The sequence below is a fragment of the Equus asinus genome, chromosome 1 (genome assembly GCF_041296235.1).
Source record: "Equus asinus isolate D_3611 breed Donkey chromosome 1, EquAss-T2T_v2, whole genome shotgun sequence".
NCBI lineage: Eukaryota > Metazoa > Chordata > Mammalia > Perissodactyla > Equidae > Equus > Equus asinus.
The window spans coordinates 62480676-62769033 of record NC_091790.1 but is presented as its reverse complement, the minus strand read 5'-3'; positions in this window follow the sequence as shown (position 1 = coordinate 62769033).

Sequence of the window (288358 nt, the reverse complement as noted above, 5' to 3'; positions counted from 1 at the left end):
CCTTGGCTGTTTGGAATCTTGTTGTGCCATATAAATTTTAGGATTGTTTGTTCTATTTCTGTGACAAGTGTCATTGGAACTATGATGAAGATGGCATTGAATCTGTAGATTGCTTTAGGGAGTATGGACATTCTAGCTGTGTTAATTCTCCCAATCCAAGAGCACCAAATACCATTCCATTTCTTTGTGTCTTCTTCTATTTCTCTGAACAACGTTTTATCATTTTCAGTATAAAAGTCTTTTACCTCTTTGGTTCAGTTTCTTCCCAAGTTTTTTATTCTTTCTGCTGCAATTGTAAATGGGATTTATTTCTTAATTTCTCTTTCTGCTACTTCCTTGTTAGTGTTTAAAAACGCAACTGATTTCTGCACGTTAACTTTGTATCCTACAACTTTACCATATTCGTTTCTTATTTATTTATTTGTTTTATTCATTCATTCATTCATTATTGTGGTAACATTGGTTTACACCGTTATGTAAATTTGAGGTGTAAATCAGTATATTTCGATTTCTGTGTAGAGTATATCATGCTCACCACCCAAAGGGCAATTACAACCCATCACCATACACATGTTCCTCATCACTCCCTTCACCATCCTTCCTCCCTCCTTACCCTCTGGTGAGCACAAATCTAATCTCTGTCTCTATGTGTTTGTTTATTGTTTTTTATTTATGAATGAGATCATGCAATATTTGACTTCCACACTATGACTTATTTCACTTAGCACAGTGGACCCTCAAGTTCCATTCATGTTGTCACAAAATGGCCAGATTTCATCCTTCTTTATGGTGAACAGTATTCCATTGTGTATATATACCACATCTCCTTTTTTCTATTTTAAAGATTTTATTTTTCCTTTTTCTCTCCAAAACCCCTAGGTACATAGTCGTGCAGTTTTAGTTGTGTGTCTGTCTAGTTGTATACCACATCTTCTTTACTTATTGGCCCTTGACAGGAACCTTGTTTGCTTCAAAGTCTTGGCTAGTGTGAATGATGCTTCCATGAACATAGGGGTGCATACATATTGACATGTTCATGTTTTCATCTTCTTTGGGTAAATATCCTTTGTTGGAATAGCTGCATCGTATGGTTGTTCTACTCATAATTATTTTGAGAAATCTCCAAAGTTTTTCCATAGTGGCTGCACCAGTTTGAACTCCCACTGGCTGTGTATGAGAATTCTGTTTTCTCCACATCTTCTCCAACACTTATTTCCTGTCTTGCTAATTATAGGCATTTTGACGGGCATGAGGTGATATCTCATCGTAGTTTTCATTTGCATTTCCCTGATAATTAGTTACGTTGAACATCTTTTCATGTGCCTGTTGGCCATGTGTATATCTTCTTTGGAGAAATGTCTTTTGCCCATTTTTTTATTGGGCTTTTCAATTTTTTCTAGTTTATATGCATGAGTTCTTTATAGATTTTGGATATTAACCTCTTATCAGATATATGGCTTGCCAATATATTCTACAGATTGTTAGGTGGTCTTTTTGTTTTGTTGGTGGTTTCCTTTGCTGTGCAGAAGCTTTTTAGTTTGATGTAGTCCCATCTGTTTATTTTATTTTTTTACTGTTTCTCTTACCCGGTCAGACATAGTACTTGAAAATATAATGCTAAGTCTGATGTCAAATACAGTACTGCTTTTATTTTCTTCTAGAATTTTCATGATTTCAGGTCTTACATTCAAATCTATAGTCCATTTTGAGTTAATTTTTGTATACGGTGTGAGACAATGGTCTACTTTCATTCTTTTGCAAGTGACTCTCCAGTTTTCCCAACACCATTTATTGAAGAGGCTTTCCTTTGTCAATTGTATGTTCTTTGCTCCCTTGTGAAAAACTAGCTGTCCATAGATATGTGGGTTTATTTCTGCCCTCGTGATTCTACTCCGTTGATCTGTGTGTCTGCTTTTGTGCCAGTACAGTGCTGTTTTGATTACTATAGCTCTGTAGTATATTTTGTAATCAGGGAGTGTGATATCTCCAACTTTGTTCTTTTTTCTCAGGATTCCTTTGGGTCTTTTTGGTCCCTTGTTGTGCCATATAAATTTTAGGATTCTTTGTTCTATTTCTGTGACAAATGTGATTGGAACTTTGGTAGGGACTGCATTGAACCTGTAGATTGCTTTAAGACGTATGGACATTTTAACTATGTTAATTCTTCCAATCCAAGAGCATGGAATATCATTCCATTTCTTTGCGTCTTCCATTTCTTTCAACAATGTTTTACGATTTTGAATGCAAAGTTCTTTAATCTCGTTAGAGAAGTTTCTTCCGAGGTGGCTTATTCTTTTTGCTGCAATTGTAAATGGGATTGCATTTGCAATTTCTCTTTCAGCAAATTCCTTGTTATTGTATAGAAACCTAACATATGTCTTCATGTTGATTTGCATCCTGCAACTTTACCATATTCATTCCTTTTTTATTTATTTGTTGCAGTAACATTGGTTTATAACATTATATAAACTTCAAGTGTACATGATTATCCTTCGATTTTGGTGTAATTTACATCATATTCACCACCCAAAGGCTAATTACAATGAATCACCATACCCAAGTGTGTAATTACCCCATTTACCCTCCTGCCTCCCTCCTAACCTCTGGTAAGGACCAATCCAATCTCTGTCTCTATGTCTTTGTTCTCATTTTTATCTTCTATATAGGAATGAGATCATACGGTATTTGACTTTCTCACTGTGACTTATTTCACTTAGCATAATACCCTCAAGTTCCATCCATGTTGTCACAAATGGCCAGATATCATTCTCTTTCATGGCTGAGTAGTATTCCATTGTGTATATATACCACCTCTTCTTTATCCATTTGTCTCTCTTTTTTTTTTTTATTTTGAGGAAGATTAGCCCTGAGCTAACATCTGCCACCAATCCTCCTCTTTTTTCTGAGGAAGACTGGCCCTGAGCTAACATCCATCCCCATCTTCCTCTACTTTGTATGTGGGATGCCTACCACAGCATGGTTTGCCAAGCAGTGCCATGTCCACACCTGGGATCCTATCTGGTGAACCCCAGGCCACCAAAGCGGAACGTGTGAACTTCACTGCTGTGCCACTGGGCTGGCCCCCATTCATCTCTTAACAGGCACCTAAATGCTTCCAAGTTTTGGCTACTCTGAATGACGCTGCCGTGAACATAAGGGTGAATATGTCTTTACCTACTCATGTTCTTTGCAAAAATACCGAGCAGTGGACTAGCTGGATCATACTGAACTACTATACTTAATTTTTTGAGGAATCTCTATAATGTTTTCCATAGTGGCTGCACTCCCACCAGCTGGATATGAGTTCACTTTTCTCCAGATCCTCCACAATACTTCTTATTTCCTTTTTTGTTAATTATAGCCATTCTGATGAGCATAAGTTGATATCTCATGATAGTTTTCATTTGCATTTCCCTGATAATTAGTGATGGTGAACATGTTTTCTTGTGCTTGCTGGCCATCTGTATATCTTCATTGGAGAAATGTCTTTTGCCCATTTTTGAGTTGGGTTTTTAGTTTATTTGCTGTTGAGATGTATGAGTTCTTTATATATTTTGGATATTAACTACTCATACCATATATGTGATAAGCATGAGTTTGAAAATATCTTCTCCCAATTTTCAGGTTGAGTTTTCATTTTGTTGATGGTTTCCTTTCCTGTACAGAAGCTTTTTCGTTTGATATACTCTCATTTGTTTATTTTTTCTTTTGTTTCCCTTGCCTGTTCAGACATGGCATTTGAAAATACACTGCTAAGATCGATGTTGAAGAGGATAGTGCCTATGTTTTCCTCTCAAAGTGTTATGGTTTCAGGTCTTACGTTCAAGTCCTTTAATCCATTTTGAGTTAATTTTTGTGTATGATGTAAGATAATGGTCTTTCATCCTTTTGAAGGTGGCTGTCCAGTTTTCCCCATACCATTGATTGAAGAGACTTTCCTTTGTCCATTGTATGCTCTTTGCTCCCTAGTTAAGAATTAGCTGTCCATAGATGTGTGGGTTTATTTACCTTGCTCTCAATTCTGTTCCATTGATCTGTGTGTCTCTTTTTGTGCCACTACAGTGCTGTTTTGATTACTATAGCTTTGTAGTATATTTTGAAATCAGGGAGTGTGGTACCTCCATCTTTGTTATTTTATTCTCAGGATTCCCTTTTTTACCAAACCAATATGGGTTTGCTCCTGGTGAGTTAAATCAGGCTCTCCATCAGAAGTATTTATCTCACAAATTAAGGTACATTTGCAGCAAATAGGTGACTATGAAGAATCATCTCCCAAGTCATGGCCTCCCTGAACAAAGGGAAGAAGGGACATTTATTTCAGATAAGAAGTGAATAGTTAAAAGGGAGAGATGGGTATTTCCTTGCACAGGCTCAGTTTGAAAACATGCTTCCACATACACTGTAGGCTATGGTAATAAGGCCTAAGCTCCTCCTGGAGAGATCTTAGCGTTAAAAATAAGGCAAAGGTCATAGGCATTTCTTTTGTGATGAGGCTTGGTCTGATTCAGGGAGCTTGGTGATTGCATCTCCTTAACATAAGGAACAGTAACAACTTGGAAAAACAGTTAAAATATCCATACCCACCCTTGAGTTTCACAGGGTAACTAGTCGGTGACACAAATCCCTCCTCTAGTTTAATCCTGCACCTTGTTCTTGAGGGGCACAGGTCGAAGGTCCATGTTCTGTGACTGCTGAGCTTGGGCATTGTCATAGGGACCAGAAGAGGAGCTGAATTTCCAGCTACTCTCAAATAGGTTTATGGCTCACCACAGGCATAGCCCCAAGTTGTTCATAACAACCACCTGTAATTTTATGCCCTCAATGTGTTTAGTATATGTTTAGGATCTGGCATACTTGCCCCCGATTCCACCAGTTCTTTATAATCTGGTTAATGAGTTGTCTATCCTTCTCTGATGGACCTAGTCTTGCTGCCTAGGAACATGCCACCTCCTTAGAAGCATACCATCCCTAATTGGTGTGGGGTTGGCTAGGATCCAGGGAAGAGCCTGAGGTGAGTAGGGAGTCATTACTAATCTGTATAGTGTCACCAAAACGAGAGGTTCAAAACAGAGAGGGGTTTCCAGGAAAACTCCGAGTCATCAAGTGTCTGTGATGACCTCTCTTAATGTTCAGGCGTGGGCGCACTTTTAACTCCTGTGTGGTGGATCCAAGGGGCGACTCCTTAGTTTAGGGAAGAGTGTGTGGTTAGTAACACCAACCAAGACTCTACCCAAATAGGATTTAGCTCAACTTGGGACAACTCACTGTTTTAAGGAAGACCCAATCTCCTGGCTCATATGGGTGGAGTTTGACCTCCATGGACAAGGGAAGTCAGAAGTTTCCATATTTATTGAGTACTTCTACCACCTGCTTCAGTTTGGTTATGTGTTTGATTGCCATGGAAACCTCTTTGTCTGGGTTTGTAGTGAATCTGAGTCTTTAGAGAACAGCCCCCCATAGGTGATTTCCAAGGAGCTAAGCTTCAGTTTGCCTTTTGAAACTGCCCTTATCTGAGTGAGGGCTATTGGCAGTAATTTAGCCTATTTTCCTGCATCTCTTGGCCCAGTTTTGCTAACGTTTTCTTTAAAGTTTGATTGGCCCACTCAGTTTTTTCAGAAGTTGTGGTCTCTTTGCAGCATGTAGCCCTCCGTTTAATTTTTAAAACTCTGGCTACTTTGGAGGTTATTTTTCATATAAAAGTTGGCCTGTTGTCACTCTGAATTGATCTAGGCTACCCCAAATGGGCAATTATTTCTTTTAACACTTTTATTACCACATTCACAATTTTTGACCTACAAGGAAGGGCTTCAATGCATCCAGTGAATTTATCCACAAACACCAAGAAGAATTTGTACCCTCCAGTGGCCATGGACATAACAGTAAAATCAACTTGCCAGTCTTCCCCCACTAAAGTTCCCCCAATTTACATTTCTTTGGCCAGGGGAGGTACAGGAGGTCTGGTTTATGCATTATTCTTCTGGCAATAAATGCACTGTCCAGTTATTGTTTTCAATAAGTTCTTTTATACCTGGGGTGCTTATGACCTTTGTCAGCCATAGGTATATAAGGTTTCTTTTCCATAATGGGTAGAATCATGAGCACTCTTAAGGAGCCCCCAAGCTGTTTGGGCACCCAAATCTTCCCTCATGGGTTCATCATCCAGCTCTTGACTATTGGGGACCACAGGTAACCCTGTGTAGTGGCTTCCCTTACTTAGTCAGGGGAATTTACACTGGTGTAAATTCATAGAAGGGTAGAATGGGAATTAATGATAATTGGAGAAGCTCTCCTGATATAGCAGCCCTTTTTGCAGCTGCATCTGCCAAATCATTCCCTTTTATATGCTCTGATTCCCCACTTTGATGGCCTTTACAATGGCCACAGATACTTCTTTGGGGCCGTGCACCAGAGGATCTCTGGCTCACGTCTGATATCTTTTACTGCTGCCATTACAAAGTCCTCTTTCTTTGCAATGAGCATGAATTACAGAGAAAGCATATTTAGGGCCTGTGTATATTGTTATTGTTTTTTCTAGTCCCAATTCCAAAGCTCTGATTCATGCAATTATTTCTGCCTTTTGGGCCCAGGTGACCAGTGTCAGCCCCTTGGCTTCTATGGTTGCATGCAGAGACACTACTGCATAACCTGCTCTTCCTTATCTGTTACTCATGAAGGTGCTCCCATCTACAAATCATACTTCCTCTGCATTAGGCGATGGTTCAACCTGGAGATCTCTGTGGCTAGAGTAAACCTGATCAATCACTTCTGGGCAAGCATGGGTAATAGGCCCCTTGGAATCAGGGAGCAGGGTAGCTTGGTTTAAGGTATGACAAGGTTTTAAGAAATCCAAGGGGACCCTAACAGCATAGCTTGATATTGTAGTATTCTATTCTTGGATAGCCAGAGATGTCCTTTAGTCTCTAGTGACAAATAAAAATGGCAAGCAATAGGATATATTGGAGTATATGAGGAAGCCATTTGGTATAAACCTAATTCGGCCTGACTTTGTTTTTCCAAAAGGGCCTGACTGTGGCCATTGAGCATGCATTGTATATCTGCTTAGACATTTTGAGATAAAGGTGCATCTTCCAACCCCCTCCCAATGTTGGCATCTCCTTAAAGATTAAGCATCTTTCTTTAGGCTGGGAACTGATTGCAGCGCTAATCTGTGACCGCCCAGCTCGAGGCAATGGACCTGTCACCCTGCGGGGTTCACTGAGACAGCAGGCCTATCTGCTGCTTCCATCAGTCACTGTGCTGACAGAGCAGCCTTGTGACTATTGTAAGGGACATTTCAATCATACGTGAAACATACTCTTTGAGGGTATATAACCATCCTGTATACCCCCACTTCTTTGGAGTGCTCTGTTCCTTTGTGGAAAGACTCTCCTGGGTTATAATCCTCAGATTTAAGCTCAGAATAAACTCACCCAAATTTTCATTTATAGATTGGTTATGGATTATTTTTGTCGACATCAGTAGGCTAGAGACTTGATGGGGGTTCCACATCAGTCAAAGTTTGCCCCATCATCACTTTTTCTGCATTGTTGATTAATAGGCAGATGGCAGCTACAGTTCTCAAGCATGGGAGTCATCATTTTGCCACAGTAATAGGCTACCACGCCTTTAGGAGTTCTCAGCATTTGGGTTAGCAGTCCTGTAGCTACTCCCTGTCTGTCACAGACACATAGGTCAAATGTTTTGTTCAGGTCTGGTAAGGCCAGTGTAGATGCTTCCATTAGCAAGTTTTAAGCTTATTGAAAGTTTGGTGACATAGCTTATCCCATTCAAAGTGGTCTATTTCTGGCCCTGGTAGTGTATCCTAGAGAGGCTTAGCAATTAAATCAAAGTTAGGGATCTAAATGCAGCAAAAGCCAGCCATCCCCAAGAATCCTCAGAGCTGCCTATAAGTTTTTGGTGAAGCAAGTTGACGTATTACCATTTTCCTCTCTAGGGGAAGGCTGTGTTGTCCCCTTGAAATGATGAACCCCGAGTACTTTACAGTCTCTTGAGATATTTGTGCCTTCCCTTTAGACACTTTATATCCCTTACTGGCTAAGAAGTTTAACATTTTAACTCAGTTTTGACACTACCTGGGGATAGAATCAGATCCCACAGGTTAAGAGTTCAGTCCCACAGGATTACCTTTTCCCTCCCAATTTAGATGCCAATTGCAAGTTCAGGTTGTCACCTGTGCTTCTGACAAACCAGCCACAGAGCAGATGTTCCCACAGCCCCTTGTTGGGTTTGATTACTTTGATAGAGCAGCTCACAGAGCTCAGGAAAACATTTTATTTAGCAGGCAGATAGAAGAGGTGCATAGCGTAAAATACATGGGGCAGGGCTGTGGAGATCCCAGACCCTCTCTGGGCATGCCACTCTCCCCAAATCTCCCTGAGTGTTTACCAACCCAGAAGCTCTCTGAAGCCCATCCCTTTAGGTTTTAATGGAACCCCCCCACATAGGCACAGTTGATTATGTCATTGGCCTTTGGCAATGGAACTCAATCTTCAGCCTCTCTCCTCATCCTGGACTTGTGGAGAGGGGGATGGGGCTGAAAATTCCAACCCCGAATCACACAATAGGTTTCCCTATTTTCCCACACACCAGCCCCCACCCTTAGGGGTTTTCCAAATGTCACCTTATTAGCATAAATGCAGGTGTGGTTGAAAGGGCCTTGTTAGGAATAACAAAAAGCACCTCTTTCCCCTTTATTGCTCTGGAGTTATTTCAGGAACCGAGGACTAAAGTAATTATTATAACAAAATATGCTTCTATGGCTCCTATATGGGAAATTACAAAAGTTTTTGGAGCACTGTCCCGGAAACAAAATGAAGATATTTATTATTATAAATACAGTACTGTACAGCATTGACAGCACTACAGTCTTGAACAAATCTACATTCCCCAATTCTAAAAACGTATTGATCATAAGAAATATTCATCTTTATGGCTTCTGGTTTCGAGGGGTATTGTTTTACCCGGGGCCAGCAATCTACCTGCTTCAGTTTTGCCTTAACTGAGATGGCACTGGCTGCTCACTCCACCTGTCCTTGTGCCTATAATTCTGAGTTAGCTCAACTTAAAACATTTAGGGGAATCTCTTCCATCTCAGGTGCTGGTGTATCCTGTAATAGGGCCATAAGCTCAACTCCCCAACTTTTTGGGTCTTGGATCTCTACTTTATCTTTTTCCCAGCTTATTGAGGCCCCTAACTTATATAGCCTGTCCCTCCCTAGAGGGGAAAAGAACATTTTGGTACATACAGAAAGAAACACAAGTATTTTTTCATCCTGTTTCATAGGTCAAGGGGCTCCAGAAAACATTTGTTCTCTCTGATGCGGGGTTGGTGAGCTGAGGAGTTGAAAGAAAGATTTCATGGACTCTCAAGATCTGGCAGTAGTGCTCTTTTATTTAGAGAATAGTGTGGAAGAGCATGGGGACAGGGCCCATGGGCAGTCAGAGCTCCTGCTGCTGCCCTGAGTTGAGGGTTAGGGCTAATTTTATAAGCATGGGTACGTGACTTATTTTTACTGGTAGAAGAAAAGACGATGTAAAAAGTCATTAAATGATTTCAGTGCAGATGGGGTCCGGTTATTGTGTGGTCATACAACTTTAGATACGAATCTGGCCCTTTAGATAGATTGGCATGCAGGTGAGGATGCCCTGTGCCTGTCTCCCTGGAGCAGTCCTAATTCATACCATCAAAAAAGTCCACTGGGTCACATAGTTTGGCATGTCGGCCAGGTCACCTTGGGCTCCTCTAGCTGGGGCAGCCTTAATCCACATCAGTATCATAGAGGCTTTGATTTACATATGAAGAAGGAACACTCAGGCAGAACTCGGTGTGCCAGTGGCCGTTAAGGAACATCATCTGTTCAGACTTTTAAAACTTTCCCCTCCAGCCGGGACAGAATATCCATGATATCTGCTCAAGGAAAGAAGAGTGTGGAGAACATGTGATGTTGGTAGATTTTTAGGATCATCCTGAAAAGTGACTGCAATTTTTGCAGGTCACGGCAAACTGACAGTCTCGGACTCACAGGGAAAGAAAGAAGGCCTTGCTGGACACAGCTGGCCAACAGCAGGTAAGGAACATCTTCCTTTTGAGTTTTAAAACCTTTTCCCTATAGCCAGGACAGACCATCTATACCATCCATTCAATGAGAAAACACTGCAGGCAAAAACTCTTGCTTGCAGCTCTTTAGGACCATTTTGAAAAATGAGTTTCCAAACTTTGCAGTTCGCTTCGTCCAGACAGGGGCTCTTTCACATAGGAAGGTGGCCTCACTGAATGCAGCGTCGCATTAGGCGGAAAGGAACATCTTCCATGCAGCGACATTGGACTTTACAGCAGTGACAAGATATCCGTGACATCCGGTCCTTGAAAGAAGAGGGTGGACTAAAACTCTCCCTTTGAGCAGCTTAAGATCATCTAGAAAAGTGACTTTTCTAACTTTGCAGTTCAAGGCACACTGAAAGGGTCTCTCCCACATAGAAAGAGAGAAGGCATTACTGAACACAGTTTGCCATGCCTCTAATGGAAAGATTTCCTTTCAGATTTTTAAATCTTTCCTCTCTAGCTAGGACAGGGTGTCTGTACCATCCGTGACAGGAGAGACCTCTGTGTAGAATAACTCCTGCTTGCAGATGGGAAAGATCATCTTGAAACTGCCTTTTCAAAATCGCAGTTCACAGCTTACCGATAGAGACTCTGTCTCCTAGAAAGAGAGGTCTTGTGGAACCCGGCTTAACCTTTGGAGCTAAGGAAGATCTTCTTTGAGGCATTTTTATTTTTATTTTTATTTATTTATTTAATTATTTTTTTTAGAGATTTTTATTATTTACTTTTTCTCCCCAAAGCCCCCCGGTACATAGTTGTATATTCTTCGTTGTGGGTTCTTCTTGTTGTGGCATGTGGGACGCTGCCTCAGCGTGGTCTGATGAGCAGTGCCATGTCCGCGCCCAGGATTCGAACCAATGAAACACTGGGCTGCCTGCAGCAGAGCACGCGAACTTAACCACTCGGCCACAGGGCCAGTCTTTGAGGCCTTTTTAGACTTAGAAACAGGGTCAAAATATCTATGACATCCAATGCATGAGAGGAGAGTTTGACCTAAAACGCTTGCTTACAGCTCCCAAGGATCTCTTGAATTGGACTTTTCTAGCTTGGCAGTTCAGGGCATACTGACAGAGTCTCTCTGTCATGGAAAGAAATAGGTCCCTGCTGAATGCAATTTGACAGTAGGTGGTAATTCCTTTGTCACTTGCTCCCATGTTTTGTTGAATTCTTGTATAACACTCCCCCTGGGCTTTAACATCAGGCATAACACCTCCCTTGGTGTCTTTGCCTTCATTTGTGATACTACCCCTGGCATCTCTGACTTCATGTTTAACACTCCACCAGTCGTCTCTGACTTCATTTGCCACTCTACCTCTGGTTTCTTTGCCTTCCTTTGTAACAGTCCCCTAGGTGTGTGTCTTCATGTGTCACATTCCCCCTGGCATCTCAGAGTCTGTGTGTAGTATTCACCATTGTATCTCTGACTTCCAGGACAACACTCCCCCTGGGTCTTTCACTTCGTGGATAACTCTCCTCTGTGGCTTCTCTGGCTTAGTGTTTAACAGTCCCCCTGTTGTCTCTGGCTTTTTGTGACACTCTTCTCACGGTGTCTCAGGCTTCATGCATCACACTCACCCTGGCTTCTCTAACTTCATTCATAACTCTCCCACTGGTGACTCTGGGTTCGTGTGTAACACTCCATGTTCCCTCTCTGGAATCATGTGTGACACTGCCCTGTTATCTATGAATTTGTGTGAAACAATCTGAGTGACTTCACTGACGTTGTGTGTCACACTCCCCTGTTGTCTTTGTTTCACGTGTTTCTCTCCCATTGGTATCTTTGACTTTGTGTGTCACACTCCCCCATCGTCTCTGATGTCATGTGTAGCACTCCACTTGGCGTTTCTTCCTTCATGTGTAACACTCCCTGTGGTGTTTTTGACTTCATGTATAACACTCCTCATGGCATCTGAAACTTCATGTGTCACTCTCCACCTTGCATCATGAGCTTCGTGTGTAACACTCCCAGTGGTGTCTCTGACTCTGTGTGTCACACTCCTCCTGGTGTCACTGACTTCGTGGATCTCACTACCCCTGCTCTGTTTAACTTGTGTGTAATACACCCTGTGGCCACTCTGACTTCATGTGTCACTCTCCCACGTGTGTCTCTGAGTATGTGCATCACACTCCCTCTGCTGTCTATAAATTTGTGTATAACAGTCCCTCTGGCACCTCTGACTTCATTTGCAACATTCCCCCGGCACCTCTGACTTCAACTGTCACATACAAGGTTTTGCCTCTGACTTCATGTGTCATATTCCCCATGGCGTCTCTGCCTTCATGTGTAACACTCACTCTGTTGTCTCTGACTTCAGCTGTAACACTCCCCCTGGTCTCTCTGACTTCGCATGTAACACTCCTCCTGCCATGTTTGACTTCCCCTGGCGTCTCTAACTTCTTGTGTCCTGCGCAATTTGTCATGTCTGACAAATGTCCCAAATCTCCTGTCGTCTCTGATTTTATGTGTCACTCTTCTCATGGTTTCCTTGAATTCACTTGTAACACTGCTCCTGGCATCTCTGACATCATGTGTAGCTCTCCCCCTTGGTGTCTCTGAATTTGTGTCTCACAATCCCCCTTGTCTCAGACTTTGCTCATAACACTCCCCCTGGTATCATTGTTTTCATGCAGAACACCCCCCCGTGGCTTCTCTGACTTCGTGTGTCACACTCCCCCAGCTGTCTTTGGATTCAGGTGTCACTAACTCCCTGTCGTCTCTGACTTCATGCATCACAATCACCCTGTGTTCAGTGTGTTTGTATATCACAAGATACCTGGTGTTTCTTTCTGTCTATGTAACACTTCCCCTGGCATCCTTGACATCATGTGTGACACTCCAAGTGGCATCTGTTACATTCTGTGTAACACTGATCATGGTGTCTGTCACTTCATGTGTTACACTCAGCATGGCATTTCTGCCTTCTAGTTTAACACTCCCCCAAGTCATCTCAGACTTTGTGTGTCAAGTCTAAGTGGCGTCTCTGACATTGTGTGTCACACTCCACATGGCATTTTGGACTTTTTGTTTCACACTCCCCATGTTGTCTCTGATTTCATGTGTCACATTCTACCTGGCATCTCTGACATCATGTGTAACACTCCCCCTGGCGTATCTGACTTTGTGGTACACTAGTTGTGGTGTCTGTGATTTCATCAGTGATAATCCACCTGTCTTTTTTGACTTTGCATGTGACACTCCTCTGGTGTCACTGACTTCATGCATAACACTCTCCCTGTTGTCTGTAAATTTGTGCACAATACTCATCCGTGGCATCTGTTATTTCCTGTGTGGCAGTCCAACTGGTGACTCTGCCTTCATGTGTAACACTCCATGTGGCACCTCTGACTTCGTGTGTAACACTTGCACTCATGTCTCGAATTTTGTGTGTATAACACTCCAACACATGTCTTTGACTTCATGCACAACACTGCACCGTGGCATCTCTGAATTAGTGTGTAACACTCCCCATGGCATCTGTGAGTTCATGTGTAATACTCCATCTGTTATCTCTTACTTTGTGTGTCACACAACTGGTGACATCAATGACTTCGTGTGTAACACTCACCTGGTCTCTCTGACTTCGTGTATAACACTCCAATTGTTATATCTGACTTCATATGTCAAACTCCACCTGCCATCTCTGACTTCATCTGTAACACACACTGTGGCATCTCTGACTTCATGTGTAACTCTCCTATGTGACGTCACTAAATTCATGTATGACAGTCCCCATGGCATCTCTGAAATCGTGTGTAACACTCCCCTTGGCTTCTGTGACTTAGTGTTTCACACTCCCTCGTCATCTCTGAATTCGTGCATAACACTCATCCTGTCGTCTCTGACATTGTGAGTCACACTCCAACTGGTTTCTCTGACTTCGTGTGTAACAGTCTCCCTGGTGCCTCTGACTTCGTGTGTCACATTCCCAGTGGCCTCTCGGACTTTGTGTGTAAACCTCCAAGTGCTGTCTTTGACTTCGTGTGTGACATTCCCCATGGTGTCTCTGACTTCGTGTGTAACACTCCCTTGGCCTCTCTGCCATCCAGTGTAACACTCACCATGGCATCTCTGCCTTCATGTGCAATAATCCTTCATGGTGTCTCTGACTTCAGGCACAAAACTCTCCCAGCTGTCACTAACTTAGTGTGTAACACTCCACCTGACGTCTCTGACTTCTTGTGTCACAGTCTCACTGGCAACTCTGAATTCACGTGTCGCATTCCCCCTGTTGTCTCTGACTTCCAGTGTAACGCTTCCCCTGTCATCAGTGACTTTGCGTGTCACACTCCAATTGGCGTCACTAACTTAGTGTGTCACACACTCCCTGGTGTCTCTGACATCCTGTGCAACACTACCCCTTGTGTGTCTGACTTCGTGTGTCACCCTCGCCCTGGTGTCTCAGACTGTGTGTAACACTCCCCCTGGTGTTTTCTACTTCGTTTGTAATACTCCCACTGGAGTTTCAGAAATCGTGTCTGACACTCACTGGGGTGTCTCTGACTTCTTTTGCCACACTCCCCCTGGTATCCCTGAATTTGTGTATCACACCCTCAACATATTTGACTTCATGTCTAACACATCTGGTAGTTTCTCTGACTTCGTGTGTCACAGTCCCACTGTAATCTCTGAATTCTTGTGTCACACTGCCCTTGGAGTCTCAGACATCACGTAGAACACTCCCTATATCATCTCAGAGTTTGGGTGTAACACTCCCCCTGATGTCTGTGACATCGTTTGTAAGATTCCACGTGGCATCTCTGACTTCGTGTGTCACGGTCCCCTGGAGTCTCTGACTACATGTGTAACACTCCATGTGGCATTTCTGCCTTCCAGTTTAACACTCCTCCATGGCGTCTCAGACTTCTTGTGTAACACTAACACTGGCAGCTCTGATTTCGAGTGTCCAACAACTCCTGCTGTCTCTACTTTGACTGTAACACTCAAACTGTTGCATCTCTGACTCCTTGTGTAACACTACCCCTGGTGACTCTGACTTCTTTTGTGACAATCTCCATGGTGTCTATGACTTCGTGTTTCATACTCACATGTAATCTTGACTTCATGTCTAACACTCCCCATGGTGATTCAGACTTCTTTTGTCACAATACCCATGGTGTCTCTTGCTTCGTTTGTCATATTTCACCTGGCGTTGTTGATTTGGTGTGTAACATTCCCACTGGCGTCTCTGACTCCATGTGTCACACTACCCCTCACATCTCAGAATTAATGTGGTGCACATCCCACGCTGTCTGACTTCATGTGTAATACTCCAGGTGGCCTTTCTGTCTTCATGTGTAACACTCCCCCATGATGTCTTGGACTGCTTGTATAGCACTCCCACTGGCATCTCTGATTTCTTGTGTCACACTTCCCCTGCCGTCTATCACTTTGTGTGTCACACTCTCCCTGGCATCTCTGACTCCGTGGGTAACAATTTCCTTGGTACCTATGAGCTCGTGTGTTACAGTTCCCCTTGCAAATCTGACTTTGTCTGTAACACTCCACCTGGCGTCTCTGACTTTGTGTGTCACAATCCCTCTGGCGTCTCTGACTTCTTGTATCACACTCCCCATGTCCTCTCGAATTTCTTGTGTAACACTCTGCATGATGACTCTTCTTGTGTCACACTCCTCCTTGTTTCTGTGTCTTCATGTTTCACACACCTCATGTCGTCTCTGACTTTGTATGTATCACTCCCACTGTCGTCCCTGACTACATGTGTAACACTCCACATGGTGCTTCTATCTTCAGATGAAACATTCTCCTGTGTTGTCTCGGACTTTGTGTGTAACTTTCCATGTGTCATCTCTGATTTTGTGTGTAACACTCTCCCTAGAGTCTGTGACATTGTGTTTAACACTCCACATGGCATCTTGATTTCTTGTGTAGCACTGCCTCTGTCGTCTCTGACTTCATTTGTCCCTCTACCCCTAGTTTCTTTAACTTTGTAACACTCCCCATGGCATCTCTGACTATGTTTGTCACACTCTGCCTGGCATCTCGGATGTCGTCTGGAACACTCTACATGGTGTATCTGTCTTCATGTGTAACATTGCCCTTGTGTCTCTGACTTCGTGTGTCACACTACCCCTGGTGGCTCTGACTTCCTGTGTCTCACACTCTAGTGTCTGTGATGTTGTGTGCAACACTCCCCCTGTTGTCTCTGACTTCATGTGTCATGCTCAAGCTTTCATCTCTGACTTCATATATCACACTCCACATGGTGTCTCTGAGTTCGTGTGTAACACTCCCCTGGCATCACTGACTTCATGTGTCACGATTCCCCTGGTATCATGATTTTGTATATAACAATCCCTGTGCCATCTTTGACTTCATGTCACACTTCCCCTTGAATCTTTGAGGCTGTGTGTAATATGCCCCATGACATCTCTTACTTCCTGTGTCACACTCCAACTGTGGTCTCTGACTTCTTGCACAAACTGCTGCTGATGTCTTCGACTTGGTGGGTAACATTTCCTTGTGGCTACTCAGGCTTTGTGTGTAACAGTCCCCCACCGTCTCTGACTTCATGCGACACTCTCCCTCTTGACTCTTGACTTCTTGCATCACACTCCCTCTGGCTTCTCTAACTTCGTTTGTAATGTTCCCATTGGCATCTCTGAGTTCAGGTGTAACACCCAACCTGGCCTCTTTGACTTCGTGTGTTACAATTCCAGTGGTGTCTATAACTTCACGTGTAACACTCCTCCTGGAGCCTCTGACTTTGTGTGTAACATTCAATGAGGCATTTCTTCCTTCTTGTGGCATTCCACCATTGTGTCTCTGTATTCCTGTGTTACACTCAGCACGGCATAATGGGTTTCGTGTGTGACATTCCCCATAGCACCTCTGACTTCGTGTATCACTCTTCCCCTGGTGTCTCTGACTTCGTGTGTCACACTCGCCCTTGTGTCTCTGACTTCGTTTCTAACACTCCCTGTGGCTGCTCTGAATTCGTGTGTCACACTGTGCCTGGCATCCCTAACGTCACGTATCACACTCCCCATGGTATTTCTGAGTTTGTAACACACCCAGTGGCGTCTGTGACGTCCGTGTCACACTTCCTGTTTGGTCTCTGAGTTCATGCATCACACTACCCCCATCGTCTCTGACATCGTGTGTCACACTTCATCTGGTGTTGCTGACTTCATGTGTAGCACTCCCCCTGTATTCTCAGACTTTGTGTGTCACACAAGCCCTGGAATCTCGGACTTTGTGTCTAACACTGCCCATGCCCTCTCTGACTCTGTGTGTAAAATGCCCCCTGTTTTCTTTGACTGTTTCTAACACTCCTAGTGGTGTCACTGACTTCGTGTGTCACAATCCTTCTAGTGTCTCTGCCTGCCTGTGTCACAACCTCTCTGGTATCTTTTAGTTCCTGTGTCAGACTACCCTGTTGTTTCTGAATTCGTTTCACACTCCCACTTCTTTCTCTGAGTGCATGTATCACAGTCCCTCTGTCGTCTATTTCTTCATGTGTTACACTACCAATGGCGTCTCTGACTTTGTTTGTCACACTCCACATGGTGTCTCTGACTTTGTGTGTAACACTCCACATGGGTTTTCTTACTTTGTAACACACCACATGTCTGTTTTCGTTTGTTACACTCCTCCTAGTGTCTATGATTTCATGTGTAACACCCCAATATTCCTTTCTGATTTCGTGTGTGATACTGCACCTGTTGTCTCTGGTTTCGTGTTTCACAGTTCCCAAAATGTCTATGACTTCTTCCATCACTCACACCCTGGTGTCTCTGACTTCCTGTGTAACTCTACCCCTGGCATTTCTGACTTTGTGTGTCACACTCACCCTGGCACATCAGACTTCATGTATAACAATTCCCGTGGTGTTTCTGGGTTAGTGTGTAACACTCCTCCTGGCACCTCTGAATTCATCTGTAACAGTCAATTTGGCATCTCTGACTTCGTGTGTTACAATGCCTCTGGCATCTGTGACTTTGTGTGTCACACTCCCTGTGGCATCTCTGATATCCTCCTTAACTCTACCCATGCTCTTTCTGAATTCATGCGTAACACTCCTCCTGGCATCTCCAACTTTGTGTGTAACACACAACTGTGGCATCTCAGACTTTGTGCATAAAACTCCCCCAGGCGTCACTGACTTTGTATGTTACACTCCCCTGGCATCTCTGAATTCCTGTGTCATAGTACCCCTGACTTCTCTGATTTCATGTGTAACACTCCCCATAGTGTTTGTGACATCATTTGTCACACTCTCCCTGGCATCACACAGACTTCATTTGTAACAATCTACATGGTGTCTCTGAGTTCTCATGTAACACTCCCCTGACATCTATGACTTCATATGTAATACTTCACCTGGCTTCACTGACTTCATGTGTCACAATCTTTCTGGCTTCTCTGACTTGATGTGTCACAACTCCTCTGGCGTCTCTGATTTTGGGTGTGACACTCCCCATATTATCTATGACTTCACGGGTAATACTGTATGTGGTGTCTCACATTGTGTGTAACACACACCCGTGGCATCTCTGAATTTGTGAGTAATACTCCCAATGGTGTGTGAATTCATGTGTAACACCTCCCCTGGCATCAGTGAATTTGTAACACTCCCTGCTGCATCACTGTCTTAGAGCATTACAATCCCTAGTGTCTTTGACATTTCACATAACATTCTCCTGTGGTGTGTCTGAATGCATGGATCACACACCCCATGTCTTATCCACCTTTGTGTGTCATAATCCCAGTGACATCTTTGACTTCGTCTGTCAAACACACACTTGTGTCTCTGACTTCATTTGTAACAGTCCATGTGGTGTCTCTGACATCCTGTGTAACTCTCCCCCTGGTGTCTCTGACTTTGTGTGTAACACTCCAAGTGACATCTCTGACTTAGATTACAACGCTCCCCCTGGTGTCTCTGATGTCGTGTGTAACACTCCATGTGGCATTTCTGACCTCCTGGTGTAACACACATCCTGATCCTGCTTTCCTTTACTTCATGCATAGTACTCCTACTGATGTCTCTAAATTCATGTATCACACTCTCACTTGTGTCTCAGAATTCTTGTGTAACACTACCCTTGGCATCTCACAGTTTGTGTGTCATATTCCACCTTGCATCTCAGACTTCATTTGTAACACTCCATGTGCTGTCTCTGACTTCATGAGTAACACTCCCCCTGGAATCTCTGACTTCATGTGTAAAACTCCCCCTGCTGTCTCTAAGTGTCTAACACTACAAGTTGCATCTCTGACTTCGTGTATCATGCTCCCCCTGGTGTCCCTGATTTGTGTGACACTTCATGAGGCGTATCTGACTTCCTGTGTAACACTCACACTGTTGTCTTTGATTTTGAGTTTAACACTTCACGTGGCATCTCTGAATTCATGTGTAACACACTCCCCCTTCTATCTCTGACTTGGTGCATCATGGTGCCCATGTGGTCTAAAACTTCATTGTGTAACAGTCCCGCTGGCATCTCTGACTTTGTGTCTATTTCTCTACCTGGCATCATTGAATTTGTGCGTAACACTCCCCATGGCTTCTCTGAATTTGAGGGCCACACTTGACCCGTTGTCACTTACTTCGTGTGTCATACTCCCCATGGTGTTTCTGATTTCGTGTGCAACACTCTCGGTGGCATCTCTGACTTCGTGTACCACACTCCCAATTGCGTCTCTGATTTCATGTGTCACACTCCCCCTGGTGTCTTTGACTTAATGTGTAACACCCACCATTGCATCTCTTATTTCACGTGCCACAATGCACCTGGGATCTCTAACTTTGTCTGTCACATTCCTACTGGCATCTCTGTGTTTGTGTGTACCTCTCCCCGTGTTGCCGCTGACTTCTTGTGTCATGATTCCCCTAGTGTCTCTGACTTTGTGTGTCACACTTTCCCTGGCGTGTCTGACTTGATGTGTCACACTCCCCTTGGTATCTCTGACTTCCTGCATAACACTCCAACTGGTGTCTCCGAGTTTGTGCATAACACTCCCACTGGCTTCTCTTACTACAGGTGTAACACTCTCTCATGCTGTCTCTGATTTCATGTGTAACACTGCCCCCGGCATCTCTGATTCATGTGTCACATTCCCCTTTGCATCTTGGACTTCGTGTGCAACACTCTATGTTGTCTCTCTGCCTTTGTGTGTCAGATGCTACATGCATCTCAGACTGTGTGTGTAACACTCACCATGGCATCTCTGATTTTGTTCATAACACTCCCCCTGGTGCCTATGACTTCCTGCGAAACACCACACGTGACCTGACTACCTGCATAACACTCCCCATGGCATATCTGACATCATGTGTTACAACCACATGACGTCTCTGCCTTCGTGTGTAACACTCCCCTTTGCATTCCTGACTTCATGTGAAATGCTCCCTGTGGCATCTCTGACTTCGTGTGTCAAACCCCATATGTCGTCTCTGACTTCTGGTGTCACCCGTGTTCGCTGTGTCATCTTGCGATACAATACCCCCGTTGTCTCTGACACCATGTGTAACACACACCCTGTTATCTCCAACATAACGTGTGATGCTCCAACTGTCATCCCTGATTTCATTTATAACACTACCCCTGGCATATCTGATTTCATGTGTTACACTCCCCCTGGAGTCTCAGACTCCGTGTGTAACATTCCATGTGCTGTCTCTCACTTTGTGTGTAACCCTCCTTCAAGTGTCTCTGACATCGTGTGTAACCCTCCCCATCACTTCTCTGACATTGTGTGTCTCACTCCGCTTCTTCTCTCTGACTTAGTGTATCACAACCAACCAGTTGCTTCTGACTTCTTGTGTAACACAGCCCTGTGGTGTCTCTGACTTCATGTGTAACACTCCCCTTTCATCACTAACTTCATGTGTCACACACCCCTTGGCATCATGACTGTGTATAGCAATCCCCATGCAGTGTCTGACATCGTGTGTCACACTCCTCTGGGCTTCACTGACTTCATGTATCACACTCCCTCGGGTGTCTGTGACTTCATGTGTTACACACTGTGGCATCTCTGCCTTCATTTATCACACTCCCCCAGGCGTCACTGACTTCATGTCTCACACTGCCCCTCACGTCTCTGACATCATGCATCTCATTCTCCCTGGTGTCTTTAACTTCGTTTGTAACTCTCAGACTCTCACCTCTGATTCCATGTGTAACATTCCAGGTGGCCTCTCTGGCATCGTGTGTAACACTCCGTCTGGCATCTCTGATGTTGTGTGAAACATTCCCTGTGGTGTCTGACTTCAAGGGTCACACTTGACATGTCATTATTGACTCTGTGTGTCACACACCGCTGTTGTCTCCAACTTAGCATGTAACATTCACTGTTGCATCTCTGATTTTGTGTGTCACAGCCCCCTGGGGTTTCTGACTTCATGCGTTACACTTCACCTGTTGTCTCTGACTTCCTGTGTCACACTCCACATGGCATTTCTTCCTTTGTGTATTACACTGCCCTGTGTTATTTGGACTTTGTGTGTAATGCTCCACCTGATATCGCTGACTTCGTGTGTTACACTTCATGGGGCACCTCAGACTTTGGTACACACCCCCGGGTGTCTCTGATTCATGTGTAACACTCCACAAGACCTTTCCACCTTTGAGTGTAACACTCATCCTTGGAGTTTTGGACAACTTATGTAACACTTACACTGTCATCTCTGATATCGTGTGTCAAACTTCCGCAGATGTTTCTCACGTTGAGTGTAAGACTCCATGATGTGTCTGACTTTGTGTGTCACAATCTACCTGGCATCTCTAGCTTCCTGTTTCACCCTACCCCTAACGTCTCTGACTTTGCATGTAGCACTCACTGTGGCACATCTAATTTTGTGTGTCACAATCTGCCTGGCATCTTTAACTTCAGGTGTCACACTTCCTTTGTCACCTCTGACTTTGGTACACTTCCTGTGGCAGCTCTACTTCGTTTGTCACATTTCCTCTGGTGTCTCTGAGTTTGTGTGCCACACTCCTGGAGGCATCTCTGATGCTGTATGTAACACACTACCCCTTGTGTCTCTGAATTCATGCATCACACTGACCCAGCCGTCTATACCTTTGTGTACAACACTCCCAGTGGAGTCTCTGACTTTGTGTATAACACTCTACCTGGGGTGTCTGGATTTGTGTGTAACATTCCCCATGGTGTCTCTAACTTCAAGGTTCACACTTGACCTATCATCTCTGACTTCGTGTGTCACACTACACTTGGTGTCTCTGAATTCATGCACAACACACTTGGTGTATCTGTCTTCATGTGGCACATTCCCAATGGCGTCTCTAACTTCCTGTGTTACACTCCACATTGCGTTTCTGCCGTCATATGTAAAACTCCCCCAGGCCCCATGTAACAGTCCCCCATGTTGTCCCGGACTCTGTATGTAACACTCCATGTGGCATCTCTGACTTTGTCACACACCCCATTTGGTCTCTGACTTCGTGTGTCACCCTCTCCCTGGTGTCTTTGAGTTTGTGTGTAACTCTTGCCCTGGTTTCTCTGACTTCGTGCGTTACACTCCACCTGGTGAATTTGACTTCATGCGTAACACTCCCCATGGCATCCCTGAAATCATAAAACTCCCCCTGTATCTCTGACTTCGTGTGTAACACTCCCACTGGCATGTCTGACTTCTTGTGTCACATTCCCCCTGGCCTCTTGGACTTCGTGTGTAACACTCTACAATGTGTCTTTGCCTTCATGTGTCATACACTTCCTGGCATTTTGAACTGCATGTGTAATATCATGGCATCTCTGATTTTCTTTATAACACTCCCCCTGGTGTCTGACTTCCTGTAACACCACACACGGCGTCTCTGACTTGGTGGGTAACACTTGCCCTGGCATCTCTGACTTCGTGTTTAACACTCCACCTGTAGTCTCTGAATTCCAGTGTAATTCTCCCTATGGTGTGTCAGACTGCATGTGTCACAGTTCCCCTCCTATCTATAACATCTTGTGTTACACTCCTACATGTGTTCTCACTTCAGGTGTAACATTCCAGGTGGCATCTGTGACTTCCCATGTCATACTCGATCTTTCAACTGTCACTTCCAGTGTCACACTCACTGTGGGGTCTCTGAATGCCTGATTAACAGTCCCCCTGTGTGTTTGACTTTGTGCCTAACACTGCCCTGTGGCATCTCTGACTTTGTCTGTAATAGTGCCCCTGGCATCACAGAATTTTTGTGTAGCACACTACATGGCTTTTCTGACTTCATGTATAAGATTCCCTCAGGTGTCTCTGACTTTGTGTGTAAAACTACACGTGCTATTTCTTCCTTTGTGTGTAAAACTTTTCCCGTGGCATCTGTGACTTCATGTGTAAAACTCCCCAGGCATCTCTGACTAGTTGTGTAATACTCCCACTGACGTCTCTGGATTCATGTCTCACAGTCCCACTGCCATCTCTGACTTCATGTGTAACATTCCCTGTGGCATCTCTGACTTTGCGTGTAACGATTGCCCTGGTGACTCTGTTTTCACGTGTAACACTTCCCATGCCATCTTGATTTCATGTCTAACATGTCCCCTGGCCTCTCTGACTTTGTGTGAAATACTCCCCCTGGTGTCTTTGACTTCATTTGTAAAAACACCCTTGGTGTCTCTGACTTTGTGTCACACTCCTCCAGTGTTCTCTGCTCTTGTGTGTCACAATACACCTGATGTCTCTGATTTCATGTGTAACACTCCCCATGCTGTGTCTGCTTTCGTGTGTAACACTCCCTGTGGCATTTCTGACTTTGTCTGTAACAGTCACCCTGGTGTCTCTGACTTCATGTGTAACACTTCCTGTGATGTCTCTGACTTCTTGTCTAACTCTTCCCTTTGCCTCTCTGACTTCTTGTATAACATTCCAGGCGGCATCTCTGACTTCTTGTGTCACACACCCCTGGCATCTCTGACTTTGTGTCCCAATACCCACCATGTCGAGGACTTCATATGTGACATTCCATGTAGCATCTCTGACTTGTGTAACACTACCCCTGGTTTCTGCGACATTGTGTGTAACAGCCCATGTGGCGTCTTTAAATTTGTGAGTAATATTCAGAGGAGTGTCTGTGTATTCACGCATAACGTTTCCTCTGGCATCAGTGACTTCGTATGTAACACTCCCCATGGCGTCTCCTACTTCGTGTTTCACAATTCCCCTGGCATCTCTGAAATCAAGTGTAACACTCATCATATCCTCTTGTACTTCGTGTGTAACTCTACCCATGGCGTCTCTGAGTTCATGTGTAATACAACATATTGTTTCTCTGACTTCCTGTGTAACACTCCACGTTCCATCTGTGACTTCTTCTGTGACACTCCCCATGGTGTCTGTGCCTTCGTGTTTCCCAGTCACCCTGGTGTCTCTGACTTCATGTGTGACAATCACCTTGGTCTTTCTGACTTTGTGTGTAACCTCTTTCTGGTGTGTTTCACCTAGTGCATAATACTCCAATGTGGTGTCTTTCCTCCTGTGACTAACACTCCACCTGGTGTCAGTGAGTTAGTGTATCACACTCCCCCTGTGGACTTTGTTTTTTACTCTACCCCTCATTTCTTTGACTTCATTTGTAATGCTCCCCCTGGCATCTCTTAATTCGTGTGTCACACTGCCCCTGGTGTCTCTGAGTCTGTGGGTAATATTCCCCATGACGTCTCTGACTTCATGTGTCACACACCAACTGTCACCTCTGACTTTGTGTGCAACACTTCCCTTGGTGTCTCTGACTTCCTGTGCCCCACACACCCTGGCTTCTCTTTCTTCTAGTCTAACACTCCATTTGGTCTTTCTGACTTCCTGCATAACACTACCCCTTGCATCTCGGACTCTGTGTGTATCACTCCACCTGGTATCTCTGAATTCATGCATAACACACCCCCACTCAGTTCTGACTTTGTGTGTAACACTCCCCCTGGCGTCTTTGACTTCATGAGTAACACTTCCTGTGTCACCTCTGATTTTGTGTGTCACAGTCCCAGTGGCATCTCTGACTTGTTGTGTAACCCTTCCCTTAGTGTCTCTGACTTTGTGTGTAATACTCCATGTTACATTTGTGACTTCCTGTGGGATACTCCCACTGGTGTCTCTCACTTAATGTGTAACACTCCACATGGCGTTTCTGCTTTCATCTGTAACACTCTGCCATGGAATCCTAGACATCACGTGTCACACATCACCTTGTACCTCTGACTTGGTGAGTCACTTTCCAGCTGGTGTCCCTGACTTTGTGTGTCACACTACCACTGGCTTCTCTAGCTTCGTGTATAAAGCAACGTGTGGCATCTTTGACATCATGCGTCTCTCCACCAGGCATCTCAAACTTCATGTCTAACATTCCACATGGCATCTCTGACCTCATGTGTCACAATCCACCTGGCATCTCTAATTTCATGATTCACAGTACCCCTCACATCTCTGACTTTGTGTGTAACACTCACCATTGCATCTCTGACTACATGTGTCACTCTCCCCATGGTGTTCCTGACTTCATGTATCACACTTCGCATGGCATCTCTTACTTCGTGTGAAAAACACTCCCTTGTATCTCTGACTTCCAGTGTAACAGTACCCCTGTCATCTCTGTATTTGTGTGTCACACCTCACCTAGCATCTCTGAGTTTGTATATCACACTCTCCCTGGTGTTTATGACTTACTGTGCAACACACCTGGTGGCTTCTCTGACTTCATGTGTCACACTTCCCCTTGTGTTTCTGAGTTTGTGTGATACGCTACCCCTGTCATCTATAACTTCGTGTGTAGCACTCCCCCTGACATCTCTGAATTTGTGTGTAACATTCCCTACGGTGTCTGTGACTTTGAGGGTCACATTCAACCTGTTGTCTCTGACTTCCTGTGTCACACTATCCCTGATGTTTCTGACTTTGTGTGCAACACTCCCAATTGTACCTCTGACTTCCTCTGCCACACTACCAATGGCGTCTCTGACTTAGTGTGTAATAATATCTGTGGGATCTCTGATTTCATGTGTCACAATACACCTGGCTTTTCTAACTTTGTGTGTCCCACTCCCCATGGCATCTCTGACCTCTTGTGTAACACTGCCCCTGGTGTCTGTGACATCGTATGTAACTCTCCATGTGGCATCTCTTACTTTGTGTATGACACAACCCATGGCCTCTCTGACTTCACGTTAAAAACTCCACGTGGTGTTTCTACCTTTGTGTGTAAACATTCCCTGTGGCTTCTCAGACATCCTGTGTCACACCCCATGTGGCATCTCTCACTTCATTTCTCACACTCCCCATGACGTCTTGGACTTCATGTGCAACAACCCTTGTGGCATCTCTGACTTCGTGTGTAACACTCTCCTGGCATCTCAGAATTCATTTGTCACACTCCCTCTGTTGTTACTGACTTGGTGTTTAACAGTCCCTGGCTTCTCTGACTTCATGTGTCACACCCCCTGTGGCATCTCTGGCTTCCTGCATAACATTCACACTTGTGTCTCTGACTTATTGCATTACACTCCCCCTGGCTTCTCAGAATTCATGCATAACAACCCAGTGACATCTCTGAATTCGTGTGTCACACTCCCCGAGACCTCTCTGATTTCATGAGTAGCACTCATACTGGCATCTCTGATGTCTTGTGTCACAATACCTCTGGACTCTCTTACTTTGTGTGTAGCACTCTATGCTGTGTCTCTGCCTTCATGTGTCACATGCTGCCTGGCATCTCAAACTGTGTGTGTAACACACACTATCACATCTCTGATTTCATTTGTAACACTCCACTTTGTGTCTATGACTTCCTGTGTAGTGCCACACATGGCATCTATGACTGGGTGTGTAACACTTCCCCTGGCATCTCTGACTTCCTTTTTAAAAGTCCACCTGTAGTCTCTGACTTCGTGTGTCACACTCCCAATTTCTTCTATGAGTTCGAGAGTAAAACGTCACGTGGAGTCTCTGACATCGTGTGTAACACACCCAAGTGGCCTGTCTGGATTCCTGAGTAATATACACAAAGGTGTCTCTGAATACGTGTGTAGGTCTATCCCCTTGCATCAGTGACTTTGTGTGTAACACTCCCCGTGGCATGTCTAATGTCTTGTTTCACAGTCCCCCTGGCCTCTCTGACTTCATGTTTAATGCTCACCATGGCGTCTCTGACCTGTGTAATATTCCACATGGTGTCTTACTTTGATAGGTCACACTCGACCAGTCATTTCTTACTTCTTTTGTCACACACAGCCTGGTATCTCCAACGTAGAGAGCAACATTCACCACCGTGTCTCTGACTTCGTATAGAAAAATCCCCCTGGCATCTCTGACTTCATCTGTCACAATCCACCTGGCATTTCTGACTTTGTGTGTAACACACTTTTTGGCAATTCTGACACCATGAGTCACACTTTTCTCATGTCTCTGACTTCATGTGTCACATATCCCTTGGCACTTCTGAGTTCATGTGTAATAACACTCACTCGTATCTCTGACTGCCTGTGTAACACTAGCCCTGGGTATTCGGTTTTGTGTCACACTCCTCCTGGCATCTCAGGCTTCCTGTTTAATACTCCCTGTGGTGTCACCAACTTCGTGTGTAACCCTAGCCCTGTTTCCTCTGACTTCGTGTGTAACACACCCAGTGATGTCTCTGATTTATATGTCACACTCCCCCTTGTTTCTCTGAGTTCATGCATCACACTCCCCCTTTCATCTCTGACTTCATGTGTAACACTGCAACTTGAGTCTCTGATTTTGTGTTTCAAATTCGGCGGGTATCTCTGATTTCATGTGTCACACTCCCCCTTGAGTCACGGACTTTGTAACAGACCACATTGCGTGTCTGACTCCATTTGTAAAACTAACCCTGGTGTCTCTGACTTAGTGTGTAAAACGCCAAGTGGCATCTCTGACTTCGTGTGTATCACTGTCCCTAGTGTCTCTGACTTCACGTTTCACACTCCACTTGGTGTCTCTGATTTCATGTGTGACACTCTCCTGAGACATTTCAGACTTGATGTATAACACTCCAGGGCCATTTCTGACTTCATGTGTAACACTCCCCCTGGTGTCTCTGACTTTTTGCGTCACACTCCCCTGGCTTCACAAACATTGTGTGTAATACTCCCACTGGCATTTGTGACTTTGTGTGTCACAGTCCCCCTGAAGACTGACATCGTGTGTAACCCTCCCTTTGCTCCTCTGACTTTGTTTGCCAGTCTCCACCTGGCACCACGAACTTTGTGTGTAACCCTCCATGTGGTGTCTTTGACTTCCTGTGTAACACTCACCATGGCATCTCAGACATCATGTCAGAATCTGCTTCCTGTCTCTAACTTCTTGTTTCTCACTACCCCTTTCATCTCTGACATTGTATGTAACACGCGGTGATGCCTCTGATTTCGGGTGTCCTACTTCCCATGACATTGTTGACTTCCTGTGTCACACTCCCTGTAGCGTCTATGACCTTGTGTGTAACACTCCCCCTGTCATCTCTGACATCATCTGTACAATCACTTTGGCGTCTCTGACTTCATATTTAACAACCAGTATGGTGTCTCTGACTTTGTTTGTAACTCTCCTACATGGCATTTCTGAATTCGTGTATCACATTCCCCATGTTGTCTTTGAGTTTGTGTGTAATACTCTCCCTGTCATCTCTGACATCATCTGTATAGTCCCTTTGGCATCTCTGACTTCGTGTGTAATGATCCCAGTGGGATCTCTGCGTTCGAGTGTCATGCTCGACCAATCATTTCTGACTTCGTGTATCACACTGACCCTGGCATCGTTGATTTCATGTGTAACACACCATGTGGCATTTCTGACTCCATGTGTAACACTCCCCTGCTGTCTCTTACTTTGTGTGTAACACTGCATGTAGCATTTCTTCCACCATGTGTAACACTCCCTTGTGGTGTCTTGGACTTCTTTTGGAACACTCCATGTGGCATTTTTGACTTAATGTGCAACACTCCCCCAGCGTGTCTTACTTCGTAACACTCAACATCACCTTTCTGCTTTTGTAAAATTCCCCCATTTAGTCTCGGACTTCTTGTGTAAACTCACACTGGTGTCTCTGATTTCTTATGTCACAATACCTCTGGCGACCCTGACTTTGAGTGTAAAACTCACTGTTGCATCTCTGATATCGTGTGTCATAGTCCACCTGGCGTTTCTAACTTCATGTGTCACACTCCCTCTGGCATCTCCTACTTTGTGTGTAACACTCCCCATTGTGCCTCTGATTTCATGTGTCACACTCCCTGTGACATCTCATGTTGTGTGTAATACTCCACCTATTGTCTGAGACTTCTGGTGTAACTCTCCCTCTGGCATCTCTGACTTTGCGTGTCAGACTCCTCATGTCATCTATGTCTTCCTGGGTAACACTGCATTAGGCATCTCCGACTTCGTGTGTAACACATCCCCATGGCTTCACTGATTTTGTAATACTCCCACTGGTGTCTGTGTATTTGTGCATATCAGTTCCCTTGGCATCAGTGACTTCGTGTGTAACACTCCCAAAGCAGTTCTTACTTTGTGTTTCACAATGCCCCTGACATTTTTGACTTCCTGTGTCACACTCCTCATGGCCTCTCTGACTTCGTGTGTAACGCTCTCCATGGCATCTCTGGCACCATGTGTAACACACCCCCTGGTGTCACTGATGTCATGTGTAACAATCAACATGCCATCTCTGACTTTGTGTGTCACATTTCCTATGGCATCTCTACCTTCGTGTTTCACAGTCACCCTGGCATCTCTACTTCATGTATTACATTCACCCTGGGCCCTCTGACTTGGTGTGTAACACTCCCCATGTTATGTCTCACTTCGTGTATAATACTCCACGGTGGCATCTCTCACTTCATGAGTAACACTCCTCCTGGCATAGCTGCCCTCATGAGTCAAACCCCACTTGTCCTCTCTGACTTGGTGTGTCATATTAAGCCTGGAGTCACTGACTTCATGTATCACTTTCCCCCTGGTGTTTCTGACTTCGTGTGTAATACACCCAGTGGTATCTCTGACTTCTTGTGTAATACTCTCCTTTGTGACTCTGAGTTCATGCATCACACTCCCTCTGTCGTGTATAACTCCTTGTGTAACACTCCCACTGTTGTCTCTGACTCCATGTATAACACTACCCCTCGTGTCTCTGATGTTGTGTGTAAGATTCCCCATGATGTCTGACTCAATGGTCATACTCAACCTGTCATCTCAGGCTTGTTGTGTAACACTGCACATGGAGTCTCTGACTTCATGTGTAACACACCCCTGATGTCTCTGACTTTGAGTGTAACAATCCACATGGCCTCTCAGTCTTGGTGTGGCACATATCTCCTGGTGTCTGTGACTTCATTTGTAACAGTCATCGTGGCCTTTCTGCCTTCGAGTGTAACAGTCCCCGTGGAGTGTCGGACTTCTTGCCTAACACTCACACTGACATCTCAGATTTCCTGTGTAACATTCCCCCTGACATCTCAGATATCCTGTGTAAGACTCCCCGGGTGATCTCTGACTTTGGGTGTAACATACCAGGTGGTTTTTCTGAGTTTGTGTGTCACACAACACTTTGTGTCTCTGAGATCGTGTGTCACATTTCCCATGTGATTTTTGACTTTGTGGCACACTGCACCTTGGGTCTATCACTTCGTGTGTCAGACTTCATCTGGCATCTCTGACTTTGTGTGTGACACTACCCCTGGTGTCACGGACTTTTTATGTAACATACCACATGGCATTTCTGACTCTGTGTGTAGCACTCCCCCTGGTGTCTCTGATCTTTATGTGTAACACTCCATGTGACGTCTCTACTTTGGGGGTAACACATGCCCTGGTGTCTCTGTCTTCGAGTATAACTTTCCAAGTGACATTTCTTCCTTCATGTGTATTAATCCCTTGTGGTGCCTCAGACTTCATGTGAAACACTCCACGTGCCATCTATGACTTCATGTGTAACACTCTCCTTGGTGTCTCTGACTTAGTGTGTAACAATCTACATAGCATCTTGGACTTCATGTGGTACGCACTCTCTCATGTCTCAGACTTCATGTGTAACATGCAACATGGTCTTTCTGCCTTCCAATGTAACACTCCCTCATGGAGTCTGGGACTTCTTGTGTAACACTCACACTGGCGTCTCTAATTTCCTGTTTCACTATCTACCTGGCATCTCTGGCTTTGTGTGTCACACTCCACTTGGCATTTCTTACTTTGTGTGTAGCACTCCACATGGTCTCTCTCACTTCGTGTGTAAATTTCCCCTGTTCATTCTCACTTTGTGCATAAGAATCCCTCTGTTGTATCTGACTTCATGTGTAGTGCTCCCTGTGGCGTCTCTGACTTTGAGTGTCTCACTCTACCAGTCATCTCTGACTTCGTGTGTCACACGCTCCTTGGAGTCTCTGACATCCTGCATAACACTGTCCCTGGCATCTCTGACTTTGTGCATAACAATCCCCTGTGGTGTCTCTGACTTTGGGTGCAAGACTCCCCCAGGGATCACTGACATCATATTTAACACTCCCCCAGGCGTCTCTGACATAGTGTCTCACAGTCCCACTGGTGTCTCTGACTTCGTGTGTTGCACTCCCCTTGTCGCCTATGACTTTGTGTGTACCACTCTCCCTGGTGTCTGATGTCTCAGGTAATGCTCCACCTTGTGTCCCTGACTCCTTGTGTAATACTCCAGGCTGCATCTTTGACTTCATTTGTAACACTCCCTGTGCTGACTCTAACTTCTCCTGTCACACGCCACATGGTGATTCTGACTTCATGTCTAACACTACACCTTGTCTCTTAACTTCGTGCCTAACACTCCCACTAGTGTCTTTCTGTTCATTTCTCACACTTCCTATGGTGTCTCTGACTCTGTGTGTAACACTCACCCTCCTTCTCTCTGTTTGTGTGTAACACTCCCCCTGGTGTTTATGTCTTCGTGTGTGTAACAAATCCTCATGGCGTCTCTAACTTCGTGTAGAGAGTCCTTTTGTTGTCTCTGACTTTATGGGTAACACTTTCTGTGGCACCTCTAACTTCATGTGTCACACTTCCCCTGACGTCTTTGACTCTGTATGTTACAATCCCCTTGGCATCTCTGACTTCATTTGACACACTCTTCCTTGTTTATCTGAGTATGTGTGTCACATTGCCCCTTCCATCTCTAACTTCGAGTGTCACACTACCATCATCTCGGACTTTGTGTATAACACTGTCAATCGTGCCTCTGATTTTGTGTGTCACACTTCACTTTGTGTATCTGACTTCTTGTGTCACACTGCAGGTGGCATCTCTGACTTCATCAGTGACATACACACTGGTGTCTCTGCCCATGGCATTTCTGACTTCTTGTGTCACATGGTTCTGAACATCTTAGACTTCGTGTGTAACACTCCCCCTTCCATCTCTGACTTCATGTGTAACCCCCAAAGTGGCGTCTCTGAATTAGTGTGTAATTCTGCTATGGGGCATCTCTGAATTCATGTTTCATGACATGGTGTGTTACACTCCACATGGCATCTCTGATTTTGTGTGTAACCCTCTCCCAGCATCTGATTTTGTCTGTCACACTCCATGTCATCCATAATTTCATGATTAAAATTGCATGTGGTGTCTCTGACTTGGTGTGTAGCACACCCATGTGGTATCTCCGAATTCGTGAGTAATATTCCTCCTGGTGTCTGTGAATTTGTGCATAACACTTCACCTGGCATCATTAACTTCCTGTGCAACACACCCATGGCACTTTACTTCATGTTTCAGAGTCCCCCTGTAATCTCTGCCTTCATGTGTAACACAGCCCCTAGAGACTCTGACTTCATGTGTAGCAATCCCACATGGTATCTCTGACTTCAGGCACAAGACTCCCCAGCCATCACTGACTTAATGTGTAACACTCCCCCTGGTGTCTCTGACTTCTTGTGTCACAGTCCCACCCGTGACTCTGAATTCATGTGCCACACTAGCCCTGTCGTCTCTGACTTCCAATGTAACACTTCCCTGTCATCAGTGACTTTGTGTGTCACACTCTCCTTGGCATCTCTGACTTCGTGTGTCACACACTCCCTGGTATCTCTGACATCTTGTGCAACATTACCCCTTGTGTTTCTGACTTCGCTTGTCACCCTTGCTCTGGTGTCTAAGACATCGTGTGTAACACTCCCGCTGGTGTCTTTTACTTCGTTTGTAACACTCCATCTGGAGAATTTGTGTCTGACACCCACTGTGGTATCTTTGTCTTCTTTTGTCACACTCCACCTGGCATCTCTAAATTCGTGTATCACACCCCCTGATATATTTGACTTCATGTCTAACACACCTGGTGGAGTCTCTGACTTCCTGTATTACACACCCCATAGTGTACCTGAGTTTGTGCATCACACTCCCTTTGCCGTCTATAGCTTCAGGTGTCAAACTGCCCCTGGCTTCTGGCTTCTCTGACTTCATCTGTCACACTACACGTGGTGTCTCTGACTTCCTGTGTAACACTCCCCTGGAATCTCTGACTTCTCGTGTAGCACTCTGCCTGCCATCTGTGATGTCCTGTATCACCCTCCCTGTGGCATCTTTGAATTCATGTGTAACACTCACCCTGTCATCTCTGACCTTGTGAGTAACACTTACAATTGTGTCTCTGACTTAATGTGTAAAACACCCTGTGGCATCTCTGACTTCATTTGTAACACTCCCCCTGGCATCTCTGACTTCGTTTTGCACACTCCCCCCTGACTTCTCTGGCTTAGTGTGTATCAGTCTCCCTGTTGTTCTGACTTTGTGTGATACTCTCCCCCTAGTGTCTCTGACTTTGTGCATCAAACTCTCCCTAGTGTCCCTAAATTCATTTTTAACACTCACACTGGCATCTCTGAGTTCCTGTGAAACTCTCCACATGGCCTCTCTGACTTCGTGTGTCACACGTCCCTTGTCATCATTGACTCATGTCTCACTCTCCCCCTGATATCTTTGATTTCATGTGTCACACTTCCCCTGGTGTCTATGACTTCATTTCTAACACTCTCCCTGGTGACTCAGAAATCATGTCTAACAGTTACTGTGGTGTATCTGACTTCATGTGTCACATTCAGCCTGGCATCACTAACTGCATGTATCACCTTCCCTCTGGTGTTTATGACCTCGGGTGTAACAAACCTGATGGTGTCTCTGACTTCTTTTGTAACACTCCCCCTTTTGACTCTGAGTTCATGCATCTCACTCCCTCTGCCACTATACCTTCATGTGTAACACTCCCACTGGCTTCTCTGATTTCGTGCATAACACTCCCCCTGGCATCTATGACCTTGTGTGTAACATTCCCTGTGGTGTCTGAATTCAAGGTTCACACTCAATGTGTCATCTTGCACTTTGTGAGTAACACTCCCCCTGGTGTCTCTGACTTCATGTGTAACACTCCACATGGCCCTTCAGACTTCGTGTGGTACACACCCTCATTCTCCCTGACTTCATTTGTAACAGTCTTCTAGGTCTTTTTGCCTTTGAGTGTAACAGTACCCCGTGGAGTCTCGGACATCTTGTGCAACACACTGACGTCTCAGATTTCGTGAGTAACACTTGCTGGGCCTGCTCTGACATCATGGATAACACACTCAGTGGCATCACTTGCTTCATGTGTCATGGAACCCCTTGTGTCTCTGTGATCTTGCATCACACTCCCCGTGTAGTCTCTGGAATCATTTGGCACACTGCACCTTGCATCTCTGACTACGTGTGTCAAATCTCCCCTGGCATCGTGGACGTTGTGTGTAACACATCATGCGGCATTTTTGACTCCTTGTGTAACACTCCCTCTGGTGTCTCTGACTTCTTGTGTAAAACTCAACATGGCATTTATTCCTTGGTAATTATCACTCCCCCATGGCATCTTGCACTTCGTGTGAAACACTCCATGTGCCTTCTATTACTTCTTGTGTAACATTCTCTTTGGTGTCTCTGACTCTGTGTGTACCAATCCATGTGGTGTGTCAGAATTCATGTGGTACACACCCCTTGGTGTCTCGGATTTCACGTGTAATACAGAACGTGGCCTTTCTACCTTCAAATGTAACACTGCTATGTGGAGTGTGGGTCTTCTTTTGTAACACTCACACTGGCATCTCTGATTTCATGTTTCACTATCTTCCTGTCATCTCTAACTTTGTGTGTCCACACTGCCTCTGACGTCTCAGACTTTGTGTGTAACACTCCCTGTGGTACTTGTGACTTCATCTGTCATACTTACCCTGTCATCTCTGACTTTGTATGTCACACTCCTTGTGGTGTCTCTGATTTCATCTGGCACAAAAGCACTATCTGAGACTTACTGTTTAACACTACCCCTGGCGAATCTGACTTCGTGTGTCAAACTCCTCGGGGTGTCTCTGATTCTGTCTGGCACAAAAACCCTTGTGTCTCACACTTACTGTTTAATACTCCCCCCAGCGAATCTGACTTTGTGTGTCACACTCTTCCTGGCATTTCAAACTTCATGTGTAACAATCCACTTTGTGTCTCTGAGCTTGTGTGTAACACTTCCCCTGGCATCTCTGACTCTGTCTGTAATACTTTGAGTCGCATCCCTGATTTCATGTGGAGCACTCCACATAGTGTCTCTGACTTCGTGTATCACATTCTTCCTGCTCTCCATGACTTCAATTTATCACAGTCCCCATTACCTCTCGGAATTCTTGTGTAACTCCCCCTGTCCCCTCTGACTTCTTGCATAACAATCTCCCTGTTGTATCTGACTTCATGTGTAACTCTCCCTATGGCGTATCTGACTTTGTGTGTCACACTCAACCAGTCGTCTCTGACTTTGTATGTAACAACCTCATTGGCATCTCTGACATCATGCATAACACACTCCCTGGCATCTCTGACTTCGTGCCTAACAATCCACCATAGTGTCTCTGAATTTGGGCACAAGACTCCCCCAGGCTTTACTGACTTCGTGTGTGACATTCCCTCTGGCGACTCTGACGTTGTGTGTCACAGTGCCACTGGCGTCTCTGAGGTCATGTGTCACACTTCAGACCCCTGTGGTCTATGTCTTCACGTTAATGCTTTCACTGGCGTCAGTGACTAAGGATGTAACACGCCCCCTTGTGCCTCTTCATGTTTCACATTCTCTGTGTTGTGTCTTGAGATGGTGTGTAATATTCCCCATGGCGTCTCTCACTTCCTGTGTCACACTCCTCGTTTCATCTCTGACTTTGTGTGTCACCTCCTGTGGCATCACTGACTTTACCCATAAAACTCTGCCTAGTGCCTTTGACTTCTTGCAAAACGCTCCTCTATGGCTTCTCTGACTTCGTGTTCACACACCCCATATCATCTCTGACTTTGGGTGTAATTCTCTCCCTGGTGTCTTTGACTTCGTGTGTAACACTCCACCTGCTGTCTTTAACTTCATGCATAACACTCCCCCTGGTGTCTTTAACTTCGTTCATAACACTCTGCCTGGTATGTTTGACTTTGTTTGTAACACTCCCCCTTGTGTCTCTAACTTCATGTTTTAACACTCCACCTGTAGTCTCTGATGTCATCTGTGACCCTCCCCCTGATGTCTCTGAATTCATGTGTAACAATCCACATGGTGTCTCTGACTTCCCTTGCATCTCTGACTTGGTCTATAACACTACCCCTGGTGTCTCTGATTTCGAGTGTAGCACTCTGCATGGTGTCTGTGTCGTCCTGTATCACACTCCCCTTGGTGTTGAGTTCGTGTGTAACACTCCCCTGGCAACTCTGACTTCTTCTGTAACACTCCACATGGCATCTCTGACTTCATGTGTCACAATCCCTCTGGCATATCTGACTTCATTTGTCACAGTAACCCTGGTGTCTGTGACTTCATGTGTCACACTCTCCCTGTCATCATGACTTCATGTGTAATAATCCTCATGCTGTCTTCTCATGTCACACTCTGTCTCTCATCCCTGACTTCATATATCACACTCCTTCTGGCATCTCTGACTTTGTAACACTGAACATGGCATCTTTGACTTTGTGTGTCACATTTCCTCTAGTGTCTCTGAGTTTATGGGTCACAATTCCACTGTTGTCTATAACTTCATATGTAGCACTCCCACTGGCATCTGTGTCAGTGTATAACTTTCACCTTGGCCTCTCTGACTTCATGTATAATATTCTTGGTGGCATCTATGACTTCGTGTGTCACACTCCCTGTGGCATCTCAGATGTCATGCAAATCACTCCCCTTGGCATCCCTGACTACATGTGTAACACATCCTCGTGATGTCTCTGACTTCATTGTAACACTACCCCAGGCATCACTGACTTCGTGTGTAACACTCACACTGGCATCTCTGGCTTCGTGTTTCATAGTCTCATGGCATCTCTCACATCATGTGGTAAACTACATGTGCCCTCTCTAACTTCATTTGTAGCACACGTCCTGGAGTCTCTGGTTCCACGTGTTACCCTTCCACAGGTGTCTCTGACTTTGTGTGTAACATTCCACTGCCATCTCTGAGTTCATGTGTAACACCCAATTTGGTGTCTCTGAATTCGTGTGTAACTCTCTTAGGTGGCATCTGTAAATTCCTCTATCACAATCCTCCTTTTGTCTCTGACTTCATGTGTAACTCTCCAACTGGCATCTCTGTGTTCATGTATCACACTCCCAATGGCATCTCTGATTTTGCTTTTCACAGTCTCCCTAGTGTCTCTAACATTACGTGTACCACTCCATGTGGCTTCCCTGACTTCATGTGTAACACTTCCCCTGTTGTCTCTGTCTTCATTCGTAACACACTACTTGGCATCTCTGATTTTGTGTGTAAGCAACCGCTGCTGTCTTTGACTTCATGTGTAACACACAACACGATGTCTCTGACCTCGTGTGTAACTCTCCTATATGGTGTTTCTGAATTGTATCACGCTTCCTATGTCATCTCTCAATTTGTGTAACACTCCCCTTGTCTTCTCTGAGTTTGTGCATCACACACCCACTGGTGTCTGACTTCATGTGTCAAAATCCCTATGGCATCAAGGACATCTGGTGTAACAGTTCCACTTGTGTCTCTGACTTTGAGTGTAACACTCCACCTGGCATTTCTGCTTTCATGTGTCACACTCCCCCATGTCATCTTAGATTTCATGTGTATCACACCCTCGTGGTGTCTCTGACTTCATTTGTCACATACCCCATGTTATCTCTAAATTCCTGTGTCCCTCTTTCCCTGGTGTCTTTGAATTCTTGTGTAAAACTCCCCCTGCTGTCTCTTCATCTTGTTTCACACTAACCTTTGCCTCTTTCTTCATGTGTCACACTCCCCATGGCATTTATGACTTTTTCACACACACTATGGTGCCTCTGACTTCCTGTGCAACACTACCCCGTGTTTCTGACTTCCTGTGTCACACTTCCACTGGTGTCTCAGACATTGTGCATGTGCATAGCACACCCCTTTGCATCTCTGACAAACTGTGACACACTCCACATTGCATCTCTGACTTTGTGTGTCACACCCAACCTGGTGTATCTGCCTTCGTGTGCAACATTCTACATGGTGTCTTGGTATTTGTGTGTCACATTCCCCCTAGCATCCCTGACTTCCTGTATCACACTCCTCCTGGCATGTATGACTTCAAGTGTAACTCACCCCATGGAGTCTAAGACTTCGTGCGTCAACCTCCCATTTATATCTCTGAGTATGTGCGTCACACTCTCCCTGCCATCTATAACTTCGTGTGTAACAGTCACAATGCCATCTCTGGCTTCCTGTATAACACTCCTACTGGCATCTGTGACCTCGTGTTTCACACTTTCCCTGTCATCTCTGTCTTGGTGACTAGTACTCCCCCTGGTATCATTGTTTTCATGCATAAAACACCCCCGTGGCCTCTGTAGCTTTGTGTATCACAATCCCCATATCTTCTCTAAATTTGTGTGTCACTAAAACCCTCAGGTGTTTGACTTCATGTGCAACACTCCCCCTCTCGTCTCTTACTTCATAATTCACAATGCCCCTGCCGCCTCTGATTTTGTGTGTCATACTATACCTGGTGTCTCTGACTCTCCGTGTAACACACCGCCTGACATCTCTGATGTCTTTCATAATACTTCTCCTAAGGTCCATGACATCATGTGTAACATTCCATGTGGCGTCTCAGTCTTTGTGTGATACACTCACTGTGTTGTCTTTGACTTCATGTGTTACACTCCACGTGGAATTTTTGCCTTCGAGTCTAACACTCTTGTGTGTCCTCTCGGACTTTTTGTGTGACAATCACCTTGACAGTTCTGATTTCATCTGTCAAATTCCCCCTGGCATCTCTGACTTTGAGTGTAACACTCCACATTTCATCTCTTGCTTTGCGTTTCATGCTCCCACTTACATCATGAATTTCTTATATCACACTAGCCCTGTGTTCTGAATTCCTGTGAAACAGTCTACATGGTGTATCTGACTTCGTGATTAACACTTCCCCTGTTATCTCTGACTTCTTGTGTCACATGTCACCCTCATCTCTGACTTCGTGTCACAAAATTCTGTCATCTCTGACTTCATGTGTCACTCTACCCCTAGTTTCTTTGATTTCATTTGTGACACTTCACCTGGCAACTCTGACTTCGTGTGTAACTCTCACCTTTGACCTCTCTAAATTGATGTGTCACACTCCCCCTGCCATCTCTGACTCCATGTGTAACAAACCCCCTGGTGTAACTCACATCATGTGTAACAGTTCATGTGCCATTTCTGACCTTTTGTGTCACACTTCCCATGGCGTCTGTCTTCGTGTTTCGCGGACACCCTGGAGTCTCTGGCTTTGTGCATAACACTCCCCCTTGTCTCTCTGACTTCATGTGTAACAGTCCCCCTGGCGTGTTTCACTTTGTGTGTAATACTCCACCATTGCATCTCTCAATTTGTGAATAACAATCCCCCTTGTGTTGGTGACTTCGTGAGTCACTCTACCTGTGGCCTCTGACTTCATAAGTCACGCACCACCTCTTGTCTCTGACTTCATTTGCCACTTTACCTGTGATTTCTTTGACTTTGTAACACTGCCCCTGGCATCTCTGACTTCATTTGTCACACTGCCCCATGGCTTCTCTGGCTTAGTGTGTAAAAGTCTCCCGTTTTCTCTGATTTCTTGTGACACCCTCCCCATGGTATCTCTGACATCATGCACCAAACACCTCCTTGTGTCTCTGAATTCGTTTGTAATGTTCCTTCTGGCATAACTCAGTTCGTGTGAAAACCTCCACGTAGCCTCTCTGACTTCATGTGTATAACTCCCCATGGCATCTCTGGCTTCCTCCGTAACACTCCCTTGGTTTCTCTGACTTCTTGAGTAATAATCCCACTGACTTCTGTGACTTCCTGTGTTTCACTCCCCTGTGGTATCTCTGATGTCACGTGTAACCCTCCCCCAGGTATTACTGGCTTCATGTGTAACACATGCCCTGGCATCTCTGACATCATGTGCCACAGTTCCCCTGGAGTCCTGACATCATGTTTAACACTCCATGTGGCCTCTCTGACTTCATATATCACACTCTCCCTGCCATCTTTACTTTCATGTGTAACATACACCCTATCGTATATGATTACGTGTGTAACACTCCTCCTGGCATCTCTGACATTTTGTGTAACACTCCAAGTGGCATTTCTCCCTTAGTGTGTAATACCCCCGTCTGGTGTCTCTGTCTTCATGTGTAATACTCCCCTTGGCGTCTCTGGCTTCATGAGTAACACTGCTGCTGCCATCTCCGTGTTCATGTGTAACACTCAACGTGTCGTCTCTGATTTAGTGTGTGACTCACACCCATGGCATCTTTGACTTTGTGAATCACAATCCCTGTGGCATCTCTGACATTGTGCATCACACTCCCCCTTTGTATCTGAATTCATGTATAACTCTCTCGCTTGTGTCTCTAACTTTGTGTGTAATACTCTCCCTATCATCTCTAACTACTTGTGTAACACTCCCTCAGTCGTCTCAGACTTTGTGCATGACACTCCCCCCAGTGTCTGTAAATTGATTTGTAAATAACCGCATGGAGTCACTGAGTTCATATGTAAAACTCCTCCTGGCGTCTTTGACTTCGTGCATAACACTCCACTCTGTTGTCTCTCACTGTGTGTGTAACACACCCCGTGGCACATCTCACTTCGTGTAAAACACTCCCTCTGGTGTCTGTGACTTCATGTGTAACACTTCCCCTGTCATCTCTGACTCTGTGTCACAGTCTCCCTGGTGTCTCTGACTTCGTGTGCAATACTCCATGTCGCCTTTCTGACTTCATATAACATTCCCACTGGGTCTCTGAGTGCTTGTGTAACACTCCCTCTCATGTCTTTTACTTCATATGTCATACTGTCATGGTGTCACAGATTTCGTGTGCCTCACTCTCCCTTTTGTTCTCAATTAGTGTGTAACATTCTACATGGCATCTCTGACTTTGTGAGTAACACTTCCCCTCATGTCTCTGACTTCTTTTGTCCCAATCAACTTGTCATCTCTGACTTCGTGTGTCGCACTCTACCTGGTGTTTCTGACTCTGTGTGTAACAGTACTGATGGCACCTTTGACTTTGAGTGTGACACTCACCCTCATCTCTCTGATTCCCTGGGTAACACTTCCCCATGGTGTCTCTGAAATAGTGTGTCAAACTCTGCTTGAGGTCTCTGACTTCATGTATCACACACCCTCTGGCATATCTGATGTCTTCTTATAACACACCTGGTAGCATATCTGAATTCGTGTGCAGCACTCCCCCTTGTGTTTCTGAGGTCATTTGTCAAACCCTCTGCCGTCTATAACTTCATGTGTAGCTCTCCCACTGGCATTTCTGACTTCATGTATAACACATCTCTGACATTGTGTTAACATTCCCCATGGCATATGACTTCGTGCGTCACACTTGACCTGGCATTGCTGACTTTGTGTATCATACACCCCCTGGCATCTCCGACTTTGTGTTTCACAATCCTCCTTTTGCGTCTGACTTTGTGTGTTAACATTCCCCCTTTGCACCTCGGTCTTCTTCTGTAGCACCCCACATGGCATCTCTGGCTTCGTGTGTAACACCCCTGGTGTCTCTGACTTCATGTGTAACACTTCATGTGATCTCTCTAATTTCATCTGTGCCATACACCCTGGTGTCTCTGGCTTCATGTGTAATACTCCATGTGGCATTCCTATCATTGTGTGGAAAACTACAAAGTGGAGTCTGAGATTTCCTGTGTAACAATCTCACTGGTGTCTCTGCCTTCATGTGTAACATTCCACATGGCATCCCTGACTTCACGTGTAACACTCTCCCTGTTGTCTCTGACTTTGTGTGTAACACTCCATGTAGCTTCAGTGATGTCGAGTGTAACCCTCCCCCTGCCTTCTCTGCCTTCATGTGTAACACACCTCTATGTCATTTTGGACATCTTGCATCACACTCCACGTGGCTTCTCTAACTCAGTCGGGTACACTCCCCCTGGCATCTCTGACTTCATGTGTAACAGAGCATGGTGGTTGTGCCTTTGATTCTAACACTCCCTTGTGGCACATCAGACTTCTTGTGTAACACTCACCACGATGGTTCTGATTTCATGTGTCAAACTCCCTCTGGCATCTCTGACTTCAAGTGTAACACTCACCATTCTGTTTCTGACTTCGTGTGTCACAATATGGCTGGCCTGTATAACTTCATGTGTGACAGTCCCTCTGGCATCTCTGATTTTGGGTATAACACTCCACGTGGCACATCTGACTTTGTGTCTCAGACTTCTCCCGGCATCTCTGACTTTGTCACACTCCCTGTGGCATCTGAGTTCTTAGGTCATAAACACACTGGTGTCTCTGACTTCCTGTATACCAGTACCCCTGGCATATCTGACTTCATTTGTCACACACCCTGGTGTCTCAGACATCGTCTGTCACAATCCACCTGAAGTCTCAGTTCACGTGTAACACTCCACTTGGAATCTGACTTTTTCTCTAACACTTCCCCTGGCATCTCTGACTTCATGTGTCACACTCCACCTGGCGTCCCTCACTTCATGTATCACACTCCCCATTGCATCTCTGACTTCTTGGGTAACACTCTCCCTGTTGTCTCTGACTTCATGTGGAACACTCCCACTTGCATAACAGACCTCATGTCTAACACATCCCCAGATGTCTCTGAGTTCCTGCATAATATAACCCCTGTGGTCTCAGACTTTGTGCTTAACACTCCCACTGGTCTCTCTGACGTCCTGTGGGACACTCCCCCTGGTTTTGTTTACTTCATACCTGACACTAACACGTGGCATATCTGACTTCATGTGTAAAAGTCCCCATGTCGTCTATGACTTTGTGTGTAACACACCGCATGGTGTCTCTTACTTTGTGCGTAAGTGCCCATTATCTCTCTGACTTCATGCATAACAATCCCTCTGGCACCTCTGATGTCATTTGTAACTCTCCCTGTCGCATCTCTGACTTTGTGTGCCACATTTGACACATCATCTCTGAATGCATGTGTCACTCACTCTTTGGTGTCTCTGACATCCTGTGTGACACTCACCCTGGCATCTCTGACTTTGCATGTAATAACCTCCATGGTGTCTCTGACTTTGGGTGAAAGATCCTCCAGGGTCTCACTGACTTCTTGTGTAACACTGCCCCTGGCCTCTCTGACTCTTTGTGTCACAGTGCCACTGGCATCTCTGAATTAGTGTGCTCTGACTCATCTTTGTGCTCTGACTTGGTCTGTAACATTCCCTCTGGCATCAGTGACTCCATGTGTCACACTCCCTCTCATGTCTCTGACTTCATGCATAACACACCACTTGTCATCTATGACTTCGTGTGTAACACTTCCCCATGGCATCTGTGAATTCCTGTGTCACACTCCCTGTGGTGTCTCTGATGTTGTGTGTTACATTCCCTCTCTCATCTCTGACTTTTTGTGTAACTCTCCCACTCACGTCTCTGACATCTTGTGTCACACATCCTATTTCATCTATGACTTCGTGGGTAACACTGCACGTGGTGTCTCTGAATTTGTGAGTAATACTCCTCTTGGTATCTGTGAATTCGTGCATAACATTTCCCTTGGTGTCAGTGACACCAAGTACATAACACTGCCTCTGACATCTATTATTTCATATTTCACACAATGCCTGATGTGGCAAGACTGTGTGTAATATTGCCTGTGGCATCTCTGACATTGTGTGTCACAGTCCAGTTGCATCTCAGACTTAACGTGTCACACTCCCTGTGGTGTCACTGTCTTTGTGTGTAACACTTCCCCAGTATTTTGACTTCTTATGTAACACTCACCCATGGCATCTCTGACTTTCTGTGTTATAACACCCCATACCGTCTCTGAATTTGTGTGTCACTCTTTCCCCGTTGTCATTGTCTACATGTGTAAAACTTCCCCTGGCATCCCTGACTTCATGTCACAGTCCCCTTCTTGTCTCTGACTTGGTGTGTGTCACTCAAAATGGTGTCTGTGACTTCGTGTTTCACACTTCCCCTGTATTCTCTGACTTTTTGTGTCACACCCTGCCATGTCATCTCTGAATTCGTGTATCAATCTCACCCCAGTGTCTTTTAATTCTTATGTAACACCCCCACCTGATGTCTTTAACTTCATGTGTAACACTTCCCCTCGTGTCTTTGACTTTGTCAGATTCCCCCTGGCATCTCTGACTTTGTGTTTAACACTCCACCTGTAGGTTCTGACTTCGTGTGTCACACTCCTTACCCTGTCTCTGACTTCATGCATCACACTCACCCTATCCTCTATAACTTCGTGTGCAACAATCCCCCAAACATCTCTGACATTGCCTAACATTCCCCAGTGAATTTCTGACTTCCTGTGTCACACCTGACCTTTAGTCTTTGACTTCGTATGTAACATTCCACAATGCATCTCTGGCTTCCTGTGTAACAATCCCTCTAGTGTTTATGACTTCATTTGTAACACTTCTCCAGGCATCTCTTACTTCATGTGTACCACTGAAATTTGTTTCTCTTTGTGTATAACAGTACACATGGAATCTCTGATGTCAAGTGTCATACTCACCCTAGTGTCTCTGACATCAGCGATATCAATCCCCTGGATGTCTCTGACATTGTGTGTAACAGTCTTCCTGGCATCTCTGACTTTGTGTCTAACACTCCATGTGGCATGACTGACTTCATGTATCACACTCTCCCTGGTGTCTATGGCATTATACATAACACTACCCCTGGCATCTCTGACTTTGTGGGTAACACTCACTGTGGATCCTCAGACATCATGTGTCACACTCCCTCTGCAATCTATAACTTTTTGTGCAATAAACATGAAGTCAGTGATGCCACAGGATGTTTGACACACGGATTTAGAGGCACATGGGGAGTGTTACACACAAAGTCAGAGACACCAAGGGGAGTGTGACATACAAATTTAGAGATGCTAGACAGATTGTGATATACAAAGTCAGAGATGCCACAGTGAATGTTACAAAGTGGGAGACATCAGGTTGAGTGTTACATATGATGTCAGAGAGGCCATGGGGAGTGAGAGACTCCATGTCAGAGAAACACAGGGAAGTGTTATTCATGAAGTCAGACACTCCAGGGGGAATGTGACACTTGAAGTCAGAGATGCCATGTGGAGTGTTATACACGAAGCCCAAGACACCAATATGAGCATTACATATGAAGTTATAGACCGGAGGGTGAGTGTGTTTTTTGACATCAGAAACACAAGTGGTAGTGTGACACACGATGTCAGAACCTACAGGTGGGGTGTTAAACATGAAGTCAGAGACAACTGTAGGAGTGTTTCACACGAAGTCAGAGATGACATGTGGACTGTGATACATGAATTCAGAGACATCATCCAGGAAAGTTATGCACGAAGTCAGAGACACCATGTTGGGTGTAATACATGAAATCAGAGATGGCAGAGGAGTGTTGCACATGAAGTCAGAGAAACCAAGGGATGTGTGACAAACAAATTCAGAGATGAAATGGTGAGTGTTACGTACAAAGTCAGAGAAGACATTGGGAGTGTCATACACGAAGTCCAAAACGCCAGGGGGAGTGTGACACATGAAAGCGGAGATGCCATGGGAACTGCTATATACGAAGTCTGAGATGCCAGGGGGAGTGTCACATACAAAATCAGAGACAACGGGGGATTGTTCCACAAAACTTCAGAGACACCAGTGGGAGAATGACATGAAAAGTCACAGACAACAAGGGGCATGTGACACACTAATTTACAGATGCCAAGGAGGAGTGTTATCCACGAAGTCAAAGACACCAGGAGTAGTGTTACACAGTATGTCAATGATGACAGGGGTATTTTATCACACGATGAGACAGACAATATTGGGAGTTAGATGCACAAAGTTAGAGACATTTGGGGCATGACAGATGAAGTCTGAGGTGCCATGGGGAGTCTTACACATGAAGCCAGAAACACAAGGGGGAGTGTTACACACAATGTCAGATACTAAATGTGGAGTGTTATTCATGAAGTCACAGACTACATGGGGTATGTTACCCATGGATCAGAGACACCAGGGTGAGTGCTACACACAGTCAGAGACTCTGTGAGGAATGTTACACTCTAAGTAAGGATGTCACAGGGGAGTGTTACACTCATATTCAGAAACATCACATTGCTTCTTAGACAGGAAGTCAGAGATGCCATGGTGAGTGTTACACCCACAGTCCCAGATGCGAGGCAGCGTGTGGCAGACAAAGGCAGACACAACATAGAATGTGAAACATGAAGTCAGAAATGCCAGGGGGATTGTGATACACGAAGTCAGGGAGCCCTTGTGGATGGTGAAACAGGAAGTCAGAGACATAATGGGGAGTGTCACACATGAAGTCAGAGATGCCAGAGGGAGTGTGACACACAAAGTCAGAGATGCTCTGGGGATTGTGACACATGATGTCAAAGGGGCTAGGGGAAGGTGACATATGAAGTCAGAGATGCCACGTGTAGTGTTACACATGAAGTCAAAGATGACAGGGAGAGTGTTACTAAGTCACAGACAGAAGTGGGAGAGTGACACACGATGTCAGTGATGACAGGTATTGTATTGCACAATGACACAAAATACATTGGGAGTGTGACACACGAGGTCAGAGACAACATCTTGGACATGACACATGAAGTGAGAGATGCCACGGGGAGTCTCACACTCAAAATCAGAGATTCCATGAGGGAGTGTTACACATGAAGGCAGAAAGGTGACTTGGTTTGTTACACATGAAGTCAGAGATGTGACGTGGTGTTTTACAAATGTCACACATGACAGGTGGAGTGTTACAGATGAAGTCACAGACGACAGAGGGAGTGTTACAAATGAATCAGAGACACCTGGGCAAGTTTTACACTCAGTGTCAAAGAAGACACTGAGGGGTGTTACACACAAATGCAGAAAGGTTACTTGGTTTGTTACACACAAAGTCAGAGGCGCCAGGGGGGTTGTTACACACCGAGTCACAGACACCAGATGTGGTACTACACAGGAAGTCATAGACACTGGAATCAGAAATGCCTCAGTGATTACTACACACACAGTTGGAGATGCCAGGCAACATATAACACATGAAGGCAGAGATGCAAGTGGAGTGTTACACATGAAGTCCAAGACACCAGGCACAGTGAGACACATGAAGTCAGAGACACCAGGGTGAGTCTGATGCAGGAAGTCAGAGACACCAGGGTGGTGTTACACAGGGTGTCAGCGACACCACAGGGAGTGTTGCACAGGAAATCAGAGATGACAGGTGCAGTGTTACACGCAATGTTAGAGACACCACAGGGAGCGTGACACATGAAGTTAGGGACACCATGTGGAAGTGTTACACACACAATCAGAGACACCAGGTACATTGTGGCACACAAAATCAGAGATGACAGGGGGTTTCTGATGCACCAAGTCATAGATGTGAGTGAGTGTGTTACACATGAAATCGAAGAGACCAGTGGGGTTAGTGATACATGAATTCAGAGATGACAGGGGGAGTGTGACACACAAAGTTATAGAGGCACCAGGTGTGTGTCACGCATGAAAACAACAATATCATGGGGAGTGTTACAGACCAAGTCAGAGACAACATGGAGAATGTGAAACACAAAAGTCACAGATACCAGGGGGTGTCTAATACACAAAATCACAGATGCCAGTGGGAGTGTTATGTATGGAGGCAGAGATGCCATTGGGAGTGTTACACGTGAAGTTCTAGACAGCAGGGAAGTGTGATGCACATACTCAGAGACACAAACGGGGGTATGACCCACATAATCGTAGACGCCACTGGTTGAGTTAACACACAAAGTTATTGATGCCAGCGGTATCATGATACAGGAGGTCAGGGATGACAGACAGAGTGTGGCATTATTTCAGAGATGCCAAGGGGAGGGTTGCACACGATGTCAGATACACCAGGTTGAGTGACACAAGATGTCACTGATTCCATCTGGAGTGTGACACATGAAGTCAGAGATGCCAGGGGTAGTGTGACATACTAAGTCAGAGCCAACAGGTGGACTTTTACACATGACATCAGAGATGCCAGGGGGAGGGTTACAAACAAACTCAGAGACACAAGGTAGATTGTTACAAACAAAGCCTGAGGTGCCAGGGGGTGTGTGACACAGGAAGTCTGAAACAACTCAGGTAGTGTTACAAGGAACTCAGAAACACTGGGGATAGTTACACACAGGAAGTCAGAGACAAAAAGGTATGTGTGACAGATTAAGTCAGAGATGTCATGGTCAGTGTCACACACGAAGTCGGAGACACCAGTGCCAGGGTCCAGCCTCGGCAGAGTCCAGAGTCCCGTGGGAGAGACGGCGTCAGCGAAAGTGTAAGTGCTAGCGTGAGACTCGAAGCAGTTGTAAGCAAGTCCAATTTATTTCGGGGACAGGGTACACTTATATAGAAAAAAATCACACGAGGTGGTCTAACTATTGTCGTCATGGGAACAATAGGTGAGGGGCAGTGCGTGACTAAAGGTAATAATCAAAGGTGGTTATCTACATACCAGATGTGCAGCATACATATCGATTGTTTAGGAAGAGGTTACATAGTTTCAGGGTCTTCAAAGAAGTTAGGAGGGCAGCGAGCATATAATTAACGGACTATAGACCCCCACCTCCTTGGGGGCTGCTGTTTGTTCTTTGAGATATGTTTATTGCTAGTTCTGCCTGTTTTTACAAGGCTTCCAGGACAGAGGGAAGACGTTAATCAGTAATAGGCTTTAGAAAGGAGGACAAAGGACTCTGCTTAAAGAATTATGTTCCCTGGAGAAGTGCCTTGCACGATTCTCCTTCCATTGCCAGACCTTGTCACAAGGCAATGGCAGCTAGATTGGGGGAATGCTTCCCACACACCAGAAGTGTGACACAGGAAGTCAGAGGTGCCCTGGTGAGTGATACTCGAAAAGTCAGAGATTCAAGGGGAAGTGTGACACATGATGTCAGAGACCCCACAGTGAGTGTTACATTCAAAGTCAGAGATGCCATGTAGAAGAATTACACATGAAGCCAGAGATGGCAGGGGAAGTGTTATGCACAAAGTCAAAGATGATAGGGAGAGCATGGCACAAAAGTCAGAGACCCAGTGTGTAGTGTGCTACACGAAGTCAGAGACAACAGGAGGAGTGTGATGTGTAAACTAAGAGTCAAACTGGGGAGTGTGACACACGAAGTAAGAGTTGGCATTGGGTGTGTTGCACACTATGTCAGAAACAACAGGATTCATGTGATACAGGAAGCCAGAGATGCCAGATGGAGTGTTATGCAGGAAGTCAGAGACGCTACATGGAATGTTACAGATGATGTCAGAGACACACGAGGGAGTGTTACACGTGAAGTCAGGGATGCCTGTGGGAGAGTTACATATGAAGTTATATATGGCAAGGTGAATGTGATGCACGAAATCAAAGACATGAAGGGGAGTTTAACACAGGAAGTCAGAGACTAGAGGTAGAGAGTTAAACACAAGCTCAGAGTCACCAAGGGGAGAGTTACAAATGAAGTCAAAGACACCAGGGGAAGTGTGACACACAAATTCACAAACACCAGGGAAAGAATGACACATGAATTCAGAGATGACATGGAGTGTGTGACACATGAATCAGAAACGACAAGGGGAGTGTTACAAAGTCAAAGAAACCAGGAGTAGAGTAAGAAATGAAGTCAGAGACAACAGCTGGTGGATGATATACCAAGTCAGAGACCCCTAGGGAGGTCTGACACATGCAGTCGGAGATGCCATGGGGAGAGTTACACACAGTCAAAGAGGCCACGGGGAGTGTTACAGATGATGTAACTGACATGACACAAAATGTTAAGCATGAATTCAGAGACACAGTGGGGAGTATTGTACATGAATTCAGAGACACCACTGGGGATGTTACACATGGAGTCAGAGACACCACATGCAGTGTTACCCACGAAGTCATACACGACATGGGGAGTGTGACACAGGAAGTCAGAAGCCAGGGGGAGAGTTACACAAGAAGTCAGAGACAATAAGTGGAGTGTTAAACACAAGGTGAGAGACATCAGAGGGAGTGTGACACTTGAAGTCAGAGACACCACAGAGAAGTGTTATACACAGAGTCAGAGAGAGGAGGGGGACTGTTACACATCAAGTGAGAGATGCCATTGGGAGTGTTACATACACAGTCAGAGAAACGAGTTAGATTGTCACACACAAAATTAGAGAAGACAGGGGAAGGTTACACATGACATCAAAGACACCAAGGGATTAGTGACACACAAAGTCAGAGAAACCACGTGGAGTGTGACACAGGAAGTCAGAGACAACAGGGGAAGTGTTACATATGGAGCTAGTGAACACCATGGGGATTGTTATACAGGAAGGCAGAGAGGGCACGTGGAGTGTTACACATGATATCATAGACTCCAGGGGGACTGTGACAAATGAAGTCATTGATGCCTGGGGGAGTATTATGCATGAATTCAGGGATGCCAAGGGGGAGTGTTACACATGATGTCAGAGACGTCAGAAGGAGTGGTATGCATGAAGTCACAGACACCAGGGGGCGTGTTACACAGGAAGTCAGAAACTCTAAGGGGATTGTGACACGAAGTCAAAAAGGACATGGGGAGTGTGATGCATGAATTCAGAGATGCCATGTAGGAGACTTACGAAGTCAAAGGCTCCACTTTGAGAGATACACATGAAGTCAGACACCGCAGGCCAAGTGTTACACAAAGTCCGAGATGCAAAGTGTAGTGTTACACATGAAGTCAGAGATGCCAGGCTGATTGTGACTCAGACAGTCAGAGACACCACGGTGAGTGTTAGAATTGAAGCCAAAGATGTCAGGGATAGTGTGATACATAAAACCAGAGAGGCCAGTGAGAGTCTTACAAAAGAAGTCTGAGAGTCCATGGGAGAGTGTTACACTCAAAGGCAGAAATTCCAGGTTGGGTGTTACACAAGAAGTCAGAGACACCAGGAGGTGTGTACCACATGAAGTCTGAGATGCCATGCGGAGTGTTACACATGAAGTCAGAGACACCAGGGGGAGTGTTAGACACGGAGTCAGAAACACCACATGCTGTGGTACACATGAAGTACAAATTGCTGGGGAAGTGTGACAAATGAAGCCAGAGACCCAAGGTGCAGTGTGACACACTATGACTATGTCGGAGACAACAGGGTGAGTGTGAAACACGAATTTACAGATGCCATGGGGAGTGGGACACACAAAATCAAAGACCACAAGTAAAATGTGAAAGACTAAGTCAGAGATGCCTATGGGTGTATTACACAAGATGTCAGAGAGGGCACATGGAGTGTTACACATGATCTCAGAGCCTCCAGGGGGACTGTGACACATGAAGTCTGAGACACCACGGGGAGTATTAAACACCAAGTCAGTGACGTCTGGGCTAGTGTTACACACCAAGTCAGTGAAGCCATGGAGATTGTTTGCACGATGTCAGACACCAGGATAAGTGTGACACATGAAGTCAGAGACATGACAGTGAGTGTGTCACACGACGTCTGAGACTACATGTGGTGTGTTAAACACAAAGTCAGAGACACCAAGGGGAGTCCTACAAACAAAATCAAAGACACCAGGGGTGTATTACACACAAAGGTAAAGACACCAGGGGGAGGGTTACACAAGAATTCAAAGAAACCATGGAGAGAGTGACACACTAATTCAGCGACGATATTGGGTGAGTGACATATGAAGTCAGAGAAGCAACATGAGAGTTACACTCAAAGTCAGGGACGCAAGGGGAAGTGTGACACATGATGTCAGAGATGTCATATTGAGTATTATAATCAGATTCAGAGACACCGGCAAGAGTCTGACATAGGAAATGAGAGAATTCAGTGAGTGTTATACAAGAATTATGAGACATCACAGGGGGAGTGTTACCCTCAAAAGCAGAAAGACCATGTGGAGCATTACAGATGAAGTCAGAGACACCAGGGGTTGTGTACCACAAGAAGTCTGAGATGCCAGGGACAGTGTGACACTCGAGGTCAGAGGTTCCACTTAGAGTGTTACACACCAAATCTGAGACACCAGATGGAATTTGACACACAAAGACAGATGACATGAAGACTGTTACGCATGATGTCAGAGACTACAAGCAGACTGTGAAACAAAAAGTCACAGATGCCATGGGAATGTGACACACCCAATCAAGACCAGAGGTGAAGTGTGAAACGTAAATTCAGAGACACTATGGGGATTGTGACACAAATAGTCAGAGTTGCCAGGGGCAGTGTCACACACGAATACAGGTACACAAATATGACTGTTACACCTGAAGTCAGAAATGCAAGGAGGTGTTTGAGACACAAAATCAGAGCTTCCAGGCTGAGTGTTACACAAGAAGTCTGAGAGGCAATGAGGCAGTATTACACTCAAAGGCCAAAATGCCACATAGATTGTTACAGATGAAATGAGAGACTCCAGAGGGACAATGACACATGAAGTCATGGATGCCACATGGAGTGTTACACACGATGTCACAGACACCAAGGAAAGTGTTACACCCAAACTCTGAGATGGCATAGGCAGTGTTACACACAATGTCTGTGACATCATGGGGAGTGTGACACATGAAGTCAGAAACACGAGAGGCAATGTTACACAGGAAGTCAGAGACATCAGGGAGTGTATCGCACATGATGTCAGAGATGCCAGAGGGAGTATGACACATGAAATCAGAGACACCAGAGGAAGTGTGACATACGAAGTCAGAGGTTGGGATGGTGTTATACACGAAGTCTTAGATGCCCTTGTGAGTGTGACACACGAAGTTATAGATGGCAGGGGAAGTGTGATGAGCATACTCAGAGAAACAAAGGAGAGTGTGACACACGAAGTCAGAGATGTCATGGGGTGTGTTACACATGAAGTCAGACACACAAGAGGTATTGTGATACAGGAAGTCAAGGATACCAGGTGAAGTGTTGCACACGAACTCAGATGCCAGGAAGAGTGTTTCACACGATGTCAGAGATGCAAGTGGGAGTGTGAAACACGAGGTCACAAATTCCAGGAGCAGTGAGTCACTTGAAGTCACAAATGCCAGGGGGAGTGTGACACATGAAGTGACAGACTCCAGGGCGGTGGTGACATGAAATCCGAGACACCAGTTGGAGATGTACAGACAACATCAGAGATGCAAGTGGGAGTGTTTAACACAAACTCAGAAACACAAGTTGGATAGTTACAAATGATGGCTGAGATGCCAGGGGGTGATTGACACACGAAGACAGAAACATCAGGGGTAGTGTTACACAGGAAGTCAGAGACAACATGGAGTGTGTGACACATGAAGTCAGAGATGCCAATGGGGAGTGTTATGCACACAGTCAAGGACACCAGGGTGAACATTACACAGAAAGACCAAGATGCAAGGGGGATTTTCACACACAAAGTCAGAGACTCCAGATGGAGTGCTACACACAAATTCAGAGAAGCCAGGGGAATGTGACACACAATGTCACAGATGACAAGGGGAAAGTTATGCATGAAGTCAGAGACGACTTTGGGAGTGTGATACACGAGTTCATAGAAGTGATGTTGGGAATTACACGGGAAGAAAGAGATGGCAGGAGAGTGTTAGATGAAGTCAGAGACGCATAGTGGATTGTTAATTACCAAGTCAGAGATGTCAGGGTAAGTGTTACATATGGAGCTAGAGACAAAATGGGAAGTGTTACACAGGAAGTCAGAAAAGACAGGTCACGTGTGACACACGATGTCAGAGAATTCACAGGTAGTGTGACACATGAAGCCAGAGACACCAGTGTATGTGTTACAGAAGAAGTCCGAGATGGGACGTGGTATGTTACACATGATGTCAAAGACTACAGGGGGACTGTGACACATGAAGCCTGAGACACCAGGGGAAGTGTTGCACACCAAGTCAGTGATGCTAAAGGGCAGAGTTAGACATTTTAGAGATGCCAGGTAGGTAACACATGAAGTCAGAGACACTAGGGTGAGTGAGATGCAGGAACTTAGAGACATGATGGGGAATGTAAAACACGAAGTCAGAGACTACAGGTGGAGTGTTAAACACAAAGGCACAGACGCCAAGGGGAGTCTTACAAATGCAAAGACACCGGGGGGTATTCCGCACAAACTTAATGACACCACGGGGGAGTGATGCACATGAAGTCAAAGACACCCAGGGGAGGATGACACAGGGCTTGTGACACAGGATTCAGAGATGCCATGTGGTATTGTAGTGCAAGAAGTCTGTCACACCATGGGGTTTGTGACAATAGAAGTCAGAGACGACATGGGGAGTGTGACACACAAGCTCAGAGACACAATGGGGAGTGAAACATATAAGGTCAGAGATGCCACCAGGTGTGTTACACATGAGGTCAGAGACGACAAGGATACTGTGATATACGAAGTAAGGGATGCCAGGTGGAGTGTGACACAAGAAGTCAGAGGGCATGGGGATTGTTATACAAGAAGTCATGGTGCCAGGGGGAGTGTTACACGTGGAGGCAGAGACACCAGTTATAGTGTTACACAGGAAGTCAGACAATGCACATGGAGTGTTATACACCATGTCAGAGTCTCCAGGGCGACTGTGACACACGAAGTCAGAATTGCCACTGCGAGTGTTACACCAAAAATTGGAGACATGAGGGGGAAAGTGACACAAGTCAGAAATCCCAGGGCTAGTGTTACACAGGAAGTCAGGGAAGCCAGGGAGTGTATTAAACACAAAATCAGAGATGCCATGGGGAGTGTGACACACAAAGTCAGAGATGCCAGGGGAAGGCTGACTCAAGAAGTCAGATGTGCCATGGGGATTGTGACACACGAAGTCAGAAATACCACGGTGAGTGTTTCATTCAAAATCAGAGACTTCAGGAGGTAGTATGACACAAGAAATCAGAGACTCCAGTGTGTTTGTTACATAAGAAGTCCGAGAATGGACTGGAGAGTGTTACACTGGATGGCAGAAATACCACATTGAGTGTTACATGTGAAGTCAGAGACACAAGGGGGACAGTGACAAACCAAGTCTGAGATGTCACATGGAGTGTTTTACATGAATTCCGAGATGCCAGGCAGAATGAGACACACAAAGTCAGATGAGCCACATGGAGTATTACACAGGCAGTACGAGATGGCATGGGAAAGTGTCACACATGTATGCAGAAATGCCATGTGGAGTGTTCTACATATAGTCAGAGGTGCCAGGGGAATCAGTACACAGGAAGTCACAGACAAGATGTGGAGTGTAACACATGAATCAAAGACACCAGAGGGAGTGTTAAACACGAAGTCAGAGATGCAATAGTGAGTGTTATGCTCTAAGTCAGAGACTCTAGGGGTTGTGTGACACATGAAATCAGAGACCCCAGTTTGAGTGCTTCACAAGATGTCTGAGACTTCATGGTTAAGTGTTACACTCAAAAGGAGAAAGGCCATGTTGAGTGATACAAATGAAGTCAAAGGCACCAGGAGATGTGTACAAAACAAACTCAGAGGGGCCACGTGGAGTGTTACACATGAAGTCAGAGACAGCAAGGTTAGTGTTACACACTAAGTCAGAAACTCCACATGGTGTGTTACACACAAAGTCCGGAGGCCAGTAGGATTGTGACATGTAAAGTCAGAGACACCAGGCATAGTTTGACACAGAATCCAGACAGCCAAGGTGTAGTGTGCCACAAGAAGTCAGAGGCAACATGGGGAGTATGACTCATGAACTCAGGGACACAATGGGGAGTGTGAAACATGAAATCAGAAATGCCACTGAGAGCGTTACATGTGAAGTCAGAGACGACAAGGGTAGTATGATACACAAAGTCAGGGACGCCAGGCAGAGTGTGACTCATGAAGACGGATGCCAGAGGGAGTGTTACACACAAAATTTGAGATGCCAGTGGGTTCAAGGCACAAGTCATAAGCACAAGTGGTAGTGTTACATAGGATTTCAGAGACACCAGGTAGCATGTTACACATGAAGTCAAAGACACCAAGAGGAGTGTGACACACAAAGTCACAGATGCCAGTAGTACTGTGAAACACGAAGTCAGAAACACCAGGGGGAGTGTAACACATGAAGACAGTGAGGGAGTGTTATGCATGAGTCAAACACACCACAGGTGTATGTTACACACAATGTCAGAGACGCCAGGTGCAGTGTTATGCATAACATCAGAAAGTCGGAGACACGATGGGGACTGTTAAAGACGATGTCATAGACAATAGGTCATGTGTGACACTTGAAGTTAGAGATGCCATGGGGAATGCAACACATGAAGTCAGAGATGCCATTGGGATTGTCACACATTAAGTTGTAGATGACGTGGGAGTGTGACACTCGTGTTCAGAGAAACAATGGAAAGTGTGACACACGAAGTCATAGATGACGGGGATTTTTACACACAGATTCAGAGATACCAGTGGGAGAGTGACAGATGAAATCAGAGACAACAGGGGGAGTTTGACACATGAAGTCAGAGAATCCAGGGGGAGAGTTACACATGAATTCATATACAAAATGGTGAGTGTTACCCTCAATGTCAGAGACACCACAGGAATTGTGACACATAATGTCAGAGATTCCATGGTGATGCGTTACATATGAAGTCAGAGATGCCACGTTGGTTGTTCCAAATGAAGTCAGAGAAGTCAGGGGGAGTGTTACACACGAAGACAGAGATGCCACATGGAGTGTTACACATGAAGTCCTAGACAACGGGTGAAGGGTTACACACAGAACCAAAGGTGCCAGTGGGAGTGTTACACACGAAGTCAGAGAGGCCAAAGGGAGTGTTACACACAACATTATAGACATCAGGGGGATTGTGACAAAAGATCTCGGAGACATCAGGGGGATTGTAACAGAAAAAGTCACTGATGTCTGGGGGAATGTTGCACACGAAATCAAAGACTCCAAGGAGGTATGGTACAAATGAAATCAAAGAAGCCAGGGGGATTGTTATTCAAGATGTCAGAAAGACCTGGGGTAGTGTTATGCAGGAAGTCAGAGATGCCATGGGAACTGTGACACACAATGTCTTAGACACCAAAGGGGGTGTTACACATGGAGCCAGTGAATCCAGGGGAGTGTTAAGCATGAAATCAGTGTAGGAATGTGGAGTGTTACACACGACAACAGAGACTCTAGGGGGACTGAAAGGATGTCAGAGCCACCAGTGGGAGAGTTACACACGAGGTCATTGATACCTGTGAGAGTGTTACACACCAATTCAGAGCTGCCATGACGGTGTGTTACACATGAAGTCAGAGACACCAGAGGGAGTGTTACTCAGGAACTCAGAGACTCCAGGTGAGTGTGGCACACAAAGTCAGAAAGGACATTGGAAGTATGATACACGAATTCAGAGGCACCATGTAGGAGAGCTACACATCAAGTCAGAGACGCCACGTTGGGTGTTACACAAGAATTCAGACATGGGAGTGGAGGTGTTACATGACATCAGAGATGCCAAGTGGAATGTGACAGAAGAAGTCAGAGACCCAGGGGGAGTGTTACAGAGCCATGGATGCCAGGCAAAGTGTGACACATGAAGTCAGAGAGGGCACGTGGAGTGTCACACACAACATCAGAGTCTCTAGGAAAACCGTGAAAAACAAAGTCAGAGATGTCAGGGGGGGTGTTACAGACGAATTCAGAGTTGCCATGTGGGAGTGTTACCCATGAAGTCAGGGACACCAGGGTGTGTGAGAGACAAAATCAGAGCTGCCACAAGCAGTGTGAGTGACACATGATTTCAGAGGCACCATGGTGAGGGTGACACTCTATTTCAGAGGCAAGAATTGGATTTTTACGCAGAAGTCAGATACGATGGGGGAGTGTGAAACAGGAAGTCACAGATGCCATGTAGAGTGTGACACACAAAGTCAAGACCAGAGGTGATGTGTAAAACATGATGTCAGAGACACAATGGGGATTGTCACAAGAAGTCAGTCACCAGGGGGAGTGCTGCACGTAAAGCCAGAGATGCAAGGGTGAGTGATACACTTGAAGTCAGAGACGCTGGGAGGAGTTTGACACACGAAATCAGAGATGCCATTGGGAGTGTTATACAAGAAGTCCAAAACACCATAGGGGAGTGTTACATTCAAAGTCAGAGAATCCACGGGACCTGTGAGATGAAGTCAGAGAAACCACATGGAGTGCTGAACAAGATGAAACAGACACCAGGGGGACTTTTACACCCGAACTCTGAGACTTCACAGAGAGTGTTACACATGAAGTCTGACATGTCCTTGGGTGTGTGACCCACGAAGTCAGAAATACCAGGGTAGTGTTACACACGAATTCAAAGGCATCATGGAGTATGTTACACATGAAGTCAGAGACGCCAATGGGAGTGTGACACATGAAGTCAGAGATGCTAGGGGAAGTGAGACACTGAAGTCAGAGATTCCAGGGGAAGTGTGACACACAAAGTCAGAACACTAGGGGAAATGTGACTCATGAACTCAGGGATACCACAGGGAGTGTTGCATGCAATGTTAAAGACGCTAGTTGGAATGTGACACAAGAAGAGAAAGACACCAGACATTCTAACACACGAGGTCAGAGGTACCATGGTTAGTGTTACACAGTAACTTGGAGTTGCCAGGGGGAGTGTGACACACCAAGTCATAGACGCCATTGGCTGTGTGTGACACGAATTCACAGATACCAAGTGGAGTGTTGCACAGGAAGTCAGAGACACCAGGGGTAGTGTGACACATGAAATCTGAGACCAGGGGGAGTGTAATGCATGGAATCAAAGACAAAAGAATGAGTGTTATGCACGAAGTCAGAGAAGCCACCAGGCGGGTGACACATGAAGTCAAAGATGACAGCTGGTGTCTGACACAGTGTCAGAGATGACATGGGGATTGCTATACATGAATTGAGAGACAAGAGGTCGTGGGTGACACACAAAGTCATCATAGACGCCATTGGGAGAGTTACACATGAATTCAGAGACACCAAAGTGAGTTGATACATGAAATCAGGGACATCAGGCAGAGTGTGATACATGAAGTCAGGGACACAAGGTGGAGTGTGACACACTAGGTCAGAGACACCACATGGAGTGTTACATACAATGTTAGATCTGCCAGGAGTGTGTTACAGACAAATTCATTGATGACAAAGGAGTGTCACACACGAACTCAGAGACAGCAGGTGGATTGTTAGAAATAATTCAGAGATAACAGGGAGAGTGTGACAAATGAAGTCAAAGATGACAGGTGGAGTGTAACACCTAAAGTCAGAGATGCAAGGGGGAGTGTTGCACACAATGTCAGTGATGCATGGGGTAGTGTCACACACGAGGTCAGAGACATGAGAGCGAGTGTGACACATGGAGTCAGAGATGACACGGGATGTGTTACACACAAAATCAGAGTCACCAAAGGTGAGTGTTAGGCAGGAATCAAAACACACATGGGGTGCCTGCCTGGTGGCACAGTGGTTGAGTGTGTACATTCCACCTTGGTGGCCCGGGGTTCACCAGTTTGGATCCTGGGTGCAGACTTGGCACCTCTTGGCAAGCCATGCTGTGTCAGGCATCCCACATATAAAGTAGAGGAAGATGGGCACGGATGTTAGCTCAAGGCCAGTCTTCCTTAACAAAAAGGGGAGGATTGGGAGCAGATGTAATCTCAGGGCTAATTATCCTCCAAAAAAAGTTTAATAAAATAAAACACACATGGGAGACTGCTACTCAGGCAGTCAAAGACACCAGGGAGAGTGTGACACATGAAGTCAGAAACAACATAGGGTGTGTGACACACGAACTAGGAGACATCTTGGGGGAGTGTTACATAAGAAGTCATAGACACCAGGGGAAGTGTTACACAAGAAGACAGCGATACCACCAGGAGTTTGACATACAACATCAGAGACACCATGGAGAGTGTAAACACAAAGACACTGATGCCAGGGTTCGTTTTAGGCTCAAATTCACAGACACCAGGGAGAGTGTTACTCAGGAATTCAGAGACACTATGTGCAGTGTTAGCAAAAAGGTCATAGAAGAAAGGGTGATTGTGACACCTGAAGTCAGTGACACCTTGGGGAGTTTTAAACGTGAAGTCAGACACTTGAGGGGGAGTGTGAACACAAAGTGAGGGATGCTTTGTGGAGTGTGAAACAGGAATTCAGCGACACCATGGGGAGTGTTACACATGAAGTCAGAGTTGAGAGGGGTAGTGTGACACACGAAGTCAGGATGCCATGGGGACTGTCACACACAAAGTCAAATAGGCCAGAGGGATGTGAACATGATGTCAGAGATGCAATGTGGAGTGTTACACACGAGCTCAGAGATGACAGTTGGATTGTTACACATGGAGTCAGAAACTCCATGTGGTGAGTTACACACAAAGTTGATGATGCAATGGGGAGTATGACACACAAAGTCAGACACTCAAGCTGCAGTCGTGTGTGATACTTGAAGTCAGTGATGCTACAGGGATTGATACTCATGAAGGCAGAGATGCCAGCGGGAATGTTTTAAACACGAAGTTATTGTCGGTGGAAGGAGAGTGAAGCATGAACTCAGAGACACCAGAGGGAATGTGACAAACAGAAAAGAGGCCAAGGGGTGTGCTACACACAAAATCAAAGACAACATGGTGAGTTGATACATGAAGTCAGGGAGGCCAGGTGGAGAGTGACATATAAATACAGTGGTGGCAAGGGGATTGTTATATGAAATCATGATGTCATAGGGTGAGTGACACACAAAGTCAGAGTCACAAGGTGTAATGTGATACATAAGGTCTGAGACAGCTCAGTGATTGTTATACACGAAGTTATGATTTCAGGAGAGTGTGACACATGATGTCCCAGATGCCAAAGGGAGTGTGACATGTGAAGTCAGAGATGCCAGGGGAATTGTGACACAGGAAGTTAGAGGCGCAAGAAGATGTGTTACACACAGAGTCAGAGATGCCCAAGGGTGTGTGACTCGTGAAGTTAGAGACACCTGTCAGATTGTCACACATTAAGTCAGAGACACAATGGTGAGCATTATAGTCAAAGTCAGAGACACCAGGGGTAGTGTGACACAGGAAATCAGAGACACCAGTGTGAGTGTTACCCAAGAAGTCTGAGACTTCACAGGGGAGTGTTAGACTCAAAGGGAAAGACAACAGAGGGAGCATTACACAGAAAGATACGCCAAGTGGTGTTTTGCACAAGAAGTCAGAGACTCCAGGGTTTATGGTACACATAGAGTCAGAAACGCCACATGGTGTGTTCCACAGAAATCCACGATGCCAGAGGCAGTGTGGCACATGATGTCAGAGACCCAAGTTGCAGTGTGACACACCAAGTCAGCAACAAGTGGAGTGTGAAACATGAACACAGAGACATAAGGGGAGGAGTGACACATGAAGTCAGGGATGCCACCAGTTATTTTACACAAGGAAGCAGAGATGAAGTGGGGAGTGGGATACACGAAGTCTGGGACGGCAGTTGGAGTGTGACACATGAAGACAGAGACACCAGGTGGATTGTGAAACAAGTGCAAGATGTAATGATGAGTGTTATACTCAAAATCAGAGATGCCAGGGGTAGTGTGACACAGGAAATCAGAGATGTCAGTATGAGTGTTACAAAAGAATTGTGAGACTCCACAGTGGATGTCAGAGATGCCAGGTGGAGTTTGACAGGTGAGATCCTTGATGCCAAAAGGATTGTGACACACCAAGTCAGAGATGCCATGAGGCTGTTCCACATGAATTCTGAGATGACATGTGGAGTGTGATATGCCTTCTCAAAGAAGATAGGCAGCATGTGACACGAAGACAGAGATGCCATGGGGTGTGTTACACACCAAATCTGAGACTGCAGGTGGAGTGTGAAACAAAGTCAGAAACAAAAGGTGTAATGTTACATAGGAAGTCAAAAACACCAGGGCATGTGTTACACATGAAGTTGGAGATGCCTGGGGATTGTTATACACCAAGTCAGAGATGCCAGAGGGAGTGGGAAATATGAAGTCAGAGACACCAGGGGAATTGTGACACACGAAGTCAGGGATGTCACAGTGAGTGTTACACAATAAGTCGGAGATGACAGGGGGAGTGTGACACACAAAGTCAGAGACACCAAGGGGAGCACAGCACACCAAGTCAGAGACAACTGGGGCAATGTGACACACGAAGTCAGACACTACTGGCCAAGTGTGATCTTCAAAGTCAGTGATGCTTGGGGAATGTTCCACACAAATTCAGAGATGCCAGAGGTAGTGTTATAAACGGAGTTAGAAATGTCAGTGGAAGTGTGACACAGGAAGTTATAGATGGCAGGGACACAGTGACACACAAAGTCGGAGAGGCCAAAGGGATTATGAAACAAAATCAGAAACGACAGATGGAGTGTTCAAGAAGTCAGAGATGCCAGGGTGAGTGTTACACATGAACTCAGCTACACTAGGGGGTTGTTACACACGAATTCTGAGATACCAAGTGGAGGGTGACACACGAGGCTAGAAACACCAGGGTTAGTGTTACACAGGAAGCCAGAGACAGCAGGGTGTGTGTGAAATATGAAGTCAGAGATGGCATGGGCTCTGTGACACACGAAATCAGAGCCACCATGGTGAGTCTTTCTGTTGAAGTCAGATACAACAGGGGAAGTGTTACTCATGAAATCAGAGATGCCACATGAACTGTTACGAATTCAGAACACAATGGAGAGTATGTCACACAAAATCCATGATGCCAGTGGGAGTGTGACACACGAAGTAAGAGATAATACGGTGAGTGATACACTCAAAGTCTCAGATGCCAGGGGGATTTTGACACACAAAATCAGAGCCTCCGGGGTGAGCATTACATCAGAAGTCTGAGACGCCACAAGGCAGTGTTAGACATGAAGGCAGAAATGCCACAAGGAGTGTCACACAGGAAGTCAGAGACACTAGGGGGAGTATACCACACAAAGTCAGAGATGTCACATGGAGTGTTACGCATGCTGTCACAGACGCCATGGGGAGTGTTACACAAGAAGTCAGAGAAGCCAGGGGAAGTGTTGTACACAGAGTCAGAGAACCAGATAGTGGGTGACTCATGAAATCAGAAAAGACGGGGATTGTGATGCACAAAGCCAGAGAGTTGAGGGGGAAATGTTACAAATGAAGTCAAGGACACCATGGGTTTAGTGACACGAATGCAGAGATGACATGGGCATTATGGCACGGATTTAGAGGGGGCCTGGGGGTGTTTTATGCATGGAAATAATGAGACCTTGGGGAGTGTTACTCACTAAGTTAGAGATGACAGGGGGAGTGTGAAACATGAAGTCAGAGCCTACAGGTGGAGTATTAAACCTGAAGTTAGAGACACCAGGGGAAGAGTTATATATAAAGATAGAGATAGCATTGGAAATCTTACACAGGAAGTTATAGATGACGGGGAAGTGTGATGCACATACTCAGAGACACAAAAGGGGCTTGTGACACACGAAGTCATAGACATCGTGGGGTGATTTACAAACGAAGTCATACAGGCCAGGCAAATGTGACACTCGAAGTCAGGGATGCCAGGAGGAGTCTTCCACATAAATTCCGAGACACCAGGTTGAGATTGATGCATGAAGTCACAGGCGCCATGGGGATTGTGACACACGAAGTCAGAGATGCCAGGTGGAGTTTCACACATGACATCAGAGATGCCAGGGTGATTGTTACACGTGAACACAAAGACACAATTTGCACTGTTACACACGCAGTCTGAGAGGCCAGGGGTGGTGACGCATGAAGGCAGAAACACCAGTGGTAGTGTTACACAGGAAGTCACATACATCAGGGAGTGCGTGACACACAAAATCAGAGATGCCAATGGGGAGTGTTATGCATAAAGTGAGAGACAACGGGGGAGTGTTATAGAAAATGTCTAAGATGGCAGTTGGAGTGTTACACATGAAGTTATAGATGGCAGGGAGAATGTGAGCACAAACTCAGAGACACGAGAGGAAGTGTGACACACAAACTCAGAGATGCTTGGTGGTTACACACACAGTCTGAGACACCAGTGGAAGTCTGACACAGCAAGTCAGAATCAGGAGGGGTAGTGTTACACAGGAAGTCAGAGACATCAGGGTATGTGTGACAGAAGAAGTCATATATCCCACATGAAGTGTGACACATGAAGTGTGACACATGAAGTCAGAGATGACAGGTGGATTGTCAGACACGAAGTCAGAGGCGAAATGTAGTGTGTTACACAAGAAATTACATATGCCAGGAGGAGTGTTGCACACGAAAACAGACTCTACGTGGAGTGTTACACATGAACTAAGAGAAACCACATGGAGTGTGACATGAAATCAGAGACACCATTGGTATTGTTACACAAGAAGTGATAGATGGCAGGAGAGTGTGATGCACCTACTCAGAGGAAAAAGGGGGAGTGTGAGACATGATGTCACAGATGCCAGGAGCAGTGTGACTCATGATGTCAAGACAACAAAGGGAGTAGGACAGAGGAAGTCATAGATGTCACTTGGAATTTTACTCATGACGTCAGAGATACAAAGGGGAGTGTTACACACGAACCCAGAGACACAAAGGGGATTGTTACACATGAGTCTGAGACACCAGGGAGTGTGTGGCACATGAAGTCAGAAACACCAGGAATAGTGTTACACGGGAAGTGAGAGAGAACAGGGAGTGTGTGACACATGCGTCAGAGATGTCACATGTAACTTTTATGAACAAAGTCAAAGACACCAGGGTGAGTGCTATAGAGGAAATCAGAGATGACAAGAGGAGTGTCATACTAGAAGTCAGAGACACCAGGAGGAGTGCTACACATGATGTCAGTGATGCCAGGTGGAGTGTTACAAAGTTAGAGACGACAGGGTGTTGTGACACAGAAAGTCAGAGACACCTCTGTCAATGTCACACACTTAGATATGCCACGGGGTGTGTGACATACAAATTCACAAATGACTATGTCACACTCCCCCTGACATCTCGGACTTTGTGTGTAACACTCCACCTTGTGTCTCTGCCTTTGGGTTTCACATACTCCTTCACATTTCAGTTTGTGTAACACTCCCCGTGACACGTCTGTTTTCATTTGTAAGACTCCACCTGGTGTCTATGACTTCCTGTGTAATACCACAGGTGTCATCTCTGACTGGTGTGTAACACTACCCTTGGGGTCCCTGACTCTATTTGTAACAAACCACATGACGTTTGTGCCTTCATGTCTAATGTTGCTGCTCGCATCTCAGACTTCGTGTGTAACACTCTCTGTGTAGTCTCAGAGACTGGTTGTAACATTCCCCAAGGTGTCTGTGACGTCATGTGTAGCACTCCATGTGGACTCTCTGACTTCATGTGTCCCTGCCCCTGGAGTCTTTGACTACATCTGTAACACACCATGTGATGTTTCTGCCTTCGAGTGTAATGCTTCCCTGTGGCATCTCAGTCTTCTTGTGTAAGAGTAACCCTGGTGGCTCTAATTCCATGTGTCACCTCCTGGCATCTCTGACTTTGTGTGTAACAAACACCATTGCATCTCTGGCTTCATGTGTAACACTACCCCTGGCAACTGACTTCTTGTATCATAATCTTCATGATGTCTTTGATTTTGTGTTTCACACTCCCTGTAGTCTTGACTTCATGTGTCACACTCCCTGTTTTGCTTCTGAGTTCATGTGTCACACTCTGCCTTGCATCTGTGACTTCATGTATCACACAATCTCTGTAGTTTCTAACTTTGTGTGTAACATAACCAGTGGGGTCTCTGACTTCATGTGTCACACTGCTGCTTGTGTCTCTGAGGTCATCCATCACACTCCCCCTTTTGTCTCTGACTTCATGTAGCACTCTGCAACTTGTGTCTCTGAATTCCTGTGTCAAACTCACCCTGGAGTCTTTTTTTTTTTGGAGTAAGATTAGCCCCGAGCCAACATCTGCTGGCAATCCTTCTCTTTTTGCTGAGGAAGACTGGCCCTGAGCTAACATCCATGCCCATCTTTCTCCACTTTACATGTGGGACGCCTACCACAGCATGGCTTGCCAAGTGGTGTCATGTCCGCACCTGGGATCAGAACGGGTGAACTCCAGGCTGCCAAAGTGGAACATGCAAAATTAACTGCTGCACCACCAAGCCAACCCCTCCATGGTATCTTTGACTTCGTGTGTCACACTCCCCCTGTTGTTGCAGACTTCTTGTGTAACACACCACATGGCATCTTTGACTCCATGTAACACTCCTTCTGGTGTCTCTGACTTCATGTATAACATTCCATGTGGTGTTTCTGACTACGTGTGTAACACTCCACGTGGCATTTCTCCCTTTGTGTGTTACACACACATGTCATCTTGGACTTAGTGTGTAACTCTCTGCATGGTGTCTCTGACTTTGTGCATAACACTCCCCTTGGTATCCTTGTTTTCATGCATAATACACCCCCATTGCGTCTCTGAATTCATGTGTTATACTCCCTCTGTCATCTCTGTATTCATGTGTCACAAAACCCCTGGTGTCTTTGAGGTCATATATAACACTCCTCCTCATGTCTCTGAGTTTGTGCATTGCACTCCCCCTGTGTTCTCCGATTTCTTATGTTACTCTCTACCTGTTGTCTATGACTCTGTGTAACACTTCCCATGGCATCTATCGCTTCATGCATAACACTCCCGCTGTAATCTCTGGCTTCAAGTGTAACACTTCCTAGTGGTGTCTCTGACTTTGTGTGTCAATCTCTCTGTGGTGTCTCTCACATTTTGTGTAACACTCCACCTGTGGTCCCTGACTTCTTATCTCTCACCCTTACATCTCTGTTTTTGTGTTTCACTCCCACTGTGTCATCTATGACTTCATGGGTAACACTGCACCTGGCATCTCTGCCTTCGTGTATAACACACCTCCATGTCATCTCTGAATTCATGAGTAATACTCTCCAGGGTGCTGAGTTTGTGTGTAACACTTCCTCTGGCATCAGTCACTTTGTGTGTAACACTCCACATGACATCTCTTACTTCCTGTTTCACAGTCCCCCATCATCTCTGACTTTGTGTGTAACACCCCAAATTGCCTCTTTGACTTCGTGTGTAACACTCCCCCAGGCATCTCTGAGTCTGTGTGTAACTCAACCCCTGGTTTCTCTTATGTGTGTAATAATCCACATGCTGTCTCTGACTTCATGTTTCACAGTCACCGTGGCATCTCTGATGTGATGTGTAACACTTTGTCTATTCTCTCTGAATTCGTGTCTAACACTCTCCCTGGTGTGTTTCACCTCATACATAATACTGTTGCATGGCGTCTCTCATTTTGTGAGTAACACACTCCTTGGTGTCATTTATTTCATGTGTCACACTCTACCTGTGGTCTCTGATTTCTTGTGTCCCAAAACATCTGTCATCTCCGATGTCGTTTGTCATTCTACCCCAGGTTTCTTTGACTGCATTTGTAACAATCCCCCTGGTGTCTCTGACTTCATGTGTCAGACTCCCACTGGTGTCTGTGACTTAGTGTGTCACAACCCCTGCATCATTGACTTCACGTATAACAACCCCATGTCATCTCTGAATTCTTGTCTCACACTCCACATGGCATCCCTGACTTTGTGTTTCACACTCCACCTGGCATCTCTGAATTCGTGTGTAAACACCCCATGGTGTCTCTGACTTCATGTATAACTCTCACAAAGACATCACTGACTTTGTGTGTAACACTCCCCTGGCATTCTCTGACTTCATCTGTCATAGTTCCCCTGGAGTCTCTCATTCTTTGTGACCTATCATGTGCCCTCTCTGGCTTCTTCTGTAACACTTCCCCTGGCATCTCTGGCTGCGTGTGTACCACTCCCCATAGTGTCTCTGACTTTCTGCTTCACAATCCCCCTAGTGTTATGAAGGAAGTCAGAGATGCCCTGGGGTTTGTGACAAAGTAGTCAGAGTCACCAGGAGCATGATACAAACAAAGTCATGGAGGTGTGTAATGTGAATTGTTACACACGAGGTCAGAGAGACAAGGAGGACTATAATACATGAAGTCAAAGATACGATTTGGAGTGTTAAACATAAAGTCAGTGATGCAAGGGGACTGTTACACATGAACTCAGGACACAAGTGGGATTTTTACACAGGAATTCTGAGATGCCAGGGGGAATGTGACACAGGAAGTCAGAAGCACCAGGTGTAGTGGTACACAGGGAGTCAGAGTCACAAGTATGTGTGACATTCAAAGTCAGAGATGCCACAGCAAGTGTGACACGAAGTTAGATACACTATGGGAAGCATGACACATGAAGTCAGAGCCATGAAAGACAGTGTGACACATGAACTCAAAGATACCAGGTGGAGTTTTAAATATGATGACAGAGATGACAAGTGGTGTGCTACACACGAACTCAGAGACAAAAGGGGTATTGTTACACACAAAGTCTGAGATGCCAGGGGGTGAGTTACATACGAAGTCAGAGATGCCAGGATGATTGTGATGGGTGAAGTCAGATACGCCATGGGGAGTGTCACACACGAAGTCAGAGATGCCAGCAGGTGTGTTACGAATAAAGTCAGAGACAAAATTTGGATTATTAGCCACTGTCAGAAATGAAGGCATAGTGTAACACACGAATTCAGACACACCAAGAGGGTGTGTTACACAAAGAGAGACACTAGATAGATTGTTACACACGAATTCATAAATGACAGGGGGATTGTGAATCAAGAAGTCAGAGACTTCAGAGGTAGCATTAAACATGAAGTCACAGATGCCACGAGGAGTGTTACACACATAATCATCAACACCGAATAGATTCTGAACACACAAAATCAGAAACAACAGGGGAATTGTGAATCATGAAGTCAGAGACAAATGGTGGAGGGTTACACTTGAAAGCAGAGATGTCGGAGGAGAGCTACAGAAGAAATCAGAGACTAGAGGGCGAGTGTTACACACAACGTCAGGGGCACTAAAAGAAGTGTGACATAGGAAGACAGTGATGCAACTGGGAAATGATGAACAAGAAATCAGAAACGACAGGGGGAGTGTTATCCACAAAGTCAGAGATCCCACGTGAAGTTTTACACAGAGTCAGATACTCCAGGTAGAATGTGACACAGAAAGTCAGAGTACAGGGTCATTGTGATGCATAAAGTCAGAGACGTCAAGTGGAGTGTTTATACATGAAGTCAAAGACATCAGGGGGTTACTGACACACGAAGTCAGAGACAACAGGTGTAGTGTGACATACCAGGTCAGAGACACAGCAGGGACTGTGACACACAAAGTCAGAGACGACAGGTGGATTGTGACAAACAAATTCAGAGGTGACAGGGTGAGTGTTACACACTAAGTAAGAGATGCCACAGAGCATGTTACAAATGAAGTCAGAGACACCAGGGGGAGTATTACACATGAATTCAAAGACACCATGTGCAGTGTTATGCATGAAGTCAAAGACACCAGGGGAGTGTAACAAGCAAGTCAGAGACAACAGTGCAAGTGTGACACATGAAGTCAGACATGTCACAGGTGACTGTTAAATACAAAGTCAACAGACAACAGGGAGAGTTTTACTCATGAAGAGAGAGATGCCATGGAGGAGTGCTACCCATGAACTGAAAGATAACAAAGGGAGTGTTACACATGAAGTCACACAAGACAGTGAGAGTGTGACACACGTCAGAGATACCATAGGGGAGTATTACACACGAAGTCAGTCACATCATGGTATGTATGGCACATGAAGTCATAGACAACAGGTAGAGTTTGACACACGAAATCAGATATGTCAATCAGAGTGTTACACACAAAGTAGAGACAACAGGGGGAGAGCTGCACAAGAAGTCAGAGAGGCCACTGGGGAGTGTTAGGCATGAAGTCAAAGACACCAAGGGAAATGTTATGCAGGATGTCACAGACGCCATGGGGACTGTGAAAAACCATCTCAGAGATGAAAGGTTGAATGCAACACATGAAGTCAGAGACACCACTGGTAGTGTTACACATGATGTCAGAGGTGTCAGGGGGTGTGTGACACATGAACTCAGAGATACCACGTGTAGTGTTACACACAAAGTGAGAGATACTGTGGGAGTGTTACACATGAAGCAGGGCAAACCAGGGGTTGTTTTACACACGAAGTCAGAGAGGCTATGTGGAGTGTTACAGGTGATGTCATAGATGACAGGAGGACTGTGACACAGAAATTGAGAGATGCCAGTGAGAGTGTTACCCACAAAGTCCATGAAGTCATGGGTAGTGTGACACATGAACTAAGAGACACCAAGTGGGGTGTTACACATGAAGTCCAAAATGCCATGAGGGAGGGTTAACATGAAGGCAGAAATGGCATGTGGAGTTTACACATGAAGTCAGGGACGACAGGGGCAGTTTTACACACAAAGTCAGAGATGCCGGGGGACTGTTACACACAAAGACAGTGTGGAGAGAGTGAAGTCACGGACACCAATGGTAGTGTTACACACCAAGTCCAAGATGACAGGTGGAGTCTTGTGCATGATGTCAGAGGAGCCAGGTTGAGTGTTACACGTGAAGTAAGAGACCCACAGGGAAGTGCTATCCACAATGACATAGACGACAGGGGGAGTGTTACACGAATTCAGAGAGACCATGCTTACAGTTACACAAGAAGTCAGATATGACAGGTGGAGTGTTACACACAACTTCAGAGACATCACAGGGAGTGTGACACACGAAGTCAGAGATGACATAGGGAGTGTTATGCATGAAGTCACAGACACCATGGGGAGTGTTACACACAGAGTCAAAGATGCCAGGTGGAGTGTGACACTCAAAATCAGAGATGAGAGGGTGATTGTCAGACATGATTCAGAGATGCCATGAGGTGTGTGACACACAAAGTCAGATAGACCACTGAGAGAGTGATGCAAGAATTCAGAGATGCTAAGGGAGTGTGACACATTAAATCAGAGATGCCAGGGCAAGTGTGACTCACAATCTCAGAGACAACGGGGGAGTGTCACACATAAAGTCAGAGATGCCGGGGGAGTGCTACACATGAAGTTAGAGAAAGCAGGGGGAGTGTTACACACATTTAGTGTTACACGGGAAGTACAAGACAAAAGCAGATTGAGACATAGGAAATCAGAGACTCCAAGGGGTGTGTTACACATGACATCAGAGTCACCATGTGAAGTGTGAGATGAGATGACAGAGACACAAGGGGAATGTGACATACAAAGTCAGAGACCACAGGTGAAATCTGAATTGTGAAGTCAGAATCACCAGGAATAGTGTTAAACAGGAATTCTGAGACACCAGGGAGCGTGTGATTCATGAAGTTAGAGATGCCACATGTAGTGTTACTCATGATGTCACAGATGCCAAGGGAGTGTTACACACAAAGTCAGAGACACCATTGGGAGTGTTACGTGTGTCGACGAAAATAATCCATAACCAATCTATAAATGAAAATTTGGGTGAGTTTATTCTGAGCTTAAATCTTAGGATTATAACCCGGGGCCTTTCTTCCTGAAGGAAGAAAGGGCACCAAAGAAGTGGGGTGCACAGACTGGTTATATACCCCCAGGGAGGATGTTTCACATAGGATTGAAATGTCCCTTTTACAATAGTCGTGAGACTGCTCTGTCAGCACAGCAATTGCTGGAAACAGCAGGTAGGTCTTCTGCCTCAGTGAACGCCACAGGGTGGCAGTCTGTTGTCTCCAGCTGAGTGGTGACAGGTGAGCTGGGTGGTCAAAGGTGAGTGCAGCAATCAGTTCCTAGCCTAAGGAAAAATGCTTATCCTTAAGGAAATGCTAATGTGCGGGGAAGTTACATCTTTATCTCAAGGGCCTTTGTTCTGGCCATAAGAAATGTCTAAGTGGATATACAATGCGTGCTCAACAGCCACGGTCAGGTCCTTTTGGAAAAAACAAAGTCAGGCCGAATTAGGTTTATACCAAATGACTTCCTCATATACTCCAATATATCCTATTGCTTGCCATTTTTATTTGTCATTTTCCCCTTTTGATCTCTAATCTTTCGATAGAAAGCATTGATGATCAAAACATTGTCCCTCAGCGCCAGGGTGGCTGCTGCCTGCCCTGGGTCCATCATGTCCCTCGGTGCTAGACTTTTATTTCATTTATTTGCCTAGTCGTCCACATTGGGGGAAATAGTGGACAAGCATAGAGTTATATGTATATTAACAGAGGAAGCATTTCATATGTCATGTAATTTCCAATTAATTTTAGATTGTTGCGCAAACATTGTATATGTGCTTTTTACGACACTTCACATTTACATTGTATATGATTATAGGAAAAGCACAGTAACGATAATAACTCAGAATTTTTAAAAGGATTAGTCTGAAGTGAATTCTTAGTCATAGTCCCTTTCAGAAAAGGAAATTTGTCCAGGGTTATAAGACAGATTGACCATCTCAAGCCATAGAGCAATCACTACTCTAGTTTGTATGCTACTCTTACAACACTGAGTAAAGAAAACAATTAGTTTTAATATTATGACCAGTACAAGGATTCCAAATAATGGAAATAAGAATTCCAATCCGGATTGAAAAAGGGAACTGATACTGAAAAGGGAGCCAACGAAACAAACCAAACTAGGTGCAGGATCGCATAAGGCATCCACCTGCTTCTTCATGTGCTTTAGCAGAAAGGACACATTGGAAGATTCATGACCTATCAAAGCACAGCATCCAGTCTGAATGATTGTATATGTACCTCCTTGGGATGCAGTAATAATGTCTAAAGCCATTCTGTTTTGAAGGACAGCCCTTCTCATTAAACACATTTCAGTATTTGAATAAGGTTATTCCTGCTTGACTATCATTAAGGGCTTCTTGAGTAAATTTAGTCAGAGCTTCCAAATGTAATAATGGCATCTTTTAGCCCCAAAGAAGAAGCAAATATAGTTGAAAATATAGCCATACCAGTGGAACACTGAACAAGCCCATTTGGCCTTAAAGAGAGGAAGACTGACACCAGGTTTTAACTCAGCCTGACTCCTTCCCTGCTTTTAAAGGAAACTCAGGGTGAAGTGTTTTAGCCATCCAGGCAGTAGCCAAGGCCAAAGATTTGTTCCACATAACCACTGAGTTCCATTAGGAGTCACTTGATAAATTCCTGGCCTTCAAGACAAGTCTATTCCAAATTAATCACTTTAAGTATGATAGCATTTCAAACAAATTATAAAATAGGTATACAGTTTAAGCATAACAAATGTTTAAATGAGGAGATATAAGGTTGGGAATACAGGCCTGGTCTGGAGTCTTGGGACAGCTGTCTACAAAAGATGTCGTCTTCTTCTCCTCCTGGTTTGGTCCTTTTCAACAGGGCTGCAAAGAGTCTTATTTGATGTCTCTTTCAATAAATAAATTCTTCAGGTTACAGTCCATGATCCTTAAGTTCTGGGACTTCTCTGTGAAAGAATCAGCTACAAATCTTTCATTTCTTTTAAGCACCACAATAAGACCATGAAAACAATGTAATACATCCCTTAAGCAAAGCTGGTTCATATATTTCTTCATTTAATTGCGTAGGCTGTTATATTATTTAAAAAGGAGACAGCCGATGTTTACAAAAAGTATAGATCTAAGATCAAAGAGCACTAGCATAAGAGCTTTTGGCAACGAGTAAATGCTTCTGAAAGCTTGTCAATTAAGTTCTAGTTGTGCCATTAGTTTTACCAGTCCTGAGGATTGAGGATGGTAAGCGCAGTGGAAATGCTGCAATATTGGCCAAACATTACAAACAGATTTGAGTTCCCCAGTCACTATGTAACTCAGTAGGAATTCCCCAAAGAGGAATTATCCTCTCTAATAGTAATTTACCTACTGTTAAAGCCATTGCTCTTCTGCAAGGAAAGGCCTCAAAACAATGTGAGAACATGCAGATCATTACAAGACATATTTATCCTTGAGATGGTGGCATTTGGACAATGTCCAATTGTCATACCTCAAAGGGTACCTTAGGAAGGGAAAGTGGCCTTGTGACCCAAGGAGTGGGTTTCTTATTGGGCCCGAGCCACATCTGCGAGGGGGTGTCAAAAATTCCCCCTTTTGACTCTCATATCTGCTTATCTTGTTCTGTGGCAATTTCTGGAGCCGGTAGAAGGAAATCTTTTACTGAGTTAGCAGAGTTAACAGAAAGTAGCAGGCATTCTTGAGGCTGGACAGCACATCCAGTTTGATAACATCCTCACTTATCATTTAAGTAAGACTCATTTGTAAACCAAATTAAACAATAGATTGTGGTCCTGGTCTTCTCTCTCTTGTGATGTTGGAAGCAAGGTAACAAGGTTAATGGTTAGAGCAAATTATAAATTAGTTCCTGCGTCCAGGGGGCAGGTAATCAAGAAGACTTCTAGATGTCAGAGTCAAAGCATCTTTTGCAGCTTGAAAGGTCTCTGATGATGTCATCGGGCATTCAGGTATCTTTTTGAGTGGCTTACAGCTTACACAGCAACAGATAGGAATCTCTCTTAAGTTTCTATTAAGTCATTCAGCTTCAGTTTGCAAGGTTTCAGGAAAAAGAGCAGGTTCAATTCTCAATGATTCCAAACGAAAATGAAGGAGAAAATTGAAAACATTCATTTGGAGATTTGTAACCAAATATTTCAGCAGAATTGAGGGTCCGGTTCAGTTCACAGGTAGAAAAAAAAAGCCTCAAAGACAATTAACAGAACTAGGATCCAACATCCACAAATATGTATTTTAGTTTCTCACTGAAGCATAATTCTTCTCTCTAAAATCATCCTCATTTTTACCAAAGATAGCCAAATTAAGACTAATTGGTTTGCAAAATAAGTTTAGTTTCAAGAAACTTGGCCTGGTTATTTACATAAGTGCAGCAAGAATAGCAGTTGATCATATAGGCTCTTAAATCTGCTTTGCTGGAATTTTTTTATGAGGAATCTCAGATTGAACTTTAAAGACCTCTCGAGGCCAGAAAAGCCAAGCCAAGGACTTGCCGTCAGATTTTGCCTTCAGTACCTACAGATTTGGGTGGATTCTTCTCTTCTTGAGGTCCCCCAAAATATTCCGAGGTTCCTCACACCTGCCAGATAAACAAGCTTCCTTACTTACCGGGTAAGATTGCTGGAATCTCTCTGTAAAGCAAGGTACCAGGCCCATATTTCCAAGTGGCTTTATTTCCAGAAAGTCAACCTTATTCCTCAAACACAGTATTGCTATATCCGAGTCTGTATGTTTCTCTCAAATATGACATTCCAGTCAAAGTTTTGGCAAGATAACCAATGTGTCCTGTTATAAGGAGAACACATTCTTATCGAACTTATGCAAATAACTGTATTGCCATGAAATAACCATACTCACAAAGAGTTTCCAAATTCTGGAGGGATCAGGTAGGGAGAAAAAGATAAATGTTTCAGTTTTGCTCACAAAGGTATAATTTCACCAAATTGCTATAAGTCATAGCACAAGAGAAAAGAGAAAACGATTTCCTTAAATATGAGAAAACAAAACAACACATCAAAACTCAACAATATTTCAAACAGAAGTCATAAAAAGTCATAGTCATCCTCATCAGTTCACACAGTCCTGTATAATTGATTACTGAGCTTAATCTCCTGTTAGCAGATTTATGAGGTTATCAGTTTCTCCATTAGATTTCTGTAGTTTCTTACCCAGTTCAGTTCTGTGATCTGAAAGTTTATCAGAAACCTGTAATCCAGAGTAAGTGTCAGAGTCTTTTCCATGAATGTCTCTGAAGATGAGACATATTTGCAAATGTAAAAAGCATCAGAGTAAAACAACTGACTGTAAACAACAAAAGACTTAAAAATGACAATTGACAGAGAAACTTATTATTTCTGATATACACCACCTTAAAATAATATTTAGAATTACGGCTTATAGCCAGGACAGATCAGAATTTTAGGAATGTTATATAGTTTTCAAAACACTTATATCAGTAACATTTACTCATATAATACCACTTAAGAAAGATTATCATCGCTCATCTGACAATGCTTCCAATGACATTTGACAGACAAATTAAGCCTAATTAGTTTAGAATCTTCCACCTTATAGGATGAGAGAGCAAATTTTTTCTGTGAAGTCTCAGGGGCCCTCTGACAATCCTCAGAGAAACTCTCTTCCTTCATTCAGGTCGAAGGAAAACCTTTATTTAGGACTTTAATATTTTTTTTGAGAGAAAAGCTTGTCAAAAATATCAAAAGGTTTTTAAAACACTTATTTAAACAATGCTCACTGTGAAACAATGCTTAGGTATCAACAGCAGAAAGAACACCTTAATAGAGAAACCTCTGTCTTTTTGCATGTAGGAAACATAAACATAGATACAACAAAACATAGATCTTTTGTAAACTTACTCAGAAGGAAAAACCTTTTATAATCTCATTATCAAGAGCAGACTAAGAGTTTAAGAAAATTATCCCTTCAAGAGAGAGAGCCAAATTCTAATTTTTGTACCAGTTTACTTTTTTCATATTAAAACGCATTTACTTAATTAGATTCATTTCAATCTTAACCAACTTGACCAGGTACAAAACTCTTTTCAGAATTTCTTTCACAAACCTATAACTTTCTTTTTGCCTTCAGAATTTGTCCCATGCTTTCTTTCTTCCCTTCTAGTACAGTAGGACAAATTTATCTTTCTTAACCAATGTGGGGACCTGGAAATGGCCACCACAAGATATGTCTCTTTGGCATCAGGATTATTTGAGGCTGATTGCTTTTGATAAAGTGGGACAAGGAAGGAGGCTCTGAGGAATGGAACTTGCCCTTTGTTAGCACACATTTACATTTGTAAGGCAAATCTCTATCTGTAAAAGTTGCCTGCCTCTCTGTACCAGGAAGAAGAAAGGAGATGACCTTCTCTGTAAAAACTCTTAATCAATACCAAAGGCAAGGACTTAAAATCTGCATTTTATTGTGCTTCTCTGGTAACTGATTTCCTCCTGTAACTGACTTCCCTCCCCCTCCCAACGTTGGCATTTCTTTAAGGATTAAGCATCTTTCCTTAGGCTAGGAACTGATTGGTGAGCTCACCTGTGACCACCCAGCTCCGGACAATAGACTTGACTCCTGCTACGCCCACCGAGATAGCAGACCATTACCTGCTGTGTCCATCAAGCACTGTTGCGACAGGGCAATCTTGTGACTATTGTGGGAGGGACATTTCAATCACATGTGAAACACCCTGTTTGGGGGTATATAACCACTATGTGCACCCCACTTCTTTGGTGCCCTTTCTTCCTTTGGGAAGAAAGGCCCCAGGCCATGGTTCTTCATAAAGCTTTAATTTTCTCTTGCTATTCTGTCTCATGTGAATTTAATTCGTTCTCCGGCCAGACGAACCCACATTTGGGAAGAGGAAATCTCTTCCTCCCCTACAGTTTTGGTGTAGTCGGCAGGATGAAATTTCACTGGCTGGACACTGCTTGCTCCTGGACTGCTGCGGCTGAGAGATCCTGGACTCCTGACGAGAGCCGGCAAGAGGTAAGAGTTATTACCATGTCAGTCTCCTGGATCTCTGCCTGCAGGCTCCAATGGAAGCAAGAGTGGTGAGTTTTTTTTCTCTTCTAAATTTAGATTAGCAGGAGAAAATGTTGGTGAGGCTAGCTTCTCGGATTCAACGACTCTAGGATTTGAGTACTCACTGGTTGTAGATCCTTTTCCTCCCAGAGATAGACTTTTCCTTGTCTCTGTCTTTTTGTTTGTCATAAGACACAGGTGTCTCTATAAGCCTATTGTCTGGGCTTTTTGTCTTGTTCTATGTCTTCAGAGCTTGGCTTTGTGACCTTTCTGATCTCCGCCATTGGAGGATGCATGTACTGGCACGCATCTTGGCGACCAGTCAAGTAGACTGGGGTTCTGTGAAAATTTAGATGTCTTGAAGCTCGGCTCTCTTTGTCCGCCTGTGTTAGCTCTCTGGGGAGTTTGTCATAAGAGGTCCCAATTGCATAAGGGGCCTTTGTCATCTCAACCTTTGTTGCTTGCCTTTACTTTCTTAGGCTATTTTTTGGAGTGAATTTTCTGGATCTCTTTTGGGGACGCCTCTTTGTCCTTGGTTAAGCTTTGTTTGAGTTCCTGTTAAGATCCTACTTGTCAATTTGGCCAGACGATGGATCATTTAAATTCGGAAAACTTCTAAATTGGGGAAAAAATTGTGAGAGCTCTCATGATAATTTTTATTGGTATCTATGAAAAAAAGCTAAATTAAAAAGGAAACACAAGAAAATGGCAACTAGGTTTAAACCCTGATTCGGGTTATAATTGAATTGGTGAAATATAAAGGTCTAAGTGTTGATAAGATTATAAAGGTTGGAATTCTTGAGCTGATTTTCTTTTTATGAAGAGGTTATATCAACTTTGCCTGAGTATGTTTTAAAACCTCTTTCTGGGAATGCTTCCTTATGCAATATTATTAGACTAAGACCTGTTAAGTCCTGGCCATGGGTCCTGTTGCCATGCTGCAGCTCTTCACTGCCCATAGGCCCTGTCCCCATGCTATTTGAATAGAGGAGTGCTACTTCCAGACCTTGAGTCCAGGAAGTCTTTCTTTTGACTCCTTGGCTTGCTGAGCCCGGTTGCTTCACCGGCTTTTGAGCTCAAATTCTAGTTTTCCTTGTGCCTTTCTCTTTTTCAAGGATGGATCTAAATTAACTGCTCCATTGGGAACCTTCTCAAACAGCTGTATGAATCCACGTTTGCTGCCCATGGCTACTCTATGGGGCAAATTGTGGCATTCAGCCTGAAGAGAATCAGTACCTTAAGCCTGAGGGTGATGGAAAATGAATTAATCCATTCCTTCCTGACTCTACCTCTAATAGACAAATTTTACATGGGCATGGGTCGGCAACTTAAGTCATTTGGACAGCCGCCAATCTCCAAGACTCTTATGGAACGTTTCTTTTCCTAAGGCTGGATTGGGGTCCCTTCCTCTGGCACCTGACCACTCTCTGAACTGCGTGAAAGTCCCAATCGGGACTCCAGTTCAAGGCAAGTACCAAACTCTAACCTTTGGTTGAGCATGGGTACCCCTTCTTGGGAGAACGGCTCCAGGATGCAATTGGGTAGAACGTCCCCCAGACCAGCGGAAAAATTCTTCACTGTTCTTTCTCTGTTCTTTTATCTTTGGGACAATTCACCTGCCACTTATGACTGCCAGGCATAATAGGGAAGGTGTGCAAGGGATGTAATGCAGAGGGACGCCCCTATCGCCCCCTGCTATAGGAACCCCACAGGCAGAATGGATAGGATACTGCCCTAGGTTTAGGAGATTTTGAAGGTAATGGACCCTTTTCTTTCCTCTCTCTTAAAGTGACAGTGACCATTTTGGGGCTCCTTTTAAGCTTTGCAATTGAGAAACCAAGAAATCTTTAAAGTGTCAAAGGCTCCACTCCTGGGAGTCCCAACTCTGGTTTCCGGGCCTGACCACCCCGGCAACCACGTGCCTTCTCTTGGCGATTGACTCCTTAAGCATTTTAGGTGGTCTACTGAATCAGTTATGACAACAGGAGACCTGTGATTTATTCTGTGAACTGTCCTGATGGTGTTGTGTGCCCCGGTACGGGAACTGCTGTGTGACCTCTATCTCGATAACCCTTGGGGAAAAGGCCATGAGGGTGAGGCCTGATCTCTTTTCCTTTGTTTGTCACCTCCTCTCTTGTCACCAAGTGGAGGTTAAGTTCAGGGTGGACCTAACCAGAACCTGGACCTTCTGTACTTAACTCTCAGCCCCAGACACAGGGAGTCCCAGCCCCTAGCCAGCTCCAGGCCTTTGTCTCCTGCTTCCCTGCCTGGCTCACCTGTACTGGCTCAGGGACTAAGTGCCCTGGGCTAAGTGGGACTTGACTAGATCTTATAACTATGTTGATGCCTGCAGTCAGGTGCCTTTGCATCCTTTCTCTGGCTGCTGTCAGTCAGACACCAGCTTTACTACCATGGGGCCTGCCTCAAGCAGCCCCAGAGACTCACCCCTTGGGTGCATTTTAACTAGTTGGAAACGCTTTCAATTGGATGGGTTATGCCCCAGAAACTCCAGCTTGGAGAAAACATGAGGAGTTTCTCTGTGCCTTTGTGATGTAGTTGGACAGGTAGGTCAATCTAGAATGTCATTAAGTTAAACCCAGTAACTTCCAACTGTCCTTGGAAAGTCCTTGCAAGACTGGACATACAGCTCTAGAGGCAGTTCAGATTCCACCCAGTTCCTTTATCTCAAAAAGGATTATCATCTCCCCCCGCCCCAGGAACTACTATCTAGCCCATCACTAATTACTAAGACTGAAAAAAAAAAGAGGGGAAAGGTCATAAGCTTGCCCTTGCCGAGAAAAAAAAAACTAGCATCTTGAGTGTATTCTCCACAAATATTAGTAAAAAGGCTCAGAACAAAATTCAGATTCACAACTGGGGAGCTTTATATTATTGTACCAGATTCATGGAGTGATTTTTAAAACAATAGCTGTGGAACCACTGTGTCTGTGTGTGTCTATATGTGTGTGATATTTTTAGCCCTGGGTGATATGGCCAAAACTAAGAGCTCTGTTTAATTGGCTTAAAGTAAGCGCTTACATAAATTCTAAATGTAGTAGAAATTAATCCAATGTCTTTCAAGTTAATGTGATATGGATTAATCTTTGGTTAATGAAAGTTTAAGTTTGTTGGTTTGATTAAAATGTTGGGATATGTCCTCCAGAGTTAGCACTGTATATGATGCAAATATGCAGCCTGGGTTTACTAGATTAAAATAAATAAATAAATAAAAGCTTATGTTATCCCTGTTACAAATTTGTCAGCATGATAGCTTTGAATGACAGCAAGTTTTTTCTAATGTCTCAAAGATTTTGTGGGTAATCTAAAGATCATTATTGGGAACAAATGATTTAGATATAAATGAAATAAGAGTTTATAGATAAATTTTTAGCAATAATTATAGTTTATGGTATGTATATTTAAAATGATTTCCAAAATATTTTTGCTAACTGGAAACTTTGAAATTTTGCTAGGTTAATTTAAATGACAAAATTCGTTGAGTAACTACATCATTTCCAAATAAGATATTAGACATTAATTATTAAATGTAAGTTTGTCTACTTTTGGCTTCTTATTGCAAGGAGGCTAAAAGCGTTTGGGTCTATTGGAAAGTATGCCTCGTGTTTTATTGTAAAGTGGCATGTTTCTGGAAATTATGAAAAGTGTTTAGAATGTTCATATAAAAGACAGTTCATAATTGCTTAGTTTTTAGTTTTCACTAGGGTCTGTAAGGGTTAAAAGTTCTGATTAGCATGTAATTTAAGCTACTGGAAATTAATAAGGAAAATGTTTCTGTATTCAAGGAAAGTAAAATGTATGTTTTCAGTAAAGAGGGTATAAAGAATGGAAATATTTTGTTTGATGGGTTAAGAAAGATAAATTTGTCCTAAAGTACTAGAAAGGAAGAAAGAAAGCATGGGACAAATTCTGAATGTAAAAAGAAAGTTATAGAAGGTTTGTGAAAGAAATTCTGAAAAGAATTTTGTACCTGGTCAAGTTGGTTGCGATTGCAATGAATCTAATTAGGTAAATTGATTTTAATATGAAAAAGTAAACTGGTACAAAAATTAGAATTTGGCTTTCTCTCTCAAAAGGATAATTTTCTTGAACTATTGGCCTGCTCTAAGTCTTCTGAAAAGACAGAATCTGGTTTGTTAAAATAATTTCTTAGGTTCAGAAAAAGACAGAGGTCTCTCTATTAAGGTTTTTTGCTGTTGTCACTTTGGTTAACTATAGTGAAGCATTGTTTCAGTGACCCTTGTTTTACAATGACAAAATCAGCAACCTCTTGATCTTGTTTACTTTAAGTAAGTGTTTTAAAACCTTTTGATATTTTTGACAAGTTTCTCCCTCAAAAATATTCAGGTCCTGAATAAAGGCTCTCTTTTGACCTGGATGAAGGAAGAGGATTTCTCTGGGGATTTTCAGAGGGCCACTGGGACTTCACAGAGAAATTTGATCTCTTCCTATAAGGTGGAAGATTCTAAACTAATTAGGCTTATTTAGTCTGTTAACCTACATTGGAAGCATTGTCAGATAAAGTGATGATAATCTTTCTTAGGTGGTATTATGTGGGTAAATGTTATTGATATAAGTGTTTTGAAAATTATATAACATTCCTAAATTCTGATCTGTCCTCGCTATCAGCCATAATTCTAATTATTATTTTAAGGTGTTGTATATCACAGAAATAATAAGTTTCTCTGTCAATTGTCATTTTTGAGTCTTTTGTTGTTTACAGTCAGTTGTTTTACTCTGATGCTTTTTGCTTTTGCAAATATGTCTCATCTTCAGAGAGATTCATAAAAAGGACTCTGACGCTTACTCTGGAATACAGTTTTCTGATAAACTTTCAGATGGTAGAACTGAACTCTGGTTAAGAAATTACAGAAATCTAATGGAGAAACTGATGACCTCATAAAACTGCTAACAGAAGATTAAGATCAAGAACTGATTATACAGGACTGAATGAACTGAGGATGATTGTAATTTTTATGACTTTTATTTGAAATATTGCTGATTTTTGATGTTTTGTTTGCTCAGATTGAAGGAAATCTTTTTCTCTTGTTCTTGTGCTAACTATCACTTAGCAATTTGGTGAAATTATACCTTTGTGTGCAAACTGAAACATTTATCTTTTTCTCCCTACCTTATCCCTCCAGAATTTGGAAACTCTTTGTGAGTATGGTTATTTCATGGAAATATAGTGACAAATAAAAATGGCAAGCAGTAGGATATATTGGAGAATATGAGGAAGCCATTTGGTATAAACCTAATTCAGCCTGACCTTGTCTTTCCAAAAGGGCCTGACTGTGGCCGTTGAGCATGCATTGTATATCTACTTTAGATTTTCCCTATGGCAAGAACAAAGGCCCTTGAGGTAAAGGTGCAACTTCCCTGCCCCTCCCAACGTTGGTGTCTCCTTAAGGATTAAGCATCTTTCCTTAGGCTAGGAACTGATTCCTGCACTCACCTGTGACTGCCCAGCTCGAGACAATAGACTTGCCTCCTGCTACGCCCATCAAGATAGCAGACCCACTACCTGCTGTGTTCATCAAGTGCTGTGCCGACAGGGCAATCTTGTGACTATTGGGGGAGGGACTTTTCAATCACATGTGAAACACCCTGTTTGGGGGTATATAACCACTATGTGCACCCCACTTCTTCGGTGCCCTTTATTCCTTTGGGAAGAAAGGCCCCGGACCATGGTCCTCAGATTTCAGCTCAGAATAAACTCACCCAAATTTTCATTTACAGATTGGTTGTGGATTAGTTTCGTTGACAATAGTTATTTGCATAAGTTCAATAAGAATCTGTTCTCATTATAACATGACACATTGGTTGTATTACCAAGGCTTTGACTGGAATGTCATGTTTGAGAGAAACATACAGACTTGGATATGACAATACTGCCTTTGAGGAATAAGGTTGACTTTCTGGAAATAAGCCACTTGGAAATACGGGCCTGGTACCTTGTGTACAGAGATTCTGCCAATCTTACTTGGTAAGTAAGGAAGCTTGCTCATCTGGTAGGTGCAAGGAACCTTGGACTATTTTGGGGGACCTCGAGAAGAGAGGAATCCACCCAAATCTGTAGGTACTGCAGGCAAAATCCGACGGCAAGTCCTTGGCTTGGCTTTCCTGGTCTCGAGAGGTCTTTAAAGTTCAATCTGAGATTCCTCATAAAAAAATTCCAGCAAAGCAGATTTAAGCGCCTATATGATCAACTGCTATTCTTGCTGCATTTATGTAAATAATCGGGCCAAGTTTCTTGAAACTAAACTTATTTTGCAAACCAATTAGCCTTAATTTGGCTATCTTTGGTAAAAATGAGGGTGATTTTAGAGAGAAGAACTATATTTCAGTGAAAAACTATAAGACACATTTGTGGATGTTAGATCCTAGTTCTGTTAATTGTCTTTGATTTTTTTCCTACCTGTGAACTGGACTGGATCCTGAATTCTTCTGCTGAAATACCTGGTTACAAATCTCCAAACTAATGTTTTCAATTTTTTTTACCTCATTTTCATTTGGAATCATTGAGAATTGAACCTGTTCTTTTTCCTGAAGCCTTGCTAACTAAAGCTGGACAACTTGATAGAAACTTAACAGAGATTTCTGTCTGTTGCTGCGTATCCTGTAAGCCACTCAGAAAGATACCTGACTGCCCAATGACATCATCAGAGATGTTTCAAGCTGCTAAAGAGGCTTCACTCTGACATCTAGAAGTCTTCTTGACTGGCTGCCTCCTGGACTCAGGAACTAGTTTATAATTTGCTCCAACCATTAGCCTTGTTCTTCTTTTATTTCCATAGAAATACTTATCAAATACCTGATTTCTTGCTTCCAAAATATAGGCCTAACTTTGGGAGCCCACCTGCATCGCCGCCTTTTAAAATGTCTTTAGCTGGACTGATCTATTAACAGGACTAAGAAATGTGTTCAGTGAGATGAAACAATCTACCACTCAGATTCTGGATTGTGAAACTTTTAGTTTCAAAGGCGGGACTGTGGGTACCTGGAATTGGCCACCCCAAGATATGTCTCTTTGGAATCAGGATTATTTGAGGCTGATTGCTTTTGATAAAGTGGGACAGGGAAGGAGGCTCTGAGGAATGGAACTTGCCCTTTGTTAGCACACATTTACATTTGTAAGGTAAATCTCTATCTGTAAAAGGTGGCTCCCTCTCTGTACCAGGAAGAAGAAAAACGATGACCTTCTCTCTAAAGACTCTTAATCAATACCAAAGGCAAGGACTTAAATCTGCATTTTATTGTGCTTGTCTGGTAACTGACTTCCTCCTGTAACTGACTTCCCTCCCCCTCCCAACGTTGGCATTTCTTTAAGGATTAAGCATCTTTCCTTAGGCTAGGAACTGATTGCTGGGCTCACCTGTGACCGCCCAGCTCCAGACAATAGACTTGCCTCCTGCTACGCCCACCGAGATAGCAGACCATTACCTGCTGTGTCCATCAAGCACTGTTGCGACAGGGCAATCTTGTGACTATTGTGGGAGGGACATTTCAATCACATGTGAAACACCTGTTTGGGGGTATATAACCACTATGTGCACCCCACTTCTTCGGTGCCCTTTCTTCCTTCAGGAAGAAAGGCCCCAGGCCATGGTTCTTCATAAAGCTTGTTTAATTTTCTCTTGCTATTCTGTCTCATGTGAATTTGATTCATTCTCCGGCCAGACGAACCCACAACCCACATTTGGGAAGCGGAAATGTCTTCTTCCCCTACACCTCTCTGACCTCATTTGTCATACTTGCCTTGCATCCCTGACTATGGGTGTTACTCTCCCATGTGTCTCAGATACGTGCATCACTCTCCCACTGCCATCTGTAACTTTGTGTGTAATGCTTCACTTGTCATCTCTGACATCATGTGGTACACTCACCCTCGTGTCTGTGACTTCATGTGTAACAGTCCATGTGACATTCCTGAGTTTGAGTGTGAGAATCTCCCATGATGCCTTGGACTTTTTGTGTAACACTCACCATGGAGTCTCTGTCATCTTGTTTCACAATCTGCCTGGTGTCTCTAACTTTGTGTGTCCCACTCCCTCTGGTTCTCTGACATTGTGTGTAGCACACCTTGTAGTGCTTCTGACTTCTTGTGTAACACTTCCCCTTGTTTCTATGGCTTCATGTGTCACTCTCCCCATGGCATATCTGACATTGTCACACACAGCCTGGTGTCTTTGACTTCCTGTGTAACACTACTCTTGGCATTTCTGACTTTGTGTGTCAGACTCCCTCTGTCATCTCGCACTTCGTGTGTAGCAATCCCCATGTCATCTCTGACTCCATGGGTCACATTATACCTAGAGTCTCTCATTTGGTGTGTAACACTCCCTCTAGGCTCTCTGACTTCGTATGTCACAGTTCCCCTGGCAGCTCAGACTTGCTGTGGTACACGCCATCTTTTATCTCTGACTTCACGTGTGATACTTCATGCAGCCTATCTGCCTTTGAGTGTAACACTCCTCTGTGGTGTCTCAGACTTCTTTTATGACACTCACATTGGCATCTCTGAATTCTTGTGTCAGACTCCCACTGGCTTCTCTGACTCTGAGTGTAACACTCACCATGGCACTTCTGACTTCATATGTCACACTGCCCATGGCATCTCTGGATTCACCTGTCAGACACACCCTTGTATCTCTGGCTACCTGTGTAATACTACCCCTGGTATTTGTGAATTAGTGTGTCACACTCCCCCTTGTGTCTCAGACTGTGTTTATAATAATCCCCCTTATGTGTCTGAGCTCGTGTGTAACACTAGCCCTGGCATATCTGACTTCGTCTGTATCACTACATGTGGTCTCTCTTATTTCATGTTTAACACTCCATGTGGCATCTGCACCTTCATGTGTAACTCCTCTTGGTGCTTATGAATTCGTGTGTAACCCTCCACTTGTCATCTCTGACTTCATGTGTCACACTCCACCTGGTGCACCTGACATCACGTATCAGAATCCCCATGGTGTCTCTGACTTCTTGTGTCACACTTCATCTGGTGTCTCTGAGCTCTTGCATCACATTCCCTCTGCCATCTATAAATTCGTGTGTTACCCTCCAACTGATGTCTCAGACTTCATGTATAGGATTCCCCCTCTTGTCTCTAACTTTGTTCATAACACTCCTCATGGGTGTCTCAGACTTCGTGTGTCAACCACTTCCTGGTGTCTCTGAATCCCCGTGTAACACAACCCCTGGTGTTTCTGACATCGTGTGTCACACACCGTCTGGCATCTCAGACTTTGTGTGTAACCATCCACATTGTTCTCTGAGTATGTGTGTAACACTCACCTTAGCATCTCTGAAGTCGTGTCTAAAACTCCACCTGCTGGCTCTGACTATATATGTCATACTCCCACTGGCATCTCTGACTTTGGGTGTCACACTCCACATGGCATCTGTGACATCGTGTGTTACACTCAAACTGGTGTATCTGACTTCATGTGTAATACTCTCGGTAATGTCACAGAACCCTGTGTCACATTCTGCCTGGCATCCCTGGCTTCGTCTATCACACTCTATTTGTCATGTATGACATCGTGTGTAACTCACTCTGTGGCATCTGTGACTTCGTGTTTCACACTCCCATTTGTGTCTCTGAGTATGTGTGTCACACTCTCCATGCCGTCTATAACTTCATGTGTAACATTCCCAACGCCATCTCTGACTTCCTGTATATAACTCCCACTGGCATCTCGGACTTCATGTTTCACGCTGCTCTTGTAATCTCTGACTTGCTGCATGACACTCCCCCTGGTATCTTTGTTAGTGCACATAAACAGCCCCATGGCCTCTCTAAATTATTGTGTTCCACTCCCTGTGTCATCTCTGAACTCATGTGTCACTAATCCCCTGGTGTCTTCACTTCTCGTGTACATTCATCCTCACGTCTCTGACTGTTGTCACAATTCCCTCGTCTTCTCTGATTTTGTGCACCATTCTCTACCTGGAGTCTCTGACTCTGTGTGTAACACTCTCCCTGGCATCTCTGACTTCTTGCATAACACTCCCACTGGTGTCTGTGATATCTTGTGTAAAGCTCCACGTGGCATCTCTGACTTCATGTGCAGCACTCCGTGTGGTGTTTCTGCCTTCAAGTATAGCACTTCCCTGTGGCGTCTCGGTCTTCTTGTGTAACACTCACCTTGGATGCTCTGATTTCCTGTATCAAACTCCCCATGGCGTCTCTGACCTAGAGTATATCAGTCACCTTTGCATCTATTACTTTGGGTGTCACACCCCTGCTTGCCTCACAGATTTTGTGTCGTACCCCCCCTTGTGTTCTGAATTCATGTGTAACACTCTATCTGGCATCTCTGACTTCATGAGTAACAGTTTCCTTGGGGTCTCTGACTTCTTCTGACCCACCCCTCCTGTCATCCCTGACTTCGTGTGTCACAAACCCCTGTCATTTTTTACTTCCTGTCACTATCCCCCTGGTTTCTTTGATGTTTTTTGTAACACTCCCCCTGGAAACTCTTTCTTCATGTGTATCTCTCCACCTTGGTGTCTCTGAGTCACACTCCCTCTGTCATCTGTGGCTTCATGTACCACATGGCAACTTGGGTCTCTCTTCATGTGTCAAACTCCCCTTGACATCTCTGACTTTGTGTGTCACACTCCACTGGAGTCTCAGACTTCATGTCTCACTCTCCCACTTGTGTCTTGGAAATTGTGTGTAACATTCCCCTTCTCATCTATGACTTCATGTGTAACACTGCACATCACATCTCTGACTTCATGTGTCACATCCCCCTAGCCTCTTTCACTTTGTGTGTCACAATCCCTGGGACATCTGAGGCTTCATGTGTCACACTCCCCCTTCATCTCTGAATTGGCGTATAGCACTTCCCCTTTTGTCTTTGACTTCATATGTAACATGCCCCATTCACAACCCTGACTTTGGGAGTAACATGCCCCCTGGCATCTCTGACTTCGTGTGTCATACACCCCCTGGCATTTCTCACTTCATGTGTAAGACTCGACTTGGTGTCTCTGACTTCATTTGTAAAGCTACCTGTGGCGTCTCTGACTTCGTCCTTAAAATTCCATGTAGCATCTTTTACTTCTTAACACCCTCTGTGGCATTTCTGACTTCATTTGTCACGATACGCTCGGTTTCTCTGAAGTCATCTGAAACACTGCCTGTGGTGTCTCTGATTTCATGTTTCACACTCATCATGAGGTCTGTGAATTCATGTGTAACCCTCCCGAAGGCATCTCTGACTTCATGCATAGCACTGCCACTGGTGTCTCTGACTTCGTGTGTAACACTATACATGGCATCTCTGACATCATGCATCAAATAACCCACGGCGTCTCTGACATCATGTGTCACACTACCTATGGCATCTTTGACTTCTTGCGTCACACACCAGGGTGGGTCACTGACTTGATGTGTAACAATCACTGAGTCATCTCTGACTTCATGAATAACACTCCCTGTGATGTTCAGACTTCATGTGTAACACTCCATATGCCGTCTCTGACTTAGTGTGTAGCACTCCTGCAGTTGTCCATGACTGTGTTCACACTTCATGTGACTTCTCTCACTTCATGTGTAATACTCCCACTGGTGTTTCTGACTTGTGTAACACTCTATGTTGTGTCTCTCACTTCCTGTGTAACACTCAACCTGGTATCTTTGACTTTGTGTGTAATACTTCATGGGTTCACTGATTTTCTGTGTCACACACTACCTGTTGTCCCTGACTTCCTTTGTAACACCACCCCTGGTGTTTGTTTCTAACTTCCTGTCTCAGACCCCCTAACTTCTCAGATTTATTGTAACAATTCCTCGTTGCCTCTGAGTTCTTATGTAACACTCCCCTTTGCGTGTCTGATGTCATGGGTAAAATTCCACCTGGCATCTCTGGCTTTGTGTGCCACACTCCCTATGGTGTCTCTGACTTGGTCTGTCACACTCCTCCTGGTATCTGTGACTTCATGTGTCACACTTCCCCTTGTTTCTCTGACTACATGTGTCACAATGTCCCTGCCCTCTTTACCATCATATGTAACACTCCCAATTGCGTCTTTGACTTGTGTCACACTTTGTGTGGCATCTCTGACTTCGTGCGTAACACTCCACCTGGTGTCTCTTACATCATGTGTAATTCTCCACATGGCATCTTTGACTTCATGCTTAACACACCTCCTGACATGTATGTCATCCTGTGTAACACTTCTCTTTTCTTCTCTGACATCCTGTGCGACACTCCATCTATCTTCTCTGACTTCGTGTGTACAATTCTGTGGCATCTCTGACTTCCTCTTTCACATACTCCGTAATGTCTCTAACTTCCTGTGCCACACTGCCCCTGGCATTTCTGAATTCGTGTGTCACACTCCCCTGTTTTCTCAGACTTCATGTATAATAGTCCCCCTGTTGTTTGTGAGTGTGTGTTACACTCCCGCTGGCATCTCTGACTTTGTTTATAACAGTCCACCTGGCATCTCTGTCTACGTGGATCGCAATCCCTCTGGCATCTATGAATTTGTGTGTTACATTCCCCCTTGAGTCTGTGACATCTTGTATCACAATTCCCCAGGTATTTTTGACTTTGTGTATAACAATCCACATGCCATCTCTGAGGTCATGAGTCACACTCTGCCTGGCATCCCTGACTTTGTGTATCACACTCTCCCTGGTGCCTCTGACTTTGTATGTAACACAACGTGTGGTGCCTCTGACTCCATGTGTCACACTCCCTCTGGTGTCTCTGAGTATCTGTGTCACATTCCCCCTGTCATCTATAACATCGTGTGTAAGAATGCCACTGACTTCTCAGAGTTTCTGTATAATGCTCCACTTGGCACCTCCAACTTTGTGTTTAACACTCTCCCTGTTTCCTTTGGCTTTTTGCATAACACCACCCATTGGCATCTTTGACTTTGTGCATCACATGCTCCCTGTTGTCTCATACTTCATGTGTCACACTCCCCTATGTCATCTCTGACTGCCTGTGTATCTTTTCCTGATGCATCTCTGAGTCTGAGTCCCACTCTACATGTCATCTTTGATTTCATGTGTCACATTCCCTGTGGAATCTCTGACATCCTGTGTAACACTTGCGCTGGTGTCTCTGATTCGTGTGTAACACTCCCCTTGTAGTCAGTGACTTTTCTGAAATACTCCAGCTGTTGTCTCTGACTCTGTGCCTCACGCTCACCATGGCATCACTGACTCCATGTATCACACCCCAAATTTCAAATCTGACTTTGGGTCTCACACACCCGATGCTGTCTGTCATTGTGTGATACACTACCCCTGTCATCTCTGACATCATGTGTAAAACTCCCCCTGGACTCTTTGATTTCATATGTCACATTCCCCATGTTGTATCTGACTTCATGTGTCACTCTCCTGCCTGTTTCTCTGACTTCATGTGTAACATTCCCAACCTGTCTCATGCTTTAAGTTTCACACTCTACCTATTGTCTCTGACTTCGTGTGTCACATTCTGTGGAGTCTCTCTGAGTTCCTGCATAACACTCCCCATGGCGTCTCTGACTTTGTGTGTAACATTCCTGATGTCATCTCTGATATTGTGTGTTAAACACTCCCTGGCGTCTTTTACTTGGGGCACCAAACTCCTCTTGGCACCTCTGACTTCATGTGTCACACTCCCCCTGGCGTCTCTCACTTCGTGTGTTATACTCTCACTGGCATCTCAGAATTCATGTGTAACACTCCATGTTGTGTCTCTGCCTTCATATGTCAATGCTGCCTAGCATCTCGGACTGCGTGTGTAACACTCACCATGGCATCTCTGAGTTCCTTTGTAAGACTCCCTCTGGTGTCTATGACTTCTTGTGTAACACACCTGGAATCTTTGACTGGGTGTTTAACACTCCCCCAGGCATCTCTGAATTCCTGTATAACAAACCTCGTGACGTTTCTCCCTTCATGTGTAGTACACCTCCCTCGGGCCTCTGACTTTGAGTGAAACATGCTCCATGGTGTCTCTGACTTCGTGTGTAACACCTACCCTGATGTCACTTAATCATGTGCAACACTCCCCATGTAGTCTGGGATTTCATCCATAACACTGCCCTTGTCAGCTCTGACATTATTCGTAACACTCTCCCTGGTGTTTCTGACTTTATGTTTCACAATCCCTCTGGTGTCTCTGACTTCGTGTGTTATAACCCTTCTGACATCTGACGTCATATCTCACACTCAGACTGGCATCTGTGACTTCGTGTGTCAGACTCCCCCTGGCATGATGAATTTGTGTATAAAAATCTCCATGCCCTCTCTGACTTCGTGTATCACACTCCTCCAGGTGTCACTGACTCTGTGTGTCACAGTCCCCCTTTTGTCTCTGCCTTCATGTGTTACACTCCCTCATGGTGTCTCTGACATTGTGTCTCACACTCCATGTGGCTTCTCTCACTTCATGTGTCACACTCTGCCAAGCATCTTGAACTTTGTGTCTAACACTCCATGTGGTGTCTCTGACTTGTTGTGTAAAACTACCACTGGTGTCTGTAACATCGTGTGTAACACTCCATGTGGCATCTCCGACTTCAAGTTACACTCCACACGGCATAACTGCCTTTGAGTCTAACACTCCCCCATGATATCTCGGACTTTTTGAGAAACACTCACCCTGGCAGCTCTGATTTCAAGTGTCACATTCCTCCTGCCATCTCTGCCTTCTTGTTTCACTCATCTTGTCATATCAGACTTCATGTGTATCACTCCTCCTGGTGTCTCTGAATTTTTGTGTAACTCTCCATGTGCATTTGTTCCTTCATGTATAACATTCCCCTATAGTGTCTCTGACTTCATTTTTAACCATTTTTGTGGCTTGTCTGACTTCATGTATCATTCTTGGCCCGGTGTCACAGACTTCATGTGTAAAACTCCTTGTAGTGTCTTTGACTTCATGTGCAACTGTGGCATCTCTGACTTTGTGCAGCACACACCCCCTGTTGTCTATAACTTCCTGTGTTACACTACCACTCATGTCTCTGACTTCATTTGTAACACTATCCCAGGCGTCTCAACTTTGTGTGTAACATTCCTGCTGGCATGTCTGATTTGGTGTGTCACTCTTGACCTTTGGTCTCTGACTTAGTGTATCATATTCTCTGTGGCTTCTCTGACTGTCTGACTGTCTGAGTTACACTCCCTCTTGTCTTTGAGTTCGTGTCTAACACTCCCTTGTGGCATCTCTGACTTCGTGTGTTACAATTCCCTTGTTGTCTCTGACATCTTGTGGAACATTCCCAGTGGTGACTCTGACATCGTGTGTCACACTCCCTGCAGCATCTGTGATTCATGCATCACACTCTGCCTGTTGTCCCGGACTTCGTTTACCACACTCGACATGGCATCTCTGACTTCGTGTGTAACACAGCCTGTGGCATCTCTGACTTTGTGTGTCATACTCTGTCTTGTGTTTCTGTGTTCATGCACCACATTCAGCCTGCCATCTATAACTTCATTTGTAACACTTACATTGGCATCTCTTCCATCATGTATAACACTCCCTTTGGCTTCCCTGACTTCATGGGTATCATTCCCAGTGGTGTCTCTAACTTCAAGTGTCACACACGACCTGTTTCTGACTTCATGTTTCACACTACTCTTGGCATCTCTGATTTCCTATGTAACAATCCCCCTGGTTTCTTTGACTTTGTGTGTAACACTCCCTCATGGCATCTCTGACTTCGTGTGTCAAAAATACCCCATTTCTGCTCTGAATTTGTGTATAACACTCAACCGGTCATCACTGACTTTGTGTGTAACACTCCCCCGGCCTCTTTGACATCCTGTGTCACAGTGCCCCTGGAGTCTCAGACTTTGCGTGTAACACTCCATCTGGTGTCTCTGACTTCATGTGTTACACTCCACTGTGGCATCTCTGACTTCATGCATAACACTCCAGGTGGCATCTTTGAATTCATGTGTCACAGTCCCCCTGGCGTCTCTGGCTTCGTGTGCCACAATCAGTCTGGTGTCCATGACTTCATGTATCACACTCCACCTGTTGTCTCAGATTTTGTGTGTCACACATCCAGTGGTGTCTCTATCATAGTGTGTAACATTCCCTGTTGTGTCTATGACTTCAAATATCACACAGGATCTGTGGTGTCTGACTTAGTGTGTCACTCTCTCTGTGGAGTCTGACTTCATCTGTCACACACACCCTGTATTCTCTGATGTCGTGTGTAACAACTCACATGCCCCATCTGACATCGTGTGTAACACTCATACTGGCATCTCTGACTCCATGTGCAACACTCCTACTGGTGTCTCTGAAATCGTGTGTAGCACTCCACTTGGTTTTTATGTCTTCATTTACTGCTTCCTCTTCCATCTCTGATTTCATGTGTAACTCTCAGCCTGGCACCTCTGATTTTGTGTGTAACTCTCCTACATTGCGTCTCTGAATTCATGTATCACATTTCCAATGTCCTCTCTGACTTCGAGCATAAAAGTCTCCCTGTCATCTCTGACATCGTCTGTGACACTCCACCTTGCCTCTCTTCGTTCATAGCACACCCCTGGCGTCTCTTACTTCGTGTGTCACACTCCCCCTGGCATCTCTGAGTATGTGCATCACATCTGCTTTCTATATTTCGTGTATAATACTCCCACAAGCGTCTCTCACTTGGTGTGTCACAGCCCTGTGGCACCTCTGACTTTATGCATAACGCTCCTACAGGCATCACTGACTTTGTGTGTTACACTCCCCCTGGAATGTCTGAATTTGTGTGTCACAGTCTCCCTGGTTTCTCAGATGGCATGCATAACACTCCCCATGTCCTCTCCTGCATTGTATGTAATACTACCCCTGCTGTCTCTGACTTCAGTTGGAACACTTAATGTGACATCTTTGGCTTCATGAGTAACCCTCTACTGTGGTATCTCTGAATTTGTGTGCCACACTCCCCTTGTCATCTCTGACTTAGTGCATAATGCTCCCTCTGTAGTCTCTGAATTCTTGTTTCACACAATTTCTGGCTTCTCTTAGGTTGTGTTTCACAATCCATATGGTGTCAAGGACTTTGAGTTTAACACTCCTGGTAGCATCTCTGACATCCTGTGTAACACCCACCCTGGTATCTCTGACTCTGTGTGTAAGACACTACGTGGCTTCAGTGGTTTTGTGTGTAACACTCCCCCTGCCATCTCTGAATTCATGTGTAACACTCTCCCTTGGTGTCTCAGACATATTGTGTCACACTCCACATGGTTTCTCTGGCTTCGTGTGTCACACTCTGCCTGGCATCTCGTACTTTGTGTTTAACACTCCACTTCACATCTCTGACTTCATGTGTAACACTCCTCCTGGTGTCTGTGACATTGTGTAACACTCCATGTGGTGTCTCTTACTCTGTGTGGTACACTCTCTCTGGTATCTCAGCCTTCATTTGTAACACTCTGTTTGGTGTTTCTGCCTTTGAGTCCAACACTCCCCCGTGGCATCTTGAATTTCATGTTTAACACTCACAGTGGTGGCTCTGATATCATGTGTTACACTCCCCCTGGCATATCTGACATTGAGTGTACCACTCACCATTGCATCTCTTAATTTGTGTGTCCCACTCTCACTGGTGTCATGGATTTCGTGTGTCACTCTCCCCTTGTGTTCTGAATTCACGTGTAACAGTCTACATGTCATCTCTGGTGTCCTGAGTAACATTTCCCATCATGTCTCTGACTTCTTGGGTCCCAAGCCACCTGTCCTCTCTGACTTCGTGTATCAGAAACACCCTGTCATGTCTGACTTTTTGTGTCACTCTACCACTGGTTTCTCTGACTTTGTAACAATCCTACTGGCATCTCTGACTTTGTGTGTACCTCTCCCGCTTGACATCTTTGAATTCGTGTGTACATTCACCTTGTCATCTCTGACTTCATGTGAAACACTCCAACTGTCATCTCTGACTTATTGTCACCCTTCTCATGGTATCTCTCAGTTCGTGTTTCACACTTCCCCTGTTGTCTCTGACCTCATGCATCACAACCCCCGTGGGGTCTGTGACTTTGTGTTTAATACTCCTACTGTCATCTGTGACTTTGTGTGTAACACTCCCCCTAGTGTAATTGTTTTCTTGCATAGCATACCCCTGTGGCATCTCTAACTTTGTGTGTCACAGTCCTCCAGTTGTATCTGAATTCCTGTGTCACTAAGCCACTCTTGGCTTTGGCTTCATGTGTAAGACACCCCCTCACATCTCAGACTTTGTGTGTCACAATCATCCTATCTTCTCTGATTTCATGTCATAATCTATCTGGTGTCTCTGACTGTGTGTAACACTCTCCCTAGCGTCTCTGACTTCGTGTGTAACACTCCGTCCATCGTCTCTGACTCCATGTAAAACACTTTCCCGTGGTGTCCCTGAGTTCATTTTTCAACCTCCCTATGTCACCTCTCACATTGTGTGTAACACCCCACCTGTCGTCTCTGCCTTTTTGTGTGATTCTTCCCCTGACATCTCTGACTATGTGTGTCACATTCCCAATGTCATTTATGACTTTGTGGGTAACATTGCATGAGGTGTTCTGACTTTGTTGTAACACACCACTGTGGTGTCCATGAATTCATGAGTAATTCTACCCTGGGTGTCTCCAAATTAGTGCATAACACTTCCCCTGGTGTCATAGAAATCGTATGTAACACTCCCCATGGCATCACTTATTTTGTGTTTCACAGTCCCTGTGGCATTTCTGAATTTGTATGTAACGTTCCACATGACCTCTCTGACTTCCTGGGTAACACTCAACCTGGTGTCTCTGACTGTGTGTAGCAACCCCTAGTGTCTCTGACTTCATGTGTAACACTTCACATCCTGTCTCTAACCTCGTGGGTCACACTGCCCATGGCATCTCTGCCTTAGTGTTTCACAGTCACCCTGGTGTCTCTGACTTCATGCATGACACTCCCCCGGTCTTTCTGACTTCATGTGTAACACTCTCCCTGACGTGTTTCCCTTCATACATAATAATCCCCTGTGGCGTCTCACACTCCCCAAGGTGGCAATGAAATAGTGTGTCACACTCCACTGTGGTATCACACACCACCTCTCCTGTCTGACTTAGTTTGTCACTCTAACCCTGGTTTCTTTGACTTCATTGAAACTCCCTATGGTGTCTCTGACTTCGTTTGTCACACTCCATGGGGTGTCTTGGACTTTATTTTGTACACACCCCCTCGTGTCTCTGACTTCATGTGTAACACTCAACATGGTCTTTCTGCCTTTGAGTGTAACACTCCCATGTGGACTTCTTGTGTAACAGCCCCACTTGCCTCTCTGTCTTCATGTGTCACACTCCCTCTGGCATTTCAGACTTTGTGTGTAACACTGCATGTTGTGTCTCTGCCTGTGTCACACACTGCCTGGCATCTCAGACTGCATGTGTAACATTCACTCTGACTTCACGTGCAACACTACCATTGGCCTCTGTGACTTTGTGTGTCACACTCACACTGGTGTCTCTGACTGGATGTAACACTCACTGTGGCATCTCTGATTTTGTGTGTCACAATCTGCCTGGTGTGTCTAACTTTGTTGTCAGAATCCCATTGTCATTTCTGACTTTGTGTGTAATACTCCATGTGTCGCCCAGACTTCAAGAGTTGAACTTCCCCTGGCCTCTGGTTCCTTTGACTTTGTAACAGTCCTCCTGGCAACTCTGACTTCACATATAACTCTCTCCCTTGGCATCACTGAGTTTGTCATAATTCCCCTGTTGCCTCCTACTTCATCTGTTACACAACTTGGGTCTCTGAGTTCATGTGTCAAACTCCCCCTGGCGTCTCTGACTTCATGTGTCACAATCCGCCTGGTGCTCAGTTTTGTGTGTCACAGTCCCTCTGTCATGTCTGACATTGTCTGTAACACTCTGTGTCTGTGGCACCTCTAAGTTCGTATGTCATACTTCCCCTGCTCTCACTCATTTCATGAGTCACACTCACCTTGGTGTCTCTGACTCCGTGTGTAACACACTTCCTGGTGTCTCTTGACTTCCTGGGTCACACTCCCCTTGTTTTTCTGACTTTGTGTCACAATCTCCCTTACATCACAGATTTCGGTTGTATCATCACCATGGTTTCTCAGTCTTCATGTCACACTCCATCTAGTGTCCCTGACTTCAAGTCTCAAACTCCCCCTAGCATGTTTGCTTTGTGTGTAACATGCTCTGTGGCATTTCTGACTCCGTTTGTCACACTCACCCTTGTTTCTTTGAGTAGGTGCATCATACTTCCCCTTCCATCTATAACTTCCTGTTGCACACTCACAATGGCATCTTGGACTTTGTGTATAACATTCCCCCTGGCATCTATGACTTTGTGTTTCACAATTCCCCTGGTGTCTCTGACTTCGTGTGCCACAGTCCCCATGGCATCTCTGACTTCATCTCTCACACACACTGGTGTCTCTGACTTCTTGTGTAAGGCTACCTCTGGTGTCTCTGACTTCATGTGTCACACTCCCCCAGGAATATCAAACTTCTTGTGTAACAAACCAGCTGTCTTCTCTGAGTTTGGGTAACACTCCCTTGGCATCTATGACTTCATCCAGTAACACTTTATCTGGCATTTCTGACTTCGTGTGTCACAATCCGTCTTGGATCACTGACTTTGTGTGTCAATCCCTCTGGTGTCTCTGTCTTTGTGTGTCACACTTCCTCTGGCATGTGTAACTTCATGTGTCACACTCCATCTTTCATCATGACTTCATGAATAATAATCGCCATGCCATCTCTTACTTGGTGTGTCACAGTACTCCAGGGGTCCCTCATTTTGTGTATCACACTCCTTGTGTCTCTGACTTAGTGTGTTACATACCTTGTGGCCTTTCTGACTTCATGTCACACTCCCTATTGTGTCTCTGAGTTCTTGTGCCACACTCCCTGTGCCATGAATAACTTCATGTGTAACACTCCCCTTGGCATCTCTGGCTCTGTGTGTAACACTCCACATGGCATCTCTGACTTCATGTGTAACAACCCTCCTGGTGTCTCTGGCTCCATTTGTAACACTTCCCATAGTGTCTCTGCCTTCCTTATGTAACACTTCACTTGGGGTGTCTGATTTCATTTAACACACACTCTGCTGTCTCTGACTTCATGTGTAATTCCCAAATTTGCATCTCTGACTTCATGTGTAACTCTCCTACGTGGTGTCTCTGAATTCGTGTATCACATTCCCCCTGTCATCTGTCACTTCATGTGTCAAAGAACACCTGGCATCTCTGAAATCGTCTATAACACTCCCACTGGCATCTCTGACTTTGTGTGTCACAATCCCCCTGGCATCTCAGACTTCCTCTGTAACAGTCACAACAAAGATGTCTTTGACTTTGGGTGTAACAATTCCCATTGGTGTCTCTGAATTTGTGTGTAACACTATCCTGGTGTCTGTGACTTCATGTTAGCATTCTTCATTGTATCTCTGACTTCATGTGTCATGCTCCCCTGGCATCTCCAATTACGTGTATCACACTTCCCTGGCATCTGAGAATTCCTGTGTAACACTTCACTTGCCGTCTTTGACTTCACATGTCACACTACCCCTGGCATCTCGAAATTCGTGTGGTACACGCCCCATGCTGTGTCTGACTTCATGTTTAATACTCCATATGGCCCTTATGCCTTCGTGTGTAACACCCCCCCATCGTGTCATGGACTGCTTGTATAACACTATCACTGGCGTCTCTGATTTCTTGAGTCACACTCCCCCTGCTGTTTATCACTTCGTGTGTCACTCTCCTTCTGGCACCTATGACTTCATTGGTATCTATGAGGTCGTGTGTTACAATCCCCCTTGAAAATCTAACTGCATCTGTAACACTCCACCTGGAATCTCTGACTTTGTGTGTCAGAATCCGTCTGGCATCTCTGACTTATTGTATCACACTCCCCATGTTGTCTCTGATTTCACATGTAAGGCTCTGCCTGGTGAGTCTGTCTTCTTGTGTCATACTCCTCCTGGTTTCTGTGGTTTCATGTTTCACACATCCCATGTCATCTCTGACCATGCATATCACTCCCACTGTCATCTCTGACTACATGTGTAACACTCCACATGGCATTTCTCCCTTCAAATGAAACATTCTCCAGTGTTGGCTCAGACTTCGTGTGTAGCTTTCCATGTATCATTTCTGTTCTTGTGTCACACTCCCCCTGGTGTCTCAGACATTGTACTCTCCCTAGAATCTCTGACTTCATGTGTAACAATCTCCCTGGCATCTCTGACTTTGTGTATCACACTCCTGCTAGCGTCTGTGACTTTATCTTTCACACTCCCTCTGTTATCTCTGACTTAGTGTGAAACGCTACCCCTGCTTTTGTTATTTTTGTGAATAAAACACCCCCGTGGCATATCTAAATTTGTGTCACACTCCCCATGTCATCTCTGAATTTGTGTGTCACTAAGCCCCTGGTGTCTGTGACTTCATGTATAACACTCCACTTCATGTCTCTGACTTCATGCGTTACAATACCTTTGTCTTCTCTGACTTCGTTTATCACACTCTATCTGGTGTCATTAACTCTGTGTGTAACACTCCACCTGCTGTCTCAAACGTCATGTCTAGCACTCTATGTGGCATCTCTGACGTTGTGTGTAACATTCCCATTGTCTGTGACAATGTGTGTAACACTCCATGTGGTGTCTCTTACTTTGTGTTGTATAATCCCCCTTTGTATCTCTGAATTCATGTATAACACTCCATGTTGTGTTTCTACCTTTGAGGCTAACACTACCTCATGGTGTCTTGGACTTCTTGTGTAATACTCACCATGGCAGCACTGATTTTGTATGTCAGCCTCCCACTGGCATCTCTGATTTTGCGTGTAACACACAATGTCATCTTTTATTTTGTGTGTTACACTCCCACTGTCACCACACATTTCGTGTGGCACAGTCCCCCTTGTGTTCTGAATTCGTATGTAACAGTATATGTGGTGTCTCTCACTGTGTGAGTAACACTTCCCCTGGTGTCTCTGACTTCGTGTGTCTCACGCCACCTGTCAACTCTCACTTCATGTGTCACAAACCTCTGGTCCTCTCAGATTAGATGTGTGACTCTCCCTCTTGGCATCTGTGAATTTGTGTGTCACTCTCTCCCTGAGTCTCTGACTCTGTGTATACCACTCTCTCTGGTGTCTCTGATTTCATGGTCACACTCCTCATGGTGTCTCTGAATTCTTGTAACGCTCCACCTGGCAGTTCTTTGTGCATGTCTAACAGTTCCCCATGGCATCTCTGGCTTCATGTGTCACCCTCCACTTGGCATCATGAACTTTGTGTGTAACACTCCACGTGCCATCTTTAACTTCATGTGTGCAACTCACCTTGATGTCTCTGACTTTGTGTCACAATTCGTTTGGCCTCTCTAACTTCTTGTTTACCACAACCCCAGCATCTCTTTGTGTGTAACACTACCCATTGCACCCGTGACTTCTTGTGTCACTCTTCCCCTGGCATCTCTGACTTTGTGTCACACTCCCTGTGGCATCTGTCACCTGGTGTGTCTCACACTCCCTCATGTCTCTGACTTCTTGTGTAACTCTATGCCTGATGTTTCTGACTTCTTTTCTCACACTCCCACTGGCTTCTTAGATTTCTTATGTGACAGTCCTGTTGGTATCTCTGTCTTCATGTGTCACACTGCCTTCATGTATCACACTCTCCCTGTCATGACTGACTTTATGGGTCACACAGCCAGTGGTGTCTCTGACTTTGTGTGTCACACAACACCTGGCATCTTTGAAATTGTGTATCACAATCCCTGTGTTGATGAGGACTTTGTGTGTAACACTCACCATGGTGTCGCTGACTTAGTGTGTAACACTCCACGTGGCATCTCTGACATCATGTGTCACATACCCCATATCGTTTCTGACTTCATGTGTCCATCTAACCCTAGTGCATTTGAATTCCCGTATAACACTCAACCTGCTGTCTTTAACTTCACGCATATCATTCCTCCTGTTGTTTTTAACTTTGTTTGTAACAAACCCCCGACATTTCTGACTTCGTGTTTAACCCTCCAACTGTAGTCTGTGACATCGTGTGTCACGATCCCCCTGGTATCTCTCACTTCATGAATCACGCTCCCTCTGCTGTCTATAATATCATTTGCTACACTTCTACTAGAATCTCTGACTTCTTGTATAACACTACCCCAGGGATCTCTGACATCTTCTGTAGCTGTCCTGGTGGCTCTCTGACTTTCTGTGTCACCCTTGGCCTTTCATCTGTGACTTCGTGTATCACACTCACCATGGCCACTCTGACTGCCTGAGTAATACTCCCCCTTGTCTCTTTGACATCATGTCTAACACTCCCTGTGTCATCTCTGACATCGTGTAACAGTTTCCCTGTTGTCTCTGACTTCATGTGAAACATTTACAGTGGCGTCTCTCATTTGTTTGTCACAAACCCCATGGTGTGAAAGACTTCACTCTCAAAAATCCCCTGTGGCATCTATGACTTTGTGTGTCATAGTTCTGTGTCATTTCAGGATTCATGTGCCACTCTCCCTCGGGTGCCTTTGACTTGGTGCATGTCACTCTCCCTTGACATCTCTGACTTCGTGTGTCACACACTGCTGGTCTCTGAATTCGTCTTTGAGTTCTTGTGTAACACTCCCCCTGGTGTCTTTAACTTCATGCATAACACTCACCCTGTTGTTGTTACTGAACCTGAAGTGAGTTCGCTCACCCGTTGCACAGCAAGCCAATTTCTGACACAGGGGATGGTGGAAGAAAGTAGGAATTTTATTTTTGCACAGTGTTGAGAAAGGAGAGAGGGCAGATAATGCTGAAATCCCAAGCTCCCCGAAGAGCTAAAAGGAAGGATTTTTATTTGGGGTTTTAGGTACTGGAGGGGGAGCATATGACCTTGCTGGTCTGAGCTTTCCCACCAGCCTGTATCTCTTTGCAGGAGGAGATAGTCCAGGTGCTTGTCCTTGATGGTGTTTGTCTCCATGGAGGGTTCTGGAGCCAGGAAGCCAAAGAATAAGCAGGGAATGAGTATTTTAGTTTTAACCCCATATATGCTGGGTTTAATGTGGGGAAACTGATATCAGGGTCAGTATCATCGTGTCTGACATCATGTGTAAGACTCCCACTGGCATTTATGACTTCATGTGTTACATTCCCTCTGGTGTGTCAGACTTTGTGTGTAACAATACACGTGCTGTCTCTGACTTTGTGTGTAGCACTCCTCATGGCATCTCTGAGTCCTTGTGTCACACTCAGCATGACCTCTCGGACTTTGCGGTTCACACTCCCCCTCTCATCTCTGAGTTTGTCTGTAACACTCCCCCAGGTCTCATTGTTTTCATGCATAGCACACGCCCATTGCATCTCTAACTTTGTGTGTCACATTCCTTCTGTCATCTATGAATTCATCTGTCAAAAAGCCCCTGGTGTCTTGGACATCATGTGTAACACTCCCCTTCACTTATCTGACTTTGTGTGTCACAATACCCCTGATTTCGTGAGTCACACTCTACCTGGTGTGTCTTTGTGTAACACTCCCTTTGGCATCTCCGACTTTGTACGTAGCACTCCCTTGTCATCTAGGTCTCCTTGTGTAACACTTCACGATGGTGTCTCTGAGTTTGCTTGCCAACCTCACGATGACATCGCTAATGTTGTGTGTAATACTCCACGTGTCATCTCTGACTTCTTGTGTATCCCTCCCCCTAGCATCTCTGACTTCGTGTGTCACACTTCCCATGATATTTATGACTTTGTGGGTAAAACTGCATGTGGTGTCTCTGACTTCCTGTGTAGCACACCAACACGGTGTCTCTGAATTCCTTAGTAATACTCTCTGGGTGTCTGTGAATTTGTGCATGAAACTTGCCCTGGCATCAGTGACTTTTTGTGTAACACTCCCCATGGCGTTTCTGACTTCATGTGTCACACTTCACATGGCCTCTCTGACTTCGTGTGTAACACTCTCACTGGCGTCTCTGACTACATTTGTAACACAGCCCATGGTGTCTCTGACTTCTTGTCTAACACTCCATGTGCCATCTCTGACTTCGTGTGTCACAATCCCCATTGCATCTCTGCCTCCATGTTTCACAGTCACACTGTCACCTTTGACTTCATGTATAACACTAGCCTTGATCTCTCTGACTTCATGTGTAACACACCAGTGGTGTGTTTCACTTCATGCATAATACTCTCCTGTGGTGTCTCTCACTTTGTGAGTCACATTCTTCCTCAGGTCACTGACTTTGTGTGTCATACTCCACCTGTGGTCTCTGATATTGTGTGTCACACACCACCTGTCATCTATGACTCCATTTGTTACTCTATCTTTGATTTCTTTGACTTCATTTGTAACACTCTTTCTGAATGGGTGACTTCATTTGTCACACATGCCCTGGCATCTCTGAGTCCGTGTGTAATATTTCCTGTGGCATCTCTGACTTCGTGTGTCCCACTCCACCTGTTGTCTTTGATTTTGTGTGTCACAGTCCCTGTTGCATCACTGACATCCTGCGTAACACACCCCTTGGTGTTTTTTGCTTCATGTGTAAAATTTCCATATGCTTCCTCAGGCTGAGGGTGTAACAGTGTCACTCTTGACTCTGAGTTCGTGTGACACTCTCTCACTGGTATGTGTGACTTTGTGCATCACACTCCCCCTGGGTTCTCTAAATCGTTTGTAACACTCCCACTGTCATCTTTGAGTTTGTGTGTAATGCTCCATGTGGCCTCTCTGGCTTCGTGTGTAACCCTTGCACTTGCCTCTGTGACTTCATGTGTAACAATCCATGTGGCCTCTATGACTTGGTGTGTCACGCTCCCCACATTGTCTTTTCTCATGTGTTACTTTCCCCATGGTTTCTTGGACTTAATGTATCACACTTTCCCTGATGTCTTTGACTTCATTTGTAACACTCCCCCTGGCATCTCAGAATTCATGTCTAACAGTCTGGTTAGCCTCTCTGAATTTGTGGTTCACACTCCAGATGGTGTCACTGACTTTGTGTGTCACAGTGCTCCTTGTGCCTCTGACTTCTTGTGTCACACTTCCCCTGTTCTCTCAGAAATCATGTGTAACACTCTACATTATATCTCTGCCTTTGTATGTCACGATCTGCCTGTTGTCTCAGAGTGCGTGTGTCACACTCACCATGGCATCTCTGATTTTCTTTATAAAACTCCCCCTATTGTCTGTGACTTCATGTGTCACACTGCACCTTGGGTCTCTGACTTGATGTGTAGCACACCATGCGACATCTCTTACTTTGTGTGTAACATACTCCCTGGTGTCTCTGACATCCTGTGTAACACTACCCCTTGTGTTACTGACTTTGTGTGTCACACTTCCCCTTGGCATCTCAGACTTCTCGTGTCAATTTCCTGATTGTGTCTCTGGCTTCCTGTGTAACACTACTCCTGTCATCTCTGACTTCATGTGTAACAATCTACATCACTTCTCAGACTTCATGTTCCACTTTCCACTGGCCTCTTTGACTTCCTGTGTCACAATCCCCTTGGTGTCTGTGACTTTGTTTCTCACACTACCCCTTCCTCTCTGACTTGGTGTGTAACAGTTCCCTGTTGTCGTTGACTTCCTGTGTAACACTCTCCCTTGAGGACTCTGAGTTTGTAACACTCACCCTGCGATCTCCATATTCACATGTTACACTCTCCATGGCATCTCTGATTTCACAAGTCACACTCCACTTGTTGTCTCCAAATTTGTGTGTCATACACCCCCTAGCATTTCTGACTTCGTGGATAAGACTCCACATTGTGTCTCTGACTTCGTGTGTCACATGCCAACTGTCACCTCTGACTTCATGTGTCAGAGTCCTCATGTGTCTCTTACTTCATAACACTCTCCCTGGTATCTCCCATTTCATTTGTGACACTACCTGGCACGTCTATGAAGTCATGTAAAACACTCCTCTTGGTGTTTCTTACTTTGTGTGTAACACACTCCCTGGTGTCTCTGACTTCCTATGTAATAGTACCCCTGGTGTTTCTTACTTTGTGTCACACTCTGCCTGGCTTCCCTTACTTCGTGTATCACAGTACCCTTGTCTTCTCTGACTTGCTGCATAAAACTCCCCCTCGTATCATTGTTTTTGTGCATAACACACCCCCATGGCAGCTCTAACATCGTGTGTCACACTCTGTCCTCTCTGAAATTGTGCATCACTAACCCCCTACTGTCATTGACTTCATGTGTAAAACTCTCCCTCACGTCTCTGAATTCATGCATCACAATCTCCCTTTCTCTTCCGACTTTGTGTGTCACATTCAATTTGATGCCTCTGTGCGTAAGACTCCCCATGGTATCTCTGGCTTTGTGAGTAACAGATCCCATCATCTCTGACTCCGTGTGTAACACTTTTCCATTGTGTCTCTGACATTATGCATCACACTCCCTGTGGATTCTCTCACATTGTGTGTAACACTCCACCTGTCTTCTTTGACTTCCTGTATTGCTCTGCCACTGGCATCTCTGACTTCATGTGTCACCCTTCCCAAGTCATCTATGACTTCGTGTGTCACACTCCCCAAGTCATCTATGACATCATGGGTAACACTATATGTGGTGTCTCTGACTTTGTGTGTTACACACACCTGTGGCATCTCTGAATTCATGTAACACTCACAGGGGTGTCAGTGAGTTCCCAACAATTCCTTTGGCATCAGTGACTTAATGTGTAATACTTCCAATGACATCTCATTCTTCATGTTTTAGTCCCTGTGGTGACTGTGACTTCGTGTATAACACTCCCCCTGGCATCTCTGAATTCATGGATAATGACCCTCATGACATTTCTGCCTTTGTGTGTAACACATGCCATGATTTCTCTGAATTCAATTGTAACATACCCTGTGTGTCTCTGACTTCATGTGTAACACTCGCCCTGGTGTCTCTTCTTCATTTGTAACACTTCCCCTGTAGTCTCTGGGTTCGTTTGTAACACTGCACCTCTTGGCATTGACATCATTCCTAACACTCTCCCTGGCATTTCTCACTTCATGTCACAACCCCTCTGGCATCTCTGACTTCATGTGTCCCAATAGTTCTGGCATCTCTGACTTTGTGGGTCACACATGGCCTCTGATCTCTAACTTTGTGTGTCTCACTTTCCATGGTGTCTTTGATTTCCTCTGTAACACCCCCCTGGTGTCTCTGACTTCCTGTGTAACACTCACACTGGTGTCCTTGACTTTGTGTGTCACAGTCCTCATGGATTCTCTAACATTGTGTGTAACACTCCACATGCCCTCCCTGTCTTCTTGTGTAACACTCCCTCTGGCATCTCTGGCTTTGTGTTTAATAATCCTCATGGTGCTTCTGACTTCATGTGACACTCTCCAAATGTCACCTCTGACATCGTATGCCACACCAGAGAGAGTTTTCACCCAAATCAGAGGCACCACATAGAGTATTACACACAAATTCTGGCCTGACACAGTGGAATCTTACAAACGAAGGAAGAAATGCCACATGGAATGTTACACATGATGTCAGAGACAGGAGGGGTATTTAACACAGAGTCTAAAACACCATGTGGTTTGTTGCACACAAATTCTGCAATGCCAGGGGATGTGTGATACAAGATGTCAGAGACATTAGGGGGATTTTGACACACTAAATCAGAGACCCAAGGTGCAGTGTGACACACAAAGCCAGAAACAGCAGGGTGAGTGTGATTCATGGAGTCTGAGAAACAAAGGGGAATGTGACACATGAAGTCACTGACATCATCAAGTGTGTTACACACAAAGTCAGAGATGAGGGGGTTACTGTGATAAACAAAGTCAGGGATGCTAGTCTGAGTGTGTCAAATGAGGTTAGAGATGACATGGAGTGTTACTCACAAAATATGAGAAGCCAGGAGCCATGTGACACTAGTCAGAAAGACCAGGGTTAGTATTACAAAGCCAGTCAGAGACACCAGTGAATGTGTTACACATGAAGTCAGAGATGATACCTGGAGTGTGATGCACAAAGTCAGAGACACCAGAAGAATTCAGAGGTACCACAGTGACTGGTATCCTCAAAGTCTGAAACACCTCAGTGATTGTTACACAATTGGACAGAGATATCAAGCAGAGTGTGACACACGAAGTCAGAGAGGCCACTCAAACTCAGAAACACCAGTGGGAGAATTACAAATGAAGCTAGAGAAGCCAGGTGGAGTGTGACACCTGAAGTGAGAGGTGAGAGAGTGAGTGTTACACACAAAATCAGAGATGAAGGGTGATTGTTTCAAACAAAGTCAAAGAAACCGGGGTAGAGTGAAACATGAAGTCAGAGACAAGGGGGAGTATTACATATGAAATCAGAGATGCCACGGTGAATGTTACACACGAAGTCAGAGGCATCACGAGATGTGTTACACATGAAGTCAGAGACTCCACAGGGAGTTTTACACATCAAGTCAGAGACACCGTGTGTAGTGTTACTCACGAAGTCAGAGAAGCCAGGGGGTGAGTGTTATGCATGAATTTAAAGATGCTTTTGGGGAATGCTACTCAGTAAGAGATGCCATGTTGGAGTGTTATGCACAAGATCAGAGAAAGCAGGGGGAATGTTACACAAGAAATCAGACTTGCCAGGAGGAGACTTAAGCACTAAATCAGAGATGACAGAGTGGGGTGTTACTTAAGAAGTCAGAGACACAAGGGGGAGTGTTACACACACAGTCAGAGATGCCAGAGGGAGTGTTAGATGGATGAAGTCAGAGACAACAGGCGAATATTATGCACAAAATCAAAGAAGCCATGGGACCTGTTACGGTGAAGACAGAGATGCCAGTTGTGTTAAGCATGAAGTCAGAGACCACATGGGGAGTGTTCCAAATGAAGTCACAGATGAAAAGAGGAGTGTTACCCACAAAATCACGGACAACAGGTGGAGTGTGACAAAATAAGTCAGATGTCAATGGGAGCGTTACACACAGTCAGAGAAACCACTGGGGAATGTTAAACATGAAGTCAGAGACACCAAGGGGAGTGTTACACACAACGTCAGAAAAGTCAAAGAGACTGTTACAAATGAACTTAGAGATGTCAGGGGTCTATGACCTACAAAGTCAAAGATGCCATGGGCAGTATGACACATGATGTCAGACAGGTCACGTGGAGTGTTACACAAGATGTCAGAGAAGCCAGAAGGATTGTAGCACACAAAGTCAGAGACACAAGGGGGAGTGTTACTCATGAAGTCAGAGTCACCAGGTGAAGAGTGACACACGAACCTAAATGGACCACTGGGAGAGTGACAAATCAAGTCAGGGATGACTGGGGGAGTTTGACACACGAAGTCACAGAGACCAGTGGGAGCATTACACACAAAGTCAGAGACACCATGGGGGAGTGTTACAGGCAAAGTCAAGAACAGCAGAGAGAGTGTTATGCAAAAAGACAGAGACAAGAGGAGTGGTGTGAAACATGAAGTCAGAAATGCCATGTGCATCTGTTAGACATGAAGTAAATGACATCAGGGTGAATGTTACAATGAAGTCAGAGGCAAAAGGAGGAGTGTGACAAACGAAGTGAGACATTATATGTGCAGTGTTGCACATGAAGTCAGAGATGACAGGGGGATTGTGACACAAGATTTCAGAGAACCCAGTGTCACTGGGAAACACAGTTAGAGAAGCCAGGGGGACTGTTACGCAAGAAGTCAAAGAGGCAATGTGGAGTGTTAAACACAATGTTAGAGACACGATGGGAACTGTGACACAGAGGCAAAGACTCCAGGGGGAGTGTGATACATGAAGTCAGGGATGCGAGGTGGAGTGTGACACACAAATTCAGACACAGCACATGAATTATTATACACAAAGTAAAAGATCCAGGGGGAGTGTGACACACGAAGTCAGAGGCACCACGAGGTGTTTTACACGCAAAGTCAGAGAAGTCATGATGAATGCTACACACATCATCAGACATGACAGTGGTGTTTTATACAGGAAGTCAGAAATGCCAGGGGAGGTGATACACACTAAGTATAGATGACAGCGGGAGTGTGAAATATGAACTCAGAAACACAAGGGGGAGTGTGTCACCTGAAGTCAGAGATGCTACCTGGTGTGTTACACATGAAATCAGATATGACGTGGGGAGTGTGATACAACAACTCAGACACCAGGTGGAGAGAGACACACGAAGTCAAAGATGCCACTGTGATTGCTAGTCAAAGATTCTGAGATGCAAGCTGTAGTGTGACAAATGAAGTCAAAGATACCAGTGGGAGAGTGACACCTGAATCAAAGATGACGGGGGTATTGTGCCACACAGAGATGACTGAGGGAGTGTTACAAAGTTTTGATGCCTGGGGCACTGTTACATAGGAATTCAGACACACCACTTGGGAGTGTTGCACACAAAGGCAGAAACATCACGTGGAATGTTACATATGAAGTCAGAGACACCAGGGGTTGCACACCCAGTCAGTTGCACCATGTGTGGTGTTACACAGGAAGCCATAGACACCAGGGGGAGTCTTACAAATGAAATCAGGGATGCCATGGTGACAGTCACACATGCAGTCCAAGATGTCAGGCAGGTGTGGCACATGAAGACAGAGACACAATGTGGAGTTTAACACAAGAAGTCCAAGAAACCAAGGAGAGTGAGACACATGATGTCAGAGACGCCAGTGGGAAGTGTTATGCAAGATGTCAGATATGATAGCAAGAATGTTACACGAGACTTCTGTGATGCCTGGAGGAGTGTTATGCATGAAGCCTGAGACACCATGGTAGTGTGTTACACACGAAGTCAGAGCTCACAGCTAGTTTCAGAAGAAGTCACAGACTACAGGGGGAGTGTTACCCATGAATCAGAGACATCAGGGTGAGTGTTACATAGAAAGTCAGAATCCATGGCGCGTGTGACACAAGAAAATGGAGATGACATGTAGAGTGTGACACTCAAAGTCAGAGACACATCAGGGAATGTTACACATGATTTCAGAGATGCCAGTGGGTGAGTTATATGCAAGGTTGGAGAGGCCAGTTGGAGTATTACACATGAAACAAGAGACACCAAGGGGAGCATGACACACAAAGCCACAGACAGGAGGGGGATGATTATGCCTGAAGTAGGATATGACAGGGGGAGTGTGAAACACCAAGTCACAACCACCATGGGGAGTATGATACACAGAGACCACAGCTGAAGTTTGAAACATGATCTCAGAGACTCCTGGGGGTGTGTGATGAAGGAATTCCAAGACACCAGGGGGAGTGTGACACAGGAAGTCAGAAATTCCATGGGGGAGTGTGACACACGAAGTCAGAGACTGCAGGGAGTGTGTGACTCAAATTCAGACATAACAATGGGGAGTGTTACGCCCAAAGTCAGAGATATCAGAGTGAGTTTTAAACATGAAGTTAGAGATGCCATACGGAGTGTTATACACAAAGTTTGAGATGTCCTTGGGAGTGTTGCACACAAAGTTATAGATTCCAGTATGAGTGTGACACATGGAATCAGAGGCACCACAGTGTGTGTGTCACACAGAGTCAAAGGTAGTATGGGTTTTGTTACACATGAAGTCACAGTCGCCATGGGGAGTGTGATACACAAAGTCAGAGATGCAAGGCTGAATGTAACACATGAAGTCAGAGACACCAGGGGTATTGTGACATATGAAGTCAGAGACAACATCTGGAGTGTTACACAAGAATTCTGAGAAGCCACTGGGTAGTGTTACACACGAAGGAAGAAACGCCACATGAAGTGTTACACATGCAGTCAGGGATGCCATGGGGATTGTGACAAAAGAAGTCAGAGTCACCAGGGGAAGCATTACACAGGAAAAGATGCAACCATGAGAGTTACACACAAAGTCAGAGACACCAGGGGGTGTTTGACACATGAAATCAGAGCTGCCAGGGTGAGTATTACACAAGAAGTCTGAGAGGCCATGGGAGAGTGTTAGACTCAGAGTCAGAAATGTCACATGGAGAGTTACACACGTAGTCAGAGACTCCAGGGGGACTGAGACACACGAAGTCAGAGAGGCCACATGGAGTGATACACATGATGTCGCACACACCAGGAGGAGTGTTACAGCCGAAATCTGAGATGACACTGGGAGTGTTACACACAGTCTGAGACATCAAGGGGAGTGTGACAAAGTCAAAAACCCAAGGTGTAGTGTTACACAGGAAGTCATAGGCAACAGGGAGTGTGTTACACATGAAGTGAGAGAAGCCATGGGGAGTGTGAAACAGGAAATCAGAGATGCCAGGGGAAGCATTGCACACAAAGTCAGAGGCAAGATGGGAAGTGTTACACGCAAAGTCAGTGATGCCAGTGGGAGCATGACTCACAAATTTAGACATAGAGGTATATTGTGACACATGAAATCCCAGATGTCATGGTGAGTGTTATACACTACGTCAAAGATGCCAGGGAGTGTGTGACACACAAAGTCAGAGATGACACAGGGAGTGTTGCAAAGTCAGAGACAACAGTGGGAGTGTGACAGATGCAGTCAGACATGACAGCGCAGCTGTTACACTTGAAGTCATAGATGGCATGAGAATTTTACACACAAATTCAGAGATGCCAGTGAGAGTGTTACACACAAATTTATAGACAGCAGGAGGAAGGTGACACCCGATTTCACAGACAGAAGGGGAAGTGTGACACACGAATTCTGAAATGGCAATAGATGTGTTAAACATGAAGTCAGAAACATCAGGGGGACTGTGACACAGGAAGTCAGGGACACCAGGTGGACTGTGACACATGATGTCTGAAATGCCAGGGCAAGTGTGACACACAAAGTCAGAAACACAAGTGGTATTGTTACAAAGGAATTCAGATACACTACTGTGTGTATGATACAAGAAGTCAGAGATCTAATGGCAAGTGTGACACATGAAATCAAAGAAATCAGGGGAAGAGTGACACACAAAGTCAGAGGTGAGACAGGTAGGGTTACAAACAAAATCAGAGACTCTAGTGGTAGTGTGAAACAGGAAGTTAGAGATGCCATGTGGATTGTGAAATGAAGTCAGAGATGCCACTGTGAGTATTACACACGATGTCAAAGATGCCACGTGTAGTGTTGCACAGGAAGCCAGACACATTGTGGAGAGTTGCACATGAAATCAGGGATGCAAAGGAGAGTGTGACACATGTAGTCGCAAATGACAGGTGGAGTGAGACACAATTATTCAGATACGACAAGAGGAGTGTTACAAACTAAGTCAGAGATGTCAGGGTGAGTCTTACTTATGATGTCAGTGATGACAGGGGGAAGTGTAATGCAGGAAGTCAAAGACACCAGGGGGAGTGTTACACATGAAGTCAGAAACAATAGTGGGAGTGTGACACTGGAAATTAGAGACACCAAAGGAAGAGTTACAGATGAAATCATAGATGCCACTGAGTAGTGTTACATTCAGTCCAAACCAGGTATAGTGTTAAACACGAAGTCAGAGACATGTTTAATGTTAGGAATGAAGTCAGATATGCCACTGGATGTATGAAAGACGAAGTGAGAGATGACATGTGAATTGTGACACACGAAGTCAGAGACAACTGGGAGACTGTAACACAAAAATTCAGAGACTCCATGGGAAGTGTTACACTCGAAGTCAGAGACACCATTGGGAAGTATTATGCAGGAAGTCAAAGACATGAAGCAGAGAGTTACAAACGAAGTCAGAGAGACAAGGGGGCATGTTACACATGAAGTAAGAAACACCACAGTGAGAGGTACATATGAGGTAAGCGACAACACTAGGAGTGTAACACATGGTCCAAGAGACGCCAGGGAGAGTGTGAGACATGAAGTCAGAGAAGCAAGGGTGAGTGTTACAAATTCAGAGATGATATGGGGAATATTAGGCACAAGGTCAGAGATGCCATGGCGAGTTTAACACATGAATTCAGAGACACCATGGGGAGAGCTACACACAAAGTCAAAGATGTCATGGGCGGGTGTTATGCACGAAGTCAAAGACAACTGAGGGAGTGATACACATAAAGTCAGAGACCACAGGTGGAGTTTGATACACGAAATCAGATACAACAGAGTGTTACACACGAAGTCAGAGACATTACAGGGAGTATTACACACAGTCAAAGATGCCAGGTAGAGTGTGAAACACGAAATCAAAGATGACAGGGGAATTGTGAGATACGAAGTCAGATACATGATGGGGAGTGTAACACAGAGTCGAAGACTCCAGGTAGAGTGTGACACAAGAAATCAGAGACAGGGGATTGTGAGACACGATATCAGAGATGGAATGGGGAGTGTTACACATGAAGCCCAAGAAGCAGAGTTGAGTGCGACACATGAACTCAGAGATGCCACAGTGGGTCTTACAAATGAAGTCAGTGACAGCAGGTGGTGTATTACACAGGAAGTCACAGACACCATGAAGAGTGTTACACATGAAGTCAGAGACACCACAAGGAGTGTGACACAAGTCAGTGATGCCAGGGGAAGTGTGACATGAAATCAGAGGCACCATGGGGAGTGTTACATGGTAAGTCAGAGATGCCACAGGAAGTATGACACACAAAGATAGAGACTACAGGCAGATTGTGACACACGAAGTCAGAGACACCATGGTGAGCTTTATACTAAGGGTCAGAGATGTCAGGGTGTGTGTACCATAAGGGGCTTGAGGCCACATGGAGTGTGACACAGGAAGTCAGAGATCCCACGTGGATTGTTACACACGACATCTGAGATACCAGGCAGAGTGTGACACACAAAACCAGAGACATCATGAAAAATGTTACATATGATTTCTGAGGTGCGGCAGGGAAGTGTTACACATGAGAGAAGTGCCATGTGGGATGTAAAACACAGAGTAAAAGACAACACAGGGAGTGTTACACACAAAGTCAGAGATGCCACATTTAGTGTTACACAGGAAGTATGAGACGCCAGGGCACTGTGACACATGAAGTCAAAGACACCAAGGGGTGTGTTACACATGAAGTCACAGATGCCACGTGGAGTGTTACACAGGAAGAGAGAGATACCACAGCAATTTTTACACACGAAGTTGTAGATGCCACAGGGAATGTCAGAGATGCCAATGGGATTCTAACAGGAAGTATGAGACTCCAGGGGACTGTGACACATGAAGTAAAAGACATCATGTGAAGTGTTGCAGATGAAATCTGAAGCCCAGGTGGAGTGTTACACACGAAGTAGACCTGCCAGGGATATTGTGATGCATGATATTAGAGACGACTGGAGTTTTTGACACACAGATTCAGAGAAGCAACGGGGGTATGTTACACACAAATTCAGAGATGCCACATGGAGTGTTAACCACAAGTCACATATGACAGGGGGAGTGTGACACATGAAGCCAGAAATGCCAGGGGGAGTGTTGCACAAGGCCTAAGAGATGACAGGTGTAGTGTTACACACAACATCAGGGATGCCACAGAGAGTTTCACATATGAAGTCAGAGACACAATGCGGAAGTATTACGCATGATGTCATAGACATGAGAGTGTTACACTTGAAGTCAGAGACTCCATGGGGAGTGGTACACACACAGTCAAAGACACCAGGTGGACAGTGACTCATGAAATCAGAGATGACAGGGGGATTGTGAAACGTGAAGTCAGAGAAGAGAAGAGGAGTGCTAAACACAAAGTCAAAGACACCAGGGGGAGAGTGAAAAACGAATCAGAGATGACAAGCACAGTGTGATGCATGATGAAAGTGATGCCATGGGGTGTGTGAAATATGAAGTCAGAGACAACAGGTGGGGTATGAAACACATTCAGAGATGTCACGGGTTGTGTTACACAAGAAGTCAAAGATCCCAGAGAGATAGTGACACATGAATCAAAGACAACATGGGACATGTGACACATGAAATCAGAGAGGCCACATCAAGGGTTACACACAAACTCAGAGACACAGGTGGGAGTGTTAGAAAGGAAGATAGAGATGCAATTGGGAGTGTTACCCACAAAGTGAAAGACACCAGGTGGAGTGTTACAAAGTCAGAAAGACCAGAGCGAGTATTACACCCAAAGTAAGAAATGCCAGGGTGACTGGGAAACACAAAGGCACAGACACCATGGGGAGTGTGACAGAAGAAGTCACAGATGGCATGTGGAGTGTTAGACAAGAAGCCACAGACAAAAATGTGTTTTATTATACATGGAGTCAAAGATGCCATGGGTAGAGTTAAACACGAAGTCAGAGAGGGTATGACGATGGTTATACATGAAGTCAGAGACACCAGGGTGGGCTGTGAAACATGAAGTAAGAGATGCCTTGGGGAGTGTGACACACAAAGATGCCAGAAAGAGTGTGACACCCAATGTCAGGGCCACAGGGGAATTTTTACACAAAAAGTCAAATACAACAGGGGAAGTGTGAAAGACGTAGTCACCGATGACATGGGCAGTATTCCACATGAAGTCAGCAATGACAGTGGTACTGTGACACATGAACTCAATGACGCTAGGGGGAGTGTTACATATGAAATCAGTGACAGTTGGGGGAGATTTGCACCTGAAGTCAGAGACACCACTGGGGATTTTTACACACAAAGTCAGAGACACCAGGATGAGTGTTACACAGGATGTCAGAGAGGCCGAAGATAGTGTGACACACGAAGTCAGAGATGACAGAGGGATTGTTACACATGAAGTCAGAGATGACAGGAGAAGTTCTGCACAAAGTCAGAGATGCCATGGGGAGTGTTACGTACGATGTCAAAGGTGGCAGGGGGACTGTTACAAACGATGTCAAAGATGACACTGGATAGTATTTGGCACAAAGTCAAACACACCAGGGAGAGTCTTTCAAATGATGTCAAAGACACCAGGGTAGTGTTACCCAGAAAGGCCAGTGAGACAGTTATGCACAAAGTCAGAGACAGCAGGGTGAGGGTTTCACATGAACTCAGAGATGCCAGTGAGAGTGTTACAAATGAATTTAAAGATGCTGTGGGGAGTTTGATTCAAGAAGTCAGAGACACAAGGAGGAGAGTGTCACACGAAATCAGAGACAACAGGTGGACTGTTACACACTAAACCTGAGAACCACTGGGGAGTATGACATATGAAGTCAGAGATGTTACAAATGAAGTTAAAGAAACCACAGGTAGAGTGACAAATGAAGTCAGAGACAGCAAGTGAATTGTTATGATGTCAGTGACACCAAGGTGTGTGTTACACATGTAGTCAGAGATGCCATGGGGAATGTTAAACATGACGTCAGAGAGGAGATGAGGACTGTTACATACTAAATCAGAGCTGCCAGGTGGACTGTGAAACATGAAGTAAGAGATGCCTGAATGAGTGTTACTCACGAAGTAAATTAGGCCAGGGGAAGCATCATGCATGAATTCACAGACACAAGGGAGAGTATTACTCATGAAATCAGACACACCTTGGGGGTAGGTTAAATATGAAGTCAGTGACACCACGTGCAGTGTTACTTAGAGTCATAAATGACACGAGGAGGTGACACACAAAGTGAGTAACGTGACTGAGAGTTTTACACAGGAAATCAGAGACACCACAGGGGAGTGTTACACATGACTGAGGACCTGCCACCTGGAGGGTTACACACAAAGACTGAGAACCAGGGAAGTGTGACATACAAAGTCAGAAATGCCAGGGGTAGGAAGACACAGGAAGACAGAACACCAGGGCATGTGTGACAGATGAAGTCATAAATCCCACAGAGATTGTGACACACGACTTTAGAGATGCAAGGGGCATGTGAAGCACAAAGTGAGAGACACCACGTGGAGTGTTACACAAGATCTCGAAGACACCAGGGAGAGAGTGACACACGAATTTAGAGATGACATGGAATGTGTGACAAACAAAGTCAGGAACACCACAGGGAGTGTTATACAGGAAATCAGAGACACCATGGGGGAGTGTTACACATGACTGAAGAGAAGCCACATGGACTGCTACACATGAAGTCTGAGAACCAGAGGGAGTGTGACATACGAAGTCAGAAATGCCAGGGGTAGTGTTACACAGGAAGACAGAAACACAAGGGCATGTGTGACAGAGGAATTCATAGATGCCACAGGGAGTGTCACACATGAATTAAGAGACATGAGTGGTGTGCAAAGCATGAAGTCAGAGACAGCATGGGGGATGTGATACACAAATTCAGGGACACCAGGTGTAATGTGACACACGAAGTCAGATGCAGAATGTGGATTGTTATACATGAAGTCAAAGATGCCAGGCAGATTGTGACACACAATGTCACACATGCTGGGGGAGTGCGACATGAAGTCAGAGATGCAAGAGGCATTGTGACTGATGAAGTTAGAGACGCCAGGTGGAGTGTTACAGATGAAGTCAGATATGACAGAAGTGTTACACACGATCTCAGACACAACAGGGGGATTGTTATACATGAAGTTAGAAACACCAGGGGTAGTATGACACAGAAACTCTGTGACACCATGGTGTGTGTGACAGATGTCAGAGAAGCCACAGACAGTGAGACATGTGAAGTCAAAGACACCATGTTAAGTGTGACACATGAAGTGGGAGGTGCACGGTGAGGGTTACACTCAAAGTCAGAGATGCCAGGGAAAGTGTGAGACACGAATTCAGAGATGTCATGGTCACTGTTATACTCGCAGTCAGAGACACCAGGGGAAGTCTGACACAGGATCAGAATGCCAGGAGCACCTTGGCCAAGTCACATATTCCTGCCAGTCACCAGGTACCACCAGACCTCCCCCTGCCAGCATCCAGCCCTCACAGGAACAGTAAATACAGTGATGTCCCGCTGATCTGAAACATGCCATCCAGCAACTCATCCCTGACACTCGGACTGTGAGTGGCTGAAGATGGGGACAAAGCCTGTCCCTAGAGACCCTCTGAGCACCAGCTCTGGCAGGCTCAACCGTCCCTTGCTCACAGTTCCGACGAGCTCGGTGGCTTGGCTTCCCAGCCCCCAGCAGGTTGAAAACAGAAAAATAAGAAGGGGGAAAGAGACTACTAGAGCCAGGCATACTGACATTAGGAGAAGTGACAGGTGAGCAGCAAGGATGGAGACAGGAAAACAATATACTCAAACATAGGAAGTCCAAACCCCAGCAGCACAGGCACTTGGCAGAAGGGCGAGCCGCCTGTTACAGACCTCCACAGGCTGCGCCGCTGTACAGCACGAGGTTCAATAATGCCGGTTCACAGAAGTGGACCTGGGTGCTGTCGCTGCAGGAGGGCGAACTTCTGTCACTCCAACACGACTATGTGCATCTCTTATCTGAGAAACCTGTGTGACAAACCAGTGTTTTTAAAGTGGGTTGGGCTCGATGTAATCATAAGTAGCAGATGGAGAAAAGCCCAATTGCCCATCTCGGTCCAGGACAGGTCCCTGTGGAGCCCCGGGACAGTGCACGACAATGGAAAAGACCACCAGGAGATTAGATCGCTGATGGAGACCCACCACGCCTCCACTCCTGGTCATGCTACACGTGCAACTCAAGCTTGCTGGAGAATATTGACAATGTATTTTTGCCTCATGACGTTTCAGAATCATGGGGTCCCATGGCTGGAATGAAACTTGGAGGTGACCCAGTCCCCCCAACACAGGGCTGACAGTATTCTCATCACATCTGCCCACTCCAGATTGCTAATGAAGAACACACTTTCCAAATCCAATAGCTGAGTCTTCCTTCCCAAGAGTTGGAGTCTACATAAACCAGATGATTGCTAAAGGGAAAATGAACATGCAGAATGCATCACACTCCCCCAAGGCAACCTTCCAGACTGGGAAACATTAAATCTTTGTAAAAGTGGGCAGTGTGACACGGTAGTCAGCGATGAGGGCCACAGGCTGGCAGTCTAGATCCAGACCCCAGCACCACATTTGCTGGCTGTGTGAACTTGAGCCAGTTGCTTAACCTCTCTGTCTCAGTTTTCTCATCCATAAGTGAAGGCAACCCCATTTGCCCCATAGGGCTGTTGTGTGGATTAAATTAAGAAATCCATGTAGAGTCCCTAGCACAGGGCTGGCACAGAGAGAACACTCAGGAATGCCACTGTGCTCCACAGCGCCCCTGAGAGCACAGCCAGGTCAGTCTGAAGGCACGGCCTTGCTCACACCAAGCCGCTGTGAGAAACCTGAGTGGCTCCCACTGCCGGCACAGCAAAGGCCACTGTCAGCTGGGAGCACAGCATGGAGCCCACCCATGGGGGCCCAAAGTCCAGTGCAGCCTCTTATGTGCTGAGCGACCTGGGAAGGGGTCCCAGCCTCGCTTTCCTCATGTGTGGAAGGAGGGGAAGTCTCCCCACTAGTCCTGCTCCAGTGGGGTGACCACAAGGACCGTAGGGATGAGCCTGGCTTCCAGCCCCCTTGCTTCCCACATGCATGCACACGTGCATGTGCTGCACTCTCCCACTTCCTGTCCTCCGTGCATGCTGCTGCCCCCACATCCACCCTGATGCTGGGAGGGTGACCCGACGGCGGAGGCAGGGAGTGGTCAGGATGGGTGACGGAGGCTGGCTCTATAGCTCCGCCACTCACCAGGCCTCGTCTCCATGTCTTATGCACGCTCCCTCATCTAACAGCTGAACAATCCTGTGAGGCCGAAATTGTTAGTTACTGTTATCGTTGTCGTTGGGTGGCTGAGTACAGGCTCTGGGAACTGCTGCAGGATTCCAATCCCAGCTCTGCTACTTACTGGTTATTTTGTAACTTCAGTTTCCTCCTCTATAAAATGGGGCTAATAACACCACCTCCTGAGACTATTTGAAAGGACTGAAGTGTTAGTGCCCATGAAGCACTTGGAAAGGTGCCTGGCCCATGGGAGTGCTCCCCACTGTTAGCTGTGCCTGGCAGTACCACCTGTATTCAGAGGAGGCCACTGAGGCTGAGAGAGGTGAGGTAACTTGCTCAGGGTTGCACAGGCAGAAGATGGTTCAGGCTGGGGACAGTGGGGGCATGACTAGAAACCCAGGCAGCCTGTGCCCTTAACCACCAAAGTCCACTGAGCAGGGCCCTTCATGGGGCGTGGACCTAGGCAGTGTCTGAAATGACATCAGGCATGATGGGAGGGACCTACTGGACCTTTCATGCTAAGGGGTAAGGTCCTTTAGCAAGGGCTGGAGGACCAGGTCTGAAGGCCCACCAAGGCACACCCAGCCCAGGACTGGGAGCCAGAAAGCCACTCACCTCCTTACTGTGTCTTCAGGCAGGTCCCCTGCCTTCTCTGAACATTCTCCTCTGTGAACCTGAGTCCCAATCCCAAGCCACCCACCTGGGGGAGATCAAACAGCACCAGAGACGGGAGGAACGCACCTCATGGGGCTCTCTGCCTAGGTCTGGCTGACAGCCCTTTTACTTTAAGACATGGTCAACAGCTAAGTATGTCAGCCAGAAAAGCCTTGGATAGGCTTCTGAGCTCCTGCAAAGGGCCTGGGGACCATCAGAATTCCTAAACCAGGCCTGTCCACTTCTGGTCCAGAGGGCAGCAGGATGGTAGGTGTCACAGAGAGCCAGGCCTAGAACCAAGAAGGCCCAGCAATGTGAGCCCCCGCTCCACCAGTTGTTTCCCCACCCCAGCAGCCAGGCAGGGTGGTCACTGCTGAGAGGCCCACATGAGAGACAGGCTAGGTAGGTGGGCTGCTCGCCAAGGAAAACCAAGCCCCTGCAGAGGCACCCTCTGGGAGAACAGAGACTGGATGTGCTGCAGAGAATGCCCAGTCAGTTGAGCTGTGGCCAGCCCTGCAGGCTGCTGAAGAGCCAGCCCTCCCAGCCGAGAGGCTGCAGCAGTCCCATGCTGCCGAGAGACCAGTGGACTTGGGGCTCCTGCTTGCAAGCCATCACCAGTTCTGGGATCACCCCTGTCCTGCCTCCCTCATGGGCCATTGGGGGCCCCAAATGGGACCACAGAAGTGACAGTGCTTCATGCTCTACTGAGCCAGGGGCATCATGTGGGAACAGGTGCACAAGTCAGGCCTGGATTCACTTTGCTGGTTATTCACCATCTTATTGCCCACAGACAGGTGAACTGAGGCTCAGAGAGGCGACATGTCCTTCCCAAGGTCCCACATTAGCAAAGAACAGGCGGTACAGTTGGGTCCTGTCACACCAGTCGATGAGCCTCGAGGGGCAGTGTGCTTGGGACAGGGTCACAGCTTCCTCAGGCACAGGCCGAGGTCAGGAGATGGGTGGCTGGCTGGGGCATAAGATGTGAGGGCCAGGGTCCCAGAGGTGGGACCTGAGAGACAGGCTTAGAAGAGAACACCATGTTCTGTGAGCAGCCAGTGTCAGTGTGGCTTGAAAGTCATTTTGGAATTGGGGAGCACCAGAGCCAGAAGGGCAGTGAAGGTCAGCCAGTGCGCAGGGCGCCAGGGGGGCTCCACCTGGTCCCTCTGGGCCTCCTGGGGGACTTTTGGGGTCTCTGGGACTCCCGCTCCCTCAGCCACTGAACGTCCTTCTGACTGGCTTACATAAAGGGGTTTGCAGAGAGGTTTTATCTGAGCAAAAGTTTTCTTGACAAAAAAAATTAAAAACTGAATAATTGTTGCCTATATAAGTGAAGCTAGTGAAGAAGGCCCTGCAAGGGCGAGGGCTGCCGGGAAGGCCGTGCACAGCCAGGCCTGAGCCCTAGGACCCCATGGCCCCCTGCCACATTTTCTTTCCTGGTTTTCTCTATTCCTTTCCTGCCTCTTCCCTCTCTCTTCACAGAACACCCCTCAAGCTCAAGAAATTGGTTCTTGTTTTTTTCTTCCGGTAGTCCAGGACATGAACGGTCCTGAGGAAGGAACAGAATACTCTCCTCCATGAGTAGCTGGAAGTGTGTGAGCACCCTCACCCCCAGGCTGCCCGAAGTCATCAGGGCTCTGAGTGGAGCTGGAGGAGGCCCTCCTCGGGAGGGGGCTGGGGCTGAGGGGCGGGCACTGATGGAACAGACCGGCTTCCCTCCAGACACCTGGTATTTCTGTTTCAAAACCTGCCATGTACACATTGTGGAAGGGGGTGTTGTCACATCCTTGTGTTTATTGACCCTGCTTGTCCCAGCCAGGTAGGGACCACACACAGGAATCACACTTCACAGAATTTGTCACTGGTTTCCTCCCTATGTGCTTGCAACAAATGACTGAACTTCACTGAGCCTTGCTTTCCAAATCTGCAAAATGGGGATATGCCCCTTGTCCCCCACAGTTCCTGGGCTTTGACAATGGACAAAGAACAGAGGGAGAGAATGAAGAAGAGAAGGAGGAATAAGGCAGAGCCTTCTGGTGAAAAAATGGAAATATTCACTGTGCAGCCTTATGTGGTATCAGCTTGAGTTTTAAAGTCCAATGGGCCAGCACTTGCCACCTCAGCCAACTATGCATGATTTATGTGGCCTCAGCAGGTTGTGTAATTTCTGCCCCTCAGTGTCCTTGTTTACAAAATGGGGACAATGACATCCTCTTCACAGGGTTCTTTGAGGTCTGAACCTGGTCACCTGGGAGAAGAAGCTGCATAGAGGACTCATGGCCACCAAGTGGTGAAGGCCTCTCCTTTCCCTTCTGGCCAGGCACCAGGTCCCCAGCATTCCCCTCCCATCACAGCTCCTCCTGCTCCAGCTATCCCCCACAAAATGAACTTCACCTGGGAAGAGGACTCAGAGAATTAAAACATGCAATCAAACAGCTTCTTGACGGGAAATGCTTTGGAAATCTTTGGCTCCAGTTACTTCTCAATCTAATTTTGTTCTCGGGTGCAGATTATGCATGAGATGTGATATCGTGCTTTGCCTGGTGCTCCACACACCAGCAGGAGGCACCTGGCATCACCTGCTGCTCATGCCTCCCCCTGCCCGTGAGTAGCATAATGAGGGCAGCCAGCAGACTCTAGAGGTCCCCTGGGCAAGAAGGCCCAGCCTGGACACCCTGGCACCCACAGGCCCCTCTTCATCCACAGTGTGGACTCCCGTGGCCATCCCACCAACCATCTCCCCACTGGCCTGGCCTCCTCCAGCATGCCCCCCGCTGAGGGACCCTGCAGTCCTCAGCTCCCACCTGGACCAGCTTCCCACCACTGCTGGATCAAGTGCAAACCCCTTGCTGCCCTCCATTCCTGCTGGAGCAGTGTAGGCTCCAGCCCCCACCCCAGCTTGGTCCTAAACGTCTTGCTTTCCCCCAACTCACCTCCAAGCTAAGGAAATGTTGCTGCCCTGCAAGACGAGCAGCACCAAGCTAACTCGCCTATGGCATCTCCTGTGGAATATCCTCCCCAATGGCTTGGCCCACCCTGCCGACCACAGGCATGCTCCATCCTCAGTGCTCTCAGAGCCCCTGTGCCCAGCTCCACATCCCAGTCTTGTTGAATGGCTGGGATGGCTGTCCATAGAGGACACTAGGCCGAGCCCTTCCAGGGAAGGCCTGGGTCCCAGTCCTGTTTCCTGTGGTGCCACACAGTTCTTAGCACAGAACTGAGGCCAAACACGGGCTGACCAGGCCTCTCTTTCTTTCCTCAGAAAACCTCTTTCCTTCCCCAGCTGCTCCTCTTGCCCAGCTCCGTGTCAGCATGGGTATTCTGTGCCCGTGGGCAGAGGAGGCTTTCTCTTTGATCCCAACAGGCCATATTTTGCATCCTGCCTATTGGAGAAAAGCCACCAGTCACAGCTCAGAAGCTCCTCAAGCTCTGGGAAAGGGAAATGCCTCCTGAGAACCCTGGGCCCCCAGGGTGGGACTGTGTCACTGGGTCCTGGCTTTTCATCCTCCCTTCTCTTTTCCCCAGGCCAGTCACTCACCCAAGTCCCTCCGATCCTGAGAAAGCCCAAGCCCACAGGCTCCAAGCCTGGCAGCCTCCCCTCATGGGGGCTTTCCTGGAATGCAGAACAATCATTCCCCTCTCCTTTCGTGGCTTCTGGCCTATTTGCAGATGTCCTCAGGTTTGAACATAATGCTGCCTCAAATCCTGTGGGGAGGCATTGGCCACGGTCAATAAAGGACCCCAAGAACAAAGCCTTCCTAACTACAAAAGCAAATGGGCTCTTCTCAGCCCTCACCATCTTGGATCTCTCTGCTCATTCCCTAACTCTTCAAACATTTTTGACCACCTGACACCATTGAACACCCTTCTTTTGTGCTGGGAATTTTCCACCTTAAGAGTTTAGGCTTGGGGGCGAGTCTGGTGTTGTAGTGGTTAAGTTCACACGTGTTGCTTCAGTGTCCTGGAGCTCACAGCTTTGGATCCTGGGCACAGACCTAACAGTGCTCATCAAGCCATGCTGTGGAAGCATCCCACACAAAGTAGAGGAAGATAGGCACAGATGTTAGCTCAGCAGCAATCTTCCTCAAGAAAAAAGAGGAAGATTGGCAATAGACGTTAGCTGAGGGCCAGTCTTCCTTACAGAAAAAAAGGCTCCTCTGGGCAGAGGTCAGAAGCTGGATCTCCCAGCCTCCCTTGCAGGCACAGGCACCTTATTGGCACCACCAAGCAGACACAGGTGTGAATTGTTAACTCAAAAATCAGTGGCACAAGCATCAAATCAGAAGCAGGAATCTGTGGAGTCCATCTGCTGAGGTAGACGGTCAAGTGGTGACATCTGGTGTTCAGTGACAGCAGCATGAGTTGAGCCAGTGTGCATGGGCCACGCTGTGGTATCTGAATGGGAACAAGGCCTCTGATGTGGTTCAGGTATGGCTCACATGTGGTTTAGGTGTGGTTGAAGCATGGTTCAGGTGTGGTTCAAGTGTGGCACATATGTGGTTCAGGCATGGCTCAGGTGTGGCTCAGGTGTGGCTGATGCATGGTTCAGGCATACTCACAAGGTCCAGCTGTGGCTGACACAAGGTTCAGAAGTGGCTGACACGTGGTTCAGGCATGGCTGGCATGTGATTAAGGTGTGGCTGGCATGTGGTTCAGGAGTAGCTGACACATGGTTCAGGCGTGGCCTGCACACAATTCAGGTGTGGCTTGTATGTGTTTCAGGCATGGTTTGCACATGAATCAGAGGTGGCTGACATGTGGTTAAGGCATGGTTCACAGTGACAGGCATGGGTGACATGTGTTTCAGGTGTGGGTGACATGTTTCAGCAGTGACTGACACGTGGTTAAGGCATGGCTGACACGTGACTCAGGCGTGGCTCAGATGTGACTAAGGGGTGGTATACACATGACTCAGGCGTGACTGGCACATGGTTCAAGCATGGCTGACACATGATTCAGGCATGCCTCACACTGGGGTCAGGTGTAGCTGACACATGACTCAGCTGAGGCACCCATGTGGCACAGGAGTGCCTGAGACATGATGCAGGTGTGGTTCACACATGGTTCATGCATGGCCTTCACATGGTTCAGGCATGGCTGGCACGTGGCTCAAGGCACATCTGACACATTACTCAGGCATTTCTGACATGTGATTCAGGCATGGCACGCATTTTGTTCAGGTGTGGCTGATGCGTGTTTCAGGGTTGGCAAGTGTGTGGTTCAGTCATGGCTGGTGCATGGTCCTGGCATGGGTGTCAGGTCTTCAGGCATGGCTGACATGTGACTCAGGCATGTGCGACACATGACTCAGGTGTTGGTGACATGTGACTCAGGTGTGGTTGACATGTGGCTCAGGAATGACTGAAATGTGACTCATACTTGGCTCAAACGTGATTCAGATGTGTCTGGAATGTGCTTCAGTTGTGGCTGACACACGACTCAGGTGTGGCTGGCACATGACTCAGCTGTGGCTGACACTTGACTGAGGCATGTCTCGCACCTGGTGCAGGAGTGGCTGACATGTAGCTCATGTGTGAGTTTAGTGTGGCTGTCATATGGTTCAGGTGTGTCTGCCATGTGGTTAAGAAGTGGATGACATGTGGTTCAAGCATGACTGGACCAAGGTCAGGAGATGCTGGCTCATTATTCAGGGTTGGTTGGCACACGGTGGGCACATGGCTCACACATGGTTCATGAAAGAGTGGCATGTGATTCTGGTGGGTGTGGCATGTGGTTGAGGCGTGGGAGGAATGCACTGGCAAGTGATGCAGGCATGGTTTGCATGTGGTTCTGGTGTGGCTGACGTGATTCAGGTGTGTCTGACACATGTTTCAGGGGTGTGTGATGCTTCGCTCAGGCCTCAGTGACACATAATTTCCGTGTGGCTGACACTTGGTGTGTCGTGGTTGACACATGGCTCAGGTGTGGATGACAGGTGGTTCAGACTTTGGTGATAGTTGATTCAGGTGTGGCTGGCACGTGACCCAGGCATTCATTGCACATAATTCATGCATGGCAGACGTGTGGTCACGTGTGTGTGACATGATGTACAGGTGTGGCTCACACGTGACTCACATGTTGACACTTGGCTGCCATGTACAGAGTCCTGGCTGGCACCTGGCTCACACATGGCTTAGCCATGGTTTATGTGTGGCTCACATGTGGTTCGTGTCTTGTTCAAGCATCGAAGGTGTGTGCTTCACATGTGGTTCAGATGTGTTTCAAGGGTCTCTCACCTGCAGTTCAGGTGTGGTTCAGGTGTGGCTCACACATGGCTCAGGTGTAATTCAGGTGTGGCTCAGACATGACTCATGTGTGGGTTACATATGGTTCAGGAGGGTTTCACATGTGATTCTGGTGTGGCTCACACGTGCTTGAGGTGTAGCTGAGCCATGGCTCACATGTAATCCAGGCGTGTCTCAGAAATGGGTCAGGGGTGGCTGCATATTATTCAGGTGTTTATCACCAATGGCTCATGCATGGCTCAGGTATGGCTCACGCATGGATGGGGTGTTGCCAAGGCATGGCTTGCACATTGTTCTGGTGTGGCTGGCATGAGATTCAGGGAAGGCACGCAAGTGGTTCCAGCGTGACTGACACATGGTTCACATGAGGCTATGTGGTTCAAGTGTGACTGGCACTTGGTTCAGGCCTGGCTGGCATGTGACATAGGCATGGCTGAGACATGATTCAGGTGTGGCTCACACGGGATTCAGGTGTGGCTGACACATGACTCAGCTGAGGCAGGCAATGACACAGGAGTGCCTGACACGTGACATAGGTGTGGTTCACACATGGTTCATGCATGGCCTTCTGGTGGTTCAGGCGTGACTGGCACGTGGCTCATGCATGCCTGACACATTACTCAGGCGTGCCTGACATGGGATTCAGGCACGACATGCATGTTGTTCAGGTGTGACTGATGCGTGTTTCAGGCTTGGTAGGCCTATGGTTCAAGTGTGGCTAGTGTGTGGTTGAGGCATGGGTGATTAGTGGTTCAAGTGTTGGTGACATATGGCTCAGACATAGCTGACATGTGGCTTATGTGTGAGTCCAGTGTGGCTGACACGTGGTTCAGGTGTGGCTGGCTTGTGGTTCAGATGTGGATGGCATGTGGTTCAAGGAAGGCTGTACCAAGGTCGAGAGATGCTGGCTCATTGTTCAGAGTCTGCTGGCACAAGGTAGGCATGTGGCTCATGCGTGACTGGCACGTGACTCCTCTGGGTCTACCATGTGGTTCAGGTGTGGCAGGAACTTGCTTCAGGCGTGGCTTTCATTTGATACAGGTGTGACTGCCACGTGGTTCTGGTTTGGCTGACATGTGTTTCAGGTGTGTCTGACACATGTTTCAGGGGTGGGGGATTCGTGGTTTGGGCATCGGTGACACGTGATTCGGGTGTGGCTGAGACATGGTTGTGGTGCAGTTGCCACATAGCTAAGGCGTGGCTGACATGTGCTTCACTTGTGGCTGACACATGGTTCAGACATGGCTGACAAGTGGATCAGGTGTGGTCACAATGGGACTTTTGCATGGCTGAAATGTGACTCTGGATTGTCTGGCATGTGCTTCAGCCATGGCTCACATGTGACTCAGGCGTGGTTGACACGTGGCTCTGGAATGACTGAAACGTGACTCATGCTTGGCTCAGATGTCATTCAGATGTGCCTGGAATGTGCTTCAGTTGTGGCTGACTCGACTCAGGCGTGTCTCACACCTGGTGCAGGAGTGGCTGACATGCATCTCATGTGTGAGTCTAGTGTGGGTGACATGTGATTCAGGTGTGTGTGACACGTGTTCCAGTGGTGTGTGATGCTTCGTTCAGACCTCAGTGACACGTGATTCCTGGGTGGCTGACACTTGGTGTGTTGAAGTTGACACATGGCACAGGCATGGCTGACACGTGGTTCATACGTGGCTGGCACGTGAATCATGCATGGCTGACACACGACTCAGGCATGGCTCACACGTGACTCAGGCATTCATCACACATTATCCATGTGTGGCAGACATGTGCTCACGTGTGTGTGACATGCCATACATGTGTGGCTCCCACGTGACTCACACGTTGCTGAAATGTGGCTCCCACATACTCATTCATGGCTGGCACGTGGCTCATGCATGGCTCAGCTGTTTCATGTGTGGCTCCCCTGTGGTTCCTGTGTGGTTCAAGCATCGGACATGTGTGTTTCACATGTGGCTCATATGTGGTTCAAGGGTGTCTCACATGTGGTTCATGCATGGTTCAAGTGTGGCTCACACATGGTTCAGGTGTAATTCAGGCGTGGCTAACACATGACTCATGTGGGTCACACATGGTAGAGGACACTTTCACACGTGATTTAGGCATAGCTCAGACATGGCTCACACGTGATGCAAGCATGCCACAGAACTGGCTCACATGTGGCTGGCACATGATTCAGGCTTTTGTCATGCATGGCTCACACATGGCTCAGGTGTGGCTCATGCATGGCTGTGGTGTTGCTCAGGCATGGCTCACATGTGTTTGTGGCATGCTTGGCACGTGGTTCAGGGATGGCAGGCAAGTTGTGCCAGCATGGCTGACACGTGCTTCAAGTGAGGCTGACCTGTGGTTCAAGTGTGACTGGCACTTGGTTCAGGCCTGGCTGGCAGGTGACTTTGGCATGGCTGAGACGTGACTCAGGCATGGCACACACGTTATTCAGGAGTGGCCGGCACATGACTCAGGTGAGGTGGCCACATGACACAGGTGTGCCTGACACGTCACATAGATGTGGTTCCCACATGGTTCATGCATGGCCTTTGTGTGGTTCAGGGGTGACTAGTGCATGGTTCACGCATGGGTGGCAGGTGATTCAGGTGTGGCTGACATGTGACTCAGGCATATGTGAAATATGACTCCAGTGTGGCTGACACATGTCTCAGGCATGGCTGACACGTGACTCAGGCATTCATCGCACAGTATCCATACGTGGCAGATGTTTGCTTCACATATGGGTGACATGGCGTTCATATGTGGCTCCCACGTGACTCACACGTTGCTGACACGTGGCTCCCACATACTCAAGCGTGTCTGGCATGTGGCTCACGCATGGCTCAGCCATGTTTCATGTGTGGTTCCCATGTGCCTCATGTGTGGTTCAAGCATTGAACATGCGTGCTTCACACGTGTTTCACATGTGGCTCGAGTGTGTCACATGTGGTTCAGGCATGGTTCAGGGAGGCTCACACATGGTTCAGGTGTAACTCAGGTGTGGCTCACACATGGCCCATGCGGAGGTCTCATATATTTCAGGAGGGTTTCACCTGTGATTCAGGCGTGGCTTACAGGTGGTTCACCCATGGCTCAGCCATGGCTCACACATAGTTCAGGCGTTCCTCATACTGGGGTCAGGTGTGGCTGACACATGATTCAGGAGTTTGTCACACCTGGCTAACACACGTCTCAGGTGAGGCTCACAAATGGCTGGGGCGTTGCTCCAGCCTTGCTCACACGTGGCTCTGGCATTGTTGGCATGTGGCTCAGGCATGGCTGACACGAGACTCAGGTGTTTCTGACATGTGTCTCAGTCATGGCATGCATTTTGTTCAGGTGTGGCTGATGCGTGGTTCAGGCATGGGTGACTGGTGGTTCAGGCATGGCTGACATGTGACTCAGGCATGTGTGAAACATGCTGGGTGTTGGTGACATGTGACTCAGGCGTGGCTGACATGTGGCCCACGTGTGGCTATGACGTGACTCATGTGTCATTCAAATGTGATTCAGGCTGCTTGTGTGGCATGTTCTTCAGCCCTGGCTCACATGTGACTCAGGCATGGCTGACGTCTGGTGCAGGAGTGGCTGGAATGTGACTCATGTGTGGCTCAATGGTCATTCAGGCATGTCTGGCATGTGATTCAGTTGTCGCTGACACTTGACCTAGGCATGGTTGACACGTGACTCAGCTGTGGCTGACACGTGACTCAGGCATGTCTTGCACGTGGTGTAGGTGTGGCTGACTCATCACTCAGGCATGGTTCACACGTGACTTAGTTGTGCCTGACTTGTGATTCAGGCTTGGCTCACACATTGTTCAGGTGTGCCTGATACGTGGTTCAGGCATGGCTGGCATGGGGCTCAGGTGTGGCTGGTGTGAGGTTCTGGTGTGGCTGGCGCATGGGGCAGCAATGGGGGACAGGCGGTTCAAGTGTTGGTGACACATGGCTCAGACGTGGCTGACATGTGGCTTATGTGTGAGTCCAGTGTGGCTGACATGTGGTTCAGGTGTGGCTGGCTTGTGGTTCAGATGCGGATGGCATGTGGTTCAAGCAAGGCTGTACCAAGGTCGAGAGATGTTGGCTCATTATTCAGGGTCCACTGGCACAAGGTAGGCACATGGCTCACACGTGGTTCCATTGTGTGCTGTTAGTGCTTTCAGAGTGTCGAGGTGTTGGTTCCGGCATGTCTGGCAGTTGGTTCCCTCATGTCCAGAGGGTGTTTCCGGCATGTCCGGCATGTTGATCCAGCCTTTTCCGGAAATTGATTCTGGAGTATCCTGGACCTAGTTCTGGTGTATCCAGCAGGTGATTTTGGCATGTCCGACATGTTGTTCTGGCGTATTAGTCTGGTGGTTTCAGCTTGTGTGGCAGGTGTTTGTGGCCTGTCCGGCACCTCCTTCTGGCATATTCAGCAGGTGGTTTCAGTGTTTCTGGCACCTGGTTCTGCATATCCAACAGGTGGTTCCGAAGTTTCTGGCAGGTGGTTCCTCTGTGTCTGGCATGTGGTTCTGGTACATTCGGAAGATGGTTCCGGCCTGTTGCTTGAGTGCTTGTGGCATGGCCGGGAGTCAGTTCTGTGTGTCAGAGTGATGGTTGCAGTGTGTCTGGTGGGTGGTTCCAGGTTGTTCTGGCATGTCCGGTGGGTGCTTCCTGTGTGTCTGGTGGGTCGTTCTGCATGTCTGTTTGGTGGTCCCAGAGTGTCCGGCGGGTGGTTCTGGCATGGATGTCAGGTTTTTCCGGGCGTCCAAGTGGCGTATCCAGAAGGTGATTCTGGCATATCTGGCAGGTGGTTCTGGCGAGTCAAGCAGGTGGTTCAGGTTTGTCCAGGAGGTGGTTCTGGCATGTCCAGCACATGGTTCTGGCATATCTGAGAGGTGGTTCCGGCATGCCCGGCATGTGATTCTGGAGTGTCTGTCAAGTGGTTCTGGCGTATCCGGCAGGTGATTTTGCCATGTGAGTCAGGTGGTTCTGGCATGTCCTGAAGGTGCTTCCAGTGCATTCTGGACCTGATTCTCGCATCAGTAGTGGATGGTTCCAGAGTGTCCAGATGATGGTTCCAACATTTCCAGCAGTTGGTTCCAGCATGTCAGGCAGGTGGGTCACACATGTGCGGCAGTTGGTTCTGGCTTTTGCCACAGATGGTTCTGGCGCATCCAGAAGGTGGTTTTGACATGTCTGGCAGATGGTTCAGTCTTGTCCGGCAAGTGGATCCGTCGTGTGGGGCACCTGGTTCCGGCATATGCTGCGCCTGTTTCTGGCATATCCGGCAGGTGGCTCTGGCATGTCCGGAAGGTGGTTCCGTTCTGTGTGGCACATGGTTACGGGGTATCATGCAGGTGATTTCACCGTGTCTGGTGGGTTGTCCAGGCATGTCCGACACCTGGTTCTGGCTTGTCTGGCAGGTAGTTTCAGTGAATCAGGCACCTGGTTGCGGCGTATCCAACAGGTGGTCCTGGCATGTCTGGAAGGTGATTTGGTTGTATGCAGCACATGGTTCCAGTGTATCTGGCAAGCAATTTTGCCGTGTCTGGCAGGTGGTTCCAGCATGTCCAGCACCTGGTTCTGGCATCTCTGGCAGGTGGTTCAGTCATGTCTGGCCCCTGGTCTTGGCATGTGCTACACCTGTTTCCAGTGTATCCTGGAGGTGGTTCTCACAAGACTGGCACGTGGTCCAGGCATGTCCAGCAGGTGGTCCCGGCATGTCTGGCACCTGGTTCTGGCCTGTGCTGGACCTGTTTCTGACGTATCCATCGCATGGTTCCGGCGTGTCCAGCACATGATTTTGGCATATTCGGCAGGTGGCTTCAGCGTACGGGGTGCCTGGTTCCGATGTATCTGACGGTTGGTTTCATGCTCTCTGGCAGGTGGTTCCTGTGTGTTTGGCATGTGGTTCCAGTATGTCCTGATGGTGGTTCTGGCGTGTCCGGCAGGTGGCTACCGTGTCTCCGGAACCTGATTCTGTTGTGTGCCATTGGTGCTTTCAGAGTGTCCAGGTGTTGGTTCCAGCATGTCTGGTGGGTGATTCTGGCATATCCAGCATGTTAATCTAGGCTTTTGTGGAAATTGGTTGCGGAGTCTCAAATTGGTTCCGGTGTATCCAGCAGGTTATTTTGGCATGTCCGACAGGTTGTTCTGGAATGTTAGGCTGGTGGTTTCGGCTTGTCTGGCATGTGTTTGTGGCATGTCCGGCACCTGGTTCTGGCGTATTCAGCAGGTGGTTTGTCTGTATCAGGCACCTGCTTCCAGCATATCCAACAGGTGGTTCCGAAGTTTCTGGCAGGTGGTTCCTGTGTGTCTGGCATGATTTTCTGGTACATTTGGAAGATGGTTCCGGCCTGTCTGTTGAGTGCTTGCGGCATTGCCGGGAGTCAGTTCTGGCGTGTCAGAGTGATGGTTCCAGTGTGTCCAGCGGGTGCTTCTAGGTGGTTCTGTTGTGTCCGGTGGGTGCATCTGGTGTGTCTGGTGGGTCGTTCTGCATGTCTGTGTGGTGGTTCCAGAGTGTCTGGCGGGTGGTTCTGGCATGAATGTTGGGTTCTTCTGGCAGGTATTCCAGACACACATGTGTGGCAGGTGGTTCTGGTGTTTTCCACAGATGGTTCTGGCACATCCAGAAGGGGTTTTGGCATGTCCGGCAGATGGTTCAGTCTTGTCTGGCAGGTGGATCAGTTGTGTGGGGCACCTGGTTCTGGAGTGTGCTGTGCCTGTGTCTGGCGTATCCAGCAGGTGGCTCTGGCGTGTCTGGCAGGCAGTTCCGTTCTGTGTGGCACATGGTTATGGGGTATAATGCAGGTGATTTTGCCATGTCCTGAGGGTTGAACAGGCATGTCCGACACCTGGTTCTGGCTTGTCTGGCAGGTAGTTTCAGTGAATTAGGCACCTGGTTCCAGCATATCCAACAGGTGGTGCCAGCATGTCCAGTAGGTGATTCTGGCGTGTGCAACACATGGTTCCGGCATATCTGGCAGGTGATTTCACCGTGTGTGGCAGGTGGTTCCAGCATGTCTGGTACCTGGTTCTGGCATGTCTGGCAGGTGTGTCAGTCCTGTCTGGCACCTGGTCTTGGCGTGTGCTACACCTGTGTCCAGTGCATCCGGGAGGTGGTTCTCAAAGACTGACAGATGGTCCAGGCATGTCCAGCAGGTGGTCCTGGCATGTCGGAACCTGGTTTTGGCCTCTGTGGGACCTGTTTCTGATGTATCCGTCACATGATTCTGGTGTGTCCAGCACATGGTTCTGGCAATTTGGCAGGTGGCTTCAGCGTACTGGGTGCCTTGTTCCGGCGTATCTGACAGTTGGTTCCATGGTGTCTGGCAGGTGGTTCCTGTGTGTTTGGCATGTGGTTCTGCTATGTCCTGAAGGTGGTTCCGGCATGTCCGGCAGGTGGCTACCGTGTATCCGAGATGTGATTCCGTCATGTACAGTTGGTGCTTTCAGAGTGTTCAGGTGTTTGCTCCGATGTGTCTGGCTCTTCATTCCCGCATGTCCGGTGGTTGAGTCCAGTGTTTCCAGCAGCTTGTTCTGGACTTTTCTGGGAATTGGTTCTGGCATATCAGGACCTGGTTCCGGTGTATCTGGCAGGTGATTTTGGCATTTCCGGCAGGTTGTTCCAGCATGTTTGCCTGGTGGTTCTGGCTTTATGACAGGTGTTTGTGGCATGTCTGACACCTCGTTCTGATGTATTTGACAGGTGGTTTGATTGTATCTGGCACCTGATTGAAGCATATCCAACAGGTGTTTCCAATGTGTCTGGCATGTGGTTCTGCTATGTTTGGAAGATAGTCTGTTGTGTGCTGCCGGCATGTCCAAGAGAAGGTTCTGCCATGTCAGAATCATTGTTACACTGTATCTGGCAGGTGGTTCCAGGTGGTTCAGGCATGTACTGTGGGTGCTTCTGGTGTGTCTGGTGGGTCGTTCTGGCATGACTGTTTGGTGGTTAGACAGAGTGCACTGGGTGGTTTTGGCATGTCTCTCAGAGTTTTCTGCTGTCTAAGGGGCATGGTTCCTTTGTATAAGTCAGGTGAGTTCTTTCTCAGCTTCCTAAAGAGCTGGAAGCAAGATGGTTTGTGGCTTGTCTCACCTAGAGAAATGGAGACAGTGCTTTGTGCCGTCAACCACTAGAGCAAGGTAGGGCATGACTGAGAACAAAGGAGCCTTTCTGACATATGTGTTTTCTGACACTTTCTACAGAAGAGCAGAACGGCAGTTGGTTAAAAGCCTATTGTCTCTCTCTTCCTAAGCATGTGGAAGAACAATCATCCAGCCCACATCCCCATTCCTTAAGGGGAAAATGTGGGCATTTCGTCAGAGATGAATTGGCAAGGTGGAAATGTGGCAGAAGCAGAAGTTCAAAATCAGCGAGTTAAGGGTTGAAAAGAAACGGCCTTCAGCTGCCTTTGTATGAGATGTTCCCCCAGACTCTGTAAGAGCACTGTGGAAAGTGAGATCTTTCTCAACTTACTAAAGAGCTGGAAGCAAGACAGTTTGTGGCTTGTCACCCCTTGAGTGGTGGAGCCAGAGTCAGTGCCTTGGGCCTTCCACCTCTAGAGCAATGGAGGGCATGGCCGAGGGCAAAGGGGCCTTTCTGACATGGGTGCTTTCTGACACTCTCTCCACCAGTGCACAATGGTGGTTGGCAAAAAGCCTATTGTCTGTCTCCTCCTAAGCATGTGGAAGCACAATCATCTGGGCCTGGTCCCTGTTGCTTAAGGGGACATGTAGGCATTTCGTCTGAGCTGGGTTTGCAAGGTGGAAATGTGGTAGAAGCAGAAGTTCAAAATCGGTGCGTTAAGAGCTGAAAGGAAATGGCGTCCTGCTGCCTTTGTATGAGATGTTCCTAGGATGCTGTAAGATCACTGTGGAAAGCGAGTTCTTTCTCAGCTTCTCAAAGACCTGGAAGCAAGATGGTTTGTGGCTTGTCTCCCCTTGACTGGTGGAGCCAGAGCCCGTGCCTGTGCCTTCCACCTCTAGAGCAATGGAGGTCATGGCTGAGAGCAAAGGGGCCTTTCTGACATAGGTGCTTTCTGACACTCTCTCCACCAGTGCACAATGGTGGTTGGCAAAAAGCCTATTGTCTGTCTCCTCCTAAGCATGTGGAAGCACAATCATTCAATCCTCAACCCTGTTGCTTAAGGACAAGATGTAGGCATTTCGTCTTTGCCAGGTGGCAAGATGCAAATGTCCAAGAAGCAGAAGTTCTGAAGCAATGAATTAAGGGCTCTAAAGAAACAGCATTGCAGCTTCCTTTGTATGAGATGTTCCCAGTATGCTTTAAGAGCACTTTGGAAAGCGAGTTCTTTCTCAGATTCCTAAAGAGCTGGAAGAAAGATGGATTGTGGCTCGTCTCCCCTTGAGGGATGGAGGCATTGTTTTGTTCCTTCCATCTCTAGAGCAACGTCAGACATAGCTGAGAGCAAACTTGGCCTGTCTGACATAGGTGCTTTCTGACACTCTCTCCACCAGTGTACAAACACAGTAGGATCGGTGGCCGGTATGCTGTAATAGCACTGTGGAAAGCAAGTTCTTTATTAACTTCAAAAGATCAGTTGATTTAAATCCTATAGTCTATCTCCTTCTAAGCATGTGGAAGCACAATCATTCATGCCTTAGCTGAATGATTCAGGCAGGACATGTGTGACCCACCTGCCTGAAACACTGGAACCAACTGTTGGACACTTTGAAACCATCATCTGGACACTGTGGAAACAGGAGAATAAGGTCCAGTAGGAGCCAGAAGCATCTGCAGGACACACCAGAACCACTTGACTCACATGCCAAAATCACCTGCTGGATACACCAGAAACACTTCAGAGACACTCCAGAATCACATGCTGGGCAAGCCAGAACCAGCTCTCAGATATGCCAGAACCATGTGCTGGACACTCCAGAACCACCTCCCAGACAGACCTGAACCATCTGTTAGACACGCCTTAACCACCTGCTAGACAGACCAGAACCACAGGCTGGACACGCCTGAACCACCTGCCAAACACGCTGGAGCCACCTGCTTGATTCCCCAGAACCACCTGCCGGACACGCCGAAACCACTTGCTGGATATGTGGGAACCCTGCTGTTTGGATGCTGGAAAAGCCTGACCTCCATGCTGGAACCACGCGCCAGAAACTCTGGAACCACCAGACATGCAGAACGACACACAAGACACACCGGAAGCACCCACTGGACACGCCAGAACCACCTGTAACCACCCACCGGACACAATAGAACCATCACTCTGACATGCCAGAACTGACTCCTGGCCATGCCACAAGCACTCAATGGACAGGCAGAAACCGTCTTCTGAATGTACCAGAACCACATGCCGGACACGCCTGAACCACCTGCCGAGCACTCTGGAACCACCTGCTCGACTCGCAGGAACCACCTACTGGAAAACTCACATAGAAAGGCAGGTCAAATGGCATTTCTTCCCAGCCCTTAACTCGCCACTTCAGAACTTCTGCTTCTGCCACAATTCCACCTTGCCAACCCGGCTCAGACGAAATGCCTACATCTTGCCCTGAAGCAACTGGGCTGAGTCCCAAAGGATTGAGCATCCACCTGCTTAGGAAGAGATAGACAATACCCTTTTTACAAACCACTGTTGCGCATTGGTAGAGAGAGTTTTGGAAAGCACCTATGTCAGAAAGGCCCCTTTGCTCTCAGCCGTGCCCTCCATTGCTCTAGAGCTGGAAGGCACAAAACACTGCCTCCATCCTTCAATGGGAAACAAGCCATAAACTGTCGTGCTTCCAGCTCTTTAGGAAGCTGACAAACAACTCGCTTTCCACAGTGTTGTTACAGCATACCAGGAACCTCTCATACAAAGGCAGCTCAAACGCCATTTCTTCCCAGCCCTTAACTCGCCACTTTAGGACTTCTGCTTCTGCCGCATATCCACCTTGCCAACCTGGCTCCGACGAAATGCCTACATCTTCCCCTTCAACAATGGGGACGAGGCCCGGATGACTGTGCTTCCACATGCTTAGGAGGAGACAGACAATAGGATTTTTACAAACCGCCATTGTGCACTGGTGCAGAGAGACTCAGAATGCACCTATGTCAGAACGGCACATTTACTCTCAGCCGTGCCCTCCATTGCTCTAGAGGTGGAAGGAACAAAGCACTGCCTCCATCCTTCAATGGGAGACAAGCCATAAACTGTCTTGCTTCCAGCTCTTTAGGAAGCTGAGAAAGACCTCGCTTACCACAGTGCTGTTACAGCATACGTAGAAACTCTCATACAAAGGTAGCTCAAACACCATTTTTTCCCAGCCCTTAACTCGACATGTTAGAACTTCTGCTTCTGCCACAATTCCACCTTGCCACCCTAGCTCAGACGAAATGCCTACATCTTCCCCTGAAGCAACGGGGCTGAGTCCCAAAGGATTGAGCGTCCATGTGCTTAGGAGGAGATAGACAAAACGCTTTTTACCAACCACTGTTGTGCATTGGTAGAGAGAGTGTCGGAAAGCACCTATGTCAGAAAGGCCCCTTTGTTCTCAGTCGTGCCATCCATTGCTCTAGAGTTGGAAGTGACAAGGCACTGGTTCCACCCCTGAAGGGTGTCAGAAAGCACCTATGTCAGAGAGCCTGATTTGCTCTCAGCCGGGCCCTCCATTGCTCTAGAGGTGGAAGGCACAGGTCACTGGCTCCACCCCTGAAGGGTGTCAGAAAGCACCTATGGCAGAGAGTCCACATTGCTCTCAGCCATGCCATCCATTTTTCTAGAGGTGTAAGGCACAAAGCACAGCCTCCATCATTCAATGGGAGACAAGCCATAAACTGTCCTGCTTCCAGATCTTTAGGAAGCTGAGAAAGAAGTCGCATTCCACAGTGCTCTTACGGTGTCCTGGGTACATCTCATACAAAGGCAGCTGAACGTCATTTCTTTTCAGCCCTAACTCTCCAATCTGCAACATCTGCATCTGCCACATTTCCACCTTGGCAAGGCAGCTCAGACGAAATGCCTACATCTTCCCATTAAGCAATGGGGATGAGGCCCGGATGACTGTGCTTCCACATGCTGAGGAGGAGAGAGAGAATACACTTTTAACAAACCACCCTTGAGCAATGTTTGGGAGAGTGTCAGAAAGCACCAATGTCAGAACGGCCCATTTACTCTCAGCCGTGCCATCCATTGCTCTAGAAGTGGAATGCACAATGCATTGCTCCACCCCTCAAGGGGTGACAAGCCACAGACCATCTTTCTTCCATCTCTTTAGGAAGTTGAGAACAAACTCACCTGACATATACAAAGGAATCATGCCCCTTAGATGCCAGAAAACCCTGGGAGACATGCCAAAAACACCCTCCACACACTCTCAAACCACCACACATGCATGCCAGAACGACCAAACAGGTACACCAGAAGCACCCACGTTGCATGCCAGAACCACCTGTAACCACCTGCTGGACACAGTGGAACAACGATTCTGACATTGCAGAACCACCTCTTCAACATGCCAGCTGCACACAACAGACACGATGGAACCAGCTTACAAACGTAGCACAACCACATGAAAGACACATTGGAAACATCTGTTGGATATGTCTCAAAGAGGTGCCAGAAACACAAAGCCCCCTGTGGAGTATGTCAGAACCGGGGATCAGAAATGCCACAAATACCTGTCTTACAAGCCAGAGCCACTAGCCCAAAAAGCCGGAAAGACGTGCCAGACATGCCAAAATCACCTGCTGGCTATGCCAGATCCACTTGGCAGACACTCTGGAATAACCTGCTGGGCATGCTGGCACCACCTCTCTGACGTGCCAGAACGGTGTGCCAGACACGCCGGAACCACCTACAGGACACACTGGAACCACCTGTCAACCACGCCTGAGCTACTTGCCTAGCATGCTGGAACCACCTCCTGGACAGACCAGAACCGCCTGCCGGAGATGCCTGAACCACCTGCTGAGCACGCCGGAACCACCTGCTTGACTCTCTGGAACAACCTGCAGGACACGCCAAAATCACCTGCCGGCTATGCCAGAACCACTTGGAGGACTCTCCGGGATGAGCTGCCGAGCATGCTGGAACCACCTCTCATATGTTCCAGAACCACATGCCAAAGACACCGGAAACACCTGCCCAGCAGACCAAAACCACCTGCTCGACTCGCCAGAACCACCTGCCAGACAGGCTAAAATCACCTGCCGGCTATGCTAGAACCACTTGGAGGACTCTCGGGGATCACCTGCCGGGCATGATAGAACCACCTCTCAGACGTGCCGGCACAACGTGCCGGACACGCCAGAAGCACCTCCCGGACAGACCGGAACCACCTGCCGGACCTGCCTCGACCACCTCCCGAGCACGCCGGAACCACCAGCCGGGCACGCCATAATCAACTGCCGGCTATGCCAAACTACTTGGCGGACACTCTGGAATCACCTGCCAGGCATGATGGAACCACCTCTCAGACTTGCCCGAACCACGTGCCGGACACCCCGGAACCACCTACCGGACCGCCCGGAACCACATGCCTGACACTCCGGAACCACCTGCCGGGCATGCCGGAACCACCTCTCAGACATGCCAGAAACACGTTCCGGACACGCCGGAAGCACCTGCCGAGCATGCCTGAGCCACCTGCTTGAATCGCCGGAACCACCTGCCAGACACGCCAAAATCAACTGTCCGCTGTGCCAGAACCAAGTGGCGGACAGTCCGGAATCACCTGCCGGGCATGCCGGAACCACATGCCGATCACGCCGGAACCACCTGCTCCACTCACAGGACCCACCTGCCGGACATGCCAAAATCACCTGCCGGCTATGCCAGAACCACTTGCCGGGCACTCTGGAATCACCTGCCGGGCATGCCGGGACCACCTCACAGACGTGCCACAACCACATGCCAGACATGCCGGAACCACCTCCCCGACAGACCGGAAGCACCTGCTGGACACGTCGGAACCACCTGCCAAGCACGCTGGAGCCACCTGCTCGACTCGCCGGAACAACCTGCCGGACACGCCAAAATCAACTGCCGGCTATGCCGGAACCACGTGGCGGACAGTCTGGAATCACCTGTCGGGCATGCGGGAACCATCTTCAGACGTCACAGAACAACGTGCCGGACACGCTGGAACCACCTGCTGGCCATGCCTGAACCATCTGCCGAGCACGCCGGAACCACCTGCTCGACTCGCAGGACCCACCTGCCGGACATGCCAAAATCACCTACCAGCTATGCCCGAACCACCTCCCGGACACTCTGGAATTACCTGCCGGGCATGCCGGAACCACCTCACAGACGTGCCAGAACCACTTGCCGGACATGCCGGAACCACCTCCCTGACAGACCGGAACCACATGCCGAGCACGCTGGAACCACCTGCGGGCATGTCAGAACCACTTGGCGGACACTCTGGAATCACCTGCCGGGAATGCTGGCACAACCTCTCAGACGTGCCAGAAGCACGTGCCGGACACACCGGAACCACCTCCCGGACAGTCTGGAACCACCTGCCAGACTCGCCAGAACCACCTGCTTGATTTGCTGGACCCATCTGTCGGACATGCCAAAATCACCACCGGCTATGCCAGAACCACTTGGCGGACACTCCGGAATCACCTGCCGGGCATTCGGGAACCACCTCTCACACGTGCCAGAACCATGTGCCTGACACGCCGGAATCACCTGCCAGGCATGCCGGAACCACCTGATCCACGACCCAGAACCACCTGCCGGACACGCCAAAATCACCTTTCGGGTACGCCAGAACCACTTAGCAGACACTTCGGAATCCTCTGCCGGCCATGCTGGAACCACATCTCAAATGTGCCAGAACCACCTGTCGGACACGCCGGAACGAGCCCAGGACAGACTGGAAACAATCGCCAGACATGCCTGAACCACCTGCAGAGCACGCCGGAATCACTGGCTCGAGTAGCCTGGACCACCGGCCGGACATGCCCAAATCACCTGCTGGCTACACCAAAACCACTTGGCAGACACTCCGGAATCACTTGCCGGGCATGCTGGAACCACCTCTCAGACGTACCAGCGCCACGTACTGGACACACTGGAACCACGTCCTGGAAAGACAGGAATCACCTGCCGGCCACGCCTGAACCACCTACCGAGCACACCGGAACCACCTGCTCCACTCGCAGGATCCACCTGCCGGACACGCCAAAATGAACTGCCGGCTACACCAGAACCACTTGCCGGACACTCTGGAATCACCTGCCGGGCATGCCGGAACCAACTCTCAGACGTGCCAGAACCACGTGCCGGACATGCCGGAAACACCTGCCGAACACGCTGGAGCCACCTGCTCGACTCGCTGGAACCACCTGCCGGACAGGCCAAAATCAACTGCCGGCTATGCCAGAACCACCTGGGGGACAGTCCGGAATCACCTGCCAGCCATGCCGGAACCACCTCTCAGACGTACCAGAACCACGTGCCAGAGACGCCGTAAGCACCTGCCGAGCTCACCGCAAGTACCTGCTTGAATTGCCGGAACCACCTGCCGGACACGCCAAAATCACCTGCCAGCTACGCCTGAACCACTTGGTGAAAAATCCAGAATCACCTGCCGGGCATGCCAGATCCACCTCTCTGACATGCCAGAAACACGTGCCAGAGACACCGGAAGCAGCTGCCGAGCATGCCAGAAGCACCTGCTCGACTCGCCGGAACCACCTGCCGGACATGCCAAAATCACTGGCTGCTACGCCAGAACCACTTGGCGGACACTACGGAATCACCTGCCAGGCGTGTCGGAACCACATCTAAGACGTGCCAGAACCATGTGCTAGACACGCCGGAACCACCTGCCGGACATTCCAAAATCACCTGCCGGCTATGCCAGAACCACTTGGCGGACACTCCGGAATCAGCTGCTGGGAATGCCAGAACCACTTCTCAGAATTGCCAGAACCAACTGCCGGACACGCCTGAACCACCTGCTGAGCACGCCGGAACCACATGCAGGCTATGTCAGAACCACTGGCAGACACTCTGGAATCACCTGCCAGGCATGCCGGAACCACCGCACAGACGCACCAGAACCACGTGCCAGACACCCTGGAAGCACCTCCCGGACAGACTGCAACCACCTACCGGAACGTCTGAACCACCTGCCGAGCACGCCGGAAGCACCTGCTTGACTCGCCAGATCCACATGTTGGGCACGAAAAAATCACCTGCCGGCTATGCCAGAACCACGTGGCGGACATCCCGGAATCACCTGCCGGGCATGCTGGAACCACTTCTCAGGACTGCCAGAAACAGGTGCCGGAAACTCCGGAACCATCTCCTGGACAAACCGGAACCACCTGCTGGACATGCCTGAACCACTTGCTGAGCACGCCGGAACCACCTGCGGGCTACGTCAGAACCACTTGGCGGACACTCTGGAATCACCTGCTGGGCATGCCAGCACAACTTCTCAGACGTGCCAGAAGCACGTGCCAGACACGCTGGAACAACCTCCCGGACAGACCGGAACCACCTGCCAGACTCGCCAGAACCACCTGCTTGACTCGCCGGACCCACCTGCCAGTCACGCCAAAATCACCTGCCAGCTATGCCAGAGCCACTTGGCGGACAAGCCGGAATAATGTTCCAGGCATGCCGGCACAACCTCTCAGACGTGCCAGAAGCATGTGCCGGACACGCCGGAAACACCTCCCGGACAGACCGGAACCACCTGCCAGACTCGCCAGAACCACCTGCTTGACTCGCCGGACCCACCTTCCGGTCACACCAAAATCACCTGCCGCTATGCCAGAACCACTGATGAACAAGCCGGAATAAGATTCCAGGCATGGCGGCACACCCTCTCAGACGTGCAAGAAGCACGAGCCAGACACGCCGGAACCACCTCCAGGACAGACCAGAACCACCTGCCGGTCTCGCCGGAACCACCTGCTTGACTCACCGGAACCACCGCCGGACATTCTAGAACCACCTGCCGAGCATGCCGGAGCCACCAGCTCGCCTCACCAGAACCCCCGGCTGGACATGCCAAAATCACCTGCCGGCTATGCCAGAACCACGTGGCAGACAGTCTGGAATCACCTGCCGGGCATGCTGGAACCACGTCCTGGAAAGACTGGAAACACTGGATGGACACGCCTGAACCACCAGCCGGGCATGCCGGAACCACCTCTCAGACATGCCAAAAACACGTTCCGGACACGCCGGAAGCACCTGCCCAGCAGACCAGAACCACCTGCTCGACTCGCCAGAACCACCTGCCAGACAGGCTAAAATCACCTGCCGGCTATGCCAGAACCACTTGGAGGACTCTCCGGGATGACCTGCCGAGCATGCTGGAACCACCTCTCATACGTTCCAGAACCACATGCCAAAGACACCGGAAACACCTGCCCAGCAGACCAGAACCACCCGCTCGACTCGCCAGAACCACCTGCCAGACAGGCTAAAATCACCTGCCGGCTATGCCAAAACCACTTGGAGGACTCTCCGGGATGACCTGCCGAGCATGCTGGAACCACCTCTCATACATTCCAGAACCACATGCCAAAGACACCGGAAACACCTGCCCGGCAGACCAGAACCACCTGCTCAACTCGCCAGAACCACCTGCAGGACACACCAAAAACACCTGCGGGCTACGCCAGAACCACTAGGAGGACTTTCTGGGATCACCTGCAGGGCATGCCGGAACCAACTTTCAGACATTCCAGAACCATGTGCGGGACACGCCGGAACCAGCAGCCGAGTATGCCGGAGCCACCTCTCAAACGTGCCGTAAAAACGTGCCGGACATGCCGGAACCACCTACCGAGTATGCCGGAACCACCTGTTCCACTCCCCAGAACCACCTGCTGAACACGCCAAAATCACCTGCTGACTACACCAGAGCCACTTGCCGGACACTCTGGAATCACCTGTCGGGCATGGCGGAACCACCTCTCAAACATGCCAGAACCACGTGCTGGATATGCCGGAACCACCTCCACGACAGTCCACAACCACCTGCCGGACCCACCTGAACCACATGCCGAGCACGCTGGAACCACCTGCTCGAGTCGCCGGAAACACATGCCGAACACGGCAAAATCACCTGTTGGCTACGCCAGAAACACTTGGCGGACACTCCGGAATCACCTGCCAGGCATGCTGGAACCACCTCTCAGACGTACCAGAACCACGTGACAGAGACACGGGATGCACCGGCTGAGCACGCTGGAACCTCCTGCTCGACTCATCGGAACCACCTGCCGGAGACGCCAAAATCACCTGCCGGCTAGGCCAGAACCACGTGGCGGACTCTATGGAATCACCCACCGGGCATGCCGGAACCACCTCTCAGACGTGCCAGAAGCACGTGCCGGACACGCCGGAACCACCTACTGGAAAGACCGGAACCACCTGCCGGACCCGCCTGAACCACCTGCTGAGCACGCCAGAACAACCTGCTCGACTTGCGGGAGCCACCTGCTGGACACGCCAAAATCACCAGCCAGCTATGACAGAACCACTTGCCAGACACTCCGGAATCACCAGCAGGTCATGCCAGAACTACCTTTTAGATGTGCCAGAACCACATGCCACAGACTCCGGGATCACCTGCCGGGCATGTCAGAACCACCTCTCAGATGTGCCAGAACCACGTGCAGGAGATGCCGGAAGCACCTGCCGAGCATGCCGGAACCACCTGATCCACTCCCCAGAACCACTTGCCGGACCCGCCTGAAACACCTGCCGGCTAGGCGGGAACCACTTGGCGGACACTGTGGAATCACCTGCTGTGCATGCCGTAACCACCCCTCAGACGTGCCTGAAAAACGTGACAGACATGCCGGAACCACGTCCTGGACAGATTGGAACCACCTTCCGGACATGCCTGAACCACCTTACGAGCACGCTGGAACCACCTGCTCAACTCGCTGGACCCGCCTGCCGGACATGCCAAAATCACCTGTTGGCTAAGCAATAACCATTTGGCGGAGACTCGGAATCACATGCAAGGCATGCCTGAAACTGATGATTGGATAAAGAAGATGTGGTATATATACACAATGGAATACTACTCAGCCATAAAAAAAGACGACATTGGCCCATTCACAACAATGTGGATGGACCTCGAGGGCATTATGTTAAGCGAAATAAGTCAGTCAGAGAAAGACGAACTCTATATGACTCCACTCATAGGTGGAAATTAGTATATTGAGAAGGAGATCTGATCGGTGGTTACCAGGGAAAAGGGGGGGTGGGGGGAGGGCACGGAGGGGGAAGTGGTGTTCCCACAACATGACTAACAAAAATGTACAACTGAAATTTCACAAGCTTGTAATCCATCATAACATTAATAAACAAAAAAAAAAAAAGATGCTTTGGGGCCCATCTGCCCCTATGGAAAGAACGCAGCACTTTGTGCCTTGCAGCTCTAGGGCAATGTAGCACACCCAGAGCAGAAGTTCTACTTCAGCCAGATCAGGCCCGCAAAGAAACTGCGTTTCACAGGCCTTGGTAAGAGATGTTCCCGGTAGGCTGTTAGAGCACTGTGCAGAGCGAGTTGTTTCTCAGCTTCCAAAAGAGTTGGAAGCAAGATGCTTTGGGGCTCATCTGCCCCTTTGAGATGAAGGCAGCACTTTGTGCCTTGCAGCTCTAGGTCAATGTAGCACACCCAGAGCAGAAGTTCTACTTCAGCCAGATCAGGCCTGCAAAGAAACTGCGTTTCACAGGCCTTTGTAAGAGATGTTCCCGGTAGGCTGTTAGAGCACTGTGCAGAGCGAGTTGTTTCTTAGCTTCCCAAAGAGCTGGAAGCAAGATGCTTTGGGGCCCTTCTCACCCTTTGGAAAGAAGGCAACACTTTGTGCCTTGCAGCTCTAGAGCAATGTAGCACACCCAAAGCAGAAGTTCTACTTCAGCCAGATCAGGCCCGCAAAGAAACTGCGTTTCACAGGCCTTTGTAAGAGATGTTCCCTGTAGGCTGTTAGAGCACTGTGCAGAGCGAGTTGTTTCTTAGCTTCCCAAGGGGCTGGAAGCAAGATGCTTTAGGGGCCATCTGCCCTTAAGGAAAGAAGGCAGCACTTTGTGCCTTGCATCTCTAGGGCAATGTAGCACACCCAGAGCAGATGTTCTACTTCTCCTAGGTCAGGCCTGCAAAGAAACTGCGTTTCACAGGCCTTTGTAAGAGATGTTCCCGGTAGGCTGTTAGAGCACTGTGCAGAGCGAGTTGTTTCTGAGCTTCCCAAAGAGCTGGAAGCAAGATGCTTTGGGGCCCTCTCACCCTTTTTAAAGAAGGCAGCACTTTGTGCCTTGCAGCTCTAGGGCAATACAGCACACCCCGAGCAGAAGTTGTACTTCAGCCAGATCAGACCTGCAAAGAAACTGCGTTTCACAGGCCTTTGTAAGGGATGTTCCCTGTAGGCTGTTAGAGAACTGTGCAGAGCGAGTTGTTTCTTAGCTTCCCAAGGAGCTGGAAGCAAGATGCTTTAGGGGCCATCTGCCCTTAAGGAAAGAAGGCAGCACTTTGTGCCTTGCAGCTCTAGGGCAATGTAGCACACCCAGAGCAGATGTTCTACTTCTGCCAGGTCAGGCCTGCAAAGAAACTTCGTTTCACAGGCCTTTGTAAGAGATGTTCCCTGTAGGCTTTTAGAGAACTGTGCAGAGCGAGTTGTTTCTTAGCTTCCCAAGGAGCTGGAAGCAAGATGCTTTAGGGGCCATCTGCCCTTAAGGAAAGAAGGCAGCACTTTGTGCCTTGCAGCTCTAGGGCAATGTAGCACACCCAGAGCAGTTGTTCTACTTCTGCCAGGGCAGGCCTGCAAAGAAACTTCGTTTCACAGGCCTTTGTAAGAGATGTTCCCTGTAGGGTGTTAGAGCATTGTGCAGAGCTAGTTGTTTCTTAGCTTCCCAAGGAGCTGGAAGCAAGATGCTTTGGGGCCCTTCTCACCCTTTGGAAAGAAGGCAGCACTTTGTGCCTTGCAGCTCTAGGGCAATGTAGCACACCCAGAGCCGAAGTTCTACTTCAGCTAGTTCTGACCTGCAAAGAAACTTCGTTTCACAGGCCTTTGTAAGAGATCTTCCCGGTAGGCTGTTAGAGCACTGTGCAGAGCGAGTTGTTTCTTAGCTTCCCAGAGAGCTGGAAGCAAGATGCTTTGGGGCCCGTTAATTTTATACCCTGCTACTTTGCTGTAGTTGTTGATTATTTCTAATAGTTTTTCTGTGGATTCTTTGGGGTTTTCTATGTATAAGATCATGTCGTCTGCAAACAACGCGAGTTTTATTTCTTCGTTACCTATTTGGATTCCTTTTATTTTTTTTTCCTGCCGAATTGCTCTGGCCAGCACCTCCAGTACTATGTTGAATAGGAGTGGTGAAAGTGGGCACCCTTGTCTTGTTCCTGTCCTCAGAGGGATGGCTTTCAGCTTTTGTCCATTGAGTATGATGTTGGCTGTGGGTCTATCATATATGGCCTTTATTATGTTGAGGTACTTTCCTTCTATACCCATTTTACTGAGGTTTTTTATCATAAATGGGTGTTGGATCTTGTCGAATGCCTTCTCTGCGTCTATTGAGATGATCATGTGGTTTTTGTTTTTCATTTTGTTGATGTAGTGTATCACGTTGATTGACTTGCGGGTGTTGAACCATCCCTGTGTCCCTGGTATAAATCCCACTTGATCATGGTGTATAATCTTTTTGATGTATTGCTGTAATCGGTTTGCCAAAATTTGGTTGAGGATTTTTGCATCTATGTTCATCAGTGATATCGGCCTGTAGTTCTCCTTCTTTGTGTTGTCCTTGTCAGGTTTGGGGATCAGAGTGATGTTGGCTTCATAGAATGTGTTAGGGAGTTCTCCATCTTTCTCAATTTTCTGGAACAGTTTGAGGAGAATAGGTACAAAGAACTCACACTGCTTAACAACAAAAAAACAAACAACCCGATCAAAAAATGGGCAGAGGACATGAACAGACATTTCTCCAAAGAAGATATGAATATGGCCAATAGACACATGAAAAGATGTTCATCATCGCTAATCATCAGGGAAATGCAAATCAAAACTACACTAAGATATCACCTTACCCCCGTTAGATTGGCAAAAACATCCAAAACCAAGAACGACAAATGTTGGAGAGGTTGTGGAGAAAGAGGAACCCTCATACACTGTTGGTGGGAATGCAAACTGGTACAGCCACTATGGAAAACAGTATGGAGATTTCTCAAAAAGTTAAAAATAGAAATACCCTATGACCCAGCCATCCCATTACTGGGTATCTATCCTAAGAACCTGATATCAGATATCTCAAGAGTCCGTTGCACCCCTATGTTCATCGCAGCATTATTTACAATAGCCAAGACGTGGAACCAGCCTACATGCCCAGAAACTGATGATTGGATAAAGAAGATGTGGTATATATACACAATGGAATACTACTCAGACATAAAAAAAGACGAGATTGGCCCCTTCACAACAATGTGGATGGACCTCGAGGGCATTATGTTAAGCGAAATAAGTCAGTCAGAGAAAGACGAACTCTATATGACTCCACTCATAGGTGGAAATTAGTATATTGAGAAGGAGATCTGATCGGTGGTTACCAGGGAAAAGGGGGGAGGGGGAGGGCACGGAGGGGGAAGTGGTGTTCCCACAACATGACTAACAAAAATGTACAACTGAAATTTCACAAGCTTGTAATCCATCATAACATTAATAAACAAAACTAAAAAAAAAAAGTTGCTTTGGGGCCCATCTGCCCCTATGGAAAGAACGCAGCACTTTGTGCCTTGCAGCTCTAGGGCAATGTAGCACACCCAGAGCAGAAGTTCTACTTCAGCCAGATCAGGCCCGCAAAGAAACTGCGTTTCACAGGCCTTTGTAAGAGATGTTCCCGGTAGGCTGTTAGAGCACTGTGCAGAGCGAGTTGTTTCTTAGCTTCCCAAAGAGCTGGAAGCAAGATGCTTTGGGGCCCTTCTCAAACTTTGGCAAGAAGGCAGCACTTTGTGCCTTGCAGCTCTAAGGCAATGTAGCACACCCAGAGCAGAAGTTCTACTTCAGCCAGATCAGGCCTGCAAAGAAACTGCGTTTCACAGGTCTTTGTAAGAGATGTTCCCGGTAGGCTTTTAGAGCATTGTGCAGAGCGAGTTGTTTCTTAGCTTCCCAGAGAGCTGGAAGCAAGATGCTTTGGGGCTCATCTGCCCCTTTGTAATGAAGGCAGCACTTTGTGGCTTGCAGCTCTAGGGCAATGTAGCACACCCCGAGCAGAAGTTGTACTTCAGCCAGATCAGGCCTGCAAAGAAACTGCATTTCACAGGCCTTTGTAAGAGATGTTCCCGGTAGGCTGTTAGAGCACTGTGCAGAGCGAGTTGTTTCTTAGCTTCCCAGAGAGCTGGAAGCAAGATGCTTTGGGGCCCGTTAATTGTATCCCCTGCTACTTTGCTGTAGTTGTTGATTATATCTAATAGTTTTTCTGTGGATTCTTTGGGGTTTTCTATGTATAAGACCATGTCGTCTGCAAACAACGCGAGTTTTACTTCTTCGTTACCTATTTGGATTCCTTTTATTTTTTTTTCCTGCCGAATTGCTCTGGCCAGCACCTCCAGTACTATGTTGAATAGGAGTGGTGAAAGTGGACACCCTTGTCTTGTTCCTGTCCTCCGAGGGATGGCTTTCAGCTTTTGTCCATTGAGTATGATGTTGGCTGTGGGTCTATCATATATGGCCTTTATTATGTTGAGGTACTTTCCTTCTATACCCATTTTACTGAGGGTTTTTATCATAAATGGGTGTTGGATCTTGTCGAATGCTTTCTCTGCGTCTATTGAGATGATCATGTGGTTTTTGTTTTTCATTTTGTTGATGTAGTGTATCACGTTGATTGACTTGCGGGTGTTGAACCATCCCTGTGTCCCTGGTAGAAATCCCACTTGATCATGGTGTATAATCTTTTTGATGTATTGCTGTAATCGGTTTGCCAAAATTTTGTTGAGGATTTTTGCATTTATGTTCATCAGTGATATCGGCCTGTAGTTCTCCTTCTTTGTGTTGTCCTTGTCAGGTTTGGGGATCAGAGTGATGTTGGCTTGATAGAATGTGTTAGGGAGTTCTCCATCTTTCTCAATTTTCTGGAACAGTTTGAGGAGAATAGGTACAAAGAACTCACACTGCTTAACAACAAAAAAACAAACAACCCGATCAAAAAATGGGCAGAGGACATGAACAGACATTTCTCCAAAGAAGATATGAATATGGCCAATAGACACATGAAAAGATGTTCATCATCGCTAATCATCAGGGAAATGCAAATCAAAACTACACTAAGATATCACCTTACCCCGTTAGATTGGCAAAAACATCCAAAACCAAGAACGACAAATGTTGGAGAGGTTGTGGAGAAAGAGGAACCCTCATACACTGTTGGTGGGAATGCAAACTGGTACAGCCACTATGGAAAACAGTATGGAGATTTCTCAAAAAGTTAAAAATAGAAATACCCTATGACACAGCCATCCCATTACTGGGTATCTATCCCAAGAACCTGATATCAGATATCTCAAGAGTCCGTTGCACCCCTATGTTCATCGCAGCATTATTTACAATAGCCAAGACGTGGAACCAGCCTACATGCCCAGAAATTGATGATTGGATAAAGAAGATGTGGTATATATACACAATGGAATACTACTCAGCCATAAAAAAAGACGACATTGGCCCATTCACAACAATGTGGAAGGACCTCGAGGGCATTATGTTAAGCGAAATAAGTCAGTCAGAGAAAGACGAACTCTATATGACTCCACTCATAGGTGGAAATTAGTATATTGAGAAGGAGATCTGATCAGTGGTAACCAGGGAAAAGGGGGGGTGGGGGGAGGGCACGGAGGGAGAAGTGTTGTTCACACAACATGACTAACAAAAATGTACAACTGAAATTTCACAAGTTTGTAATCCATCATAACATTAATAAACAAAAAAAAAAAAAAAAAGATGCTTTGGGGCCCATCTGCCCCTATGGAAAGAATGCAGCACTTTGTGCCTTGCAGCTCTAGGGCAATGTAGCACACCCAGAGCAGAAGTTCTACTTCAGCCAGATCAGGCCCGCAAAGAAACTGCGTTTCACAGGCCTTTGTAAGAGATGTTCCCGGTAGGCTGTTAGAGCACTGTGCAGAGCGAGTTGTTTCTTAGCTTCCCAACGAGCTGCAAGCAAGATGCTTTAGGGGTCATCTGCCCTTAAGGAAAGAAGGCAGCCCTTCAGCCTTGCAGCTCTAGGGCAATGTAGCACACCCAAAGCAGAAGTTCTACTTCAGCCAAATCAGGCCTGCAAAGAAACTGCGTTTCACAGGCCTTTGTAAGAGATGTTCGCGTTAGGCTGTTAGAGCATTGTGCAGAGCGAGTTGTTTCTCAGCTTCCAAAAGAGTTGGAAGCAAGATGCTTTGGGGCTCATCTGCCCCTTTGAAATGAAGGCAGCACTTTGTGCCTTGCAGCTCTAGGGCAATGTAGCACACCCAGAGCAGAAGTTCTACTTCAGCCAGATCAGGCCTGCAAAGAAGCTGCGTTTCACAGGCCTTTGTAAGAGATGTTCCCGGTAGGCTGTTAGAGCACTGTGCAGAGCGAGTTGTTTCTTAGCTTCCCAGAGAGCTGGAAGCAAGATGCTTAGGGGCCCGTTAATTGTATACCCTGCTACTTTGCTGTACTTGTTGATTATTTCTAATAGTTTTTCTGTGGATTCTTTGGGGTTTTGTATGTATAAGATCATGTCGTCTGCAAAACAACGCGAGTTTTACTTCTTCGTTACCTATTTGGATTCCTTTTATTTTTTGTTCCTGCCGAATTGCTCTGGCCAGCACCTCCAGTACTATGTTGAATAGGAGTGGTGAAAGTGGGCACCCTTGTCTTGTTCCTGTCCTCAGAGGGATGGCTTTCAGCTTTTGTCCATTGAGTATGCTGTTGGCTGTGGGTCTATCATATATGGCCTTTATTATGTTGAGGTACTTTCCTTCTATACCCATTTTACTGAGGGTTTTTATCATAAATGGGTGTTGGATCTTGTCGAATGCTTTCTCTGCGTCTATTGAGATGATCATGTGGTTTTTGTTTTTCATTTTGTTGATGTAGTGTATCACGTTGATTGACTTGCGGGTGTTGAACCATCCCTGTGTCCCTGGTATAAATCCCACTTGATCATGGTGTATAATCTTTTTGATGTATTGCTGTAATCGGTTTGCCAAAATTTTGTTGAGGATTTTTGCATCTATGTTCATCAGTGATATCGGCCTGTAGTTCTCCTTCTTTGTGTTGTCCTTGTCAGGTTGGGGGATCAGAGTGATGTTGGCTTCATAGAATGTGTTAGGGAGTTCTCCATCTTTCTCAATTTTCTGGAACAGTTTGAGGAGAATAGGTACAAAGAACTCACACTGCTTAACAACAAAAAAACAAACAACCCGATCAAAAAATGGGCAGAGGACATGAACAGACATTTCTCCAAAGAAGATAGGAATATGGCCAATAGACACATGAAAAGATGTTCATCATCGCTAATCATCAGGGAAATGCAAATCAAAACTACACTAAGATATCACCTTACCCCCGTTAGATTGGCAAAAACATCCAAAACCAAGAACGACAAATGTTGGAGAGGTTGTGGAGAAAGAGGAACCCTCATACACTGTTGGTGGGAATGCAAACTGGTACAGCCACTATGGAAAACAGTATGGAGATTTCTCAAAAAGTTAAAAATAGAAATACCCTATGACCCAGCCATCCCATTACTGGGTATCTATCCTAGGAACCTGATATCAAATATCTCAAAAGTCCGTTGCACCCCTATGTTCATCGCAGCATTATTTACAATAGCCAAGACGTGGAACCAGCCTACATGCCCAGAAACTGATGATTGGATAAAGAAGATGTGGTATATATACACAATGGAATACTACTCAGCCATAAAAAAAGACGACATTGGCCCCTTCACAACAATGTGGATAGACCTCGAGGGCATTATGTTAAGTGAAATAAGTCAGTCAGAGAAAGACGAACTCTATATGACTCCACTCATAGGTGGAAATTAGTATATTGAGAAGGAGATCTGATCAGTGGTTACCAGGGAAAAGGGGGGGTGGGGGGAGGGCACGGAGGGGGAAGTGGTGTTCCCACAACATGACTAACAAAAATGTACAACTGAAATTTCACAAGCTTGTAATCCATCATAACATTAATAAACAAAAAAAAAAAAAAAAAGATGCTTTGGGGCCCATCTGCCCCTATGGAAAGAATGCAGCACTTTGTGCCTTGCAGCTCTAGCGCAATGTAGCACACCCAGAGCAGAAGTTCTACTTCAGCCAGATCAGGCCCGCAAAGAAACTGCGTTTCACAGGCCTTTGTAAGAGATGTTCCCGGTAGGTTGTTAGAGCACTGTGCAGAGCGAGTTGTTTCTTAGCTTCCCAACGAGCTGCAAGCAGGATGCTTTAGGGGCCATCTGCCCTTAAGGAAAGAAGGCAGCCCTTCTGCCTTGCAGCTCGAGGGCAATGTAGCACACCCAGAGCAGTTGTTCTACTTCTGCCAGGTCAGGCCTGCAAAGAAACTTCGTTTCACAGGCCTTTGTAAGAGATGTTCCCTGTAGGCTGTTAGAGAACTGTGCAGAGCGAGTTGTTTCTTAGCTTCCCAAGGAGCTGGAAGCAAGATACTTTAGGGACCATCTGCCCTTAAGGAAAGAAGGCAGCACTTTGTGCCTTGCAGCTCTAGGTCAATGTAGCACACCCAGAGCAGAAGTTCTACTTCAGCCAGATCAGGCCCACAAATAAACTGCATTTCACAGGCCTTTGTAAGAGATGTTCCCGGTAGGCTGTTAGAGCACTGTGCAGAGCGAGTTCTTTCTTAGCTTACCAAAGAGCTGGAAGCAAGATGCTTTGGGGGCCATCTTCCCTTAAGGAAAGAAGGCAGCACTTTGTGCCTTGCAGCTCTAGTGCAATGTAGCACACCCAGAGCAAATGTTCTACTTCTGCCACGTCAGCCCTGCAAAGAAACTGCGTTTCACAGGCCTTTGTATGAGATGTTCCCCGTAGGCTGTTAGAGCACTGTGTAGAGCGAGTTGTTTCTCAGCTTCCCAAACAGCCGAAAGCAAGATGCTTTGGGGCCCTTCTCACCCTTTGGAAAGAAGGCAGCACTTTGTGCCTTGAAGCTCTAGGGCAATGTAGCACACCCAGAGCAGAAGTTGTACTTCAGCCAGATCAGGCCTGCAAAGAAACTGCGTTTCACAGGCCTTTGTAAGAGATGTTCGCGGTAGGCTGTTAGAGCACTGTGCTGAGCAAGTTGTTTCCTAGCTTCCCAAAGAGCTGGAAGCAAGATGCTTTGGGGCCCTTCTCACCCTTTGGAAAGAAGGCAGCACTTTGTGTCTTGCAGCTCTAGGGCAATGTAGCACACCCAAAGCAGAAGTTCTACTTCAGCCACATCAGACCTGCAAAGAAACTGCGTTTCACAGGCCTTTGTAAGAGATGTTCCCTGTAGGCTGTTAGAGAACTGTGCAGAGCGAGTTGTTTCTTAGCTTCCCAAGGAGCTGGAAGCAAGATGCTTTAGGGGCCATCTGCCCTTAAGGAAAGAAGGCAGCACTTTGTGCCTTGCAGCTCTAGGGCAATGTAGCACACCCAAAGCAGAAGTTCTACTTCAGCCACATCAGACCTGTAAAGAAACTGCGTTTCACAGGCCTTTGTAAGAGATGTTCCCGGTAGGCTGTTAGAGCACTGTGCAGAGCGAGTTGTTCCTTAGCTTCCCAGAGAGCTGGAAGCAAGATGCTTTGGGGCCCGTTAATTTTTACCCTGCTGCTTTGCTGTAGTTGTTGATTATTTCTAATAGTTTTTCTGTGGATTCTTTGGGGTTTTCTATGTATAAGATCATGTCGTCTGCAAACAACGCGAGTTTTACTTCTTCGTTACCTATTTCGATTCCTTTTATTCTTTTTTCCTGCCGAATTGCTCTGGCCAGCACCTCCAGTACTATGTTGAATAGGAGTGGTGAAAGTGGGCACCCTTGTCTTGTTCCTGTCCTCAGAGGGATGGCTTTCAGCTTTTGTCCATTGAGTATGCTGTTGGCTGTGGGTCTATCATATATGGCCTTTATTATGTTGAGGTACTTTCCTTCTATACCCATTTTACTGAGCGTTTTTATCATAAATGGGTGTTGGATCTTGTCGAATGCTTTCTCTGCGTCTATTGAGATGATCATGTGGTTTTTGTTTTTCATTTTGTTGATGTAGTGTATCACGTTGATTGACTTGCGGGTGTTGAACCATCCCTGTGTCCCTGGTATAAATCCCACTTGATCATGGTGTATAATCTTTTTGATGTATTGCTGTAATCGGTTTGCCAAAATTTTGTTGAGGATTTTTGCATCTATGTTCATCAGTGATATCGGCCTGTAGTTCTCCTTCTTTGTGTTGTCCTTGTCAGGTTGGGGGATCAGAGTGATGTTGGCTTCATAGAATGTGTTAGGGAGTTCTCCATCTTTCTCAATTTTCTGGAACAGTTTGAGGAGAATAGGTACAAAGAACTCACACTGCTTAACAACAAAAAAACAAACAACCCGATCAAAAAATGGGCAGAGGACATGAACAGACATTTCTCAAAAGAAGATATGAATATGGCCAATAGACACATGAAAAGATGTTCATCATCGCTAATCATCAGGGAAATGCAAATCAAAACTACACTAAGATATCACCTTACCCCCGTTAGATTGGCAAAAACATCCAAAACCAAGAACGACAAATGTTGGAGAGGTTGTTGAGAAAGAGGAACCCTCATACACTGTTGGTGGGAATGCAAACTGGTACAGCCACTATGGAAAACAGTATGGAGATTTCTCAAAAAGTTAAAAATAGAAATACCCTATGACCCAGCCATCCCATTACTGGGTATCTATCCTAAGAACCTGATATCAGATATCTCAAGAGTCCGTTGCACCCCTATGTTCATCGCAGCATTATTTACAATAGCCAAGACGTGGAACCAGCCTACATGCCCAGAAACTGATGATTGGATAAAGAAGATGTGGTATATATACACAATGGAATACTACTCAGCCATAAAAAAAGACGACATTGGCCCCTTCACAACAATGTGGATGGACCTCGAGGGCATTATGTTAAGCGAAATAAGTCATTCAGAGAAAGACGAACTCTATATGACTCCACTCATAGGTGGAAATTAGTATATTGAGAAGGAGATCTGTTCGGTGGTTACCAGGGAAAAGGGGGGGTGGGGGGAGGTCACGGAGTGGGAAGTGGTGTTCCCACAACATGACTAACAAAAATGTACAACTGAAATTTCACAAGCTTGTAATCCATCATAACATTAATAAACAAAAAAAAAAAAAAAAAGATGCTTTGGGGACCATCTGCCCCTATGGAAAGAACGCAGCACTTTGTGCCTTGCAGCTCTAGGGCAATGTAGCACACCCAGAGCAGAAGTTCTACTTCAGCCAGATCAGGCCCGCAAAGAAACTGCGTTTCACAGGCCTTTGTAAGAGATGTTCCCGGTAGGCTGTTAGAGCACTGTGCAGAGCAAGTTGTTTCTTAGCTTCCGAAAGAGCTGGAAGCAAGATGCTTTGGGGCCCTTCTCACCCTTTGGCAAGAATGCAGCACTTTGTGCCTTGCAGCTCTAAGGCAATGTAGCACACCCAGAGCAGAAGTTCTACTTCAGCAAGATCAGGCCTGCAAAGAAACTGCGTTTCACAGGCCTTTGTAAGAGATGTTCGCGGTAGGCTGTTAGAGCACTGTGCAGAGCGAGTTGTTTCTCAGCTTCCAAAAGAGTTGGAAGCAAGATGCTTTGGGGCTCATCTGCCCCTTTGAAATGAAGACAGCACTTTGTGCCTTGCAGCTCTAGGGCAATGTGGCACACCCAGAGACGAAGTTCTACTTCAGCCAGATCAGGCCTGCAAAGACACTGCGTTTCACAGGCCTTTGTAAGAGATGTTTCCGGTAGGCTGTTAGAGCACTGTGCAGAGCGAGTTGTTTCTTAGCTTCCCAGACAGCTGGAAGCAAGATGCTTTGGGGCCCGTTAATTGTATCCCCTGCTACTTTGCTGTAGTTGTTGATTATTTCTAATAGTTTTTCTGTGGATTCTTTGGGGTTTTCTATGTATAAGATCATGTCGTCTGCAAACAACGCGAGTTTTACTTCTTCATTACCTATTTGGATTCCTTTTATTTTTTTTTTCTGCCGAATTGCTCTGGCCAGCACCTCCAGTACTATGTTGAATAGGAGTGGTGAAAGTGGGCACCCTTGTCTTGTTCCTGTCCTCAGAGGGATGGCTTTCAGATTTTGTTCATTGAGTATGATGTTGGCTGTGGGTCTATCATATATGGCCTTTATTATGTTGAGGTACTTTCCTTCTACACCCATTTTACTGAGGGTTTTTATCATAAATGGGTGTTGGATCTTGTCGAATGCTTTCTCTGCGTCTATTGAGATGATCATGTGGTTTTTGTTTTTCATTTTGTTGATGTAGTGTATCACGTTGATTGACTTGCGGGTGTTGAACCATCCCTGTGTCCCTGGTATAAATCCCACTTGATCATGGTGTATAATCTTTTTGATGTATTGCTGTAATCGGTTTGCCAAAATTTTGTTGAGGATTTTTGCATCTATGTTCATCAGTGATATCGGCCTGTAGTTCTCCTTCTTTGTGTTGTCCTTGTCAGGTTGGGGGATCAGAGTGATGTTGGCTTCATAGAATGTGTTAGGGAGTTCTCCATCTTTCTCAATTTTCTGGAAGAGTTTGAGGAGAATAGGTACAAAGAACTCACAATGCTTAACAACAAAAAAACAAACAACCCGATCAAAAAATGGGCAGAGGACATGAACAGACATTTCTCCAAAGAAGATATGAATATGGCCAATAGACACATGAAAAGATGTTCATCATCGCTAATCATCAGGGAAATGCAAATCAAAACTACACTAAGATATCACCTTACCCCCGCTGGATTGGCAAAAACATCCAAAACCAAGAACGACAAATGTTGGAGAGGTTGTGGAGAAAGAGGAAACCTCATACACTGTTGGTGGGAATGCAAACTGGTACAGCCACTATGGAAAACAGTACGGAGATTTCTCAAAAAGTTAAAAATAGAAATACCCTATGACCCAGCCATCCCATTACTGGGTATCTATCCTAAGAACCTGATATCAGATATCTCAAGAGTCCGTTGCACCCCTATGTTCATTGCAGCATTATTTACAATAGCCAAGACGTGGAACCAGCCTACATGCCCAGAAACTGATGATTGGATAAAGAAGATGTGGTATATATACACAATGGAATACTACTCAGCCATAAAAAAAAGACGACATTGGCCCCTTCACAATAATCTGGATGGACCTCGAGGGCATTATGTTAAGCGAAATAAGTCAGTCAGAGAAAGACGAACTCTATATGACTCCACTCACAGGTGGAAATTAGTATATTGAGAAGGAGATCTGATCGGTGGTTACCAGGGAAAAGGGGGCTGGGGGAGGGCACGGAGGGGGAAGTGGTGTTCCCACAACATGACTAACAAAAATGTACAACTGAAATTTCACAAGCTTGTAATCCATCATAACATTAATAAACAAAAAAAAAAAAAAAAGATGCTTTGGGGCCCATCTGCCCCTATGGAAAGAACGCAGCACTTTCTGCCTTGCAGCTCTAGGGCAATGTAGCACACCCAGAGCAGAAGTTCTACTTCAGCCAGATCAGGCCCGCAAAGAAACTGCGTTTCACAGGCCTTTGTAAGAGATGTTCCCGGTATGCTGTTAGAGCACTGTGCAGAGCGAGTTGTTTCCTAGCTTCATAAAGAGCTGGAAGCAAGATGCTTTGGGGCCCTTCTCACCCTTTGGAAAGAAGGCAGCACTTTGTGCCTTGCAGCTCTAGGGCAATGTAGCACACCCAAAGCAGAAGTTCTACTTCAGCCAGATCAGACCTGCAAAGAAACTGCGTTTCACAGGCCTTTGTAAGAGATGTTCCCGGTAGGCTGTTAGAGAACTGTGCAGAGCGAGTTGTTTCTTAGCTTCCCAAGGAGCTGGAAGCAAGATGCTTTAGGGGCCATCTGCCCTTAAGGAAAGAAGGCAGCACTTTGTGCCTTGCAGCTCTAGGGCAATGTAGCACACCCAGAGCAGTTGTTCTACTTCTGCCAGGTGAGGCCTGCAAAGAAACTTCGTTTCACAGGCCTTTGTAAGAGATGTTCCCGGTAGTCTGTTAGAGCACTGTGCAGAGCGACTTGTTTCTTAGCTTCCCAAAGAGCTGGAAGCAAGATGCTTTGGGGCCCTTCTCACCCTTGGGAAAGAAGGCAGCACTTTGTGCCTTGCAGCTCTAGGGCAATGTAGCACACCCAGAGCATAAGTTCTACTTCAGCCAGATCAGGCCTGCAAAGAAACTGCGTTTCACAGGCCTTTGTAAGAGATGTTCCCGGTAGGCTGTTAGAGCACTGTGCAGAGCGAGTTGTTTCTTAGCTTCCCAGAGAGCTGGAAGCAAGATGCTTTGGGGCCCGTTAATTGTATCCCCTGCTACTTTGCTGTAGTTGTTGATTATTTCTAATAGTTTTTCTGTGGATTCTTTGGGGTTTTCTATGTATAAGATCATGTCGTCTGCAAACAACGCGAGTTTTACTTCTTCGTTACCTATTTCGATTCCTTTTATTCTTTTTTCCTGCCGAATTGCTCTGGCCAGCACCTCCAGTACTATGTTGAATAGGAGTGGTGAAAGTGGGCACCCTTGTCTTGTTCCTGTCCTCAGAGGGATGGCTTTCAGCTTTTGTCCATTGAGTATGCTGTTGGCTGTGGGTCTATCATATATGGCCTTTATTATGTTGAGGTACTTTCCTTCTATACCCATTTTACTGAGGGTTTTTATCATAAGTGGGTGTTGGATCTTGTCGAATGCTTTCTCTGCGTCTATTGAGATGATCATGTGGTTTTTGTTTTTCATTTTGTTGATGTAGTGTATCACGTTGATTGACTTGCGGGTGTTGAACCATCCCTGTGTCCCTGGTATAAATCCCACTTGATCATGGTGTATAATCTTTTTGATGTATTGCTGTAATCGGTTTGCCAAAATTTGTTGAGGATTTTTGCATCTATGTTCATCAGTGATATCGGCCTGTAGTTCTCCTTCTTTGTGTTGTCCTTGTCAGGTTGGGGGATCAGAGTGATGTTGGCTTCATAGAATGTGTTAGGGAGTTCTCCATCTTTCTCAATTTTCTGGAACAGTTTGAGGAGAATAGGTACAAAGAACTCACACTGCTTAACAACAAAAAAACAAACAACCCGATCAAAAAATGGGCAGAGGACATGAACAGACATTTCTCAAAAGAAGATATGAATATGGCCAATAGACACATGAAAAGTTCATCATCGCTCATCATCAGGGAAATGCAAATCAAAACTACACTAAGATATCACCTTACCCCCGTTAGATTGGCAAAAACATCCAAAACCAAGAACGACAAATGTTGGAGAGGTTGTGGAGAAAGAGGAACCCTCATACACTGTTGGTGGGAATGCAAACTGGTACAGCCACTATGGAAAACAGTATGGAGATTTCTCAAAAAGTTAAAAATAGAAATACCCTATGACCCAGCCATCCCATTACTGGGTATCTATCCTAAGAACCTGATATCAGATATCTCAAGAGTCCGTTGCACCCCTATGTTCATCGCAGCATTATTTACAATAGCCAAGACGTGGAACCAGCCTACATGCCCAGAAACTGATGATTGGATAAAGAAGATGTGGTATATATACACAATGGAATACTACTCAGCCATAAAAAAAGACGACATTGGCCCATTCACAACAATGTGGATGGACCTCGAGCGCATTATGTTAAGCGAAATAAGTCAGTCAGAGAAAGACGAACTCTATATGACTCCACTCATAGGTGGAAATTAGTATATTGAGAAGGAGATCTGATCGGTGGTTACCAGGGAAAAGGGGGGGTGGGGGGAGGGCACGGAGTGGGAAGTGGTGTTCCCACAACATGACTAACAAAAATGTACAACTGAAATTTCACAAGCTTGTAATCCATCATAACATTAATAAACAAAAAAAAAAAAGATGCTTTGGGGCCCATCTGCCCCTATGGAAAGAACGCAGCACTTTGTGCCTTGCAGCTCTAGGGCAATGTAGCACACCCAGAGCAGAAGTTCTACTTCAGCCAGATGAGGCCCACAAAGAAACTTCGTTTCACAGGCCTTTGTAAGAGATGTTCCCGGTAGGCTGTTAGAGCACTGTGCAGAGCAAGTTGTTTCCTAGCTTCCCAAAGAGCCGGAAGCAAGATGCTTTGGGGCCCTTCTCACCCTTTGGAAAGAAGGCAGCACTTTGTGCCTTGCAGCTCTAGGGCAATGTAGAACACCCAAAGCAGAAGTTCTACTTCAGCCACATCAGACCTGCAAAGAAACTGCGTTTCACAGGCCTTTGTAAGAGATGTTCCCTGTAGGCTGTTAGAGAACTGTGCAGAGCGAGTTGTTTCTTAGCTTCCCAAGGAGCTGGAAGCAAGATGCTTTAGGGGCCATGTGCCCTTAAGGAAAGAAGGCAGCACTTTGTGCCTTGCAGCTCTAGGGCAATGTAGCACACCCAGAGCAGTTGTTCTACTTCTGCCAGGTCAGGCCTGCAAAGAAACTTCGTTTCACAGGCCTTTTTAAGAGATGTTCCCGGTAGGCTGTTAGAGCACTGTGCACAGCGAGTTGTTTCTCAGCTTCCAAAAGAGTTGGAAGCAAGATGCTTTGGGGCTCATCTGCCCCTTTGAAATGAAGGCAGCACTTAGTGCCTTGCAGCTCTAGGGCAATGTAGCACACCCAGAGCATAAGTTCTACTTCAGCCAGATCAGGCCTGCAAAGAAACTGCGTTTCACAGGCCTTTGTAAGAGATGTTCCCGGTAGGCTGTTAGAGCACTGTGCAGAGCGAGTTGTTTCTTAGCTTCCCAGAGAGCTGGAAGCAAGATGCTTTGGGGCCCGTTAATTGTATCCCCTGCTACTTTGCTGTAGTTGTTGATTATTTCTAATAGTTTTTCTGTGGATTCTTTGGGGTTTTCTATGTATAAGATCATGTCGTCTGCAAACAACGCGAGTTTTACTTCTTCGTTACCTATTTCGATTCCTTTTATTCTTTTTTCCTGCCGAATTGCTCTGGCCAGCACCTCCAGTACTATGTTGAATAGGAGTGGTGAAAGTGGGCACCCTTGTCTTGTTCCTGTCCTCAGAGGGATGGCTTTCAGCTTTTGTCCATTGAGTATGCTGTTGGCTGTGGGTCTATCATATATGGCCTTTATTATGTTGAGGTACTTTCCTTCTATACCCATTTTACTGAGGGTTTTTATCATAAGTGGGTGTTGGATCTTGTCGAATGCTTTCTCTGCGTCTATTGAGATGATCATGTGGTTTTTGTTTTTCATTTTGTTGATGTAGTGTATCACGTTGATTGACTTGCGGGTGTTGAACCATCCCTGTGTCCCTGGTATAAATCCCACTTGATCATGGTGTATAATCTTTTTGATGTATTGCTGTAATCGGTTTGCCAAAATTTGTTGAGGATTTTTGCATCTATGTTCATCAGTGATATCGGCCTGTAGTTCTCCTTCTTTGTGTTGTCCTTGTCAGGTTGGGGGATCAGAGTGATGTTGGCTTCATAGAATGTGTTAGGGAGTTCTCCATCTTTCTCAATTTTCTGGAACAGTTTGAGGAGAATAGGTACAAAGAACTCACACTGCTTAACAACAAAAAAACAAACAACCCGATCAAAAAATGGGCAGAGGACATGAACAGACATTTCTCAAAAGAAGATATGAATATGGCCAATAGACACATGAAAAGTTCATCATCGCTCATCATCAGGGAAATGCAAATCAAAACTACACTAAGATATCACCTTACCCCCGTTAGATTGGCAAAAACATCCAAAACCAAGAACGACAAATGTTGGAGAGGTTGTGGAGAAAGAGGAACCCTCATACACTGTTGGTGGGAATGCAAACTGGTACAGCCACTATGGAAAACAGTATGGAGATTTCTCAAAAAGTTAAAAATAGAAATACCCTATGACCCAGCCATCCCATTACTGGGTATCTATCCTAAGAACCTGATATCAGATATCTCAAGAGTCCGTTGCACCCCTATGTTCATCGCAGCATTATTTACAATAGCCAAGACGTGGAACCAGCCTACATGCCCAGAAACTGATGATTGGATAAAGAAGATGTGGTATATATACACAATGGAATACTACTCAGCCATAAAAAAAGACGACATTGGCCCATTCACAACAATGTGGATGGACCTCGAGCGCATTATGTTAAGCGAAATAAGTCAGTCAGAGAAAGACGAACTCTATATGACTCCACTCATAGGTGGAAATTAGTATATTGAGAAGGAGATCTGATCGGTGGTTACCAGGGAAAAGGGGGGGTGGGGGGAGGGCACGGAGTGGGAAGTGGTGTTCCCACAACATGACTAACAAAAATGTACAACTGAAATTTCACAAGCTTGTAATCCATCATAACATTAATAAACAAAAAAAAAAAAGATGCTTTGGGGCCCATCTGCCCCTATGGAAAGAACGCAGCACTTTGTGCCTTGCAGCTCTAGGGCAATGTAGCACACCCAGAGCAGAAGTTCTACTTCAGCCAGATGAGGCCCACAAAGAAACTTCGTTTCACAGGCCTTTGTAAGAGATGTTCCCGGTAGGCTGTTAGAGCACTGTGCAGAGCAAGTTGTTTCCTAGCTTCCCAAAGAGCCGGAAGCAAGATGCTTTGGGGCCCTTCTCACCCTTTGGAAAGAAGGCAGCACTTTGTGCCTTGCAGCTCTAGGGCAATGTAGAACACCCAAAGCAGAAGTTCTACTTCAGCCACATCAGACCTGCAAAGAAACTGCGTTTCACAGGCCTTTGTAAGAGATGTTCCCTGTAGGCTGTTAGAGAACTGTGCAGAGCGAGTTGTTTCTTAGCTTCCCAAGGAGCTGGAAGCAAGATGCTTTAGGGGCCATGTGCCCTTAAGGAAAGAAGGCAGCACTTTGTGCCTTGCAGCTCTAGGGCAATGTAGCACACCCAGAGCAGTTGTTCTACTTCTGCCAGGTCAGGCCTGCAAAGAAACTTCGTTTCACAGGCCTTTTTAAGAGATGTTCCCGGTAGGCTGTTAGAGCACTGTGCACAGCGAGTTGTTTCTCAGCTTCCAAAAGAGTTGGAAGCAAGATGCTTTGGGGCTCATCTGCCCCTTTGAAATGAAGGCAGCACTTAGTGCCTTGCAGCTCTAGGGCAATGTAGCACACCCAGAGCAGAAGTTCTACTTCAGCCAGATCAGGCCTGCAAAGAAACTGCGTTTCACAGGCCTTTGTAAGAGATGTTCCCGGTAGGCTGTTAGAGCACTGTGCAGAGCGAGTTGTTTCTTAGCTTCCCAGAGAGCTGGAAGCAAGATGCTTTGGGGCCCGTTAATTGTATCCCCTGCTACTTTGCTGTAGTTGTTGATTATTTCTAATAGTTTTTCTGTGGATTCTTTGGGGTTTTCTATGTATAAGATCATGTCGTCTGCAAACAACGCGAGTTTTACTTCTTCGTTACCTATTTCGATTCCTTTTATTCTTTTTTCCTGCCGAATTGCTCTGGCCAGCACCTCCAGTACTATGTTGAATAGGAGTGGTGAAAGTGGGCACCCTTGTCTTGTTCCTGTCCTCAGAGGGATGGCTTTCAGCTTTTGTCCATTGAGTATGCTGTTGGCTGTGGGTCTATCATATATGGCCTTTATTATGTTGAGGTACTTTCCTTCTATACCCATTTTACTGAGGGTTTTTATCATAAGTGGGTGTTGGATCTTGTCGAATGCTTTCTCTGCGTCTATTGAGATGATCATGTGGTTTTTGTTTTTCATTTTGTTGATGTAGTGTATCACGTTGATTGACTTGCGGGTGTTGAACCATCCCTGTGTCCCTGGTATAAATCCCACTTGATCATGGTGTATAATCTTTTTGATGTATTGCTGTAATCGGTTTGCCAAAATTTGTTGAGGATTTTTGCATCTATGTTCATCAGTGATATCGGCCTGTAGTTCTCCTTCTTTGTGTTGTCCTTGTCAGGTTGGGGGATCAGAGTGATGTTGGCTTCATAGAATGTGTTAGGGAGTTCTCCATCTTTCTCAATTTTCTGGAACAGTTTGAGGAGAATAGGTACAAAGAACTCACACTGCTTAACAACAAAAAAACAAACAACCCGATCAAAAAATGGGCAGAGGACATGAACAGACATTTCTCAAAAGAAGATATGAATATGGCCAATAGACACATGAAAAGTTCATCATCGCTCATCATCAGGGAAATGCAAATCAAAACTACACTAAGATATCACCTTACCCCCGTTAGATTGGCAAAAACATCCAAAACCAAGAACGACAAATGTTGGAGAGGTTGTGGAGAAAGAGGAACCCTCATACACTGTTGGTGGGAATGCAAACTGGTACAGCCACTATGGAAAACAGTATGGAGATTTCTCAAAAAGTTAAAAATAGAAATACCCTATGACCCAGCCATCCCATTACTGGGTATCTATCCTAAGAACCTGATATCAGATATCTCAAGAGTCCGTTGCACCCCTATGTTCATCGCAGCATTATTTACAATAGCCAAGACGTGGAACCAGCCTACATGCCCAGAAACTGATGATTGGATAAAGAAGATGTGGTATATATACACAATGGAATACTACTCAGCCATAAAAAAAGACGACATTGGCCCATTCACAACAATGTGGATGGACCTCGAGCGCATTATGTTAAGCGAAATAAGTCAGTCAGAGAAAGACGAACTCTATATGACTCCACTCATAGGTGGAAATTAGTATATTGAGAAGGAGATCTGATCGGTGGTTACCAGGGAAAAGGGGGGGTGGGGGGAGGGCACGGAGTGGGAAGTGGTGTTCCCACAACATGACTAACAAAAATGTACAACTGAAATTTCACAAGCTTGTAATCCATCATAACATTAATAAACAAAAAAAAAAAAGATGCTTTGGGGCCCATCTGCCCCTATGGAAAGAACGCAGCACTTTGTGCCTTGCAGCTCTAGGGCAATGTAGCACACCCAGAGCAGAAGTTCTACTTCAGCCAGATGAGGCCCACAAAGAAACTTCGTTTCACAGGCCTTTGTAAGAGATGTTCCCGGTAGGCTGTTAGAGCACTGTGCAGAGCAAGTTGTTTCCTAGCTTCCCAAAGAGCCGGAAGCAAGATGCTTTGGGGCCCTTCTCACCCTTTGGAAAGAAGGCAGCACTTTGTGCCTTGCAGCTCTAGGGCAATGTAGAACACCCAAAGCAGAAGTTCTACTTCAGCCACATCAGACCTGCAAAGAAACTGCGTTTCACAGGCCTTTGTAAGAGATGTTCCCTGTAGGCTGTTAGAGAACTGTGCAGAGCGAGTTGTTTCTTAGCTTCCCAAGGAGCTGGAAGCAAGATGCTTTAGGGGCCATGTGCCCTTAAGGAAAGAAGGCAGCACTTTGTGCCTTGCAGCTCTAGGGCAATGTAGCACACCCAGAGCAGTTGTTCTACTTCTGCCAGGTCAGGCCTGCAAAGAAACTTCGTTTCACAGGCCTTTTTAAGAGATGTTCCCGGTAGGCTGTTAGAGCACTGTGCACAGCGAGTTGTTTCTCAGCTTCCAAAAGAGTTGGAAGCAAGATGCTTTGGGGCTCATCTGCCCCTTTGAAATGAAGGCAGCACTTAGTGCCTTGCAGCTCTAGGGCAATGTAGCACACCCAGAGCAGAAGTTCTACTTCAGCCAGATCAGGCCTGCAAAGAAACTGCGTTTCACAGGCCTTTGTAAGAGATGTTCCCGGTAGGCTGTTAGAGCACTGTGCAGAGCGAGTTGTTTCTTAGCTTCCCAGAGAGCTGGAAGCAAGATGCTTTGGGGCCCGTTAATTGTATCCCCTGCTACTTTGCTGTAGTTGTTGATTATTTCTAATAGTTTTTCTGTGGATTCTTTGGGGTTTTCTATGTATAAGATCATGTCGTCTGCAAACAACGCGAGTTTTACTTCTTCGTTACCTATTTCGATTCCTTTTATTCTTTTTTCCTGCCGAATTGCTCTGGCCAGCACCTCCAGTACTATGTTGAATAGGAGTGGTGAAAGTGGGCACCCTTGTCTTGTTCCTGTCCTCAGAGGGATGGCTTTCAGCTTTTGTCCATTGAGTATGCTGTTGGCTGTGGGTCTATCATATATGGCCTTTATTATGTTGAGGTACTTTCCTTCTATACCCATTTTACTGAGGGTTTTTATCATAAGTGGGTGTTGGATCTTGTCGAATGCTTTCTCTGCGTCTATTGAGATGATCATGTGGTTTTTGTTTTTCATTTTGTTGATGTAGTGTATCACGTTGATTGACTTGCGGGTGTTGAACCATCCCTGTGTCCCTGGTATAAATCCCACTTGATCATGGTGTATAATCTTTTTGATGTATTGCTGTAATCGGTTTGCCAAAATTTGTTGAGGATTTTTGCATCTATGTTCATCAGTGATATCGGCCTGTAGTTCTCCTTCTTTGTGTTGTCCTTGTCAGGTTGGGGGATCAGAGTGATGTTGGCTTCATAGAATGTGTTAGGGAGTTCTCCATCTTTCTCAATTTTCTGGAACAGTTTGAGGAGAATAGGTACAAAGAACTCACACTGCTTAACAACAAAAAAACAAACAACCCGATCAAAAAATGGGCAGAGGACATGAACAGACATTTCTCAAAAGAAGATATGAATATGGCCAATAGACACATGAAAAGTTCATCATCGCTCATCATCAGGGAAATGCAAATCAAAACTACACTAAGATATCACCTTACCCCCGTTAGATTGGCAAAAACATCCAAAACCAAGAACGACAAATGTTGGAGAGGTTGTGGAGAAAGAGGAACCCTCATACACTGTTGGTGGGAATGCAAACTGGTACAGCCACTATGGAAAACAGTATGGAGATTTCTCAAAAAGTTAAAAATAGAAATACCCTATGACCCAGCCATCCCATTACTGGGTATCTATCCTAAGAACCTGATATCAGATATCTCAAGAGTCCGTTGCACCCCTATGTTCATCGCAGCATTATTTACAATAGCCAAGACGTGGAACCAGCCTACATGCCCAGAAACTGATGATTGGATAAAGAAGATGTGGTATATATACACAATGGAATACTACTCAGCCATAAAAAAAGACGACATTGGCCCATTCACAACAATGTGGATGGACCTCGAGCGCATTATGTTAAGCGAAATAAGTCAGTCAGAGAAAGACGAACTCTATATGACTCCACTCATAGGTGGAAATTAGTATATTGAGAAGGAGATCTGATCGGTGATTACCAGGGAAAAGGGGGGGTGGGGGGAGGGCACGGAGTGGGAAGTGGTGTTCCCACAACATGACTAACAAAAATGTACAACTGAAATTTCACAAGCTTGTAATCCATCATAACATTAATAAACAAAAAAAAAAAAAGATGCTTTGGGGCCCATCTGCCCCTATGGAAAGAACGCAGCACTTTGTGCCTTGCAGCTCTAGGGCAATGTAGCACACCCAGAGCAGAAGTTCTACTTCAGCCAGATCAGGCCCGCAAAGAAAGTTCGTTTCACAGGCCTTTGTAAGAGATGTTCCCGGTAGGCTGTTAGAGCACTGTGCAGAGCGAGTTGTTTCTCAGCTTCCAAAAGAGTTGGAAGCAAGATGCTTTGGGGCTCATCTGCCCCTTTGAGATGAAGGCAGCACATTGTGCCTTGCAGCTCTAGGGCAATGTAGCACACCCAGAGCAGAAGTTCTACTTCAGCCAGATCAGGCCTGCAAAGAAACTGCGTTTCACAGGCCTTTGTAAGAGATGTTCCCGGTAGGCTGTTAGAGCACTGTGCAGAGCGAGTTGTTTCTTAGCTTCCCAGAGAGCTGAAAGCAAGATGCTTTGGGGCCCGTTAATTGTATCCCCTGCTACTTTGCTGTAGTTGTTGATTATTTCTAATAGTTTTTCTGTGGATTCTTTGGGGTTTTCTATGTATAAGATCATGTCGTCTGCAAACAACGCGAGTTTTACTTCTTCGTTACCTATTTGGATTCCTTTCATTTTTTTTTCCAGCCGAATTGCTCTGGCCAGCACCTCCAGTACTATGTTGAATAGGAGTGGTGAAAGTGGGCTCCCTTGTCTTGTTCCTGTCCTCAGAGGGATGGCTTTCAGCTTTTGTCCATTGAGTATGCTGTTGGCTGTGGGTCTATCATATATGGCCTTTATTATGTTGAGGTACTTTCCTTCTATACCCATTTTACTGAGGGTTTTTATCATAAATGGGTGTTGGATCTTGTCGAATGCTTTCTCTGCGTCTATTGAGATGATCATGTGGTTTTTGTTTTTCATTTTGTTGATGTAGTGTATCACGTTGATTGACTTGCGGGTGTTGAACCATCCCTGTGTCCCTGGTATAAATCCCACTTGATCATGGTGTATAATCTTTTTGATGTATTGCTGTAATCGGTTTGCCAAAATTTTGTTGAGGATTTTTGCATCTATGTTCATCAGTGATATCGGCCTGTAGTTCTCCTTCTTTGTGTTGTCCTTGTCAGGTTGGGGGATCAGAGTGATGTTGGCTTCATAGAATGTGTTAGGGAGTTCTCCATCTTTCTCAATTTTCTGGAACAGTTTGAGGAGAATAGGTACAAAGAACTCACACTGCTTAACAACAAAAAAACAAACAACCCGATCAAAAAATGGGCAGAGGACATGAACAGACATTTCTCCAAAGAAGATATGAATATGGCCAATAGACACATGAAAAGATGTTCATCATCGCTAATCATCAGGGAAATGCAAATCAAAACTACACTAAGATATCACCTTACCCCCGTTAGATTGGCAAAAACATCCAAAACCAAGAACGACAAATGTTGGAGAGGTTGTGGAGAAAGAGGAACCCTCATACACTGTTGGTGGGAATGCAAACTGGTACAGCCACTATGGAAAACAGTATGGAGATTTCTCAAAAAGTTAAAAATAGAAATACCCTATGACCCAGCCATCCCATTACTGGGTATCTATCCTAAGAACCTGATATCAGATATCTCAAGAGTCCGTTGCACCCCTATGTTCATCGCAGCATTATTTACAATAGCCAAGACGTGGAACCAGCCTACATGCCCAGAAACTGATGATTGGATAAAGAAGATGTGGTATATATACACAATGGAATACTACTCAGCCATAAAAAAAGACGACATTGGCCCATTCACAACAATGTGGATGGACCTCGAGCGCATTATGTTAAGCGAAATAAGTCAGTCAGAGAAAGACGAACTCTATATGACTCCACTCATAGGTGGAAATTAGTATATTGAGAAGGAGATCTGATCGGTGGTTACCAGGGAAAAGGGGGGGTGGGGGGAGGTCACGGAGTGGGAAGTGGTGTTCCTACAACATGACTAACACAAATGTACAACTGAAATTTCACAAGCTTGTAATCCATCATAACATTAATAAACAAAAAAAAAAAAGATGCTTTGGGGCCCATCTGCCCCTATGGAAAGAACGCAGCACTTTGTGCCTTGCAGCTCTAGGGCAATGTAGCACACCCAGAGCAGAAGTTCTACTTCAGCCAGATCAGGCCCACAAAGAAACTTCGTTTCACAGGCCTTTGTAAGAGATGTTCCCGGTAGGCTGTTAGAGCACTGTGCAGAGCAAGTTGTTTCCTAGCTTCCCAAAGAGCCGGAAGCAAGATGCTTTGGGGCCCTTCTCACCCTTTGGAAAGAAGGCAGCACTTTGTGCCTTGCAGCTCTAGGGCAATGTAGAACACCCAAAGCAGAAGTTCTACTTCAGCCACATCAGACCTGCAAAGAAACTGCGTTTCACAGGCCTTTGTAAGAGATGTTCCCTGTAGGCTGTTAGAGAACTGTGCAGAGCGAGTTGTTTCTTTGCTTCCCAAGGAGCTGGAAGCAAGATGCTTTAGGGGCCATGTGCCCTTAAGGAAAGAAGGCAGCACTTTGTGCCTTGCAGCTCTAGGGCAATGTAGCACACCCAGAGCAGTTGTTCTACTTCTGCCAGGTCAGGCCTGCAAAGAAACTTCGTTTCACAGGCCTTTTTAAGAGATGTTCCCGGTAGGCTGTTAGAGCACTGTGCACAGCGAGTTGTTTCTCAGCTTCCAAAAGAGTTGGAAGCAAGATGCTTTGGGGCTCATCTGCCCCTTTGAGATGAAGGCAGCACTTAGTGCCTTGCAGCTCTAGGGCAATGTAGCACACCCAGAGCAGAAGTTCTACTTCAGCCAGATCAGGCCTGCAAAGAAACTGCGTTTCACAGGCCTTTGTAAGAGATGTTCCCGGTAGGCTGTTAGAGCACTGTGCAGAGCGAGTTGTTTCTTAGCTTCCCAGAGAGCTGGAAGCAAGATGCTTTGGGGCCCGTTAATTGTATCCCCTGCTACTTTGCTGTAGTTGTTGATTATTTCTAATAGTTTTTCTGTGGATTCTTTGGGGTTTTCTATGTATAAGATCATGTCGTCTGCAAACAACGCGAGTTTTACTTCTTCGTTACCTATTTCGATTCCTTTTATTCTTTTTTCCTGCCGAATTGCTCTGGCCAGCACCTCCAGTACTATGTTGAATAGGAGTGGTGAAAGTGGGCACCCTTGTCTTGTTCCTGTCCTCAGAGGGATGGCTTTCAGCTTTTGTCCATTGAGTATGCTGTTGGCTGTGGGTCTATCATATATGGCCTTTATTATGTTGAGGTACTTTCCTTCTATACCCATTTTACTGAGGGTTTTTATCATAAGTGGGTGTTGGATCTTGTCGAATGCTTTCTCTGCGTCTATTGAGATGATCATGTGGTTTTTGTTTTTCATTTTGTTGATGTAGTGTATCACGTTGATTGACTTGCGGGTGTTGAACCATCCCTGTGTCCCTGGTATAAATCCGACTTGATCATGGTGTATAATCTTTTTGATGTATTGCTGTAATCGGTTTGCCAAAATTTTGTTGAGGATTTTTGCATCTATGTTCATCAGTGATATCGGCCTGTAGTTCTCCTTCTTTGTGTTGTCCTTGTCAGGTTGGGGGATCAGAGTGATGTTGGCTTCATAGAATGTGTTAGGGAGTTCTCCATCTTTCTCAATTTTCTGGAACAGTTTGAGGAGAATAGGTACAAAGAACTCACACTGCTTAACAACAAAAAACAAACAACCCGATCAAAAAATGGGCAGAGGACATGAACAGACATTTCTCAAAAGAAGATATGAATATGGCCAATAGACACATGAAAAGTTCATCATCGCTCATCATCAGGGAAATGCAAATCAAAACTACACTAAGATATCACCTTACCCCCGTTAGATTGGCAAAAACATCCAAAACCAAGAACGACAAATGTTGGAGAGGTTGTGGAGAAAGAGGAACCCTCATACACTGTTGGTGGGAATGCAAACTGGTACAGCCACTATGGAAAACAGTATGGAGATTTCTCAAAAAGTTAAAAATAGAAATACCCTATGACACAGCCATCCCATTACTGGGTATCTATCCTAAGAACCTGATATCAGATATCTCAAGAGTCCGTTGCACCCCTATGTTCATCGCAGCATTATTTACAATAGCCAAGACGTGGAACCAGCCTACATGCCCAGAAACTGATGATTGGATAAAGAAGATGTGGTATATATACACAATGGAATACTACTCAGCCATAAAAAAAGAGGACATTGGCCCATTCACAACAATGTGGATGGACCTCGAGCGCATTATGTTAAGCGAAATAAGTCAGTCAGAGAAAGACGAACTCTATATGACTCCACTCATAGGTGGAAATTAGTATATTGAGAAGGAGATCTGATCGGTGGTTACCAGGGAAAAGGGGGGGTGGGGGGAGGGCACGGAGTGGGAAGTGGTGTTCCCACAACATGACTAACAAAAATGTACAACTGAAATTTCACAAGCTTGTAATCCATCATAACATTAATAAACAAAAAAAAAAAAGATGCTTTGAGGCCCATCTGCCCCTATGGAAAGAACGCAGCACTTTGTGCCTTGCAGCTCTAGGGCAATGTAGCACACCCAGAGCAGAAGTTCTACTTCAGCCAGATCAGGCCCGCAAAGAAACTTCGTTTCACAGGCCTTTGTAAGAGATGTTCCCGGTAGGCTGTTAGAGCACTGTGCAGAGCGAGTTGTTTCTCAGCTTCCAAAAGAGTTGGAAGCAAGATGCTGTGGGGCTCATCTGCCCCTTTGAGATGAATGCAGCACATTGTGCCTTGCAGCTCTAGGGCAATGTAGCACACCCAGAGCAGAAGTTCTACTTCAGCCAGATCAGGCCTGCAAAGAAACTGCGTTTCACAGGCCTTTGTAAGAGATGTTCCCGGTAGGCTGTTAGAGCACTGTGCAGAGCGAGTTGTTTCTTAGCTTCCCAAAGAGCTGGAAGCAAGATGCTTTGGGGCCCTTCTCACCCTTTGGAAAGAACGCAGCACTTTGTGCCTTACAGCTCTAGTGCAATGTAGCACACCCAGAGCAGAAGTTCTTCTTCAGCCAGATCAGGCCTGCAAAGAAACTGCGTTTCACAGGCCTTTGTAAGAGATGTTCCCTGTAGGCTGTTAGAGCACTGTGCAGAGCGAGTTCTTTCTTAGCTTCCCAAAGACCTGGAAGCAAGATGCTTTGGGGGCCATCTGCCGTAAAGTAAAGAAGGCAGCACTTTGTGCCTTTCAGCTCTAGGGCATTGCAGCACACCCCGAGCAGAAGTTCTACTTCAGCCAGATCAGGCCTGCAAAGAAACTGCGTTTCACAGGCCTTTGTAAGAGATGTTCCCGGTAGGCTGTTAGAGCACTGTGCAGAGCGAGTTGTTTCTTAGCTTCCCAGAGAGCTGGAAGCAAGATGCTTTGGGGCCCGTTAATTGTATCCCCTGCTACTTTGCTGTAGTTGTTGATTATTTCTAATAGTTTTTCTGTGGATTCTTTGGGGTTTTCTATGTATAAGATCATGTCGTCTGCAAACAACGCGAGTTTTACTTCTTCGTTACCTATTTGGATTCCTTTTATTTTTTTTTCCTGCCGAATTGCTCTGGCCAGCACCTCCAGTACTATGTTGAATAGGAGTGGTGAAAGTGGGCACCCTTGTCTTGTTCCTGTCCTCAGAGGGATGGCTTTCAGCTTTTGTCCATTGAGTATGCTGTTGGCTGTGGGTCTATCATATATGGCCTTTATTATGTTGAGGTACTTTCCTTCTATACCCATTTTACTGAGGGTTTTTATCATAAGTGGGTGTTGGATCTTGTCGAATGCTTTCTCTTCGTCTATTGAGATGATCATGTGGTTTTTGTTTTTCATTTTGTTGATGTAGTGTATCACGTTGATTGACTTGCGGGTGTTGAACCATCCCTGTGTCCCTGGTATAAATCCCACTTGATCATGGTGTATAATCTTTTTGATGTATTGCTGTAATCGGTTTGCCAAAATTTTGTTGAGGATTTTTGCATCTATGTTCATCAGTGATATCGGCCTGTAGTTCTCCTTCTTTGTGTTGTCCTTGTCAGGTTGGGGGATCAGAGTGATGTTGGCTTCATAGAATGTGTTAGGGAGTTCTCCATCTTTCTCAATTTTCTGGAACAGTTTGAGGAGAATAGGTACAAAGAACTCACACTGCTTAACAACAAAAAAACAAACAACCCGATCAAAAAATAGGCAGAGGACATGAACAGACATTTCTCAAAAGAAGATATGAATATGGCCAATAGACACATGAAAAGTTCATCATCGCTCATCATCAGGGAAATGCAAATCAAAACTACACTAAGATATCACCTTACCCCCGTTAGATTGGCAAAAACATCCAAAACCAAGAACGACAAATGTTGGAGAGGTTGTGGAGAAAGAGGAACCCTCATACACTGTTGGTGGGAATGCAAACTGGTACAGCCACTATGGAAAACAGTATGGAGATTTCTCAAAAAGTTAAAAATAGAAATACCCTTTGACCCAGCCATCCCATTACTGGGTATCTATCCTAAGAACCTGATATCAGATATCTCAAGAGTCCGTTGCACCCCTATGTTCATCGCAGCATTATTTACAATAGCCAAGACGTGGAACCAGCCGACATGCCCAGAAACTGATGATTGGATAAAGAAGATGTGGTATATATACACAATGGAATACTACTCAGCCATAAAAAAAGACGACATTGGCCCATTCACAACAATGTGGATGGACCTCGAGCGCATTATGTTAAGCGAAATAAGTCAGTCAGAGAAAGACGAACTCTATATGACTCCACTCATAGGTGGAAATTAGTATATTGAGAAGGAGATCTGATCGGTGGTTACCAGGGAAAAGGGGGGGTGGGGGGAGGGCACGGAAGGGGAAGTGGTGTTCCCACAACATGACTAACAAAAATGTACAACTGAAATTTCACAAGCTTGTAATCCATCATAACATTAATAAACAAAAAAAAAAAAAGATGCTTTGGGGCCCATCTGCCCCTATGGAAAGAACGCAGCACTTTGTGCCTTGCAGCTCTAGGGCAATGTAGCACACCCAGAGCAGAAGTTCTACTTCAGCCAGATCAGGCCCGCAAAGAAACTGCGTTTCACAGGCCTTTGTAAGAGATGTTCCCGGTAGGCTGTTAGAGCACTGTGCAGAGCGAGTTGTTTCTCAGCTTCCAAAAGAGTTGGAAGCAAGATGCTTTGGGGCTCATCTGCCCCTTTGAGATGAAGGCAGCACATTGTGCCTTGCAGCTCTAGGGCAATGTAGCACACCCAGAGCAGAAGTTCTACTTCAGCCAGATCAGGCCTGCAAAGAAACTGCGTTTCACAGGCCTTTGTAAGAGATGTTCCCGGTAGGCTGTTAGAGCACTGTGCAGAGCGAGTTGTTTCTTAGCTTCCCAGAGAGCTGGAAGCAAGATGCTTTGGGGCCCGTTAATTGTATCCCCTGCTACTTTGCTGTAGTTGTTGATTATTTCTAATAGTTTTTCTGTGGATTCTTTGGGGTTTTCTATGTATAAGATCATGTCGTCTGCAAACAACGCGAGTTTTACTTCTTCGTTACCTATTTCGATTCCTTTTATTCTTTTTTCCTGCCGAATTGCTCTGGCCAGCACCTCCAGTACTATGTTGAATAGGAGTGGTGAAAGTGGGCACCCTTGTCTTGTTCCTGTCCTCAGAGGGATGGCTTTCAGCTTTTGTCCATTGAGTATGCTGTTGGCTGTGGGTCTATCATATATGGCCTTTATTATGTTGAGGTACTTTCCTTCTATACCCATTTTACTGAGGGTTTTTATCATAAGTGGGTGTTGGATCTTGTCGAATGCTTTCTCTGCGTCTATTGAGATGATCATGTGGTTTTTGTTTTTCATTTTGTTGATGTAGTGTATCACGTTGATTGACTTGCGGGTGTTGAACCATCCCTGTGTCCCTGGTAGAAATCCCACTTGATCATGGTGTATAATCTTTTTGATGTATTGCTGTAATCGGTTTGCCAAAATTTTGTTGAGGATTTTTGCATCTATGTTCATCAGTGATATCGGCCTGTAGTTCTCCTTCTTTGTGTTGTCCTTGTCAGGTTGGGGGATCAGAGTGATGTTGGCTTCATAGAATGTGTTAGGGAGTTCTCCATCTTTCTCAATTTTCTGGAACAGTTTGAGGAGAATAGGTACAAAGAACTCACACTGCTTAACAACAAAAAAACAAACAACCCAATCAAAAAATGGGCAGAGGACATGAACAGACATTTCTCAAAAGAAGATATGAATATGGCCAATAGACACATGAAAAGTTCATCATCGCTCATCATCAGGGAAATGCAAATCAAAACTACACTAAGATATCACCTTACCCCCGTTAGATTGGCAAAAACATCCAAAACCAAGAACGACAAATGTTGGAGAGGTTGTGGAGAAAGAGGAACCCTCATACACTGTTGGTGGGAATGCAAACTGGTACAGCCACTATGGAAAACAGTATGGAGATTTCTCAAAAAGTTAAAAATAGAAATACCCTTTGACCCAGCCATCCCATTACTGGGTATCTATCCTAAGAACCTGATATCAGATATCTCAAGAGTCCGTTGCACCCCTATGTTCATCGCAGCATTATTTACAATAGCCAAGACGTGGAACCAGCCGACATGCCCAGAAACTGATGATTGGATAAAGAAGATGTGGTATATATACACAATGGAATACTACTCAGCCATAAAAAAAGACGACATTGGCCCATTCACAACAATGTGGATGGACCTCGAGGGCATTATGTTAAGCGAAATAAGTCAGTCAGAGAAAGACGAACTCTATATGACTCCACTCATAGGTGGAAATTAGTATATTGAGAAGGAGATCTGATCGGTGGTTACCAGGGAAAAGGGGGGGTGGGGGGAGGGCACGGAAGGGGAAGTGGTGTTCCCACAACATGACTAACAAAAATGTACAACTGAAATTTCACAAGCTTGTAATCCATCATAACATTAATAAACAAAAAAAAAAAAAGATGCTTTGGGGCCCATCTGCCCCTATGGAAAGAACGCAGCACTTTGTGCCTTGCAGCTCTAGGGCAATGTAGCACACCCAGAGCAGAAGTTCTACTTCAGCCAGATCAGGCCCGCAAAGAAACTGCGTTTCACAGGCCTTTGTAAGAGATGTTCCCGGTAGGCTGTTAGAGCACTGTGCAGAGCGAGTTGTTCCTCAGCTTCCAAAAGAGTTGGAAGCAAGATGCTTTGGGGCTCATCTGCCCCTTTGAGATGAAGGCAGCACATTGTGCCTTGCAGCTCTAGGGCAATGCAGCACACCCCGAGCAGAAGTTCTACTTCAGCCAGATCAGGCCTGCAAAGAAACTGCGTTTCACAGGCCTTTGTAAGAGATGTTCCCGGTAGGCTGTTAGAGCACTGTGCAGAGCGAGTTGTTTCTTAGCTTCCCAGAGAGCTGGAAGCAAGATGCTTTGGGGCCCGTTAATTGTATCCCCTGCTACTTTGCTGTAGTTGTTGATTATTTCTAATAGTTTTTCTGTGGATTCTTTGGGGTTTTCTATGTATAAGATCATGTCGTCTGCAAACAACGCGAGTTTTACTTCTTCGTTACCTATTTCGATTCCTTTTATTCTTTTTTCCTGCCGAATTGCTCTGGCCAGCACCTCCAGTACTATGTTGAATAGGAGTGGTGAAAGTGGGCACCCTTGTCTTGTTCCTGTCCTCAGAGGGATGGCTTTCAGCTTTTGTCCATTGAGTATGCTGTTGGCTGTGGGTCTATCATATATGGCCTTTATTATGTTGAGGTACTTTCCTTCTATACCCATTTTACTGAGGGTTTTTATCATAAATGGGTGTTGGATCTTGTCGAATGCTTTCTCTGCGTCTATTGAGATGATCATGTGGTTTTTGTTTTTCATTTTGTTGATGTAGTGTATCACGTTGATTGACTTGCGGGTGTTGAACCATCCCTGTGTCCCTGGTATAAATCCCACTTGATCATGGTGTATAATCTTTTTGATGTATTGCTGTAATCGGTTTGCCAAAATTTTGTTGAGGATTTTTGCATCTATGTTCATCAGTGATATCGGCCTGTAGTTCTCCTTCTTTGTGTTGTCCTTGTCAGGTTGGGGGATCAGAGTGATGTTGGCTTCATAGAATGTGTTAGGGAGTTCTCCATCTTTCTCAATTTTCTGGAACAGTTTGAGGAGAATAGGTACAAAGAACTCACACTGCTTAACAACAAAAAAACAAACAACCCGATCAAAAAATGGGCAGAGGACATGAACAGACATTTCTCCAAAGAAGATAGGAATATGGCCAATAGACACATGAAAAGATGTTCATCATCGCTAATCATCAGGGAAATGCAAATCAAAACTACACTAAGATATCACCTTACCCCCGTTAGATTGGCAAAAACATCCAAAACCAAGAACGACAAATGTTGGAGAGGTTGTGGAGAAAGAGGAACCCTCATACACTGTTGGTGGGAATGCAAACTGGTACAGCCACTATGGAAAACAGTATGGAGATTTCTCAAAAAGTTAAAAATAGAAATACCCTATGACCCAGCCATCCCATTACTGGGTATCTATCCTAAGAACCTGATATCAAATATCTCAAAAGTCCGTTGCACCCCTATGTTCATGGCAGCATTATTTACAATAGCCAAGACGTGGAACCAGCCTACATGCCCAGAAAATGATGATTGGATAAAGAAGATGTGGTATATATACACAATGGAATACTACTCAGCCATAAAAAAAGACGACATTGTCCCCTTCACAACAATGTGGATGGACCTCGAGGGCATTATGTTAAGCGAAATAAGTCAGTCAGAGAAAGACGAACTCTATATGACTCCACTCATAGGTGGAAATTAGTATATTGAGAAGGAGATCTGATCGGTGGTTACCAGGGAAAAGGGGGGGTGGGGGGAGGGCACGGAGGGGGAAGTGGTGTTCCCACAACATGACTAACAAAAATGTACAACTGAAATTTCACAAGCTTGTAATCCATCATAACATTAATAAACAAAAAAAAAAAAAAAAGATGCTTTGGGGCCCATCTGCCCCTATGGAAAGAATGCAGCACTTTGTGCCTTGCAGCTCTAGCGCAATGTAGCACACCCAGAGCAGAAGTTCTACTTCAGCCAGATCAGGCCCGCAAAGAAACTGCGTTTCACAGGCCTTTGTAAGAGATGTTCCCGGTAGGTTGTTAGAGCACTGTGCAGAGCGAGTTGTTTCTTAGCTTCCCAAGGAGCTGCAAGCAAGATGCTTTAGGGGCCATCTGCCCTTAAGGAAAGAAGGCAGCCCTTCTGCCTTGCAGCTTGAGGGCAATGTAGCACACCCAGAGCAGTTGTTCTACTTCTGCCAGGTCAGGCCTGCAAAGAAACTTCGTTTCACAGGCCTTTGTAAGAGATGTTCCCTGTAGGCTGTTAGAGAACTGTGCAGAGCGAGTTGTTTCTTAGCTTCCCAAGGAGCTGGAAGCAAGATACTTTAGGGACCATCTGCCCTTAAGGAAAGAAGGCAGCACTTTGTGCCTTGCAGCTCTAGGTCAATGTAGCACACCCAGAGCAGAAGTTCTACTTCAGCCAGATCAGGCCCACAAATAAACTGCATTTCACAGGCCTTTGTAAGAGATGTTCCCGGTAGGCTGTTAGAGCACTGTGCAGAGCGAGTTCTTTCTTAGCTTACCAAAGAGCTGGAAGCAAGATGCTTTGGGGGCCATCTTCCCTTAAGGAAAGAAGGCAGCACTTTGTGCCTTGCAGCTCTAGTGCAATGTAGCACACCCAGAGCAAATGTTCTACTTCTGCCACGTCAGCCCTGCAAAGAAACTGCGTTTCACAGGCCTTTGTAAGAGATGTTCCCCGTAGGCTGTTAGAGCACTGTGTAGAGCGAGTTGTTTCTCAGCTTCCCAAACAGCCGAAAGCAAGATGCTTTGGGGCCCTTCTCACCCTTTGGAAAGAAGGCAGCACTTTGTGCCTTGAAGCTCTAGGGCAATGTAGCACGCCCAGAGCAGAAGTTGTACTTCAGCCAGATCAGGCCTGCAAAGAAACTGCGTTTCACAGGCCTTTGTAAGAGATGTTCGCGGTAGGCTGTTAGAGCACTGTGCTGAGCAAGTTGTTTCCTAGCTTCCCAAAGAGCTGGAAGCAAGATGCTTTGGGGCCCTTCTCACCCTTTGGAAAGAAGGCAGCACTTTGTGTCTTGCAGCTCTAGGGCAATGTAGCACACCCAAAGCAGAAGTTCTACTTCAGCCACATCAGACCTGCAAAGAAACTGCGTTTCACAGGCCTTTGTAAGAGATGTTCCCTGTAGGCTGTTAGAGAACTGTGCAGAGCGAGTTGTTTCTTAGCTTCCCAAGGAGCTGGAAGCAAGATGCTTTAGGGGCCATCTGCCCTTAAGGAAAGAAGGCAGCACTTTGTGCCTTGCAGCTCTAGGGCAATGTAGCACACCCAAAGCAGAAGTTCTACTTCAGCCACATCAGACCTGTAAAGAAACTGCGTTTCACAGGCCTTTGTAAGAGATGTTCCCGGTAGGCTGTTAGAGCACTGTGCAGAGCGAGTTGTTCCTTAGCTTCCCAGAGAGCTGGAAGCAAGATGCTTTGGGGCCCGTTAATTTTTACCCTGCTGCTTTGCTGTAGTTGTTGATTATTTCTAATAGTTTTTCTGTGGATTCTTTGGGGTTTTCTATGTATAAGATCATGTCGTCTGCAAACAACGCGAGTTTTACTTCTTCGTTACCTATTTCGATTCCTTTTATTCTTTTTTCCTGCCGAATTGCTCTGGCCAGCACCTCCAGTACTATGTTGAATAGGAGTGGTGAAAGTGGGCACCCTTGTCTTGTTCCTGTCCTCAGAGGGATGGCTTTCAGCTTTTGTCCATTGAGTATGATGTTGGCTGTGGGTCTATCATATATGGCCTTTATTATGTTGAGGTACTTTCCTTCTATACCCATTTTACTGAGCGTTTTTATCATAAATGGGTGTTGGATCTTGTCGAATGCTTTCTCTGCGTCTATTGAGATGATCATGTGGTTTTTGTTTTTCATTTTGTTGATGTAGTGTATCACGTTGATTGACTTGCGGGTGTTGAACCATCCCTGTGTCCCTGGTATAAATCCCACTTGATCATGGTGTATAATCTTTTTGATGTATTGCTGTAATCGGTTTGCCAAAATTTGGTTGAGGATTTTTGCATCTATGTTCATCAGTGATATCGGCCTGTAGTTCTCCTTCTTTGTGTTGTCCTTGTCAGGTTGGGGGATCAGAGTGATGTTGGCTTCATAGAATGTGTTAGGGAGTTCTCCATCTTTCTCAATTTTCTGGAACAGTTTGAGGAGAATAGGTACAAAGAACTCACACTGCTTAACAACAAAAAAACAAACAACCCGATCAAAAAATGGGCAGAGGACATGAACAGACATTTCTCAAAAGAAGATATGAATATGGCCAATAGACACATGAAAAGATGTTCATCATCGCTAATCATCAGGGAAATGCAAATCAAAACTACACTAAGATATCACCTTACCCCCGTTAGATTGGCAAAAACATCCAAAACCAAGAACGACAAATGTTGGAGAGGTTGTGGAGAAAGAGGAACCCTCATACACTGTTGGTGGGAATGCAAACTGGTACAGCCACTATGGAAAACAGTACGGAGATTTCTCAAAAAGTTAAAAATAGAAATACCCTATGACCCAGCCATCCCATTACTGGGTATCTATCCTAAGAACCTGATATCAGATATCTCAAGAGTCCGTTGCACCCCTATGTTCATTGCAGCATTATTTACAATAGCCAAGACGTGGAACCAGCCTACATGCCCAGAAACTGATGATTGGATAAAGAAGATGTGGTATATATACACAATGGAATACTACTCAGCCATAAAAAAAAGACGACATTGGCCCCTTCACAATAATCTGGATGGACCTCGAGGGCATTATGTTAAGCGAAATAAGTCAGTCAGAGAAAGACGAACTCTATATGACTCCACTCACAGGTGGAAATTAGTATATTGAGAAGGAGATCTGATCGGTGGTTACCAGGGAAAAGGGGGCTGGGGGAGGGCACGGAGGGGGAAGTGGTGTTCCCACAACATGACTAACAAAAATGTACAACTGAAATTTCACAAGCTTGTAATCCATCATAACATTAATAAACAAAAAAAAAAAAAAAAAGATGCTTTGGGGCCCATCTGCCCCTATGGAAAGAACGCAGCACTTTCTGCCTTGCAGCTCTAGGGCAATGTAGCACACCCAGAGCAGAAGTTCTACTTCAGCCAGATCAGGCCCGCAAAGAAACTGCGTTTCACAGGCCTTTGTAAGAGATGTTCCCGGTAGGCTGTTAGAGAACTGTGCAGAGCGAGTTGTTTCTTAGCTTCCCAAGGAGCTGGAAGCAAGATGCTTTAGGGGCCATCTGCCCTTAAGGAAAGAAGGCAGCACTTTGTGCCTTGCAGCTCTAGGGCAATGTAGCACACCCAGAGCAGTTGTTCTACTTCTGCCAGGTGAGGCCTGCAAAGAAACTTCGTTTCACAGGCCTTTGTAAGAGATGTTCCCGGTAGTCTGTTAGAGCACTGTGCAGAGCGACTTGTTTCTTAGCTTCCCAAAGAGCTGGAAGCAAGATGCTTTGGGGCCCTTCTCACCCTTGGGAAAGAAGGCAGCACTTTGTGCCTTGCAGCTCTAGGGCAATGTAGCACACCCAGAGCCGAAGTTGTACTTCAGCTAGATCAGACCTGCAAAGAAACTTCGTTTCACAGGCCTTTGTAAGAGATGTTCCCTGTAGGCTGTAAGAGCACTGTGCAGAGCGACTAGTTTCTTAGCTTCCCAGAGAGCTGGAAGCAAGATGCTTTGGGGCCCATCTGCCCCTATGGAAAGAACGCAGCACTTTGTGCCTTGCAGCTCTAGGGCAATGCAGCACACCCCGAGCAGAAGTTCTACTTCAGCCAGATCAGGCCTGCAAAGAAACTGCGTTTCACAGGCCTTTGTAAGAGATGTTCCCGGTAGGCTGTTAGAGCACTGTGCAGAGCGAGTTGTATCTTAGCTTCCCAGACAGCTGGAAGCAAGATGCTTTGGGGCCCGTTAATTGTATCCCCTGCTACTTTGCTGTAGTTGTTGATTATTTCTAATAGTTTTTCTGTGGATTCTTTGGGGTTTTCTATGTATAAGATCATGTCGTCTGCAAACAACGCGAGTTTTACTTCTTCGTTACCTATTTCGATTCCTTTTATTCTTTTTTCCTGCCGAATTGCTCTGGCCAGCACCTCCAGTACTATGTTGAATAGGAGTGGTGAAAGTGGGCACCCTTGTCTTGTTCCTGTCCTCAGAGGGATGGCTTTCAGCTTTTGTCCTTTGAGTATGATGTTGGCTGTGGGTCCATCATATATGGCCTTTATTATGTTGAGGTACTTTCCTTCTATACCCATTTTACTGAGGGTTTTTATCATAAATGGGTGTTGGATCTTGTCGAATGCTTTCTCTGCGTCTATTGAGATGATCATGTGGTTTTTGTTTTTCATTTTGTTGATGTAGTGTATCACGTTGATTGACTTGCGGGTGTTGAACCATCCCTGTGTCCCTGGTATAAATCCCACTTGATCATGGTGTATAATCTTTTTGATGTATTGCTGTAATCGGTTTGCCAAAATTTTGTTGAGGATTTTTGCATCTATGTTCATCAGTGATATCGGCCTGTAGTTCTCCTTCTTTGTGTTGTCCTTGTCAGGTTGGGGGATCAGAGTGATGTTGGCTTCATAGAATGTGTTAGGGAGTTCTCCATCTTTCTCAATTTTCTGGAACAGTTTGAGGAGAATAGGTACAAAGAACTCACACTGCTTAACAACAAAAAAACAAACAACCCGATCAAAAAATGGGCAGAGGACATGAACAGACATTTCTCCAAAGAAGATATGAATATGGCCAATAGACACATGAAAAGATGTTCATCATCGCTCATCATCAGGGAAATGCAAATCAAAACTACACTAAGATATCACCTTACCCCCGTTAGATTGGCAAAAACATCCAAAACCAAGAACGACAAATGTTGGAGAGGTTGTGGAGAAAGAGGAACCCTCATACACTGTTGGTGGGAATGCAAACTGGTACAGCCACTATGGAAAACAGTATGGAGATTTCTCAAAAAGTTAAAAATAGAAATACCCTATGACCCAGCCATCCCATTACTGGGTATCTATCCTAAGAACCTGATATCAGATGTCTCAAGAGTCCGTTGCACCCCTATGTTCATCGCAGCATTATTTACAATAGCCAAGACGTGGAACCAGACTACATGCCCAGAAACTGATGATTGGATAAAGAAGATGTGGTATATATACACAATGGAATACTACTCAGCCATAAAAAAAGACGACATTGGCCCATTCACAACAATGTGGATGGACCTCGAGGGCATTATGTTAAGCGAAATAAGTCAGTCAGAGAAAGACGAACTCTATATGACTCCACTCATAGGTGGAAATTAGTATATTGAGAAGGAGATCTGATCGGTGGTTACCAGGGAAAAGGGGGGGTGGGGGGAGGGCACGGAGTGGGAAGTGGTGTTCCTACAACATGACTAACAAAAATGTACAACTGAAATTTCACAAGCTTGTAATCCATCATAACATTAATAAACAAAAAAAAAAAAAGATGCTTTGGGGCCCATCTGCCCCTATGGAAAGAACGCAGCACTTTGTGCCTTGCAGCTCTAGGGCAATGTAGCACACCCAGAGCAGAAGTTCTACTTCAGCCAGATCAGGCCCACAAAGAAACTTCGTTTCACAGGCCTTTGTAAGAGATGTTCCTGGTAGGCTGTTAGAGCACTGTACAGAGCAAGTTGTTTCCTAGCTTCCCAAAGAGCCGGAAGCAAGATGCTTTGGGGCCCTTCTCACCCTTTGGAAAGAAGGCAGCACTTTGTGCCTTGCAGCTCTAGGGCAATGTAGAACACCCAAAGCAGAAGTTCTACTTCAGCCACATCAGACCTGCAAAGAAACTGCGTTTCACAGGCCTTTGTAAGAGATGTTCCCTGTAGGCTGTTAGAGAACTGTGCAGAGCGAGTTGTTTCTTAGCTTCCCAAGGAGCTGGAAGCAAGATGCTTTAGGGGCCATGTGCCCTTAAGGAAAGAAGGCAGCACTTTGTGCCTTGCAGCTCTAGGGCAATGTAGCACACCCAGAGCAGTTGTTCTACTTCTGCCAGGTCAGTCCTGCAAAGAAACTTCGTTTCACAGGCCTTTTTAAGAGATGTTCCCGGTAGGCTGTTAGAGCACTGTGCACAGCGAGTTGTTTCTCAGCTTCCAAAAGAGTTGGAAGCAAGATGCTTTGGGGCTCATCTGCCCCTTTGAAATGAAGGCAGCACTTAGTGCCTTGCAGCTCTAGGGCAATGTAGCACACCCAGAGCAGAAGTTCTACTTCAGCCAGATCAGGCCTGCAAAGAAACTGCGTTTCACAGGCCTTTGTAAGAGATGTTCCCGGTAGGCTGTTAGAGCACTGTGCAGAGCGAGTTGTTTCTTAGCTTCCCAGAGAGCTGGAAGCAAGATGCTTTGGGGCCCGTTAATTGTATCCCCTGCTACTTTGCTGTAGTTGTTGATTATTTCTAATAGTTTTTCTGTGGATTCTTTGGGGTTTTCTATGTATAAGATCATGTCGTCTGCAAACAACGCGAGTTTTACTTCTTCGTTACCTATTTCGATTCCTTTTATTCTTTTTTCCTGCCGAATTGCTCTGGCCAGCACCTCCAGTACTATGTTGAATAGGAGTGGTGAAAGTGGGCACCCTTGTCTTGTTCCTGTCCTCAGAGGGATGGCTTTCAGCTTTTGTCCATTGAGTATGCTGTTGGCTGTGGGTCTATCATATATGGCCTTTATTATGTTGAGGTACTTTCCTTCTATACCCATTTTACTGAGGGTTTTTATCATAAATGGGTGTTGGATCTTGTCGAATGCTTTCTCTGCGTCTATTGAGATGATCATGTGGTTTTTGTTTTTCATTTTGTTGATGTAGTGTATCACGTTGATTGACTTGCGGGTGTTGAACCATCCCTGTGTCCCTGGTATAAATCCCACTTGATCATGGTGTATAATCTTTTTGATGTATTGCTGTAATCGGTTTGCCAAAATTTTGTTGAGGATTTTTGCATCTATGTTCATCAGTGATATCGGCCTGTAGTTCTCCTTCTTTGTGTTGTCCTTGTCAGGTTGGGGGATCAGAGTGATGTTGGCTTCATAGAATGTGTTAGGGAGTTCTCCATCTTTCTCAATTTTCTGGAACAGTTTGAGGAGAATAGGTACAAAGAACTCACAATGCTTAACAACAAAAAAACAAACAACCCGATCAAAAAATGGGCAGAGGACATGAACAGACATTTCTCCAAAGAAGATATGAATATGGCCAATAGACACATGAAAAGATGTTCATCATCGCTAATCATCAGGGAAATGCAAATCAAAACTACACTAAGATATCACCTTACCCCCGTTAGATTGGCAAAAACATCCAAAACCAAGAACGACAAATGTTGGAGAGGTTGTGGAGAAAGAGGAAACCTCATACACTGTTGGTGGGAATGCAAACTGGTACAGCCACTATGGAAAACAGTATGGAGATTTCTCAAAAAGTTAAAAATAGAAATACCCTATGACCCAGCCATCCCATTACTGGGTATCTATCCTAAGAACCTGATATCAGATGTCTCAAGAGTCCGTTGCACCCCTATGTTCATCGCAGCATTATTTACAATAGCCAAGACGTGGAACCAGACTACATGCCCAGAAACTGATGATTGGATAAAGAAGATGTGGTATATATACACAATGGAATACTACTCAGCCATAAAAAAAGACGACATTGGCCCATTCACAACAATGTGGATGGACCTCGAGGGCATTATGTTAAGCGAAATAAGTCAGTCAGAGAAAGACGAACTCTATATGACTCCACTCATAGGTGGAAATTAGTATATTGAGAAGGAGATCTGATCGGTGGTTACCAGGGAAAAGGGGGGGTGGGGGGAGGGCACGGAGTGGGAAGTGGTGTTCCTACAACATGACTAACAAAAATGTACAACTGAAATTTCACAAGCTTGTAATCCATCATAACATTAATAAACAAAAAAAAAAAAAGATGCTTTGGGGCCCATCTGCCCCTATGGAAAGAACGCAGCACTTTGTGCCTTGCAGCTCTAGGGCAATGTAGCACACCCAGAGCAGAAGTTCTACTTCAGCCAGATCAGGCCCACAAAGAAACTTCGTTTCACAGGCCTTTGTAAGAGATGTTCCTGGTAGGCTGTTAGAGCACTGTACAGAGCAAGTTGTTTCCTAGCTTCCCAAAGAGCCGGAAGCAAGATGCTTTGGGGCCCTTCTCACCCTTTGGAAAGAAGGCAGCACTTTGTGCCTTGCAGCTCTAGGGCAATGTAGAACACCCAAAGCAGAAGTTCTACTTCAGCCACATCAGACCTGCAAAGAAACTGCGTTTCACAGGCCTTTGTAAGAGATGTTCCCTGTAGGCTGTTAGAGAACTGTGCAGAGCGAGTTGTTTCTTAGCTTCCCAAGGAGCTGGAAGCAAGATGCTTTAGGGGCCATGTGCCCTTAAGGAAAGAAGGCAGCACTTTGTGCCTTGCAGCTCTAGGGCAATGTAGCACACCCAGAGCAGTTGTTCTACTTCTGCCAGGTCAGTCCTGCAAAGAAACTTCGTTTCACAGGCCTTTTTAAGAGATGTTCCCGGTAGGCTGTTAGAGCACTGTGCACAGCGAGTTGTTTCTCAGCTTCCAAAAGAGTTGGAAGCAAGATGCTTTGGGGCTCATCTGCCCCTTTGAAATGAAGGCAGCACTTAGTGCCTTGCAGCTCTAGGGCAATGTAGCACACCCAGAGCAGAAGTTCTACTTCAGCCAGATCAGGCCTGCAAAGAAACTGCGTTTCACAGGCCTTTGTAAGAGATGTTCCCGGTAGGCTGTTAGAGCACTGTGCAGAGCGAGTTGTTTCTTAGCTTCCCAGAGAGCTGGAAGCAAGATGCTTTGGGGCCCGTTAATTGTATCCCCTGCTACTTTGCTGTAGTTGTTGATTATTTCTAATAGTTTTTCTGTGGATTCTTTGGGGTTTTCTATGTATAAGATCATGTCGTCTGCAAACAACGCGAGTTTTACTTCTTCGTTACCTATTTCGATTCCTTTTATTCTTTTTTCCTGCCGAATTGCTCTGGCCAGCACCTCCAGTACTATGTTGAATAGGAGTGGTGAAAGTGGGCACCCTTGTCTTGTTCCTGTCCTCAGAGGGATGGCTTTCAGCTTTTGTCCATTGAGTATGCTGTTGGCTGTGGGTCTATCATATATGGCCTTTATTATGTTGAGGTACTTTCCTTCTATACCCATTTTACTGAGGGTTTTTATCATAAATGGGTGTTGGATCTTGTCGAATGCTTTCTCTGCGTCTATTGAGATGATCATGTGGTTTTTGTTTTTCATTTTGTTGATGTAGTGTATCACGTTGATTGACTTGCGGGTGTTGAACCATCCCTGTGTCCCTGGTATAAATCCCACTTGATCATGGTGTATAATCTTTTTGATGTATTGCTGTAATCGGTTTGCCAAAATTTTGTTGAGGATTTTTGCATCTATGTTCATCAGTGATATCGGCCTGTAGTTCTCCTTCTTTGTGTTGTCCTTGTCAGGTTGGGGGATCAGAGTGATGTTGGCTTCATAGAATGTGTTAGGGAGTTCTCCATCTTTCTCAATTTTCTGGAACAGTTTGAGGAGAATAGGTACAAAGAACTCACAATGCTTAACAACAAAAAAACAAACAACCCGATCAAAAAATGGGCAGAGGACATGAACAGACATTTCTCCAAAGAAGATATGAATATGGCCAATAGACACATGAAAAGATGTTCATCATCGCTAATCATCAGGGAAATGCAAATCAAAACTACACTAAGATATCACCTTACCCCCGTTAGATTGGCAAAAACATCCAAAACCAAGAACGACAAATGTTGGAGAGGTTGTGGAGAAAGAGGAAACCTCATACACTGTTGGTGGGAATGCAAACTGGTACAGCCACTATGGAAAACAGTACGGAGATTTCTCAAAGAGTTAAAAATAGAAATACCCTATGACCCAGCCATCCCATTACTGGGTATCTATCCTAAGAACCTGATATCAGATATCTCAAGAGTCCGTTGCACCCCTATGTTCATTGCAGCATTATTTACAATAGCCAAGACGTGGAACCAGCCTACATGCCCAGAAACTGATGATTGGATAAAGAAGATGTGGTATATATACACAATGGAATACTACTCAGCCATAAAAAAAAGACGACATTGGCCCCTTCACAATAATCTGGATGGACCTCGAGGGCATTATGTTAAGCGAAATAAGTCAGTCAGAGAAAGACGAACTCTATATGACTCCACTCACAGGTGGAAATTAGTATATTGAGAAGGAGATCTGATCGGTGGTTACCAGGGAAAAGGGGGCTGGGGGAGGGCACGGAGGGGGAAGTGGTGTTCCCACAACATGACTAACAAAAATGTACAACTGAAATTTCACAAGCTTGTAATCCATCATAACATTAATAAACAACAAAAAAAAAAAAAGATGCTTTGGGGCCCATCTGCCCCTATGGAAAGAACGCAGCACTTTCTGCCTTGCAGCTCTAGGGCAATGTAGCACACCCAGAGCAGAAGTTCTACTTCAGCCAGATCAGGCCCGCAAAGAAACTGCGTTTCACAGGCCTTTGTAAGAGATGTTCCCGGTAGGCTGTTAGAGCACTGTGCAGAGCGAGTTGTTTCCTAGCTTCATAAAGAGCTGGAAGCAAGATGCTTTGGGGCCCTTCTCACCCTTTGGAAAGAAGGCAGCACTTTGTGCCTTGCAGCTCTAGGGCAATGTAGCACACCCAAAGCAGAAGTTCTACTTCAGCCAGATCAGACCTGCAAAGAAACTGCGTTTCACAGGCCTTTGTAAGAGATGTTCCCGGTAGGCTGTTAGAGAACTGTGCAGAGCGAGTTGTTTCTTAGCTTCCCAAGGAGCTGGAAGCAAGATGCTTTAGGGGCCATCTGCCCTTAAGGAAAGAAGGCAGCACTTTGTGCCTTGCAGCTCTAGGGCAATGTAGCACACCCAGAGCAGTTGTTCTACTTCTGCCAGGTGAGGCCTGCAAAGAAACTTCGTTTCACAGGCCTTTGTAAGAGATGTTCCCGGTAGTCTGTTAGAGCACTGTGCAGAGCGACTTGTTTCTTAGCTTCCCAAAGAGCTGGAAGCAAGATGCTTTGGGGCCCTTCTCACCCTTGGGAAAGAAGGCAGCACTTTGTGCCTTGCAGCTCTAGGGCAATGTAGCACACCCAGAGCCGAAGTTGTACTTCAGCTAGATCAGACCTGCAAAGAAACTTCGTTTCACAGGCCTTTGTAAGAGATGTTCCCTGTAGGCTGTAAGAGCACTGTGCAGAGCGACTAGTTTCTTAGCTTCCCAGAGAGCTGGAAGCAAGATGCTTTGGGGCCCATCTGCCCCTATGGAAAGAACGCAGCACTTTGTGCCTTGCAGCTCTAGGGCAATGCAGCACACCCCGAGCAGAAGTTCTACTTCAGCCAGATCAGGCCTGCAAAGAAACTGCGTTTCACAGGCCTTTGTAAGAGATGTTCCCGGTAGGCTGTTAGAGCACTGTGCAGAGCGAGTTGTATCTTAGCTTCCCAGACAGCTGGAAGCAAGATGCTTTGGGGCCCGTTAATTGTATCCCCTGCTACTTTGCTGTAGTTGTTGATTATTTCTAATAGTTTTTCTGTGGATTCTTTGGGGTTTTCTATGTATAAGATCATGTCGTCTGCAAACAACGCGAGTTTTACTTCTTCGTTACCTATTTCGATTCCTTTTATTCTTTTTTCCTGCCGAATTGCTCTGGCCAGCACCTCCAGTACTATGTTGAATAGGAGTGGTGAAAGTGGGCACCCTTGTCTTGTTCCTGTCCTCAGAGGGATGGCTTTCAGCTTTTGTCCATTGAGTATGATGTTGGCTGTGGGTCCATCATATATGGCCTTTATTATGTTGAGGTACTTTCCTTCTATACCCATTTTACTGAGGGTTTTTATCATAAATGGGTGTTGGATCTTGTCGAATGCTTTCTCTGCGTCTATTGAGATGATCATGTGGTTTTTGTTTTTCATTTTGTTGATGTAGTGTATCACGTTGATTGACTTGCGGGTGTTGAACCATCCCTGTGTCCCTGGTATAAATCCCACTTGATCATGGTGTATAATCTTTTTGATGTATTGCTGTAATCGGTTTGCCAAAATTTTGTTGAGGATTTTTGCATCTATGTTCATCAGTGATATCGGCCTGTAGTTCTCCTTCTTTGTGTTGTCCTTGTCAGGTTGGGGGATCAGAGTGATGTTGGCTTCATAGAATGTGTTAGGGAGTTCTCCATCTTTCTCAATTTTCTGGAACAGTTTGAGGAGAATAGGTACAAAGAACTCACACTGCTTAACAACAAAAAAACAAACAACCCGATCAAAAAATGGGCAGAGGACATGAACAGACATTTCTCAAAAGAAGATATGAATATGGCCAATAGACACATGAAAAGATGTTCATCATCGCTCATCATCAGGGAAATGCAAATCAAAACTACACTAAGATATCACCTTACCCCCGTTAGATTGGCAAAAACATCCAAAGCCAAGAACGACAAATGTTGGAGAGGTTGTGGAGAAAGAGGAACCCTCATACACTGTTGGTGGGAATGCAAACTGGTACAGCCACTATGGAAAACAGTATGGAGATTTCTCAAAAAGTTAAAAATAGAAATACCCTATGACCCAGCCATCCCATTACTGGGTATCTATCCTAAGAACCTGATATCAGATGTCTCAAGAGTCCGTTGCACCCCTATGTTCATCGCAGCATTATTTACAATAGCCAAGACGTGGAACCAGCCTACATGCCCAGAAACTGATGATTGGATAAAGAAGATGTGGTATATATACACAATGGAATACTACTCAGCCATAAAAAAAGACGACATTGGCCCATTCACAACAATGTGGATGGACCTCGAGGGCATTATGTTAAGCGAAATAAGTCAGTCAGAGAAAGACGAACTCTATATGACTCCACTCATAGGTGGAAATTAGTATATTGAGAAGGAGATCTGATCGGTGGTTACCAGGGAAAAGGGGGGGTGGGGGGAGGGCACGGAGTGGGAAGTGGTGTTCCTACAACATGACTAACAAAAATGTACAACTGAAATTTCACAAGCTTGTAATCCATCATAACATTAATAAACAAAAAAAAAAAAAGATGCTTTGGGGCCCATCTGCCCCTATGGAAAGAACGCAGCACTTTGTGCCTTGCAGCTCTAGGGCAATGTAGCACACCCAGAGCAGAAGTTCTACTTCAGCCAGATCAGGCCCACAAAGAAACTTCGTTTCACAGGCCTTTGTAAGAGATGTTCCTGGTAGGCTGTTAGAGCACTGTGCAGAGCAAGTTGTTTCCTAGCTTCCCAAAGAGCCGGAAGCAAGATGCTTTGGGGCCCTTCTCACCCTTTGGAAAGAAGGCAGCACTTTGTGCCTTGCAGCTCTAGGGCAATGTAGAACACCCAAAGCAGAAGTTCTACTTCAGCCACATCAGACCTGCAAAGAAACTGCGTTTCACAGGCCTTTGTAAGAGATGTTCCCTGTAGGCTGTTAGAGAACTGTGCAGAGCGAGTTGTTTCTTAGCTTCCCAAGGAGCTGGAAGCAAGATGCTTTAGGGGCCATGTGCCCTTAAGGAAAGAAGGCAGCACTTTGTGCCTTGCAGCTCTAGGGCAATGTAGCACACCCAGAGCAGTTGTTCTACTTCTGCCAGGTCAGGCCTGCAAAGAAACTTCGTTTCACAGGCCTTTTTAAGAGATGTTCCCGGTAGGCTGTTAGAGCACAGCGAGTTGTTTCTCAGCTTCCAAAAGAGTTGGAAGCAAGATGCTTTGGGGCTCATCTGCCCCTTTGAGATGAAGGCAGCACATTGTGCCTTGCAGCTCTAGGGCAATGTAGCACACCCAGAGCAGAAGTTCTACTTCAGCCAGATCAGGCCTGCAAAGAAACTGCGTTTCACAGGCCTTTGTAAGAGATGTTCCCGGTAGGCTGTTAGAGCACTGTGCAGAGCGAGTTGTTTCTTAGCTTCCCAGAGAGCTGGAAGCAAGATGCTTTGGGGCCCGTTAATTGTATCCCCTGCTACTTTGCTGTAGTTGTTGATTATTTCTAATAGTTTTTCTGTGGATTCTTTGGGGTTTTCTATGTATAAGATCATGTCGTCTGCAAACAACGCGAGTTTTACTTCTTCGTTACCTATTTCGATTCCTTTTATTCTTTTTTCCTGCCGAATTGCTCTGGCCAGCACCTCCAGTACTATGTTGAATAGGAGTGGTGAAAGTGGGCACCCTTGTCTTGTTCCTGTCCTCAGAGGGATGGCTTTCAGCTTTTGTCCATTGAGTATGCTGTTGGCTGTGGGTCTATCATATATGGCCTTTATTATGTTGAGGTACTTTCCTTCTATACCCATTTTACTGAGGGTTTTTATCATAAATGGGTGTTGGATCTTGTCGAATGCTTTCTCTGCGTCTATTGAGATGATCATGTGGTTTTTGTTTTTCATTTTGTTGATGTAGTGTATCACGTTGATTGACTTGCGGGTGTTGAACCATCCCTGTGTCCCTGGTATAAATCCCACTTGATCATGGTGTATAATCTTTTTGATGTATTGCTGTAATCGGTTTGCCAAAATTTTGTTGAGGATTTTTGCATCTATGTTCATCAGTGATATCGGCCTGTAGTTCTCCTTCTTTGTGTTGTCCTTGTCAGGTTGGGGGATCAGAGTGATGTTGGCTTCATAGAATGTGTTAGGGAGTTCTCCATCTTTCTCAATTTTCTGGAACAGTTTGAGGAGAATAGGTACAAAGAACTCACACTGCTTAACAACAAAAAAACAAACAACCCGATCAAAAAATGGGCAGAGGACATGAACAGACATTTCTCAAAAGAAGATATGAATATGGCCAATAGACACATGAAAAGATGTTCATCATCGCTAATCATCAGGGAAATGCAAATCAAAACTACACTAAGATATCACCTTACCCCCGTTAGATTGGCAAAAACATCCAAAACCAAGAAAGACGAATGTTGGAGAGGTTGTGGAGAAAGAGGAACCCTCATACACTGTTGGTGGGAATGCAAACTGGTACAGCCACTATGGAAAACAGTATGGAGATTTCTCAAAAAGTTAAAAATAGAAATACCCTATGACCCAGCCATCCCATTACTGGGTATCTATCCTAAGAACCTGATATCAGATGTCTCAAGAGTCCGTTGCACCCCTATGTTCATCGCAGCATTATTTACAATAGCCAAGACGTGGAACCAGCCTACATGCCCAGAAACTGATGATTGGATAAAGAAGATGTGGTATATATACACAATGGAATACTACTCAGCCATAAAAAAAGACGACATTGGCCCATTCACAACAATGTGGATGGACCTCGAGGGCATTATGTTAAGCGAAATAAGTCAGTCAGAGAAAGACGAACTCTATATGACTCCACTCATAGGTGGAAATTAGTATATTGAGAAGGAGATCTGATCGGTGGTTACCAGGGAAAAGGGGGGGTGGGGGGAGGTCACGGAGTGGGAAGTGGTGTTCCTACAACATGACTAACAAAAATGTACAACTGAAATTTCACAAGCTTGTAATCCATCATAACATTAATAAACAAAAAAAAAAAGATGCTTTGGGGCCCATCTGCCCCTATGGAAAGAACGCAGCACTTTGTGCCTTGCAGCTCTAGGGCAATGTAGCACACCCAGAGCAGAAGTTCTACTTCAGCCAGATGAGGCCCACAAAGAAACTTCGTTTCACAGGCCTTTGTAAGAGATGTTCCTGGTAGGCTGTTAGAGCACTGTGCAGAGCAAGTTGTTTCCTAGCTTCCCAAAGAGCCGGAAGCAAGATGCTTTGGGGCCCTTCTCACCCTTTGGAAAGAAGGCAGCACTTTGTGCCTTGCAGCTCTAGGGCAATGTAGAACACCCAAAGCAGAAGTTCTACTTCAGCCACATCAGACCTGCAAAGAAACTGCGTTTCACAGGCCTTTGTAAGAGATGTTCCCTGTAGGCTGTTAGAGAACTGTGCAGAGCGAGTTGTTTCTTAGCTTCCCAAGGAGCTGGAAGCAAGATGCTTTAGGGGCCATGTGCCCTTAAGGAAAGAAGGCAGCACTTTGTGCCTTGCAGCTCTAGGGCAATGTAGCACACCCAGAGCAGTTGTTCTACTTCTGCCAGGTCAGGCCTGCAAAGAAACTTCGTTTCACAGGCCTTTTTAAGAGATGTTCCCGGTAGGCTGTTAGAGCACTGTGCACAGCGAGTTGTTTCTCAGCTTCCAAAAGAGTTGGAAGCAAGATGCTTTGGGGCTCATCTGCCCCTTTGAAATGAAGGCAGCACTTAGTGCCTTGCAGCTCTAGGGCAATGTAGCACACCCAGAGCAGAAGTTCTACTTCAGCCAGATCAGGCCTGCAAAGAAACTGCGTTTCACAGGCCTTTGTAAGAGATGTTCCCGGTAGGCTGTTAGAGCACTGTGCAGAGCGAGTTGTTTCTTAGCTTCCCAGAGAGCTGGAAGCAAGATGCTTTGGGGCCCGTTAATTGTATCCCCTGCTACTTTGCTGTAGTTGTTGATTATTTCTAATAGTTTTTCTGTGGATTCTTTGGGGTTTTCTATGTATAAGATCATGTCGTCTGCAAACAACGCGAGTTTTACTTCTTCGTTACCTATTTCGATTCCTTTTATTCTTTTTTCCTGCCGAATTGCTCTGGCCAGCACCTCCAGTACTATGTTGAATAGGAGTGGTGAAAGTGGGCACCCTTGTCTTGTTCCTGTCCTCAGAGGGATGGCTTTCAGCTTTTGTCCATTGAGTATGCTGTTGGCTGTGGGTCTATCATATATGGCCTTTATTATGTTGAGGTACTTTCCTTCTATACCCATTTTACTGAGGGTTTTTATCATAAGTGGGTGTTGGATCTTGTCGAATGCTTTCTCTGCGTCTATTGAGATGATCATGTGGTTTTTGTTTTTCATTTTGTTGATGTAGTGTATCACGTTGATTGACTTGCGGGTGTTGAACCATCCCTGTGTCCCTGGTATAAATCCCACTTGATCATGGTGTATAATCTTTTTGATGTATTGCTGTAATCGGTTTGCCAAAATTTGTTGAGGATTTTTGCATCTATGTTCATCAGTGATATCGGCCTGTAGTTCTCCTTCTTTGTGTTGTCCTTGTCAGGTTGGGGGATCAGAGTGATGTTGGCTTCATAGAATGTGTTAGGGAGTTCTCCATCTTTCTCAATTTTCTGGAACAGTTTGAGGAGAATAGGTACAAAGAACTCACACTGCTTAACAACAAAAAAACAAACAACCCGATCAAAAAATGGGCAGAGGACATGAACAGACATTTCTCAAAAGAAGATATGAATATGGCCAATAGACACATGAAAAGTTCATCATCGCTCATCATCAGGGAAATGCAAATCAAAACTACACTAAGATATCACCTTACCCCCGTTAGATTGGCAAAAACATCCAAAACCAAGAACGACAAATGTTGGAGAGGTTGTGGAGAAAGAGGAACCCTCATACACTGTTGGTGGGAATGCAAACTGGTACAGCCACTATGGAAAACAGTATGGAGATTTCTCAAAAAGTTAAAAATAGAAATACCCTATGACCCAGCCATCCCATTACTGGGTATCTATCCTAAGAACCTGATATCAGATATCTCAAGAGTCCGTTGCACCCCTATGTTCATCGCAGCATTATTTACAATAGCCAAGACGTGGAACCAGCCTACATGCCCAGAAACTGATGATTGGATAAAGAAGATGTGGTATATATACACAATGGAATACTACTCAGCCATAAAAAAAGACGACATTGGCCCATTCACAACAATGTGGATGGACCTCGAGCGCATTATGTTAAGCGAAATAAGTCAGTCAGAGAAAGACGAACTCTATATGACTCCACTCATAGGTGGAAATTAGTATATTGAGAAGGAGATCTGATCGGTGATTACCAGGGAAAAGGGGGGGTGGGGGGAGGGCACGGAGTGGGAAGTGGTGTTCCCACAACATGACTAACAAAAATGTACAACTGAAATTTCACAAGCTTGTAATCCATCATAACATTAATAAACAAAAAAAAAAAAAGATGCTTTGGGGCCCATCTGCCCCTATGGAAAGAACGCAGCACTTTGTGCCTTGCAGCTCTAGGGCAATGTAGCACACCCAGAGCAGAAGTTCTACTTCAGCCAGATCAGGCCCGCAAAGAAAGTTCGTTTCACAGGCCTTTGTAAGAGATGTTCCCGGTAGGCTGTTAGAGCACTGTGCAGAGCGAGTTGTTTCTCAGCTTCCAAAAGAGTTGGAAGCAAGATGCTTTGGGGCTCATCTGCCCCTTTGAGATGAAGGCAGCACATTGTGCCTTGCAGCTCTAGGGCAATGTAGCACACCCAGAGCAGAAGTTCTACTTCAGCCAGATCAGGCCTGCAAAGAAACTGCGTTTCACAGGCCTTTGTAAGAGATGTTCCCGGTAGGCTGTTAGAGCACTGTGCAGAGCGAGTTGTTTCTTAGCTTCCCAGAGAGCTGAAAGCAAGATGCTTTGGGGCCCGTTAATTGTATCCCCTGCTACTTTGCTGTAGTTGTTGATTATTTCTAATAGTTTTTCTGTGGATTCTTTGGGGTTTTCTATGTATAAGATCATGTCGTCTGCAAACAACGCGAGTTTTACTTCTTCGTTACCTATTTCGATTCCTTTTATTCTTTTTTCCTGCCGAATTGCTCTGGCCAGCACCTCCAGTACTATGTTGAATAGGAGTGGTGAAAGTGGGCACCCTTGTCTTGTTCCTGTCCTCAGAGGGATGGCTTTCAGCTTTTGTCCATTGAGTATGCTGTTGGCTGTGGGTCTATCATATATGGCCTTTATTATGTTGAGGTACTTTCCTTCTATACCCATTTTACTGAGGGTTTTTATCATAAATGGGTGTTGGATCTTGTCGAATGCTTTCTCTGCGTCTATTGAGATGATCATGTGGTTTTTGTTTTTCATTTTGTTGATGTAGTGTATCACGTTGATTGACTTGCGGGTGTTGAACCATCCCTGTGTCCCTGGTATAAATCCCACTTGATCATGGTGTATAATCTTTTTGATGTATTGCTGTAATCGGTTTGCCAAAATTTGGTTGAGGATTTTTGCATCTATGTTCATCAGTGATATCGGCCTGTAGTTCTCCTTCTTTGTGTTGTCCTTGTCAGGTTTGGGGATCAGAGTGATGTTGGCTTCATAGAATGTGTTAGGGAGTTCTCCATCTTTCTCAATTTTCTGGAACAGTTTGAGGAGAATAGGTACAAAGAACTCACACTGCTTAACAACAAAAAAACAAACAACCCGATCAAAAAATGGGCAGAGGACATGAACAGACATTTCTCCAAAGAAGATATGAATATGGCCAATAGACACATGAAAAGATGTTCATCATCGCTAATCATCAGGGAAATGCAAATCAAAACTACACTAAGATATCACCTTACCCCCGTTAGATTGGCAAAAACATCCAAAACCAAGAACGACAAATGTTGCAGAGGTTGTGGAGAAAGAGGAACCCTCATACACTGTTGGTGGGAATGCAAACTGGTACAGCCACTATGGAAAACAGTATGGAGATTTCTCAAAAAGTTAAAAATAGAAATACCCTATGACCCAGCCATCCCATTACTGGGTATCTATCCTAAGAACCTGATATCAGATATCTCAAGAGTCCGTTGAACCCCTATGTTCATCGCAGCATTATTTACAATAGCCAAGACGTGGAACCAGCCTACATGCCCAGAAACTGATGATTGGATAAAGAAGATGTGGTATATATACACAATGGAATACTACTCAGCCATAAAAAAAGACGACATTGGCCCATTCACAACAATGTGGATGGACCTCGAGGGCATTATGTTAAGCGAAATAAGTCAGTCAGAGAAAGACGAACTCTATATGACTCCACTCATAGGTGGAAATTAGTATATTGAGAAGGAGATCTGATCGGTGGTTACCAGGGAAAAGGGGGGTTGGGGGGAGGTCACGGAGTGGGAAGTGGTGTTCCTACAACATGACTAACAAAAATGTACAACTGAAATTTCACAAGCTTGTAATCCATCATAACATTAATAAACAAAAAAAAAAAGATGCTTTGGGGCCCATCTGCCCCTATGGAAAGAACGCAGCACTTTGTGCCTTGCAGCTCTAGGGCAATGTAGCACACCCAGAGCAGAAGTTCTACTTCAGCCAGATCAGGCCCACAAAGAAACTTCGTTTCACAGGCCTTTGTAAGAGATGTTCCCGGTAGGCTGTTAGAGCACTGTGCAGAGCAAGTTGTTTCCTAGCTTCCCAAAGAGCCGGAAGCAAGATGCTTTGGGGCCCTTCTCACCCTTTGGAAAGAAGGCAGCACTTTGTGCCTTGCAGCTCTAGGGCAATGTAGAACACCCAAAGCAGAAGTTCTACTTCAGCCACATCAGACCTGCAAAGAAACTGCGTTTCACAGGCCTTTGTAAGAGATGTTCCCTGTAGGCTGTTAGAGAACTGTGCAGAGCGAGTTGTTTCTTTGCTTCCCAAGGAGCTGGAAGCAAGATGCTTTAGGGGCCATGTGCCCTTAAGGAAAGAAGGCAGCACTTTGTGCCTTGCAGCTCTAGGGCAATGTAGCACACCCAGAGCAGTTGTTCTACTTCTGCCAGGTCAGGCCTGCAAAGAAACTTCGTTTCACAGGCCTTTTTAAGAGATGTTCCCGGTAGGCTGTTAGAGCACTGTGCACAGCGAGTTGTTTCTCAGCTTCCAAAAGAGTTGGAAGCAAGATGCTTTGGGGCTCATCTGCCCCTTTGAAATGAAGGCAGCACTTAGTGCCTTGCAGCTCTAGGGCAATGTAGCACACCCAGAGCAGAAGTTCTACTTCAGCCAGATCAGGCCTGCAAAGAAACTGCGTTTCACAGGCCTTTGTAAGAGATGTTCCCGGTAGGCTGTTAGAGCACTGTGCAGAGCGAGTTGTTTCTTAGCTTCCCAGAGAGCTGGAAGCAAGATGCTTTGGGGCCCGTTAATTGTATCCCCTGCTACTTTGCTGTAGTTGTTGATTATTTCTAATAGTTTTTCTGTGGATTCTTTGGGGTTTTCTATGTATAAGATCATGTCGTCTGCAAACAACGCGAGTTTTACTTCTTCGTTACCTATTTCGATTCCTTTTATTCTTTTTTCCTGCCGAATTGCTCTGGCCAGCACCTCCAGTACTATGTTGAATAGGAGTGGTGAAAGTGGGCACCCTTGTCTTGTTCCTGTCCTCAGAGGGATGGCTTTCAGCTTTTGTCCATTGAGTATGCTGTTGGCTGTGGGTCTATCATATATGGCCTTTATTATGTTGAGGTACTTTCCTTCTATACCCATTTTACTGAGGGTTTTTATCATAAGTGGGTGTTGGATCTTGTCGAATGCTTTCTCTGCGTCTATTGAGATGATCATGTGGTTTTTGTTTTTCATTTTGTTGATGTAGTGTATCACGTTGATTGACTTGCGGGTGTTGAACCATCCCTGTGTCCCTGGTATAAATCCCACTTGATCATGGTGTATAATCTTTTTGATGTATTGCTGTAATCGGTTTGCCAAAATTTTGTTGAGGATTTTTGCATCTATGTTCATCAGTGATATCGGCCTGTAGTTCTCCTTCTTTGTGTTGTCCTTGTCAGGTTGGGGGATCAGAGTGATGTTGGCTTCATAGAATGTGTTAGGGAGTTCTCCATCTTTCTCAATTTTCTGGAACAGTTTGAGGAGAATAGGTACAAAGAACTCACACTGCTTAACAACAAAAAACAAACAACCCGATCAAAAAATGGGCAGAGGACATGAACAGACATTTCTCAAAAGAAGATATGAATATGGCCAATAGACACATGAAAAGTTCATCATCGCTCATCATCAGGGAAATGCAAATCAAAACTACACTAAGATATCACCTTACCCCCGTTAGATTGGCAAAAACATCCAAAACCAAGAACGACAAATGTTGGAGAGGTTGTGGAGAAAGAGGAACCCTCATACACTGTTGGTGGGAATGCAAACTGGTACAGCCACTATGGAAAACAGTATGGAGATTTCTCAAAAAGTTAAAAATAGAAATACCCTATGACACAGCCATCCCATTACTGGGTATCTATCCTAAGAACCTGATATCAGATATCTCAAGAGTCCGTTGCAAGCCTATGTTCATCGCAGCATTATTTACAATAGCCAAGACGTGGAACCAGCCTACATGCCCAGAAACTGATGATTGGATAAAGAAGATGTGGTATATATACACAATGGAATACTACTCAGCCATAAAAAAAGAGGACATTGGCCCATTCACAACAATGTGGATGGACCTCGAGCGCATTATGTTAAGCGAAATAAGTCAGTCAGAGAAAGACGAACTCTATATGACTCCACTCATAGGTGGAAATTAGTATATTGAGAAGGAGATCTGATCGGTGGTTACCAGGGAAAAGGGGGGGTGGGGGGAGGGCACGGAGTGGGAAGTGGTGTTCCCACAACATGACTAACAAAAATGTACAACTGAAATTTCACAAGCTTGTAATCCATCATAACATTAATAAACAAAAAAAAAAAAGATGCTTTGAGGCCCATCTGCCCCTATGGAAAGAACGCAGCACTTTGTGCCTTGCAGCTCTAGGGCAATGTAGCACACCCAGAGCAGAAGTTCTACTTCAGCCAGATCAGGCCTGCAAAGAAACTTCGTTTCACAGGCCTTTGTAAGAGATGTTCCCGGTAGGCTGTTAGAGCACTGTGCAGAGCGAGTTGTTTCTCAGCTTCCAAAAGAGTTGGAAGCAAGATGCTGTGGGGCTCATCTGCCCCTTTGAGATGAATGCAGCACATTGTGCCTTGCAGCTCTAGGGCAATGTAGCACACCCAGAGCAGAAGTTCTACTTCAGCCAGATCAGGCCTGCAAAGAAACTGCGTTTCACAGGCCTTTTTAAGAGATGTTCCCGGTAGGCTGTTAGAGCACTGTGCAGAGCGAGTTCTTTCTTAGCTTCCCAAAGAGCTGGAAGCAAGATGCTTTGGGGCCCTTCTCACCCTTTGGAAAGAACGCAGCACTTTGTGCCTTACAGCTCTAGTGCAATGTAGCACACCCAGAGCAGAAGTTCTTCTTCAGCCAGATCAGGCCTGCAAAGAAACTGCATTTCACAGGCCTTTGTAAGAGATGTTTCCTGTAGGCTGTTAGAGCACTGTGCAGAGCGAGTTCTTTCCTAGCTTCCCAAAGACCTGGAAGCAAGATGCTTTGGGGGCCATCTGCCGTAAAGTAAAGAAGGCAGCACTTTGTGCCTTTCAGCTCTAGGGCATTGCAGCACACCCCGAGCAGAAGTTCTACTTCAGCCAGATCAGGCCTGCAAAGAAACTGCGTTTCACAGGCCTTTGTAAGAGATGTTCCCGGTAGGCTGTTAGAGCACTGTGCAGAGCGAGTTGTTTCTTAGCTTCCCAGAGAGCTGGAAGCAAGATGCTTTGGGGCCCGTTAATTGTATCCCCTGCTACTTTGCTGTAGTTGTTGATTATTTCTAATAGTTTTTCTGTGGATTCTTTGGGGTTTTCTATGTATAAGATCATGTCGTCTGCAAACAACGCGAGTTTTACTTCTTCGTTACCTATTTGGATTCCTTTTATTTTTTTTTCCTGCCGAATTGCTCTGGCCAGCACCTCCAGTACTATGTTGAATAGGAGTGGTGAAAGTGGGCACCCTTGTCTTGTTCCTGTCCTCAGAGGGATGGCTTTCAGCTTTTGTCCATTGAGTATGCTGTTGGCTGTGGGTCTATCATATATGGCCTTTATTATGTTGAGGTACTTTCCTTCTATACCCATTTTACTGAGGGTTTTTATCATAAGTGGGTGTTGGATCTTGTCGAATGCTTTCTCTTCGTCTATTGAGATGATCATGTGGTTTTTGTTTTTCATTTTGTTGATGTAGTGTATCACGTTGATTGACTTGCGGGTGTTGAACCATCCCTGTGTCCCTGGTATAAATCCCACTTGATCATGGTGTATAATCTTTTTGATGTATTGCTGTAATAGGTTTGCCAAAATTTTGTTGAGGATTTTTGCATCTATGTTCATCAGTGATATCGGCCTGTAGTTCTCCTTCTTTGTGTTGTCCTTGTCAGGTTGGGGGATCAGAGTGATGTTGGCTTCATAGAATGTGTTAGGGAGTTCTCCATCTTTCTCAATTTTCTGGAACAGTTTGAGGAGAATAGGTACAAAGAACTCACACTGCTTAACAACAAAAAAACAAACAACCCGATCAAAAAATAGGCAGAGGACATGAACAGACATTTCTCAAAAGAAGATATGAATATGGCCAATAGACACATGAAAAGTTCATCATCGCTCATCATCAGGGAAATGCAAATCAAAACTACACTAAGATATCACCTTACCCCCGTTAGATTGGCAAAAACATCCAAAACCAAGAACGACAAATGTTGGAGAGGTTGTGGAGAAAGAGGAACCCTCATACACTGTTGGTGGGAATGCAAACTGGTACAGCCACTATGGAAAACAGTATGGAGATTTCTCAAAAAGTTAAAAATAGAAATACCCTTTGACCCAGCCATCCCATTACTGGGTATCTATCCTAAGAACCTGATATCAGATATCTCAAGAGTCCGTTGCACCCCTATGTTCATCGCAGCATTATTTACAATAGCCAAGACGTGGAACCAGCCTACATGCCCAGAAACTGATGATTGGATAAAGAAGATGTGGTATATATACACAATGGAATACTACTCAGCCATAAAAAAAGACGACATTGGCCCATTCACAACAATGTGGATGGACCTCGAGCGCATTATGTTAAGCGAAATAAGTCAGTCAGAGAAAGACGAACTCTATATGACTCCACTCATAGGTGGAAATTAGTATATTGAGAAGGAGATCTGATCGGTGGATACCAGGGAAAAGGGGGGGTGGGGGGAGGGCACGGAAGGGGAAGTGGTGTTCCCACAACATGACTAACAAAAATGTACAACTGAAATTTCACAAGCTTGTAATCCATCATAACATTAATAAACAAAAAAAAAAAAGATGCTTTGGGGCCCATCTGCCCCTATGGAAAGAACGCAGCACTTTGTGCCTTGCAGCTCTAGGGCAATGTAGCACACCCAGAGCAGAAGTTCTACTTCAGCCAGATCAGGCCCGCAAAGAAACTGCGTTTCACAGGCCTTTGTAAGAGATGTTCCCGGTAGGCTGTTAGAGCACTGTGCAGAGCGAGTTGTTTCTCAGCTTCCAAAAGAGTTGGAAGCAAGATGCTTTGGGGCTCATCTGCCCCTTTGAGATGAAGGCAGCACATTGTGCCTTGCAGCTCTAGGGCAATGTAGCACACCCAGAGCAGAAGTTCTACTTCAGCCAGATCAGGCCTGCAAAGAAACTGCGTTTCACAGGCCTTTGTAAGAGATGTTCCCGGTAGGCTGTTAGAGCACTGTGCAGAGCGAGTTGTTTCTTAGCTTCCCAGAGAGCTGGAAGCAAGATGCTTTGGGGCCCGTTAATTGTATCCCCTGCTACTTTGCTGTAGTTGTTGATTATTTCTAATAGTTTTTCTGTGGATTCTTTGGGGTTTTCTATGTATAAGATCATGTCGTCTGCAAACAACGCGAGTTTTACTTCTTCGTTACCTATTTCGATTCCTTTTATTCTTTTTTCCTGCCGAATTGCTCTGGCCAGCACCTCCAGTACTATGTTGAATAGGAGTGGTGAAAGTGGGCACCCTTGTCTTGTTCCTGTCCTCAGAGGGATGGCTTTCAGCTTTTGTCCATTGAGTATGCTGTTGGCTGTGGGTCTATCATATATGGCCTTTATTATGTTGAGGTACTTTCCTTCTATACCCATTTTACTGAGGGTTTTTATCATAAGTGGGTGTTGGATCTTGTCGAATGCTTTCTCTGCGTCTATTGAGATGATCATGTGGTTTTTGTTTTTCATTTTGTTGATGTAGTGTATCACGTTGATTGACTTGCGGGTGTTGAACCATCCCTGTGTCCCTGGTATAAATCCCACTTGATCATGGTGTATAATCTTTTTGATGTATTGCTGTAATCGGTTTGCCAAAATTTTGTTGAGGATTTTTGCATCTATGTTCATCAGTGATATCGGCCTGTAGTTCTCCTTCTTTGTGTTGTCCTTGTCAGGTTGGGGGATCAGAGTGATGTTGGCTTCATAGAATGTGTTAGGGAGTTCTCCATCTTTCTCAATTTTCTGGAACAGTTTGAGGAGAATAGGTACAAAGAACTCACACTGCTTAACAACAAAAAAACAAACAACCCGATCAAAAAATGGGCAGAGGACATGAACAGACATTTCTCAAAAGAAGATATGAATATGGCCAATAGACACATGAAAAGTTCATCATCGCTCATCATCAGGGAAATGCAAATCAAAACTACACTAAGATATCACCTTACCCCCGTTAGATTGGCAAAAACATCCAAAACCAAGAACGACAAATGTTGGAGAGGTTGTGGAGAAAGAGGAACCCTCATACACTGTTGGTGGGAATGCAAACTGGTACAGCCACTATGGAAAACAGTATGGAGATTTCTCAAAAAGTTAAAAATAGAAATACCCTACGACCCAGCCATCCCATTACTGGGTATCTATCCTAAGAACCTGATATCAGATATCTCAAGAGTCCGTTGCACCCCTATGTTCATCGCAGCATTATTTACAATAGCCAAGACGTGGAACCAGCCGACATGCCCAGAAACTGATGATTGGATAAAGAAGATGTGGTATATATACACAATGGAATACTACTCAGCCATAAAAAAAGACGACATTGGCCCATTCACAACAATGTGGATGGACCTCGAGCGCATTATGTTAAGCGAAATAAGTCAGTCAGAGAAAGATGAACTCTATATGACTCCACTCATAGGTGGAAATTAGTATATTGAGAAGGAGATCTGATCGGTGGTTACCAGGGAAAAGGGGGGGTGGGGGGAGGGCACGGAAGGGGAAGTGGTGTTCCCACAACATGACTAACAAAAATGTACAACTGAAATTTCACAAGCTTGTAATCCATCATAACATTAATAAACAACAAAAAAAAAAGATGCTTTGGGGCCCATCTGCCCCTATGGAAAGAACGCAGCACTTTGTGCCTTGCAGCTCTAGGGCAATGTAGCACACCCAGAGCAGAAGTTCTACTTCAGCCAGATCAGGCCCGCAAAGAAACTGCGTTTCACAGGCCTTTGTAAGAGATGTTCCCGGTAGGCTGTTAGAGCACTGTGCAGAGCGAGTTGTTTCTCAGCTTCCAAAAGAGTTGGAAGCAAGATGCTTTGGGGCTCATCTGCCCCTTTGAGATGAAGGCAGCACATTGTGCCTTGCAGCTCTAGGGCAATGTAGCACACCCAGAGCAGAAGTTCTACTTCAGCCAGATCAGGCCTGCAAAGAAACTGCGTTTCACAGGCCTTTGTAAGAGATGTTCCCGGTAGGCTGTTAGAGCACTGTGCAGAGCGAGTTGTTTCTTAGCTTCCCAGAGAGCTGGAAGCAAGATGCTTTGGGGCCCGTTAATTGTATCCCCTGCTACTTTGCTGTAGTTGTTGATTATTTCTAATAGTTTTTCTGTGGATTCTTTGGGGTTTTCTATGTATAAGATCATGTCGTCTGCAAACAACGCGAGTTTTACTTCTTCGTTACCTATTTCGATTCCTTTTATTCTTTTTTCCTGCCGAATTGCTCTGGCCAGCACCTCCAGTACTATGTTGAATAGGAGTGGTGAAAGTGGGCACCCTTGTCTTGTTCCTGTCCTCAGAGGGATGGCTTTCAGCTTTTGTCCATTGAGTATGCTGTTGGCTGTGGGTCTATCATATATGGCCTTTATTATGTTGAGGTACTTTCCTTCTATACCCATTTTACTGAGGGTTTTTATCATAAATGGGTGTTGGATCTTGTCGAATGCTTTCTCTGCGTCTATTGAGATGATCATGTGGTTTTTGTTTTTCATTTTGTTGATGTAGTGTATCACGTTGATTGACTTGCGGGTGTTGAACCATCCCTGTGTCCCTGGTATAAATCCCACTTGATCATGGTGTATAATCTTTTTGATGTATTGCTGTAATCGGTTTGCCAAAATTTTGTTGAGGATTTTTGCATCTATGTTCATCAGTGATATCGGCCTGTAGTTCTCCTTCTTTGTGTTGTCCTTGTCAGGTTGGGGGATCAGAGTGATGTTGGCTTCATAGAATGTGTTAGGGAGTTCTCCATCTTTCTCAATTTTCTGGAACAGTTTGAGGAGAATAGGTACAAAGAACTCACACTGCTTAACAACAAAAAAACAAACAACCCGATCAAAAAATGGGCAGAGGACATGAACAGACATTTCTCAAAAGAAGATATGAATATGGCCAATAGACACATGAAAAGATGTTCATCATCGCTAATCATCAGGGAAATGCAAATCAAAACTACACTAAGATATCACCTTACCCCCGTTAGATTGGCAAAAACATCCAAAACCAAGAAAGACGAATGTTGGAGAGGTTGTGGAGAAAGAGGAACCCTCATACACTGTTGGTGGGAATGCAAACTGGTACAGCCACTATGGAAAACAGTATGGAGATTTCTCAAAAAGTTAAAAATAGAAATACCCTACGACCCAGCCATCCCATTACTGGGTATCTATCCTAAGAACCTGATATCAGATATCTCAAGAGTCCGTTGCACCCCTATGTTCATCGCAGCATTATTTACAATAGCCAAGACGTGGAACCAGCCTACATGCCCAGAAACTGATGATTGGATAAAGAAGATGTGGTATATATACACAATGGAATACTACTCAGCCATAAAAAAAGACGACATTGGCCCATTCACAACAATGTGGATGGACCTCGAGGGCATTATGTTAAGCGAAATAAGTCAGTCAGAGAAAGACAGACTCTATATGACTCCACTCATAGGTGGAAATTAGTATACTGAGAAGGAGATCTGATCGGTGGTTACCAGGGAAAAGGGGGGGTGGGGGGAGGGCACGGAGGGGGAAGTGGTGTTCCCACAACATGACTAACAAAAATGTACAACTGAAATTTCACAAGCTTGTAATCCATCATAACATTAATAAACAAACAAACAAAAAAAAGATGCTTTGGGGCCCATCTGCCTCTATGGAAAGAACGCAGCACTTTGTGCCTTGCAGCTCTAGGGCAATGTAGCACACCCAGAGCAGAAGTTCTACTTCAGCCAGATCAGGCCTGCAAAGAAACTGCGTTTCACAGGCCTTTGTAAGAGATGTTCCCGGTAGGCTGTTAGAGCCCTGTGCAGAGCGAGTTGTTTCTTAGCTTCCCAAAGAGCTGGAAGCAAGATGCTTTGGGGCCCTTCTCACCCTTTGGAAAGAAGGCAGCACTTTGTGCCTTACAGCTCTAGGGCAATGTAGCACACCCAGAGCAGAAGTTCTACTTCAGCCAGATCAGGCCTGCAAAGAAACTGCTTTTCACAGGCCTTTGCAAGAGATGTTCCCTGTAGGCTGTAAGAGCACTGTGCAGAGCGACTAGTTTCTTAGCTTCCCAGAGAGCTGGAAGTAAGATGCTTTGGGGCCCTTCTGCCCCTATGGAAAGAACGCAGCACTTTGTGCCTTGCAGCTCTAGGGCAATGCAGCACACCCCGAGCAGAAGTTCTACTTCAGCCAGATCAGGCCTGCAAAGAAACTGCGTTTCACAGGCCTTTGTAAGAGATGTTCCCGGTAGGCTGTTAGAGCACTGTGCAGAGCGAGTTGTTTCTTAGCTTCCCAGAGAGCTGGAAGCAAGATGCTTTGGGGCCCGTTAATTGTATCCCCTGCTACTTTGCTGTAGTTGTTGATTATTTCTAATAGTTTTTCTGTGGATTCTTTGGGGTTTTCTATGTATAAGATCATGTCGTCTGCAAACAACGCGAGTTTTACTTCTTCGTTACCTATTTCGATTCCTTTTATTCTTTTTTCCTGCCGAATTGCTCTGGCCAGCACCTCCAGTACTATGTTGAATAGGAGTGGTGAAAGTGGGCACCCTTGTCTTGTTCCTGTCCTCAGAGGGATGGCTTTCAGCTTTTGTCCATTGAGTATGCTGTTGGCTGTGGGTCTATCATATATGGCCTTTATTATGTTGAGGTACTTTCCTTCTATACCCATTTTACTGAGGGTTTTTATCATAAATGGGTGTTGGATCTTGTCGAATGCTTTCTCTGCGTCTATTGAGATGATCATGTGGTTTTTGTTTTTCATTTTGTTGATGTAGTGTATCACGTTGATTGACTTGCGGGTGTTGAACCATCCCTGTGTCCCTGGTATAAATCCCACTTGATCATGGTGTATAATCTTTTTGATGTATTGCTGTAATCGGTTTGCCAAAATTTTGTTGAGGATTTTTGCATCTATGTTCATCAGTGATATCGGCCTGTAGTTCTCCTTCTTTGTGTTGTCCTTGTCAGGTTGGGGGATCAGAGTGATGTTGGCTTCATAGAATGTGTTAGGGAGTTCTCCATCTTTCTCAATTTTCTGGAACAGTTTGAGGAGAATAGGTACAAAGAACTCACACTGCTTAACAACAAAAAAACAAACAACCCGATCAAAAAATGGGCAGAGGACATGAACAGACATTTCTCAAAAGAAGATATGAATATGGCCAATAGACACATGAAAAGATGTTCATCATCGCTAATCATCAGGGAAATGCAAATCAAAACTACACTAAGATATCACCTTACCCCCGTTAGATTGGCAAAAACATCCAAAACCAAGAAAGACGAATGTTGGAGAGGTTGTGGAGAAAGAGGAACCCTCATACACTGTCGGTGGGAATGCAAACTGGTACAGCCACTATGGAAAACAGTATGGAGATTTCTCAAAAAGTAAAAAATAGAAATACCCTATGACCCAGCCATCCCATTACTGGGTATCTATCCTAAGAACCTGATATCAGATATCTCAAGAGTCCGTTGCACCCCTATGTTCATCGCAGCATTATTTACAATAGCCAAGACGTGGAACCAGCCTACATGCCCAGAAACTGATGATTGGATAAAGAAGATGTGGTATATATACACAATGGAATACTACTCAGCCATAAAAAAAGACGACATTGGCCCATTCAAAACAATGTGGATGGACCTCGAGGGCATTATGTTAAGCGAAATAACTCAGTCAGAGAAAGACAGACTCTATATGACTCCACTCATAGGTGGAAATTAGAATACTGAGAAGGAGATCTGATCGGTGGTTACCAGGGAAAAGGGGGGGTGGGGGGAGGGCACGGAGGGGGAAGTGGTGTTCCCACAACATGACTAACAAAAATGTACAACTGAAATTTCACAAGCTTGTAATCCATCATAACATTAATAAACAAACAAACAAAAAAAAGATGCTTTGGGGCCCATCTGCCTCTATGGAAAGAACGCAGCAGTTTGTGCCTTGCAGCTCTAGGGCAATGTAGCACACCCAGAGCAGAAGTTCTACTTCAGCCAGATCAGGCCCGCAAAGAAACTCCGTTTCACAGGCCTTTGTAAGAGATGTTCCCGGTAGGCTGTTAGAGCACTGTGCAGAGCGAGTTGTTTCTTAGCTTCCCAACGAGCTGGAAGCAAGATGCTTTAGGGGCCATCTGCCCTTAAGGAAAGAAGGCAGCACTTTGTGCCTTGCAGCTCTAGGGCAATGTAGCACACCCAGAGCAGAAGTTCTACTTCAGCCAGATCAGGCCTGCAAAGAAACTTCGTTTCACAGGCCTTTGTAAGAGATGTTACCGGTAGGCTGTTAGAGCACTGTGCAGAGCGACTTGTTTCTTAGCTTCCCAAAGAGCTGGAAGCAAGATGCTTTGGGGCCCTCTCACCCTTTGGAAAGAAGGCAGCACTTTGTGCCTTGCAGCTCTAGGGCAATGTAGCACACCCAGAGCCGAAGTTCTACTTCAGCTAGATCAGACCTGCAAAGAAACTTCGTTTCACAGGCCTTTGTAAGAGATGTTCCCGGTAGGCTGTAACAGCACTGTGCAGAGCGACTAGTTTTTTAGCTTCCCAGAGAGCTGGAAGCAAGATGCTTTGGGGCCCATCTGCCCGTATGGAAAGAACGCAGCACTTTGTGCCTTGCAGCTCTAGGGCAATGCAGCACACCCCGAGCAGAAGTTCTACTTCAGCCAGATCAGGCCTGCAAAGAAACTGCGTTTCACAGGCCTTTGTAAGAGATGTTCCCGGTAGGCTGTTAGAGCACTGTGCAGAGCGAGTTGTTTCTTAGCTTCCCAGAGAGCTGGAAGCAAGATGCTTTGGGGCCCGTCAATTTTATACCCTGCTACTTTGCTGTAGTTGTTGATTATTTCTAATAGTTTTTCTGTGGATTCTTTGGGGTTTTTTATGTATAAGATCATGTCGTCTGCAAACAACGTGAGTTTTAATTCTTCGTTACCTATTTGGATTCCTTTTATTTTATTTTCCTGCCGAATTGCTCTGCTCAGCACCTCCAGTACTATGTTGAATAGGAGTGGTGAAAGTGGGCACCCTTGTCTTGTTCCTGTCCTCAGAGGGATGGCTTTCAGCTTTTGTCCATTGAGTATGATGTTGGCTGTGGGTCTATCATATATGGCCTTTATTATGTTGAGGTACTTTCCTTCTATACCCATTTTACTGAGGGTTTTTATCATAAATGGGTGTTGGATCTTGTCGAATGCTTTCTCTGCGTCTATTGAGATGATCCTGTGGTTTTTGTTTTTCATTTTGTTGATGTAGTGTATCACGTTGATTGACTTGCGGGTGTTGAACCATCCCTGTGTCCCTGGTATAAATCCCACTTGATCATGGTGTATAATCTTTTTGATGTATTGCTGTAATCGGTTTGCCAAAATTTTGTTGAGGATTTTTGCATCTATGTTCATCAGTGATATCGGCCTGTAGTTCTCCTTCTTTGTGTTGTCCTTGTCAGGTTGGGGGATCAGAGTGATGTTGGCTTCATAGAATGTGTTAGGGAGTTCTCCATCTTTCTCAATTTTCTGGAACAGTCTGAGGAGAATAGGTACAAAGAACTCACACTGCTTAACAACAAAAAAACAAACAACCCGATCAGAAAATGGGCAGAGGACATGAACAGATATTTCTCAAAAGAAGATATGAATATGGCCAATAGACACATGAAAAGATGTTCATCATCGCTAATCATCAGGGAAATGCAAATCAAAACTACACTAAGATATCACCTTGCCCCCGTTAGATTGGCAAAAACATCCAAGACCAAGAACGACAAATGGAGAGGTTGTGGAGAAAGAGGAACCCTCATACACTGTTGGTGGGAATGCAAACTGGTACAGCCACTATGGAAAACAGTATGGAGATTTCTCAAAAAGTTAAAAATAGAAATACCCTATGACCCAGCCATCCCATTACTGGGTATCTATCCTAAGAACCTGATATCAGATATCTCAAGAGTCCGTTGCACCCCTATGTTCATGGCAGCATTATTTACAATAGCCAAGACGTGGAACCAGCCTACATGCCCAGAAACTGATGATTGGATAAAGAAGATGTGGTATATATACACAATGGAATACTACTCAGCCATAAAAAAAGACGACATTGGCCCCTTCACAACAATGTGGATGGACCTCGAGGGCATTATGTTAAGCGAAATAAGTCAGTCAGAGAAAGACGAACTCTATATGACTCCACTCATAGGTGGAAATTAGTATATTGAGAAGGAGATCTGATCGGTGGTTACCAGGGAAAAGGGGGGGTGGGGGAGGGCACGGAGGGGGAAGTGGTGTTCCCACAACATGACTAACAAAAATGTACAACTGAAATTTCACAAGCTTGTAATCCATCATAAGATTAATAAACAAAAAAAAAAAAAAAAGATGCTTTGGGGCCCATCTGCCCCTATGCAAAGAACGCAGCACTTTGTGCCTTGCAGCTCTAGGGCAATGTAGCACACCCAGAGCAGAAGTTCTACTTCAGCCAGATCAGGGCTGCAAAGAAACTGCGTTTCACAGGCCTTTGTAAGAGATGTTCCCGGTAGGCTGTTAGAGCACTGTGCAGAGCGAGTTGTTTCTTAGCTTCCCAAGGAGCTGGAAGCAAGATGCTTTAGGGACCATCTGCCCTTAAGGAAAGAAGGCAGCACTTTGTGCCTTGCAGCTCTAGGGCAATGTAGCACACCCAGAGAAGTTGTTCTACTTCTGCCAGGTCAGGCCTGCAAAGAAACTTCGTTTCACAGGCCTTTGTAAGAGATGTTACCGGTAGGCTGTTAGAGCACTGTGCAGAGCGACTTGTTTCTTAGCTTCCCAAAGAGCTGGAAGCAAGATGCTTTGGGGCCCTCTCACCCTTTGGAAAGAAGGCAGCACTTTGTGCCTTGCAGCTCTAGGGCAATGTAGCACACCCAGAGCCGAAGTTCTACTTCAGCTAGATCAGACCTGCAAAGAAACTTCGTTTCACAGGCCTTTGTAAGAGATGTTCCCGGTAGGCTGTAACAGCACTGTGCAGAGCGACTAGTTTTTTAGCTTCCCAGAGAGCTGGAAGTAAGATGCTTTGGGGCCCATCTGCCCGTATGGAAAGAACGCAGCACTTTGTGCCTTGCAGCTCTATGGCAATGCAGCACACCCCGAGCAGAAGTTCTACTTCAGCCAGATCAGGCCTGCAAAGAAACTGCGTTTCACAGGCCTTTGTAAGAGATGTTCCCGGTAGGCTGTTAGAGCACTGTGCAGAGCGAGTTGTTTCTTAGCTTCCCAGAGAGCTGGAAGCAAGATGCTTTGGGGCCCGTCAATTTTATACCCTGCTACTTTGCTGTAGTTGTTGATTATTTCTAATAGTTTTTCTGTGGATTCTTTGGGGTTTTTTATGTATAAGATCATGTCGTCTGCAAACAACGTGAGTTTTACTTCTTCGTTACCTATTTGGATTCCTTTTATTTTATTTTCCTGCCGAATTGCTCTGCCCAGCACCTCCAGTACTATGTTGAATAGGAGTGGTGAAAGTGGGCACCCTTGTCTTGTTCCTGTCCTCAGAGGGATGGCTTTCAGCTTTTGTCCATTGAGTATGATGTTGGCTGTGGGTCTATCATATATGGCCTTTATTATGTTGAGGTACTTTCCTTCTATACCCATTTTACTGAGGGTTTTTATCATAAATGGGTGTTGGATCTTGTCGAATGCTTTCTCTGCGTCTATTGAGATGATCCTGTGGTTTTTGTTTTTCATTTTGTTGATGTAGTGTATCACGTTGATTGACTTGCGGGTGTTGAACCATCCCTGTGTCCCTGGTATAAATCCCACTTGATCATGGTGTATAATCTTTTTGATGTATTGCTGTAATCGGTTTGCCAAAATTTTGTTGAGGATTTTTGCATCTATGTTCATCAGTGATATCGGCCTGTAGTTCTCCTTCTTTGTGTTGTCCTTGTCAGGTTGGGGGATCAGAGTGATGTTGGCTTCATAGAATGTGTTAGGGAGTTCTCCATCTTTCTCAATTTTCTGGAACAGTCTGAGGAGAATAGGTACAAAGAACTCACACTGCTTAACAACAAAAAAACAAACAACCCGATCAGAAAATGGGCAGAGGACATGAACAGATATTTCTCAAAAGAAGATATGAATATGGCCAATAGACACATGAAAAGATGTTCATCATCGCTAATCATCAGGGAAATGCAAATCAAAACTACACTAAGATATCACCTTGCCCCCGTTAGATTGGCAAAAACATCCAAGACCAAGAACGACAAATGGAGAGGTTGTGGAGAAAGAGGAACCCTCATACACTGTTGGTGGGAATGCAAACTGGTACAGCCACTATGGAAAACAGTATGGAGATTTCTCAAAAAGTTAAAAATAGAAATACCCTATGACCCAGCCATCCCATTACTGGGTATCTATCCTAAGAACCTGATATCAGATATCTCAAGAGTCCGTTGCACCCCTATGTTCATGGCAGCATTATTTACAATAGCCAAGACGTGGAACCAGCCTACATGCCCAGAAACTGATGATTGGATAAAGAAGATGTGGTATATATACACAATGGAATACTACTCAGCCATAAAAAAAGACGACATTGGCCCCTTCACAACAATGTGGATGGACCTCGAGGGCATTATGTTAAGCGAAATAAGTCAGTCAGAGAAAGACGAACTCTATATGACTCCACTCATAGGTGGAAATTAGTATATTGAGAAGGAGATCTGATCGGTGGTTACCAGGGAAAAGGGGGGGTGGGGGAGGGCACGGAGGGGGAAGTGGTGTTCCCACAACATGACTAACAAAAATGTACAACTGAAATTTCACAAGCTTGTAATCCATCATAAGATTAATAAACAAAAAAAAAAAAAAAAGATGCTTTGGGGCCCATCTGCCCCTATGCAAAGAACGCAGCACTTTGTGCCTTGCAGCTCTAGGGCAATGTAGCACACCCAGAGCAGAAGTTCTACTTCAGCCAGATCAGGGCTGCAAAGAAACTGCGTTTCACAGGCCTTTGTAAGAGATGTTCCCGGTAGGCTGTTAGAGCACTGTGCAGAGCGAGTTGTTTCTTAGCTTCCCAAGGAGCTGGAAGCAAGATGCTTTAGGGACCATCTGCCCTTAAGGAAAGAAGGCAGCACTTTGTGCCTTGCAGCTCTAGGGCAATGTAGCACACCCAGAGAAGTTGTTCTACTTCTGCCAGGTCAGGCCTGCAAAGAAACTTCGTTTCACAGGCCTTTGTAAGAGATGTTACCGGTAGGCTGTTAGAGCACTGTGCAGAGCGACTTGTTTCTTAGCTTCCCAAAGAGCTGGAAGCAAGATGCTTTGGGGCCCTCTCACCCTTTGGAAAGAAGGCAGCACTTTGTGCCTTGCAGCTCTAGGGCAATGTAGCACACCCAGAGCCGAAGTTCTACTTCAGCTAGATCAGACCTGCAAAGAAACTTCGTTTCACAGGCCTTTGTAAGAGATGTTCCCGGTAGGCTGTAACAGCACTGTGCAGAGCGACTAGTTTTTTAGCTTCCCAGAGAGCTGGAAGTAAGATGCTTTGGGGCCCATCTGCCCGTATGGAAAGAACGCAGCACTTTGTGCCTTGCAGCTCTATGGCAATGCAGCACACCCCGAGCAGAAGTTCTACTTCAGCCAGATCAGGCCTGCAAAGAAACTGCGTTTCACAGGCCTTTGTAAGAGATGTTCCCGGTAGGCTGTTAGAGCACTGTGCAGAGCGAGTTGTTTCTTAGCTTCCCAGAGAGCTGGAAGCAAGATGCTTTGGGGCCCGTCAATTTTATACCCTGCTACTTTGCTGTAGTTGTTGATTATTTCTAATAGTTTTTCTGTGGATTCTTTGGGGTTTTTTATGTATAAGATCATGTCGTCTGCAAACAACGTGAGTTTTACTTCTTCGTTACCTATTTGGATTCCTTTTATTTTATTTTCCTGCCGAATTGCTCTGCCCAGCACCTCCAGTACTATGTTGAATAGGAGTGGTGAAAGTGGGCACCCTTGTCTTGTTCCTGTCCTCAGAGGGATGGCTTTCAGCTTTTGTCCATTGAGTATGATGTTGGCTGTGGGTCTATCATATATGGCCTTTATTATGTTGAGGTACTTTCCTTCTATACCCATTTTACTGAGGGTTTTTATCATAAATGGGTGTTGGATCTTGTCGAATGCTTTCTCTGCGTCTATTGAGATGATCCTGTGGTTTTTGTTTTTCATTTTGTTGATGTAGTGTATCACGTTGATTGACTTGCGGGTGTTGAACCATCCCTGTGTCCCTGGTATAAATCCCACTTGATCATGGTGTATAATCTTTTTGATGTATTGCTGTAATCGGTTTGCCAAAATTTTGTTGAGGATTTTTGCATCTATGTTCATCAGTGATATCGGCCTGTAGTTCTCCTTCTTTGTGTTGTCCTTGTCAGGTTGGGGGATCAGAGTGATGTTGGCTTCATAGAATGTGTTAGGGAGTTCTCCATCTTTCTCAATTTTCTGGAACAGTCTGAGGAGAATAGGTACAAAGAACTCACACTGCTTAACAACAAAAAAACAAACAACCCGATCAGAAAATGGGCAGAGGACATGAACAGATATTTCTCAAAAGAAGATATGAATATGGCCAATAGACACATGAAAAGATGTTCATCATCGCTAATCATCAGGGAAATGCAAATCAAAACTACACTAAGATATCACCTTACCCCCGTTTGATTGGCCACAACATCCAAGACCAAGAAAGACAAATGGAGAGGTTGTGGAGAAAGAGGAACCCTCATACACTGTTGGTGGGAATGCAAACTGGTACAGCCACTATGGAAAACAGTATGGAGATTTCTCAAAAAGTTAAAAATAGAAATACCCTATGACCCAGCCATCCCATTACTGGGTATCTATCCTAAGAACCTGATATCAGATATCTCAAGAGTCCGTTGCACCCCTATGTTCATCGCAGCATTATTTACAATAGCCAAGACGTGGAACCAGCCTACATGCCCAGAAACTGATGATTGGATAAAGAAGATGTGGTATATATACACAATGGAATACTACTCAGCCATAAAAAAAGACGACATTGGCCCCTTCACAACAATGTGGATGGACCTCGAGGGCATTATGTTAAGCGAAATAAGTCAGTCAGAGAAAGACGAACTCTATATGACTCCACTCATAGGTGGAAATTAGTATATTGAGAAGGAGATCTGATCGGTGGTTACCAGGGAAAAGGGGGGGTGGGGGAGGGCACGGAGGGGGAAGTGGTGTTCCCACAACATGACTAACAAAAATGTACAACTGAAATTTCACAAGCTTGTAATCCATCATAAGATTAATAAACAAAAAAAAAAAAAAAGATGCTTTGGGGCCCATCTGCCCCTATGCAAAGAACGCAGCACTTTGTGCCTTGCAGCTCTAGGGCAATGTAGCACACCCAGAGCAGAAGTTCTACTTCAGCCAGATCAGGCCTGCAAAGAAACTGCGTTTCACAGGCCTTTGTAAGAGATGTTCCCGGTAGGCTGTTAGAGCACTGTGCAGAGCAAGTTGTTTCCTAGCTTCCCAAAGAGCTGGAAGCAAGATGCTTTGGGGCCCTTCTCACCCTTTGGAAAGAAGGCAGCACTTTGTGCCTTGCAGCTCTAGGGCAATGTAGCACACCCAAAGCAGAAGTTCTACTTCAGCCAGATCAGACCTGCAAAGAAACTGCGTTTCACAGGCCTTTGTAAGAGATGTTCCCTGTAGGCTGTTAGAGCACTGTGCAGAGCGAGTTGTTTCTTAGCTTCCCAAGGAGCTGGAAGCAAGATGCTTTAGGGACCATCTGCCCTTAAGGAAAGAAGGCAGCACTTTGTGCCTTGCAGCTCTAGGGCAATGTAGCACACCCAGAGAAGTTGTTCTACTTCTGCCAGGTCAGGCCTGCAAAGAAACTTCGTTTCACAGGCCTTTGTAAGAGATGTTCCCGGTAGGCTGTTAGAGCACTGTGCAGAGCGACTTGTTTCTTAGCTTCCCAAAGAGCTGGAAGCAAGATGCTTTGGGGCCCTCTCACCCTTTGGAAAGAAGGCAGCACTTTGTGCCTTGCAGCTCTAGGGCAATTTAGCACACCCAGAGCCGAAGTTCTACTTCAGCTAGATCAGACCTGCAAAGAAACTTCGTTTCACAGGCCTTTGTAAGAGATGTTCCCTGTAGGCTGTAAGAGCACTGTGCAGGGCGACTAGTTTTTTAGCTTCCCAGAGAGCTGGAAGCAAGATGCTTTGGGGCCCATCTGCCCGTATGGAAAGAACGCAGCACTTTGTGCCTTGCAGCTCTAGGGCAATGCAGCACACCCCGAGCAGAAGTTCTACTTCAGCCAGATCAGGCCTGCAAAGAAACTGCGTTTCACAGGCCTTTGTAAGAGATGTTCCCGGTAGGCTGTTAGAGCACTGTGCAGAGCGAGTTGTTTCTTAGCTTCCCAGAGAGCTGGAAGCAAGATGCTTTGTGGCCCGTTAATTTTATACCCTGCTACTTTGCTGTAGTTGTTGGTTATTTCTAATAATTTTTCTGTGGATTCTTTGGGGTTTTCTATGTATAAGATCATGTCGTCTGCAAACAACGCGAGTTTTACTTCTTCGTTACCTATTTGGATTCCTTTTATTTTTTTTTCCTGCCGAATTGCTCTGGCCAGCACCTCCAGTACTATGTTGAATAGGAGTGGTGAAAGTGGGCACCCTTGTCTTGTTCCTGTCCTCAGAGGGATGGCTTTCAGCTTTTGTCCATTGAGTATGATGTTGGCTGTGGGTCTATCATATATGGCCTTTATTATGTTGAGGTACTTTCCTTCTATACCCATTTTACTGAGGGTTTTTATCATAAATGGGTGTTGGATCTTGTCGAATGCTTTCTCTGCGTCTATTGAGATGATCATGTGGTTTTTGTTTTTCATTTTGTTGATGTAGTGTATCACGTTGATTGACTTGCGGGTGTTGAACCATCCCTGTGTCCCTGGTATAAATCCCACTTGATCATGGTGTATAATCTTTTTGATGTATTGCTGTAATCGGTTTGCCAAAATTTTGTTGAGGATTTTTGCATCTATGTTCATCAGTGATATCGGCCTGTAGTTCTCCTTCTTTGTGTTGTCCTTGTCAGGTTTGGGGATCAGAGTGATGTTGGCTTCATAGAATGTGTTAGGGAGTTCTCCATCTTTCTCAATTTTCTGGAACAGTTTGAGGAGAATAGGTACAAAGAACTCACACTGCTTAACAACAAAAAAACAAACAACCCGATCAAAAAATGGGCAGAGGACATGAACAGACATTTCTCAAAAGAAGATATGAATATGGCCAATAGACACATGAAAAGATGTTCATCATCGCTAATCATCAGGGAAATGCAAATCAAAACTACACTAAGATATCACCTTACCCCCGTTAGATTGGCAAAAACATCCAAAACCAAGAACGACGAATGTTGGAGAGGTTGTGGAGAAAGAGGAACCCTCATACACTGTTGGTGGGAATGCAAACTGGTACAGCCACTATGGAAAACAGTATGGAGATTTCTCAAAAAGTTAAAAATAGAAATACCCTATGACCCAGCCATCCCATTACTGGGTATCTATCCTAAGAACCTGATATCAGATATCTCAAGAGTCCGTTGCACCCCTATGTTCATCGCAGCGTTATTTACAATAGCCAAGACGTGGAACCAGCCTACATGCCCAGAAACTGATGATTGGATAAAGAAGATGTGGTATATATACACAATGGAATACTACTCAGCCATAAAAAAGACGACATTGGCCCCTTCACAACAATGTGGATGGACCTCGAGGGCACTATGTTAAGCGAAATAAGTCAGTCAGAGAAAGACGAACTCTATATGACTCCACTCATAGGTGGAAATTAGTATATTGAGAAGGAGATCTGATCGGTGGTTACCAGGGAAAAGGGGGGGTGGGGGGAGGGCACGGAGTGGGAAGTGGTGTTCCCACAACATGACTAACAAAAATGTACAACTGAAATTTCACAAGCTTGTAATCCATCATAACATTAATAAACAAACAAACAAAAAAAAGATGCTTTGGGGCCCATCTGCCTCTATGGAAAGAACGCAGCACTTTGTGCCTTGCAGCTCTAGGGCAATGTAGCACACCCAGAGCAGAAGTTCTACTTCAGCCAGATCAGGCCCGCAAAGAAACTCCGTTTCACAGGCCTTTGTAAGAGATGTTCCCGGTAGGCTGTTAGAGCACTGTGCAGAGCGAGTTGTTTCTTAGCTTCCCAACGAGCTGGAAGCAAGATGCTTTCAGGGCCATCTGCCCTTAAGGAAAGAAGGCAGCACTTTGTGCCTTGCAGCTCTAGGGCAATGCAGCACACCCAGAGCAGAAGTTCTACTTCAGCCAGATCAGGCCTGCAAAGAAACTGCGTTTCACAGGCCTTTGTAAGAGATGTTCCCGGTAGGCTGTTAGAGCACTGTGCAGAGCAAGTTGTTTCCTAGCTTCCCAAAGAGCTGGAAGCAAGATGCTTTTGGGCCCTTCTCACCCTTTGGAAAGAAGGCAGCACTTTGTGCCTTGCAGCTCTAGGGCAATGTAGCACACCCAAAGCAGAAGTTCTACTTCAGCCAGATCAGACCTGCAAAGAAACTGCGTTTCACAGGCCTTTGTAAGAGATGTTCCCTGTAGGCTGTTAGAGCACTGTGCAGAGCGAGTTGTTTCTTAGCTTCCCAAGGAGCTGGAAGCAAGATGCTTTAGGGACCATCTGCCCTTAAGGAAAGAAGGCAGCACTTTGTGCCTTGCAGCTCTAGGGCAATGTAGCACACCCAGAGAAGTTGTTCTACTTCTGCCAGGTCAGGCCTGCAAAGAAACTTCGTTTCACAGGCCTTTGTAAGAGATGTTCCCGGTAGGCTGTTAGAGCACTGTGCAGAGCGACTTGTTTCTTAGCTTCCCAAAGAGCTGGAAGCAAGATGCTTTGGGGCCCTCTCACCCTTTGGAAAGAAGGCAGCACTTTGTGCCTTGCAGCTCTAGGGCAATTTAGCACACCCAGAGCCGAAGTTCTACTTCAGCTAGATCAGACCTGCAAAGAAACTTCGTTTCACAGGCCTTTGTAAGAGATGTTCCCTGTAGGCTGTAAGAGCACTGTGCAGAGCGACTAGTTTTTTAGCTTCCCAGAGAGCTGGAAGCAAGATGCTTTGGGGCCCATCTGCCCGTATGGAAAGAACGCAGCACTTTGTGCCTTGCAGCTCTAGGGCAATGCAGCACACCCCGAGCAGAAGTTCTACTTCAGCCAGATCAGGCCTGCAAAGAAACTGCGTTTCACAGGCCTTTGTAAGAGATGTTCCCGGTAGGCTGTTAGAGCACTGTGCAGAGCGAGTTGTTTCTTAGCTTCCCAGAGAGCTGGAAGCAAGATGCTTTGTGGCCCGTTAATTTTATACCCTGCTACTTTGCTGTAGTTGTTGGTTATTTCTAATAATTTTTCTGTGGATTCTTTGGGGTTTTCTATGTATAAGATCATGTCGTCTGCAAACAACGCGAGTTTTACTTCTTCGTTACCTATTTGGATTCCTTTTATTTTTTTTTCCTGCCGAATTGCTCTGGCCAGCACCTCCAGTACTATGTTGAATAGGAGTGGTGAAAGTGGGCACCCTTGTCTTGTTCCTGTCCTCAGAGGGATGGCTTTCAGCTTTTGTCCATTGAGTATGATGTTGGCTGTGGGTCTATCATATATGGCCTTTATTATGTTGAGGTACTTTCCTTCTATACCCATTTTACTGAGGGTTTTTATCATAAATGGGTGTTGGATCTAGTCGAATGCTTTCTCTGCGTCTATTGAGATGATCATGTGGTTTTTGTTTTTCATTTTGTTGATGTAGTGTATCACGTTGATTGACTTGCGGGTGTTGAACCATCCCTGTGTCCCTGGTATAAATCCCACTTGATCATGGTGTATAATCTTTTTGATGTATTGCTGTAATCGGTTTGCCAAAATTTTGTTGAGGATTTTTGCATCTATGTTCATCAGTGATATCGGCCTGTAGTTCTCCTTCTTTGTGTTGTCCTTGTCAGGTTTGGGGATCAGAGTGATGTTGGCTTCATAGAATGTGTTAGGGAGTTCTCCATCTTTCTCAATTTTCTGGAACAGTTTGAGGAGAATAGGTACAAAGAACTCACACTGCTTAACAACAAAAAAACAAACAACCCGATCAAAAAATGGGCAGAGGACATGAACAGACATTTCTCAAAAGAAGATATGAATATGGCCAATAGACACATGAAAAGATGTTCATCATCGCTAATCATCAGGGAAATGCAAATCAAAACTACACTAAGATATCACCTTACCCCCGTTAGATTGGCAAAAACATCCAAAACCAAGAACGACGAATGTTGGAGAGGTTGTGGAGAAAGAGGAACCCTCATACACTCTTGGTGGGAATGCAAACTGGTACAGCCACTATGGAAAACAGTATGGAGATTTCTCAAAAAGTTAAAAATAGAAATACCCTATGACCCAGCCATCCCATTACTGGGTATCTATCCTAAGAACCTGATATCAGATATCTCAAGAGTCCGTTGCACCCCTATGTTCATCGCAGCGTTATTTACAATAGCCAAGACGTGGAACCAGCCTACATGCCCAGAAACTGATGATTGGATAAAGAAGATGTGGTATATATACACAATGGAATACTACTCAGCCATAAAAAAGACGACATTGGCCCCTTCACAACAATGTGGATGGACCTCGAGGGCACTATGTTAAGCGAAATAAGTCAGTCAGAGAAAGACGAACTCTATATGACTCCACTCATAGGTGGAAATTAGTATATTGAGAAGGAGATCTGATCGGTGGTTACCAGGGAAAAGGGGGGGTGGGGGGAGGGCACGGAGTGGGAAGTGGTGTTCCCACAACATGACTAACAAAAATGTACAACTGAAATTTCACAAGCTTGTAATCCATCATAACATTAATAAACAAACAAAAAAAAAGATGCTTTGGGGCCCATCTGACCCTATGGAAAGAACGCAGCACTTTGTGTCTTGCAGCTCTAGGGCAATGTAGCACACCCAGAGCAGAAGTTCTACTTCAGCCAGATCAGGCCCGCAAAGAAACTGCGTTTCACAGGCCTTTGTAAGAGATGTTCCCGGTAGGCTGTTAGAGCACTGTGCAGAGCGAGTTGTTTCTTAGCTTCCCAAAGAGCCGGAAGCAAGATGCTTTGGGGCCCTTCTCACCCTTTGGCAAGAAGGCAGCACTTTGTGCCTTGCAGCTCTAAGGCAATGTAGCACACCCAGAGCAGAAGTTCTACTTCAGCCAGATCAGGCCTGCAAAGAAACTGCGTTTCACAGGCCTTTGTAAGAGATGTTCCCTGTAGGCTGTTAGAGCACTGTGCAGAGCGAGTTGTTTCTCAGCTTCCAAAAGAGTTGGAAGCAAGATGCTTTGGGGCTCATCTGCCCCTTTGAGATGAAGGCAGCACTTTGTGCCTTGCAGCTCTAGGGCAATGTAGCACACCCAGAGCAGAAGTTCTACTTCAGCCAGATCAGGCCTGCAAAGAAACTGCGTTTCACAGGCCTTTGTAAGAGATGTTCGCGGTAGGCTGTTAGAGCACTGTGCAGAGCGAGTTGTTTCTCAGCTTCCCAAACAGCCGGAAGCAAGATGCTTTGAGGGCCATCTGCCCTTAAGGAAAGAAGGCAGCACTTTGTGCCTTGCAGCTCTAGGGCAATGCAGCACACCCAGAGCAGAAGTTCTACTTCAGCCAGATCAGGCCTGCAAAGAAACTGCGTTTCACAGGCCTTTGTAAGAGATGTTCCCGGTAGGCTGTTAGAGCACTGTGCAGAGCAAGTTGTTTCCTAGCTTCCCAAAGAGCTGGAAGCAAGATGCTTTTGGGCCCTTCTCACCCTTTGGAAAGAAGGCAGCACTTTGTGCCTTGCAGCTCTAGGGCAATGTAGCACACCCAAAGCAGAAGTTCTACTTCAGCCAGATCAGGCCTGCAAAGAAACTGCGTTTCACAGGCCTTTGTAAGAGATGTTCCCTGTAGGCTGTTAGAGCACTGTGCAGAGCGAGTTGTTTCTTAGCTTCCCAAGGAGCTGGAAGCAAGATGCTTTAGGGACCATCTGCCCTTAAGGAAAGAAGGCAGCACTTTGTGCCTTGCAGCTCTAGGGCAATGTAGCACACCCAGAGAAGTTGTTCTACTTCTGCCAGGTCAGGCCTGCAAAGAAACTTCGTTTCACAGGCCTTTGTAAGAGATGTTCCCGGTAGGCTGTTAGAGCACTGTGCAGAGCGACTTGTTTCTTAGCTTCCCAAAGAGCTGGAAGCAAGATGCTTTGGGGCCCTCTCACCCTTTGGAAAGAAGGCAGCACTTTGTGCCTTGCAGCTCTAGGGCAATTTAGCACACCCAGAGCCGAAGTTCTACTTCAGCTAGATCAGACCTGCAAAGAAACTTCGTTTCACAGGCCTTTGTAAGAGATGTTCCCTGTAGGCTGTAAGAGCACTGTGCAGAGCGACTAGTTTTTTAGCTTCCCAGAGAGCTGGAAGCAAGATGCTTTGGGGCCCATCTGCCCGTATGGAAAGAACGCAGCACTTTGTGCCTTGCAGCTCTAGGGCAATGCAGCACACCCCGAGCAGAAGTTCTACTTCAGCCAGATCAGGCCTGCAAAGAAACTGCGTTTCACAGGCCTTTGTAAGAGATGTTCCCGGTAGGCTGTTAGAGCACTGTGCAGAGCGAGTTGTTTCTTAGCTTCCCAGAGAGCTGGAAGCAAGATGCTTTGTGGCCCGTTAATTTTATACCCTGCTACTTTGCTGTAGTTGTTGGTTATTTCTAATAATTTTTCTGTGGATTCTTTGGGGTTTTCTATGTATAAGATCATGTCGTCTGCAAACAACGCGAGTTTTACTTCTTCGTTACCTATTTGGATTCCTTTTATTTTTTTTTCCTGCCGAATTGCTCTGGCCAGCACCTCCAGTACTATGTTGAATAGGAGTGGTGAAAGTGGGCACCCTTGTCTTGTTCCTGTCCTCAGAGGGATGGCTTTCAGCTTTTGTCCATTGAGTATGATGTTGGCTGTGGGTCTATCATATATGGCCTTTATTATGTTGAGGTACTTTCCTTCTATACCCATTTTACTGAGGGTTTTTATCATAAATGGGTGTTGGATCTAGTCGAATGCTTTCTCTGCGTCTATTGAGATGATCATGTGGTTTTTGTTTTTCATTTTGTTGATGTAGTGTATCACGTTGATTGACTTGCGGGTGTTGAACCATCCCTGTGTCCCTGGTATAAATCCCACTTGATCATGGTGTATAATCTTTTTGATGTATTGCTGTAATCGGTTTGCCAAAATTTTGTTGAGGATTTTTGCATCTATGTTCATCAGTGATATCGGCCTGTAGTTCTCCTTCTTTGTGTTGTCCTTGTCAGGTTGGGGGATCAGAGTGATGTTGGCTTCATAGAATGTGTTAGGGAGTTCTCCATCTTTCTCAATTTTCTGGAACAGTTTGAGGAGAATAGGTACAAAGAACTCACACTGCTTAACAACAAAAAAACAAACAACCCGATCAGAAAATGGGCAGAGGACATGAACAGATATTTCTCAAAAGAAGATATGAATATGGCCAATAGACACATGAAAAGATGTTCATCATCGCTAATCATCAGGGAAATGCAAATCAAAACTACACTAAGATATCACCTTACCCCCGTTTGATTGGCAAAAACATCCAAGACCAAGAACGACAAATGGAGAGGTTGTGGAGAAAGAGGAACCCTCATACACTGTTGGTGGGAATGCAAACTGGTACAGCCACTATGGAAAACAGTATGGAGATTTCTCAAAAAGTTAAAAATAGAAATACCCTATGACCCAGCCATCCCATTACTGGGTATCTATCCTAAGAACCTGATATCAGATATCTCAAGAGTCCGTTGCACCCCTATGTTCATCGCAGCGTTATTTACAATAGCCAAGACGTGGAACCAGCCTACATGCCCAGAAACTGATGATTGGATAAAGAAGATGTGGTATATATACACAATGGAATACTACTCAGCCATAAAAAAAGACGACATTGGCCCATTCACAACAATGTGGATGGACCTCGAGGGCATTATGTTAAGCGAAATAAGTCAGTCAGAGAAAGACGAACTCTATATGACTCCACTCATAGGTGGAAATTAGTATATTGAGAAGGAGATCTGATCGGTGGTTACCAGGGAAAAGGGGGGGTGGGGGAGGGCACGGAGGGGGAAGTGGTGTTCCCACAACATGACTAACAAAAATGTACAACTGAAATTTCACAAGCTTGTAATCCATCATAAGATTAATAAACAAAACAAAAAAAAAAGATGCTTTGGGGCCCATCTGCCCCTATGCAAAGAACGCAGCACTTTGTGCCTTGCAGCTCTAGGGCAATGTAGCACACCCAGAGCAGAAGTTCTACTTCAGCCAGATCAGGCCTGCAAAGAAACTGCGTTTCACAGGCCTTTGTAAGAGATGTTCCCGGTAGGCTGTTAGAGCACTGTGCAGAGCAAGTTGTTTCCTAGCTTCCCAAAGAGCTGGAAGCAAGATGCTTTTGGGCCCTTCTCACCCTTTGGAAAGAAGGCAGCACTTTGTGCCTTGCAGCTCTAGGGCAATGTAGCACACCCAAAGCAGAAGTTCTACTTCAGCCAGATCAGACCTGCAAAGAAACTGCGTTTCACAGGCCTTTGTAAGAGATGTTCCCTGTAGGCTGTTAGAGCACTGTGCAGAGCGAGTTGTTTCTTAGCTTCCAAAGGAGCTGGAAGCAAGATGCTTTAGGGACCATCTGCCCTTAAGGAAAGAAGGCAGCACTTTGTGCCTTGCAGCTCTAGGGCAATGTAGCACACCCAGAGAAGTTGTTCTACTTCTGCCAGGTCAGGCCTGCAAAGAAACTTCGTTTCACAGGCCTTTGTAAGAGATGTTACCGGTAGGCTGTTAGAGCACTGTGCAGAGCGACTTGTTTCTTAGCTTCCCAAAGAGCTGGAAGCAAGATGCTTTGGGGCCCTCTCACCCTTTGGAAAGAAGGCAGCACTTTGTGCCTTGCAGCTCTAGGGCAATTTAGCACACCCAGAGCCGAAGTTCTACTTCAGCTAGATCAGACCTGCAAAGAAACTTCGTTTCACAGGCCTTTGTAAGAGATGTTCCCGGTAGGCTGTAAGAGCACTGTGCAGAGCGACTAGTTTTTTAGCTTCCCAGAGAGCTGGAAGCAAGATGCTTTGGGGCCCATCTGCCCGTAGGAAAGAACGCAGCACTTTGTGCCTTGCAGCTCTATGGCAATGCAGCACACCCCGAGCAGAAGTTCTACTTCAGCCAGATCAGGCCTGCAAAGAAACTGCGTTTCACAGGCCTTTGTAAGAGATGTTCCCGGTAGGCTGTTAGAGCACTGTGCAGAGCGAGTTGTTTCTTAGCTTCCCAGAGAGCTGGAAGCAAGATGCTTTGTGGCCCGTTAATTTTATACCCTGCTACTTTGCTGTAGTTGTTGGTTATTTCTAATAGTTTTTCTGTGGATTCTTTGGGGTTTTCTATGTATAAGATCATGTCGTCTGCAAACAACGCGAGTTTTACTTCTTCGTTACCTATTTGGATTCCTTTTATTTTTTTTTCCTGCCGAATTGCTCTGGCCAGCACCTCCAGTACTATGTTGAATAGGAGTGGTGAAAGTGGGCACCCTTGTCTTGTTCCTGTCCTCAGAGGGATGGCTTTCAGCTTTTGTCCATTGAGTATGATGTTGGCTGTGGGTCTATCATATATGGCCTTTATTATGTTGAGGTACTTTCCTTCTATACCCATTTTACTGAGGGTTTTTATCATAAATGGGTGTTGGATCTTGTCGAATGCTTTCTCTGCGTCTATTGAGATGATCATGTGGTTTTTGTTTTTCATTTTGTTGATGTAGTGTATCACGTTGATTGACTTGCGGGTGTTGAACCATCCCTGTGTCCCTGGTATAAATCCCACTTGATCATGGTGTATAATCTTTTTGATGTATTGCTGTAATCGGGTTGCCAAAATTTTGTTGAGGATTTTTGCATCTATGTTCATCAGTGATATCGGCCTGTAGTTCTCCTTCTTTGTGTTGTCCTTGTCAGGTTTGGGGATCAGAGTGATGTTGGCTTCATAGAATGTGTTAGGGAGTTCTCCATCTTTCTCAATTTTCTGGAACAGTTTGAGGAGAATAGGTACAAAGAACTCACACTGCTTAACAACAAAAAAACAAACAACCCGATCAAAAAATGGGCAGAGGACATGAACAGACATTTCTCAAAAGAAGATATGAATATGGCCAATAGACACATGAAAAGATGTTCATCATCGCTAATCATCAGGGAAATGCAAATCAAAACTACACTAAGATATCACCTTACCCCCGTTAGATTGGCAAAAACATACAAAACCAAGAACGACGAATGTTGGAGAGGTTGTGGAGAAAGAGGAACCCTCATACACTGTTGGTGTGAATGCAAACTGGTACAGCCACTATGGAAAACAGTATGGAGATTTCTCAAAAAGTTAAAAATAGAAATACCCTATGACCCAGCCATCCCATTACTGGGTATCTATCCTAAGAACCTGATATCAGATATCTCAAGAGTCCGTTGCACCCCTATGTTCATCGCAGCGTTATTTACAATAGCCAAGACGTGGAACCAGCCTACATGCCCAGAAACTGATGATTGGATAAAGAAGATGTGGTATATATACACAATGGAATACTACTCAGCCATAAAAAAGACGACATTGGCCCCTTCACATCAATGTGGATGGACCTCGAGGGCATTATGTTAAGCGAAATAAGTCAGTCAGAGAAAGACGAACTCTATATGACTCCACTCATAGGTGGAAATTAGTATATTGAGAAGGAGATCTGATCGGTGGTTACCAGGGAAAAGGGGGGGTGGGGGGAGGGCACGGAGTGGGAAGTGGTGTCCCCACAACATGACTAACAAAAATGTACAACTGAAATTTCACAAGCTTGTAATCCATCATAACATTAATAAACAAACAAAAAAAAAGATGCTTTGGGGCCCATCTGCCCCTATGGAAAGAACGCAGCACTTTGTGTCTTGCAGCTCTAGGGCAATGTAGCACACCCAGAGCAGAAGTTCTACTTCAGCCAGATCAGGCCCGCAAAGAAACTGCGTTTCACAGGCCTTTGTAAGAGATGTTCCCGGTAGGCTGTTAGAGCACTGTGCAGAGCGAGTTGTTTCTTAGCTTCCCAAAGAGCCGGAAGCAAGATGCTTTGGGGCCCTTCTCACCCTTTGGCAAGAAGGCAGCACTTTGTGCCTTGCAGCTCTAAGGCAATGTAGCACACCCAGAGCAGAAGTTCTACTTCAGCCAGATCAGGCCTGCAAAGAAACTGCGTTTCACAGGCCTTTGTAAGAGATGTTCCCGGTAGGCTGTTAGAGCACTGTGCAGAGCGAGTTGTTTCTCAGCTTCCAAAAGAGTTGGAAGCAAGATACTTTGGGGCTCATCTGCCCCTTTGAGATGAAGGCAGCACTTTGTGCCTTGCAGCTCTAGGGCAATGTAGCACACCCAGAGCAGAAGTTCTACTTCAGCCAGATCAGGCCTGCAAAGAAACTGCGTTTCACAGGCCTTTGTAAGAGATGTTCGCGGTAGGCTGTTAGAGCACTGTGCAGAGCGAGTTGTTTCTCAGCTTCCCAAACAGCCGGAAGCAAGATGCTTTGAGGGCCATCTGCCCTTAAGGAAAGAAGGCAGCACTTTGTGCCTTGCAGCTCTAGGGCAATGCAGCACACCCAGAGCAGAAGTTCTACTTCAGCCAGATCAGGCCTGCAAAGAAACTGCGTTTCACAGGCCTTTGTAAGAGATGTTCCCGGTAGGCTGTTAGAGCACTGTGCAGAGCGAGTTGTTTCTCAGCTTCCCAAACAGCCGGAATCAAGATGCTTTGGGGGCCATCTGCCCTTAAGGTAAGAAGGCAGCACTTTGTGCCTTGCAGCTCTAGGGCAATGCAGCACACCCAGAGCAGAAGTTCTACTTCAGCCAGATCAGGCCTGCAAAGAAACTGCGTTTCACAGGCCTTTGTAAGAGATGTTCCCGGTAGGCTGTTAGAGCACTGTGCAGAGCGAGTTGTTTCTTAGCTTCCCAGAGAGCTGGAAGCAAGATGCTTTGGGGCCCGTTAATTGTATCCCCTGCTACTTTGCTGTAGTTGTTGATTATTTCTAATAGTTTTTCTGTGGATTCTTTGGGGTTTTCTATTTATAAGATCATGTCGTCTGCAAACAACGCGAGTTTTACTTCTTCGTTACCTATTTGGATTCCTTTTATTTTTTTTTCCTGCCGAATTGCTCTGGCCAGCACCTCCAGTACTATGTTGAATAGGAGTGGTGAAAGTGGTCACCCTTGTCTTGTTCCTGTCCTCAGAGGGATGGCTTTCAGCTTTTGTCCATTGAGTATGCTGTTGGCTGTGGGTCTATCATATATGGCCTTTATTATGTTGAGGTACTTTCCTTCTATACCCATTTTACTGAGGGTTTTTATCATAAATGGGTGTTGGATCTTGTCGAATGCATTCTCTGCGTCTATTGAGATGATCATGTGGTTTTTGTTTTTCATTTTGTTGATGTAGTGTATCACGTTGATTGACTTGTGGGTGTTGAACCATCCCTGTGTCCCTGGTATAAATCCCACTTGATCATGGTGTATAATCTTTTTGATGTATTGCTGTAATCTGTTTGCCAAAATTTTGTTGAGGATTTTTGCATCTATGTTCATCAGTGATATCGGCCTGTAGTTCTCCTTCTTTGTGTTGTCCTTGTCAGGTTGGGGGATCAGAGTGATGTTGGCTTCATAGAATGTGTTAGGGGGTTCTCCATCTTTCTCAATTTTCTGGAACAGTTTGAGGAGAATAGGTACAAAGAACTCACACTGCTTAACAACAAAAAAACAAACAACCCGATCAAAAAATGGGCAGAGGACATGAACAGACATTTCTCCAAAGAAGATATGAATATGGCCAATAGACACATGAAAAGATGTTCATCATCGCTAATCATCAGGGAAATGCAAATCAAAACTACACTAAGATATCACCTTACCCCCGTTAGATTGGCAAAAACATCCAAAACCAAGAACGACATATGTTGGAGAGGTTGTGGAGAAAGAGGAACCCTCATACACTGTTGGTGGGAATGCAAACTGGTACAGCCACTATGGAAAACAGTATGCAGATTTCTCAAAAAGTTAAAAATAGAAATACCTTATGACCCAGCCATCCCATTACTGGGTATCTATCCTAAGAACCTGATATCAGATATCTCAAGAGTCCGTTGCACCCCTATGTTCATCGCAGCATTATTTACAATAGCCAAGACGTGGAACCAGCCTACATGCCCAGAAACTGATGATTGGATAAAGAAGATGTGGTATATATACACAATGGAATACTACTCAGCCATAAAAAAAGACGACATTGGCCCCTTCACAACAATGTGGATGGACCTCGAGGGCATTATGTTAAGCGAAATAAGTCAGTCAGAGAAAGACGAACTCTATATGACTCCACTCATAGGTGGAAATTAGTATATTGAGAAGGAGATCTGATCGGTGGTTACCAGGGAAAAGGGGGGTGGGGGGAGGGCACAGAGGGGGAAGTGGTGTTCCCACAACATGACTAACAAAAATGTACAACTGAAATTTCACAAGCTTGTAATCCATCATAAGATTAATAAACAAACAAACAAAAAAAAGATGCTTTGGGGCCCATCTGCCCCTATGGAAAGAACGCAGCACTTTGTGCCTTGCAGCTCTAGGGCAATGCAGCACACCCCGAGCAGAAGTTCTACTTCAGCCAGATCAGGCCTGCAAAGAAACTGCGTTTCACAGGCCTTTGTAAGAGATGTTCCCGGTAGGCTGTTAGAGCACTGTGCAGAGCGAGTTGTTTCTTAGCTTCCCAGAGAGCTGGAAGCAAGATGCTTTGGGGCCCTTCTCACCCTTTGGAAAGAAGGCAGCACTTTGTGCCTTGCAGCTCTAGGGCAATGTAGCACACCCAGAGCAGAAGTTCTACTTCAGCCAGATCAGACCTGCAAAGAAACTGCGTTTCACAGGCCTTTGTAAGAGATGTTCCCTGTAGGCTGTTAGAGCACTGTGCAGAGCAAGTTGTTTCTCAGCTTCCAAAAGAGTTGGAAGCAAGATGCTTTGGGGCTCATCTGCCTCTTTGAGATGAAGGCAGCACTTTGTGCCTTGCAGCTCTAGGGCAATGTAGCACACCCAGAGCAGAAGTTCTACTTCAGCCAGATCAGGCCTGCAAAGAAACTGCGTTTCACAGGCCTTTGTAAGAGATGTTCGCGGTAGGCTGTTAGAGCACTGTGCAGAGCGAGTTGTTTCTCAGCTTCCCAAACAGCCGGAAGCAAGATGCTTTGAGGGCCATCTGCCCTTAAGGAAAGAAGGCAGCACTTTGTGCCTTGCAGCTCTAGGGCAATGCAGCACACCCAGAGCAGAAGTTCTACTTCAGCCAGATCAGGCCTGCAAAGAAACTGCGTTTCACAGGCCTTTGTAAGAGATGTTCCCGGTAGGCTGTTAGAGCACTGTGCAGAGCGAGTTGTTTCTCAGCTTCCCAAACAGCCGGAATCAAGATGCTTTGGGGGCCATCTGCCCTTAAGGTAAGAAGGCAGCACTTTGTGCCTTGCAGCTCTAGGGCAATGCAGCACACCCAGAGCAGAAGTTCTACTTCAGCCAGATCAGGCCTGCAAAGAAACTGCGTTTCACAGGCCTTTGTAAGAGATGTTCCCGGTAGGCTGTTAGAGCACTGTGCAGAGCGAGTTGTTTCTTAGCTTCCCAGAGAGCTGGAAGCAAGATGCTTTGGGGCCCGTTAATTGTATCCCCTGCTACTTTGCTGTAGTTGTTGATTATTTCTAATAGTTTTTCTGTGGATTCTTTGGGGTTTTCTATTTATAAGATCATGTCGTCTGCAAACAACGCGAGTTTTACTTCTTCGTTACCTATTTGGATTCCTTTTATTTTTTTTTCCTGCCGAATTGCTCTGGCCAGCACCTCCAGTACTATGTTGAATAGGAGTGGTGAAAGTGGTCACCCTTGTCTTGTTCCTGTCCTCAGAGGGATGGCTTTCAGCTTTTGTCCATTGAGTATGCTGTTGGCTGTGGGTCTATCATATATGGCCTTTATTATGTTGAGGTACTTTCCTTCTATACCCATTTTACTGAGGGTTTTTATCATAAATGGGTGTTGGATCTTGTCGAATGCATTCTCTGCGTCTATTGAGATGATCATGTGGTTTTTGTTTTTCATTTTGTTGATGTAGTGTATCACGTTGATTGACTTGTGGGTGTTGAACCATCCCTGTGTCCCTGGTATAAATCCCACTTGATCATGGTGTATAATCTTTTTGATGTATTGCTGTAATCGGTTTGCCAAAATTTTGTTGAGGATTTTTGCATCTATGTTCATCAGTGATATCGGCCTGTAGTTCTCCTTCTTTGTGTTGTCCTTGTCAGGTTGGGGGATCAGAGTGATGTTGGCTTCATAGAATGTGTTAGGGGGTTCTCCATCTTTCTCAATTTTCTGGAACAGTTTGAGGAGAATAGGTACAAAGAACTCACACTGCTTAACAACAAAAAAACAAACAACCCGATCAAAAAATGGGCAGAGGACATGAACAGACATTTCTCCAAAGAAGATATGAATATGGCCAATAGACACATGAAAAGATGTTCATCATCGCTAATCATCAGGGAAATGCAAATCAAAACTACACTAAGATATCACCTTACCCCCGTTAGATTGGCAAAAACATCCAAAACCAAGAACGACATATGTTGGAGAGGTTGTGGAGAAAGAGGAACCCTCATACACTGTTGGTGGGAATGCAAACTGGTACAGCCACTATGGAAAACAGTATGCAGATTTCTCAAAAAGTTAAAAATAGAAATACCTTATGACCCAGCCATCCCATTACTGGGTATCTATCCTAAGAACCTGATATCAGATATCTCAAGAGTCCGTTGCACCCCTATGTTCATCGCAGCATTATTTACAATAGCCAAGACGTGGAACCAGCCTACATGCCCAGAAACTGATGATTGGATAAAGAAGATGTGGTATATATACACAATGGAATACTACTCAGCCATAAAAAAAGACGACATTGGCCCCTTCACAACAATGTGGATGGACCTCGAGGGCATTATGTTAAGCGAAATAAGTCAGTCAGAGAAAGACGAACTCTATATGACTCCACTCATAGGTGGAAATTAGTATATTGAGAAGGAGATCTGATCGGTGGTTACCAGGGAAAAGGGGGGTGGGGGGAGGGAACAGAGGGGGAAGTGGTGTTCCCACAACATGACTAACAAAAATGTACAACTGAAATTTCACAAGCTTGTAATCCATCATAAGATTAATAAACAAACAAACAAAAAAAAGATGCTTTGGGGCCCATCTGCCCCTATGGAAAGAACGCAGCACTTTGATCCTTGCAGCTCTAAGGCAATGTAGCACACCCAGAGCAGAAGTTCTACTTCAGCCAGATCAGACCTGCAAAGAAACTGCGTTTCACAGGCCTTTGTAAGAGATGTTCCCTGTAGGCTGTTAGAGCACTGTGCAGAGCAAGTTGTTTCTCAGCTTCCAAAAGAGTTGGAAGCAAGATGCTTTGGGGCTCATCTGCCTCTTTGAAAGGAAGGCAGCATTTTGTGCCTTGCAGCTCTAGGGCAATGTAGCACACCCAGAGCAGAAGTTCTACTTCAGCCAGATCAGGCCCGCAAAGAAACTGCATTTCACAGGCCTTTGTAACAGATGTTCCCCGTAGGCTGTTAGAGCACTGTGCAGAGCGAGTTGTTTCTCAGCTTCCCAAACAGCCGGAAGCAAGATGCTTTGGGGGCCATCTGCCCTTAAGGTAAGAAGGCAGCACTTTGTGCCTTGCAGCTCTAGGGCAATGCAGCACACCCAGAGCAGAAGTTCTACTTCAGCCAGATCAGGCCTGCAAAGAAACTGCGTTTCACAGGCCTTTGTAAGAGATGTTCCCGGTAGGCTGTTAGAGCACTGTGCAGAGCGAGTTGTTTCTTAGCTTCCCAGAGAGCTGGAAGCAAGATGCTTTGGGGACCGTTAATTTTATACCCTGCTACTTTGCTGTAGTTGTTGATTATTTCTAATAGTTTTTCTGTGGATTCTTTGGGGTTTTCTATGTATAAGATCATGTCGTCTGCAAACAACGCGAGTTTTACTTCTTCGTTACCTATTTGGATTCCTTTTATTTTTTTTTCCTGCCGAATTGCTCTGCCCAGCACCTCCAGTACTATGTTGAATAGGAGTGGTGAAAGTGGTCACCCTTTTCTTGTTCCTGTCCTCAGAGGGATGGCTTTCAGCTTTTGTCCATTGAGTATGATGTTGGCTGTGGGTCTATCATATATGGCCTTTATTATGTTGAGGTACTTTCCTTCTATACCCATTTTACTGAGGGTTTTTATCATAAATGGGTGTTTTATCTTGTCGAATGCTTTCTCTGCATCTATTGAGATGATCATGTGGTTTTTGTTTTTCATTTTGTTGATGTAGTGTATCACGTTGATTGACTTGTGGGTGTTGAACCATCCCTGTGTCCCTGGTATAAATCCCACTTGATCATGGTGTATAATCTTTTTGATGTATTGCTGTAATCGGTTTGCCAAAATTTTGTTGAGGATTTTTGCATCTATGTTCATCAGTGATATCGGCCTGTAGTTCTCCTTCTTTGTGTTGTCCTTGTCAGGTTGGGGGATCAGAGTGATGTTGGCTTCATAGAATGTGTTAGGGAGTTCTCCATCTTTCTCAATTTTCTGGAACAGTCTGAGGAGAATAGGTACAAAGAACTCACACTGCTTAACAACAAAAAAACAAACAACCCGATCCAAAAATGGGCAGAGGACATGAACAGACATTTCTCAAAAGAAGATATGAATATGGCCAATAGACACATGAAAAGATGTTCATCATCGCTAATCATCAGGGAAATGCAAATCAAAACTACACTAAGATATCACCTTACCCCCGTTAGATTGGCAAAAACATCCAAAACCAAGAACGACAAATGTGGGAGAGGTTGTGGAGAAAGAGGAACCCTCATACACTGTTGGTGGGAATGCAAACTGGTACAGCCACTATGGAAAACAGTATGGAGATTTCTCAAAAAGTTAAAAATAGAAATACCCTATGACCCAGCCATCCCATTACTGGGTATCTATCCTAAGAACCTGATATCAGATATCTCAAGAGTCCGTTGCACCCCTATGTTCATCGCAGCATTATTTACAATAGCCAAGACGTGGAACCAGCCTACATGCCCAGAAACTGATGATTGGATAAAGAAGATGTGGTATATATACACAATGGAATACTACTCAGCCATAAAAAAGACGACATTGGCCCCTTCACAACAATGTGGATGGACCTCGAGGGCATTATGTTAAGCGAAATAAGTCAGTCAGAGAAAGACGAACTCTATATGACTCCACTCATAGGTGGAAATTAGTATATTGAGAAGGAGATCTGATCGGTGGTTACCAGGGAAAAGGGGGGGTGGGGGGAGGGCACGGAGTGGGAAGTGGTGTTCCCACAACATGACTAACAAAAATGTACAACTGAAATTTCACAAGCTTGTAATCCATCATAACATTAATAAACAAAAAAAAAAAAAAGATGCTTTGGGGCCCATCTGCCCCTATGGAAAGAACGCAGCACTTTGTGCCTTGCAGCTCTAGGGCAATGTAGCACACCCAGAGCAGAAGTTCTACTTCAGCCAGATCAGGCCCGCAAAGAAACTGCGTTTCACAGGCCTTTGTAAGAGATGTTCCCGGTAGGCTGTTAGAGCACTGTGCAGAGCGAGTTGTTTCTCAGCTTCCAAAAGAGTTGGAAGCAAGATGCTTTGGGGCTCATCTGCCCCTTTGAAATGAAGGCAGCACTTTGTGCCTTGCAGCTCTAAGGCAATGTAGCACACCCAGAGCAGAAGTTCTACTTCAGCCCGATCAGGCCTGCAAAGAAACTGCATTTCACAGGCCTTTGTAAGAGATGTTCCCGGTAGGCTGTTAGAGCACTGTGCAGAGCGAGTTGTTTCTTAGCTTCCCAGAGAGCTGGAAGCAAGATGCTTTGGGGCCCGTTAATTGTATCCCCTGCTACTTTGCTGTAGTTGTTGATTATTTCTAATAGTTTTTCTGTGGATTCTTTGGGGTTTTCTATGTATAAGATCATGTCGTCTGCAAACAACGCGAGTTTTACTTCTTCGTTAACTATTTGGATTCCTTTTATTTTTTTTTCCTGCCGAATTGCTCTGGCCAGCACCTCCAGTACTATGTTGAATAGGAGTGGTGAAAGTGGACACCCTTGTCTTGTTCCTGTCCTCAGAGGGATGGCTTTCAGCTTTTGTCCATTGAGTATGATGTTGGCTGTGGGTCTATCATATATGGCCTTTATTATGTTGAGGTACTTTCCTTCTATACCCATTTTACTGAGGGTTTTTATCATAAATGGGTGTTGGATCTTGTCGAATGCTTTCTCTGCGTCTATTGAGATGATCAAGTGGTTTTTGTTTTTCATTTTGTTGATGTAGTGTATCACGTTGATTGACTTGCGGGTGTTGAACCATCCCTGTGTCCCTGGTATAAATCCCACTTGATCATGGTGTATAATCTTTTTGATGTATTGCTGTAATCGGTTTGCCAAAATTTTGTTGAGGATTTTTGCATCTATGTTCATCAGTGATATCGGCCTGTAGTTCTCCTTCTTTGTGTTGTCCTTGTCAGGTTGGGGGATCAGAGTGATGTTGGCTTCATAGAATGTGTTAGGGAGTTCTCCATCTTTCTCAATTTTCTGGAACAGTTTGAGGAGAATAGGTACAAAGAACTCACACTGCTTAACAACAAAAAAACAAACAACCCGATCAAAAAATGGGCAGAGGACATGAACAGACATTTCTCAAAAGAAGATATGAATATGGCCAATAGACACATGAAAAGATGTTCATCATCGCTAATCATCAGGGAAATGCAAATCAAAACTACACTAAGATATCACCTTACCCCCGTTAGATTGGCAAAAACATCCAAAACCAAGAACGACGAATGTTGGAGAGGTTGTGGAGAAAGAGGAACCCTCATACACTGTTGGTGGGAATGCAAACTGGTACAGCCACTATGGAAAACAGTATGGAGATTTCTCAAAAAGTTAAAAATAGAAATACCCTATGACCCAGCCATCCCATTACTGGGTATCTATCCTAAGAACCTGATATCAGATATCTCAAGAGTCCGTTGAACCCCTATGTTCATCGCAGCATTATTTACAATAGCCAAGACGTGGAACCAGCCTACATGCCCAGAAACTGATGAGTGGATAAAGAAGATGTGGTATATATACACAATGGAATACTACACAGCCATAAAAAAAGACGACATTGGCCCATTCACAACAATGTGGATGGACCTCGAGGGCATTATGTTAAGCGAAATAAGTCAGTCAGAGAAAGACGAACTCTATATGACTCCACTCATAGGTGGAAATTAGTATATTGAGAAGGAGATCTGATCGGTGGTTACAAGGGAAAAGGGTGGGTGGGGGGAGGGCACGGAGGGGGAAGTGTTGTTCCCACAAGATGACTAACAAAAATGTACAACTGAAATTTCACAAGCTTGTAATCCATCATAACATTAATAACCAAAAAAAAAAAAAAAAAAAAGATGCTTTGGGGCCCATCTGCCCCTATGGAAAGAACGCAGCACTTTGTGCCTTGCAGCTCTAGGGCAATGTAGCACACCCAGAGCAGAAGTTCTACTTCAGCCAGATCAGGCCTGCAAAGAAACTTCGTTTCACAGGCCTTTGTAAGAGATGTTCCCGGTAGGCTGTAAGAGCACTGTGCAGAGCGACTTGTTTCTTAGCTTCCCAAACAGCCGGAAGCAAGATGCTTTGGGGCCCTTCTCACCCTTTGGAAAGATGGCAGCACTTTGTGCCTTGCAGCTCTAGGGCAATGTAGCACACCCAGAGCAGAAGTTGTACTTCAGCCAGATCAGGCCTGCAAAGAAACTGCGTTTCACAGGCCTTTGTAAGAGATGTTCCCGGTAGGCTGTTAGAGCACTGTGCAGAGCGAGTTGTTTCCTAGCTTCCCAAAGAGCTGGAAGCAAGATGCTTTGGGTCCCTTCTCACCCTTTGGAAAGAAGGCAGCACTTTGTGCCTTGCAGCTCTAGGGCAATGTAGCACACCCAGAGCCCTAGTTCTACTTCAGCTAGATCAGACCTGCAAAGAAACTTCGTTTCACAAGCCTTTGTAAGAGATGTTCCCGGTAGGCTGTAAGAGCACTGTGCAGAGTGACTAGTTTCTTAGCTTCCCAGAGAGCTGGAAGCAAGATGCTTTGGGGCCCATATGCCCCTATGGAAAGAACGCAGCACTTTGTGCCTTGCAGCTCTAGGGCAATGTAGCACACTCAGAGCAGAAGTTCTACTTCAGCCACATCAGGCCCGCAAAGAAACTGCGTTTCACAGGCCTTTGTAAGAGATGTTCCCGGTAGGCTGTTAGAGCACTGTGCAGAGCGAGTTGTTTCTTAGCTTCCCAAAGAGCTGGAAGCAAGATGCTTTGGGGCCCTTCTCACGCTTTGGAAAGAAGGCAGCACTTTGTGCCTCACAGCTCTAGGGCAATGTAGCACACGCAGAGCAGAAGTTGTACTTCAGCCAGATCAGGCCTGCAAAGAAACTGCGTTTCACCGGCCTTTGTAAGAGATGTTCCCTGTAGGCTGTTAGAGCACTGTGCAGAGCGAGTTCTTTCTTAGCTTCCCAAGGTCCTGAAAGCAAGATGCTTTGGGGGCCATCTCCCGTTAAGTAAAGAAGGCAGCGCTTTGTGCCTTTCAGCTCTAGGGCAATGTATCACACCCAGAGCAGATGTTCTACTTCAGCCAGATCAGGCCTGCAAAGAAACTGCGTTTCACAGGCCTTTGTAAGAGATGTTCCCGGTAGGCTGTTAGAGCACTGTGCAGAGCGAGTTGTTTCTTAGCTTCCCAGAGAGCTGGAAGCAAGATGCTTTGGGGCCCGTTAATTGTATCCCCTGCTACTTTGCTGTAGTTGTTGATTATTTCTAATAGTTTTTCTGTGGATTCTTTGGGGTTTTCTATGTATAAGATCATGTCGTCTGCAAACAACGCGAGTTTTACTTCTTCGTTACCTATTTGGATTCCTTTTATTTTTTTTTCCTGCCGAATTGCTCTGCCCAGCACCTCCAGTACTATGTTGAATAGGAGTGGTGAAAGTGGGCACCCTTGTCTTGTTCCTGTCCTCAGAGGGATGGCTTTCAGCTTTTGTCCATTGAGTATGATGTTGGCTGTGGGTCTATCATATATGGCCTTTATTATGTTGAGGTACTTTCCTTCTATACCCATTTTACTGAGGGTTTTTATCATAAATGGGTGTTGGATCTTGTCGAATGCTTTCTCTGCGTCTATTGAGATGATCATGTGGTTTTTGTTTTTCATTTTGTTGATGTAGTGTATCACGTTGATTGACTTGCGGGTGTTGAACCATCCCTGTGTCCCTGGTATAAATCCCACTTGATCATGGTGTATAATCTTTTTGATGTATTGCTGTAATCGGTTTGCCAAAATTTTGTTGAGGATTTTTGCATCTATGTTCATCAGTGATATCGGCCTGTAGTTCTCCTTCTTTGTGTTGTCCTTGTCAGGTTGGGGGATCAGAGTGATGTTGGCTTCATAGAATGTGTTAGGGAGTTCTCCATCTTTCTCAATTTTCTGGAACAGTTTGAGGAGAATAGGTACAAAGAACTCACACTGCTTAACAACAAAAAAACAAACAACCCGATCAAAAAATGGGCAGAGGACATGAACAGACATTTCTCAAAAGAAGATATGAATATGGCCAATAGACACATGAAAAGATGTTCATCATCGCTAATCATCAGGGAAATGCAAATCAAAACTACACTAAGATATCACCTTACCCCCGTTAGATTGGCAAACACATCCAAAACCAAGAACGACGAATGTTGGAGAGGTTGTGGAGAAAGAGGAACCCTCATACACTGTTGGTGGGAATGCAAACTGGTACAGCCACTATGGAAAACAGTATGGAGATTTCTCAAAAAGTTAAAAATAGAAATACCCTATGACCCAGCCATCCCATTACTGGGTATCTATCCTAAGAACCTGATATCAGATATCTCAAGAGTCCGTTGCACCCCTATGTTCATCGCAGCATTATTTACAATAGCCAAGACGTGGAACCAGCCTACATGCCTAGAAACTTATGATTGGATAAAGAAGATGTGGTATATATACACAATGGAATACTACTCAGCCATAAAAAAAGACGACATTGGCCCCTTCACAACGATGTGGATGGACCTCGAGGGCATTATGTTAAGCGAAATAAGTCAGTCAGAGAAAGACGAACTCTATATGACTCCACTCATAGGTGGAAATTAGTATAATGAGAAGGAGATCTGATCGGTGGTTACCAGGGAAAAGGGGGGGTGGGGGGAGGGCACGGAGTGGGAAGTGGTGTTCCCACAACATGACTAACAAAAATGTACAACTGAAATTTCACAAGCTTGTAATCCATCATAACATTAATAAACAAAAAAAAAAAAAAAAAAGATGCTTTGGGGCCCATCTGCCCCTATGGAAAGAATGCAGCACTTTGTGCCTTGCAGCTCTAGGGCAATGTAGCACACCCAGAGCAGAAGTTCTACTTCAGCTAGATCAGACCTGCAAAGCAACTGCATTTCACAGGCCTTTGTAAGAGATGTTCCCTGTAGGCTGTTAGAGCACTGTGCAGAGCGAGTTGTTTCTTAGCTTCCCAACGAGCTGCAAGCAAGATGCTTTAGGGGCCAACTGCCCTTAAGGAAAGAAGGCAGCCCTCTGCCTTGCAACTCTAGGGCAATGTAGGACACCCAGAGCAGTTGTTCTACTTCTGCCATGTCAGGCCTGCAAAGAAACTTCGTTTCACAGGCCTTTGTAAGAGATGTTCCCGGTAGGCTGTAAGAGCACTGTGCAGAGCGACTTGTTTCTTAGCTTCCCAGAGAGCTGGAAGCAAGATCTTTGGGGGCCTTCTCACCCTTTGGAAAGAAGGCAGCACTTTGTGCCTTGCAGCTCTAGGGCAATGTAGCACACCCAGAGCAGAAGTTCTACTTCAGCTAGATCAGACCTGCAAAGCAACTGCATTTCACAGGCCTTTGTAAGAGATGTTCCCTGTAGGCTGTTAGAGCACTGTGCAGAGCGAGTTGTTTCTTAGCTTCCCAAAGAGCTGGAAGCAAGATGCTTTGGGGCCCTTCTCACCCTTTGTAAAGAAGGCAGTACTTTGTGCCTTGCAGCTCTAGGGCAATGTAGCACACCCAGAGCAGTTGTTCTACTTCTGCCAGGTCAGGCCTGCAAAGAAACTTCGTTTCACAGACCTTTGTAAGAGATGTTCCCTGTAGGCTGTTAGAGAACTGTGCAGAGCTAGTTGTTTCTTAGCTTCCCAAGGAGCTGGAAGCAAGATGCTTTGGGGCCCTTCTCACCCTTTGGAAAGAAGGCAGCACTTTGTGCCTTGCAGCTCTAGGGCAATGTAGCACACCCAGAGCCGAAGTTCTACTTCAGCTAGATCAGACCTGCAAAGAAACTTCGTTTCACAGGCCTTTGTAAGAGATGTTCCCGGTAGGCTGTTAGAGCACTGTGCAGAGCGAGTTGTTTCTTAGCTTCCCAGAGAGCTGGAAGCAAGATGCTTTGGGTCCGTTAATTTTATACCCTGCTTCTTTGCTGTAGTTGCTGATTATTTCTAATAGTTTTTCTGTGGATTCTTTGGGGTTTTCTATGTATAAGATCATGTCGTCTGCAAACAACGCGAGTTTTACTTCTTCGTTACCTATTTGGATTCCTTTTAATTTTTTCCTGCCGAATTGCTCTGGCCAGCACCTCCAGTACTATGTTGAATAGGAGTGGTGAAAGTGGGCACCCTTGTCTTGTTCCTATCCTCAGAGGGATGGCTTTCAGCTTTTGTCCATTGAGTATGATGTTGGCTGTGGGTCTATCATATATGGCCTTTATTATGTTGAGGTACTTTCCTTCTATACCCATTTTACTGAGGGTTTTTATCATAAATGGGTGTTGGATCTTGTCGAATGCTTTCTCTGCGTCTATTGAGATGATCATGTGGTTTTTGTTTTTCATTTTGTTGATGTAGTGTATCACGTTGATTGACTTGCGGGTGTTGAACCATCCCTGTGTCCCTGGTATAAATCCCACTTGATCATTGTGTATAATCTTTTTGATGTATTGCTGTAATCGGTTTGCCAAAATTTTGTTGAGGATTTTTGCATCTATGTTCACCAGTGATATCGGCCTGTAGTTCTCCTTCTTTGTGTTGTCCTTGTCAGGTTGGGGGATCAGAGTGATGTTGGCTTCATAGAATGTGTTAGGGAGTTCTCCATCTTTCTCAATTTTCTGGAACAGTTTGAGGAGAATAGGTACAAAGAACTCACACTGCTTAACAACAAAAAAACAAACAACCCGATCAAAAAATGGGCAGAGGACATGAACAGACATTTCTCAAAAGAAGATATGAATATGGCCAATAGACACATGAAAAGATGTTCATCATCGCTAATCATCAGGGAAATGCAAATCAAAACTACACTAAGATATCACCTTACCCCCGTTAGATTGGCAAACACATCCAAAACCAAGAACGACGAATGTTGGAGAGGTTGTGGAGAAAGAGGAACCCTCATACACTGTTGGTGGGAATGCAAACTGGTACAGCCACTATGGAAAACAGTATGGAGATTTCTCAAAAAGTTAAAAATAGAAATACCCTATGACCCAGCCATCCCATTACTGGGTATCTATCCTAAGAACCTGATATCAGATATCTCAAGAGTCCGTTGCACCCCTATGTTCATCGCAGCATTATTTACAATAGCCAAGACGTGGAACCAGCCTACATGCCTAGAAACTTATGATTGGATAAAGAAGATGTGGTATATATACACAATGGAATACTACTCAGCCATAAAAAAAGACGACATTGGCCCCTTCACAACAATGTGGATGGACCTCGAGGGCATTATGTTAAGCGAAATAAGTCAGTCAGAGAAAGACGAACTCTATATGACTCCACTCATAGGTGGAAATTAGTATAATGAGAAGGAGATCTGATCGGTGGTTACCAGGGAAAAGGGGGGGTGGGGGGAGGGCACGGAGTGGGAAGTGGTGTTCCCACAACATGACTAACAAAAATGTACAACTGAAATTTCACAAGCTTGTAATCCATCATAACATTAATAAACAAAAAAAAAAAAAAAAAAGATGCTTTGGGGCCCATCTGCCCCTATGGAAAGAATGCAGCACTTTGTGCCTTGCAGCTCTAGGGCAATGTAGCACACCCAGAGCAGAAGTTCTACTTCAGCTAGATCAGACCTGCAAAGCAACTGCATTTCACAGGCCTTTGTAAGAGATGTTCCCTGTAGGCTGTTAGAGCACTGTGCAGAGCGAGTTGTTTCTTAGCTTCCCAACGAGCTGCAAGCAAGATGCTTTAGGGGCCATCTGCCCTTAAGGAAAGAAGGCAGCCCTCTGCCTTGCAACTCTAGGGCAATGTAGGACACCCAGAGCAGTTGTTCTACTTCTGCCATGTCAGGCCTGCAAAGAAACTTCGTTTCACAGGCCTTTGTAAGAGATGTTCCCGGTAGGCTGTAAGAGCACTGTGCAGAGCGACTTGTTTCTTAGCTTCCCAGAGAGCTGGAAGCAAGATCTTTGGGGGCCTTCTCACCCTTTGGAAAGAAGGCAGCACTTTGTGCCTTGCAGCTCTAGGGCAATGTAGCACACCCAGAGCAGAAGTTCTACTTCAGCTAGATCAGACCTGCAAAGCAACTGCATTTCACAGGCCTTTGTAAGAGATGTTCCCTGTAGGCTGTTAGAGCACTGTGCAGAGCGAGTTGTTTCTTAGCTTCCCAAAGAGCTGGAAGCAAGATGCTTTGGGGCCCTTCTCACCCTTTGTAAAGAAGGCAGCACTTTGTGCCTTGCAGCTCTAGGGCAATGTAGCACACCCAGAGCAGTTGTTCTACTTCTGCCAGGTCAGGCCTGCAAAGAAACTGCGTTTCACAGGCCTTTGTAAGAGATGTTCCGGGTAGGCTGTTAGAGCACTGTGCAGAGTGAGTTCTTTCTTAGCTTCCCAAAGACCTGGAAGCAAGATGCTTTGGGGGCCATCTGCCCCTAAGGAAAGAAGGCAGCACTTTGTGCCTTGCAGCTCTAGGGCAATGTAGCACACCCAGAGCAGTTGTTCTACTTCTGCAAGTTCAGGCCTGCAAAGAAACTGCGTTTCACAGGCCTTTGTAAGAGATGTTCCCGGTAGGCTGTTAGAGCACTGTGCAGAGCGAGTTGTTTCTTAGCTTCCCAAAGAGATGGAAGCAAGATGATTTAGGGGCCATCTGCCCTTAAGGAAAGAAGGCAGCACTTTGTGCCTTGCATCTCTAGGGCAATGTAGCACACCAAGAGCAGTTGTTCTACTTCTGCCAGGTCAGGCCTGCAAAGAAACTGCGTTTCACAGGCCTTTGTAAGAGATGTTCCGGGTAGGCTGTTAGAGCACTGTGCAGAGCGACTTGTATCTTAGCTTCCCAAACAGCTGGAAGCAAGATGCTTTGGGGCCCTACTCACCCTTTGGAAAGAAGGCAGCACTTTGTGCCTTGCAGCTCTAGGGCAATGTAGCACACCCAGAGCCGAAGTTCTACTACCGCTAGATCAGGCCTGCAAAGAAACTCCGTTTCACAGGCCTTTGTAAGAGATGATCGCGGTAGGCTGATAGAGCACTGTGCAGAGCGAGTTGTTTCTTAGCTTCCCAAACAGCTGGAAGCAAGATGCTTTGGGGCCCTTCTCACCCTTTGGCAAGAAGGCAGCACTTTCTGAATTGCAGCTCTAGGGCAATGTAGCACACGCAGAGCAGAAGTTGTACTTCACCGAGATCAGGCCTGCAAAGAAACTGCGTTTCACAGGCCTTTGTAAGAGATGTTCGCGGTAGGCTGTTAGAGCACTGTGCAGAGCGAGTTGTTTCTTAGCTTCCCAAAGAGCTGGAAGCAAGATGCTTTGGGGCCCTTCTCACCCTTTGGCAAGAAGGCAGCACTTTGTGCCTTGCAGCTCTAGGGCAATGTAGCACACGCAGAGCAGAAGTTCTACTTCAGCCAGATCAGGCCTGCAAAGAAACTTCGTTTCACAGGCCTTTGTAAGAGATGATCGCGGTAGGCTGTTAGAGCACTGTGCAGAGCGAGTTGTTTCTCAGCTTCCAAAAGAGTTGGAAGCAAGATGCTTTGGGGCTCATCTGCCCCTTCGAAAAGAAGGCAGCACTTTGTGCCTTGCAGCTCTAGGGCAATGTAGCACACCCAGAGCAGAAGTTCTACTTCAGCCAGATCAGGCCCGCAAAGAAACTGCATTTCACAGGCCTTTGTAAGAGATGTTCCCGGTAGGCTGTTAGAGCACTGTGCAGAGCGAGTTGTTTCTTAGCTTCCCAAACAGCTGGAAGCAAGATGCTTTGGGGCCCTACTCACCCTTTGGAAAGAAGACAGCACTTTGTGCCTTGCAGCTCTAGGGCAATGTAGCACACCCAGAGCAGTTGTTCTACTTCTGCCAGGTCAGGCCTGCAAAGAAACTGCGTTTCACAGGCCTTTGTAAGAGATGTTCCCGGTAGGCTGTAAGAGCACTGTGCAGAGCGACTAGTTTCTTAGCTTCCCAGAGAGCTGGAAGCAAGATGCTTTGGGGCCCCTCTGCCCTTATGGAAAGAACGCAGCACTTTGTGCCTTGCAGCTCTAGGGCAATGCAGCACACCCAGAGCAGAAGTTCTACTTCAGCCAGATCAGGCCTGCAAAGAAACTGCGTTTCACAGGCCTTTGTAAGAGATGTTCCCGGTAGGCTGTTAGAGCACTGTGCAGAGCGAGTTGTTTCTTAGCTTCCCGAACAGCCGGAAGCAAGATGCTTTGGGGGCCATCTGCCCTTAAGTAAAGAAGGCAGCACTTTGTGCCTTGCAGCTCTAGGGCAATGTAGCACACCCAGAGCAGATGTTCTACTTCAGCCAGATCAGGCCTGCAAAGAAACTGCGTTTCACAGGCCTTTGTAAGAGATGTTCCCGGTAGGCTGTTAGAGCACTGTGCAGAGCGAGTTGTTTCTTAGCTTCCCAAACAGCCGGAATCAAGATGCCTTGGGGGCCATCTGCCCTTAAGGAAAGAAGGCAGCACTTTGTGCCTTGCATCTCTAGGGCAATGTAGCACACCCAGAGCAGTTGTTCTACTTCTGCCAGGTCAGGAGTGCAAAGAAACTGCGTTTCACAGGCCTTTGTAAGAGATGTTCCCGGTAGGCTGTTAGAGCACTGTGCAGAGCGACTTGTATCTTAGCTTCAAAAACAGCTGGAAGCAAGATGCTTTGGGGACCTTCTCACCCTTTGGCAAGAAGGCAGCACTTTCTGAATTGCAGCTCTAGGGCAATGTAGCACACGCAGAGCAGAAGTTGTACTTCACCCAGATCAGGCCTGCAAAGAAACTGCGTTTCACAGGCCTTTGTAAGAGATGTTCGCGGTAGGCTGTTAGAGCACTGTGCAGAGCGAGTTGTTTCTTAGCTTCCCAAAGAGCTGGAAGCAAGATGCTTTGGGGCCCTTCTCACCCTTTGGCAAGAAGGCAGCACTTTGTGCCTTGCAGCTCTAGGGCAATGTAGCACACGCAGAGCAGAAGTTCTACTTCAGCCAGATCAGGCCTGCAAAGAAACTTCGTTTCACAGGCCTTTGTAAGAGATGATCGCGGTAGGCTGTTAGAGCACTGTGCAGAGCGAGTTGTTTCTCAGCTTCCAAAAGAGTTGGAAGCAAGATGCTTTGGGGCTCATCTGCCCCTTCGAAAAGAAGGCAGCACTTTGTGCCTTGCAGCTCTAGGGCAATGTAGCACACCCAGAGCAGAAGTTCTACTTCAGCTAGATCAGACCTGCAAAGAAACTTCGTTTCACAGGCCTTTGTAAGAGATGTTCCCGGTAGGCTGTAAGAGCACTGTGCAGAGCGACTAGTTTCTTAGCTTCCCAGAGAGCTGGAAGCAAGATGCTTTGGGGCCCCTCTGCCCTTATGGAAAGAACGCAGCACTTTGTGCCTTGCAGCTCTAGGGCAATGCAGCACACCCAGAGCAGAAGTTCTACTTCAGCCAGATCAGGCCTGCAAAGAAACTGCGTTTCACAGGCCTTTGTAAGAGATGTTCCCGGTAGGCTGTTAGAGCACTGTGCAGAGCGAGTTGTTTCTTAGCTTCCCAAAGAGCTGGAAGCAAGATGATTTAGGGGCCATCTGCCCTTAAGGAAAGAAGGCAGCACTTTGTGCCTTGCAGCTCTAGGGCAATGTAGCACACCCAGAGCAGTTGTTCTACTTCTGCCAGGTCAGGCCTGCAAAGAAACTGCGTTTCACAGGCCTTTGTAAGAGATGTTCCCGGTAGGCTGTTAGAGCACTGTGCAGAGCGAGTTGTTTCTTAGCTTCCCGAACAGCCGGAAGCAAGATGCTTTGGGGGCCATCTGCCCTTAAGTAAAGAAGGCAGCACTTTGTGCCTTGCAGCTCTAGGGCAATGTAGCACACCCAGAGCAGATGTTCTACTTCAGCCAGATCAGGCCTGCAAAGAAACTGCGTTTCACAGGCCTTTGTAAGAGATGTTCGCGGTAGGCTGTTAGAGCACTGTGCAGAGCGAGTTGTTTCTTAGCTTCCCAAAGAGCTGGAAGCAAGATGCTTTGGGGCCCTTCTCACCCTTTGGCAAGAAGGCAGCACTTTGTGCCTTGCAGCTCTAGGGCAATGTAGCACACGCAGAGCAGAAGTTCTACTTCAGCCAGATCAGGCCTGCAAAGAAACTTCGTTTCACAGGCCTTTGTAAGAGATGATCGCGGTAGGCTGTTAGAGCACTGTGCAGAGCGAGTTGTTTCTCAGCTTCCAAAAGAGTTGGAAGCAAGATGCTTTGGGGCTCATCTGCCCCTTCGAAAAGAAGGCAGCACTTTGTGCCTTGCAGCTCTAGGGCAATGTAGCACACCCAGAGCAGAAGTTCTACTTCAGCCAGATCAGGCCCGCAAAGAAACTGCATTTCACAGGCCTTTGTAAGAGATGTTCCCGGTAGGCTGTTAGAGCACTGTGCAGAGCGAGTTGTTTCTGAGCTTCCCAAAGAGCTGGAAGCAAGATGCTTTGGGGCCCTCTCACCCTTTGGAAAGAAGGCAGCACTTTGTGCCTTGCAGCTCTAGGGCAATGTAGCACACCCAGAGCCGAAGTTCTACTTCAGCTAGATCAGACCTGCAAAGAAACTTCGTTTCACAGGCCTTTGTAAGAGATGTTCCCGGTAGGCTGTAAGAGCACTGTGCAGAGCGAGTTGTTTCTTAGCTTCCCAAGGAGCTGGAAGCAAGATGCTATAGGGGCCATCTGCCCTTATGGAAAGAACGCAGCACTTTGTGCCTTGCAGCTCTAGGGCAATGCAGCACACCCAGAGCAGAAGTTCTACTTCAGCCAGATCAGGCCTGCAAAGAAACTGCGTTTCACAGGCCTTTGTAAGAGATGTTCCCGGTAGGCTGTTAGAGCACTGTGCAGAGCGAGTTGTTTCTTAGCTTCCCAGAGAGCTGGAAGCAAGATGCTTTGGGTCCGTTAATTTTATACCCTGCTACTTTGCTGTAGTTGCTGATTATTTCTAATAGTTTTTCTGTGGATTCTTTGGGGTTTTCTATGTATAAGATCATGTCGTCTGCAAACAACGCGAGTTTTACTTCTTCGTTACCTATTTGGATTCCTTTTATTTTTTTTTCCTGCCGAATTGCTCTGGCCAGCACCTCCAGTACTATGTTGAATAGGAGTGGTGAAAGTGGGCACCCTTGTCTTGTTCCTATCCTCAGAGGGATGGCTTTCAGCTTTTGTCCATTGAGTATGATGTTGGCTGTGGGTCTATCATATATGGCCTTTATTATGTTGAGGTACTTTCCTTCTATACCCATTTTACTGAGGGTTTTTATCATAAATGGGTGTTGGATCTTGTCGAATGCTTTCTCTGCGTCTATTGAGATGATCATGTGGTTTTTGTTTTTCATTTTGTTGATGTAGTGTATCACGTTGATTGACTTGCGGGTGTTGAACCATCCCTGTGTCCCTGGTATAAATCCCACTTGATCATTGTGTATAATCTTTTTGATGTATTGCTGTAATCGGTTTGCCAAAATTTTGTTGAGGATTTTTGCATCTATGTTCATCAGTGATATCGGCCTGTAGTTCTCCTTCTTTGTGTTGTCCTTGTCAGGTTGGGGGATCAGAGTGATGTTGGCTTCATAGAATGTGTTAGGGAGTTCTCCATCTTTCTCAATTTTCTGGAACAGTTTGAGGAGAATAGGTACAAAGAACTCACACTGCTTAACAACAAAAAAACAAACAACCCGATGAAAAAATGGGCAGAGGACATGAACAGACATTTCTCAAAAGAAGATATGAATATGGCCAATAGACACATGAAAAGATGTTCATCATCGCTAATCATCAGGGAAATGCAAATCAAAACTACACTAAGATATCACCTTACCCCCGTTAGATTGGCAAAAACATCCAAAACCAAGAACGACAAATGTTGGAGAGGTTGTGGAGAAAGAGGAACCCTCATACACTGTTGGTGGGAATGCATACTGGTACAGCCACTATGGAAAACAGTATGGAGATTTCTCAAAAAGTTAAAAATAGAAATACCCTATGACCCAGCCATCCCATTACTGGGTATCTATCCTAAGAACCTGATATCAGATATCTCAAGAGTCCATTGCACCCCTATGTTCATCGCAGCATTATTTACAATAGCCAAGACGTGGAACCAGCCTACATGCCTAGAAACTTATGATTGGATAAAGAAGATGTGGTATATAAACACAATGGAATACTACTCAGCCATAAAAAAAGACGACATTGGCCCCTTCACAACAATGTGGATGGACCTCGAGGGCATTATGTTAAGCGAAATAAGTCAGTCAGAGAAAGACGAACTCTATATGACTCCACTCATAGGTGGAAATTAGTATAATGAGAAGGAGATCTGATCGGTGGTTACCAGGGAAAAGGGGGGGTTGGGGGAGGGCACGGAGTGGGAAGTGGTGTTCCCACAACATGACTAACAAAAATGTACAACTGAAATTTCACAAGCTTGTAATCCATCATAACATTAATAAACAAAAAAAAAAAAAAAAGATGCTTTGGGGCCCATCTGCCCCTATGGAAAGAATGCAGCACTTTGTGCCTTGCAGCTCTAGCGCAATGTAGCACACCCAGAGCAGAAGTTCTACTTCAGCCAGATCAGGCCCGCAAAGAAACTGCGTTTCACAGGCCTTTGTAAGAGATGTTCCCGGTAGGCTGTTAGAGCACTGTGCAGAGCGAGTTGTTTCTTAGCTTCACAACGAGCTGCAAGCAAGATGCTTTAGGGGCCATCTGCCCTTAAGGAAAGAAGGCAGCCCTCTGCCTTGCAACTCTAGGGCAATGTAGGACACCCAGAGCAGTTGTTCTACTTCTGCCATGTCAGGCCTGCAAAGAAACTTCGTTTCACAGGCCTTTGTAAGAGATGTTCCCGGTAGGCTGTAAGAGCACTGTGCAGAGCGACTTGTTTCTTAGCTTCCCAGAGAGCTGGAAGCAAGATGCTTTGGGGGCCTTCTCACCCTTTGGAAAGAAGGCAGCACTTTGTGCCTTGCAGCTCTAGGGCAATGTAGCACACCCAGAGCCGAAGTTCTACTTCAGCTAGATCAGACCTGCAAAGCAACTGCATTTCACAGGCCTTTGTAAGAGATGTTCCCGGTAGGCTGTAAGAGCACTGTGCAGAGCGACTTGTTTCTTAGCTTCCCAGAGAGCTGGAAGCAAGATGCTTTGGGGGCCTTCTCACCCTTTGGAAAGAAGGCAGCACTTTGTGCCTTGCAGCTCTAGGGCAATGTAGCACACCCAGAGCAGAAGTTCTACTTCAGCTGGATCAGACCTGCAAAGCAACTGCATTTCACAGGCCTTTGTAAGAGATGTTCCCTGTAGGCTGTTAGAGCACTGTGCAGAGCGAGTTTTTTCTTAGCTTCCCAAAGAGCTGGAAGCAAGATGCTTTGGGGCCCTACTCACCCTTTGTAAAGAAGGCAGCACTTTGTGCCTTGCAGCTCTAGGGCAATGTAGCACACCCAGAGCAGTTGTTCTACTTCTGCCAGGTCAGGCCTGCAAAGAAACTGCGTTTCACAGGCCTTTGTAAGAGATGTTCCGGGTAGGCTGTTAGAGCACTGTGCAGAGTGAGTTCTTTCTTAGCTTCCCAAAGACCTGGAAGCAAGATGCTTTGGGGGCCATCTGCCCCTAAGGAAAGAAGGCAGCACTTTGTGCCTTGCAGCTCTAGGGCAATGTAGCACACCCAGAGCAGTTGTTCTACTTCTGCAAGTTCAGGCCTGCAAAGAAACTGCGTTTCACAGGCCTTTGTAAGAGATGTTCCCGGTAGGCTGTTAGAGCACTGTGCAGAGCGAGTTTTTTCTTAGCTTCCCAAAGAGATGGAAGCAAGATGATTTAGGGGCCATCTGCCCTTAAGGAAAGAAGGCAGCACTTTGTGCCTTGCATCTCTAGGGCAATGTAGCACACCAAGAGCAGTTGTTCTACTTCTGCCAGGTCAGGCCTGCAAAGAAACTGCGTTTCACAGGCCTTTGTAAGAGATGTTCCGGGTAGGCTGTTAGAGCACTGTGCAGAGCGACTTGTATCTTAGCTTCCCAAACAGCTGGAAGCAAGATGCTTTGGGGCCCTACTCACCCTTTGGAAAGAAGGCAGCACTTTGTGCCTTGCAGCTCTAGGGCAATGTAGCACACCCAGAGCCGAAGTTCTACTTCCGCTAGATCAGGCCTGCAAAGAAACTCCGTTTCACAGGCCTTTGTAAGAGATGATCGCGGTAGGCTGATAGAGCACTGTGCAGAGCGAGTTGTTTCTTAGCTTCCCAAACAGCTGGAAGCAAGATGCTTTGGGGCCCTTCTCACCCTTTGGCAAGAAGGCAGCACTTTCTGAATTGCAGCTCTAGGGCAATGTAGCACACGCAGAGCAGAAGTTGTACTTCACCGAGATCAGGCCTGCAAAGAAACTGCGTTTCACAGGCCTTTGTAAGAGATGTTCGCGGTAGGCTGTTAGAGCACTGTGCAGAGCGAGTTGTTTCTTAGCTTCCCAAACAGCTGGAAGCAAGATGCTTTGGGGCCCTACTCACCCTTTGGAAAGAAGACAGCACTTTGTGCCTTGCAGCTCTAGGGCAATGTAGCACACCCAGAGCAGTTGTTCTACTTCTGCCAGGTCAGGCCTGCAAAGAAACTGCGTTTCACAGGCCTTTGTAAGAGATGTTCCCGGTAGGCTGTAAGAGCACTGTGCAGAGCGACTAGTTTCTTAGCTTCCCAGAGAGCTGGAAGCAAGATGCTTTGGGGCCCCTCTGCCCTTATGGAAAGAACGCAGCACTTTGTGCCTTGCAGCTCTAGGGCAATGCAGCACACCCAGAGCAGAAGTTCTACTTCAGCCAGATCAGGCCTGCAAAGAAACTGCGTTTCACAGGCCTTTGTAAGAGATGTTCCCGGTAGGCTGTTAGAGCACTGTGCAGAGCGAGTTGTTTCTTAGCTTCCCGAACAGCCGGAAGCAAGATGCTTTGGGGGCCATCTGCCCTTAAGTAAAGAAGGCAGCACTTTGTGCCTTGCAGCTCTAGGGCAATGTAGCACACCCAGAGCAGATGTTCTACTTCAGCCAGATCAGGCCTGCAAAGAAACTGCGTTTCACAGGCCTTTGTAAGAGATGTTCCCGGTAGGCTGTTAGAGCACTGTGCAGAGCGAGTTGTTTCTTAGCTTCCCAAACAGCCGGAATCAAGATGCCTTGGGGGCCATCTGCCCTTAAGGAAAGAAGGCAGCACTTTGTGCCTTGCATCTCTAGGGCAATGTAGCACACCCAGAGCAGTTGTTCTACTTCTGCCAGGTCAGGAGTGCAAAGAAACTGCGTTTCACAGGCCTTTGTAAGAGATGTTCCCGGTAGGCTGTTAGAGCACTGTGCAGAGCGACTTGTATCTTAGCTTCCCAAACAGCTGGAAGCAAGATGCTTTGGGGACCTTCTCACCCTTTGGCAAGAAGGCAGCACTTTCTGAATTGCAGCTCTAGGGCAATGTAGCACACGCAGAGCAGAAGTTGTACTTCACCCAGATCAGGCCTGCAAAGAAACTGCGTTTCACAGGCCTTTGTAAGAGATGTTCGCGGTAGGCTGTTAGAGCACTGTGCAGAGCGAGTTGTTTCTTAGCTTCCCAAAGAGCTGGAAGCAAGATGCTTTGGGGCCCTTCTCACCCTTTGGCAAGAAGGCAGCACTTTGTGCCTTGCAGCTCTAGGGCAATGTAGCACACGCAGAGCAGAAGTTCTACTTCAGCCAGATCAGGCCTGCAAAGAAACTTCGTTTCACAGGCCTTTGTAAGAGATGATCGCGGTAGGCTGTTAGAGCACTGTGCAGAGCGAGTTGTTTCTCAGCTTCCAAAAGAGTTGGAAGCAAGATGCTTTGGGGCTCATCTGCCCCTTCGAAAAGAAGGCAGCACTTTGTGCCTTGCAGCTCTAGGGCAATGTAGCACACCCAGAGCAGAAGTTCTACTTCAGCTAGATCAGACCTGCAAAGAAACTTCGTTTCACAGGCCTTTGTAAGAGATGTTCCCGGTAGGCTGTAAGAGCACTGTGCAGAGCGACTAGTTTCTTAGCTTCCCAGAGAGCTGGAAGCAAGATGCTTTGGGGCCCCTCTGCCCTTATGGAAAGAACGCAGCACTTTGTGCCTTGCAGCTCTAGGGCAATGCAGCACACCCAGAGCAGAAGTTCTACTTCAGCCAGATCAGGCCTGCAAAGAAACTGCGTTTCACAGGCCTTTGTAAGAGATGTTCCCGGTAGGCTGTTAGAGCACTGTGCAGAGCGAGTTGTTTCTTAGCTTCCCAAAGAGCTGGAAGCAAGATGATTTAGGGGCCATCTGCCCTTAAGGAAAGAAGGCAGCACTTTGTGCCTTGCATCTCTAGGGCAATGTAGCACACCCAGAGCAGTTGTTCTACTTCTGCCAGGTCAGGCCTGCAAAGAAACTGCGTTTCACAGGCCTTTGTAAGAGATGTTCCCGGTAGGCTGTTAGAGCACTGTGCAGAGCGAGTTGTTTCTTAGCTTCCCGAACAGCCGGAAGCAAGATGCTTTGGGGGCCATCTGCCCTTAAGTAAAGAAGGCAGCACTTTGTGCCTTGCAGCTCTAGGGCAATGTAGCACACCCAGAGCAGATGTTCTACTTCAGCCAGATCAGGCCTGCAAAGAAACTGCGTTTCACAGGCCTTTGTAAGAGATGTTCGCGGTAGGCTGTTAGAGCACTGTGCAGAGCGAGTTGTTTCTTAGCTTCCCAAAGAGCTGGAAGCAAGATGCTTTGGGGCCCTTCTCACCCTTTGGCAAGAAGGCAGCACTTTGTGCCTTGCAGCTCTAGGGCAATGTAGCACACGCAGAGCAGAAGTTCTACTTCAGCCAGATCAGGCCTGCAAAGAAACTTCGTTTCACAGGCCTTTGTAAGAGATGATCGCGGTAGGCTGTTAGAGCACTGTGCAGAGCGAGTTGTTTCTCAGCTTCCAAAAGAGTTGGAAGCAAGATGCTTTGGGGCTCATCTGCCCCTTCGAAAAGAAGGCAGCACTTTGTGCCTTGCAGCTCTAGGGCAATGTAGCACACCCAGAGCAGAAGTTCTACTTCAGCCAGATCAGGCCCGCAAAGAAACTGCATTTCACAGGCCTTTGTAAGAGATGTTCCCGGTAGGCTGTTAGAGCACTGTGCAGAGCGAGTTGTTTCTGAGCTTCCCAAAGAGCTGGAAGCAAGATGCTTTGGGGCCCTCTCACCCTTTGGAAAGAAGGCAGCACTTTGTGCCTTGCAGCTCTAGGGCAATGTAGCACACCCAGAGCCGAAGTTCTACTTCAGCTAGATCAGACCTGCAAAGAAACTTCGTTTCACAGGCCTTTGTAAGAGATGTTCCCGGTAGGCTGTAAGAGCACTGTGCAGAGCGAGTTGTTTCTTAGCTTCCCAGAGAGCTGGAAGCAAGATGCTTTGGGGCCCCTCTGCCCTTATGGAAAGAACGCAGCACTTTGTGCCTTGCAGCTCTAGGGCAATGCAGCACACCCAGAGCAGAAGTTCTACTTCAGCCAGATCAGGCCTGCAAAGAAACTGCGTTTCACAGGCCTTTGTAAGAGATGTTCCCGGTAGCCTGTTAGAGCACTGTGCAGAGCGAGTTGTTTCTTAGCTTCCCAGAGAGCTGGAAGCAAGATGCTTTGGGGCCCGTTAATTGTATACCCTGCTACTTTGCTGTAGTTGTTGATTATTTCTAATAGTTTTTCTGTGGATTCTTTGGGGTTTTCTATGTATAAGATCATGTCGTCTGCAAACAACGCGAGTTTTACTTCTTCGTTACCTATTTCGATTCCTTTTATTTTTTTTTCCTGCCGAATTGCTCTGGCCAGCACCTCCAGTACTATGTTGAATAGGAGTGGTGAAAGTGGGCACCCTTGTCTTGTTCCTGTCCTCAGAGGGATGGCTTTCAGCTTTTGTCCATTGAGTATGATGTTGGCTGTGGGTCTATCATATATGGCCTTTATTATGTTGAGGTACTTTCCTTCTACACCCATTTTACTGAGGGTTTTTATCATAAATGGGTGTTGGATCTTGTCGAATGCTTTCTCTGCGTCTATTGAGATGATCATGTGGTTTTTGTTTTTCATTTTGTTGATGTAGTGTATCACGTTGATTGACTTGCGGGTGTTGAACCATCCTTGTGTCCCTGGTATAAATCCCACTTGATCATGGTGTATAATCTTTTTGATGTATTGCTGTAATCGGTTTGCCAAAATTTTGTTGAGGATTTTTGCATCTATGTTCATCTGTGATATCGGCCTGTAGTTCTCCTTCTTTGTGTTGTCCTTGTCAGGTTGGGGGTCAGAGTGATGTTGGCTTCATAGAATGTGTTAGGGAGTTCTCCATCTTTCTCAATTTTGTGGAACAGTTTGAGGAGAATAGGTACAAAGAACTCACACTGCTTAACAACAAAAAAACAAACAACCCGATCAAAAAATGGGCAGAGGACATGAACAGACATTTCTCAAAAGAAGATATGAATATGGCCAATAGACACATGAAAAGATGTTCATCATCGCTAATCATCAGGGAAATGCAAATCAAAACTACACTAAGATATCACCTTACCCCCGTTAGATTGGCAAAAACATCCGAAACCAAGAACGACGAATGTTGGAGAGGTTGTGGAGAAAGAGGAACCCTCATACACTGTTGGTGGGAATGCAAACTGGTACAGCCACTATGGAAAACAGTATGGAGATTTCTCAAAAAGTTAAAAATAGAAATACCCTATGACCCAGCCATCCCATTACTGGGTATCTATCCTAAGAACCTGATATCAGATATCTCAAGAGTCCGTTGCACCCCTATGTTCATCGCAGCATTATTTACAATAGCCAAGACGTGGAACCAGCCTACATGCCCAGAAACTGATGATTGGATAAAGAAGATGTGGTATATATACACAATGGAATACTACTCAGCCATAAAAAAAGACGACATTGGCCCATTCACAACAATGTGGAAGGACCTCGAGGGCATTATTTTAAGCGAAATAAGTCAGTCAGAGAAAGACGAACTCTATATGACTCCACTCATAGGTGGAAAGTAGTATATTGAGAAGGAGATCTGATCGGTGGTTACCAGGGAAAAGGGGGGGTGGGGGTTGGGCACGGAGGGGGAAGTGGTGATCCCACAACATGACTAACAAAAATGTACAACTGAAATTTCACAAGCTTGTAATCCATCATAACATTAATAAACAAAAAAAAAATAAAAAAAAATAAAGATGATTTGGGGCCCATCTGCCCCTATGGAAAGAACGCAGCACTTTGTGCCTTGCAGCTGTAGGTCAATGTAGCACACCCAGAGCAGAAGTTCTACTTCATCCAGATCAGGCCTGCAAAGAAACTCCGTTTCACAGGCCTTTGTAAGAGATGTTCCCGGTAGGCTGTTAGAGCACTGTGCAGAGCGAGTTGTTTCTTAGCTTCCCAAAGAGCTGGAAGCAAGATGCTTTGGGTCCCTTCTCACCCTTTGGCAAGAAGCCAGCACTTTGTGCCTTGAAGCTCTAGGGCAATGTAGCACACGCAGAGCAGAAGTTCTACTTCACCCAGATCAGGCCAGCAAAGAAACTGCGTTTCACAGGCCTTTGTAAGAGATGTTCGCGGTAGGCTGTTAGAGCACTGTGCAGAGCGAGTTGTTTCTTAGCTTCCCAAAGAGCTGGAAGCAAGATGCTTTGGGGCCCTTCTCACCCTTTGGCAAGAAGGCAGCACTTTGTGCCTTGCAGCTCTAGGGCAATGTAGCACACCCAGAGCAGAAGTTCTACTTCAGCTGGATCAGACCTGCAAAGCAACTGCATTTCACAGGCCTTTGTAAGAGATGTTCCCTGTAGGCTGTTAGAGCACTGTGCAGAGCGAGTTTTTTCTTAGCTTCCCAAAGAGCTGGAAGCAAGATGCTTTGGGGCCCTTCTCACCCTTTGTAAAGAAGGCAGCACTTTGTGCCTTGCAGCTCTAGGGCAATGTAGCACACCCAGAGCAGTTGTTCTACTTCTGCCAGGTCAGGCCTGCAAAGAAACTGCGTTTCACAGGCCTTTGTAAGAGATGTTCCGGGTAGGCTGTTAGAGCACTGTGCAGAGTGAGTTCTTTCTTAGCTTCCCAAAGACCTGGAAGCAAGATGCTTTGGGGGCCATCTGCCCCTAAGGAAAGAAGGCAGCACTTTGTGCCTTGCAGCTCTAGGGCAATGTAGCACACCCAGAGCAGTTGTTCTACTTCTGCAAGTTCAGGCCTGCAAAGAAACTGCGTTTCACAGGCCTTTGTAAGAGATGTTCCCGGTAGGCTGTTAGAGCACTGTGCAGAGCGAGTTTTTTCTTAGCTTCCCAAAGAGATGGAAGCAAGATGATTTAGGGGCCATCTGCCCTTAAGGAAAGAAGGCAGCACTTTGTGCCTTGCATCTCTAGGGCAATGTAGCACACCAAGAGCAGTTGTTCTACTTCTGCCAGGTCAGGCCTGCAAAGAAACTGCGTTTCACAGGCCTTTGTAAGAGATGTTCCGGGTAGGCTGTTAGAGCACTGTGCAGAGCGACTTGTATCTTAGCTTCCCAAACAGCTGGAAGCAAGATGCTTTGGGGCCCTACTCACCCTTTGGAAAGAAGGCAGCACTTTGTGCCTTGCAGCTCTAGGGCAATGTAGCACACCCAGAGCCGAAGTTCTACTTCCGCTAGATCAGGCCTGCAAAGAAACTCCGTTTCACAGGCCTTTGTAAGAGATGATCGCGGTAGGCTGATAGAGCACTGTGCAGAGCGAGTTGTTTCTTAGCTTCCCAAACAGCTGGAAGCAAGATGCTTTGGGGCCCTTCTCACCCTTTGGCAAGAAGGCAGCACTTTCTGAATTGCAGCTCTAGGGCAATGTAGCACACGCAGAGCAGAAGTTGTACTTCACCGAGATCAGGCCTGCAAAGAAACTGCGTTTCACAGGCCTTTGTAAGAGATGTTCGCGGTAGGCTGTTAGAGCACTGTGCAGAGCGAGTTGTTTCTTAGCTTCCCAAACAGCTGGAAGCAAGATGCTTTGGGGCCCTACTCACCCTTTGGAAAGAAGACAGCACTTTGTGCCTTGCAGCTCTAGGGCAATGTAGCACACCCAGAGCAGTTGTTCTACTTCTGCCAGGTCAGGCCTGCAAAGAAACTGCGTTTCACAGGCCTTTGTAAGAGATGTTCCCGGTAGGCTGTAAGAGCACTGTGCAGAGCGACTAGTTTCTTAGCTTCCCAGAGAGCTGGAAGCAAGATGCTTTGGGGCCCCTCTGCCCTTATGGAAAGAACGCAGCACTTTGTGCCTTGCAGCTCTAGGGCAATGCAGCACACCCAGAGCAGAAGTTCTACTTCAGCCAGATCAGGCCTGCAAAGAAACTGCGTTTCACAGGCCTTTGTAAGAGATGTTCCCGGTAGGCTGTTAGAGCACTGTGCAGAGCGAGTTGTTTCTTAGCTTCCCGAACAGCCGGAAGCAAGATGCTTTGGGGGCCATCTGCCCTTAAGTAAAGAAGGCAGCACTTTGTGCCTTGCAGCTCTAGGGCAATGTAGCACACCCAGAGCAGATGTTCTACTTCAGCCAGATCAGGCCTGCAAAGAAACTGCGTTTCACAGGCCTTTGTAAGAGATGTTCCCGGTAGGCTGTTAGAGCACTGTGCAGAGCGACTTGTATCTTAGCTTCCCAAACAGCTGGAAGCAAGATGCTTTGGGGACCTTCTCACCCTTTGGCAAGAAGGCAGCACTTTCTGAATTGCAGCTCTAGGGCAATGTAGCACACGCAGAGCAGAAGTTGTACTTCACCCAGATCAGGCCTGCAAAGAAACTGCGTTTCACAGGCCTTTGTAAGAGATGTTCGCGGTAGGCTGTTAGAGCACTGTGCAGAGCGAGTTGTTTCTTAGCTTCCCAAAGAGCTGGAAGCAAGATGCTTTGGGGCCCTTCTCACCCTTTGGCAAGAAGGCAGCACTTTGTGCCTTGCAGCTCTAGGGCAATGTAGCACACGCAGAGCAGAAGTTCTACTTCAGCCAGATCAGGCCTGCAAAGAAACTTCGTTTCACAGGCCTTTGTAAGAGATGATCGCGGTAGGCTGTTAGAGCACTGTGCAGAGCGAGTTGTTTCTCAGCTTCCAAAAGAGTTGGAAGCAAGATGCTTTGGGGCTCATCTGCCCCTTCGAAAAGAAGGCAGCACTTTGTGCCTTGCAGCTCTAGGGCAATGTAGCACACCCAGAGCAGAAGTTCTACTTCAGCTAGATCAGACCTGCAAAGAAACTTCGTTTCACAGGCCTTTGTAAGAGATGTTCCCGGTAGGCTGTAAGAGCACTGTGCAGAGCGACTAGTTTCTTAGCTTCCCAGAGAGCTGGAAGCAAGATGCTTTGGGGCCCCTCTGCCCTTATGGAAAGAACGCAGCACTTTGTGCCTTGCAGCTCTAGGGCAATGCAGCACACCCAGAGCAGAAGTTCTACTTCAGCCAGATCAGGCCTGCAAAGAAACTGCGTTTCACAGGCCTTTGTAAGAGATGTTCCCGGTAGGCTGTTAGAGCACTGTGCAGAGCGAGTTGTTTCTTAGCTTCCCAAAGAGCTGGAAGCAAGATGATTTAGGGGCCATCTGCCCTTAAGGAAAGAAGGCAGCACTTTGTGCCTTGCATCTCTAGGGCAATGTAGCACACCCAGAGCAGTTGTTCTACTTCTGCCAGGTCAGGCCTGCAAAGAAACTGCGTTTCACAGGCCTTTGTAAGAGATGTTCCCGGTAGGCTGTTAGAGCACTGTGCAGAGCGAGTTGTTTCTTAGCTTCCCGAACAGCCGGAAGCAAGATGCTTTGGGGGCCATCTGCCCTTAAGTAAAGAAGGCAGCACTTTGTGCCTTGCAGCTCTAGGGCAATGTAGCACACCCAGAGCAGATGTTCTACTTCAGCCAGATCAGGCCTGCAAAGAAACTGCGTTTCACAGGCCTTTGTAAGAGATGTTCGCGGTAGGCTGTTAGAGCACTGTGCAGAGCGAGTTGTTTCTTAGCTTCCCAAAGAGCTGGAAGCAAGATGCTTTGGGGCCCTTCTCACCCTTTGGCAAGAAGGCAGCACTTTGTGCCTTGCAGCTCTAGGGCAATGTAGCACACGCAGAGCAGAAGTTCTACTTCAGCCAGATCAGGCCTGCAAAGAAACTTCGTTTCACAGGCCTTTGTAAGAGATGATCGCGGTAGGCTGTTAGAGCACTGTGCAGAGCGAGTTGTTTCTCAGCTTCCAAAAGAGTTGGAAGCAAGATGCTTTGGGGCTCATCTGCCCCTTCGAAAAGAAGGCAGCACTTTGTGCCTTGCAGCTCTAGGGCAATGTAGCACACCCAGAGCAGAAGTTCTACTTCAGCCAGATCAGGCCCGCAAAGAAACTGCATTTCACAGGCCTTTGTAAGAGATGTTCCCGGTAGGCTGTTAGAGCACTGTGCAGAGCGAGTTGTTTCTGAGCTTCCCAAAGAGCTGGAAGCAAGATGCTTTGGGGCCCTCTCACCCTTTGGAAAGAAGGCAGCACTTTGTGCCTTGCAGCTCTAGGGCAATGTAGCACACCCAGAGCCGAAGTTCTACTTCAGCTAGATCAGACCTGCAAAGAAACTTCGTTTCACAGGCCTTTGTAAGAGATGTTCCCGGTAGGCTGTAAGAGCACTGTGCAGAGCGAGTTGTTTCTTAGCTTCCCAGAGAGCTGGAAGCAAGATGCTTTGGGGCCCCTCTGCCCTTATGGAAAGAACGCAGCACTTTGTGCCTTGCAGCTCTAGGGCAATGCAGCACACCCAGAGCAGAAGTTCTACTTCAGCCAGATCAGGCCTGCAAAGAAACTGCGTTTCACAGGCCTTTGTAAGAGATGTTCCCGGTAGCCTGTTAGAGCACTGTGCAGAGCGAGTTGTTTCTTAGCTTCCCAGAGAGCTGGAAGCAAGATGCTTTGGGGCCCGTTAATTGTATACCCTGCTACTTTGCTGTAGTTGTTGATTATTTCTAATAGTTTTTCTGTGGATTCTTTGGGGTTTTCTATGTATAAGATCATGTCGTCTGCAAACAACGCGAGTTTTACTTCTTCGTTACCTATTTCGATTCCTTTTATTTTTTTTTCCTGCCGAATTGCTCTGGCCAGCACCTCCAGTACTATGTTGAATAGGAGTGGTGAAAGTGGGCACCCTTGTCTTGTTCCTGTCCTCAGAGGGATGGCTTTCAGCTTTTGTCCATTGAGTATGATGTTGGCTGTGGGTCTATCATATATGGCCTTTATTATGTTGAGGTACTTTCCTTCTACACCCATTTTACTGAGGGTTTTTATCATAAATGGGTGTTGGATCTTGTCGAATGCTTTCTCTGCGTCTATTGAGATGATCATGTGGTTTTTGTTTTTCATTTTGTTGATGTAGTGTATCACGTTGATTGACTTGCGGGTGTTGAACCATCCTTGTGTCCCTGGTATAAATCCCACTTGATCATGGTGTATAATCTTTTTGATGTATTGCTGTAATCGGTTTGCCAAAATTTTGTTGAGGATTTTTGCATCTATGTTCATCTGTGATATCGGCCTGTAGTTCTCCTTCTTTGTGTTGTCCTTGTCAGGTTGGGGGTCAGAGTGATGTTGGCTTCATAGAATGTGTTAGGGAGTTCTCCATCTTTCTCAATTTTGTGGAACAGTTTGAGGAGAATAGGTACAAAGAACTCACACTGCTTAACAACAAAAAAACAAACAACCCGATCAAAAAATGGGCAGAGGACATGAACAGACATTTCTCAAAAGAAGATATGAATATGGCCAATAGACACATGAAAAGATGTTCATCATCGCTAATCATCAGGGAAATGCAAATCAAAACTACACTAAGATATCACCTTACCCCCGTTAGATTGGCAAAAACATCCGAAACCAAGAACGACGAATGTTGGAGAGGTTGTGGAGAAAGAGGAACCCTCATACACTGTTGGTGGGAATGCAAACTGGTACAGCCACTATGGAAAACAGTATGGAGATTTCTCAAAAAGTTAAAAATAGAAATACCCTATGACCCAGCCATCCCAATACTGGGTATCTATCCTAAGAACCTGATATCAGATATCTCAAGAGTCCGTTGCACCCCTATGTTCATCGCAGCATTATTTACAATAGCCAAGACGTGGAACCAGCCTACATGCCCAGAAACTGATGATTGGATAAAGAAGATGTGGTATATATACACAATGGAATACTACTCAGCCATAAAAAAAGACGACATTGGCCCATTCACAACAATGTGGAAGGACCTCGAGGGCATTATTTTAAGCGAAATAAGTCAGTCAGAGAAAGACGAACTCTATATGACTCCACTCATAGGTGGAAAGTAGTATATTGAGAAGGAGATCTGATCGGTGGTTACCAGGGAAAAGGGGGGGTGGGGGGAGGGCACGGAGGGGGAAGTGGTGATCCCACAACATGACTAACAAAAATGTACAACTGAAATTTCACAAGCTTGTAATCCATCATAACATTAATAAACAAAAAAAAAATAAAAAAAAATAAAGATGATTTGGGGCCCATCTGCCCCTATGGAAAGAACGCAGCACTTTGTGCCTTGCAGCTGTAGGTCAATGTAGCACACCCAGAGCAGAAGTTCTACTTCATCCAGATCAGGCCTGCAAAGAAACTCCGTTTCACAGGCCTTTGTAAGAGATGTTCCCGGTAGGCTGTTAGAGCACTGTGCAGAGCGAGTTGTTTCTTAGCTTCCCAAAGAGCTGGAAGCAAGATGCTTTGGGTCCCTTCTCACCCTTTGGCAAGAAGGCAGCACTTTGTGCCTTGAAGCTCTAGGGCAATGTAGCACACGCAGAGCAGAAGTTCTACTTCACCCAGATCAGGCCAGCAAAGAAACTGCGTTTCACAGGCCTTTGTAAGAGATGTTCGCGGTAGGCTGTTAGAGCACTGTGCAGAGCGAGTTGTTTCTTAGCTTCCCAAAGAGCTGGAAGCAAGATGCTTTGGGGCCCTTCTCACCCTTTGGCAAGAAGGCAGCACTTTGTGCCTTGCAGCTCTAGGGCAATGTAGCACACGCAGAGCAGAAGTTCTACTTCAGCCAGATCAGGCCTGCAAAGAAACTGCGTTTCACAGGCCTTTGTAAGAGATGATCGCGGTAGGCTGTTAGAGCACTGTGCAGAGCGAGTTGTTTCTCAGCTTCCAAAAGAGTTGGAAGCAAGATGCTTTGGGGCTCATCTGCCCCTTCGAAAAGAAGGCAGCACTTTGTGCCTTGCAGCTCTAGGGCAATGTAGCACACCCAGAGCAGAAGTTCTACTTCAGCCAGATCAGGCCCGCAAAGAAACTGCATTTCACAGGCCTTTGTAAGAGATGTTCCCGGTAGGCTGTTAGAGCACTGTGCAGAGCGAGTTGTTTCTTAGCTTCCCAAACAGCTGGAAGCAAGATGCTTTGGGGCCCTAATCACCCTTTGGAAAGAAGACAGCACTTTGTGCCTTGCAGCTCTAGGGCAATGTAGCACACCCAAGGCAGAAGTTGTACTTCAGCCAGATCAGGCCTGCAAAGAAACTGCGTTTCACAGGCCTTTGTAAGAGATGTTCCCGGTAGGCTGTTAGAGCACTGTGCAGAGCGAGTTCTTTCTTAGCTTACCAAAGAAATGGAAGCAAGATGCTTTGGGGGCCATCTGCCCCTAAGGAAAGAAGGCAGAACTTTGTGCCTTGCAGCTCTAGGGCAATGTAGCACACCCAGAGCAGTTGTTCTACTTCTGCAAGTTCAGGCCTGCAAAGAAACTGCGTTTCACAGGCCTTTGTAAGAGATGTTCCCGGTAGGCTGTTAGAGCACTGTGCAGAGCGAGTTGTTTCTTAGCTTCCCAAAGAGCTGGAAGCAAGATGATTTAGGGGCCATCTGCCCTTAAGGAAAGAAGGCAGCACTTTGTGCCTTGCATCTCTAGGGCAATGTAGCACACCCAGAGCAGTTGTTCTACTTCTGCCAGGTCAGGCCTGCAAAGAAACTGCGTTTCACAGGCCTTTGTAAGAGATGTTCCGGGTAGGCTGTTAGAGCACTGTGCAGAGCGACTTGTATCTTAGCTTCCCAAACAGCTGGAAGCAAGATGCTTTGGGGCCCTACTCACCCTTTGGAAAGAAGGCAGCACTTTGTGCCTTGCAGCTCTATGGCAATGTAGCACACCCAGAGCCGAAGTTCTACTTCCGCTAGATCAGACCTGCAAAGAAACTTCGTTTCACAGGCCTTTGTAAGAGATGTTCCCGGTAGGCTGTAAGAGCACTGTGCAGAGCGACTAGTTTCTTAGCTTCCCAGAGAGCTGGAAGCAAGATGCTTTGGGGCCCCTCTGCCCCTATGGAAAGAACGCAGCACTTTGTGCCTTGCAGCTCTAGGGCAATGCAGCACACCCAGAGCAGAAGTTCTACTTCAGCCAGATCAGGCCTGCAAAGAAACTGCGTTTCACAGGCCTTTGTAAGAGATGTTCCCGGTAGGCTGTTAGAGCACTGTGCAGAGTGAGTTCTTTCTTAGCTTCCCAAAGACCTGGAAGCAAGATGCTTTGGGGGCCATCTGCCCCTAAGGAAAGAAGGCAGCACTTTGTGCCTTGCAGCTCTAGGGCAATGTAGCACACCCAGAGCAGTTGTTCTACTTCTGCAAGTTCAGGCCTGCAAAGAAACTGCGTTTCACAGGCCTTTGTAAGAGATGTTCCCGGTAGGCTGTTAGAGCACTGTGCAGAGCGAGTTGTTTCTTAGCTTCCCAAAGAGATGGAAGCAAGATGATTTAGGGGCCATCTGCCCTTAAGGAAAGAAGGCAGCACTTTGTGCCTTGCATCTCTAGGGCAATGTAGCACACCCAGAGCAGTTGTTCTACTTCTGCCAGGTCAGGCCTGCAAAGAAACTGCGTTTCACAGGCCTTTGTAAGAGATGTTCCGGGTAGGCTGTTAGAGCACTGTGCAGAGCGACTTGTATCTTAGCTTCCCAAACAGCTGGAAGCAAGATGCTTTGGGGCCCTACTCACCCTTTGGAAAGAAGGCAGCACTTTGTGCCTTGCAGCTCTAGGGCAATGTAGCACACCCAGAGCCGAAGTTCTACTTCCGCTAGATCAGACCTGCAAAGAAACTTCGTTTCACAGGCCTTTGTAAGAGATGTTCCCGGTTGGCTGTAAGAGCACTGTGCAGAGCGACTAGTTTCTTAGCTTCCCAGAGAGCTGGAAGCAAGATGCTTTGGGGCCCCTCTGCCCCTATGGAAAGAACGCAGCACTTTGTGCCTTGCAGCTCTAGGGCAATGCAGCACACCCAGAGCAGAAGTTCTACTTCAGCCAGATCAGGCCTGCAAAGAAACTGCGTTTCACAGGCCTTTGTAAGAGATGTTCCCGGTAGGCTGTTAGAGCACTGTGCAGAGCGAGTTCTTTCTTAGCTTCCCGAAGACCTGGAAGCAAGATGCTTTGGGGGCCATCTGCCCCTAAGGAAAGAAGGCAGCACTTTGTGCCTTGCAGCTCTAGGGCAATGTAGCACACCCAGAGCAGTTGTTCTACTTCTGCAAGTTCAGGCCTGCAAAGAAACTGCGTTTCACAGGCCTTTGTAAGAGATGTTCCCGGTAGGCTGTTAGAGCACTGTGCAGAGCGAGTTGTTTCTTAGCTTCCCAAAGAGCTGGAAGCAAGATGATTTAGGGGCCATCTGCCCTTAAGGAAAGAAGGCAGCACTTTGTGCCTTGCATCTCTAGGGCAATGTAGCACACCCAGAGCAGTTGTTCTACTTCTGCCAGGTCAGGCCTGCCAAGAAACAGCGTTTCACAGGCCTTTGTAAGAGATGTTCCGGGTAGGCTGTTAGAGCACTGTGCAGAGCGACTTGTATCTTAGCTTCCCAAACAGCTGGAAGCAAGATGCTTTGGGGCCCTACTCACCCTTTGGAAAGAAGGCAGCACTTTGTGCCTTGCAGCTCTAGGGCAATGTAGCACACCCAGAGCCGAAGTTCTACTTCAGCTAGATCAGACCTGCAAAGAAACTGCGTTTCACAGGCCTTTGTAAGAGATGTTCCCGGTAGGCTGTAAGAGCACTGTGCAGAGCGACTAGTTTCTTAGCTTCCCAGAGAGCTGGAAGCAAGATGCTTTGGGGCCCCTCTGCCCCTATGGAAAGAACGCAGCACTTTGTGCCTTGCAGCTCTAGGGCAATGCAGCACACCCAGAGCAGAAGTTCTACTTCAGCCAGATCAGGCCTGCAAAGAAACTGCGTTTCACAGGCCTTTGTAAGAGATGTTCCCGGTAGGCTGTTAGAGCACTGTGCAGAGCGAGTTGTTTCTTAGCTTCCCAAACAGCTGGAAGCAAGATGCTTTGGGGCCCTAATCACCCTTTGGAAAGAAGACAGCACTTTGTGCCTTGCAGCTCTAGGGCAATGTAGCACACCCAAGGCAGAAGTTGTACTTCAGCCAGATCAGGCCTGCAAAGAAACTGCGTTTCACAGGCCTTTGTAAGAGATGTTCCCGGTAGGCTGTTAGAGCACTGTGCAGAGCGAGTTCTTTCTTAGCTTCCCAAAGAAATGGAAGCAAGATGCTTTGGGGGCCATCTGCCCCTAAGGAAAGAAGGCAGCACTTTGTGCCTTGCAGCTCTAGGGCAATGTAGCACACCCAGAGCAGTTGTTCTACTTCTGCAAGTTCAGGCCTGCAAAGAAACTGCGTTTCACAGGCCTTTGTAAGAGATGTTCCCGGTAGGCTGTTAGAGCACTGTGCAGAGCGAGTTGTTTCTTAGCTTCCCAAAGAGCTGGAAGCAAGATGATTTAGGGGCCATCTGCCCTTAAGGAAAGAAGGCAGCACTTTGTGCCTTGCATCTCTAGGGCAATGTAGCACACCCAGAGCAGTTTTTCTACTTCTGCCAGGTCAGGCCTGCAAAGAAACTGCGTTTCACAGGCCTTTGTAAGAGATGTTCCGGGTAGGCTGTTAGAGCACTGTGCAGAGCGACTTGTATCTTAGCTTCCCAAACAGCTGGAAGCAAGATGCTTTGGGGCCCTACTCACCCTTTGGAAAGAAGGCAGCACTTTGTGCCTTGCAGCTCTAGGGCAATGTAGCACACCCAGAGCCGAAGTTCTACTTCAGCTAGATCAGACCTGCAAAGAAACTGCGTTTCACAGGCCTTTGTAAGAGATGTTCCCGGTAGGCTGTAAGAGCACTGTGCAGAGCGACTAGTTTCTTAGCTTCCCAGAGAGCTGGAAGCAAGATGCTTTGGGGCCCCTCTGCCCCTATGGAAAGAACGCAGCACTTTGTGCCTTGCAGCTCTAGGGCAATGCAGCACACCCAGAGCAGAATTTCTACTTCAGCCAGATCAGGCCTGCAAAGAAACTGCGTTTCACAGGCCTTTGTAAGAGATGTTCCCGGTAGGCTGTTAGAGCACTGTGCAGAGCGAGTTGTTTCTTAGCTTCCCAGAGAGCTGGAAGCAAGATGCTTTGGGGCCCGTTAATTTTATACCCTGCTACTTTGCTGTAGTTGTTGATTATTTCTAATAGTTTTTCTGTGGATTCTTTGGGGTTTTCTATGTATAAGATCATGTCGTCTGCAAACAACGCGAGTTTGACTTCTTCGTTACCTATTTCGATTCCTTTTATTTTTTTTTCCTGCCGAATTGCTCTGGCCAGCACCTCCAGTACTATGTTGAATAGGAGTGGTGAAAGTGGGCACCCTTGTCTTGTTCCTGTCCTCAGAGGGATGGCTTTCAGCTTTTGTCCATTGAGTATGATGTTGGCTGTGGGTCTATCATATATGGCCTTTATTATGTTGAGGTACTTTCCTTCTACACCCATTTTACTGAGGGTTTTTATCATAAATGGGTGTTGGATCTTGTCAAATGCTTTCTCTGCGTCTATTGAGATGATCATGTGGTTTTTGTTTTTCATTTTGTTGATGTAGTGTATCACGTTGATTGACTTGCGGGTGTTGAACCATCCCTGTGTCCCTGGTATAAATCCCACTTGATCATGGTGTATAATCTTTTTGATGTATTGCTGTAATCGGTTTGCCAAAATTTTGTTGAGGATTTTTGCATCTATGTTCATCAGTGATATCGGCCTGTAGTTCTCCTTCTTTGTGTTGTCCTTGTCAGGTTTGGGGATCAGAGTGATGTTGGCTTCATAGAATGTGTTAGGGAGTTCTCCATCTTTCTCAATTTTCTGGAACAGTTTGAGGAGAATAGGTACAAAGAACTCACACTGCTTAACAACAAAAAAACAAACAACCCGATCAAAAAATGGGCAGAGGACATGAACAGACATTTCTCAAAAGAAGATATGAATATGGCCAATAGACATATGAAAAGATGTTCATTATCGCTAATCATCAGGGAAATGCAAATCAAAACTACACTAAGATATCACCTTACCCCCGTTAGATTGGCAAAAACATCCAAAACCAAGAACGACGAATGTTGGAGAGGTTGTGGAGAAAGAGGAACCCTCATACACTGTTGGTGGGAATGCAAACTGGTACAGCCACTATGGAAAACAGTATGGAGATTTCTCAAAAAGTTAAAAATAGAAATACCCTATGACCCAGCCATCCCATTACTGGGTATCTATCCTAAGAACCTGATATCAGATATCTCAAGAGTCCGTTGCACCCCTATGTTCATCGCAGCATTATTTACAATAGCCAAGACGTGGAACCAGCCTACATGCCCAGAAACTGATGATTGGATAAAGAAGATGTGGTATATATACACAATGGAATACTACTCAGCCATAAAAAAAGACGACATTGGCCCATTCACAACAATGTGGAAGGACCTCGAGGGCATTATTTTAAGCGAAATAAGTCAGTCAGAGAAAGACGAACTCTATATGACTCCACTCATAGTTGGAAATTAGTATATTGAGAAGGAGATCTGATCGGTGGTTACCAGGGAAAAGGGGGGGTGGGGGGAGGGCACGGAGGGGGAAGTGGTGATCCCACAACATGACTAACAAAAATGTACAACTGAAATTTCACAAGCTTGTAATCCATCATAACATTAATAAACAAAAAAAAAATAAAAAAAAATAAAGATGATTTGGGGCCCATCTGCCCCTATGGAAAGAACGCAGCACTTTGTGCCTTGCAGCTGTAGGTCAATGTAGCACACCCAGAGCAGAAGTTCTACTTCATCCAGATCAGGCCTGCAAAGAAACTCCGTTTCACAGGCCTTTGTAAGAGATGTTCCCGGTAGGCTGTTAGAGCACTGTGCAGAGCGAGTTGTTTCTTAGCTTCCCAAAGAGCTGGAAGCAAGATGCTTTGGGGCCCTTCTCACCCTTTGGCAAGAAGGCAGCACTTTGTGCCTTGCAGCTCTAGGGCAATGTAGCACACGCAGAGCAGAAGTTCTACTTCAGCCAGATCAGGCCTGCAAAGAAACTGCGTTTCACAGGCCTTTGTAAGAGATGATCGCGGTAGGCTGTTAGAGCACTGTGCAGAGCGAGTTGTTTCTCAGCTTCCAAAAGAGTTGGAAGCAAGATGCTTTGGGGCTCATCTGCCCCTTCGAAAAGAAGGCAGCACTTTGTGCCTTGCAGCTCTAGGGCAATGTAGCACACCCAGAGCAGAAGTTCTACTTCAGCCAGATCAGGCCCGCAAAGAAACTGCATTTCACAGGCCTTTGTAAGAGATGTTCCCGGTAGGCTGTTAGAGCACTGTGCAGAGCGAGTTGTTTCTTAGCTTCCCAAACAGCTGGAAGCAAGATGCTTTGGTGCCCTACTCACCCTTTGGAAAGAAGGCAGCACTTTGTGCCTTGCAGCTCTAGGGAAATGTAGCACACCCAGAGCAGATGTTCTACTTCTCCCAGGTCAGGCCTGCAAAGAAACTGCGTTTCACAGGCCTTTGTAAGAGATGTTCCCGGTAGGCTGTTAGAGCACTGTGCAGAGCGAGTTCTTTCTTAGCTTCCCAAAGACCTGGAAGCAAGATGCTTTGGGGGCCATCTGCCCCTAAGGAAAGAACGCAGCACTTTGTGCCTTGCAGCTCTAGGGCAATGTAGCACACCCAGAGCAGTTGTTCTACTTCTGCAATGTCAGGCCTGCAAAGAAACTGCATTTCACAGGCCTTTGTAAGAGATGTTCCCGGTAGGCTGTTAGAGCACTGTGCAGAGCGACTTGTATCTTAGCTTCCCAAACAGCTGGAAGCAAGATGCTTTGGGGCCCTACTCACCCTTTGGAAAGAAGGCAGCACTTTGTGCCTTGCAGCTCTAGGGCAATGTAGCACACCCAGAGCCGAAGTTCTACTTCAGCTAGATCAGACCTGCAAAGAAACTGCGTTTCACAGGCCTTTGTAAGAGATGTTCCCGGTAGGCTGTAAGAGCACTGTGCAGAGCGACTAGTTTCTTAGCTTCCCAGAGAGCTGGAAGCAAGATGCTTTGGGGCCCCTCTGCCCCTATGGAAAGAACGCAGCACTTTGTGCCTTGCAGCTCTAGGGCAATGCAGCACACCCAGAGCAGAAGTTCTACTTCAGCCAGATCAGGCCTGCAAAGAAACTGCGTTTCACAGGCCTTTGTAAGAGATGTTCCCGGTAGGCTGTTAGAGCACTGTGCAGAGCGAGTTGTTTCTTAGCTTCCCAAACAGCCGGAAGCAAGATGCCTTGGGGGCCATCTGCCCTCAAGTAAAGAAGGCAGCACTTTGTGCCTTGCAGCTCTAGGGCAATGTAGCACACCCAGAGCAGACGTTCTACTTCTGCCAGGTCAGGCATGCAAAGAAACTTCGTTTCACAGGCCTTTGTAAGAGATGTTCCCGGTAGGCTGTTAGAGCACTGGGTAGAGCGACTTGCTTCTTAGCTTCCCAAAGAGCCGGAAGCAAGATGCTTTGGGGCCGTTCTCACCCTTTGGAAAGAAGGCAGCACTTTGTGCCTTGCAGCTCTAGGGCAATGTAGCACACCCAGAGCAGAAGTTGTACTTCAGCCAGATCAGGCCTGCAAGGAAACTGCGTTTCACAGGCCTTTGTAAGAGATGTTCCCGGTAGGCTGTTAGAGCACTGTGCAGAGCGAGTTGTTTCCTAGCTTCCCAAAGAGCTGGAAGCAAGATGCTTTGGGGCCCTTCTCACCCTTTGGAAAGAAGGCAGCACTTGGTGCCTTGCAGCTCTAGGGCAATGTAGCACACCCAGAGCAGAAGTTGTACTTCAGCCAGATCAGGCCTACAAAGAAGCTGCGTTTGACAGGCCTTTGTAAGAGATGTTCCCCGTAGGCTGTTAGAGCACTGTGCAGAGCGAGTTCTTTCTTAGCTTCCCAAAGACTTGGAAGCAAGATGCTTTGGGGGCCATCTGCCCTTAAAGAAAGAAGGCAGCACTTTGTGCCTTGCAGCTCTAGGGCAATGTAGCACACCCAGAGCAGATGTTCTACTTCTGCCAGGTCAGGCCTGCAAAGAAACTGCGTTTCACAGGCCTTTGTAAGAGATGTTCCCGGTAGGCTATTAGAGCACTGTGCAGAGCGAGTTGTTTCTTAGCTTCCCAGAGAGCTGGAAGCAAGATGCTTTGGGGCCCGTTAATTTTATACCCTGCTACTTTGCTGTAGTTGTTGATTATTTCTAATAGTTTTTCTGTCTATTCTTTGGGGTTTTCTATGTATAAGATCATGTCGTCTGCAAACAACGCGAGTTTTACTTCTTCGTTACCTATTTGGATTCCTTTTATTCTTTTTTCCTGCCGAATTGCTCTGGCCAGCACCTCCAGTACTATGTTGAATAGGAGTGGTGAAAGTGGGCACCCTTGTCTTCTTCCTGTCCTCAAAGGGATGGCTTTCAGCTTTTGTCCATTGAGTATGATGTTGGCTGTGGGTCTATCATATATGGCCTTTATTATGTTGAGGTACTTTCCTTCTATACCCATTTTACTGAGGGTTTTTATCATAAATGGGTGTTGGATCTTGTCGAATGCTTTCTCTGCGTCTATTGAGATGATCATGTGGTTTTTGTTTTTCATTTTGTTGATGTAGTGTATCACGTTGATTGACTTGCGGGTGTTGAACCATCCCTGTGTCCCTGGTATAAATCCCACTTGATCATGGTGTATAATCTTTTTGATGTATTGCTGTAATCGGTTTGCCAAAATTTTGTTGAGGATTTTTGCATCTATGTTCATCAGTGATATCGGCCTGTAGTTCTCCTTCTTTGTGTTGTCCTTGTCAGGTTTGGGGATCAGAGTGATGTTGGCTTCATAGAATGTGTTAGGGAGTTCTCCATCTTTCTCAATTTTCTGGAACAGTTTGAGGAGAATAGGTACAAAGAACTCACACTGCTTAACAACAAAAAAACAAACAACCCGATCAAAAAATGGGCAGAGGACATGAACAGACATTTCTCAAAAGAAGATATGAATATGGCCAATAGACACATGAAAAGATGTTCATTATCGCTAATCATCAGGGAAATGCAAATCAAAACTACACTAAGATATCACCTTACCCCCGTTAGATTGGCAAAAACATCCAAAACCAAGAACGACGAATGTTGGAGAGGTTGTGGAGAAAGAGGAACCCTCATACACTGTTGGTGGGAATGCAAACTGGTACAGCCACTATGGAAAACAGTATGGAGATTTCTCAAAAAGTTAAAAATAGAAATACCCTATGACCCAGCCATCCCATTACTGGGTATCTATCCTAAGAACCTGATATCAGATATCTCAAGAGTCCGTTGCACCCCTATGTTCATCGCAGCATTATTTACAATAGCCAAGACGTGGAACCAGCCTACATGCCCAGAAACTGATGATTGGATAAAGAAGATGTGGTATATATACACAATGGAATACTACTCAGCCATAAAAAAAGACGACATTGGCCCATTCACAACAATGTGGAAGGACCTCGAGGGCATTATTTTAAGCGAAATAAGTCAGTCAGAGAAAGACGAACTCTATATGACTCCACTCATAGGTGGAAATTAGTATATTGAGAAGGAGATCTGATCGGTGGTTACCAGGGAAAAGGGGGGGTGGGGGGAGGGCACGGAGGGGGAAGTGGTGATCCCACAACATGACTAACAAAAATGTACAACTGAAATTTCACAAGCTTGTAATCCATCATAACATTAATAAACAAAAAAAAAATAAAAAAAAATAAAGATGATTTGGGGCCCATCTGCCCCTATGGAAAGAACGCAGCACTTTGTGCCTTGCAGCTGTAGGTCAATGTAGCACACCCAGAGCAGAAGTTCTACTTCATCCAGATCAGGCCTGCAAAGAAACTCCGTTTCACAGGCCTTTGTAAGAGATGTTCCCGGTAGGCTGTTAGAGCACTGTGCAGAGCGAGTTGTTTCTTAGCTTCCCAAAGAGCTGGAAGCAAGATGCTTTGGGGCCCTTCTCACCCTTTGGCAAGAAGGCAGCACTTTGTGCCTTGCAGCTCTAGGGCAATGTAGCACACGCAGAGCAGAAGTTCTACTTCAGCCAGATCAGGCCTGCAAAGAAACTGCGTTTCACAGGCCTTTGTAAGAGATGATCGCGGTAGGCTGTTAGAGCACTGTGCAGAGCGAGTTGTTTCTCAGCTTCCAAAAGAGTTGGAAGCAAGATGCTTTGGGGCTCATCTGCCCCTTCGAAAAGAAGGCAGCACTTTGTGCCTTGCAGCTCTAGGGCAATGTAGCACACCCAGAGCAGAAGTTCTACTTCAGCCAGATCAGGCCCGCAAAGAAACTGCATTTCACAGGCCTTTGTAAGAGATGTTCCCGGTAGGCTGTTAGAGCACTGTGCAGAGCGAGTTGTTTCTTAGCTTCCCAAACAGCTGGAAGCAAGATGCTTTGGTGCCCTACTCACCCTTTGGAAAGAAGGCAGCACTTTGTGCCTTGCAGCTCTAGGGAAATGTAGCACACCCAGAGCAGATGTTCTACTTCTCCCAGGTCAGGCCTGCAAAGAAACTGCGTTTCACAGGCCTTTGTAAGAGATGTTCCCGGTAGGCTGTTAGAGCACTGTGCAGAGCGAGTTCTTTCTTAGCTTCCCAAAGACCTGGAAGCAAGATGCTTTGGGGGCCATCTGCCCCTAAGGAAAGAACGCAGCACTTTGTGCCTTGCAGCTCTAGGGCAATGTAGCACACCCAGAGCAGTTGTTCTACTTCTGCAAGGTCAGGCCTGCAAAGAAACTGCATTTCACCGGCCTTTGTAAGAGATGTTCCCGGTAGGCTGTTAGAGCACTGTGCAGAGCGACTTGTATCTTAGCTTCCCAAACAGCTGGAAGCAAGATGCTTTGGGGCCCTACTCACCCTTTGGAAAGAAGGCAGCACTTTGTGCCTTGCAGCTCTAGGGCAATGTAGCACACCCAGAGCCGAAGTTCTACTTCAGCTAGATCAGACCTGCAAAGAAACTGCGTTTCACAGGCCTTTGTAAGAGATGTTCCCGGTAGGCTGTAAGAGCACTGTGCAGAGCGACTAGTTTCTTAGCTTCCCAGAGAGCTGGAAGCAAGATGCTTTGGGGCCCCTCTGCCCCTATGGAAAGAACGCAGCACTTTGTGCCTTGCAGCTCTAGGGCAATGCAGCACACCCAGAGCAGAAGTTCTACTTCAGCCAGATCAGGCCTGCAAAGAAACTGCGTTTCACAGGCCTTTGTAAGAGATGTTCCCGGTAGGCTGTTAGAGCACTGTGCAGAGCGAGTTGTTTCTTAGCTTCCCAAACAGCCGGAAGCAAGATGCCTTGGGGGCCATCTGCCCTCAAGTAAAGAAGGCAGCACTTTGTGCCTTGCAGCTCTAGGGCAATGTAGCACACCCAGAGCAGACGTTCTACTTCTGCCAGGTCAGGCATGCAAAGAAACTTCGTTTCACAGGCCTTTGTAAGAGATGTTCCCGGTAGGCTGTTAGAGCACTGGGTAGAGCGACTTGCTTCTTAGCTTCCCAAAGAGCCGGAAGCAAGATGCTTTGGGGCCCTTCTCACCCTTTGGAAAGAAGGCAGCACTTTGTGCCTTGCAGCTCTAGGGCAATGTAGCACACCCAGAGCAGAAGTTGTACTTCAGCCAGATCAGGCCTGCAAGGAAACTGCGTTTCACAGGCCTTTGTAAGAGATGTTCCCGGTAGGCTGTTAGAGCACTGTGCAGAGCGAGTTGTTTCCTAGCTTCCCAAAGAGCTGGAAGCAAGATGCTTTGGGGCCCTTCTCACCCTTTGTAAAGAAGGCAGCACTTGGTGCCTTGCAGCTCTAGGGCAATGTAGCACACCCAGAGCAGAAGTTGTACTTCAGCCAGATCAGGCCTACAAAGAAGCTGCGTTTGACAGGCCTTTGTAAGAGATGTTCCCCGTAGGCTGTTAGAGCACTGTGCAGAGCGAGTTCTTTCTTAGCTTCCCAAAGACTTGGAAGCAAGATGCTTTGGGGGCCATCTGCCCTTAAAGAAAGAAGGCAGCACTTTGTGCCTTGCAGCTCTAGGGCAATGTAGCACACCCAGAGCAGATGTTCTACTTCTGCCAGGTCAGGCCTGCAAAGAAACTGCGTTTCACAGGCCTTTGTAAGAGATGTTCCCGGTAGGCTATTAGAGCACTGTGCAGAGCGAGTTGTTTCTTAGCTTCCCAGAGAGCTGGAAGCAAGATGCTTTGGGGCCCGTTAATTTTATACCCTGCTACTTTGCTGTAGTTGTTGATTATTTCTAATAGTTTTTCTGTCTATTCTTTGGGGTTTTCTATGTATAAGATCATGTCGTCTGCAAACAACGCGAGTTTTACTTCTTCGTTACCTATTTGGATTCCTTTTATTCTTTTTTCCTGCCGAATTGCTCTGGCCAGCACCTCCAGTACTATGTTGAATAGGAGTGGTGAAAGTGGGCACCCTTGTCTTCTTCCTGTCCTCAGAGGGATGGCTTTCAGCTTTTGTCCATTGAGTATGATGTTGGCTGTGGGTCTATCATATATGGCCTTTATTATGTTGAGGTACTTTCCTTCTATACCCATTTTACTGAGGGTTTTTATCATAAATGGGTGTTGGATCTTGTCGAATGCTTTCTCTGCGTCTATTGAGATGATCATGTGGTTTTTGTTTTTCATTTTGTTGATGTAGTGTATCACGTTGATTGACTTGCGGGTGTTGAACCATCCCTGTGTCCCTGGTATAAATCCCACTTGATCATGGTGTATAATCTTTTTGATGTATTGCTGTAATCGGTTTGCCAAAATTTTGTTGAGGATTTTTGCATCTATGTTCATCAGTGATATCGGCCTGTAGTTCTCCTTCTTTGTGTTGTCCTTGTCAGGTTTGGGGATCAGAGTGATGTTGGCTTCATAGAATGTGTTAGGGAGTTCTCCATCTTTCTCAATTTTCTGGAACAGTTTGAGGAGAATAGGTACAAAGAACTCACACTGCTTAACAACAAAAAAACAAACAACCCGATCAAAAAATGGGCAGAGGACATGAACAGACATTTCTCAAAAGAAGATATGAATATGGCCAATAGACACATGAAAAGATGTTCATCATCGCTAATCATCAGGGAAATGCAAATCAAAACTACACTAAGATATCACCTTACCCCCGTTAGATTGGCAAAAACATCCAAAACCAAGAACGACAAATGTTGGAGAGGTTGTGGAGAAAGAGGAACCCTCATACACTGTTGGTGGGAATGCAAACTGGTACAGCCACTATGGAAAACAGTATGGAGATTTCTCAAAAAGTTAAAAATAGAAATACCCTATGACCCAGCCATCCCATTACTGGGTATCTATCCTAAGAACCTGATATCAGATATCTCAAGAGTCCGTTGCACCCCTATGTTCATCGCAGCATTATTTACAATAGCCAAGACGTGGAACCAGCCTACATGCCCAGAAACTGATGATTGGATAAAGAAGATGTGGTATATATACACAATGGAATACTACTCAGCCATAAAAAAAGACGACATTGGCCCCTTCACAACAATGTGGATGGACCTCGAGGGCATTATGTTAAGCGAAATAAGTCAGTCAGAGAAAGACGAACTCTAAATGACTCCACTCATAGGTGGAAATTAGTATATTGAGAAGGAGATCTGATCGGTGGTTACCAGGGAAAAGGGGGGGTGGGGGGTTGGCACGGAGGGGGAAGTGGTGTTCCCACAACATGACTAACAAAAATGTACAACTGAAATTTCACAAGCTTGTAAACCATCATAACATTAATAAACAAACAAACAAAAAAGATGATTTGGGGCCTATCTGCCCCTATGGAAAGAACGCAGCACTTTCTGCCTTGCATCTCTAGGGCAATGTAGCACACCCAGAGCAGAAGTTCTACTTCAGCCAGATCAGGCCCGCAAAGAAACTGCGTTTCACAGGCCTTTGTAAGAGATGTTCCCGGTAGGCTGTTAGAGCACTGTGCAGAGCGAGTTGTTTCTCAGCTTCCCAAAGAGGTGGAAGCAAGATGCTTTTGGGCCCTTCTCACCCTTTGGCAAGAAGGCAGCACTTTGTGCCTTGCAGCTCTAGGGCAATGTAGCACACCCAGAGCAGAAGTTCTACTTCAGCCAAATCAGGCCTGCAAAGAAACTGCGTTTCACAGGCCTTTGCAAGAGATGTTCGCGTTAGGCTGTTAGAGCATTTTGCAGAGCGAGTTGTTTCTCAGCTTCCAAAAGAGTTGGAAGCAAGATGCTTTGGGACCCTGCTCACCCTTTGGAAAGAAGGCAGCACTTTGTGCCTTGCAGCTCTAGGGCAATGTAGCACACTCAGAGCCGAAGTTCTAGTTCAGCTAGATCAGACCTGCAAAGAAACTTCGTTTCACAGGCCTTTGTAAGAGATGTTCCCGGTAGGCTGTAAGAGCACTGTGCAGAGCGACTAGTTTCTTAGCTTCCCAGAGAGCTGGAAGCAAGATGCTTTGGGGCCCATCTGCCCCTTTGGAAAGAACGCAGCACTTTGTGCCTTGCAGCTCTAGGGCAATGCAGCACACCCCGAGCAGAAGTTCTACTTCAGCCAGATCAGGCCTGCAAAGAAACTGCGTTTCACAGGCATTTGTAAGAGATGTTCCCGGTAGGCTGTTAGAGCACTGTGCAGAGCGAGTTGTTTCTTAGCTTCCCAGAGAGCTGGAAGCAAGATGCTTTGGGGCCCGTTAATTTTACACCCTGCTACTTTGCTGTAGTTGTTGATTATTTCTAATAGTTTTTGTGTGGATTCTTTGGGGTTTTCTATGTATAAGATCATGTCGTCTGCAAACAACGCGAGTTTTACTTCTTCGTTACCTATTTCGATTCCTTTTATTTTTTTTTCCTGCCGTATTGCTCTGGCCAGCACCTCCAGTACTATGTTGAATAGGAGTGGTGAAAGTGGGCACCCTTGTCTTGTTCCTGTCCTCAGAGGGATGGCTTTCAGCTTTTGTCCATTGAGTATGCTGTTGCCTGTATGTCTAACATATATGGCCTTTATTATGTTGAGGTACTTTCCTTCTATACCCATTTTACTGAGGGTTTTTATCATAAATGGGTGTTGGATCTTGTCGAATGCTTTCTCTGCGTCTATTGAGATGATCATGTGGTTTTTGTTTTTCATTTTGTTGATGTAGTGTATCACGTTTATTGACTTGCGGGTGTTGAACCATCCCTGTGTCCCTGGTATAAATCCCACTTGATCATGGTGTATAATCTTTTTGATGTATTGCTGTAATCGGTTTGCCAAAATTTGGTTGAGGATTTTTGCATCTATGTTCATCAGTGATATCGGCCTGTAGTTCTCCTTCTTTGTGTTGTCCTTGTCAGGTTTGGGGATCAGAGTGATGTTGGCTTCATAGAATGTGTTAGGGAGTTCTCCATCTTTCTCAATTTTCTGGAACAGTTTGAGGAGAATAGGTACAAAGAACTCACACTGCTTAACAACAAAAAGACAAACAACCCGATCGAAAAATGGGCAGAGGACATGAACAGACATTTCTCAAAAGAAGATATGAATATGGCCAATAGACACATGAAAAGATGTTCATCATCGCTAATCATCAGGGAAATGCAAATCAAAACTACACTAAGATATCACCTTACCCCCGTTAGATTGGCAAAAACATCCAAAACCAAGAACGACAAATGTTGGAGAGGTTGTGGAGAAAGAGGAACCCTCATACACTGTTGGTGGGAATGCAAACTGGTACAGCCACTATGGAAAACAGTATGGAGATTTCTCAAAAAGTTAAAAATAGAAATACCCTATGACCCAGCCATCCCATTACTGGGTATCTATCCTAAGAACCTGATATCAGATATCTCAAGAGTCCGTTGCACCCCTATGTTCATCGCAGCATTATTTACAATAGCCAAGACGTGGAACCAGCCTACATGCCCAGAAACTGATGATTGGATAAAGAAGATGTGGTATATATACACAAAGGAATACTACTCAGCCAGAAAAAAAGACGACATTGGCCCCTTCACAACAATGTGGATGGACCTCGAGGGCATTATGTTAAGCGAAATAAGTCAGTCAGAGAAAGACGAACTCTATATGACTCCAATCATAGGTGGAAATTAGTATATTGAGAAGGAGATCTGATCGGTGGTTACCAGGGAAAAGGGGGGGTGGGGGGAGGGCACGGAGGGGGAAGTGGTGTTCCCACAACATGACTAACAAAAATGTACAACTGAAATTTCACAAGCTTGTAAACCATCATAACATTAATAAACAAACAAAAAAAAAAGATGCTTTGGGGCCCATCTGCCCCTATGGAAAGAACGCAGCACTTTGTGCCTTGCAGCTCTAGGGCAATGTAGCACACCCAGAGCAGAAGTTCTACTTCAGCCAGATCAGGCCCGCAAAGAAACTGCGTATCACAGGCGTTTGTAAGAGATGTTCCCGGTAGGCTGTTAGAGCACTGTGCAGAGCGAGTTGTTTCTTAGCTTCCCAACGAGCTGGAAGCAAGATGCTTTAGGGGCCATCTGCCCTTAAGGAAAGAAGGCAGCACTTTGTGCCTTGCAGCTCTAGGGCAAAGTAGCACACCCAGAGCAGAAGTTCTACTTCAGCCAGATCAGGCCTGCAAAGAAACTGCGTTTCACAGGCCTTTGTAAGAGATGTTCCCGGTAGGCTGTTAGAGCACTGTGCAGAGCGAGTTGTTTCTTAGCTTCCCAAAGAGCTGGAAGCAAGATGCTTTGGGGCGCTTCTCACCCTTTGGAAAGAAGGCAGCACTTTGTGCCTTACAGCTCTAGGGCAAAGTAGCACACCCAGAGCAGAAGTTCTTCTTCAGCCAGATCAGGCCTGCAAAGAAACTGCGTTTCACAGGCCTTTGTAAGAGATGTTCCCGGTAGGCTGTAAGAGCACTGTGCAGAGCGACTAGTTTCTTAGCTTCCCAGAAAGCTGGAAGCAAGATGCTTTGGGGCCCATCTGCCCCTATGGAAAGAACGCAGCACTTTGTGTCTTGCAGCTCTAGGGCAATGCAGCACACCCCGAGCAGAAGTTCTACTTCGGCCAGATCAGGCCTGCAAAGAAACTGCGTTTCACAGGCCTTTGTAAGAGATGTTCCCGGTAGGCTGTTAGAGCACTGTGCAGAGCGAGTTGTTTCTTAGCTTCCCAGAGAGCTGGAAGCAAGATGCTTTGGGGCCCGTTAATTGTATACCCTGCTACTTTGCTGTAGTTGTTGATTATTTCTAATAGTTTTTCTGTGGATTCTTTGGGGTTTTCTATGTACAAGATCATGTCGTCTGCAAAGAACGCGAGTTTTACTTCTTCGTTACCTATTTGGATTTCTTTCATTTTTTTTTCCTGCCGAATTGCTCTGGCCAGCACCTCCAGTACTATGTTGAATAGGAGTGGTGAAAGTGGGCACCCTTGACTTGTTCCTGTCCTCAGAGGGATGGCTTTCAGCTTTTGTCCATTGAGTATGATGTTGGCTGTGGGTCTATCATATATGGCCTTCATTATGTTGAGGTACTTTCCTTCTATACCCGTTTTACTGAGGGTTTTTATCATAAATGGGTGTTGGATCTTGTCGAATGCTTTCTCTGCGTCTATTGAGATGATCATGTGGTTTTTGTTTTTCATTTTGTTGATGTAGTGTATCACGTTGATTGACTTGCGGGTGTTGAACCATCCCTGTGTCCCTGGTATAAATCCCACTTGATCATGGTGTATAATCTTTTTGATGTATTGCTGTAATCGGTTTGCCAAAATTTTGTTGAGGATTTTTGCATCTATGTTCATCAGTGATATCGGCCTGTAGTTCTCCTTCTTTGTGTTGTCCTTGTCAGGTTTGGGGATCAGAGTGATGTTGGCTTCATAGAATGTGTTAGGGAGTTCTCCATCTTTCTCAATTTTCTGGAACAGTTTGAGGAGAATAGGTACAAAGAACTCACACTGCTTAACAACAAAAAAACAAACAACCCGATCAAAAAATGGGCAGAGGACATGAACAGACATTTCTCAAAAGAAGATATGAATATGGCCAATAGACACATGAAAAGATGTTCATCATCGCTAATCATCAGGGAAATGCAAATCAAAACTACACTAAGATATCACCTTACCCCCGTTAGATTGGCAAAAACATCCAAAACCAAGAACGACAAATGTTGGAGAGGTTGTGGAGAAAGAGGAACCCTCATACACTGTTGGTGGGAATGCAAACTGGTACAGCCACTATGGAAAACAGTATGGAGATTTCTCAAAAAGTTAAAAATAGAAATACCCTATGACCCAGCCATCCCATTACTGGGTATCTATCCTAAGAACCTGATATCAGATATCTCAAGAGTCCGTTGCACCCCTATGTTCATCGCAGCATTATTTACAATAGCCAAGACGTGGAACCAGCCTACATGCCCAGAAACTGATGATTGGATAAAGAAGATGTGGTATATATAAACAACGGAATACTACTCAGCCATAAAAAAAGACGACATTGGCCCATTCACAACAATGTGGATGGACCTCGAGGGCATTATGTTAAGCGAAATAAGTCAGTCAGAGTAAGACAGACTCTATATGACTCCACTCATAGGTGGAAATTAGTATATTGAGAAGGAGATCTGATCGGTGGTTACCAGGGAAAAGGGGGGGTGGGGGAGGGCACGGAGGGGGAATTGGTGTTCCCACAACATGACTAACAAAAATGTACAACTGAAATTTCACAAGCTTGTAATCCATCATAACATTAATAAACAACAAAAAAAAAAGAAGATGCTTTGGGGCCCATCTGCCCCTATGGAAAGAACGCAGCACTTTGTGCCTTGCAGCTCTAGGGCAATGTAGCACACCCAGAGCAGAAGTTCTACTTCAGCCAGATCAGGCCCTCAAAGAAACTGCGTTTCACAGGCCTTTGTAAGAGATGTTCCCGGTAGGCTGTTAGAGCACTGTGCAGAGCGAGTTGTTTCTTAGCTTCCCAAAGACCTGGAAGCAAGATGCTTTAGGGGCCATCTGCCCTTAAGGAAAGAAGGCAGCACTTTGTGCCTTGCAGCACTAGGGCAAAGTAGCACACCCAGAGAAGAATTCTACTTCAGCCAGATCAGGCCTGCAAAGAAACTGCGTTTCACAGGCCTTTGTAAGAGATGTTCCCGGTAGGCTGTTAGAGCACTGTGCAGAGCGAGTTGTTTCTTAGCTTCCCAAAAAGCTGGAAGCAAGAAGCTTTGGGGCCCTCTCACCCTTTGGAAAGAAGGCAGCTCTTTGTGCCTTGCAGCTTTAGGGCAATGCAGCACACCCAGAGCCGAAGTTCTACTTCAGCTAGATCAGACCTGCAAAGAAACTTCGTTTCACAGGCCTTTGTAAGAGATGTTCCCTGTAGGCTGTAAGAGCACTGTGCAGAGCGACTAGATTCTTAGCTTCCCAAAGAGCTGGAAGCAAGATGCTTTGGGGCCCATCTGCCCCTATGGAAAGAACGCAGCAGTTTGTGCCTTTCAGCTCTAGGGCAATGCAGCACACCCCGAGCAGAAGTTCTACTTCAGCCAGATCAGGCCTGCAAAGAAACTGCGTTTCACAGGCCTTTGTAAGAGATGTTCCCGGTAGGCTGTTAGAGCACTGTGCAGAGCGAGTTGTTTCTTAGCTTCCCAGAGAGCCAGAAGCAAGATGCTTTGGGGCCCGTTAATTTTATACCCTGCTACTTTGCTGTAGTTGTTGATTATTTCTAATAGTTTTTCTGTGGATTCTTTGGGGTTTTCTATGTATAAGATCATGTCGTCTGCAAACAACGCGAGTTTTACTTCTTCGTTACCTATTTGGATTCCTTTTATTTTTTTTTCCTGCCGAATTGCTCTGGCCAGCACCTCCAGTACTATGTTGAATAGGAGTGGTGAAAGTGGGTACCCTTGTCTTGTTCCTGTCCTCAGAGGGATGGCTTTCAGCTTTTGTCCATTGAGTATGATGTTGGCTGTGGGTCTATCATATATGGCCTTTATTATGTTGAGGTACTTTCCTTCTATACCCATTTTACTGAGGGTTTTTATCATAAATGGGTGTTGGATCTTGTCGAATGCTTTCTCTGCGTCTATTGAGATGATCATGTGGTTTTTGTTTTTCATTTTGTTGATGTAGTGTATCACGTTGATTGACTTGCGGGTGTTGAACCATCCCTGTGTCCCTGGTATAAATCCCACTTGATCATGGTGTATAATCTTTTTGATGTATTGCTGTAATCGGTTTGCCAAAATTTTGTTGAGGATTTTTGCATCTATGTTCATCAGTGATATTGGCCTGTAGTTCTCCTTCTTTGTGTTGTCCTTGTCAGGTTTGGGGATCAGAGTGATGTTGGCTTCATAGAATGTGTTAGGGAGTTCTCCATCTTTCTCAATTTTCTGGAACAGTTTGAGGAGAATAGGTACAAAGAACTCACACTGCTTAACAACAAAAAGACAAACAACCCGATCGAAAAATGGGCAGAGGACATGAACAGACATTTCTCCAAAGAAGATATGAATATGGCCAATAGACACATGAAAAGATGTTCATCATCGCTAATCATCAGGGAAATGCAAATCAAAACTACACTAAGATATCACCTTACCCCCGTTAGATTGGCAAAAACATCCAAAACCAAGAACGACAAATGTTGGAGAGGTTGTGGAGAAAGAGGAACCCTCATACACTGTTGGTGGGAATGCAAACTGGTACAGCCACTATGGAAAACAGTATGGAGATTTCTCAAAAAGTTAAAAATAGAAATACCCTATGACCCAGCCATCCCATTACTGGGTATCTATCCTAAGAACCTGATATCAGATATCTCAAGAGTCCGTTGCACCCCTATGTTCATCGCAGCATTATTTACAATAGCCAAGACGTGGAACCAGCCTACATGCCCAGAAACTGATGATTGGATAAAGAAGATGTGGTATATATACACAACGGAATACTACTCAGCCATAAAAAAAGACGACATTGGCCCATTCACAACAATGTGGATGGACCTCGAGGGCATTATGTTAAGCGAAATAAGTCAGTCAGAGTAAGACAGACTCTATATGACTCCACTCATAGGTGGAAATTAGTATATTGAGAAGGAGATCTGATCGGTGGTTACCAGGGAAAAGGGGGGGTGGGGGAGGGCACGGAGGGGGAAGTGGTGTTCCCACAACATGACTAACAAAAATGTACAACTGAAATTTCACAAGCTTGTAATCCATCATAAGATTAATAAACAAAAAAAAAAAAAAAGATGCTTTGGGGCCCATCTGCCCCTATGGAAAGAACGCAGCACTTTGTG